This window comes from Eutrigla gurnardus (assembly GCF_963514095.1).
Source record: "Eutrigla gurnardus genome assembly, chromosome: 15".
Lineage (NCBI taxonomy): Eukaryota > Metazoa > Chordata > Actinopteri > Perciformes > Triglidae > Eutrigla > Eutrigla gurnardus.
In genome coordinates this window covers 4,267,712-4,530,117 of record NC_139938.1, presented here as the reverse complement: position 1 = coordinate 4,530,117, position 262,406 = coordinate 4,267,712, and the positions used below count along the sequence as shown (strand labels likewise).

The window sequence follows — 262,406 nt, the reverse complement described above, 5'->3', positions numbered from 1 at the left end:
ACTGTTGCATCTAGGTGGACGGGGACCTGCACTGTGCATGCTGGCACGATGGAACGGCTGTGACACTAAAAAGAATGGGAACATAAATAGTTTTATCAATTATACCTGACTTGCTGTGTGAGGGTCTATTGTTAGTAAGTGGAGGGCTTTTTCCACTAGATATGAAACATTATTTACCATTTACAGATCAATATGTACAATCATAATTTGACCCATTAATGCTGTCAAAAAAGCTGAGCAGAACTCAGAGGAGAGCTAAGAATATCTGCCCCACCTTAAAGGTCAGCCCATCTTAAGTGAGCTAGAGTTGTTGCTAACTTCGAAGCTAAACCCCTTCACTTTAATCCACAGGTGGCTAGCAAGACATGGGGACTTGGCTTGGGTCTGCCGGAGATGTAGCATTTATTCACTGAGAAATGAACTGCAGCAGGAGATGATGGATTTAACATCTTGGTGCAGGCGTCTTGTTAGCAATTCAACCACAGCACCCTGCACGCAAGGCGCTAATCTTGTCGATTGACAGTTAATTATCAGCTAGCGAGGGTCAGCTATCGTTCAGAAAAGAAATTTGCATCCCTGCAATGCATGCATACAAAGCTGCATTGTTGAAATAATGGCCAAACATCGTTTTTCTTATCTTAACTTACAGAGCTGAACTTTCTTGGAGGACTGTATACATGCATACAGTTTTGTTTGTGCTTCCAGAGGGAGCTGCAGACCACAAGTTTTTGTTGGGTGTGCAGTAGCAGTGAGACCAGTAGACCTCTCTCTGCTTGAGGCTACATTAGCCGCTAATGGACTGAGCTGTTGGGGGTCAAGTTGCATTGTGGCCGATTGTGGCTCCACATTTGGACGAGAAGAAGAATGTATTTAATTAAAAAAAAGATGAAATCTCTGCTTCTGTTGCATCACTTTGTATAGCTCTTCTTCTAACTGTCATAACACTGAGGAGTAATTTCCCAAAGAATTGCGCTCGCTGACAACACCATCATTTGCTGATCATTTATGATTCCTGCTATCTGCCCCGTCTCCATATCCAATTCACAAAAGATATTGCTGTAATGATACTAAAGCGCAAACACGGCCATAAAGTGAGCGCACTGTGCCCTTTTCTTGCAGCGGGAGAAGAAAGAAATAATTTGTTTATTTTATTTATTGCATCCTGTCACTTCATCCCATGATAAAAATGACTTTGAGCGGAGCAGACAAGGCCTTCGCCTGCCTACAATCCCTGCTGTGAAACCACGGGACAAAATGCACTTCAATAACCACCAACTCTCTGATGATAACATGACATAATAATTTCATTGTAAATGAGTGCAGCTATTAGGGCTAATGTTTATGAATTGGACCTATTTTGGCAATGAGGAGAATAGAATGTTAATCCAAATGCATGCATAGTATCTAATATAAATGTGCAAATAGCACAGGAGCACCCAGGGACTATTTCTTTGGCAGCAAAGTTAGGGGTGCTTTTCACCCTTCGCAGGTGCTTTGAGAATTTCCTTTTGTCTTGTTAGAGCCGGTTTAGCAAAAGCCACGCGATGCTTTGTGAATTCGCCCCTGACAGTTTTATAATACTCAATGCTAAATCGGTGCAGTACTCTCTTAACATTATGGGAGAATTTTTATTTTAAAAGTTGTTCAGAAGGGCCTCTTATGAGGTGTTAATACATGTTTTTCATGTGCTGTAACAAATCATCCCAAAGACGATGCTGTTTTTTAAAGGTTGTCTTTAATAATTGTGCATCAAACAATAAATAGCTAATGAGATAAAAATACACTTACTTATATGGATACTATTGTATTAGTTCAAAGGAACATTTTCATGAAGCCTCCCAACCTGAACAAAGACAGTCCAGAAAGGACACAGAGAACACAATATAGAAATCTACTAAATTGAATGAACAAGCCTCTGTGCTTAATAGCTCTGCTGAGATTCTGCAGTTCTCTGCCAACGGACTTGCCAATTTTGAAAAGTGGTACTTCTAAACAATATTGCAGCAACAGCACTGCACTGAGTCCTAGAGCCAAAGACAAATGGGTCTGTAAAAATAAAACAACAAACAGGCCAGAAAGCATACTGCACTTGTGTTCCATATGAGAGTATATCTTTCACAGTGACTGAAACTACGTGTCATCTATGTGAACTTTGTAGAGTTCAAATGTTAATGATTTGACAAGTAGTTCTATATAATATCATTTAAAACCCTGGCGTTCAAGTACCCGATATAATTCACACAGTGGCAGAGAAGGACAATTAAATGTGTGAGTTATGCAATCACAGCAACAATGTGATTGTAGGAGATGATTCAGTGCCAGTCAGGCATGAAACAGCTGGTGTACATATGAAACACTTTAAGTTGTGGCATTCTCCCTCTGCTCGAAGACTTTCTCCTTACCCGCACGTTTCTTTCAATTTAAACCTGCATTTGTCTGCATTTCTCCCAAAGTCTGCAGTGTAGCCTCTAGGGCTTCAAGTACAGTAGACTGAGTGTCACACCGCCATTCATGAGGGATTATATTTTGTCTGAGAGACTTCTTGTCTTGCAATTTTCATCTAATCTGTATTTCCATAAATACAAGAGGACAGTTAGCTCTTCAATCAGTAACAAAAGTAGCATTTCAGTATGTAAACTAACATGTGTGACCAGTATGCAACACACATCTACATAGTATGCATGCATGCATACTTAATGAATAAAATCATAAAGTGTTCTTATCTGATCAATCAAGCTGGTTGGCCCTTGGCGTCTGTTTTATGACTTCAGACATAAACCTTGCTCGTGATATTAAGTTTGAGTCAAATAATTCCCTGTAAGGTGGAAGGATTACTTGCCCTGCCAACACCGCTGAAAAGCAACACCCCAGTCTGCAGCTCTGCAGCCCTCAGCCCCTTTCAGCTCATTATTTTGGTTCACTGGTCCATCTGGTTGAGGTCCAACGGCTCTTACCAGCCCCTGCAAAGGAGCCATGGGCAGCTGCCAGCTCACACACTCAGACAAGCTGTACACTACCTGTGCATGGAAACACGCCGGAGACCACTGTTTTAATGTATTATTATGTAATTATAAGTTACTCTAAGTGGTCATTGGCTGATTTAAGTGAAATCATTAAATTCCTGAGGCACAGGCAGATACAAATCATAAAAAGCAGGTTATACGAGCAATAAGTGGTTATTGTTTGTTTTAAGTGAGGTGAAATATCACAATAATTGTAAAATGAATAAAATAAATTAAAACATTTTTCATAATATGCAAAGAATCACCACTCTTTGGGGATGTTGTATACATGCATGCATATGATTGACAGTGTCTACCAGGGAGCACTGAGATTTATTACAAATCTCAAAGCTCTTACTCACCAGACACAACCATATGCATATTCTCATATCTTGGACTGCTTCCTTCATACCGACCGACATCATGGGAGGCAGGATTTGGAAAGAAAGATTAGATCTGGAACACACGGATGTAGTGAGAGTTTTTTTTATAAAGTGCAGCATTTTGACACAAAGTACGTCTGCATTGTTGAGATGTTTCAGTCTGGACCAAAGTGGTAGACCGGCCGACACGTTGCCATCCTTAGAGCCACATTCAATTACTCTATGCAAACTGACAAACACACACACTATCCTGAAAAGGCCACTGGTGCATTTTTTAGCATTTCTACACCACAGTAAGCTGTATGTGGCACCGAGGGTTCATGCATGCTTTTAATCCAGTAAAACATATGCTAATCATTTGTCAACACAGCACAGCATGAAATGTTACATAAGGCAAGGTAAAGGCAGTGTCATTTTTACCAGAAAGCCTTTTTCTAAGAAGGGTCCCTTTCTTTTGAAATGTAGGAATAATATAGGTTTTATTATCTTTTAGATGTTTTATGTTGTGTCCACCCCATGAGAGAGCATTTTAGAGAGGACAAAACTCAATCCCACTGCAGTTCTTCTCCCAGGGAAGCCTGCTGTGCACTGACAGACGTTTCCAGGCTGAAGTTCTGTGCAAATTGCCCCATTGTTCTTCTTTTCAGCACATTGAAGTGAGAATAGCTACATTTACAGGATGCTAATGAATACATCTTTACAAATCTTTAGATATCGGTTAATAATTAGCATGAGAATGACTGCCAGGCTTTTCTTCTGTAAATGAAGTCTGACATGTCAACATTAAGATGCTTTCCATTGTGAAATCCACTCCTAACCTTGCTGTGACATCCAGAGAGCTAATTGGTAAATCCTGCTTCTCTCTGTGGAGGAACGAACCCTCGTGGATTTCACCAACAGAGCAGAGAGTTCTTATTATTTATTATATTTCATGCAAGCAGTTGTGTTTATCTCGCACTTGCTGAGACTGACCTTCAGAGGGGTAAAGAGTGGGATTCTTGCAAGCCAAATATTAATTCAGTTTTAATCTAACACGGAGGAACTGCTAGATATGCCAGTTTGACAACGTTGTCAGTATTTTCTCTGCGTTGGTTGTAATTAGCATGAAATTATCAAGGCTGCATTTGTCTCTCTTTAAAGATATAACAATCAGACAATTATCTTCGCTTCTGACTTCAGAGTTTTAGATACTGGTGTTTTATGTTTAAGCATTTCCTGTGTCAGAGAAGATGTTGAAACGTGTCGATCATTTTCAGTTTGTATTGCTTAATGTACATGCATGTATAAATACCACGATTCATATTGCTACAGATTTGGAATAATATTTGTTATCACACATGTCATATGACATATTGTAAATCAGTTGTTTAATGTGTCGCAGACCCTGTGCATGTTGGGTATTATACATGATGGTCTAGAGTGGATACAACAAACTCTGGTTCGGTCCACTCGGACAGGATGTAGAATTATTGGAATGGGTGTTAAAAAGCTTAAAATGTCTAAGAAACTGTTATTTTTCTGTAGTGCTTGACATGTAGATATAAACATTTATTTTAAGAGGATTTTACTTCAACTTAAGTATTACTAGTGCAGTGGCTCTGACTCACCCGGGGCTACTCACAGCCAGAATGTCTGAGTCCCCAGAAAATACACCAGGGGCAGACTGAACTGTATTATGATGTTTGGATATAAAAAAAATATTAAATAAACTCATTGTACCCTGAAATAACAAAAAGCCCTCAAAGCAAGAATATGCAGTTCAACTGTAAACTGCTTAGTGTGTACTTCAGAGGAAAACATTGTAGTTCTACATTTCTATGGTAACGTTGCAAATTCAGACTTTACTCACAAAATATTACATTTTTATGAATTATCATACATTAAGGGCCTTCTGTGCTTAGGCCCAGGTTAGGGTTATCGATGGGATCGTCATATAGTTCCTCATATCGGAACTGAAAGATCCAGAACAGATTTGAACTCTTCCAAAGTTAACCGTGGTGCTATATTACTTTTTATAAAAAAGATGCATAAAGGGAGACTTAAATTCAATCTAATGTCATAACTTGACAATCGGGGTCGACCATAGCCTGACCCTCAACCACTCAAATCTGTTTGCTTCATGAAGCAGGACATTACAAAAAGGAGCTAAATTATAAAAAGTGACAGAACAGATCTACGCTTCCATGCAGATGTGACTGGTTTCTACAGACACGGCATCTATGTGTGTACTGGGACGCTAATATGCATTTCAATGATATCATGAGACAGTAGTATGGCTGTCAAGTATCAAATTAGCCAGTTGTAGCCTTGTGACCTCCTTATATGTGAACAAAAAGCTCTGTGCCAAAAAAACTCAGCAGGCCCGGCTGTGCCAAGTTTCTGGTCCATTTTAAAACAGACGATTTCAGTTCCCATGTCAGCACTTTTGTTTGTTTGTATATCTGTTTTTATTTATATGCAACCTCCTTTTCTGCCATTACGTCCACGAAATATAAACACTACAGACCCGTTCCTCTATATGGAAACACTGCTCCCGGTTTGATTCGCAGACAGAACTAATGAGCCCGTTTGACGTGGAGACGCAGTGGCAGTCTTCCTTGGGGACAAAGACGGGTGGAAGAGGGCAGAGAAGGGCAGATTTGGGGTTTACTCGCACTCCTCCTCCCAGGGGTGAGTGTCCTCCAGAGAGGCTGAGCAGTAATCCACTGAGATGTCAGAGAGTGGCTTCCCCTGGGATGGAAATGTAATATGACAGAGCACAATGGGAGGGGAGGGAGAGAGCACTGGCTAAATGTCTTTACAACAGAGCAATTTTTCACTCCAGGTTAATAAGGATGAAGGCATGATTGAAATGGCTTTGCATTTCAGAGTTCTATAATCTGGAGATAACCTATCAGCATGTTGTCTATAATAAACAGATGATAAAAGTACATGAAGGCATGCCTTTATTTACACTTTGAAAAACACAAGCAAAGCAAAACACTGACTTTATAACGACTTCCCTTGTTGCCCCAAGGGGGCAACTCATCTAGCTGACAAGGATCAAGTCACACATTGACAGCACACACATACAAACACAGAGAATGCAAGGAATCGATTCAAAAGGACTCAGGAACTGTTTATTGTTTATATATCATTATGCAACAAGCAACGATAAGCAGTTGGAGCCCAAATAAAAACAAGCACACCCAAAGTGCATTTTCTAAAATTTGCATCAGTTGTTAAAGTAAACAGCAGCAACCAAACAATTCTCTTTGCAGATAATCACTTTTAAAACAACTGATTATGTTTGAGCACAGCAGGGCAGTTTCGACCATTTATTTTGTGTTGCTTGTTTGTTTAGGTCAGACTACGATCTACTGTATGTTCCCAGTCACACTCCATCGAATGCCCCACTTCCACCTCCCTTAGTCCTCAAAGATACGATGCATCATCTCAATGGAAACCAAGATAATGGGACATTTGAAAGAAGGCTGTAGACACTAGCTCTCATTTCAGGGTTCTTCTGTCATGAGTGTGGAGGTGATGAATTTCTCTCTTTGTCTGTTAATTTAAGCAACATCAAGCACTAAACACTGAGGCTTCTGAAGCCGAGGCTGCTGGGGATGTCATGAGGTTTTCAGATATATGCTTATGAATAAAAGTATTAGAAACATTTTAATTATGACCTTTAGATCACCAAAGTCCATGATCAAGGACTGGTGAGATGTGAAATGAGTGAAATTTCAGCAAAGTCATTAGAAATCATCCAGTGGATACCTTAAAAATCAGTGGTAAATGTTATAGCACTCCATTCAACAGTGAGATATTTTATCCAGGTTCAGTGTTTTGTATTTGCTTTAGAAGACGGCTGTGATGAAAGAAGAAAGCTCGGCTTTGGCAGCGCATCAACACAAAGCAGGTCAGACCAGCGGCCTTGAAACAGTGAGCAAAAGCTTGTTAGTGAGGAGCATCACTTCAGGCTCACTCACATCTTGTTAGCACACCAGTGTGAATGAAGGTGATTGACAGACGACACAGCTGGGAGGACGCTTTAATTCCTGTTATTGGTGGAGAAGAATCGTATTCAGAGGCCGGATGAATTCAGCGCAGCCTGAAGAGCACGTATGCACAGTGATCACCGGGACACGACATCCTCATAACTGCTTGGTCGTTTGATTATCTGTCAAATAAAAGCTGGTGTCCAAGGTGAGTTTATATTGCAGTACATTTACATATTGAATGCTAGAACACCAGCTCAGATCCTTTATTAAAGCATGTAGAACGGCCCATGTTACACTTCTATATATCACATTATTAATGCAACTGTCAGGACTTACTTGAGATCTGCACCAGTTGATAACCTTCTTATGTCCAGCAGGTGGAAGAAAAGAGTCTGTTTTCTTTTTTCCATAATATATATTATACTATATATATTAAAGTCACCCAAAATAACAAATGCAGCTTAAACTTTGTTACATTTAAAGTGCATGATTTATAATTGTAGAGCCTCTGAGGTTATTATGATGCAAGATCAAATTAAATATAAACACAGACCCCTATACACTGACCGCTAACTGCTACTTCTTTAATAATTAACATAAACCACTCTTTATTTGTTTTAAAAAACAACAGCCAAGTAATGCATTTTTAATTAGGATAATTCCTGATATGAGTGTTTATTAATTTATTATCTTTTAATTGGTTAAAACTTTATTTTATTATGAGGTTTTCTGTCTCTGCTGCAGGTCACGCAACTTAAAGAAACGTAAAGGGACAGTTCACCAGAAACTCAAAAATAATGTGTTTTTCTAGACAGGAGGTCTTCAACGTTTTTCAGGCCACCTCCTATCACATACCTTATAAAATTGTGTCTGTTATGAAACCAGGTCAATAATAATGTGTAGTGCAGCTTATAGTGCCATGTATAACAGGATTTTGTAACGATTAAACAATGCTAAGCCATTAACATAATAATTGTTGACAGGTTCATAAAGTTATTGAAAATATTTCAATTGGCATTTCTGCTTCACAACTTCACAACATAACATTTAACAAATAGGAATATTTATATTTGCTTATTATAGGTTGTATTCATGTTCATGTGTATTTTTGGATACGTTTCGGAGACCCTTTGCAGTTACTCTGCGGACCTCCTAGGGGTCCTGGACCCCCGGTTGAAGATCTCTGATCTAGACTGTTTAGGTGTGAGTGAGACATGATTGTAGACAATTCAATGGAACTATATGTAACTCGGCTTGTGGTGTCAAAGTGCCACAAGAAAACATTTGAAAAACTCAGCAATGTCTTTACATCTTGTCTTTAATGAAATTTAAGGTGAACTGTCCCTTTAAATAATTCAAGTTTCACTTTGACTCAGCCACAGAGAGAAGTTGTGTCGTACACATGAGATGATACAAACTGTGGTCCATTTTTCTTCCTTTGTTTTTAATGATTAAAATAACAATCTTGGCCGTGCTCCGGCTTTGCTTTCTGAGCGCTCATTTCTGGACCAGTGCATCCCAATGAGTTCGCTTATTACTTAACATTCTTAATACTTAATTTGGTCTTTACTTAAGGCATTTGTTTCTGTTACCTTCCTTGACCTGGTCAGTTTCATGAAGCGTAGCACGCTGCTATTTCTAGTTGAACAAACAGCCTCTGTGATTCTCAGGCCTTCTCCTCCTCCCTAGATATGTTAGTTTATGGCTCCCTCTTGGATTGGAGATATTAACATTCCCATCAACATCCACACTTATCTTCCTGTCCTTTTCTAATCTGTTTAACCCTTTTAAATAATGCACTTAAAGCAACAGTTAAAGGCTGTGTCTTTACTGAAATGAGGATGTAACTTGACATTAATGTGTGAGCCTCCTACGCGTGTGACTACAGTGACATACAGCTGGACGGCCCGGTGGGGAGAATGGCAAATTGGCAAATTTAATGGATATAAAAAGAACTCAAGAACTCATGAAAACTGTGATATTTTTAAATGTTTTATTCACTGATCTTGCAAGGTTATAGCTAACTCAATAATAGCTACAGGCGCTGAGATCAGCGACTTTAGCAAGTCATAATTCCAAAACACCTTAGCCATGACTCTACTGACAAAGCAAAATAAAGACATGAGGTGATTTGTTGTCCTAAAACTCCTTATTCCATAAATGCTGCTGAAATCTGTTGAGACACCGTTGTCTTGAACGGCTTAAACAGTGACCATGCTTCTGGGCAACCGATGAATGGATGCACTAGAGGGAGTCAAAGTGCATATGTGGGTCATATGTGGGTCTGTCAGCGCGTGTATGAGGATATAGACGGGGGAGGAGAGAGAGAGAGAGAGAGAGAGAGAGAGAGAGAGAGAGAAATTATTTTACACTGAAGCAGGATCAAGGAAGCAGAAGAGAGCATTCATTGAGAAGAAGGTTGGGATCACCGGACATTTAAGACAAAACATGTGAGGTGAGTCGACAGGATTTGAACAACTTGATTCCAAATATAATAAGTTCATGCAAGAAGTCATGTTTGGTGTTTGTGTTGAGCCTTGTCTATGTGTGTCCATGTATGAATTGTGTCGCTTGGTGATTCACTGATTCTTGTCCTCTGGTTACACATTCACATGGTGTGGCGAGCCCGTAGGTGGAGGTTTAGTCTCCATCAGGCAGCATATCACACAAGCCATAAGACAAAGGACATACGTTCTCAGGGTGAGCTGCGTGGATGTGAGTTAGCTTGTGGTTTCACTTGAATGGTTCTGCATTAGAGCCTTGTAGAAGAGGGAGAGTGTGAGGATTTAATGGTCAGTTTGCCACTTTAAACCAGTTTGATCCTGTATGTGGTATCAAGCAGGAAAGGTTTTATACATATATTGAAATATCAGTAGTGTAGTAGTGCAGTTCGAATTGGATTAAACTGTATATTGTGCATTACAAGTCAGATTTCTTTTTTACTACGGTTCTCCTTTTATCTGTATTTCAATTAGACTTAAACTGAGTCTCACTCTTGCTGACTTCTCACAGTAAAGACATGAGAGTTCGGCTCATTGATATGATTACTAGCAATCATGTGGGAGTTGTTCCAGTCCACTACAAAGCAATTCAGTTTGTGTCTGTGAAAAGATGTTACTGGTCTGCTAAATGGAAACAGCACATCCTGGATAACGGAACAAAAGTGTGGTGGTAATAAAAGTGCTCTGCTCTCAGTGGTTTTCACTTTTCACATGTTCATTGCTGATCTACATTGTTGGCCCACCTAGCGTCGTTCTGGGCCGGATGTTTTGCCGCCTTGTTATCTCACACTGTTGACTCATCTACCTCTCCAGCAAGACTTAAATTGTTCCATGCTGCAGGGGTTTTTATATTCCCTGACCTTTGTGTGCAGATATACCACTATTATATTAACAGCTGCCAAACAGAAACATGATATCATATATTAACTGATGAGACAAGTGATAAACAAGCATTGGGATTTGATCAATGCTAAAAGAGACACTATTAATATTTCCTTTCAAATTCTTCTCACATCATTTTTTTCCCTCTTAGACTGTCTGGGAACCAATCACATGAATTATGCAATGAATTGTAAAATGATCTCAGGTTCTCGTTATGGTGTTGTGTTTCACCGTTTGGCACATCAGCAACGAGGTGGAACTAAAAGTGGAGTCACGGCTTTTATTTGAGTTTCAAATCTTCTTCTTTATGACCAGCGAAGCCTTGTCCATGTAGCAGCCAATGAGAGCAGCAGGACGAGAGACCCAGCTCCATCTAAACTGCTGAACAAACAGTCACCATGGAAACAACAAGTGTTTATCCCTGAAGAGAATCTATTGAAAACATTCAAACCTTGGATTCTCACAACGGCCAGGAACACCTGAAACAATGGCTGCTTTAAATCACCTAAGAGACAAGCTATATGTACTGCACAGTGTACAGTGTACATTATTATACAATGAATAAGACTTTCTTTTTAGCATTGTAACCATATCACCATGTATTCTCTCTGGGAACATCAATTAAAAGTCACAGGAAGGTTTGCACTTGGTTCTGGCATTAATGCAGGATAAACAATGTTAGTATTACGGTGGTATGAAGAAAATGCAAAATCTCTATATTGTTAAACCTGTTAATCATTTTGCCTTTCCTCGATATATTATGATACATTGTATTTGTGCATTTCAAGGTGTAAGATATGAGGTTGGGAGATTGCTTCTCAATGCTCCGAATGTCATATATAGCTCCTTTAATGAGCACTGTGCTGTCCTGTCTTGTCTCTTAGTCTTTCTTGATATAGCATCTTTTCTGGAGAATATATATAAGATTATTTATTTAAGATTAATTTTGCAGCAACAGCACTTTTATTCAGTCCTGAGTAGCTTCTGCAGAGATTCATATCAGGCTGCAAACCAGATTCACCAACAAGGTAGGGGCGACCTGTATGTCACCTGAAAGGCAAACATCAGGTCAAGTGGAAGTGTCCCTTGGACCTAACCTTGGTAATATGCCATACAAGCCTATTTGACATGCACTGAATATTTAAAAATGTATAAATATAATCTATATTTTTGGTGGGGTTTTGTGTTTTTGAACTCTTAAAGGTGCAGTGTGTAGGATTTGGCAGCATCTGAGTGGCGAGGTTGCAGAACCACAGTGGCTGACATGAAAACATGTAAAAGCAAATGGGCCTATCCAGCCAGTGTTTGGTCTGTCCATGGGCTACTGTACAGTACTGAACTGTACTGAACAGGGCGGCCGGCTCCGTTTTGAGTGTAGATATAAAAGGCTCAGTCCAAGGTTATGAAAACACAGTGGTACTTATTTTCAGATTATTATCCACCAAAGAAAACATGCTGATTAGAAATAATGACATCATCATTTGAACACCTCCATAATTCCCCGCCACCCTAACTTAAACATCATAACTATTATATATATTATGTTGGGATAAGCCTGACTAGGGTACCAATCATTGTCATAAAACAAGAGATAAAGCGGTTGAAAGAAGCTGGTAATCCACACTCCTTATGTTTGTATTTGCTACAAATTTGAATGAATGAGCGAGCAGTTTGTTTTGCTTAACAGGCGTCATAAAGTCGGAGGTACTGATATGCTGATATGCTATTATCTGTGTAGACCTGTTATAGAATATTGCTTGTGTGTCACTGTGTTCTCAGAATCCTGTTTGGATAGAGTTGAGGTGTGGTGAATGCAGGATCTCAGGTCTGTATTTTATTCCCTTATCACAAACTTTATCAGGACTTCTTCACGTCACGTTTCACTCTTTCACTCTGTGATGGACACAACTTGAAATGCAGCAAAGTACAGCGATTTAGGATTTTAAAAAAACCATTTAAGTCAAAGTAAAATTACAGATTTTTAGACATACTCAAAAATAAAAACACAGGTTCGGGGTCAGCTGTGTATCAAACAGTAGCTGAATGCTTGTATGGATTTAACCGTGTGATGATTTGATTTTTTTAGGCATTTTAAAGTTTGAAGATGCCAGACTAAATAGTGGTGTGATGTGTGATATTTACTATAAAATACTATAACACCTGTAGATCACCCTTTTTAATGATCTAGCCTCTTAAAGTAAATACAGTCCCATGAGTCTCTCTGAGTCACCTGTAGTCATCAAACCTTAATTAGAGAATTTGAGAACTATCAGTCCACGCCATATCTCATCTATTTTTTATGGCGTACATCAGATGGCCTGACTGTAATAAGGAAGCTAACAAATTAAAAACAACCCTAGCAAACATGCAGAATGTATATAATAATAAAAGTATATTGTTTAAACTCTAGAAAACATTCAAAACACAGCATAACTGCACATATTAGGTCTATTAATGTATTAAAAATTCCAAAAAAGAGTGATGCCATGTAAAGCTATGCTGGTGCTGCTAGAATGAAACACACATAACTGGGTTGATATCATTAAATGAATATGATGATTGGCTGTTGATTAAAGTTGCCCTAACGAGGTACGACACCTGAAGAATGACACCAGTGATCCAGATTAATCACATTTACTCATGTTAATTTGATTTTCAGCTGTCCTTATAATACATCATTATAATAAATAAAAATAAATGATAGCTTTGCTCATGTCTTTATAATTCTAAAAGTGGCCTTTAAAGGTCTTAAAGTATATGTTAAGTTAAAAATGGATGGATACCCAGGAATCTTTCTTTTTTTAGACCGGAGAGCTTGGATGTGTTTACTTTACTTTTATGATGCTTTTAAGATCTTGTCTCTCTCTCTAGTATTTTCCTGTATCTGGGGGATAAATGTTTCTACAAATGCCTGTTGTCTTAACGTTTGTGTGCTGTGATGGTGTGGGTACACTGTTGTGTTGATGTGTGCTCAGGCCTCAGGTCAGCCTCAGCTGCAGATATCCTGTTTACAACACTCTTCTTCCATCCCGCGCTGAATCTGTCACAGCTGCATTGAGGATGTTTGATTGAATTAACTTGTGGGTTTATAGCAACTTTATTGAGTTTAGAACCGAATGAAAATGTGTACATAAAAGAGTGAAACGAGACGTGTGGTGTGCGATAGCTGAGCGATGGTGTTGTTTGCACTTTCTTATTGTATTTCCCAGCAATTTCAAAGCAAGTTTAATCCTGTTTTCATAGGACGGGATGGACAGTATACATTTCCCCTGTGTGTGTTTGGAGTGTAGTCAAATTCAGGATGGAGTTCCTGAGAGAGTAGGAGCGATGGTTAAGACTAAAGACACCACCTACAAGCAAACACTGTGGCAATTTATTTCTTTTTTTCTGCAATAAACAGAGATGCAGCCACCGAGGCAGAGACTGTAATCAGCTTAGACATGTGTAACAATTACCAACCAAGCACACTGTGCTAACATTTGTTAGCATGCATTTTGCCTTAAAAGCACAAAGCACATTTAGAGCAAGGAATTCATTTTAGAGTTATTATTATAATAATCAGCTGACATGTGACTTGATATCTTTTTAGCTGTTTCTATATATTTGACCATATATGCTAAAATATAAATTAATGAGACTATAATTTGCCCTATTGCTATACTGTATGCAGGATCAGGGTTTGAGACCTTGTAGAAACTCAATACTGAGAAATATATGATCTCAGGCCTCGTTCATGCTTTTACTAAAAGTCATTTGCTCAAAGAGCATTTTTGGTAATTTGACATTTAACAGGACGTTGCAATTAGGCCGCTTCTTTAAATGTCAGAAGGTCTGAAATGTTTTACTTTTAAATACACAACTTTTAGTAATAACTGTTGTTCTCGTTCTTCACCAGGGTCGTGTTCACAGAAGAGATGGCTGGGGAGTGTGTTACACTCGCTGATCTGCTTCTGAACAGGATTACCTTCATACAAAGCAGCATGTAAAGGATTGTCTGATGGAAAGTGAGCTGGCGGCGGATGAGCCTGTTCAAACATTTTCTCCTGAGATCAACAAGCCTGACCCCGAGCCCCAGGAGGAGGTCACCATGATCTCCACAGCTCTCCGCTGGCTGGTTCTGGTGTCGTTCATCGTGTTGACCATCGGTGGGAACGTGCTCGTGTGTTTGGCCGTGGGGCTCAGTCGGCGACTGTGGCGCATTGCTAACTGCTTTGTGGTGTCCCTGGCGGTGACAGATCTCCTGCTGGGCCTGCTGGTGCTGCCCTTGTCTGCCACGGTGGAGCTGCGCAGCGGAAACTGGCCCCTCGGAGGGGCTCTGTGTAACATCTACATCTCGCTGGATGTCATGCTGTGTACATCCTCCATCCTGACCCTGATGGCTATCAGCGTGGACCGATACCTGGCCATTTCAGCTCCCCTCAGCTACTCCCGGAGAGTTACCCGTCCCAGGGTGACACTGGCCATGATCGCCATCTGGGCCTTGTCACTCGCTGTGTCCTTCGTGCCCATCCACCTGGGCTTGAACACAGCGGACTACAGAGTGCAGCACTTGGACTGGGGCATGGAGGACGAGGACACGGAGGGACACTACTGCCAGTTTGAATGGAATAACAACTATGTTCTCATTTATACCTTCAGCTCATTTTACCTGCCTCTGCTGCTCATGTGTGGAATGTATCTTTGCATATTCAGAGTGGCACGAGAACAGGTCTGTCTGAGGCTACTACTGCATTTTAGGGGAAACCACAAATATTAAAATAGCATTCAGAGTCACGTTCCCCTGTCGCTGAATTAAATCCTTTCATCGTCAGATCAGTGAATGCACTCATCTTCTTTTCTGTCTTTTCAGGCGCGGCGTATTCGTGCTGCCACTCCGTCGTTTGCACGCACAGCATCGACTGCAGCCATAGCCAGGGAGCACAAAGCCACGGTGACCCTGGCAGCTGTGCTGGGGGCCTTTGTCATCTGTTGGTTCCCCTACTTCACCTTCTTCACCTGCATGGGCATCACGGAAAAGACAAACCCCCCTACTACACTGAACTCTGTGATCCTGTGGCTGGGCTATTTTAACTCAGCTCTCAACCCCATCCTGTATCCAGCCCTCAACAGGGATTTCCGTAGGGCCTACGGAGAGCTGCTTCGCTGCAGAGGCCCGTCTCGCAGAAAACTACAGCTCACTCGCGAGTCTGTGCACAAACGGTTGACCTTTACTGACGGACAAAGGGTTTCCCAACCGTCTGAGCAACTAGACGCGGTTAATAAAGAAGCGGAGGGGAAGAGCCTCACTCTGTATGAGAGGAATGGTATCCCTGATGAGCCAAGGTGAAATGCCAAGGATGTGTGGGGCCAAAACACAACATGACAAATGTACACAGCTTTCTTGTTAGTATACTGGATGCAAAAGTAATGCATGAAGCAAATACGATGTCCATATGCATACAATGGTGTATTTCAAAATAAAGCGCAGGCAGAAGCGGAGCTGACTGGAATGAATAGATGACTCAGTACGTTTCACAGCAAGCTGCACGGAGACACAGGTGGTTAAAAGTTTGCACATTGTTTGTTTTTTTGCCAATGAAAGTGAATAAGTGACCAGCAAGTTGATTTTATATGTTTGACATTTGTATGTTTGACTTGACCCAAGCAGAATGACCTAAATAACCTCCTGGAGGTTTCAGCAGATTAACTACAGCTGGACAAGACATCCATTTTTTAAGCGTGCATTAGTAAGGTGTAACCATGTGAATTATGACGAGGACCAGTTGCATTCATGAAGTCACACTGAAGCTGCAACAACAGGTGTGATTTATATTTGAACACTTCCACTGGACAGGCACTGCATCAGGCTGACTCTCATGCATAAACATAAACAGCTGAAATATCGTGACACTACAACCCACTGACATTTGTGTTCCGTGCTAAAAGATAAGAATGAGAAAAAAGGAGGAATAGAAATGACGTGAATGGAAAGGGCCTACTTGAGAAAGGAAAGCTCATTTTAAGATGAAAGATTGAAATGAAAGCAAACTTTGATTGATGTGATGCTGAACAATATGAAATGGGGTTCAATCCATTTTTAATATGAGTTGATTAACCAAATTAGTTTTCATTCAAAAGCATACTAGTAAACTTAATTGTTCTATGCATTGACCTTCTGAACCTGTGAAATATGAATCATCAGAAAATCAGTTAATATTGATGACACTTTCCCTCTTAAAACTCCACTTTTGTCTGCCAACGTATCGCAGGCAATGTGCTGCATAATGCATATTAGATTTGTTTCGGCTTTATGTGTTCCTCGTAACGATTGAAGAACAACATCAATTGCAATGTGCAGATGGAAATGGTTTTCAAGCACTGTCAGTAAAAAGACAAGTCAAGCTGAGCACAGTTCTAATTAAAGTTTAATGTGAGCCCTGCTGCCGTCGATGGTCGTTGAAGTGGGCTGATAGATGGAAGCAGGGAAAGGGAGTGAAATCCCTTTGGAGTGAATTGACGACAAGCCTCAACCTGGCAGAAGAAAGGATGCTGATGAGGAGGAGACGTTAGATCGCACATCACAAATATAAGGTCTGAAATTGGAAGTGATCAAGCCAGCAGCTGCGAAGTGAGACATGAAGTGGAAGTAATCATTAGGTCGAGTGCAAGAGGCGTATAGAAAAGTGAGAATGGAGGTGCAGGGCCATTCCCAGTGTTCCCCGTCAGGTTCGGTACATGTAGGTGAAAGGGTCAAACAGGACACTCTATGGCTTTCTTTACATGTATCTGACTTTGTGCCGACATGGAAAACTATCGTTTCAATAGAGTTTACTTTCATTGGCTTTGTCACAGTGACAACAAGACTCCCACCCAAGAAACAGCACATCATGTGACATGTTTGTTTTTTACATTTGTGTTTGTGTACAGATATAAAATGTTCATTACATATGCTGAAAAGGTTGGGCTGCCATGAAATGTCTATGGAAAGCTACAGCTGCTAGCGTGCGTCTATTTGACTCTAAATGGGACCATAACTTACTAAATGAACATTATGAGGTATTGAAGAAGACTTGACACTAGCAATTGAGATCATAAACCCATTTTTATAAAGTTTACTGAGATAATAAGAAGTGTGAGGGGTAGGGTCATTTCCTAATAGACTTCTATACAATCAACTTATTATTGCAGACAGAGGAGTCGCCCCCTGATGGCCAGTAGAAAAAAATGCAAAGAATAGAAAAGTTGGGGGTAGTTTAATCTTTGGCAGCGAATTGAGGCCAAAGAACAGCCGCGGCCAAACAGTACAATTTAGTCGAGTGACTGATGATTCAAAGAATTTCTTCCCGCCTGAAAGAAGTGAATTACCTATATCTGCTTTCATGACGAACAATGGTTGAATATATTTGCATTTTAGTCAAAAATAATGCATGAATTTAAAAAATACTGGCGAGCCTTGAATACACCTGTGATTGTTGATGAATAATGATCCATCCATCCATCCATTTTCTTCCGCTTATCCGGTACCGGGTCGCGGGGGCAGCTGCCTGAGCAGGGACGCCCAGACTTCCCTCTCCCCAGACACTTCCCCCAGCTCCTCCGGGAGGACCCCAAGGCGTTCCCAGGCCAGCCGGGTGACATAGTCACTCCAGCGTGTCCTGGGTCTTCCTCGGGGTCTCCTCCCGGTGGGGCATGCCTGGAACACCTCCCGAGGGAGGCGTCCAGGGGGCATCCGATGCAGATGCCCGAGCCACCTCAACTGGCTCCTCTCGATGTGGAGGAGCAGCGGCTCTACTCCGAGCTCCCCCCGTGTGACGGAGCTCCTCACCCTATCTCTAAGGGAGCGCCCCGCCACCCTGCGGAGGAAGCTCATTTCGGCCGCTTGTATCCGGGATCTTATTCTTTCGGTCATGACCCAAAGTTCATGACCATAGGTGAGGGTAGGAACGTAGATTGACCGGTAAACCGAGAGCTTCGCCTTTCGGCTTAGCTCTCTCTTTACCACGACGGACCGATACAGCGACCGCATTACTGCAGCCGCTGCACCGATCCGCCTGTCAATCTCGCGTTCCATCCTTCCCTCACTCGTGAACAAGACCCCAAGATACTTAAACTCTTCCACTTGAGGCAGGAACTCCCCCTAGAATAATGATCTATATTATATTATACATAATGTTCCTCTAAAAGAAAAACTGAATAAAATGATATTTCAAGATGTATTATTTGGTTGGCCCGAAAGATAATTTGTTAATCTGTGTCTTTAAACTCTGTATATGTATCTAACTACCTACTGCAAAATAAAAATGAACATTATAATGAATGCATATCATATATTTAACTATATAACCTGTACCATTAGTTCTGGTTTATAATGCATTCATAATGGAAAGTTCCAATCATGAATTTGAACCTCATCAGCCTGGTGTCGGTGCTTCTGTAAATGTTTGATGATGAATACAGGATGACAGTGAATCTGGACTGAATCCCAGGACTAGGGTGAGCAAAAAGAATCATGTAAAAAATGAAAGGATCCATCGCTGATTATCACCATCCCAACGTAGTCAGGCCACATGATAGAACTGTCTTTAAATATTGTTATACATAATGGGGGCAAAATCATTTTTAACAATGTTAGAAATGAGTTAAGAGGCTCACAGATTCACAGTGTTTCCGTGTGCGTCATCATGTCTTTTATGAAAACGTATCGCTGGCTCAGAAGTGTGCTAATCCAATATAGAGCTTGTCTAATGCCCTGTTGACCGCACACCTAATGTGGCCCGAGATGCTGAGTCTCTCATTTTCATTGCGGTTATCTCTGTTTACTCTTACGGTATCATTTCCTATGTTGCATCGCTATAGCAGAGATGAATAAAATCCCACCTGCTTTACAAAGAGCAGCACTTTTATCACACTGTCAATATTATTATTGTGTTGCTGTGCAAACAGCAATTTATTCACGTTAATGATGCACGTTAACGATTCAACCGGATACAGTATTTCAGAAAGAGTATAGTTGAATCCTGATTTCAGGATTGACCAATTAATTTAAGGTTATAGAGAAATATTTTTGACAGAATTTAAGATAAACTGCAGGGTTGAAACAAACAAGGAGAGGTCTATCACTGTAATTAATATGATAATGATATGAGACATTGCACCCCAGAAAGTAGAACCATCTTCTAAAGTGTCCAAATGTATATGATGTATGTCAATAAATAACCTATGGTAAAATCAGCCATGGTTCTTCTACTAAGCTTGTGTTTTATTTTGTTGATTCAAATTCAAAGCAGAAAACAGTTTTGTTTTGTAGTCCATTAAATGGGTGAACCTGACCCACATATTTTGGGGAATGCTGTATGCTGTGAGTGAATTGCTTGTCAGTTTGTATGGACACAAATTAAACAATACATGTAATTCACGTTTCATATGACGTGTAAAAACTATCCACATTAACTGTTGGTGCTGGATCTCAAAACAAATGCCAGTAGGATTCGTAGTTTGATTGCTGTATGAGCATAATTGGGTAGCGTTAGCATTTTGAACATTTTGGCTAAGCGGCTAACGTTAGCGGCTAAGCGGCTAACTTTAGTGGCTAACGTTAGCGGCTAACTTTAGCGGCTAACGTTAGCGGCTAACTTTAGTGGCTAACGAGCTCCGAGGTGTTGTTGTGTGACTTTCCATCCATGCTGAGCAACTATGGTTGTGTGTCCCACTTCATATAGGGTAAGTTAACATGTTGAACTGTTGTATTTCAGTATGTTGTGTCACGTAGTTAGTTTGTGATGGCTGCCGACTGGTCTGCTGTATTCCGTTATCACCAGAAGGTGGCAGCAGAGCCTCTATTGTAGGGTCCATATTTGTAAAATGAGGATATTTTTGTTGTAATGTACTGTTAGAACAATGGAAATGTAGTGGGATTATTATTGAATATTGCCAATATAAATAATGGCATTCATTGTTGGTAGCAACTTACTATTAAATAGCCTAGTTTTTATTATTCATATTTTTGTTAGCCTTTTGATATAAAAAGTGTACCACTACATGATCACAATGAAACAGTATTATGGGAATCCTGGTTCAAGTTGGAGCAAACTTTCCATTTATGCTAAGCAACTGTGTTTGTATTTGTGTGTCCCATTGTTACAGAAGAAACTAAATGCTCCATCCATTCATCCATTCCATCCAGTGTTTGGGAAAAATATAGAGAAGGTAAGACACACTGTTAATTAAATATATATTTTAACAAATGACCACAAACAGGCCAGTTTTAGCTGGTCCCTGCACGTCCCCAAGTGGGTTCATCTGGCTTTGGTGCAGCGATTTCATAGGGGCATTATTCATAGATTTGGTTGCATTCAAACTGATTCACACATTTGTCAGTGGATTTACATAAGTATGCTACTAAGCCTGTCAGGGTTTCCACACCTCCTGGGAAACCTTAAAAACACATTTTCCAGTTGTGGAAAAATATTTCAACATTGTCCTATTTTCCTTTAGCTGAGAATGAACTCCTAGTCTATATATCAGAGCTCTCCAAAAGCAATCTGCTGTCTGAAAGGGCTATGTGCAGGATCATATTAATGTTCAATGGTAGTTTATGGATGAGATCACTTGTAGGCTGGTATGGTCATGTTTATTATAATATTATTCTATGATCAATTTGTCATAATTACTAAGTAGATAAGAGATGTTTTCACAGATTAGTTATGGCCATAGCCTGCAAGTCTATTAAATCAGACTTCCACCGAGAGGAACATATTAGTGTATGGCACGATCCTGGTCTGTCACACCAGCTAGATCATCAAAGGTCCGGGAAAGAGCACTCTAGAAACGAGTGGGAACCCTTCAGTGTCTCCATGGGGCTGCATGCCAGTAATTGTTGTGTTTCCTCAACGTATGTCCACCAGATGGCAGAATAAACTAGTTTTGACTCACACCTGCGGAAACCATATGTGAACATCCATCTCCATGTGGTGTGTATGGTCCAAAGACAAAACATCTTGATGATGAAGTGTGCAGATAAGAGTTTACCACAGGGGGGAAGGAAACATTGTATTGAGTGATATTTCTGCAAGGTTCCTGAAAGACACGCTGACATCATAATGATTTGGCACAATGACAGCACTCCTGTCATTGTGGCAATGTGACCTTAAAGGGTGGTGCTGACAATTTCAGAGATCTATTTGATTCATTAGCAATGTGCCAAGTCATTTAACACAAAAAGCCCTCATAAATGTCACTGTCGGTGGTAGAAAAATGGCAAAAACTGAGTTTTCCCCCCTTTAATGTAATTTAGGTGGTGCATTTTGAAGGTGCCTCAGCACAAAGATCAAGCTGAGCAAGAAAGTGATGATAAAGAAAATAAGGTGATAACTTAATTATCTAAGGAAAGGTTAGTTCACTATTTAGGAATGTAATATGTGTTATGTTTTATCTATTTACTTGTTGTGATAGAAATGTGATGAGAGCGTTTAAATAATCTCATATATTATGCAACTGAGTAGGAGGCAGTGTGGGAGGTGAGGTGCGGAGCTAGAAAAAAAGACTGTTTTTTTGTTTGTTTTTCTCTCTCTCTCTGCAGTCAGTGGAGCCTGAATTGTGAGGTTGTAAATACTGCCACCGTATTTGATTGGAGTGCTGGCTGGTGTTTGTTAAGTCGCACATCCTAATTGTCCCCGGTGAACCTGAACAGGACAGCAGCTGCCCTGGATAATTAAACACATTTCTTCCACAGGCTGCGCTGAGAGTGAATTTGCGTGGAGGTTTGCCAATTGTTAAACTAAACACAAGTCAATGTAAGAACCGTTAAGTCCCATGTTTACTTTCAAGAGCTGCTACATTTTGGGACTTGTTTCTACTCCGCTGATTGCTTGCGTTTGTGCCCAAAAAGGCTGTAATGAATGATGTTTTACCTTCAACTCTGCGATATCGCAATGCGCTGTACGAGAAGAAATGGATCTTCTTTACATGGATTCTGCTTGGGCAGCACTTCTTTATTGTACTTGCATCAGTGCCAGCTGCTACAGGGGTGTGTCTTGCTGTGTAGTGGGAAGGCTGTGTCGAAGTGATTTATTTTCTTTACCTTTACAAAACTTCTTTTTATCCTAATTCACATGTGTTTGTTGTTAGTTTTCTTCATTCATACCAGTGATGCCCTGACTTTGTATTTAGTGCAATTAAAAGGCAATGTGGCAATCTGTTAAACATCCCCATTTTACTAGAATGCTAAATGAACATATTCAACATTGTAGATGACACCTGCTGAACACCAGCACATGTTAGCATGCTGAGGTTCAAGCATTTGGATCAAAGTACCGCGTTTAAGGTCGGCCTCATCGAGCCGCAAGCCTGGCAACTCAACATGTGCCTCTGCACAACACTTGCAACAACTTCATCCAACAGCAATCTTTTCCCAACATTAGAACCTATCACCTTTACTGAATATCACGGAAAGCCCCCGTGTCGCTGCCAGGACACGTTGGCTTGCTTACTGTATATGGTTTGTGTTTTTGTGTGTAGGTGTGAGTTCGTGCATGGGACTTGTAATCAAGCAGCTGTTGGCTTTGCCTCGTACCGCCAGTTAGCTCAGCTCCATGTCCTCCCACTCTTCTTGTCACTTCTCATCCTTCCATGTGCAGATGACTGCTAAACTCCCGTCTAGAGGACCACGAGCAGGTCTGTCTGAGCATGCTCAGTGCGGGCGGCTCGGGAGACTTGAAATCGGAGCGTAGGAGGCGATACAACGCTGTTGCATGGTTCAGTGGCAGCATGCACCCAGCAGCTGTTTTTACTGTCGGCACCGAGAAGCCAAATGGAAAATCTGAGGCTTCACCCACCATCATTATGCAAACGAATAAATGGACGTTCACTGGATGTGACTTGCAAAGCGAAGCACGTCAATATCATTAAACTATGTGGTTTATTTTCTTGATGAACTCATATAAACATCTTCTTTCATCTACTCAAGGAATTTGGCTTCACTATGGCAACAATATCTTCCCCAAACAAGTGCGGACGTCAAGTTTTTAGAGTTTATTTATTACTAACTCCATATCACCATGGACACTGGTATTTTTGGTGTAAATGAAAGTTTTTTTTTCATATTCTTCATCTTCCTTGAGTCTTTTCAGTGATGTTGATTACACATATTGTAACATGATCACTTCAAATGTTTTCAACGCTATGACAAAACGTAACATTCTTTTGTCTTGTGGGCGCCGACATGCTGTCACAATCAATCACTGTACGTCAGGGAACACTTTTAGAGAAGGTTTATCATGTTTGGCCCTTTTGCTTCGGTCAGTTTATTGCGATGTAAAGCGCTACATTAAAGGTTCTGGGTCTTGCTTGTGATCAGGGGCTAAATTACTTGAAAATGTGCAGTGCTGTAGAGAGAAAACCCCAGAAGTGATGTTGAAATTAGACCAGTTAATTGTGTGTGTGTGTGTGTGTGTGTGTGTGTGTGTGTGTGTGTGTGTGTGTGTGTGTGTGTGTGTGTGTGTGTGTGTGTGTGTGTGTGTGTGTGTGTGTGTGGTGTTTATGTGTGAGAAATGTACTGGAGTTGCAGTATACAGAAGTAAAGTACAAGTACCTCAAAGTTGTACTTAAGTACATTACACGAGTAAATGTACTTAGTTACCAAAAGTGGTGAATACTACAAAAAGTCTATGTTTTTAGGGTTGGCAGCAATATTCTGCACTACCTTCTTGTATTTCCCCTTCACAATAAAGCGTTATGTGAAGAAGTATGATAAAAAAAACAAGTCAATAGGTCGATGCTGTGAAAAACAACGTTTGAGAGTTTAAAAATCGAGCTGTAATTCCTGATGTCCTGCAGATACTTATCCGCTTTTTGACACTGGGGCAAGCTCTGTGCAGCTATTTTTACTCCACCACTCTGTGAGTAAAGTGCTCCTCTCCTGGGATCCAAACAGGATCGTGCTAACAACCACCTCAAGTCACGGAAGCTACTGTACGGTCTTCTTCATGCTGTTTAAAAAAAAAATATCCTACGTGTGACTTCAAGGATGAGGATACCGTATGACAGGGATCTCCTTAAATGCAATGGGTGACTGCGAGGAGATAAATAGAATCTGTAAGCATTAAATATAGACAAGAGCGAGGTGAGATGACGGGGAGAAAAATAGAAGGAAGCACTGCGTCATGCTCTCCTCAAGCATTCCCCCAGTTCAGTGGAGTGAGAAACAAAAAGCTTCACAAGCAAACTGCAGGCTTACATAACCCGCTTCAGAGTCATTCTGTGATAGACGAGACTGTTTATGGGCCATTGCTTGCATATAAGCCAGTTTGTGAGACCTTCTGCTTCTGTTCGAGCAATGATAGCCTCTCAGTTGTGGTGGGTGCCTGATCACCATAGTGACGGATGTGCTTTGGAATTACAGATGTACTTTCATGCCATAGCTGTGCTCATAGTAATGATGATGGTGATTAATGTTATTGCTGTAGGCTGCCATTCTTCTGGGATGACCTGTGTTACATGTATGTATTTTTAGGTATTTTATTTTTTCAAAAAAAGAGAATTGCATAAACGCATCCACACATGCAGTACACTTGATACATGAGGAAGTGAATGCATACTATAATCACAATCATTCTCTCATCCCAGACCCCAGAAACTATTTAGATTTATGTATATTATTATTGAAGTCCCCCCGCGACCCTGAATACAGTATAAGCGGTAGACAATGGATGGATTATTTTAAGTGAGTATTTCCATATGTTGACACAAGAAGAAGCTATAGCTCGGTAGCTTACCGTGATCTCAAACGTTTGTGCAGGGAAAGGTCCCTACTCATTTATGATATGATATAAAAAATACGTTTGCAAATTAAATATAATTTATATTTTAATATGGCAACTAGAGTTAGATAAAAAAAAATGTTAAAAGAAGTAAATAGAAGAGTTCTGGGTGCAGTTTTCTTCTCTTATGTGACTTTGAGGCTAAACCATCTTCCAGAAAGTAAAGTAAAGTCATTCATAAGGCATAATAATAATAATTTAATACACTGGATCACTCTCAACTGTAACCAGTTATGATATTACCTCTTCAAAATGTCATACACACGATTATAGTAACATGCGTGTTTGATGTGAAGCATTAGCTCCTCACTGAGCTCGACTAAATGTGTTTGCCACGGTGTTCTGGGCTCCGTGAACCTTAAATCCACCTTGTTTTCTACACTGGATCATGGATCATCCAACTGTATGGGCTCTAAGGAAGGAAGGGCATTAGCCAGACTGAGAGTGAGGAAGCACAAACGCAAGACAGGAGGAGGGAGCTTTGAGGAGGGAGGGCGGAGGTACAGTGGTGGCTGCCGGCGCTCTCTGCAGTACAGATCTGCTGAGAGCACCAAAGCAGAGCTCCTCCACAGACCACAGCCGCAGGGCTCTCGCTGCAGCTCAGAGGAAAACCTCACAGAGAAACACACTCTGCTGCCTCACAAGACCCCGGGACAGAGAGGAGGAGAAGAAGAGAGTGATCAGTCGAATACGGAGAGGAGGTGAGACGCACCGGAGCAAGAGCTCTGCTTTTCTTCTTTCTTTTTCTTGGAAGAACAGAACTTCCATGAGGGCACGCGGTTCTTCACGTTCTACTTTTGGAGTCCATTTAATAATTTATCTTCTGCCTCATTTTTGGTTTGTGGAACATAACATTGCTTTTTAAAAGTTTGACATACAGGTCTGGATTTTTCTATTTCCAATCAGCGTTTCTGCCCATTCGTCTCATTTGGCAAATCTAGTACTATTTCCATATCTGACTGTAAACTTCACCATGTGTGCATGTGTTTGGGTGTGCGAGCATCCCTTTCTGGTCTGACTGACCTGAATAATGAATAATGGTTGAGTTAACAGGTACTCAGGTGGAACTGTGTGGAGGAGAATATATGTTCTTTTATTTTAGTTACACTACAAATGTTTATATATTTCTAATTCATATATTTTTGCAGGTGAATTAATATTCATCTCAGTAATTACTTTGTTTTCTCCACAAGGATCCCCTTAAAGGACCTAAAGATGTCACATACCAGAGACTACTGAGGCGGACTCTTCTCCACGCTACAGCATCATCCCCTGAAAGGACATTGTGGAGACACTTGCCAGCTGAAAGCCTTTGTTGAGACATATTGGAGGAAACTGTCGTTCTCTGGTCAAGCCTCAGCCTCAACCTCAGGATGGCTGGCTGTACCAGCCGCTGCAGGCAGGGGGTGCTCAAACTAATCCAGTCCCTGCAGAGATTGGTCTCAGGAACCCTCACGAAAGGTACTGTGAGATTTTTATAGTAGAAGGTACTCTTTTATAGTAGACTCACTGTACATCTTTCACTTGAATACACATCTACACACTTCAAAGCTCATAGGTTGGTAGTGTTTTCATGATGTGTGTGTGTGTGTGTGTGTGTGTGTGTGTGTGTGTGTGTGTGTGTGTGTGTGTGTGTGTGTGTGTGTGTGTGTGTGTGTGTGTGTGTGAAGTGTTTTTGTGAACATTTTGTCACTGTGATAGCGTCAAAACCGTGCAAGATGCATTTGCACAACTTTACAGCTGTGTAGTTGAGATCAAGATGGGTGGGTGGGGTCTGAGTAAGGGTGCCTGAAGTAGGGGAGTAGGGACCCTCCAATTTTATCCCCCTGGCCCTATTTGTCATCACAGCAATCCTTTCTCATGTGTACCTGATTAGATACAATGTAGAGGGCTAGACACATACATGTGAGATTGTCCTGAACCCCAATAGATGGTGTGATCAAGTGGTGTTTTCATACAGTCATGTGTTAAATAAAAAAGTCAAAAGCCCTAGGTAACAGTACGGCTTCATGTGAAGGTGTTTCAAGTCCGTTCCATTAAGTTCTGTTTCATGCAGCGACAGCCGCCATGCGGTCAAGGTCAAGATTCAACTCCCACATCAGCCAAAGGGAAGTCTATTCATCAACAGGCGTGTGTTCTGTCACTGTGTCCTTGCTTTGCAAGTGTGCGCCTGTTAGTGTTTCAGCTCTTAACTGTCCTATTTGCAGCCCCGTCCCCACGTTCCCATTATTATGTATTTTGCTGGATTATCTTTACTTTTGTCACATCACAAATCAGGAGTTTTCTAAACACAAGGTTTATCCAGCCAGGAGACTGCCTTTGTGCAACAAGTACTTTGTTTTCATAAACATAAACATAACCAAGTTTTGTTCACTAATCCTAATGAAGAGGTTTTATAGTGTTTTTTTTAAATTATTATTGTTTATTACTTTTCTTTTTGTGAAATTTAAAACTGTTTCAAATGCAACAACCTGAGAAATGGCTCACAATTACACAATTCTTGTACACACTAAGGCCATAACCTGTGATGAGGTCATACCGTTGTTCATCTGAAGGGATCACAGGCCAATTAGACAGGAACCCTCTGGTGTTAGGTGACCATCAGTGTTCCCAAATGTGGGTCTATTAAAAGTGCCATTCTAAGTTGTCCTATTTCTTAATAATTTGTGTATGTTTTTATTTTGACAGATTCATTTCCACTTAAAATGTTAACAGTACACCACGATCACTGTAATCACTATAAAATGTGCAAACGAGCAGACTATATGAATAATTCACATTAGGTAGGGGGGTGGGGGTGAAGGATTTGCTGAGTTTGCCTACGGTGTACATTTTACTTGCAATGAATGAGGGCCCTTCCTGTATGATCTGAATGATGAGGTCATGTATGCGTCATCTGTGCACGCCCCTTAGGGCAACGGTTGCAATGCACCCTCAACCTCATGTTCATCATATGGCTCTCGTTCTCACCACGACCTCCATCATCATCTAGTTGAAAGTTACTTTTCACCTCAAAAGCAAAAACATGGAGAGTCACCAGAGGTGGGAAGTAACTTAAAGTACAAATACTTTGATGCTCTACATTTAAACTCTCACTGTGAGCCCTGAGAAATATTTAATTTGTTTCCCCCAGAACAAATGTACTCTCCCAATATGTGATATATATATTTGTTGTTTGTTTGGTTTTTTTTTACAGTTTTTTCTTCATTGTCAACAGCAGTGAGGTATTTGTAAGAACAACTTATTAACTGGTAGCTTCAGGCATTTTCTACTGTTTCTGTCATTTGGACATGCAGTTGACGGGATCAGCAGTATCACTGCTTCCCGTATAAAGTGGGAATCCATCCAGTTTGGATTTGACTCTGTTTTAGTGACCAAACCCTCACTGACTACACATACTTACCTTGGATGTGGTCGGCCAGTCCAATGGTCAAAGTGAACCTAACCTCTACACTAGTATAACTAGTCTTTTGATTGATTGATTGATTGATTGATTGATTTAACCTTTATTTAACCAGGTTTGTCCGGCTGAGATTAAAAACCTCTTTTCCAAGGGAGACCTGGCCAAAACAGGCAGCAGCAAATACACATCCAAACATACAAATGGAGACAAGTATGAAGATCGTTTAAAACACTAAGATTTACATTAAAAGATAGAAATAAAACTAACATGGAATACTGATTTTGCCTCCGTAATGCAAAAAGTGCCCCTTCAGTGAAACCTGCTGAGAGTGAAAGTAAACTGGTGGCTTTGTCAGCTTCTGTGCTATTCTAGAATTAACACAGCCTACTTGTGGCCGCATGGGTTGACAATCTAGGTCATGCATATCTGTAGAGTCTAAAAACTGAGCGACCGTGGAGTCTCCAGCCTTTTATATAACCCTGGAAGAAATTATAACAATTCTAAACCTATTTTTACAGCAATGGGCTAATCTTCAATTGCTTGGACTAATTACCAAAGTTAAGTAATAACTTGGGGAGAAAAGCTTGACGTTATTATTTCGCATTAACGGGTGGCTCTTTTGTTTTGTTTGTGGTATAAGAGCTTGAAAGCCACTGTCTCCTGCCAAAACACTATTAAATCCAGAGCACAATTTAATTAATCTCTGTGCACAAATGATTATATTGAGAGGAGAAATACTCATTTGATAGCATTGATTCAGGGTGTTTTTCCTCCACGAACCCTCCTGGGCTCCTGTCATTATAGATGCCACTTAACTTGCAGTTGATGAAATGGAGTGTGAATTCTCCTGAACACCCTGACGTTGTGCCTCTGTTCGCAGCTTCTCCTCAAATGATACTTAAAGCTAAGGTTGGTAATGGTAACATGTTGTGTTTGTTAATAAATCAGTTAATAAATCAAAAGCTTCGTCAAAAAGAAAGAAAAAAATAATTCACAATCTGTGACTCGTGGGACTTGAGACTCCACAGATACCTGTCTGCCGGTCTACCTGTCTCAGTGCACTCTGCCCCTGCACTCATTATGCATCACCAGAGTCTAACAAAGCTCTAACAATAGCCACATTCAATGTTAATGTTAATTGTGTTAATTTTGGGGGAGTGGCTTTGGAGGGAGGTCTGAAGGCACCACGGAAACAACAGCAGAAGTGCTGACACAGCTAAAAGTGTCTAGGGGGATCCAGAGGGTGGGTGCTACGCTTCCATGGCGACGCCATCTGAAGGGACGGCGTTCATCAGCTGTAACCGCCGATTTAGCGCAGTGTAGAGCAGCACCATATCTTTACATAGCTGGTTGTTTGTCGCTATATTAAAGTGTAAGTTTGGCGGAAATTGAAAATAAAGCTATTTTCTGAATGAAAATACATCAACTAAGCCGTGGAGGAAGTCATTTTCGGTCATCACGCAGTTCAGAGCTAGCACGGGTGGGAGCTAGAGTCCAACATCGCAAACAGTGGGTTAGCATGGGGCCAACAGCCACACGCTTTCAAAATCGCATTTTTAAACCACTAACATTGCTCAAAACAGCGCCAAACCTCGTCAGCAGCTTGCTCTGGGTGTCTACACATAAAACGAAGCACCAACAACTCAGTTCATGAACCCGAAGTTTATAACAGAAGACAGTTAAGAACACTCACCAATTCTACCCCTGCCAGCTCCTCGCGAAGGATAGTCCGTAAGTGTCGATTACCGAACGCAGCTCTCGTGTTCCCGTGTGAGATCTCGAGTGACATGTATGTGCTTCAGATAAGGCTGCTGTCTTGAACTGATTGGAAGTGTATACAAACTATCCCGACGTTTTTACCCACCGTTATTAACTTATATTTGGCCAAACTGCCACTAATTTAAAAGTATACTCGTTTTATTCTGGGCGAAATCTTCAGTTTCACTTTCACTTTTGCATTGCGTTCGGTAATCGACACTTACGGACTATCCTTCGCGAGGAGCTGGCAGGGGTAGAATTGGTGAGTGTTCTTAACTGTCTTCTGTTATAAACTTCGGGTTCGTGAACTGAGTTGTTGGTGCTTCGTTTTATGTGTAGACACCCAGAGCAAGCTGCTGACGAGGTTTGGCGCTGTTTTGAGCAATGTTAGTGGTTTAAAAATGCGATTTTGAAAGCGTGTGGCTGTTGGCCCCATGCTAACCCACTGTTTGCGATGTTGGACTCTAGCTCCCACCCGTGCTCTGAACTGCGTGATGAGCGAAAATTACTTCCTCCACGGCTTAGTTGATGTATTTTCATTCAGAAAATAACTTTATTTTCAATTTCCGCCAAACTTACACTTCAATGTTCAGAATATTAAATACAGCAAGTCCAACTGAAAACCTATTTACTAATGTTTGTTGAAAAAACACAAAAAAATCAACTTTATTCATGTTTTGATATCAAAGTCCAGTTTTTTATTCTTCCTGGAAAACGCATGTTTAAATACCAGTTTGCAAGGTGATGTGTTTGATTTGTAGCAGCAGGTTCAGGACTTGTTTGCATTCAGAGATTACCTTTAATCTGTCCAAAATAGATATTTTCAGTATATTCTACACGTGAAACCAGCCATGAAAACAATGCATAATCTTTGGGCGTGATATAATAAGACATATTCAAACAAGAGAATGGAAAGAGTTGATCTTTGATCTTTTTGATCGTTTATAGCACATGAGACAAAAGTATTTTGTTCACTGCAGTTGGAGTTTGTGTTCCAGATTGAAACCTTCCTCTTCACAGTTCACTCAGTGCATCTTCAGAGGAGCTGCATGCTATCGTATGCATGGGAGAAGGCGTAGAAATATGCACACATAAGCATGTTTAGCTTCACACGCGGAAGCATGTCAAGTAGACTGGCAAATGTAAATCTCCATCTCCGGCACGCACGTATCTCCAGTAGTTTGGTTTGTTAAGCACATTTGCCAGCGCCCACTTATACAGACAGTGACATGAACCATGAAACTGTGCCCGCTCACCTTTAAAATGTTCTACTTACAAATGCGGCACCATGTATATTCATTTTCAGACCTTTAAATATTGCATGCTACAGTGTCAGAGTTGGGGTTGGGTGGTGAGATGCCCTGGGCCCGAAGCTGAAGGACACTTATTCCTTGGTCCCAAGTGGCCAATGCATTTTATATATTATACTTCATACTCTTGTATCACATAATTCTGCTTTCAAGGATTGTTTTGTTATAATTTATAAGACCAAAATTTGAATTTTTATAGTTTTTTTTCTGTTTTGTTTTTTGTTTTACAGCTAAACAACAGTAGACAGTGTCCATGCAACACTTCCAGATGTGACTGATAATGTGTCTGGCTCTGACGTTCGCCAGAATAATTCATACTACAGTTCTTTCCTGGGTTGCCCCTTGATCCAGTGGAGGTGGTGGGAGAACGGAGAATGATGGCTAAGCATAATAAACACTGCTCCCAATAGATGAAACATACTAATAACCGACATATTATTATTACTTCTTCTTATTACTTCATGGCTTTAATATTACTTTAATAGAATAAGTAAAAAAAAACGACCTTGAAATTGTTATGCATGGCAACACCTGTGAGTTTAGTTTGTCATATGCACTGAGATAACAGTTTAGATCAAAATGATTAGTGATTATTTTGATGAGTTTACTGTAATATATACATTCCTGCCTTTACACCATTTTTGGTACAGACTCGGTTGCTTTTGGAAACAGCAGGAGTGTATTTAAAGACAGAAACCTTCTCATCCGGCCCCATGCTGCACCTGTCTCTCGCTATTACAAGTCACATGTGTCCTCTAAGTGCATAACCTTGCAGCAGGAGTCACGTCATCCCCACTGCAGAGACAGATTCACATCTACAGCCCGTGTTGTACTTCCACCAGCTCTTCAATGACCAAAACATAACGGCAGAATTACCCGGCATCACACTGTAATTCAACCTGTTTTCCCCAAAACTCTTTCATCTTCCTTCTCCTCTCGTTCCTCTTGCACTTTTGCTGTGGCTGTAAAATCAGCGGATTGGAGCTGACAGTGTCTGTCTCTGCTTTTAATTTTTTACATCACCTCACTACACACTTTTATGTAACCGTCTTCTCCTAGATTTATTTTTATCTTATGCCTGCTCTGTGTTTTTTATTCTCCACGTCTGTGTCTCATTGTTTTACTATTCCCATATTTATTTATAGAATCTCTTAATGGATGTATGGTGCAGTGAACAGTGTGATGATAATTGGGTGGATTAGAATTAGGATTAGAATAGAATCTGCATGCATGCTCATGTATTGTTGTTCATTTTAATATTATTTTGTTTTATTCAAGAGCAATGTGAGCTTGCATTGGTGACCGAAGCTGCTGATTGTAGCAGAAAATAGTGTACTCTGCTGCCACCTGTTGTTCAAAGAGTGACATGACAAAAAGGAGTGAACACAATGGCCCAATCCCAATGTCCCCCCCTAAAGCCTGTAAACCCTGAACCTTCAGGGACTTAACTGACGTCGCCGGGTAAATGGTTGAGTGTGAGAGGCTGTGAAGGCTTGAAATGGTCAATAGAAATGGGACAGCACTCGGCATGTCACTTTACTTTGATGATACAAAATATGCAATCTAAAAGTTTGGGTTTTTATTTCACGTTTTACAGCCTGATCTGAACATCTTCCTGGATCTTATCATCCCAGACCAGACGTACCTGTCAAATAATGTATTTACTTGTTTAAGTTAAAACGGCTTCAATAAGTTAAATTAAACATTACTGGTTAATGATTAAACCAGGTGTGTGTAGCCTATGTTAAACTCTGGTCTACGATTTGAAAGATTTGACAATTGAGCCAAAAATCATCCAATAGTAGCCATTAGGGGGGGGGGGGGGGAGCGATTGCCAAGCAGTTTGGGATCGGGGACGTACTGCAGTAGGGGTGAGAAATCCGACCGGCACCCGCTACATTTACACCTATAATGTTTCATCATTCGTGGCCTTATAAACAGAGATGGACCCCAATACTTCAGTTAGAGTACAAATACTACTGGTCAAAATTTACTCCGTTACAAGTAAAAGTAGCTCAGTCGACATGGTACTCGAGTAAGAGTAAAAAAGAAGAGACAAAAGAGCAGACCTGAAAGTAACGAGTACTTTTCAGCCTTTCTAGAAATTAACTTGAGTAAAAGTATTTGTCTTGGAAATGTATTCAAGAAAGAGTAAGTACCAAAGAAATCTAATACTCAAGTAAAGTACAAATCCTCTGGATATGTACTTAAGTACAGTACTTCAGTAAATTTACTCCGTTACTGTCCACCACTGCTAATAAACACTATTACTGCTTTCCACATGTTGTGGAAGTCCCGGACACACCGGGAAACTAAACGCCGTCCTGTCTGAGTTCAAAGCGGAGGGAATGTTCCCATTCATTGTCTGTAAGAAGCTGTGCATGCCGTCGCAGCGCGGCGAGTGTCGAGAGAGACGGCAAGCTCTCGATTATCTTTTAAACTGACCGTTGTCCATCTAAAATAAAGACAGATTCAGCAACTGCACAGCTTATTTCTCGCATAAAATGTTTTCAGAAACACATTATGGTGAACTATTTTCGTAAAATAAGAGGGAGGTGGGAGGCTGCGAGGGGAGAACGATACGAGCTCGGAGGAGCACAGAGGGGAGGGGTGTGTGTGTGGGGGGGGGCTTTTTTCAAACCTTTCAAATCATAGACCATAGGCAAAGTCGGCATCGATACTGACTTACACAAAGTGGGCATGAAGGGCTCGAAAAGTCCGTGAGCGAGCCCTCACAGACCTGACGATTGGACAGTGGGACAGCCCTCGGCACTAAATGGGAACACGCATCAAAGTCTGTGAGGGGGGACATTGGGATTGGGCCTGAGAGTTCTCTTCTGTAAAAACAAAAAAAAACAATCTCCTGAAGATTTACAAAGTTTTGACTGTCTGTTAAACAGCAACTGTACACTTAAGTGTGTTTTTTAGGCTGAACAAATAAATTATATGACTGTACTGGGATGAAAATCATCAATGCTCATACAAATACTACTATACTATAAAATCTAAATGTCATGGCTGAAAATGACCCAAAACGATTCATGCAAAGCAAATTTTGAGATGGAGTCGACAATTTGGGACTAATCCAGTACCCAGTGTGTAGCAACACAGCACAAGCCTTTCTGTGGAATCAGAATTTAGTTCTCAGTACCTTAGCTGAGTGAATCAGTGTTAATGACTGGTTATGGTGATAGTAAGCGGCTGGTTAACTTGCTGACTCCACCATGTTTTCATGCTAATGTTGGAACAGCAGGATCGGAGTGGGGACAAAGACCAGTTTAAGGAGACTATATGCAGATTTGGCAAGGCGGTGAGAGATGCTAAAATCTTGTATTCAATAGATTCTAACAGCAGATCTCGGAAAACGACCCAGCGTCTGTCTGACCAACTACAAACCCTTTGCCCTGAATGAGTTCTACGGTCTATTTGAAAGACAATACAGTCCTGACACCATCCCCCATACCCCCCATTGACCATCCCCAGATCACCATCCCCTCCCCCCCACCTCAGCAGGAGCCCAGGCATTTCCCCAAATGCCTACTTCTGAGACCCCCTCCCCCGCTCCGACACCTCTCTCCGTGAGACCCTCCACTTCATCCTCTGGCACCTGGACTCAGCAGGAACCAACGCCAGGATCCTGTTTGTGGATTGAGAAGCTGGGGAAGCACGTCTCTTACAGCTTGACCATCAGCACCGGTTCCCCTCAAGACTGCATACTTTCCCCACTTCTCTTCTCCCTGTAGACCAACAGCTGCACCTCCAGTCACCGTCAAGCTCCTGAAGTTTGCAGATGACACCACACTCATTGGGCAGATATGAGACAGCCTACAGGTGGGAGATTGTCCAACCTAGAGCTCAATTCTCTGAAGACAGTGGAAATGGTTGTGGACTTCAGGAGGAACGCAGCCCCACCCTCCCCCATCACCCTGTGTGACTCCCCAGTCGACACTCTGCCAGGGCCTCAAGTGGGAGCAGAACATCAGCTGCATCAGGCTCAGCAGAGGATGAACTTCCTGCGGCAGTTGAAGAAGTTCAACCTGCCAAAGGCAATGATGGTGCACTTCTACACCTCAATCATTGAGTCCATCCTCACCTCCTCTATCACCATCTGGTACGCTGCTGCTACTGTCAAAGACAAGAGCAGACTTCAGTGTATAATCTGCTGCCTCCAGGAAACTGAGGCGAGCAGGGAAGATCATGTCTCCCCCCCGGACATAAACTGTGTGACTCCCTTCCAGTAAGATGTTGAGGTCTGTCAAGACCAAAACCTCACGCCACAAGAACAGGTTCTTCCCATCTGCAACTTGCCTCATCAACAATGGCCCTGCACAAATATTTTGCACAACTCTCTTGCACATATTTTATAACAGTGTATATACGGCTTCATGTGTCTATATAGTGTCCTTTTTATTTTATGTTCTTGTCTGCAGTACTTTGTTTATTGTTTTACTCGTACTTGGCAATAAACTTCTTTCTGATTCTGATTGTGATCATCATTTGGTCTGATTAACTGAACATTCAAATCCCTCCCTCGTGCCATATCACTTTTTTTTTAACCAAGCTGTAGCTGTCGTATTTCTAAACGCTGCATTGAGGCATTTGTTATTCCAAAAGGTAAACAGAACCATCCAGACACATTAGCATCACGTCCTTCATCAAAAACATGAATGTCATCTCTGAAAGCACAACTATCTCTAACATGGTGTATACAGGTGAATGAGGAACGTTTAGGCGAAGGACAGAGAACCAGGTTTGAAACCATCTCATGCCAAAACGGAGATTGCAGAGATTGCCTCAAAGGTGTATTTTAAACAGAGCTTTCCCTTCCTCTCCTAATTTATTGAGCCTTGAAGAAGATCATTGATTTTTCATCACAAACATAGAACAGTTTCAGTAAGAGAAGAGGAAGTCTAACTGAGGACACAGTCAAGCATCTATTGATTGTTATGGATATCATGAATTGGCACAAAGTGAATAACACCTGATGAATCTTGATGAGACAGAGTATGTGTTGTAAAGTGCTCGTGCTCATTTGGTCTCGATCCTTATCTTCATTGATCTTTGACCTTTTCAACAGTGCTGTTAACACAGCTGTGACTGGAGAGGCCTGCTTGTGCCCTGAGCCAACTTGTACAGATCCCTCCAGGATAATGAGGAGATTATGAGGTCAGACTGCAGTGCAGCATCACTGTGCAGGATGATACAGTGCAGAAAGATAGTTCCAGATGGCCAACATCTGTCATGGGGATTACATCGGGTTACTTATAGTTTTCTGAATACTTAGTTCTCCATCTGCAAGTGTTTGTATGTGTGTGTTGGGTTGCCAGGGGGCGGATTTCTATTTGCAATGGCAGACGTGGAGGAGTGAGATTGTTTAAATATCTGGGATATGGCTTGTAATTTTATGCATCCTGGTCTCAGATGAACTATGCATTTTTTTTTTTCAGGAAGTAAAAGAAATTAATATTTGATAGAAAATGCAGAGAAACTACTGAATCAAATGCATTAGTGTCACGTGATCTGTAAAGGTGAAGAGGTAGCTTTTTATTTTAGTGTGACAGTGTTTGAATGGGGGAGAAAGGGCTGTAGGACACAGAATTATGCATGGCTTTATGTTTAATTAATGTGAAGTTCTTACCTCAGCTCCAAGTTGGTAATCACGGGGCTGCCCTCAGCAAACAGCACGTGCACGCATGCACACGTACACACACAAGCACGCATACAACTTTATTCCAATACCAACTTCCTGCATGCTTAGTCCTTTGCTAGTCAAACAGAATGGATAAACATTGCAGTGATGAAGCAATGCTTACACATGCCACTACGAGGGAATTAATATTACATTTAGGAAAGACTACAGAGTTTAGGCTCTTAAATGCATGATGTAATACGTTATAGATCGGTTTTATTGTGCCATTTAACGCCACCTTACTGCTTTCCCAATCTTTGCAGCTCTAATAAAGGAAGTGCAGCGAAACATCCAAGAAAGAAGGAAGCTCCTTTTTAAACAAAAGAGTTGTTCGCACACACACAAACACACCCAGACACACACAAGGAAAGAGTGATGCAGAGAGTATCTACATTTCTGGTCCACGGCCAGTGGAGGATTTAGAAAAACATTGACATTTTCTGTGCGTCACTCGGAGCCTTTCCCGTACATGGACCACACAAATACCAAGCGATTTTCCCTAATGGGCCTGTCTTTAAGTAATTGTGAGTTTTGATCTTCAGCTGAGTTCCGCTCAGTATCACTGCCCTTATATGTCAGATAACTGTCAAATCCTCCAGTCCCTCCTGTGTGAGACATTTTTTTTCTCATTACATGCTTTTCCCAAAGTGAATGACATTTTTTAAGTAGCAAAAGTACTTCGGGTATAACGTTAACTTCTGCTCCCAACAACCGGCTTGATTTCTAATGGTCAGGACACGTCGAGAAATAAACATCACTCTCTCTCAGTCCTTTCTCTCCCCTAATGCACACAGTCACATTTTCTTAAATTGAAGCCGCTCTATGAATATTAATTGACACCATTAAACACTTTAATGTTCTTTTTTTTTTGTACCGCTGAAAGAAAAAAAACTGTTGCCTTCCGCTTAGCAATAAGAGAGAGGGGTAAATGTCCAGCCATGAAACTGTTGTGAATTAACAGACACATGAGTGAGCAGCTCCCACATATCTACATGCTTATTATGATACAAGCCATGAGTCAGTGAGCAGAGCACTAATTCAATGTGTGTGTGTGTGTGTGTGTGTGTGTGTGTGTGTGTGTGTGTGTGTGTGTGTGTGTGTGTGTGTGTGTGGTGTGTGTGTGTGTGTGTGTGTGTGTGTGTGTGTGTGTGTGTGTGTGTGCGTGTGTGTGTGTGTGTGTGTATGTGTGTGTGTGTGCATGCATGTATATGTGTTCGGGAAATAAAGAGTTGCCTGTAAACAAGGATCTGCCACTTTGAAATGCACGTCCTCCACCTGCTACCATTCACTTGTCAGTAGAGTTATTACTGAATACTGCATCCGTTACCAACACTCCACAACTACTCGAGGGCACGAGGAGGCAGCGAGCTAGAAATAGTGGGAAAGGCTGACAGATGAGGAGAATCAGGCACAGAACGGAGGGAGTGGCGCAGGAAGGCAAGAGCAGCTTGTGTGTGCGCGTGTGTGCGTGTGTGTTTGGAGAGAACAAATCAGAAATCCAAGAGAACCAGCTCAAAGAAGAGGCTCGTCCCTCAGTAACAGATCTGAAGACAGGCAGAGGAATCAACAGGAGCAAATCCCCTTTAAGATTCAGAGCTGTGGAGGAAGATCAGAGCGGCAGGCTGAGAGAAATCGTGAAATAAACAGAGGACTATTACTCCCTGGGTTGTTTGACCAGGCTGGTTTCCACGGTGACAACATGGGTGCAGTGGTGGGCACTTTGACCATGCAAACCAAGCAGAGGAGACCATCCAGAGGTACGTCAACATTAGTCAGTAAAAGATGGAGCGAAGACAAAAAAAAAAAAAAAGCAACAGAAAGCCGAGGGAGCAGAGCGAAGTAACAGAAAGAAAGCATTGAAATCATTATTGGGAATTCAGAATCCATGATATTGTCTATGTGCTTCAGAGTAGCATAAACAATAACATGTACATGTTGTCTGTATTTTTGTGGAGTGGCTATTAATTATTGAAGAAGGAACTCAACAGCAAAACAATGGACCAGATGTTACTAACAGTACATGTAACCAAATGACATATACATGTAAAGTACATTAACAAAGAGCATTGTTGTTGTATTTTTAACATACAAGAATATGGAATTACAGAAAATAAGAATAGCTATTTTTAAAATGTATAGAAATATTCACTCAGGGAAGTAGCAGCAGAATTGTGAGGGAGCAAGCAATAAGAGGTGTGAGGCAGATTACAGTACGCCATAAGTATGCCCTTGGAAAATAATGAGAGAGCGACATCACTGCCACTGACTCTATGGCCATATGTGTGTTTTGTGTGGACAGCTATTGGATGTGAGCGAGTGAGAGAGAGAGGGGGGGGGGGGGATGGTTCAGGCGAGAGCATGTGAATTAACAGGCAGCTCACATATCATACCTCTCCCTGGCCTTATGCTTGAGATGCTCGTTGTCATGGAGACTGGGTTGTAGGGGCATAAGAGGAGAGTGTGAACGATACTCAGCCAGGGTGAATAAGGAATTTATAGCAGCGTCAAACGGAGATAAAATAGATGAACCAGCGAACAAAGCGATTCCTTTCTGACTGTAGACATATAGAGACAAAGGTGGTGCTCGGTGTTTGTTTTCACGCCGATGAGGTGGATTCATTCATTCTTGTTCTGATAAAAGCCGATGAACAAAAAGGGGGTATAGCACAGAGGTCATTCAGTTGTTATTTTTAGTTTCCATTAAAGTTTGTCTTACTTTGCCGACGGTGTGGAGGTATGTGCGATAAGACGAGACAAGATAAGACTTTATTGATCGCCAGGAAGGAAAATAAGTATCGCAGCATCACAAGAAACGGGGAGAGTGGGTCAAAGCAGTATACAAACAACAACAACAAAGTCTGAGTCAGAAAGCTAAGTATACAAAATGCAATATTGTAGACCACAGAGAAAATGAAGAAAAATGGTGGTAAATTCCAGTTTGTTGTTTGTAGCCATCAGTAGCCTACTATCTCGTCTATATCTCGCTAGCATGGGGGATAAACCCGTGGAGTGGGTTATCTAATCACAACACAAGCACAGACAAAAGCCGTAACTGAAGATTTGCAGCAACAGCTTCGGTAAAAGAAAGTAATTGCTGTCATTCTGATACAACCTAGATGTAAAAGAAGCTTTTTTAGCCAAGAATTAGATGTGATGCCTCCCTCATGTCTGCAGAATAAATATATCCAGATACCAGCTTGCATCAGTAGGCTATTAGCTTAGTTTAGCTCAAATAGCGAAAGCAAGAGGAAACAGCTAGCCTGGCTCTGTCCACAGACAAACTCAGCCTGGCAGCACGTTTGCAGCTCACTAATTAGAACTTTTTTATCTCCTTTTTGTGTTATTTGTACAAAAATTGAAGACAAAATGTGGCTTTACAGGGCTATGGATCTGACTGATTCTTGGCTGGGTGCAGTAGCTTCCTGGAATTATGTTGCAAATGGTGAGGTTGTAAGTCTGGAAGTTACTGGAATAATCGAACAAGACATACCCTGTTTTGTTACCTTAAAGGCGAGTCCACACCGGAAGAACTGCCCGACTCGCGTCGGTAAATGAAGTCGGGCTACTTAATATGGCCGACTCGAACAACGACATGGGCGGTTCACACCTACGGAATTACAGCCGACGCCATACGCTCCGTGCTTGCGCGAGATGTAATGTCTCCAAAACAACAGGCGGCGCTAATCTGTATTGTGGGCCAAAAAACACGAAAACCGGAAGTAGCCGGTCCTCTCTAGACCATAAACACAAAGCACGCTGTCCTCACCAGTCACTGTTGTCAGCAGAGTGAGGCTGTAGACTGTAGTTGTGATTACTCTCTGAACGGAAAAATGTAAAATGTAACCAGATTCCACTGTTTATCTGGTATGTTTACCATCGTCACTTCCGGGCTTCACTGATTCGCTAGTCAAGCTGCTAGCCTCCACCAATCAGAATGGTAAAAGAATGACCGACTCGAATGGCGGATTATACATTTGAATCGGCTGAACGCCAACATGGGCCGATTCGACCGACCACACCAAGTAGACTCATGTCACGGACGCCGACTCTCTCAAAGACGCCGATTTTCGGTCCGGTGTGGACTCGCCTTAAGACTGAGCCAGGCCTGATTCCTTTGTTCCAATCTTTATGCTAAGCTAACCATCAGCTGGCTGTAGCTTTATAGCTCCTAGGTCCCTCAGATGCTGTAATAAGGGTCTTCTCCATGTGCCCCACTCCAGACTGAAGCAGAAAGGTGACAAGGCCAAGTTTGCAGTAGCAGCTCCGCGCTGGAATCAACTGCCACCACACATACATGATGCCACCACACATACATGATGCCACCACACATGATGCCACCACACATACGTGATGCCACCACACATACGTGATGCCACCACACATACATGATGCCACCACACATACGTGATGCCACCACACATGATGCCACCACACATACATGATGCCACCACACATACGTGATGCCACCACACATACATGATGCCACCACACATGATACCACCACACATACATGATGCCACCACACATACGTGATGCCCCCTCTATTGCTGCCTTAATATCAAGGCCCAAAACCCATCTTTACACCCTGGCCTTTTCTCCTCTCTCTGCACATCTGTTTGTCCCTGCTGCATCTCAACTCTAGTGTGTGGATGTTTGTGTTTATGTGTCTCTTATTAATTTAACATCTTTATTTTTACTTTTAATTTTCACTTAATTCATGCATTATGTGGTCAGTGTGAACTGTTTATAAATGTGCTTTATAAATACATTTGACTTACTTACTTACTTATTTACCATACAGGTATGCAACTGATATTGACCCTCCTTTTTGTGTTATTTGTACAAAAATTGAAGACAAAATGTGGCTTTACAGGGCTATGGATCTGACTGATTCTTGGCTGGGTGCAGTAGCTTCCTGGAATTATGTTGCAAATGGTGAGGTTGTAAGTCTGGAAGTTACTGGAATAATTGAACAAGATACACCATGTTTTGTTACCTTAAGACTGAGCCAGGCCTGATTCCTTTGTTCCAATCTTTATGCTAAGCTAACCATCAGCTGGCTGTAGCTTTATAGCTCCTAGGTCCCTCAGATGCTTTAATAAGGGTCGTCTCCATGTGCCCCACTCCAGACTGAAGCAGAAAGGTGACAAGGCCAAGTTTGCAGTAGCAGCTCCGCGCTGGAATCAACTGCCACCACACATACGTGATGCCACCACACATACATGATGCCACCATACATGATGCCACCACACATGATGCCACCACACATGATGCCACCACACATACGTGATGCCACCACACATATGTGATGCCACCACACATGATGCCACCACACATACCTGATGCCACCACACATACATGATGCCCCCTCTATTGCTGCCTTAATATCAAGGCCCAAAACCCATCTTTACACCCTGGCCTTTTCTCCTCTCTCTGCACATCTGTTTGTCCCTGCTGCATCTCAACTCTAGTGTGTGGATGTTTGTGTTTATGTGTCTCTTATTGATTTAACATCTTTATTTTTACTTTTAATTTTCACTTAATTCATGCATTATGTGGTCAGTGTGAACTGTTTATAAATGTGCTTTATAAATACATTTGACTTACTTACTTATTTACCATAAAGGTATGCAACTGATATTGATCTAACTCTCATCAAGAAAGACAATAAGCTTCAAGGCCAGGTAACAAATGAACAAATACTTGGGTTGGGACATGTTTTCTGGTGAGATATTTTAGCTTTGTTAAAGGACCATACCAGTCTAATTCTGACCTCTCTCCATGAGCAGAGCTTCTCCCTGTCTTCTACACATCATGTGTGCATCAGTGTCTGCAGTGTTAACTTTATTAACAGGGCTCAGCCTACCTGTTTTAGGGTGTTTTCACATAAAGTCCTCTTTAAACGAACCAAACTTAGCCCCCTTAAAGTTGACCAAAAAGTGGACCAACGGAAAAGGGACTTTTTGTTCTTTTTGTTCACATTGTTGGTTAATTTGAAAAAGGACTTTAATTCTGGTACACCTCTGGTCCGATTGGGCCTCAGTCTTGTTCCTGTTCACACTTTACTTTATTAAAGTTAATTATTTCCCCTTCAATGATGTGATGTTTAGTGTCGCTTCCACACAGAAGAGAACTCAGAGCTTTTTCCTCATTTATTTTCTATAAAAAAATCTATTTTATATTCATGTGAAAACATCTCCTTCAAACAATATTAATTTTACAAGATTACATATGAACACATCATGAAAACGTTAAAAGAAATCTGTATCCCAAAGCTATGTAGGCCTGTTACTGAAGAAAGCCTGAACGCATGTTACTCAATGCGACCTCCGTGCACGTGGACTTCCACGTGTATTTGCTGTAATCTCCGGACGACTTCAAAGTGTATTTGCTGTAATCTCTGCACGACTTCAACGTGTATTTGCTGTAATCTCCGGACGAATTCAACGTGTATTTGCTGGTCACATTATGGATCGGCGACGAGAAAGAGTTAAAGCCGGCATTTCGTATTTTTCCTGAATGAATCGGTGGCTGATCTGTGTGTCCCGGTGTGACGGAAAGCCTAGAGGGCTAAAAGACGGTGACAAAGGGCGAAGCGAACCTGGAGCACGTGGTGTTAACAATGACCAAGTAAAACGGACCGCAACAGGACTTGAAGCGAACCGTACTCAGACCATCTCCCCGATCGGGTCTGAGAACGGTTCGCTTCAGAGGGGTCCGAGTTTTCTTGGAGTGTTGACATTAAGCGCAGAAGTGCTGAGGCATCGATCTGAGATCGTTTGTTGGGCTGAAACGGACGAAGTGTGAAAACATCCTTAACCGTTGTTCACTACCATTCATGATGAAACGGTTGTGTAAAACCTATGAGACTGCTAAGTCGATGGGTTTACATAACTCAACCATGTGAAAATCATTATTTATTTTTATCTAAATGTACTCTACTCTCGTGAATGACATTACAATTTGCGCATTGATATCAAATCATTTCTGCGTCCGAAGCTAAAAGCAAGTCCTGGGTGCACTTGTTTTTATTGTACAGCTGTAGCCCGGGTGGAGCTAGGTGGCAATATCCAGTTTAAGAGAGTTTGATTCCGGCGTACGCCGAGATAAATGACAAGCACACTCCTCACAGGAAACACGTGTTCCCTTTGCTGCACCCTATTGGCCAAAAGTTCTCTGGCTGGCTCTGATTGGCCTTTGTAACCCGGAAGAGGTGAGCCGAGCACGCTTCTATGAGATATAGCTCGCCTCGTTGTTGGCCATTCGACCTGCAGCCTCGCTCATCACCAGAAGGACTCCTGCTAGACTAGTCAGAGCTACACAATGTCGGACGAGGGAAAATTGTTCGTCGGAGGACTGAGCTTCGATACCAACGAAGACTCTCTGGCCGCGGCCTTCAGCAAATATGGAACCATCGAGAAGGTTGATGTGATCCGAGACAAAGAGACGGGCAGTTCTCGCGGGTTTGGCTTCGTGAAATTCGACAACGCAGACGATGCTAAGGATGCGCTCGATGGCATGAACGGCCAGCAGCTGGACGGGCGGTCTATCCGAGTGGATGAAGCCGGAAAAGGAGGCCGCTCCAGGGGAGGATTCGGCTCCGGTGGCGGTGGCGCGAGAGGACAACGAGGAGGATATGGCGGCGGCGGCCGTGGGCGAGGAGGCGGAGGATACGGAGACAGGAGCTACGGCGGCGGCGGCGGCTATGGCGGCGGCGGCCAGTACAGAAATGGCGGCGGCGGAGGCGGCGGCGGATACTCGAGCTACAGAGACAATGGAGGCCAGGGTGGCTACGGAAACCGCAGTTCCAACCGCGACGGCTACGACAGCTACGAGTAAACGGCTCCCTGATTGAAGATCATCACCTGGCTGGCTGTATTTCGAAGATGCGTTCCTCAAGAAAAAATGTCCACGTGTTATTGCTGACCTTAGTTTTGTAGTTCTGTTGTATTAGCTCAAGCATCTTTAAAAAAAAAAATTTAGCCATAAGTTTTGGTAATCCTTAACAAAAACATGTTACAAATTACAGTTCCAGACTCTTACCTTGCTTGATTGGGCATCTTTATTCCTCAAAAGGTCGTTTATTAACCAAAAGCATAGCGTTATCTGATTAGTCCGCGAGCCTCCATTAATGGCTCTCCACGTGGCCTACTACATGGTCGAGACTTTGTCCGGCACATTTCCTGTTTTTGATTCCTTTTTTTTTTATATTGAAATACCAACGGACTTTGTTTTTTCCCTTTTGCTCATTTTCCCTCTCGGTCTCTGTGGCTGGCCTACCGTTTGTCAGGTTTTAAACTGAGTGAGGAAATCCGAAATAGACTTTTGGGGGATTTTATGCTAAATTCCTTTTACTATTAATAACTTAGTCTAGCTGAGGCTCATGTGTGTTCAAACAATGGAATTCCTTTCAGACGGCTGAACTACACAACCGAAGTTGCAGGCCGTTGTTGAAGTTGTAAATCGTCTGTGCTCTGCTCAACATCTGCAAGCTGTAAAATGGACTAATCTTGTTCAAGTGATCGAAAAATGTAACTTTGGAACAGTTTTGTACTTTATGTTCTTTGTATTATCAACAATTTTGTTGTCTTTGTCAGTTTTGGCTTCATGGAGCCTATTAAACAGATTGTGGAAGGAAAAAAAATCTCTCTTGGTTTATGACGCAGTTTATTGTAGAGAATGATATCCTGGTCGGAACATGTCCGCTGTGTATGAATGAGGAAGACGTGCTGGGAGTGAAATCATTTATTTATGGCGCCACGGTTATTCACACAAAATGGCGGACGGACCGAAGAGTCGGTTCTTTGAACAGAGAACCCCACGAGTCGGTGGAAACGGGGGTCGGCGGCAAATTAGTCGGTTCTTTGTCACATGCAAAGTTTTCCCGCCGTCTGCCCCAGTAGCCGCTAATGCTAAACCTGCGCCATTACACGAGGCGGCTTGGCAGGAAGCTCCTCCTCTTGCTCTATGGTGTTCAACATGACCTCCTGGTCCACTAGCGCCTCTACTGGCTGAATATAACCACTGACTCCACAACTTCCCCCTTGCCGACTGAGTGCTGCAGGGACTCCGATCCCACCCGCCATTGAGGTTTTAATGCAGTGAATTAAGGGTGAAAATTACTTTTAATACAAAAGCCGACGTTATGTGTATAGCATTTTTAATAACGGGACGGGTACCAAAGGGACTTAAGTTGCTATGAAGGTAAGAATTGGTGAGCAGATAATGAGTAGGCAGTTTGAATGTTTATTTTAATGCAGTCACAACAAATCGAGCTGCATTAATATAACGCATTTAAAAACAGGAGGGACAAGCCAATAATACTTTTCATCACGCACTAACCTGTGACAAACATTTTCAGGTACATTCTGAAGCGTTTGAGTTTTTTTTACAAAATGTAAACAAACGTATGGTAGAGGTTTATATAAAAGCACACTGAATCCAACGTGTTGTATACAGATGAAGCTACACGTGTCTTAACAGAAATTGTCTGTGTGTAAACACTTGGCCTGAAGCAGCAGTCAGCATTTAGAGTATGGAAGAATGAACAGCATTACAGTCATGTATGTCTATAAAATCATAATTTGATACACGCCTATAATTATCTCCATCACGTCATCACGTAACACTTCCCTCCTGGTATGATGAGTGTTTGTGTGGAGCAGCTGTTGCACCATCTCGACTCCTGCCTTTCATACAAGCATCATTATAGCGTAGCTATATAACTAAATATATCTGATTATGTTGGTGGGATTGATATGATCAGCAGTTGCTATAACCCAAAGGCACAATCTCCTTTTCCCCATCATGCTTCTGAGATCAATTACTTTGTTTCCAGCCGCCCTGGTATTGTTTCCAGCTTGTGAGTCTTTCCTCCGAGCCCCAAACATATTGTTTGATCCTATTCTTACATGTGTTCTCTTTCTCTCACCTTCTTCTTTCACACCCTGCCAATACTTCCCCCTCTCTCTCTCTCTCTCTCTCTCTCTCTCTCTCTCTTTCTCTCTCTCTCTCTCTCTCTATTTTCCCATTACTCCATGTCTCCCCCTCCTCTAATCAACACCTCTGCCTGTTTCCATTTCTCACCCTCATTTCATTTCTTCTGTTTCTGATCACAATATCAAAATTAGTCTGAAAACTGAATGGAACACAAACAGGCTATTTCTGAAGTGGTAAACAGAATTCGGCAGGTGTCCACCCAATGCATTGTAATAGGGCTTGCTCTGTCTGGCCCCGTCAGCATGTACTGTCCATATCTCCTGGAGGTAAGCTTGAGAGAAAACAACACATAACCACATGCTGTTCAGCTGATGGGGACAATCTATGAAAAGTAGCAACAAATTTGTCTCAGAATATACTAAATTCACACTAAAATGCTTAAACAGGCTGGCGCAGTATCTCTCTGGGTTATTCTTCATTCTAATGCGTGTGGGAGATCTTTTTTAAACCCTATTTTGTTATTTCATATTATTTCTAAATGATCTAATAGGGAAACTGTTTGGTGTCTATAAACACGCTGATAAACCTTTTTGCATAGATTGAAACTGAAATCAAATAAACAGGATGCAAATGAAGATGATCCATATATTAAAGCAGAAGCAATTATTCTTGTTATAAACAAATGCAGCTAATTAGAGCTTTCAGCGCTTATCATCACATCACACACAGTTGAAGCCTCTGGGAATTGCTAAAAAAGCGGATGACTGACAGGATATTTGATATCAAATTCAAATTAAGATCGCCCCTGGCAGGCGATGAATGATACTAGATACAGTTTCAGTGCTGAGGATGAATCTTTGCCGGGTGGGTTGAAATTTATGAGTCATCGCCACCTATTATATTCATCTGAAACTCTTAAAGGCTGTCTGAGAGAATTGATGCAGCTTTTCTGTGGGCACATACGTGTGAACATACAGTGTATAATATGACTTGGTCTCCATGCAAGTAAAACGTATTGCTTATATCACAGGAACCAGCTGGGATATGAAAGTAGCTAAGTCACTGGGACCACCATGTGTAAATATGAATGCAATAAAGACTTCCGGAGAGACCTATGTGGCTGTTTAATCTGGTGTTTGCTCATGTTTGAGAACTCATTGGTGTGTGGATTGTCCACTGCTGGATGTCGGGGTGTTAGTATTGCCCCGTAGCTGGAGACAGTCGAAGTGACAAACAGCAGAGCTCATCGCGTCATTAACCGCCATCCATCTCCACGGCACCCGATCCTGAGCACCACGTTGCCATTAATACCATCCCTCAAGTCCTAAGGGGGATCTGTTTATCAAGTACATGCTGTTTTTCTCTCTTTTTACCCCTGTGTGAACCGCTTTCTGCCTTGCTTTTCCCGTGAGCACTCTATTCTGCCGGCCAATAGAAATTTTTAATATCTTTCTTGCCGACTTAACATTCTCAAGCTTTGCTGACTTGTCATTTTCCGGGTTTTCACATTTTCTATAGGATGGGTAGAGCATATGTTAAAGTCGTAGTCTTGATGTGATGTTGTGTAATACATATATTTCTCTCTCTCCATGTAGATAAACTAGATGATGAGCTGGAGATGACGACGGTGTGTCACAGGCCGGAGGGCCTTGACCAACTGGAAGCCCAAACTAACTTCACCAAACAGGAGCTGCAGATCCTCTATCGAGGATTCAAGAATGTAATAACACTATTCATTGTTAGATTTTGGTGCATTCTAGATACTTTGAACGCTTATTAATAACCGTGATTGTGTTTACCCGTAATGCTATAGCCATGCATTGCTAGGGAATCTATAATGCTAGCATGCTCGTGTTTAGCATGTATAGGCTAATGTTTACCAAGATAACCGTACTATGTGACTGTAAGTGTCAACAGAGTATGAAATGAAACTAATGTATTGGACTAATTAACCAATGATTGTTGATATATTTCAGTCTGAGCCATAAGCTAATGTTAGCATAGCAAGTTAAGCAGCAGTTTTACTTTCCTGAGAACTATTTATTTTCTGCTCAAGGTAAAAAAAAACAAACATGGTTAACTGTAGGCCTACAAATCAAAATCTCAGTTGTGTCAGTTGTATTATGAAACATGTTAGCATGCGAATCATGCTGGCTAACATGAAGGGGGTGGGGTCATCCCTATGTTCCCCGGGTCCTATGTTCCCCATTTCCCCCCAAAAAGGTCCTATGTTCCCCGGTCGCTATACATATATTTAGTTTAGTTTATTTAAACTGTCCAAACGTGACAAAAACAAAAGCCAATTTACAGCCTAATCCCTCCTTATCTAGGCCTATTTGGATATGCGGGTCAAAGGCCTTTTGTATGCCTACAAAGGCCTATTTGCCGTGGAATTCAGAACTGATGGTGGAAAAAATATTTTTTGAAAAAGGGTCCGATGTTTCCCGGTCACATACAAAGCAGGGAACATAGGACCCTTCATTCCTACAGATCTCATCCAGCAGACAGGATGCCATTGAGTAGGGTAGCTTCACCATGATGATCTTTTCTTTCCACAGGAATGCCCGAGTGGTGTTGTAAATGAGGAGACATTTAAGCACATTTATGCACAGTTCTTCCCTCATGGAGGTAAAGTTTGATGCTTTTGAATCTCTTTCATTGCTCTGTGAAGTCGTTTGAGGAGGTTTACACATTATTTATTTTTTGTGTCTATGTGTTGCAGATGCAAGTATGTATGCGCATTATCTTTTCAATGCATTTGACACCACAAACAATGGCTCCATTAAGTTTAAGGTCAGTCATCCTCTGTAATTGCTTTTTGTGTTATATATTAGTAATTCCTTGACTTCCATGTGCTACGTTGCTTTCGGTATCTAAGTTTGTACTTCTGTCCCGATGCTGTCAGGACTTTGTGGTGGGTTTGTCAATACTGCTGCGAGGAACGCTGAGGGAAAAGCTTGAGTGGACATTTCACCTCTATGACATCAACAGAGATGGCTACATAAACAGAGAGGTGCGACTGTGCCCTCACTGTGTATACTGTGTTTTTGTGTTTCATCTAAGATCTGCCTCTCCTCACAGTGTGAATCTCCTCTTTTCTCAGGAAATGACTGAGATTGTGAGGGCCATTTATGACATGATGGGCAAGTACACCTACCCTGCACTAAAGGGAGACGTTCCACAGCAGCACGTGGACGCCTTTTTCCAGGTTAGTCTCTGAAATATAAGATTAACATAGATGAGAGTCAACATCGAAAGGTGATTTTAAACCCAGTGTGTGTGCACAGCATGAGGGGAACACAAAGTGAGTCTTAATTTAAACTCTCAAATTAACATCTCTGGATTCATGGAGAAACTTTGCAAATACCGGTACGTATTCATAAGGCTTATTAAGTTTTATATCATTAACAATCCCAGTCAGGTCCATATTTCAGCCTTTTTTTTAAACTGTTATTCTCCATTTGGTGTTCTATAGTGTGAACTGTTTTCTACAGTCTCTGTGAGCTAAGTTTGTTGCAATATGAGCTCACAGTAAATACATTTCCACAAAATCATTATAAGATATTTGCTTTTGTTTGATACTGATTCCCATTATATCACGTAATTTCTACAGAAAATGGATAAAAACAAAGATGGGGTGGTGACTTTGGAGGAGTTCATAATAGCCTGCCAGGAGGTATGTATCGTCATCACTTGAGTTGCTTATTTATTTAATAATAGAATATATATATATATCACCGGCCACTTTATTAGGTACACCTGTCCAACTGCTCGTTAATGCAAATTTCTAATCAGCCAATCACATGGCAGCAACTCAATGCATTTAGGCATGTAGACCTGGTCAAGACGATCTGCTGCAGTTCAAACCGAGCATCAGAATGGGGAAGAAAGGTGATTTAAGTGTCTTTGAACGTGGCATGGTTGTTGGTGCCAGACGGGATGGTCTGAGTATTTCAGAAACTGCTGATCTACTGGGATTTTCCCACACAACCATCTCTAGGGTTTACAGAGAATGGTCCGAAAAAGAGAAAATATCCAGTGAGCGGCAGTTCTGTGGGCGCAAATGCCTTGTTGATGCCAGAGGTCAGAGGAGAATGGCTAGACTGGTTCGAGCTGATAGAAAGGCAACAGTAACTCAAATAACCACTTGTTACAACCGAGGTATGCAGATGAGCATCTCTGAACGCACAACACGTGGAACCTTGAGGCGGATGGGCTACAGCAGCAGAAGACCACACCGGGTGCCACTCCTGTCAGCTAAGAACAGGAAACTGAGGATACAATTCGCACAGGCTCACCAAAATTGGACAAGAGAAGATTGGAAAAAGGTTGCCTGGTCTGATGAGTCTCGATTTCTGCTGCGACATTCGGATGGTAGGGTCAGAATTTGGCGTCAACAACATGAAAGCATGGATCCATCCTGCCTTGTATCAACGGTTCAGGCTGGTGGTGGTGGTGTAATGGTGTAGGGATATTTTCTTGGCACAATTTGGGCCCATTAGTACCAATTGAGCATCGTGTCAATGCCACCTGAGTATTGTTGCTGACCATGTCCATCCCTTTATGACCACAGTGTACCCATCTTCTGATGGCTACTTCCAGCAGGATAACGCGCCATGTCATAAAGCGCCAATCATCTCAGACTGGTTTCTTGAACATGACAATGAGTTCCCTGTACTCAAATGGCCTCCACAGTCACCAGATCTCAATCCAATAGAGCACCTTTGGGATGTGGTGGAACGGGAGATTCGTATCATGGATGTGCAGCCGACAAATCTGCAGCAACTGCGTGATGTTATCATGTCAATATGGACCAAACTCTCTGAGGAATGTTTCCAGTACCTTGTTGAATCTATGCCACGAAGGATTAAGGCAGTTCTGAAGGCAAAAGGGGGTCCAACCCGGTACTAGCAGGTGTACCTAATAAAGTGGCCGGTGAGTGTAAATATGTATAGCAAGTCCTTCAGAGCTTTTGAAGGACTTGAAATGTATGTAAAAATAAATGTTATAACTGGAAGCTGTTGTCTTCATGCAGCCTATAGAGTACTATAGACTTCAGTACATTGCTGGTCAATTGCATCGTTCTGCCCTGCTAACTGCTTGATTTCTCTCCCTTCAGGATGAAACCATGATGAGTTCCATGCAGCTGTTTGAAAACGTGATGTAGGAGACAAAGACAGAAATGAGAGGGCTTGGTGTGAGTGCGTGTGTGTGGATGCATATGTGCAATACTCTCCTCCTCTTCCCACCTCATCCAGCTGTGGTCCGGAAACAGTCAGATTCCCCCACAATGACTTGAAAGAAGGGACTGGACTGGAATGCTTTGAGCCTTCCTGCAGAGTTCCCCCACACAATACAAAGTGACTGATGCAACAGGCTTGGACGTAAAGGACATCGCTCTCAGTCCTGTTTTGAAGATTGGCCTGTTAAAGATAAAGATGCTCCTATGTTGCAAGGCTGCTCACAACCAACAAAGAGCTATCGTTCAACCAGCAAAACTTTTGTTTTTGTTTTCACCAAAAGACTTTTTGCCAAAATATACTGTAATTGCACGTTTTTGCAAGAGGTTTCGATTTATCTCCAAAGGCCATAAGGATTTATATATTTATCTCATGCGTCACTGTTGCAGTGAGCCCTGTACTTTTGTGTCGACCTGGCTGTCGCTTGCCTGCTGAGTCTGTCTGAAGCGTGTTGTGTTAGGTGATCCGTCTAAAGCTTACAATCGAAAGTCAACAAATTTGGAAACGGTACATGTCATGGGTGTGATATGGTGCGTGAGTGTTCCCGTCTGTGTGTCTATGTTGGAACTTAGCTTTTAGTGAAAGAAAGAAGAAATCAAATCATTCTCTTATATTTACATCTGCTGCTTTGCTTCATGTGGTCAAATCGGTGTTGTCAGAAATATAAAAAGAAAAAAAAAAGGATTGCGAAAAATGTGCAGAAATTGTGGATTTCATTATGAGGTGCCCGCAAGACAAAGGTGAAATAAATCAGGAAGAGGCTTGTGATTATCAAATGAATATCTTTATTCCCACAGGTTATCAAGGTATAACTTTATAACAAAGATGATGGTAAAATTGTATGGAACATAGTGATCTCCCATTGTTATGTACTTGAAATTGTATACCTGCAAAAACAGTCAAATTCCTTGTACATCTAATCATCCTCGGCCAATAAACCTAATTCTGATTGCAGGGAAATACGACTGAATGTCAGCTTTGGAATGTGATATTTTGATGACACCGAGGACAGCTCCATCTGTATTAGTGAACATTTGGCACTGAATCCTCCATCCAAACCAAATCTGTGATGTCACACTGACAGGTTCAGGTACAAACAGAACAGGTAGAACTCTGCAGTTGCCTGCAGATGTTTTTCTGTGAGCCATAATATAAAACTCACAATGATATTCCAGTAGAAGTTCAAGTTCACTAAAAATATTAATCACTGTTCTTTTTGCTGTTACTGGAGAAGCTCTTTGCTGAATGTTACATCAGTGTGACATTACAGCCTCTCGTCCCCGCTATCTTGGTTTGGAACGGTTATTAAATATCACAAACAAAATTAATTCTAAGCCATAGGAATAAATATGTTAATTACGAAATTGAGTGGTGTTTTACTTCTGAGCGGCTCTTTCTTTCTGTGTGTGTGTGTGTGTGTGGTGCACTGGAAACTGTCAAACAAAGGCTCACAGCTGTGGTTGCCCACCTGAAGAGGTACACAAGTGAAATAGAAGCGAGGAGAATAAACAGGATGTTCTCCACCAAACCAACCAAAGTGACCTCCCAGTGACGATAAAATGCATGAGAACAGACCCACACAGGGCTGAGACTGATCAATACGGGAGAAGGAGGCAGCACATAACACCAGCTAAGAGTTGGAACTATCATGGAAGAACAAGCTCCTCCACGGTATGTACCATCAACAGAAAGAAGATGTGACTGGAGAAATCCTACCAGTGGCTAGAAAAGGCTGGTCTGAAGGACAGCACAGTGGCAGTATTCACAGCAGGAGGCCGGGGTCTACCACACCAGCCAGGACCCCAGGTTCAGACCGGGGTCTACCACACCAGCCAGGACCCCAGGTTCAGACCGGGGTCTACCACACCAGCCAGGACCCCAGGTGCAGGACTGCCTGCCTGCCTGCCTGCCTGCCTGCCTGCCTGCCTGTCTGTCTGTCTGTCTGTCTGTCTATCTATCTATCCATCTATCTATCTGCTCTACACGTTGTAGGACAGCTGGGGGCGCTGTTTCTTTTCTCCGTGTCTTGTCGGCTTTCTGCATGAAACGGAGAAGAAGACAGAAGGCGGAGAAAACACGTTAGTTAGTGGCGTGTGGGTTGCTAGCAGATAGTTTGCTAGTAGTGCGCGCTTGTTCTTCCACCGTACCAACCTTGTCAGCGGGTTAATCTCAGTCTTCTAAATGAACGGCATAGACGAGGAACCGATGGCGCCACAGACATTCCTCTACGGTAAGAGACAACTTCCGCATGTGATTTCAGGTGTTTAAACATGTCTGATCGCGGATGAGAGACACCTTAAAGCGTAGCTGTTTTTTGACCCGGTGTAATAAAAGGTGAAGTTTCTGTTGACGCTGGAACGTTTGAAGTGTAATTCATTGAGTTCATCAGCCTTTGTGAGCAGCGCGGCTTCACACCAGGCAACGCTACACGTGTTGGACCGTCAACATGGCGGCGCCCGTGTTTTGTGAACAGTGCTTCTATTTCGCCTTTTTTCTTTAGACATAACGTTGTTATTGCGTTACAGTTTCAATGACACGTCTTATTCGTTAACTGCACATTAAAAGCTACGTTTTGACATGTCCGTTTTAGCTCGAGTCGAAAAGCCATGGCAACGTGGTTTCAAACGCACGCGGGCCCTGCTAACTTCCTCCGCTGGACTGAGAAAGTAGATCCTCGTACCTGGTAATTGGGTCACATCTTTGTTTGACCCCACCACAGCAAATATTTCGAAATATTTTATCGAACGTTACACACGGTCGTTGTGGCCAAATTGGCGAATATTTCACCGCCATGATTGTTTCTCGTGGTGACGTGCTCCCCTCCGGCCCGTCACCCAGTGTGACCTTTCTTCATCCTGGGATGAAAATTATATTTAGACACTCAGGGTTGAGGTTTATAGTGCAGACTGGAACCAACGATGGGATAGTAACCTCTTGTGCTCCTGAATTCCACTCACATAAGTGTTAGTCCCAAATTTTCAGTTGAGTCAGACAAGCGGGAAATCGGTAAAATACTGTCTTCACTTGTATGTGACGAAATGATCTCAGTAATTAGTTAGTAGTATCATGACTTTGACAATTGTGTTGGAGACAGGAGATAAGAAATTGGTAAATTCGCCATTTTATGTTTAGACATGTACATTTAATTAAATGCTGTATTCTTTCTTTACAAGTAAAGTTAAAACACTCGTTCTTTATTCATTTCAACCACATAGTTTTCATAGAAAATTATTTTATAATTTTGTCTCCATTGAAATTATTCTCTGCTGAGGCCATGTGGAAATATTCACATCCGTGTCTGCGTGGCTCCCTCTAGTGTACATTTGAAATGTAGCACTTTGCACCCTGCAATGAGGTCACTTCCCAAATGTCTAACAGATTAATATATCAGCATTTATATGCTTGTCTGGTATATTATTATTATTAAATAATAATATCAATAACTATTATGAATATTTAATCTTCAACAGGGTGCGTGCTGGAAGCTGGAAAGGAGGTGACGTTCAATCCTGAGGACGATGAATTTGAGCATCAGCTGGATCTAAGGATGGTAAGCACCCTGAAATCTGATCAAAAGGCCATTATAACGCAAGTCATTTATTACAACTTGTCAGATTCTATTCAGGTTCTCTACTCACCACTGTAAGATGTTTTTCTTTAATAAAGTATTGAACAAAACAGTTTGTGTTGGCCAAAGAATTGCCCTATTTTGTATGGCATTTGTGCCTACTATGCACAGAAATTAAGTTGTTTGAATAAACCTAATTCCTTGAAGTTATGGAGGTTTAAAAAAAGGTACAGTGTCATGTGGCTGGCTAAATGAATAGCGTACTTTACAAGCAGCCTCTGAGAAATGGTTCTCTACAACATTTGGGGGGTGAGGTCCATTGCATCTGACTGTGGCACAATAATTGAAGATGAATCAAGCAAATGGACCTAATTGGTTGAACAAAATTGTAATTTGTAGTTTCAATGTAATGGAAGTGGCCTTTGTAATTGTTTTGGCTGAAATTAGCATCCTGTCTCATAAGGTACCACCTTCTTGCTGCTTCTTGCTTTGTGTTGAAGTTACACTCGCATTTTCTTTGACAAAATAATAGTTACTGTCTGCACAACATTAATTACATGCTTGAGCCTGAAACACAATTTGAATCTTAACTAAACGCGCCACAGTAGTTTTGGGGTACAAACATGCTTATTACTCATTCATAATAGACCATAACTAGACCTCCATATGATGTTTAGTTTATTTATTTCGAACATCTAAAATAAATTAAAAAAGAAAAGAAACGCATTATCAAAAATAAGACATTCACAAGTCACAGAAGTCATGATACACGCATTCTAATACTCAAATAATAATGCAGAAATTCAATTAAATAACAGGTCTAAAAAGGAGTAGGAAGAAGTGTAAAACTTAAAATGTAAATGGTGTCGAACAATGCTGAGTCAACTGTTTGCCCCCTCTAGGCCTGTGTGGACCCCGGCACAAAAGATGAACTTCACATGGTGGAGGTGGAAGGACAAGACACAGAGGGGCAGACGATCAAAGCAGCACTGGTCTCACTTAAGCCCTCTACCCTGCCAAGTGTAAGTCAACTTCTCATGCAGACATACCGAAGACTGTAAATACCAAGTGGACATCGTCACCATGACGTAACCCACTGGTCTGTGTACTGCCATCTTGAAGCAAAGAATGCAAGCTTAAAGCGATGGTTCGGAGTAAAATGCACCCTAGGTCATTTCCACCATGACATCCAGCCAAATACCCCCTCAGAAGCATTTTTACCGATGGTCAACACTGGTCAAGATAGGGCTATCAGCCGAATGACTTAGTACTGGCGCGATTGGTACATAGGGTCTGTACAGACATAGGGTCTGTGTACTACTGCAGAAGTTTGGTAACATTCCATGCATTATTAGTGGGGTAATTTACGAGATAATCGAGATGTACCGTTCACGCCAGTACTAAGCCATTCGGCTGATCGCCCTATCTTGACCAATGCTGACCATCGCTAAAAATGCATCTGATGGGGTATTTGGCTGGATGTCATGGTGGAAATGACCTCGGGTGCATTTTACTCCGAACCATCGCTTTAAGGCACTTCCCCGTTGACTTCACCTTTTTGGAACAGTCTGAAACTAGTCTTCTCACTGTGTTGAACGTTAATGTCCCTACAGCCGATTATAAATCTGTGTTGAGTAATGCTAATAACCAATGTCCTCTCACAAAAGGATTTAAATGATTTGTTGCAGGTGTGTCTCGGTGGTTTCGCAATCACACCACCAGCAGTTTTCCGTCTGAAGGCAGGTGCTGGTCCAATCCATATCAGTGGGCAACACCTCGTCAGTGAGTATTTGTCACAGATGTTTTAACTGGTCAGATTGTTCTGTGTTTATTTTTAGGGTGGTCTATTTTGGCGGTTCTGCATTAGTAACTATATTTTCAAAGTTGGAATAAGCACGGTTTTTTTTATAGCACACACATCCATTTGGTTTTCGTGGTAATGTTTGAACCCACTCTAACATTTCTTAATTCACCTTTCAGTGATGCAGGCTGATCAATCTTTTGATGAAGATGATGATGATGATGATGTAGAGGAGGAGGAAGAAGAAGAAGAGGAGGAGGACGTCAAAACGTCGAAGAAAAGACCTGCTTCATCTCCTGCCCTCAAGGCTCAGGTTTGTTTTCCATCCTTGAATTCAAATTTGTCAAAATTCAAATGAACACAACTCACTTTTTAACCTCCTTACAGAAAAAAATGAAAGTGGCCATGGAGGAGGACGATGACGATGAAGATGAAGATGATGACGAGTGAGTGTAAAGCTCCGCACTTGTTTACTGGCTAGTAGGGGTGTGACGATACACTCTGCTCACGAGACGAGACACGATATTGGGTTCACGAGAACGAGACGAGATTTTAAGAAAACTACAATGACAAAATATGTGACTGGACCAACAGACTTTAATTTAACAGAGTTGCACATGCATTTTGAAATATTTTATTATAACTCTTTACATGCATGATGTAAGCATGATCTTTTAATAAACTTCTTCTTTCACAAATCTAAACTGAAACTAAAATTTAAGTAAAGTAAAGTAAAAAAAATAAAAAATAAAATATTTTTCCCCAAGTGTAAATATGTGCAAAACCAAATCAAAGTTCTACTTTGTCAAAACAGAGTACAAATAGTGCAAACGGAGCCTGACCAAGTATGTCATTAACAACATGCTGCAACTACAGCATCTTCAGCAACTCCGAAATCGCAGCTGTCAAGTGTATCAATGCTTCGGGAGTTTTGTCTCATCTCTGGGCTGCTGATGCTGCTATGGCAGCTTACTACTCAAGGTAACGAGCCAGCATATCCAACGTGCCCGTCATTAACTTGTGTGATGGTAATTGTAGCCGTTTCCGCTTGGACATTTTCACCGCGGTAGCCGCTGAACTACGATGAAAAAAAGCAGTCAAGGTACGTGTCCACAGGGGCGATTTTAAACCCGTGTGACGCGCCGCTTCCCAGTAATGCACGCTTGGCAGGCTGCCACTAGAGGATGATTGACAGGCGCTCTCCTTTAAACAACACATTTTTACGAGCGTTTCCGAGGCGGCGAGTCGAGCCCGGCGCCGCTGATTAGCATAAAGTAGGTTCGACTTCAACTTTAGGCAAATGAGGAGCGGCCAACTCGCGCGCCGTCTCTCGACATTCGCCACGACGCTACCAGAATGCATTGCACAGCTTTTCACATAGACAATGAATGGGACGCGGGGAAACACCGCTGCCTGTGGACACGCACCTTCACACGTCTCACCCGCCCGAGTAAACGAGCGACGCGGGGAACACCGAAGCCAGCTTGGGTTGCAAGATTTATAGTGTGCGCAAAACAGATGTGCGACTTCAATCCCGCGTCGCACACGGCCACGTCCATATTACGTGCATTGTTGGTAACAATAAGCGATGCCGTGGTTGGGGTTTTTTAAGCTCCCAGTCAGTAACAGCTGTCTGTAAAACCTCAGCTATGTATAGCTCACAAATCTCGCGAGACGGATTTTTAGCGCGACGGGAAATATCGTCGACTTTAATCTCTTTTCTCTCTTTAATCGGTACGAGATCTCGTCACACCCCTACTGGCTAGTCGAATCTTTTCATATTGCACAGACTATAACTTAGCGAGACCCAAATGTTCAACCCTCAAATAAAACGTCCTCCTTTGGGATCAAACTAATGGAAATTTAATCAAACACGTATAAAATAATAACAGTTGACAATGTATGTAAAGAACATCTTTGCATGATGTGTGTGGGATTCTTTTTGCCTACTTTTAGGGAGGAGGATGAAGAGGATGATGAGGAGAGTGAAGATGAGTCACCTGTTAAGGCAAGCACCAGTTTCATACAGTTCTGACGGTTCCAGCTGAATGAACTTCCAGTCACCAACTGCTGCTTATTTGTTACAGGCCAAGGCAACACCATCCAAAAAACAAGCTCAGAATGGCAAGAGTCCTAAACCCAATACTCCGGGCAAAAAGCAGGTAAGTGTAGGTTTTCATAAACCCGACCCTCTTAGGAGTAGGATGTGGGCACTCCACTTCACCACAGGATGTAGTCTGTATCAAAAAGGTAAACATGTCTCTAATATCTTCATGTATTGTCCTTTTTATATAGGTAAAGAGCCCTAAAGCTAAGGGTGACAAGTCTCCTAAACCGCAAACACTTCCTGAGATTAAAGCCAAGATCATTGAGTCACTGAAGAAGGTTGGTATTGTCTGAGTGTTTTTTTTTATTTTTTATTAATTCAATTTGTTCTTTTATTACTGTCCTTTTGGTATTACCTGAATTGTAATTGTTTCCTTCTAACAGGGAGTAACATTACCTAAAGTCCAACCCAAGTTTGAGAACTTTGTGAAGAATGGTCATCATCTTTATGACCTCAAGGTACAGTGCACAATTAAAATATTCATATATGGAGTATTGAGAATGAAACTGTTCAATAGCTCGCAGTGGAGTGATGACCGGAATGAGCATCTTTCATACTAGAAGATGGAGGTCATATGGGCATGGTCATATTTGACCTTTTCTAATCCTACCACTATGGTTCTCCAAATACAATGTAATAGTAATTAAAACTGCGAGCAGTGATAACGGGCCCTCACATGGCACGTAACTCGGTTAGTGCTACGACCGCCTGACGTGTCGGACCGCCTGGCCTGGCCACCGCCACGGGGCGGGTCAGCCACGGCTGGCGCCTGTCGACCCCGGCCACCGCCACGGCGCAGTTCGTCCCCGGCCCCCGCCACGGCGTCGGTCGTCGCTTGCCTGAATCGTCCTGTCTCTCTCTCTCATCAAACGTGAGAAGTTTGAACCAGATCGGACGATGGACACTGAAGTTTAAAGTATTGTGGCGAAGCATGAAATTCGTCCATGTTCAGGGCGCCGTAATTGCGCTCCCGTAGGACTTTTGTAAGATATTTTCGACGATTTTTAATCATCGAGGCCTCTAGAACAGGCTGACAAAGTTTGGTAGGAATCGGATCAACGGTGTAGGAGGAGTTCGTTAAAATACAAACCTTTCAATTGAAAAATGGCTGATTTACTGTAGCGCCCCCGAGTGGTCAATTTTAATAAAACTTTCAGGAAATGTTCCAGGGAGTTATTTCAACATATCCTGCAAGTTTCATGACGATTGGGTTAAATATTGTGGAGTTATGTCTATTGATTTCTAGAGCCCGCCCCTCTGATGTTCATTGGCTAATAACTTCTGAACGCAGAGGTATTTTACAAAGCCCTTGCTATAGATTCATCAGCTCGGTCTAGTGATGACACTCAGCAATTTTGGTGAGAATATCAGAAAGTCTCACACGGGAAACCATTTGAAAAGTGCTCATTTGGTTTTGAATGTCCCTTTCTAATTAGACATTTTAAATGTCCGCCACATGCATGTTAACAGTTTTGTTTTGTTTTTTTCTTTAGGCTATTGCGGAGCTGTGGAAGTGGAGACAATCCTTAAAGGATGCTAAATAACAGTCTTGGTAGTTTTATTATCTCTTGTCGGTAATTCTAAGTGACGAGACGAGCGTGATGTGGATGGTGACGTTGCACCTTCCTGCATCACCCTCCCATCGGGGCAGAGAAATGAATTGGTCTGTTGAATAAGCCCTGGGAGAACCAGCTTACAAATTTGCATCTTTTGTAAATGTGTAAATGAAATTCTTGCTAGATTGTTGGCACCCGAGTTCAGAGGACATCTTCATGTGTTTTGTTTATAAATATATTCAGTAAAAGTTCATTTGGCATCACGCAGGAACAAAAAAAATTGCATCAGCACATTTCACTTAAAACATGCATACATACGACGTAACAACAAAGCATCTCCAGAAACTAACAGCCAATAAAACTTTAACTGTGGCCATGATGTCATCATCAGCATTTAAAGCAGACATTTTTGGGTAACATCACTGACGATATTGATTGTGATTAGGTAATCTAGATGAATTTTCTTTCTCCGATGTCCACCACGAACATAAAGTGCTTTATCTTTTAAATGTTTATGCTATTATGAGATTCCTACGGTCAAGATCCCATGACCACAAACTGTCCACCGAACATAATGCATACATGCAGTTTGTCATGTATACCGTCCGCTAGTAATCAACCATTTGGAAGCTGCCTTTACTGCATCAAAGGTCGAGATTGGTCCTTTTCGGTTCTTTGTGTTGCCATGACTCCTAGTAGGCCAAAGTATAGTTTCTCACTCGGTGACTGAATGCATGAAGGAATTGGGAAATTTGTTGTTTGAATCGAGTTGCTAACATGATTTTGCAGATGTTCTAACCTGTGCTCAAGTTTAACGAGACCCCAAGTGTCATGTGACCAGTTAAAGGTTGTTGAGGCACGAGGCCTTTTTAAGCAGATCATTCCCTGTTCTCAAACTAGTGAACACATTCGTATTATTTAAAACATGCTGTGAGATTGAATGAACTTTACAAAGATTTTTTAATGAAAAACTGTAAGTCTTGTTGAAGTTCTATTTCTCTATGAATTTTGCCTATTTTGAAGATAAATGCCATTCTTTGATTTAATTTTTATGTGCAACAATTACCTTGCAATTAAAATTTCAAGCACAGAATAGTCTTGTTTTGTGTTTTTCAGCATGGAGTCCAATATACTTGATTTTTGCATCAGTTTCCCAATCTTCTCTTAAATTACTTGACTGAGTTTTACTAAATACTTCGTTTTTTTTTTTTTTTTTTTTTTTTTTTTTCAGAAACGTTAAGTCAATGCTTTCAGGATGACGTAACTGTTAAGTGATATTGTATATAATTGCTGTTCTCCACTCAAGTCTAAGCTGCCGGTTCTGTCTGTTTACGGGGCTTTGGGAGCACCACAACACATGTGGAAGAAAGCCTTTAGAGATGTGCAGCAGCAATACTATGTGTTCATTGTCTAATGGAGTATTGATGATCCTTGGCCAATTTCTTTTGCCTGCAAATCTCATCTCTATCTGACCTTATTTCGTCATTCAGAGGTGAGAGCAGATGTTTATTTTCGGTCTTGTTTGTGAGCAGTTTTTTTTTTGTTACAGTCAAAGACAAATACTTAGACATTCTTAAATGAATCATAAATAATATACGGTCACTTTAAAGATTCACTTAAGACGGAATTACATTAACACTCCATTAACTTTCCATAAGTTCAAGTTTTTAGGAGATGAGGCACATTTTCCACTGCAGCCATTATCTGAGGTTTTAGGCATTGGATGTGTTTTATATATATATTTTTTTTATTGTCCTGTGAGAAACAAGTCTCTTGCCTAGCACTCCAATCATTGTAGAAGTAGTGTGAATGCATGTTTGTTTGTGGCATGACAGTTTTGAGTCAGGGGTTCGCAGACATAATGGGGACACTTGAGCCAATAAATTAGCACTTGCATAGAATAGTAGTGCATCATTTACTCTGCGGGCAATGGACAGTAATAATTAATAATAATTCAGTCTCTCAGTAGCACAAGGAAGTATGTTTATGCGATGGATTTACGTCTTCCCCCAAAGCATAATGGAGTTAAACAAACAGAGTTGTCCGTTGTGGTTGCATTATGAGTTTATAGGACAGAGGGAGGCTGGGGTCAGACGATTTGGATACTTAGGAGTAAAATCATTATCATTATTACTTTTTGGATCTGGCCTGAGCGGAGGAAAGAGTAATGATTAGAGAATGACAGGCAGAATGAGAACAGAGGGACAGGAGAACTGGAGCAAGACACTGCTGGGTATAATAAATCTCTAGAATCATAACTGGAAGACATACAGTATAATGACAAAGTGAGAGGAGGTGAGACACTTTGTGAGAAGACAGGCGGAATAAAGAGTTCAGGTGAAAACGTGGGTTTAAAACCATTTTAAATTAATTTAAAAAAACCTCTCAACAAGCATATATTATCAATACTTGTGTTGATACTTGGAAACAAATATCAAGTACTTTAATCAGCCACCCCGATACATAGCATCACTCATTGGTGCCGCCATATATATTGAGGGGGGGGGGCTTTGTAAAAAAAGTTGTTTGGACCACACACACACACACCTCCCATTAAAATATTAGTGCATGACGGGTCTAATTTGTCCAACGCTCTTTTCATTGCTTCATGATCAAATCCGTTCCACTATATCAGTAGGAGAATACCCACAGCAATAGAAATCCACTCCACACGTGTTTTTCTGGTTTCCTAGGCGTGCGCGCGCGCGCGCACACACACACACACACACACACACACACACACACACACACACACACCCACACACACACACACACACACAGACACACACCTGCAGCAGACACGAGCACCAAAGGAAGTTTGCTTCTTGCAGCTACTTGGAGATGGAGATGAGAAAGAAATGGGTGGATAATTTAAGTAACTGAAAAAAAGCCCAGATTAATATTTAGGCTATCATGAGTGTATGCCACTATGTGATATACACCGTGCAAAAGCTTGTTTTGATTCTGTAGTCAGTTGTATAACTATTATTGCAAAGGCATTATAAAAATGTCAGTATAATTATAGGCCTATTTAATTCTCATTTTCATGAACGAGACATTAGATACGTCTTCTGAAAACATGTTAGGATGCACCAGAATGTGGGAAGTTGCATCTACTTAATTCCAAAATGTTGTGGGGGAGGACCCCCAGACCTCCACCTAAACAGGACCCCCCACATATCAAAAGCTGCTGACGCCCATGGCGTCACTCAACTAAAAGCAGTTACCCATATACACCACAAGGTGGCAGTAGAGTCATGGTAATCTTCATTTTGTTAGCCATTATGAGGCCGTGTTCTCACAAACAAAGCAAGATGGCTTCCAGCCAGTTATGATTTCAGGTTCCTGCCTCGGGAGGAAAATATCTGCGCTGTTACGTTTCTCACCAACATTTCTAAATACCAATATACTACTACAGATGTCAGCTGTATCATGGATTGTCAACCGTTCAACACTCCTTCCATCAACAAAGCTCATGTAAACTTTATTGTACCATGTGTATATTAGTGCACTGAGCCTCTTTATTCATTTAATCATCTTACCTCCTTTTAAATGTAGTTATTTAAACCGTTTAAATTACATTCTTTAAGCGGCCTTTTCCCTTTGTGCATTTTTAAAGGTATTAATTTAGTCACTTCAACAGGCAACACACTAATGTTTACACTTTTATTTTATGTACAACACAAACTGCAAATCACAACTTAAAATGTTTAAAAAAAAACTGAATTGGATGAGCGCAGCAACAGCATTTGTGACTTAAAAAACAGGAGCAACAAGCCAAGCCCATTCACACAAACAGTAATTATTGCTAACTAGATATGTTCCATGCTGCATGCATGTCAGCGAAGAAATTGGCAAGTTTACTTAAAAGGAATCACTGTCATTTATATTAGTTACAATTTTACACCAGCACTTGATTACAACAAAGTAGGCTACAGTGGTTCTGAATTATTTTAGTTTTTGTATAAATAATGGACAGATTCATGGAAATAATGGTAGCAAATTGCTTCTCAGGTGCCAGATAATGAACTACTATGCATTCGGCCTACACAGTCACAAATGGTCTAAGAGTTGTACATTGCCACATCTGAGTCATATTCAGTGCATTCAAACCATTTTCCCCCACAAACTGTACATCGGAGCATGTGAAAAATATTTCTACATACAAAGTCATATAATGCAAGTGTTTCACCTTAGTGCTTTACAGGTATCAACCAAGTGGACACTAAACTACATAGTATACAAATCTCAGTAAGCACTAATTGTTTAATTGTTTAAGACAGGGCGAGGCCAATAAGCCCTTTAACAAGTTAACACCCATTATTTAAAACTTTAATGTATTTGTTAAAATATTACAGTAACATCACAGGTTAGGCCTGAAGAAACTAAAATATAAAAGTTAAAAAAACAAACAAAATAGACAGACAACAGGTACAGATCACCGTTTCAATGCTTTAAATTCTGAGTTGGACTAGCATGAATTTCAAAGTGTCCCTTTGGCATCCAACTGTTCAAACGTATTCCTTGCTGCTGGGGGGTCTGGAGATGGGATACTTGGGTGTAGATTTTTCTCTTGGGCAGGAAGCAGCCAGCATGCCGCCTCCCACTACAGCCAGGAACGCTCCAGCCCAGGCAATAAAGATGGCAGAACCAAACTCATACCTTCAGAAAGAAGTTACAATTAGTGAAAACGAACGGCAGCAGAGCGCCGGCTCAACAAACACGTTCATCAGCGCTGGAGGAGTGGCTGGACACATGCAAATGTCTGGATAGAGAAGGTGGCTTTGTGCTTCCAGAGCAGACAATAATAGTGCGTTAAGGCAAAGTTTTCAGCTTAAATTCTCATGTACTTACTTGGTATTGACGGGGGTGAAAGGGTTGTAGAAGGCTCGGATGATATCGTGAGCATACCAAGAGCAGGCAACGATGGAGCACAAAGCTGTGGGAGAGTTTACATTTAGGTCATTTAGCAGACGCTTTTGTCCAAAGCGACTTACAATAAGTAAAAAGTTTAGAAGAACATCACTTCAACTGTTCAGTCGAAAGGAAGAAAAATATATAAATAAAATGGTTTCTTACATCCAATCAGGATGATAATGCCGCCAGTCATGGCAATGCGGGATTTGCGTGTTTTGTCATCTCCTCCACAGTTGGTGCACTTCATTCCCATGCAGGCTACGCCCAAGCCAGCCACCGTTACGATAATACTCACGATCATGAGGGCACGGGTTGCCTGGAGGGCACCTGGGTAAGAGGACAGGAGAGGGTTAATCCATCAGTTATTCTGAAAGTATTGTGTGTTTATTAACCGTCGGTCACAGGGTCATGGGTGTGGTAACACTAGGGCTTTATTAGTGGAAAAAAAACAATTATATTTTAAATGTATTTCTACAGATTTGTAATGAAAAAAAAGTCTCAATTTAGTATCTTTTATACATTTTTAGGCCTCAGTTTAGAAAAAAAAACCCTAACCCAAAAAAAAGAAGCAGTGTAAACAAACACCATTCATGTACAACAGAGTGGCTTCTGTCTGCGTCTCACTGCCGCTCCCTACAACGAACCACAGAAACCGGCTCTAACCGGAAGCCCAAAGAAAATCGAGGGGGTGGGAGGCTGCATGAGTCTGTATGAGTCTGTATGCGTGCAAGTCAGAAACTGGTCTAGCCAGGTTTCAAGTTTCATTATAAAGGAAGACACTCCCAATTTCAGGTAGCCACAGCCTGCTCTTCAGCAGGTGGACACTTCATGGCTTCAACCTACCATCGGAAAAGAAACAGACCCTCTCCAGAATGTGAAGAATGCCCAGTGTGGCTTCAAACAAAGTAGTCACATTTATTCCCCAGTTTTGAGCATTTGAGCAGGTATTTCTGAATAATGAGCCATTATTTGTTCACGTGCTCCATATCTAACCACCACAGCTTTAATCACACAATGTCTGTTGAGCTTGGTTTGTGTCCTTGTTTGAAGAGGCGATAAGAGACATTGTGCTGCAGATAATTTATCAAATGTTTTGATAAGCCAAAGAGAAAAAAAAATAAAGCTAAAATTAAATAAACAAAAAAACATGCTGTTTAGAGTAAATCCGAATAAAATACAGATGTGAGAGCATTTGATGGAATATCTTGAGCAAAGATTAACACACAGAGGGACTGACTCAGAAAACTGGAACAGTCAGGCAGTTTATGCCCGAGGGCAAACTATAAAAAAAAAATCAGTCAAGTTTGAATCCTGTACAATGTTGAATCCAACCGTCGTCGTGCCACCACTGACCCAGTTAGCCACTGCTTTAAGATAACAGTGTCATAAAGACAATTACAGTACATGAACTTTAGTTTTAATAGTTTTAAGAAGGAAATGCAACAATTGTAAGTTCATTTAGCTTCCCATGATAGTTTTTTTTTTTTTTTGCTTATGGCCTACACGCTTACCAAGGAACAATAACTTCACTTTCATGCATGTCTCTGAAGCCATATGAGCCGTAACATATGCCAGGAACGGGCCTTTTGTGACTGCTTGACCTAATATCTATTAGGTCATTATGCTAAAAACATTTGGAAAAATTAAACTAAAATCTCCTCTAAATACAATTCTTTTTTTTACAGATTATATGAAAGAGTCAAACTTTTCAGGCCCAAAATGAATGGTTTTACGTTATTCGATGCCCAGTAGGCCAAAGACAAAGCAACTGTTTGTGGGGCTGGCATTCGGACATGTTGACTAAACAGTTTCTCATACAGGTGGTGTTTAACCTCTAACTATGCTGTGTAATGCAAGCCCCATGCAGAAGGCTTCTCCACACATGCAGGGGGTTGGGAGCAGCTGTACTGGACAATGGCTGCAGGACAATGATTGGCTAAAGCAAAAGTGCTGCATGTCCTATCAAGTGGAAAGAATGTAAGAATTAAAAAGATTATTGATTTTTTTTTATTAATTATATCCGACACTGTTCCATCAAGCTGCTATTGTACAGATGAGGCCTCGTGGTGTGGTTTAAAGAAACTGACTGCATTGTGAGTGAATAAAAGGGGGAGTTAATAAGTGACAAAACCGGTTAGCCCGAGCTAAGGGAGCCTGGTCACAGCCCAGTTGTAAAAGAGCTCAGAACTAGAAAATGGCCTACAGGGAAGAAAGCTCCTATAGGCTACTCAAACAGGTGCTTGTCAGGTCATCATTTCCTGTTACATGTTAACTAGGCCTACAGGTTTCAGGAAACGGTTAGTAAAATTAACTTCAAACACTCCCGTCGCCAAGATTGACTTTGGATGCTAAATTAGTACGCGGTTATACTTTTAGGCCGATACATGACTAATAATATGACTAAATAAATCTTAACTGTGACGCTTTGGACCAATAAGAAAAGGCCAACACGGGAAACCTTGATTTGACTCCACTAATTGGTGACTTACTGTTGAGCTGCAGGATCGAGTCGTACACTTTGCACTGGATCTGGCCGGTGCTCTGGAAGGCGCAGGACATCCACAGTCCTTCGTACATGGCTATGGCCGTGATGATGTTGTCCCCGACGTAGGCCGACATCTTCCACTGGGGCAAAATGGTGCCAATTATCAATCCAATTAGGCCGATAAGGGACAGGGCGAAGCCCAAAATCTGCAGACCCTTGTTGGCCATTTTCTAGTTCTTCTTCTTCTTCTTCGACCTGTCGGCGAATGAACACAGACGACGTCCACCTGCTGCGGAGGAAGAAACCCCTCACTCCTCACGACCTGACGCTGTTGAGCTTAAGTTTGCTGCGTTGCTCGCAAAGTTGGCTCCTCTGTCGTTATTGATTTACGAATTGCTTGACTTTCTTGAATTCAACTAACGAGACGACGGTGACTTCCCAATTTGTAGAGTCTCTCGGAGATTCTTCACGCACCTGTTGCTCCGCCGCACCTTGAATGGGGAGGAGATAGCGGGAGCGAGCTTTTTAGGCGGTTTCTGTTACAGGTGGGCGGGGACGCGCACGCAGTTTCGACCCATCAGGCGTAGCGGCAAACACCTGAAGAAGTTTCATGATGTCAGTGTTTCCTGAAACAGACCCCGACTGTGACACACACCATAGATCTAAAAAATACAGTTTTTATAAATATGTAAGACGCCTAGTTTACACGTTACTTTTATGATAAACCAGTGAATATTTTAATATTTGATATTACCTAAATAAAAGAGCCATATTTGTTATAATACTGTTAGTCTAACCACGGGAGTCTTGGTAAGCAGAAAACGCATTTTCGATACTATAATTTAATAATAATACATTTAAGCTTCATCATCCATTGGGATAATTACACATTCGTTATAATACGTAAGGACACATACAGTATATTGTAGGGAGATGAGTTTGATTCTCCACCCTCCTATAAAATGGAGAAGTTGAGGGCCTATCTACACTCTTGGTTATTTATTTTGTACGCATATATTTTCAACGTGTGAGGCACAAAGCTGAGCCACGCTTTTATTATATGTGCAAAGGCTAGCGACCTGTAGGCTCGACTATAAAGACTCCACAGCAGTGCCTAAATAAAAAGTGTTCAAAATGGGAAGTTGCATTAACGCAGGTGGAAGTTGAATGGAAAATGATGTTTTATTCAATCAAGAGACATGATTCAAATAATAAGAAAATATACTGTGTATCATGTAATCACATGCCCCAGCAAACTACCAGCAAACATGATTTTTATTACACGGATCAATTTAATTTTGTTGACTTTGTAACTTTTATATTGAATGTGTGCGTGTGTGTGTGTGTGTGTGTGTGTGCGTGTGTGTACGTGCAGCTATCATACAAGGGGCAGATTAAATGGTTCTTTATACACCGCTGTTACAGAAGCGTGTGTTTTTTCTGCCATAGGTCAGCAGAAATTAATTAGGAAGGAACATTTTGAAACAAAGAAAACCAACAAACAGCAGCAGCTACAGCTTGCAGGCCCTGAGGCGGTTTGTTAACAGTTATGAGTATATATTGTATATATAGTGTAGATTTTCAATGGAATTTGAAACTCGAGAGTATGAGTCAGGGCTTCCTGAGGATTAGCGGATCCCTGATACTTATTGACACAAGCGTAGGACTAAAGAATCTGTGATGAAACAATAAACAAACAAAAAATGACTGAGATAGACCAGAGTCTGTGATTGAGGCCCTTTCCAGCACATCTCACCAGTCAATCGAATGTGTTCGTAGGAACCAGCCCCCAATTGTGACTGTTTATTATCTGAAACTCTTACTTCCTCTTCACACACTCTTCTGAGCTGAGTAAAACATTGTATTGTCTCCTTACTAATGACTGACCACATGATTAGTGGCTCCACCACCACAACCATAGAATCCGTTAGTAAAGTCTGACACACGGGGTGGAGATCTGAGAGGCTGGGAGTTGTATTTTAGGATCACAGCGCCCCGGGGTGAATTGTTTTCAGATGACAGGCTGCTCTCACCACTTCACTGTGACGACACGAGAGGAAATCCCCATCTTTTAATGTTGCTTTTCAGCTGGAGATAAACACCATGTCAGGGTTGCTCTGTTTTTTGTTTGAACTTCTTTGTTGTATACATAAATGTGTGTAATGGGGACATGTTGTCAAACAGGTTTTACTGAGCACCAACAGATATTTATGCAGTTATTAGAAAACATGCCACCATAAATAATCTCCATGCGCTGCAGGAGCCTAACTGGCGTGTAAATATTGCATCATAACATAAAGATATAGTGATAGTGATGCTCTAAAACGATAGGCCTACTTACGCAACCATTGAGACTGCTCAGATTGATACCCACAGTCCCTCTCTGAGTCATCAGATACTGGATTTTAGACACAGTAGGACAGAAATATTTTTGTCACAGGGTGTGTCCACTCCGGGTCAGCCGTCTCGGTCCTCTTCAAAAATGTATTAACAATGCTCAAACCCTGGGTCAGTGACACAAATAACTGATTTTAATGGTTTTAATGATTTCTACCGCTAGACTAGATTTGTTCTGGGATTATACATTTCTGCAGGCAGTGAAATTTCATAAAATGATTCACTCTATTAAAATGTTTTCCCCTGAAAACGAATGAGATTAATGTTAATCTGACTGTTGATTGCAGTTATTACCGACCTGGAAATGTTTCCCCAAACTTCCTTGGATAATGTGACTCATCACTTTTCCCGCTCTGATCAGATGTTAGGATTCAACGTTGAGGTGTGTTGATGTGTGTTGAGGTGTGTTGAGGTGTGTTGATGTGTGTGCATAATGTGATTCTTGAGAGCAGGCTGTAGAACAAAAGGTTACATGAGGCAAATGAAACAAACCATAAATGTTGGCGACAGTACTGCCATCTTGTGGTTACTATGAATACAAGACAAACAAAGCCATAAACAGGCCTACTAACTCATGCAGTGTTTACTCATCCTGTACAAGCGGCAACCTTGTAAGAGGAAACTTTCAGGTAGATATCTGAAATAATCTATTTAACTCTGAATTACAAATGTTCAAATTTAACACCATTATACGTTTTTGTATTGTATTATAATAGTGTATATTTTATTCAATATATTTATTAGAAAAAAATGATAGCCTACATTTTCAACCGTTAAATTTAAAATAACAGATACTTAAAAGTATGTTAATACTTAAGTACGGAGCCTTATGTATAAACATAATGATCCTGATGAAAAAACAATGGAGGCTGTTCCTTAACTGAGTTTACTTTTCTCATTTCAAACCATTACAAGCTGTGTTTCACCAATGTTTATTCATTTGAAAATGTGATGAAATTGTGAATATTGTCAAAAGGACAAACCAATGCTTTTCTCTAACCAGTGCAGTGAAAACAGTTATGACCTGTTAAAATGAGTAAATGTAAACTATAAGCAATGGGACATAATCAGAAATGATTGGACAGTTAGAATAGTTTGAATGATATCTATATCTACTGTATGTATATGCATTTAAAGGTGTTTCTTGACTAGAATTATTTTATTTTAATATATAAAAACATTTTCGTGGCAACATTTGTTTGTCGTCTCTCTTAGCCTTCAAAATGTACGATGAAATCGCAAATAGCTTTTATTCATTATCTCAGTTGGCTTGAACTATAGCTAATATAACTATTATTTACAATCAGACATCTTTTTAATATTTGTTACCTTCAACTATGCACTTCTGGCGACTTATTAATAATTTACTGTTTGTTTTCCTTTCATTAGATGCGCTTCTATTGACCTTAATATCAATGGGTATTCAGTGCTCAGAGAAACATAATTGCACACACATAACACCTCCAAGGTTGTGATTTTCCCACGTCTGTTCAAATTTAGCATGTGGAGGTCTATAACGGAAACATGCGCTCGCTGAGGGTAATTGGCTCCTCCAGCTATCGTGAGAACTATATTTGGTTTAGTGCCTTAATCCTTATTTCCCGCATTAAGAAATATAATGCACCATTCAGTCTGAGCGCAGACTGCTCCTCTCTCCTGCTGGCTTTTACTGAGAATAAGCTTGTATAAATGCACCAGTCATGCTTCCACGAGATTTGAAATGTCCCAGTAAAGCACAAGGAGGATCAGTGGGCTGTCTGACCCCGACGGAGGTCACATCTCAGAGGGATAGTTGTTGAGAAATTCAGTGACAACCCAGAGCGCACAATAATCTGCCAGATCACATGCTGCTCAACTTCATCTTGTTCTAGAGTACGACTTGTAGCTTAATTATCCCAGTCTGTGGGACGTGAGCCATCATCCATTTACCACGGTTATCACTGAGAGATTGTAATGTCTAATTGACTGCTGGGTTGTGAACTAGAAGTAATTGGGGCTATTCATCCATCTGATGTGTTTCCATTAAATAATCTTGGTTCTTTGAAAAGACAGATTATTCTTCAGCAGATCAGAGAGATGTTAGTTTGTTAATCTCCGACTGGATAAACACTGTCTAAAGTCCGGGTGGATTTACATCAATGTTTTCATACCTCGTGCCCATTTGCCATATATGCTGCATAATTTACATAGTGGACATCATGCTGTATTGAAGAGAGATAAACTCATATTTATGATGTTAACTGATAATAATAAATACAATGAGTAGGGCTATTTTTCTCATAGACTTCCATGCAATCTGACCTTATTTTGCAGTAGTCGACCCTGATGGCCAGCAGAGAGAATGCAAGTTTAAGGCACTTCAATTTGGCTTCACTTTTCAGAGCCTGAGGTTGCTGCCTGATAGGGCCTGTATGCCCACAACCCCATGCTGTTACCCTCTCCGCCACTGGGGGGCACTGCCACACGTATGTTGTTATCTTGTAAATCACATTAATGTCAAACCCAAATTGGTGGTAAGAGGCCACATAATTGATAAAGTTTTTTTTTTTTTTAAGAAAGTAGCAATGGAAGAAGGGAACAGCACCAACAATAGAGTATTTCCGAGGAGGACGACGAAAGATGACGTTTTGGGTCCAACTGAACACGATTTTGGAGCTGCTACTAGCTTAATTTAGCTAGCCCTGCAAGTGACAGTCACACTAAAGGAGGAATCAACTGGCTGGCTTTACTTTAACGTACTCAGTGAATGAGTGGGTGGGATGTTCTACTACGTCGGATACTCTGGCCCAGAAGAACCTGGTTGAAGGTAGGACAGCTAACTGGATGCTAATGTTTACACACGGCTACGTTCATGAGCAACAGGTTGTGTGAGCCGATGCGTCACCATGTCACTGTTTACTACTGGGAGTGTGTAAACGTCACAGTGACAGTAACTGATGTTGGCTGATTTATGGTAGTTCTGCTAAATAGTTTTGTGACTGATTCATTCATGTGTGGATGGATATCCATATTTATATCATGTGATATTACTGTATGTGCATCTGGGACATTTGTGCTGTAGCTGTGGGTGTAATGTAAACATTCTCAGGTTAACATTGCACACAATAGTCACTAATTTTACAGCTGTTTAATTATGTTGTCATCACTGGTACATATTTAGTAGATTACAGACTACAATCTTTAGGAATTAGTTATTATGTAAGTGTCTCTCTTCCAGAGGACTAATTTTAGTTGATCATTTTTACTAAATGTGAATGAAGCAGTGAGTAACGGGCAAGTCAACCAGCGTAGTAATTTTGCTTTGGAGTGGTGACATTTAACTATGACATCATAAGTGACACAATCATTTGCTTCAGATCTCCAGTGATTGGATGTAACTGAGGCTACGATTCCATGAGATGGAGGGAGAAACGAGAGAATCGGGGCAGGTCAGATGTTTGTGATGTTATAGCGCATGTGGCGACTACAAAGAGAGCAGATTACCCAACAAAGAACAAATACAGCATTTTAAAGGGACTTTAAAATAAATTGGGGGGATGACATAACATGAAAAGGCACTGCAGTGCTTACAATCATACAAATATATGTTATTTTATTGAATAATATTCCAGAATAAGACATCTCCTTTCAATTCATGTAGGAGGTATTGTAGAAATGTACACAGGTCTGATGGCAAACATGGAGAGAGAGTGAATCGAGGGCTTGTGTCTGTAGATACTGAGAGGGAGTCATCCCCAATGAGCCAAAGAACAGTGACGTATGCATGCTTTGCAAAAGAAAATCTGTCTAGTCGAGACAATCTGCAGTTATTATTGCAGACCACTTATCATCTTTGTAGCCTGCAAATCCTGATTGTTAGCCTGTTGCCTTTTTTTCCTTCCTTGAGCGCAGGCTGATAGTTCTCATTGCATATTGCTGGTCTTCTTTGCCGTTTGGTGTTTCCCGAAGTGGTCAAAAAAGCTAGTACGTTCCTGCCGCTTGCTTGGCTCTTATTGTAAGGAGTCCAACATGTGTCTAAATCCCTGGTGACACTCTGGATTCAGGCCTTCTCTCTGTGGCTTTTATGGCTTTTTTTTAGTGTTCCTTTTCCTGTTTATTTTTCATTGTCAGTTTTTTTTTTGGAAGACAAGAACATTGGAGTTAAACCAAGAGTCCATAAGAGTAAGAGAAAGAGGTTTTGGGAACTTCCTGGAAGACTTGCATGACAGTAATTCTAAATCCACCAAAGCCAGTGCTGTGTATGATAGGACACATGTTTGCTTTAGGAGTTGTTATCCTGCTGTTTTCACTTGAATGCTTTGCATCTTTCACAAACACACAACTCAGTCGCATAGTGGGTTTCTGTTTGGGTTCAGTTCCCTCAGGGGGGACACATCAGTGCGGATTCAACAGTGCCGACCAAAGACAAAAACACACCAAATAGGGAGGAACACTTTGGAGAGCAACAACAGATCTTCCTCCTTCTGCAGGAATTCCCATCAGAAAGGAAACACAACAAGGTAGAAAAAAATAAAACACAATTGAAAACAAAATCACCAACACCGATTATTTAAGTACATTTCTGAAAAGAATAGACCTGACATAGTACATCAGATATATACTACTTGTATTATTGACATAACATACATGTAAACCGGCAGCATTCTATACATCTCTGGACAGCGTTTGTTGTCTGGAAGCATGCTGCTACGTTGTATGCGAACATCTTACAACCTTCACATTTTAAGCATTCCTCAAAGACACTATTTACTTAAACAGAATGAGCGTGATGCTGCAGCAGCATTAATACTCAAAAGTACCAAAATAAATGTATACTACGTTGTGCCCTTTTAATATGAATGCTTATTTAATTAGGGATATGCAAACAAAGTGTTGCAGCTAAGGCTCAACCTTGTTGAAGCACCACACTTTGGATATTTAATACTTTGGAACAGTGCGCGTGGCAAACAGGACTTTTTTTAAATTATTATTTTCAGTTGCCACAAACACTTCCGAAATTTTTTATCTGTAGTTGTTGATCCCACTGGGGTTTTTTTTTCAAGAAAAAAATATATTTGATATTGGTTAGTCCCCCCCCCCCCACCCCCCCAAAACAAAAATCTGATCTAAGTAAATATTGACTGGACATAGTAACTAGCAGTGACATTTAGTCCTAGTTTTAATAAATCAGGTGTAAAGAAGTGTTTGATTTGGAAGTGTGCACATAAAGCATAACAAGGCATCATAATCACATCATGAATCCATTTTGTGTGTGTTATCTGAACAGACAAATTGTAGGAAAAATGAACATAATATCTCAGCACAGGAGATAGCACAGCTTTGAGTGTGATGTTTAGGAATTATGCCTACAAACAGTGTTTCTTGTTGGCTCTCAACGGTTACATTTTAACAGCCAGCTGCTTCCATTAGAGGGAGCCAGTTATACACATATTTCCCTATAAATTGACAAATTGCATGGTAAACATTTCAGTGTGTATATTGGTTTGAACACATTGGCAGCAGTGTTTTGGACAATGCTCAGACACCGAATGCAAATAACTGCAATCATATAATATGAAAATATACCTTTGGCATGAACTGTAATTTTGGACAGTGTTGAGCTGTTTGATCACAAGGGTCTGTTTTTATTAATTCTGAGGATCTCTTGGAGTATTTCCCAAAAAGAACCTGAGCGTCATTTGAAATCTCTACATTTACATCTCGTCAGTTACATTTAAAAATGACAATAATACAATCCCCACACACAGACTTTTAAAAACTGTAATAAATTAAAAGATGCATAGCTTTGGATGGTATATGCTATATTTAACGTAAAATGGTATTGTTATCTGCAGTCATTGTGATTAGAATGCCTTGTTGGTTCGTTGTACTACACTTCAAATCAAATGCTGTCGAGGATGGTTCCAAAAAGTTTCCCTGGATGTTGGTAGCTGTTGTACAGTGCAATAAAAGCTGTAAATCTCTTCTGCACTGCTTAAATGTGGGTGATGACTCAGCTGCAGTTTAATATTCATTATTGCTTGTTATTCCCACTAACTATTTTTAAGTAGAGGGATTCCCTGTTGGTTTGTTATAATCTCTTAAGAACCTCCTAACTTCTAAATGCTTCAGGCAATGCCCAGTGCTTGTAAGGTGCAACGTTCCTCCAGTTCTCCAGTGACGTAGTCTTTTAGTAGGCCGTGTTTAGGGACGTGGTTTATGTTCTACTCCCATCCTACCTTTAGCAGATATGTGTCTCAAATGGAAGTACGCTGCTGATGCTCACACTGTTTCAAACAAGAGGAAACTGCTTGTCGTGGCCCAGTGTCGAGGCCCTGACCCCCCCCTGTTCTGTCGCCCAACTGGAATCTTTGCCGCGTTTACAGGTGGAAATCAAACAACAGCTCTCTGAGTTCATTATGAACAAATGGATTTTGCTGTCTCTGGCAGACCTTGGGGAAATTCTTTTGCACCCATCACAGAGTGGCTGTTCTCTCGCCTGAGTTTTATTGAGTCTATCGATCATTGTTTCAATCTCATGCCCTTTCTTTCTCTCCTTGCCTCTCTGTCTTGTCTTATCTTACTTTAATCATAGACACACACACACACATACACACAAACACACACACAGACGCTCAGACACATCTACTATACAAACACACGGTAAGTATACACCTACACAGACATCATAGTGTTGAAAAAGAAAGTTAATGAAGCTGTAGGCTGTGGTAAGAGAGAGGTGTGTATGAAAGGGATTACGAGTTTAAATCTCTCATGCGTGGGCACACAAACTATATCTGTATTTTTATTTTCTCTTCCCACCACCACTTTCTGTCCAGACTACAACAACAACAACGTATTCTCTTAATACCTCTGCTGCTCTATTGCCAGCTAGACCGTCAACCTCATGTGACCATTTTACATTCAAGAGCACCGCTGGCTTCGCTAACTTGCTTCATGGCCAACATCCTACTTTCCTTTGCCTTCATTGCACTTCCTCGTCTCCAAACCTCTCGACATCGTCCACTCCACGTTCATCGTTCCTGTATTACATTCCACTTTCTTCTCCACATTCGACGTCGGACTACTTAACATTCTCTGTTCCTGTCTGTCTACTTGCAGCATCGTCATCGCACAACTTACTGTGGTATTCTTCACTATTAAACTGGTGAGGACTGGTTTCTTTTTGTGAAAGAAGTCTATGGAGGAAGTGGCTCTCTCAGATGTTTAACATGATAAAGTGACATTGAAATCATGGTGAGGGTTAATTATATACGCTAACTTACTTTCTATCTGCTTTAATGCACTGTGTAGTAGAGCTGCAACAATTAGTCAATAGAGAATTAATCTGCCATATTTCAAGCACAAATTTACCCGACATTGCTGGTTGCGTCAGGAATGTAAAGATCTGATACTCTTTCTTTTTACATCATTGTAAACTGAATATCTGTGGGCTTTGGAAATGTAGGGCATCCGGGATTTGGGTGACATTCTTCACCATTTTCTGAGAGTTTATTGACAAAATGATTAATCAAGGAAGTGAACGGTAGATTAATTGATAACCAAGTAATATACGATAGAGCCCTGCTGTATAGAAAACATTGTATCTCATTTGTGGCATGGAAGATTCCCTTGCTGCCACTATGCTCAACTTTGAAATGTTAACCGACGTGAAGACGCTCCCTGATGGAATACGTTATATTCAAAACGGCAGGAGTTTACTACATGCGGTGCACGCACTTTGATTTGATGCAGTAGTTAGAACTGCACAGTTAGAAACCATTCTAATTCAAATTCACCAGGGAGAGGGAGCAATGGCGTGTCAAAAAATGGAGATTTGTAGGTCTACAATGCAAAATCTGCGACAAGGACGAAACATCCAAATTTGTACTGAATGATATCCCCCCCCTGGAAAAGCCCAGAAAATGAAAGACTTAATGAAAAAATGCAAAGCTCTCCAACTAATTTCCTCCATAGACCCCCTGTCATAAATAGCGCACAGTGCCTTACATGCCTCTTTGTCTTCTGTTAATTATCATATCCACATGCCGCATAACACCCTGCCAAGAATCTTGCTTACTTTACTGCAGAAATTCCTTATCAACATTCCTCAAGAATACACCTGCTAATCCTTCACCCTTTCCTCAATAACTGCCTCCATGCGCCGACCTCTTTACAATTCAACACACTATTTCAGACTTACTCTCACCCTAATGCAGCACATTCGTAAAGCCTCCGTTTCACATTCTGTACCCCCTCTTCACCATGTGACCATTAAAATTAGACACCATCCCATAGCTTTGAACCTCCCAAAGATTATCTGCGATTGTTTGCGAGCATATAATGAGCATTTTCTTTTTTTTACAGTCTTCTTCCACATCTCCCAGCATTGCTCTTTCTGACACAATGAGGGACTTACAGCTGTCTGTGTCGGTTGGTGATATCCATGCAAATTCATGTTTTGCTAAAAAAAAATAAAAAAATGTTCAACCCTCAGTGGGTTACAACCAGTATCCTGGCAGTTCCCATTTAGAAACCTCAACTTCTATCAGATCATTGCATATTTTCTAAAACCGATCTGATTGAGACACATTAAACATTTGCACCTAATAAAAATATTAAATGAATGAAGTCACCCATTTGGATTTGTTCCTCATGAGGTGTTGTATTTAAAATATATACATCTCTCTCAAGTCTGTGAAACAGGTACGCAAGTCGGATGTATCACCTTTTCGCAGACACAGACATCAAAGACGCAATGTCATACTGTCTGAAGGACATGCTAGAGGTTACCCACAGCACCTCTATCTCTATTCTCCACTGGCACTCCTTCACACACAGTGCATCCATACCGTGGAAGACATCCACACACACGGGGTTAAAACACAATCGCGCCGAGACATTCACTCAGACAACTACATTTTTGAGGGCGATTCTTCCAAGGTGATTTGATAAAGCTAGTGAGTGGATAAGCTGCCAGACATCCTCAGAATAACAAGTGCTCCAGCTCAGAGGCTGCTCTGGCTTTGATGTTCGCCTTCAAACCTGGCATTATGCTGACAGCAGATGCTGAGTGAAGAATGCACTACAGCTCCTTTTTTTCTCTCCAGGTGGCCGAGTTCAGATCTGCCGTGGATTTAAAACATGTCCCAGTTGTTAAATGGGTTCGGGAGATGATAAGTGGTCACCTGGTAGAGAAAGGGAGGCTGGAAAAGAGGGAGACGTATACTCTTTCACTCATCTCACGCACATTTTTTTTTTTTATCTTCTGGCTTGTTGATACAATATTGCTCAGGTGTACAAACTCTTGTAATGTATGTTCTATTTTATGGCTCATCTTCCCAGGAAGAATAATGGCTAATTTATTTGTTTTATGTGACACTTATGCAAGCAGTGCCTCTCTTGTGAGCGTCATAAATTTCTGATCGTTTTCTGAAAATTCTGAAAACCTTATCTTCGTCATTATCGTCACCTTGATGATAACCACCTTGCTATTGTTTTGATCGAAGGTTATGAACATTGTTATCATCTTGATCATCTTTTACAGACCGTGTTTAGGTGCCCGTGTCCGTTTCCATCTGGGCTTTCATGAATTCCAATTGATATCACAGGATAGGTTGAAATATTAAAAAAAAGAAAACCAAAGAAAAACTGAACATACAAAACATAAAAAAATAATTGCTATTAGTTTTAATATCATAAACACTTTAAATATACTGTTATTTCGTCCACTCACTTCCTCGCAGCCTGGTTTTGCTCAGCTGACCTGACCCGACCCAGGATCCCTGCAGATATCTTTCATCTCACTTTGAGCCTGGTTGACCTTGGTGATTAGCTTTAGCTGTACAGCAGATGGTGGCTGGAAAACTGGCTGAGCCACACTATCACCAACTTTAGGGCTAAAGAGGGCGCCCATGGGTGAGAATTATGGTGCAGAGTCAGCGCTCAAAATGCGCAAGTGGTGAATAAGTAAGACAGAGCAGACCGTTGGTAGGCGTGTGAGAAAAGATGAAATTGTCAGTAGGACAGAGAAGCTTGAGAATAATAGAGAAATGAAGGAGACTGCATAAGGAAGTCTTAAGGGGACAGAGAAAGAGACAAACAGTGGGAGGGGGAGGTGGGAGTAGTTCTGGCTCAGGCCCTGGGCTTTCTTTCTGTGGTGACGGGTGAGGGGGGACTCCTCTCGTAGGCCTTTTTGGCTGCTGATGACCTGCTGACCCTTTATCCCTCAGCATCTCCTAGTGCACTTCTGGAATATGGTGGCCAGTGAGGGCCATTCCCCCAGCCGCCCTCAGTGCATAATGGGCGACTGTATTCCCAGTGTTCCTGCTGCCCTTTGTCCCACCCTCAGTCTCCTGTGCTATGACGCATCGGCCTTGGGAGCTTCTTTCCGTCCATTCTTTAGCGACGGCGAATCGGATGTCTTCACTGTCTTCCGAGGAGGACTCACCGGTTCAGCGGCGAGCTCGTGTAGCGATGGCTCCTTATACATCGCAACTGTGAGACAAAGGTAGAAGCTGTTGGTTAATAATAAAGAAGGTGATTAAGAGCAAAGAAACGGGTTTGAGTTGTACTAAAGTGACACAAAGGAAACAAACCCTCTATAACTTTAGGCAGGAAGTGTGCAGCTCCTTTGGTCTTCTTTACCCGGTTGCCCTTCATGACCTGGCCGTCACGGTTGATACCGAGATACCAGGAGCGGCCAGACTGGGTCTGGCGGTAGAGCATGGAGGAGTATGTAACGTAGTAGTTCTCAAACACACTCTCCTTGAACTTACACTCTGGAGTGAAGTTCTCCTGAAATGTCAAGGGGGGAAAGGGAGATGTGCTTTCATATTAGCAAGTAAAGAAAGAGGGGAATATGTAAACAACATTTTATATTCTTTGAGTCTTAGAATATGAACATGTGAACGCACGTGTGAAATGCATTAATTAGGTGACCGTTTCCTGGGGGAAAGGATGGATGGAATTATATCTGGACTTGTGTTTCTTTGAAAGCATGAACATCCTGGTCCTTTGGGAACACCATGCAAGGATGCTTACCATACATGTAGAAATTGTACTAACATCTCTGCTAAACATAACACATTCCCACAGGGAGAGAGCAGAGAAGATGAAAAGCACTGAAACACTGACACCTACACCAATGCAATAACAAAGTCAATCTACGCACATACATTACATACTGCACATATAAATGAGTATTTCTGACGTCAACCTGCAGTGACTGCATCAGAGGCATTCCAAGTTCAGAAAACTAGACTACAACATAATGAACAAGATAATGGCTTCAGTCTTTGCAGCATTTGTAAGTTGGTGGCGGTGCTTATGTACAGAATCGTCCCCAAAAACAGTATTGGGAATCGGTGTTTCTTCAGCAGATGTCTGTGCATCAGGGCTTTTGGGGTGATATTGCTCTGTTTATATGTGAATATATTGAATACAGAATTCAGAGCATATCTATTGTCTCCACATGGTGACGAGTAGAGTTGTTCCGATACCAGCCTCCGATACTGCCAAAAATGCTGGCATCGGTATCGGCAAGTACTTGAGTCCAGGCACCGATCCGATACCACGTAATTGATTAGAAATAGGAATTTATTAACTGATTAGCCCCGTTAGCTTTGACATCTTCTTCTTCACTGCTTCACCACCAGCTATTCACATTCCACAAGTTGGAACCAGGACATTTTTGCCATTTTTGCTTAAAATGATTATTCAAATATCAAGGTTGTTGCCAATATTTCCCATAAAGTTAATCAATTAATCAATCAGTCGACTGCTTGTTTCAACACTAATTGAAAGACGTTATTTATTTACCATATTGGTGAAGCGCTGTGTCTTCATTAGAATGAAAACTGATAAAAAGGAGCACAAGCCAAAAAAATTGAGAACACATTAACTGGCAGTTTTTTCCAGGCTGGGTATGTAGAAATAATAGTAGGATTAATCGCCCTTGATTCCCAAAGAGACAACCATCCCTTTTGATCTAGGTGATGCTCATGTACTGTCAATTGTCCAAGAATGGCTAAATCTGAATAGACATTACAAAATCAAATTAGCAAAACTTGGATCCAATCCAGCCAGTCCTTTTTAAATGTTCCAGCAGCACTTCCCCTCCCTCTCTGTGCTTAACATCAGGACAACTGAACCCTGCATATTGTTGACTGGTGATATTAACCATTACCGACAGATATACATCTCTCTTAGTCTCCATCAGGGTCTCGACAGGGTCCTTCCCCTGTCAGTGAGCAAAGCCAATCTGCTGGATTGATTAAGTGAGAGCAGCAGGGCAGAAATGGCTGAGTGGAGAATTTCTCAGGCTCAGGATGATAGAAGAGGGCCAACGGATCACAACTTGGCATAGACGAGCTTTAACAAAGAGCCAAAAGTAGATTGAGAAAGTATAAGGGACCTCCAGTTTCACACTTATCACAGATCATCACCTTTCTCCTTCACACGGAGGCGTCATCCTTTAGCTGAGAAGGCAATTCAGGACTATGTGCCCTTTCTCTGTCCTCTCCTGCCCTGCTGCTCCACAACATTTTATGCCCATTTAACTACTGTCTCCCCCCCATAAAGCCCCTACCCTTAACTTAACAAACTCTCCCACTACCACCACCATCTCATCGCGGAGCTATTTTAAGAATCTCTGACAGGTTTGATATCTTCTGCTGTGCCTAACACAAAGAGGATGGGATCGATAGATGATCTGCTTCATTCATTATTAATCAGGCCAGAGAGCAAGAGGGGTGGGAAGTGCGGGAGACAGAAGGGGAAAGGTAGGAGAGACAGGAAAGAGAGCAGAAGATCGGAGAGGACAGAGGGGGTGCTGGGTAATAGAGGAGATTAAGAAGGGAGAAACTGCTTCTTTGCATCTCCCCCAGGACCAAAGCAAGAACGCTGGGCAGACAAGGGCGTTATTCGCCAGCACACCATGATGTGACACTCGTGTCCCTCTCAAAAGGGAACACATCACTCCAAGAAAATACCCTTCAGCTTAACCTCTGGAATGACACCAGCGATAACCCCTGTCCCAAGTCATTCTAGAACTACCTAAATTAAATTAACTTTAGATAGAGCCCATATCTTCTGTATTCGACTCAAGTGGTCTCCAGTGGTCTGGAGAAAATAAATTCGAGGCAGCTTTCAAGAAGACAAATGTCTTCAAATTTCCAAACAGGTCTTTAAAGTAATGTTTCCTGACAGCCAACCACAAGGGCCAATATGCCGGTCCCTAACGGATACAAATATGTTGCTGTAATTATTCTTATCTCTGAGGCTCACCTTGAGGTGACCTCAGCAGAACTACAGGGACCACCCAGGGTGTACTGACTGAAGATATCACTCAAACCACCACATTTACCTGTGCAGATGAATGATTGTTGAGGATGTGTTGAGGGCTGCACATTTTTAAGAGTGATGTGGGGGAATATTTCCATCTTAATGGTGGGGTGCTCGGAGTATAAATGAAATAAAAAAAACCTCTTTGTTCAACCGTGACTCATTGAGAGACCTGGAAAAGCTTTCCTTCCATGTGTCCCAAGCCAAAAATGAATTTAAATGAAAGCGGACGAGAACGGTAACATGTAGCATCCGTGCTGAGAATCCCCAAGATGGGTAGAACCTTTTTATGATGCAGAGCAGCGTCCCGACCCCCCCGCCCACACACACCACCCCCTCCCGCATCCCTTGTGTCTGATTACATCTATTCTACCTGCTTCAGGAAGCTTAACTCTCCATGCCACCATACACTGGGGTTGCACTCACCACCAAGTACGGACAGTGAAGTATTAATAATACACACACAGAGGGCAGAGGTACTTAAATCTAACTAAAGTCTTCCCCTGCATTTTTTAGGATATGAGAACAGGAATAAAATGTATGACCAAAAGGATGGTGAACCCATGAATAATATTGATTGGTATTCTCATTTCATCAGGCATGTACCACTGTAAAAAAAAAAACAGAACTATTGCCTCTGAAAATATAACAATGCTTCAAACTGGAATTCAAAACATGTTTTAGCATTTCTGACGTGCAGTCCCTTATTTAGACAGCAGAGGTCACAGTGTCATACAGGCTTCCTGCATCTATTGACTGTCCCATCAGCTCCCAGGGTAATCTATGGGAAACTGCGTAATCTGCCCAGCTGCAGTAATCCCACAGTTTTTTTCATAGTACTGCATTACTTCTGCAGCAGCCCACTCACATGACAACGTGAAATGGAGAGCACATTCACAACAATCCACCGTTACGTACACACGTGTGTGTGTGTAATCTGTGTGGGTGTGTGATTGTTGCAGAACACCATCAGCAGAGCATGTTGCTAATGTTGTTGTCACACCAGATGCACTACAACACGCTATGTTACGTAAGTCAATAGGGCACAGACGTGCTTATTAAGAGGACTTTACAGAGGATGAGACTGGCAGTTAATTCTGTCTAGCAAAACACAGGGACTCTGTGCATAATGTGCAGGGACTCATAGCTCTGCAGGGTTGACCGACAGCTGAAAGGCCCCTGTCAATATAATGCAGATAGAGGACTGGTGGCTGACTTCCCCTCTGTGAGAGGGAGCTGCTGCCTTTATCACCCCGCTTTTAATTTCTCTGGTGGTAGTTTGTGTAACAATATCATCACCACAGGTATTTCATTTCTTGGTAAATCACACGGACTAGATTGTAATATGTTGCAGAGGGAATATTTATTAGAAGCAGAGCACCGGTAGAAGGTAGGCCGCTATCACAAGCCAATCAGAAAGAATAGGTAATGCCTCGCCTAAGTGCTTGTAATTGGCTGCCCGGCGGAATGTATGTCCCTATCATTACGTGTCTGTACTTCATCTCTTTTCTCTTGCTCTGATCAATTATCCTCTCTGCTACTTTTTCTAATGTCCGCATTTTATCCTGTCCTGTGATAAAAGCGATGCTATCTCGCTGCTGGTGTTGTCCTGCATCTCAATGCACCCATGAAAAGAATCGAAAGGACATACGCCCGAGGTTTTCATCGATAGGTCTCATGCTCTTTCTCTTTCTTTCTTTCTTTCTTTCTTTCTTTCTTTCTTTCTTTCTTTCTTTCTTTCTCTCCTGTCTGCCTGTTTCTCTCTCTCTCTCTCTCACACACACACACACACACACACACAGGCCTATACGGATAGTATTAAATATCTCTTAAATGCATCAAAGAACTGTATGTAGTAGTAGTAGTAGAAGCCGATTAACAGTGCCGATATTGAGCATATTTATGGTTACCGTTGTAATTTTTAAGCCAATTTGCCAATAATGTAATTTGATTTTAAAATACCCTACTTTGGCTCTGATGCAGCTGCCGTGTCTACTCTCTGGTGTTAAGCAATGTCCCGCCCACAGCAGCGCTATCTGATTTGTTTCATAGTTCAAACTTCAGGGAACTATTATTATTTTATTTATTTGTTTATTCATTTGTTCAGCTTCATAATAATGCTTTTGATAGAAGCACTTTTTGTGTTAAGGTCACGTTGAAAGGTTCTGTGAATAAAACATGTGCTTTAAGGAATTTCAACAAATTGTTGTTAAGAGTTTGTGTTGTTCTAAATTTGGCCACCTTTTGACACTTTTTATTACTGCAGACAATTCGGTTTCAAATATCAGTTATCGAACTCTTAGATTAGTAATAATCGGTATCGGCCCTGAAAAAGCCATATCAGTTGACCTCTAGTATGAAGTGTGCGTTTGTGTGAACTCCCAGGTGAGAGCTGTGAGAAAAACATGGTGTCGGTCCAAAACGTCCTTCTCACAATTTGACTGCTGCTAAAACCTGCATTAAAACCATCCAATCTGTATTAGCCATGCCAGTCTTAGGTTGTAACTGTGATTTTTATTTCCATGTATTCTTGGTCGGGAATTCCCAATTAAGTTGCTTTGATCTTGATGCGACTCTGATTTGATATTCATACAGTATGTTAATTAAATATGCATCTGACTCGCTGAAATACCAGCTAGAGAGAAGACACAGTCCATGTGTGATTGTGGAGAAGTGAGACAGAGTTGGGGGTCTTCCCTCATTAACAATCCTGGACAACCAGCCAGCAGACACGTTTAAGTTTGCCCTGCATGCCAAGCTACTCACAGAATTAACAATTGTTAATGACACCTGATATGACCGGCTGCCGGCAACATTTATCATCTTAAACAGTGAAAGCGACGGAAAAACACGCTCAAAAAAGAGAAGCTACCGCTTGAATGTTTTGTGCCCTGTGCTAATGAGAAAGCGGGAGGAGAGATAAAACGATTCTTTAGCGTCTGAGTTCTGTGAATCTGTATATTTTTTCCAAACTCTCTGTCTGAGCTTGGGGTCACTCGCTTGTGCTCCCAAATAATTATTTACATCAAACACTCTAACTTTCACTTAGATATTCAGTGGGATGCTTGCACGGACTGTGTGTGAGCATCCCACTGTGGTAAAGGAGAGCAGCACTGCAACAATAGCCGGCTGAGGTAAAACAAAGCACAACACGGTAAAAGAGCATTGGAATTTGATCTGCTTTATTTTGGCCGACATTGATCCTTGGAATATGTGTTTAATTGTGTTTAGTTGATGTTATTACATTTGCCATGTACAAAAAAGATTAGTCTCACATAAGGAAAAGAGATGTATTGATGTAGCTAATTTGTATCTGCCATTCCTGTCATTTAAAATATGCACATATGAACACCTGCATGAAGGCACCAAATATTTACAATAACAAGCAAAGCCTATGTCTAAGTCTTGATTGGCACAAAAAGTGCTTCAGTGAGACAGCCTCCTTCAACAAAATCCTGTCTCTCTCTCTCTCTCTCTCTCTCTCTCTCTCTCTCTCTCTCTCTCTCTCTCTCTCTCTCTCTCTCTCTCTGTCTATGGTTTTCCAGAGCACATAGATGATAAAATGGGGCACGAATGAGCCATGCTCTATTTTTATATCAGGATCAGCCATTTCCTGTTGTCACCTACAGGTAGCGAGGCTGAGATGCATGTGGAAGACAAGACGGCAGTGGACTTTGTCCGCTTGTTATAGAGCCTGGCCTCTATGCACAGGGGCCATGAAAGAGTTTATATTATAAAACAAAACATAAAAACATAATTACCACCATTAAGCCAAATAAATGGCAGCATCTGCAAGAACAAGAGAAAAATGGCTGTGAGGAAGCGACTAGTCACTCTGTCAGTCACCTTGAGAGTGACAGTGATGAACTTATTCAACGTGAATGAAAACATTCCACGTCTGTGTCACGCACTCTCTTGGTATGCTTTTGAATGTAAAAGTAAATGTGAACATGCGGTTAGAGCACACAGATATGTATAAAGGGCCATATCGTGCCACCTGTAGACCCTCCTGCAGCAGTAAATCAGCACTTCAGGTACACTGTAGAGCCATAAAATCAAACATGCATGCATTATACAATAAACCAGCTGTTCTGTTACGTACTGCACTTACATACCTACATACCAACTCATACATGTAACGGTATGTGTGCGTTTAAGAGACAGCATTCTCTGAAAGAGGTGGGTTTGACGCTGCCGCTGTTGACTGATGCAGAGGAAATCCCTGCTTTATTCACAGAGGCAAGCCATCAAAGTCTAATCCACGCTAATCAGGGACCAACATACAAATCACCAGTAAAGAGAACCTATTTGAGTCTTTAAAATATGTTTCTGCTAAAAAAATGTTGCTCTCCATGAATTAAATTACAGATCTGATCCTGAATGCTAAAGCACTGTCCAAGGTGCTGATCAGACTGTACCGTCTAACTGTTTCTAGCGCTGCCCGTGGCACTGATTGGACGTCACACTGGGATTAGCACTGTCCACTGAGTGCACAGGTGTTCTCACCAGAATTACAGCCTGCTGCTTATTCCTAAAACTGACTGAAAAGCCATGCCTTCTGCTTAGAACGATGCCATCTCTTGGTTGTTGTAGATTTTGGTAAGTTTGCCAAATGCATAGAATGAAGCCCAACTGCCACTTGGACAGAATTGAAATGATTCTTGAGAAGTGCTTTGCTGCATTGACTAAATTAGACGAAACATGTTGTTACTACACTGTCATGGTGTTCATAGAGTTCTCTCTTTTCACCCTCTTGCTACAGATTCACACATTTCTGTTTCCTGGTTTACCTGGAACTGTTTCAATGTATGTTAATGCAATAAATAAATCAGACAGTTAGTCTGCAACTGATTGCATTTTTATATTTGTCTGCAATCTCAGACTCAATGACTCAGTGATTCAGAATCCCAAGCATTTCATGCATTAGTTGCATGACTGCAGGACTTTATCATTATGTCGTCATGGTTGCAAGTATTCAGTCTTAATTGACTTAAAAGTACCTTGCACATTGGTTACATTTGGAATAGTTATTAAAAGTGTGAGAGTGACACTGTTTGTCACGTTCTCACCTGCTATGGACCCCAAATCTGTCAATAGTTTGTGCACTCAAGAGACCGCAGATCCTCCAACAGTGTTTTATATCCACTCTCCCTATCTTTCCAAAACTAATTTGCATACTCATGCAAGTAGTCGAACAGGTTATCACCCTATCTTTCACTCCCCATCAGGTTTCCATCCAAATGTCTTGCAAATCATAACTGAAATTCAAGAAAAAATAATACAAACCAATGCTTGTTTCCATCCACATCAATTATGTGATTATTAGGAGATGGTTCAATTAAATAAGAAGTAAATGGCCCTTTATCTTCCAGTTAGAAACCCACCAATGCAGATATGTGGGCATAACACAATGACATAATTAAAAGAGTACCAGCAGAACCTCAAAGATTGAAAAACAATATAGACAACTTGATGGAAATATTTCTGATTGTTGCATGTATTAATGTGAGGAAGGTTACATCAGATGTGTGGAGCGATGAGGAGAATTTTAATCAGTCACTGTTTTTTTCTCCTCTTCTTCTTCTCTGCTTTTATCGATTCTCCAGCTTTTCCACTTCAGCCGAGCGTAAAAACTTAACTCCAATATTTCAATATTTTCTTTTCAGAATTTTCTCAGAGTTTCCACAAGTTTTCTTAAAGCGATGGTTCGGAGTGAAATGCAGGTAATTTCCACCATGACATCCAGCCAAATACCCCCTCAGAAGCATTTTTAGCGATGGTCAGCATTGGTCAAGATAGGGCGATCAGCCGAATGGCTTAGTACTAGCGCTATAGTACATAGTGTATATCTCGTAAATTACCCCACTAATAATGCATGGAATGTTACCAAACTTCTGCAGTAGTACACATAGGGTCTGTACTCACAAAACGAGGCATTTGAAAGTTTGTACGTACACCAGTATTTAAAAGAACACTTGCCTGATAGCTTCTATCCTCGGCTACTAACGCTAACTAACGCTACCACAGCGTAGACGCCACTTCCGTGTTTACCCAGCCGATGCCGTGGCACGAGTTTCACGCGAGAGTATGAAAAAGTTTCGCTGAATTTTTATAAATGCTTGTATTATCAGGTCTTGACCAATGCTGACCATCGCTAAAAATGCTTCTGAGGGGGTATTTGGCTGGATGTCATGGTGGAAACTACCTAGGGTGGATTTCACTCCGAACCATCACTTTAAAGAATTCAGGGTAACATGGGGTGAGTAATTTATATACAAATGTTTATATCGTGGGTGAAGTATTCCTTTAAGTTCACATCATCCATATCACCCTGGAATAATAATTAAACTGTAGCTATTAGACAGCTGAACCTCATAATCCAAAATGACAGTAGATGATGAAGCCCTAATTGGTATATCCCTATTGACTTTCATGTCGTTGATGTGGACAGGCAAGAGCTTCTCTCTTGTTCAGATATCGGGACCACATGAAGCTCGTATCCCTGTTTATATCCTGACCTGAACACTGACATCACAAGCCAAAACCAGAGCAATCATAATAAGCAACATATTTTTATAACATGGTGGTTGAGATATGAATCAATTTACACATGACTGATGTGTAAGGCATACTTACCGAGGTATAGAGGTATCCTTCACTATTCATGGCAAGGTATAATCCTGTCTTTGCCCCCTGTATGGCCACAATCCGCAGTCCCACCGGAATTAAGTTAAACTGTGCTGAAGTGGGGAATAAATCAGGAGAGATAGTCCACGACAAAGAGACAGAGGAAAAAACACAAAGTCAGAGAAGAAGCCCAGCTATTGTACAGCAACAAAGTCAGATTTTCTGTGTTCATTAGGCTGAATGGCTGCACCCTCACTGCTGCTGTTTATATTTTTCACATTTTTACCTTTTATGTTTATGCAAACACAACACTGCCTCTAAACCTGGATGATACTGGAGATGTTCTGCCACACCAAACAGAGCTCAGAGCAGAGGATAGATGGATAGAGTATCTTGTGGGTTAACCTACTCAACCTGTAACATTAAGAGTCAACCCATCAATCACTGATTTACGTTGTTGAATAATTTCAATTTTCAATTTAAAAAAATGTGCCGCATTCAAACTACAGTCTGAAAAAGGGCCCGTGTCTGAGGCAGGAAGGTCAAATCGGCAAATCCAAAGAAATGATAGTAGGAAGAGAACACCGCCAGTTTCTGAACTGAAAACCACAATTAGATTGCTAAAGGTCAGGATGAACATTCACATCGTCTCAGTGCTGGCAGTATGTCACTTGGAAGCATTTTAAACTCGGGTAGCAGGTTTCTGTGATTTATCAACTTCAAAGTTTCAGATCCAATCAGTGTCTGTGATTTGAAACCCAGTACAGATGGCTGGTGGTAACAGTACACATTGCCAAAGAAAATGACATAAGCTGACAAAAACCTAACTTTTGCTGTGTCGTACCTACTGCTGTTCTATTGTTGTTCTGCTGTGTGTAAAGTACAGCATCTTTGACAAAGGTGGAGGTTTGGCTCCCTATGAAGGTGAGCTGCTCCGCATTTGAGCTTTATGATGATGAAAAAACTGCAGGTGTTACATGCATTTAGTACAGTATGACTCCTACCAGTTCCTCTGTGAATAATTGACACACACACACACACACACACACACACACACACACACACACACACACACACACACACACTCACAAAATGCACTGCTTTCATCCCTCGTGCTGTCCATGGTGCCATCAGGCTGCATCTGCAGGTAGTATCCATGTTGGCTGTACAGCCGAGTAACGATGCCTTTCAGCTGTGGATCTGGAAGGAAGCGGAGGACAAGGACATTGCTTTAGACGGGTTCCACCGCCAGAGGTCGAGAGCAGAAATGACATTCACTGATTTACAGAACCTGGAAAAGGAGAGGGTTAGTCAAATATGCCAGAATTTGAAGACACCAACCACAGAGGAGTTTCATTTTGTCCAGAGTCTGAAATTAGAACATGGTAATGTGAATAAATCAAACTATTTTTCAAATTAAATTGGGTGGATTCATTTAAATTTTGTACAGACGTGCATGGTCTTCAGTGCATGCATCCTAATACATTTGGTGATCCACTTTCTTTTTGTCTATAATAAAGTCAAATTCTTTACATTACCATTGTCCTCAATTGTTATTTAGTATTCAGAAGCACATTTTAGCATGCTAACACACTAAGCTATCATGGTGGTAATATTAGACATTATACCAACATCAGCAGGTTAATATGTCATTATGAGCATGTTAGCATTCTGAAGCTGACAGTTTTATTGAGACAAAGACAAAGTATTGCATGAGAAAAGCTGTATGGAGATGGCAAACCTTCATCAACAAACCCTCCGTAATTGCGGGGGAAAAATGTATGCTCGCTTGAGGGTTTTTATTGCCCGTGGCAAGTTTTGCACTAAATGGGATAAAGAAATGCCTTTTGTCTAATGAGTTCTGACGTAGTAAACATTTAACTCTGTTAGATATTCCCATAATGTGTGAATGCTCGTCTTAGTCTCCAGACAGTATATTTAACATGTCCAGTACAAACTGACATGGAACAGTTCAAATTTCCCCAATTGTAACAAATTCCTGAAAACCTCTCCATTTTTTTTCTTGTAGATGTATTAGATGGCCAAGACAACACCTCTCATCATTACCAGTAGAGGAATACTTGTTCAACCTTTAAACACTTCAGAGAACTACAAAAGAAAATAATACAGCTATTTATGTTGTGTATCTCTCTAGAGGATAGATGCCATGTAAAATGATTCACTATTCAATAAATATAACTTGGGTGATTGGTGAAATACCTAATACTAATTTACTTAACTCTGGGAATGCAATAAAATGAATCTAAATTCTGTCGCATCTAGTAATTCCACTGGTGAATAAATGCATGTTTAACTTAGCGAAGGCATCAGTCCACCGACTTGCTACCAGTGGTATTTTTAGCGAGAGCTCGGGCCATCAGAGGATGAAGTCAAGTGAGAGAGTTAGTCTGTCTCCCGCTAAATAAAAGATATATAATCAAGGGGGCCGGGTGGTGGAGGAGAGGACGGAGGGTGAATAGAGAGATTGAATGTTTCATGAGCGGAGTCCCTGCAGCCTACTTTGCGTTCATTTAAGAAACAGACAGAGTCTTTGCAGCAGCTCTCAGACATCACTGGAGCTCCCCTCAATTACACGAAGCACTCTCTATGTTGAGGAAATCCAAGTTGTCTCCTGAGCACAGCACCGTGCTGCCTGGTCCAGGCTACCCCGACTGCCAGGATAACCCTATAGGTCCCCTGACTTAGAGGGAAGCTCGGCTGACCAGTCTCCTCTGATGCCGCTTTAATAATGTAGATGCAATGTGTCTGAAGGAGCAGTTCATAACGGAGCCCCTAGAGGACTGAAGGCCATCTGGGATCGCCCCCTCTGCTAAACCTCGCCCATGCCCTCACACACATTCCCCAGGGAGGGGCCTAGGGCACTGCACAATCTGCCTGTCTTCTTCCGACTGGGACAGGAAGCAAGAGAGTGGCAGAGGATTGTGGAGGAGATCTGTAGGACTACGTCCCAAAGGAAGTGTGCCAGGGTTGAGGCGTCAGTGAAGCTGTGACCTACTCCCATTGTTACATGCAAGCATCTGCAGCGCTCCGCGTCCTCTCTCTTTCAAAGCTGCTTGTCAAAACATTTCGGTATCTCCACTCCCGCACTTTCTTCTTCTTTAGTCCCCGTTTCTGTTTCATTGTCCTTTTGAGCTATGTGAGATTTCATCCCACCTAATAACATCATACATCATCCAATCAGAGCAGGAACGCCGTTCATTGCTTGTCCCCAGAGATGTAAAACAGAGAGATGAGAGAAGAGAGCAAGAAAGGGAGATGGGAGGATCAGGGCGGAGGGAAGTGTGCAGAGGGATGGCAGGGGAACAGAGTGAATGAGATGACACTGTCATCCCATTTAGAGTGACAGTATGTGCACGAGAGAAAAAAAAAAACAGTTTTAGGCACAACTTCAATAGACAGCTTGTGCAATATGGCTGCAATCAAAACTCCCATGCTCGGTGTCAGGGGCACTATAACTAATGTTTCACTTAGCAGAGCTGGCTCTAACTTCAACATCCTCATCCCAACGCACAATAAATTCTGATCCAGTGTAATGAAAGCTTCCGGCAAAACCTATAACAGCTGTGTTTTACTGCAGCTGCATTAGATATTCATAGATGATAAAACCCCTCTTGCTCTATTACCATATACAAATATTGCAACTTTGGACTATTGAGTCATATTTTTTTGAGACATATTCTTAAAGTGTTGTAGGAGTCAGTGTGCCCTCATTATATCATTGTGGTAATTTGGATATGAAGGAAAGTACACTCATATTTTTCTTATGAAACAAAATCATGAAGTTGCAGATGAAGACAGTGGGACCTGGTGCATGTCAATACATGGAAACAGATATTCTGTTTTTAGGGCTGTTATCCTTTGAAAATATTCTCTACTGATTCCTGCCTTGAATTTGATACTGACACCAAAGTGTGTGAATGAAAGCCTCTTTACTAGACCCACTATGTTTCTATAAATTATTACAGCTCATGTATCCTTATAACATTATATTATATCCACTGTGTATCTATTATTTAAACAACCTGTTGTGAATGACGAGATGTATTAGATCATTGCCAAACCAACATGTTGGCAACATCAAAGACTCGATTGACTCATTCTGCTGCAGTACCAACCCACCAAATTCTGTTCTAAAAAAAAAAAACCTTTACATTTTCTTGAAGTATTGATGAGTTGTTTTTCCAAATATTTATTATCAGTCCCTTTTTTGAAATCCACACAAAGCCCTCTTCACATCAGTATAATTAGATCCACTGCACAATTTAAAGGGATAGTTCAGAATTTTGGACGTAAGACCTATTTTCCAAGTGAGCCGTTGTGTTCGAGACGTCTGGAGACGTTTTCAAGAAATTTCATTCAGTTCTTCTAGTTGCCGAGTTCGCTTATGCTATAGCTAGCGCAAGTCAATGGTTCTTAGCTAGACAAGCATTAAAAACAGTCTTGCCCACTCCACAGTGCACCCGAGGCAAATCCATTAAAACACTAGACTGTCGATGTACATATGTGTGTTGATAGAATAATATTTGAAACAAAACTAACCTCGCATCGCATGAATCATCCATTTTTTGAGGAACTAGTTTCTCAGCAGCAGCGGAACATTACTTTGCTCCGTCGGACTCAAAACTCTAAGACGCGCCGCCCGAAATACTGCCCGTAAATAGGCAATCGAACCGGGCCAAACTGTCGGCACTTATACCCCCAAGGCTGTCTGAAAAGCCCTCGGAGCTCACTCAAACACCGGGCAGCCCACGGCCGCGCGAATCCACAATTACGCACCGCGAACCTGGTCCGTCCGGAGAACCGTAAACCCTCGGACGCGTTGCGGGGATTCCCTCCGGTAAATAGACACATGAACACCGCCGAATATTCGGCCTCGTGCTTTCAGAGCTGGGTGAAAAGCCCTTGGTCCTCACTCAAACACCGGGCAGCCCACGGCCACGCAAAGCCACAATTACGCACCGCTAACCCAGACCTCTGCTCCGTCCGTAGACCCGTAAACCCTCGGACGCGTTGCGGGGATTCCCTCCTGGCACTACCAGTCTCCGTTTGTTCGGTCCCGGTTCTCAGCTCCAGCGGGGGCTATCTCGGTCTCCACAGACGCTCGTTCACATTCTGCCCTTTGAGCATCCCTCTCGCGCAATTCTTCCTCTGTATATTCAGGCTCGTACAGGTACGGTTGGGTTTGGGTGGAAAAAAACTCCTCATCAGAGTCTTCAAAAGTTTCAGTATATTCTCCAAAAGTGTCCATTTCTGTGAGATTGAAGAAACTAGCATGGCAGGATACTCTGCGTCTGTAGCAATGACAGCAGGTAAACAAACTATTATGGAACCGATAACTTATAAGTGCTAGGTGATATCAGTCCGCCGCTGCCATAGCCTACTAGGAAGTATGACACGCTGCTGCTGCTGAGACATAAATCCTTAAAAATGCAAGGTTGGTTTTATTTCAAACATTCTATCAACACAGATATGTACATCGACAGGCTGCCGTTACAATGGATTTGCCTCGGGTGCACTGTGGAGTGGGCAAGACTGTTTTTAATGCCATGCTAGCTAAGAACCATTGACTTGCGCTAGCCATAGCATAAGCGAACTCGGCAACTAGAAGAACTGAATGAAATTTCTTGAAAACGTCTCCTTACGTCTCGAACACACCGGCTCACTTGGAAAATAGGTCTTATGTCCAAAATTCTGAACTATCCCTTTAAAAAGAAAATACATCACTTCCTAACTTTATGGAGAACAATGAGGGCAAAACAGTATCGCTGTTCTGTTTTGACCAAATATTCTCTTGTTTTGCTCGGCTAAAAAAAACAATCTGTCGGCACGCTACTGACATTATCTTCGCTTCGCTCATCTGTCCTCTGCTCTGCTGTGTGTGTGTGTGTTTGTGTGAGTGTGTGCAAGAATCTAAAGCCCTTATTTGGCTCTAATAGTCGAGTGTAGCAACAAGGCTTTCAACGACATGCAAACAAACAAACTGTGCATAATTATAACACTGACTTGACTAATGTCATCGAATAGCAGTGATGCACTACAGCCCCATGCATATTCTGCCAAGTGCTTCCCTCTCACTGTCCTGACAGCATCTGTATCTGCATAATGTGCACACACGCGCACACACACACACACACACACACCATTGTTCCGCCATTGTTATTAATGTTGAAGTACATTGCTGTTGATGAGGTGTCAAACTATTCAGCAGAATGATGCACAGTACCTCTGCCACATACCTGCTATGGCTACCGTGTGTGTGTGTGTGTGTGTGTGTGTGTGTGTGTGTGTGTGTGTGTGTGTGTGTGTGTGTGTGTGTGTGTGTGTGTGTGTGTGTGTGTGTGTGTGTGTGTAAATGTGTACTTTGGCGAGCTGTAGCAAACACCATATTAACATGCTTGCTTCATAACAAGGCGTGCATATTGGTAGGCATGGTAAATGTTGCTTATGTTACATTTGGTGCACTGCAGCAAATGCCGACACACCTTCACAAAAACTAAAAGAAAGCAAAGAAAGCTCCTGGCGTTTCCTATTGCACTCCATGGTTTATGTATATTGTAAAGTATAAGTATATATACAGATGGCAGAAATACACTCGTATGGATTGGGAAATGTAGCGTCACAGTGGGTGGTACGATCTCTGCATTTGCTTTTATGTCTTTACGAAGTTGATGGTTAGTTGCTGTGCACAGTGGAGGACACCAGGGCTCTATTTTTGTGAACCCAGTGGAGCGGCCACATCGCAGTCAAGCGCACCCTGTGCAAAATGTTTCTGTGAGTTAGTAATAATAATAATATGAATGTCAGCATTATGAACACAGCTTTGAAGTTTTGAAATATTCAGTACGGACCTATGAGCAATACAACAATATTTTGAATATGATAAACCAGCCTGTTATTTGATTTTTTAAATGCATCTTGATTTAACATATTTTCAAGTTATGTAATTTCACAGGCTTACCTTCTTTACCTTACCTTCACAGATATGCAGTGAAGACCCGTGTGAAAAAGATTAGTATCAATAATATATGCCGAGTGTGTTTTACACTTTCATGAACACATATTTGTCCAAAGGAAAAAAAATAATGTAATAACATACACATAAGCGACCCACTATCGGTGGTCCCTAGCAGTAGCTGCTCCCAGCAGCACATTCAGCACCTCGGAGAGTGCCGCTCACTACAAACATTCACAACGACTCCAGAGACAAAGTCAAATTTATACCATTAATATTGATCAGAAAATAGTGACCGCGTTTACTAGCAAAGCAGAAGATGTTCTGATGGCAAGCATGGTCAAACGCTGAGAAATTCCTTAAGTTTAGTCCCTAGTGTTAGTCCCAGCTTCAAAAACACTGGATCCTATAGACTTCCTAAAATGCAACTTTCAGTAGACATTCCCCGCCTCCTTAATGCGCACTTCATCAATTTGCGGTATCAAGTTGTTTTCAAACTTAAGAGAGCTCCTTCCCCAGCCACACACAACATTATACAAGTGTTTTCACAGGCTAAGTAGCTCCCCTTGTGAAAATAAACTCAAGTTCTTGTTTAAAATCACTAGAGTGCCCCTTTTAAACTTTAAAGACTGAGCACTACATGACTAGGCAAAGCCAACTTTCTCTCCCTTCATAAGCCTTGGAGAAGTACACTGACGGATAGTGACACACTGTGACAGCGGTCTACCTCTGGTTGGATTAGCGAAGCACACAGACTTGTTTACATGAGCAAAAAGCCTGCGTTTGTATCACGAGGATGCGTAGTGTGCATATGTAGTCTCTACTGCTCCACAGGGGTAAACAGAGAAGATGGTAACTCGGAAAGCTACTGACTTAAAGGTCATGTTTGGGGATTGGGTATCTTAGGGCATACTTGTAGTCAAACAGTAAGAGCATATTTTATGTGGCAGGGGGCCAAAAGCAGTCATTGTTATCATAACAAAAGATCATATCCCAAAGAAATCTAACGTTGAGGTACTTCTGTTTTCTGCTACATCCGACTTCTTGTCCACTACATTTCAACTATTTTACTATTAACTTACCACATTTATCTGACAGCTGTAGTTGGATAGATTTGTTAGATAAAAAAAAAAATTAGGCTTATCAAACCTCTTGTGGAAGATTAAACCAGTGTCTAGTTGGGGCTTCTTTTTAACTGTTTAAACAAAACAAAAAACATTCAAAAGGCTAATATTAATTCATGTTACAGAACTTTGTTTTGTCATCTTTCTTAACCAATTAATCATCCAACCACTGGAACGATTGGCTGCTAATCAATTCCGGCCGGTTTTCACCTGATCGACAATGCCGATTTTTATGTCATATTGACACACGTGTTTCGCCCTGAAAAACAAAAACTGCTTTCTTGAGCCATTGGAGACTGCTCACAATCATTAATTTCACCACATGGTATACGATATGGTGTGAGTCATTTATGGTGAGGTGCGTCTGTGTTCGGTATTAAAAGAACAGCAGGGGCTGCACATTGTGTTTCAGGGTGAACACGCCGACATCTGCCTTGCAGAAAATTCACTCGCTATGCCAGAAGCACAACCTGCAGCCTCGACTGTCCCGGGTGTTTCCCACAGAGAGGAGGTGTGCCGCTACATTCATCACTCCCGGGGACACGTGTGGGTTTGAGTGACAGAAAACATTCCCTGATCCAGGTCAGTGGAGTGTGGGTCAAAGAGAGCTCCCTGTCTGTTTATGTACATCAGCGCGCAGGTGTTGTCAGCGCACCCGGCAACACGTCGACTCATCACCAGGCCCGTTTCCAAGTGACCTCTCGGCACATGAGTGAAAATATGACATGCGGTCGACAAACGGAAAAGTGTGTTGGGAGAGAGCCTTCAGGGATGTGGCTTCAAAAGATCCTGTCCATACACCGTAAGTCAAATTTGACCCTTGCAGTGTTAAAAACGCTTGCATTACATTGTATTAAGGGCAGTGTGCAAAGGGTGACTCATGCTTTATACAGAAGTATGATTTCCCATTCGAATATCCTTTGGCTTTGATATGTGGGAGAGAATTTAAAACTTTCCAACATAATTGAATAGAAAGGAAGTACGTTTGGTAAAAAAGCAGGGGAGATTACAGCCGTAAGAGCATTTTGTTTATTAAATTGGGTTTTCTTCTAATCCCAGCAGAAACTGGTCAACAGAGGGACGCCCCGCATCAATTTACATTCAGCACTGATAATCATTTTGAGAATCACCTGGGGGAGCCTCGAGCCTGGTGTTACAGTACAACCATCCGCACAGCAATTATGTGTGTGTCTATATAAATGAGGTCAATGCACATAAGAACCCAAGGTAATCACTTCATGCATCACGGCCGCCATCAAGGACACTTAAACCCTCCGCAGCAATGTAATTGTTCTGGAAAAAACGAAGCAGTGGTTGAGGTTTATCGCTAATCAGCGTAGTGTATGGCTGGGTGTTGGTTATCATTGCACTAATGTATTTATCTGGCTTGATTTGACCTCAACGTGTCGCTTGCTGATCTCCCTCTCTAGCCGAGCTCCTCTTGATAAGGTTGGAGGTAATTACTTGGGGGGCTGCATGACTGAGCAGCCAAGGGCATTTCTTTTTCTGCTCTGACCGAAGCAAACAACAGGGGTTTTCCTCGGCTTGTATTTTCAGGACTCCCTTGCTCTCCCCTCCCTTCTCACGAAGCTCTTTTTCGCTTTCGGCAGCTCCCTCTCTCTCTCTACACTCTCACTCTTTGCGCATGCATACATCTGCATGTGTGCTACATATATGCAGTAGAGAGGGAGTCTGTCTCTTGTGCAGTGTTTGATTCTGCTTCCAATAAAAGGAGAACATGGTTCCTCCTTTTTTCTCTCTCCGTTTTCTAAACTGGGCCATGAGCTACAGTGCTGCTAGTACTGTAATTATCAACCTTGTGGGAAGATAGAGGGGGAGAGAAGAGAGAGAGAGAGGAGCAAGGGAGTAATGAAGTCGTGAAAGCTAGTTAACATGGAGGAATGCTCTACACAGAAATACAAGAGGGAAGGAGAGCAAGAGAAAAGGGCAGTGATGGATACAAAGATACAGAGTGCGACAAGCAGACGTGAGGAGGAGGGAGAGAAGATAGGGGAAGACAGCTAGAGGAAGGAGGAAGACGAGGGATGGGCGATTGAGGGCGAGGTTCAAGAAGGACTAGGAATGAATGAGGTGTATCACATCAACTGCAGCTCCAACAATGGCCTCTGAATTTAAAATGTAAGGCTCCATAAATCATTTCACGCAACAATGGCGGCAGTTCACATAAGTAAGGCAGAGTTATTGCTGCTTATTAATGGTGCTGACAAGAGCATGTCAAAAAACCAGCGGAGGCAAATAGGACTCGCCGCTTCCCTGACACATTCAATATTCACATATGGGCTTCATTTGCATGATGACAGGTACATATCAGTGACAGGTAACAACATGCTAAGCACAGGGCCATTCACTGTTCCGTGCCGCAGCTTCCTTCACACGATAACACCGCGTTTGATTTCTTCGGGTTAAGATCGTCCACTTACTCGCCTGCGCTTTCACAAGAGCAAGACCACTGAGCTGCCGAAAAACACCTCACCTGTCCTTTTCCCAGTGGACCCTCCAGCAAGGACACAAATAACACTTTAATATATGCAGAACAAACAAAACATTCCTCTGCTCTCCCACAGGGGTCCAGACCTCTGTCAGAACGCGTGATGATCACACGAGTAAACAAACCACTGAGCTAAACAGCGCAGTAAATGACAACAAAGGAGTCAGGATTTGAACTGGCATTGATTTGCTTGCTGGAACACTTTGATATAGTCGTTACACAGTACGCTTTTCCCACGCAGGGGGAGAAGAAAACCATGAGTAGAGATGCCGCAGAGCAGCTCCTCGTGTGAGGAGGGAATCCATTGAATTTCGGCAAAACACTTACTTAGTGAGATTAAGTTTAGCTGACACAGTTTGGATACTCGCACAAAGAAGCAGGCACATAAATAGTCTTGCAAATGAATGTACAGTACACATATGCAAACGTGCATGGCAGCGAGCGAAGTAGACGATCCATCAAACACAATGGGTTTACAGAAAGACACCATCCTCTGTTTATTCCTATGTAAATGCGTCAGTAATCTCACTTTTGACCGGGTGCAATGATGACATTGTGTGTCACAATTACCCAGGTAAAATTAATTCATGCATAACATTTGTTTGGCGCTATAAAAGAGTTATTCCAACATTATGGAATGTATCCACCAGTACTTGCTGTTTTCGGACTCAGGAGTGAATTGAGCAGCTGGATGTGTTTTCGATGCTGTGGGGTAGAGGGAGCGCAGGGCGGGGCATCGTTCGGGGCAGCCGAGGGACCGACCGGGCGCTGGAGAGTTGGTCAGCGCTGTGGAAGCTGGTCTCGTGCCAGTCTCGAGTACTCCCTTTGATCCATTCTGTCGACCTCTTACTGCGAGCGGAGCTCCGCTATTAATTTAACGATTCTGACCTCTAAAGGTCAGCCCAAGTAAATGTAAAAGAAAATCTATATGAGCTACACTTTATCATTGTTGTAAAACAACACAACTGATCTGCACTTGCCACACTCGGCTTCGGTGCATAAAGATGGCGTTTGTCCCTGTGTCGCCATAACGTTGTAGCTTTCATCACTGACAAATAAGACAGGACAAAAAGTAGAGCCATTCATGTGTGTCCTCCCCTCACATCCTCTCCTCCTGTCTTCTCATCATTACCTCTGTAGGTGTCATCCATCCTCGCTGTCTTCCTCTTGTTAGAGGTACATTCAATCCGTCCTTGTCAGCTTTAATCATAGCACACACAGATTGAATTTAGCAGGTGTGCGTGGGAGGTTAAGGTGGTATCTTCAGGATGACGGGAAACAAAAGTGTATTCTTATGCACATCCCTCGGCCTCCTCACTTTGAATAAGACTTGAGGCCATTGTCAACAGCCTCTCTACAGCTCAGTGTGTTTCAGAAGCCAACTCTAAACTCAAACTGCAATCATACTCACAAAAAGTCACTGATCCCTCTGATCCCTTCATTTCCACTGACTTTATTTGAGTGTCTACATGGTGTCTGCAACCAGAGACGTAAAATTAGATAAACCTTCAAAATCAAAAGAAATGCATGAATAAATCCCTTAATCTCTAATGGATTTTTCGTTTACTTTATATAGGACAAGCTAAAAGATTACTGCTCAAAAGTTTGTTGTCTCATTGTGGTTTAATCTGATGTGCAGATCTTGGAGAAAGTTCAAGGGATTAACCAGATCACCTACTTCTGTGCATGAACAGCTGCCTCCCCATCCCCGTCTTTTGACACAATTGGTACCGGATACTGTATTTAGGTTTCCCCCCTGATGAAACGAGGGTTATTCAAGGCTGAAAATCCCCAGACATTGGATGACCTCAACAGCAATCAACCACTAATCTTTTGTTTGTCTCGTCTAGATGCAGACAAACAGAACGCTGCAGTTCCTTGGAAATCTCTCAAAACTTGATTAGGTCTGGAAACCGTCCGGTGATGTCATGGCAGTTTGGTTGGTGGGTTTAGAACAAAGATGTGCCGGTAAACTGGTTTTACGTAAGACATACGGACATAACCTTCACAAACGTTAAGCCCCAAAAGACATCAGAACATGCATTAAACACAAATGAGTTCATATTCTCAGAGTAGCAGACAGTAGGCTGCATTGAAGTCATTTTTTGTTGACTTTCAAGCAATCAACCTTCTTTTGTTTATGGCTTGGTGTGTTTCATGTTGCAACATCTTAGCACTACTAGTGTATTTCATTAAGCTTTTAGGGGTATAATTGTGATAATTCCATGTTTGTATGAACATATGATGGTAGTACGCTCATTACTTAAGCCTTTCCAGTGAACGTATCCAAGTAGATAAACATATGTATTAGTGAATCAGTGACAACAGATTACATTTTATGGTTCTGTTTTGGCACGCATAGTATGTTTATTGTTAGAGAGATCATTCCCTTAATCAAATTGCTTTTGTTGCCTGAATTTGCTTTAAAATTCAACATTACATGATTTTTAAGTAAGAAACAATCAAAGTTAAAGTTTGGTAGTGTTTATAGTGTGTGTGTGGTTTTATTGGATTTTATGAAGGAGCTAATTGCTCATTATAAGAATCTGATTGCGTTAATATACATGGAGAAGTGTATTAATCCCAGTGGGAAGTTGTACCATTAAAGCAACTTAGCAAAAATCAACATGCTGCCTTAATGACAGCCTGATTCAAAGCTCATCTCTTCTCTTTGATCTCGGCTGCTGTCTCTCCCTACCTATCGTCCTGTATTTTTGATTACCTCTCTATCCGTGTCCACCCACCCCCACGTTTCTATAAATGTTTCTCTGACATCAGTAACATGTTTACTTTTCTCCTTAAACCTCTGTTTATCTCTGTAGACTCGCTCTCCATCTCTCTCTCTCTCTCTCTCTCTCTCTCTCTCTGACCCCTGTCACAGTCAGTAAAGTTCTGATGAGAAGCTACCTAACACTGCATTGTCTGATCAGGTGTTGTTGAGTAAGCGAGTTTGCTGCCCTGGTCTCTTGGGGTCAGCTTAATGCTATCCTCTGCTGGATCTCTCCTTGTAACCTGGTCTGCCGCTCGCCAGCCGGGGCCTACATTTGTGCTCCGACTGTGGACTGGCCCCTTGGATGCTTACTCCTACAACATACTACAGTGCCCCTCCATGCCAACCAGTCCACACAAAGCTGCAAGATGTCTAGGTCGGCACTATATTTGTTCTTTTCTAATGACTCAGCTGATAGTGTTGCTATTTTTAATTCATATTTGTATTTCTACGGTAATACCGTAAAGTCTACGAACATTTCCCTTCTACAAAAGTCTACGGATTCTACATATCATTTTAATTAAAGTTGCACCGACTGATCATCCGCCGGTCAAAGTTGATTACGATGCATTTAATCTCTACTCGATAAACTTGAAAAAATACATATTTAAAGGAGATGTTTTCACAGCAATGCAAATAAGATATTAGAAAGAGCGTTATGACCTGTTGAATTCAATAGCAATATATAATTCAAATTACTAATGCCCATTTTTTGTCAAAGCAAGTATTTTCTCACAAATATTTTTGAGTTTTGACAGATGTGAAATACATACAAATAGTTTGATATACCAAATGCAATTGAACATTACACACATCCATACGACTGCCCCCCCCCCCCCTAACTTGCTGGCTGAGATCAGAGGGTCAGCAACATAAAGGGGATTGCTGCATAAGTCTCTAGCTCTGCTGATGGTTCAGGAAGTATTTCAGGAAAGGTCGCCACACGTGTTGAAACTTTTTGTTGGAATCACTGACTGAGTAGCGGACCTTTTCGAGGCTAAGACAGGACATAATGTCCCTCAACCACTGAGTGTGGGTGGGTGGGCGGAGCAGCATCCACCCATCTTAGCAACAGTGCCCGTCTGGCCATAAGAGAGGCAAAGGCCAGCGTGCAACGTTTGACCGGAGTCTGGAGCGCATCTCTTGCCGGTAATACCAAAAAGGGCAACCAGGGTTAGGCATCAAAGCAAGTATTTGAATAAAAATACAATAGTTATTTAATAATATTATTTAATCATTTTATGCAAATAACCGTAGACACTATTTGACAACAACAAAGTAAAGAGGTAACATAAAGAACTTTTTAACAATCAATTATATTTCTAAGAAAGAAGATCGGCAGATATTGAAATCTGTAGATCAGACTGAAAATTCCATCGGCGTATCTCTAAATTAAAGGTCTGCTTATCATCCCCATGCATACAAACGTTTTCGCTAACATCATGTGCTCGTTTGATCTAACAGAGACAAAGGTACTAAAGGTGATGCACAGGAGCAAGCAGCTCGATACCCCTCCCCTTTTCAAGTCAGATTCCACCTTGAACAAACTAAGAGGGTGATTATTGATTAATCGCTGTACATTAATGAGGTGAATTGATCTGAAAAGAGGGCAGCAGTGCAGATTACTGATGGGGGGGGCTGGGTTTCATTGGTCAGGCTGGCCTTTGAAGGGGTTACTTGTATAGTAAGAGACAGTACAGGACAGACCGATAGAGGAAGAGGATGGTGAGATGAGGGAAGAGGCAGGTGGTTTGTCATCTCATCAGTTTGAGCTTTGTGTCAACCACATACAGTATATAAGCAGCAGGGTTTATGCCCTTCCCTATCATTTCACTAGCCCGTTGCTTTATGGCAGTAGTAAATATAGCTTATGTGTTCTGGTGTGATGCTAATATGACAGCTGAGAAAAACCTCCTTTAAAAAAAAAAAAAAAAAAAAAAGAATCTTGTGAGGGCTGTGCTGTGTGGAGAAAAATATTAGGGATGCAAAGATACCATTTAGTACAAGTACAGAACTTCCATTTGTGTACCAATTGTGTAACAATAACTTTAAAAACATTTTTTATCTTAGATTTTTTATCAATGTTCCTCACGTTCCACACTAACAAATGAATCTACGTGTTTCTGTTACTGATATTTTAACATTCAACTGTGATTTTCTGACACAAAAGAGCATAGTTTGCAATAGGGATTTTAATAATTACAGTTAACAAAAAAGCCAATCAAAACTCGCAGGTGCATTTTAAGGAGAATAGCGCTGGTCCACCTTAAAGGTCAGTCCACCTTAAGTGCATCCAAGCCGGAACAGCCAGCGCTGTTGCAAACTTTGGGGCCAGCCTCCTTCGTTTTAATCATCGGCTAGCTGGCAAGCAAGACACGCTTGTTTCTCCTCAGGGGTCTTGAGGAGTTGTAGCATTAATTCACACACAAATAAACTGTACCCACACTACACTGCTATGTTCACGGCTGTAGCGTTACTGCTAACTTCATTCTCCTCATCACACATGCCAACATTACGTGGGGGCTGCAGACGTTGGTGGAAACCCTGACAGAGTAGCTTATACCAGGCAGACACATCGCTGACAACCTTGCAGCTAAACTACTTAATATGGTGGAAACTTACTCCACCATCATGGCTGCTACCTCTCTGGGACAGTTGCCTATTTTACGCATGCACTGCAGCTGGTTATAAACGATGGATTTCTCTGTGCATCAGGTTATTATTGCAGCTGGGTGTGGCTGTTAGCATTCATCCACAGCATTCCTGCATGCAATGCCCAAATCCTGTCAGTTAACGGTTAATGATCGGTTAATGAGTCGGCTATCAGTCAGAAAAAAAATATCAAAAAAATTGGCATCCCTGGATTAGAGCCTTTTCATTTATGTCCACAGTCAGCTCCATTGCCACTACAACAGCAGACAAACATCTGGTATCGTTATGTAAACAACTTACAGCAAGGTTCATAAAACAGGGGATGTCCAGACTGCACAGAACAGATGCAAAACATTTTATTTCTGAGAAAAAAAGCTGTATTATTACATCAATATGTCACATTTCAAAGCCTTATTTTTTGACCTATTGACCTAGGTAGAGGACAGCATGAGAGTGAAAGAGGAACGACAGGCATCAAAGGGCCGCATGTCGGACTCGAACCTGAGTCCGCTACAATGAGGACTTAGTCTTCGTAAATGGGGCGCCAACTCCAAGTGAGCTATCCGGACAAGTGGTCAATTATACGTCTATTACCTAACAATACCACGAGATAAGCAAGACTCATTTCATCTCCAGACAAATTCCAGGTGAAACCTTCTACAGCTCGAACAATAAGAACTGTACAGTCTCTTATCTACAGTACGTGAGTCTTCCAAGTTTTTGAATGACAAATGTGAACATAGTGGCGCAGAATGAATGAAAGTCCTCATCAAACTCTGCTGCTCCTCATCCCCACCTTCAGTCTGCTTAGATGCAGTCTGGAGCTCATCGCTGATTGTTTTTCCCCAATCAGCAATGAAAGCATGTGGCCATGTTTGTTCAGCGACATTTCTGTCATATGCATAATTTAACATGAGCATACTACACTTACAAATTGGAACGCATGGAAAAAGCAAAACATTTCTCGGTCACCGATTAAATAATTCAGCAGTCTACAAATGAAGAAATCACACTTTTCTCTCTATTAATACTCATTTTAATGAATTAAATATTATTAATATGTGTATTATTGGATTCAATTATTAACATAGCAAGGCATTCTATCATTTATGAACAGTTATATATAACAATAACATAAAAACACACTGCACTGCAAGCACGATATCAAGCAGATTGTATATTTTAATTGGGCTAATTTGTGTTGTGGCACATTTTTTCTTTTTCATTGACAAGCGAGAAGTTGATGTTGACAACACATCACATAAAACTCCATTCAGAGCCTCAGCGTTGAAGTTGTGCTTTCAAAGAGAGAGAAGCTGACAGATTTACAGGAGTGGGTTAACTTTGAAAGGTTTACGTACATGAAATAGATTTTGACTTTACAGGATTTGACTTTTCCTTTAAAACGTTAAAGTTTGGGCCAGATCTAGAAGTAGCATGCATTTAATTCTATATGATATCCCATTTTCCAAATCGAAATCTCAATCGACCAATAGATTTTCCTCTTCCGATCACATTTTGGTTGTGGTTGTGTAAGTGTCGCACTTACTGGATGCTACCTGAAGTAAATTACAGGTGCCTAATACGAGATCTGGTGCAATTCGGAAGCAATTTGGCATTCAACGTGGTGACTTAGCCAGCGGCTCGTAGCAAACGCTGCTAACAGCGCTAACAGTACAACCTACAGCAAACATGCTGACAGAGCTAACAGTGTTTACTTGAAGTAGAATTGGAGGTTGTGTGCCACGCTTCAGCGACGGCAGTCCCGTCGAGACGGCAGTGTCCGTCGGGACGGCAGTGTCTCGCTGTAACCATGTCAACAACGCAAGGAGAAGCTCTTATAACAACACACACTGAGGGAGGGCGACTTCAATCTCCTCTCAGGTCGACATTACTCTACTATATCTTTACAACTAATAGTTGTTTGCTACCATATAAATGCAATAAATGTCAGTCTTTTTTTTAGTGATGATCTTTAAAACAACCAAGTTATCCTAAAAAAGATTATCATAAATCGTAAAGGATGAATTCATTAAAAAAAAAAATAATAATTTAATGTTTTAAATCAGGCTCTATTTTTCACTTGTCAACCTTAATAGCGTGAAGGTAGTGCTTTAGAGTGTTTTTATCGCGATCCTCAATAACATATATTGTTGTCCCATCCATAGGTGTGTGCATGTGAAACTTCCCCACTGCATTTGTTGTGCATGCTTGTATGCAATCATGTGTACATGGTCACTAGTTACTGAAATCTGTAAAGATGAATCTGCCTTGAATACCACAATCTCCAGATGTATGTAACACTCGATAATGATGGTTTTGAGCCAATTTCACAATGTATTGCAAGTCTCTGTATCATTATATATTTGGGAATGCAAAAGTGTTTGCAATTATTCAACAATTTGTTATATTTTTACTTTGCTGAGCTGAGTGCAGGAGGTACTATTGGTCAGTGTATGAAACAGAGGGGGTTGCCCTGGAAAATAACTGCTACTGTGAAAGTGGTTTTATGAGCTATGACAACAACAGATATTAAGTTAATAACTTCTTGCTGTGAATCGGTGGTAAACAGATCCCTTGTTCATAAAAACTAGCTGGAAGTTTCCTTTTTCTTAAATGAAATATATTTTGATAAAATGTTGATCTGCAGTTTCAAATGCACATGAGATGAAAGAGAACTGAATAATATGAAAAAGATCTTTTGTTTGGCAGAATAAACCAGAGGGATTCTTTTTAAAATGTACTCTTATATTGAGGTAAAATACATTACGTTTGAAAACATGACATTATAACAACTACATTAATTATTCAGATTTATGATGTAGATACATTTTGTGTTGGTTGATTAATTGTAAAAATGGAAAATCCCATTTGTTTCATGAAAACGTAAGCGTTCATTTTTAGCCAAATATGCAAAACATTTGTGCATGAAAAGAAACAAGCAGAGGAAGGCGATAGCAGTGACTCACCCGGTCTTTTCTCGTTTCGACCTTTTCGACCCCCGCATAGTCGTACTTTGGAGATCAGGACCAGGATCTGTTTCTGGCACAAGGACTTGTTGCTCTTCGGACAGGGCTTGCGCTTGTTGGCTACCGGTCGGTTGGCTGGGTCTTCCTTGACCGCCCGTTTCTGTCTAATGAGCGAGCTGGCGAGAGCTGCCATCTTCCCCCCCTCTCACCTTTGGGAGGGGGGTGTCTTCCTTCCCAGTGCCCCCTTTGCTGGTTTGGCTTCTGCTTTCCTCCAAAAACTAGAGTAGGACAGACGGTTTAGAGAAGCCCCCACAGGGGAGATCGGTGCGTCTAAGTGGGTTAACAGGGAAGAGTTTAGTTTGAGGGTTCCCTTGGAGAAGGATGAACTGGATGAGATGCAAGTTCACCTGCAGTCCAATGAAAAGCCTCCACTCTGACCAAAAATGTAAAAAATATGACACTAACAGACCACACACAAAAAAGTGCCACAGTCACATTTTCAGTAAAAAAAAAAATAACAAAGACAGACGTTACAATGATGACTTCTACCCCTCTTCCCCACTCATCTTGCACATTAAAATGCTCCTCAGTGGCCAAATATTGCAAATTGACTAACCTACTTTGCCTAGACAACACCAAAGAGACGGAGCTCAAAATATTTTACATATAAAAATACTTTTACTGAAGAAAAGTGAAATCATTCTGAATGCTAGGAAGCTCCTAAAAGCGCGAGAAAAACCAAACTGTTTGTCACCATTTGTGCAGTCCACGGAGGTCCAACTTTGCCTCCCATTTAAACGTGGCAGCGTGGAATAATGAGCTGAGAGTCCGAGTGATAATCCAGCCGACTTAAATCCAGAGGTAGAACAGCAGGCGGGACGTTGGCGGCGTTTGTAGGAATGAAGCCGGGAACAGAGCAGAGACATGAACACAGACAGACAGAGATTCCTCCTCTGCCTCCGATGGCACGCTCCTTTCCCACAGTTCTCACCGAACCCCCCCTCCCTCCCTCCCTCCCTCCTCCTCCTCATCCTCCTCCCCCTCCTCCTCCTCCTCCTCCTCCCATCCAAAGTCAGCGAGTGGTTGTGAGAGTATGTGTGCATGAATTCCAGCAGCCACCATCAGTAGAGGTGACATTCATGAGAGAGAGGGAGGGAGAGAGAGAGAGAGAGCAGAAAGGAGGGAGGGAGGTTGAGGCTGTGATGTGTAAGAATGAGCTTGACTGGGCGAGAGACGGGCAACAGCCACTTCACAAAATCACGGCTCGCAGAGGCTACAATTTGGTTATTTTTCCGCGATGAGGATAAAAACCCCAAAGACAACCCTCAATCATTTTGACTGCTCTTCTGAAACAGAGAGACAAGTGCCAGAGGGAGAGAGAGTGCTTAAGGTGCAGATTGTGACAGTTCTCTGTCTCCTCGAGAGGAACAGCATCACCATGTGTTACCTTCCTGTCACATGCAGCCACACATACACACACATACACAGCACATCAGCATATTTGGTAGTAGATTCTTCCCTGCTGTACGATTGTCTTGTCTCTCGTCAGTGTTCTTCTTCATCTTCCTCCCCGACACCCGCTCATGTAGCCGTAACCCCCACACCTCTGTCTCTAATGTGTTTTCCTTGAGCTCCACATGTGAAATGGAGGCAACATTAAATAAAGAAATAAAGTGACTTTGTTCCGTGAAACTGGCATTTAGTGTCTGACATATCTGACTTCTGGCTTACGCTAACCCTGACAGAAACATGAGCTTGGACAGATTGAGTTGGACAGCTAACCCGGACCAACACACATACAAACTCATATCAGCCTCGTTCTCCATCAGCCCCCCCTCCCCAACCTGCAAAATAACCACAAAAAAACGCTAAACACGCATATTTGTGCGGGTTGTGTTGACAGGTCCCTCGTTCTACTTGTATTAAGAGACAAATACAAGGGCTGACATCAGAGATCCCTCTCATAATTTAGGACACAAGAAACTTCCACAAGTATCAGTAGAGAGCACAAATCATGCTGACATACTTTTGCAGGAAATAGCGGGTTCTTGTAAATGACAATGCCCCGCAGTCAAGCGTTTTCTCATCCTGTCGAGTTGCAATAAAAACAGGCTTTATGCTCACTATTTTCACTCTGCAAAGCAACCAGATATAAGACAAACAGCATGTTTGGAGTAATGCAATACAATGCAAGTCTATTCCAACATTATCATAGATTTCTATAACATGAAATCATTGAGGGATGTTTTTGGCTGTATGTAATGAGTCTTATGGTCATTTATTTGGCAGCAGGAATTCACCTTCAAAGAACGAGAACACTGATAGATTAGTTCATAGATAAATCATGGCCATAATGTGAAAATCTCATTCACTGTAAAAAAAAAAAAAAAAAAAAAATCCAAAAAATATATAATATATATTTATATATATAGTCACTGCACACCATGAATCTGCAGTACAACTGAATATAAAAACATTATGAACCTCTCCAGTCTGGCCCCTTAGACTCAAACCTAATAAATCAACTTATTGGAGAGCTAATCAATCCAATTTTATTTGTCATGGCACCTCTTTTAAAAGCCGATTGCCAGGGAAACCAGCGGCTGAAGCAACTTGAAAACTCAAGGTCGTTTCAAATCGTTTCTAACAATGCCGAGCAAGGTCACTGTCTGTCAGGGCTTGATTGACAGGTGACAGCAGGCGTTTGTTCTCCTCGGAGGGACGAGGGCGCGGTGGTGGCGGCGGAGGAGGGGGGACCACACATGAGATAATGCAGTTTGTATTGACAAGGAAACAGAAACGATATTTTTCTCCTTTTCTAATGATTCCTTCCTGCCTGTATTCCACAACCATTCTTGGCCGTGCGTTGGCCGTCGTTCTCTGCTTTAAAAATCAATCACCTAATGGACATCACATTGCAAACATTGCCAAGCGTTTTTTTCTCGTTTTTCGCTTCTCCAGTCACAAGTACAAGCCAAGTTACACCAAAAGAAAGCTAAGTGGGGATCCCAGGACAGAGGATGGTCTCAAGGTTAACAAGTGTTTCCATCATTATCATGAAATTTCATGCCAAAATCTAAGTGGACTCATTAAGAGCAAAACCACTTTTCACGTCTTCCTAAGAGCTATCACCTGCATGAACACAACCCGACTAACAACTAAACAACCATTATGCCAGGACTCTATGTTACTGCCATTAGTTATTTCAAATTTATTACCATATAAATGTGAGTCCTTTGTCTTGCTCATATATCATTTGTAGTTTCTTGCATCTCATCTAATCACATTCAGGATTTACTGTGAGGGCTCCCTCAGCCTGGGGGTGGGAATCGGGCACCTCACGATTCGATTCGGTTACAATTCAGAGGCTAAACCAATTATCGATGCATGTCGATGCAACATTTTTTTTTTTTGTGCATGATTTAAAAAAAAAAAATCTGTTTGCTACTCAGTTTGCTAGTCACTTCCTACTTTTGTGATGATCAGCTGCTCTCAGTCAAACATAAGAATAAGACTTCTCTTAAAACAAAATCCTCCTGTTATGGGTAATAAGCAGCATATCCCAATGCTATGCTACTTCATGCCGCTTACATTTCAACACAAAAACTATGGCTTGGAATTCAGCTCTCAGTGAATCGGTAATGGAGGCGAACACAGGGCAACCCCCATGTGGTCTCCCATTGGATCGTATTTTACGTTTCAGAGACCCAACAAACTATGGGTAAAACCGTGGAACAAACAACAAGGTTGCTGCCGTATTCATGCCAAGACGACGTTATGTTCAGTGTTTCTAACAATGCCGAGCAAGGTCACTGTCTGTCAGGGCTTGATTGAGAGGTGACAGCAGGCGTTTGTTCTCCTCGGAGGGACGAGGGCGGCGGTGGTAGCAGCTAGGGTGCTAGCCTAGCTCTGAGCGAGAACGCCAAAACAATGAAAGGATTTCTCTTTCAGCTCTCTTATGTGCAACGCCACAGACTGTCCGGGCGCTGCATATCCGAGTTCCACCTTTTGCGTTCCGTAAACAATACGGAATATAAATAATCAATTTGTGAATCGATTCAGAATCGTCCACGTCCGCATCGCGATGCAGCTAAGAATCAATTTCCCCCCCCACCCCTACCTCAGCCCGACTGTCACTATTGAACCCTCTTTGCCAAAGTGGAGGAAAAACAGTCTGCATGAATAACATGAAAGTAAGAAAATTAAAAATAGCAAATAGGCATTTTGTCACGTGTCCATGTATGAATTGTCATCATCTGAATGCTGCACAAAGGGGGATTAAATGCAGATGTTCTGCTAAAAAAAAAAAATCCATGTAGCAATCCCTGCATGCATATAAATTCACATGGAAGCCGAGGGTATTAACCGTATATCCTCTTTGAAAGTGCTTTATGTTGAAATGCTTTTCCCCGTATAACGGCTTCCACATGTTGGTGTATTCTGTGTGTTACCTAACGAAGACTTCTGTGATCTTTACTCTACAGGATGAATACATACCATATGATAGAGTTTCTGTATTGTTGCTTGATGGATGTTGTGTTTCTCTATCCGTTCCAGTGGGGGAAAGAAACCAAGTACAGTTACTTAAGTACTGTACTTGGACAGTTCGGAGGTATTCTCAACTCGACATGAGTATTTACACTTGATGCTACCTCATACTTCACTACTATTACTAATCCACCAGTTTAGAAAGTTTCTAGTCGCCCCCTGCTGGCCAGCACTCCCTTATTGGCTTTACGTTTCAGACCCAGAGGGCGCCGCCTGACAGAAATCAATCATCAAAAAATAAAAAATACGGTAGTTTAAGTCCTATAAAGCAAATATCCTATAAAACGAATTGTAATTTTTTTTTACACTGTATTATAGTGTGGTTGCTGTCCTTTAATCCGGGTCCGGTGTAGTGTTTATATATAATGATATAATGTACGTATGCTGAATAACCTCAGTTCAGACATGCAGTCATGTTTACGCAAACACACAAAGCCAGAAAGAGTTAAGCACATGAAAACAATTGGCCTAGTTCTGTCTCTTCCTCCCTCCTCTCTTTATCACTGTCTCTCTCCTTCAGTCCCCTCTCAGCTCATCATGCTGTCCACAGATGACAGGAGGTATTCTTCGTTAATCCCCCTCTGTTATGCAGCCATGTGGAATCTGACTGGGGCCTGCTTCTTGCATACAGAAATCATATTTTCCCAGTGTCCATGACCCATGGGTGAGCTGCTCATTAACGCCGAGCAGCACATATCATTCTTTATTCAGCCCTGTTCAGATCCTTTTCTGGTAATTAGGTTTTAATCATGACAATTGCTTGGCAAGACAGATACAGATTTATTTTCTGTTTACAACTTTTCCTGATTTTGACTTGCCTTTGCTTTTTTCACCCTTTTTTGTTTTAACCACGAGGCATGTTGAGTGAGGTCAAATATGCCGACCTTTCTCAATAAAGGCAGTACTGAATATATTCACCATTGTTTTACGTGTTGTATTGCCAGACTGGGTTGCTGATGTGAATCAGAAATGGATATCTATCATTGTTTACAGTTTATGCATGATTGTTACAGCAGTCACTCCAGTCTTACATGCATTACAACCATTCGACCTTGAAATGACATCAAAGGTTTAACTTCCCTAAAAGTTATTCTGTGTCAGTAAACCGTAAGAATGAACAAACAGGAAGGTGAACTCAACCCTTCCACATTCTGTTTGCAAGCGGGGGCGCTAGCTTTTCTCATTGCCTTCATCTCCACTGTTGCCGGAGGTAAAATCTCAGCAGGTAAGTCTGCAGGATTAAACTTGCCTCTCTCAGAGTAAGTAAAGATTGCTTGATGAAAGCAGGTGTTGGAAGTCCTCTGTGTTGGTGCTGTTCAAAGCCCCACCTTCACTACAGCTGGTCCAACCACCAGCAGGCTAACCCCATTCACTCTCCCCTGTGTGATCCTCTTCACCACTGGCAGCTACTGCTGTGATGACTGATAGACCTGCTCATGTGGAGGAAGATGAGGGTTCTTTTAAATTTGTTTTTATTTGACCTGTGTCTTCACCAGCATCTCAAAGATCCCCACCTTTGCCTGCAAAAGCTCCTACTTTCACCTCTCTGTCTGGTGGGTCAATGATGATCCCAATTATTTATCACGATTATTCACTAATTTTAGAGACAAACTATTTTTATTGCACTTTCACTTAAGTGAACAGCATCGCTTTCATTTCCATGTGGTACATTCCTAATGTACACATCTTTGCATCGGAATAAGACTCCTTATTCACAGTGCATTTCCATGAAGTAAGGCTCGGCTCGGGCCAATATCTTTTATACTGATATGGGTAACTTCATATAACCACATGGTAAAGGCCATTTTTGTATGCTCCTGTGTGAATTAAATCATTTTATGAGTATTTTCTTATTTTATTAAGAACTTTTGTGCAAAATTTTGTGCAAATTGAATATAACAGTTTGGTTAGTGAAAGTGAAATTATAGAGAGAAAATAAAAAATGCAGGTCTAGCTGGGGCAGCAAATGTAAGATGAATCAAATTGAGCTGATAAATGCATTTTTACAGGACAGGAGGCCGATATTAAGCCCCATAAAAATGTATACATACACATCTTGGTCTGAATTAACTGCAAGTAAAGCCGACATCACTGCTTATTTTATCATTGGTTGTAATAACCATGGTTAGCTGTAGAGAGTATTTTTCTTACTGGTTTTAGACTTGCATTGTTTTCATTCGTGCACAGCTTCTCTGTAGATATTTATTTAACCCTTGTTAAATGTACATAAGTCCTACATAAGCAGCCATAAACAAACCACTGTGTTAATGCATTTCTATATATCATAATCTATTTAAGGTGAAGAAGGAAAAGAAAGGCATGACATTGTATCAGTTAATGACAATGGATAACCCTGAACTCCAAATATGACTGTAGTGGGGACGTGCATGTATGACTCTTCAGCTCTGGATGGCAGCCACAACATTCAGGTCGCCCCTAATGGCGGACTGTTAGTTTAGGAAGCCCTTGATTTGTTATGCAGCAGAATTTTCTATAAGCAGAATGCACATTTTCAATATTACACTCAATCATGTTCATTCAATATAGAGCCTTGAACTAACACTGGTCTGGTTGGAGTAATATGTTGCATTCTGTATTCTCTAAAACTGTCACTCAGTAGAAGTTGTCTCATTCAGGTTAATCGCTTTTCATAGCACTGTCCTATAAAAGAACTGATTGGGAACATCCAAATGTTTTCTGTTTTGTTTAAAGTCCCTGGCTGCATGTAGAAGAGTTCAGTGTGATTAATTCAAGCCAGGGATGATCTCTGCACGGACAAAGAGATTGAGGATTGACCAGCAATCTTCATCCCTCATGTCGTTGAAATGAATGAAAGCAGAGACAGGTCTATGTCAGATTAGGATGACCTTTCATTTCATGGATTAGGAAAGGAAATGAAATGTTTGGGTTTAAATATCGACTCCCGATTTATGAACTAATCCAGTTGGAACGGAATCTAATCATCACCTCCAAGACGCTTCTCTGTAAACACAAACAGTGCAGGAATGTGTTTACGTACGTGCGCTCGGTGTGCACAAATGTATGTTTATTCTGCAGGGTCTCTTATTATGATGTATTCATGCATACATGAAGAGGATCCACAGAGAATGAAAACTCAACAGGCATGCAGAAATAAGACTGGTTTTATGCCAGCGAAATGAGGTCACATAAGTGGGTTTTGAGATTGACTTTGTATTCGATATAAATATTGATTTTGTGCTTCTGGAGGTCCCTCATGTGTGTGAAGTGTCTTTTTGGCATTTCACTACTCGATGTGTGATGTGCACATTTAAGAAATAACTCATCCGGAATAACCAATTTACAAATGCATAATGTCTTGATGGTTTCAGAAATTAGATTTTTCTCATTTTACTGATGACAGCTTACCATGCTCAAATTAATGAAAATGTAAAAAAAAAAAAAAATGTATGCGTATGCTTCTGGTGGTTATTAACACACGGGTTGATATAACATTACCCCATTTCAGAGTTGAGAGGCTGATGCAGAAATGCAGCCTGGATGGTGGGGTATTGAAGTGGTGTGTGTCCTTGGGGTGATCAAATGGGAACCTCCCATCACAGATGTTCTGCTGAATTAGGATCATAACACCTTAGAAGGCTCACAACTAACTTCTGCCACTGAAACATCCCGCCTGCTCTCTACAATGAGCCCTTTCTGTGGATTTTTACTGTTCTTTTACAAATGTGTCTACCAATCTAGAGGTCAGGTCACTGAGTGGGGGCAGCTTAACTCCATTCAGACTCAGATCCTTTCAAATGTGGGGATAGACACCTCTAGTGCTTTGAACTCATTAGCCCAGCATTAGCAGTTTTTAAACAAAGACTTTTGTTTGTACATGACAAATCCATGAGGAGATGCTGTGGCGTAGTGAGTCAGTGAATCAGCAAGCAGGCGGACTGAGGAGCACAAACCAACAACAACTCCCACATCTAAGATAAGTCAGGAAAAGCCATTTAAAGGATGTTTTCTCTTCATGACTAAACACCTTGGACTATAAATAATATTAAACAAATATGAAATGAACAATTTTTTTTATAATGGTGCTTTTTTCACCCTGCTACCTGGTGGGTAATGCCATGCAAATGTGTACATTTGCATGGCATTACCCACCAGGTAGCAGGGTGAAAAAATGCAAATGTGTACAATCATGGTTTCCAGAGGATGAATGCTCTTTGGGCACCACCAGCAGGTTGACATGTTTGGCTTTTAGTGCAATATTTAAAAAAAGATTGGACACATTGCCATATTTGTGGTTTTAAGTGAAAGGTCTCAATAACTATTTGATAGGTTTCTGAGTTTGGTACAGACATCATGGTTTGTCAGATTAATTTGAATTCTCCAGAACTATGGCTTATGACAAAAAAACAAAAACGATGCACATTTGGCCTAACCTTTAGGTACTTAGAAATGTGATCATGCTAACATGCTAATTGGAATAACATGATGGCTACACTCCACCTTTCCATTAGTACATATTGCAGCTATAGATATAGATACACTACTTCATGATAACAAATTTGCATCATCACACTTTAGTCTGTGCTCTCTCGGTAGATCACTACTACTGTGCAGAGGATTGTGGGTCAGAACAGCCAGAAAAGCAGGCTGGCTTGCTTACTGCAAAATGTGACTGGATGCAGTAGGACATCCGGGTATTTGTGGCATTCTGCATTGGTATTGGGACATACTAAGGCTTTTTCTAGCATACTAAATAATACGGTAGTATTGGAGCGCACCTTCTACTTGTTCAACATCAGCACGGCTGTACCGAGGTACAGCCTCAGAGCCCAATGCGTGGAAGTAGAAGCTTAAGTCTGTGCTTTGCTACTTAACTACTTGAATTCATCAAGCCTTCTGTTGAGCCTTATCTGGTTTCTGAATGTTTCTTAGCCTTCTTTACGGAAGCGTAGGCACCAACATGACTCATGTAATGAAATGCCATGTGAAATATTTTAGCCAAAATAATGCCAGGAAAATAAATGCAACGGTGCTTTTGCAGATGAAGCATCTCTGTGAGATTTCTGTCACTTCAGTTTGGCTCCATTTTTATTATCTTCTGCAGCATTACCTTCCTTGTGGGTTTCTTTTTCCACCCTTGATCTCTGTGCAAGGTGCACAGCTCATCTCTGTCACTGATACTGCTGGCACGGCCTTCTGTTTATGGTCTATTTCCAGCTGTTTTTCTCATCTGTCACAAATATCAGGTGGTCACAGCAGCCATTGAACAAATCCAGCTAAAGCTTTCCATACTGGTGTAATTATTTCTAGTGCTGCTATTGATGTCCCGAGGGTTGAGTCAGGGGGAAGGTTAAAACTTTGCCCAGGGTAGTTTCACGCTTTTTCAGGATCACCCTGCTCACAGTCACACATTTAACACATTCAACAGGAAGCTGCTCAGTACAGTCCAATCTGCTGGCTAGTGAGCAGCCTATTGGAGTGCTTTGCTTAAGGGCACCTCAGTGGTTGTAATGCACGAGGGAAATCACTGTCCTATCATTTTCCCCATCCAGGGTCAGTAAGATTAATTAATTGACATTATTGGGCAAAATAAATTAGTAATATGTGTATTTCTTCATCGAGAGGGCTGTGTCGTTAAAGGCAGCACCAGTCAGTTTATTGATGGTCTTTTTCGGCAACACAATAACCACAGTCCCAAAATATGCTTTGATTATTTTCTTTTAATTAAATATATATTTAGCGCTTTATATAAAGGCATTAGTGGTTGTGAGGCTTAGTGGAATGGGCATCTTCAGTCAGATTACAGATGGAGACATAATTTGTTCAAAGTGAGACGACACGTGCATGATTATAGTACGGCAGGGGGCTGTTAAAAGTTTGAAATCGCCGGGAACTTCCGTGAAACTAGGATGGTATTTAGAGATCAGAGAGCAATAAGGGTGAGGCAATATAAGGAAGAGATAAAACTAAGAGGAAATGTGTATGATTGACCTTTAAAAGACAAGATAATCATCTGGAGGATGGATGGCAAGAGTTTATTAAACAGGTTTAATAGCACCCTTCTTCTCAGGTGTCTAAATGAACATATTTCATTATTTTAGTAGCTGTGTTTTTATGCGGGGTAATAATTTAAGCTGTTATAGACAACAGGAATGGAAATTGACTATATAGTGAAATAACTAAAGTCAACATTGACGTGGAAAGAGTTTCCAGTTGCAAAAAAATGCCCCCCAACATTAAAATAAATATTTAAGGACAATATAGAATGGGAAACTTTCCAACTTTATTTTTCATTATGTGGATATATGTAACTAAAACGTATGCACTTCAAATTCACAAATGAGCTTTCAGAAATCCCATTTTCCACTCATTTGTCTTGGTTGTGACTTAACCGTGCCAACCTTGTATTTAATGGCAAACTTGTTTTTCCTTTTAAAGGACTGGTGATTTCAACAGAGCGCTGGAGGCAGAAGCAGCTTACTATCAGTTTTGCTTGACTTTTAGCAAGTCGTCAATGCAGAGGTCATTCCAATCAAACCAGTCTTAATTGCATCTCTTGGTGAATCCCAAAGACTCCTCTGCAGCGTGGCAGATAGCTGAGCTGAGTTCCACATTTCACTGCTACCCTTCATAAGAGAGTGCTCTTTGATGTTGTAGAGCTCCGCTGCAAGACAGCCTTTGAACCAGTGGGAAACTGCAGTGGATTAATGGATATTGCAGTCAAGTCTCTTGCTGGGGGCTCGCTTGCTCTATTATGAGCAGACCATGCAGATCTTTGTTATTATCAAGCTACCACAAGTCATGCCCTGCATATGGCCCAGCGAGAGGCAAAGCCATGAGCTCTTCCGTTTGTTTTTCAGATGTAAAATGGGGGTTGTTATGACAAGGCCATGCTCAGGGGCAAGTGTAAAGAGGAAGACATTGTTATCCATGTTTCAGACTCCATGACAGTGTGTATTGCCAGAGTCCATGTGGGCACTGGAGTTGTAACGAGGGCTGCAGCAGCAGTCGTAAATTGTGAGTGAACAGCAGTTTGTTACTAGATAATGTCCTTCACGTGACAGGATCAGATCATAGCAATGGTACACAATCTATCTCCTCTTTATTGTCTTCCGGGATGGGTTCCAGTGATTGTGCTGTTGTGTTTAGGGAAATATAACGCTCACATTCCATAGAAAAACACACCGACACAAAAGATGCATGAATGTTCAAACACAATCGGCTGGCATATGATAATTAATTCCCTGCTGTGATATGAAGACGCGCACACGCACGCTGTCACACATGCACACAGATCCAGAAAGCGGGGAAACGAGTTCGCCTGCTTGCTCTGTCAGATCCACTGAACAAGCACCGTCCCACCTGTGAAGCCCAATTTAATGTCATGCACGACGAAACCTAATAATTGCCACCACAAATCAGCAAAGTAAATTTCCCCTGAAACATTAAGTGGCAAATTGCAGAGAGAACATTATATTCATGTTTGGTTGTGACTCTAAGGAGGGATTTTTTATGAGTCTCAAGCTAGCGTGGTTTGAGCTTAGTTAGAATACATTTTGATCATAAAATGAGTGCCAGTTTTTACTTAGTTTGAAATTTCTGTCAGTACTCCCCATCCGTGCGCCAGAGAATTACATTCCGTGGGAATCGTGTGGGATAAGTTTAATTCAGTGGTCAGAGCAGACTGTTTATCTCACGTGAGCCAACTTTAAATCCGGCTTTAGGTGCATTGAGGTACACGCCAGGGTACAAATTGAACTAGACTGCGTGTGTGTGTGTATTTGATAGAGGGCCTGTGCCAATTCCTGTCATGTAATTTAAGTTGCACTAAGGGAATCCATTATGCATGAATTAGTCCTGGGACTGCAGAGGAGCCAAGGTAAAGCCACCAGGCCACGGAAGAGAAGCTGCAATAAACAAGTCCTTCGTTATTGTTTTCAACTTTGTGCTGTTTTTCATCTAATGTAAGAAAATGAGCTTAAAGCGAGAGCGTGTCATGCTCTGCCTCACAGAGGACAAGAGCTTATCCCAGTATGCATTGGGCATGTTGGCAGCCCGTCACAAGGCTAACACAGATTAACACGGTCAAAGTCACATTCGCACCTCTGATGAAACAGGACCAACGTGCAGTGAGGCAGCAGGGAAAGTCACTCACCCACCACGATGTAGCAAATTATTAATAACGCAGCCTAATTAACACCTGTGCTGTGTAGCCTAACGGCATAGGCTATAGTAGGTTTTTGTGGCTACAACTGTACGTTTCATTCAAGATTTTTCCTCCAATCATCCTGATCAGATCACACATTATGTGCATATTTGTAACGCTGAAATGACATTGGATATTTGAGATCATGCAGTGAACTCGTGTATGGTGTGTAATACTTCTGCCCCCAGTAATCAGCCCTTGGATTTGCATCCATGCCGACACAGGCTAGGTGCCTTTCAGCCAAAACTGCAGTTTAATCTACCAACTCTGTCCTCTCAATTCCTGTGGAGGACAGCCAAATCCTTGTTTACCCCGAACCCTCATCTGTCACCACATATTAAGCCCGTCTCCCAGCAGAAGCCCCGGCACTGCCCGCAATTAAAATATTAATATGATACCTTTTACTCTCGCCATTAGATACACAGAAATATCCCCACAGATGCTTCTCCCTCACACTGACACAAGTGGATGTGTGGTGAGTGCATGGAGAGTGCAGGAGTGTTCTTGCACACACACACACACACACACACACACACACACACACACACACACACACACACACACAAACACACACACACACACACACACACATTCTTGTCTGTGTTGCATTGAAAGGACACCAGACAACAACGCTCAATCTGGGAATAACCCTTTTGAGAAGGTGTGAAAAATCAGGCAATGTCAATAAACAGAGATATCTCTTTAAATGACCGAGTCCAATGACCGGACTAGGAACAGCTTCCTGGGACTATTAACTTATTAGTGAGGTCAACACATTAACTAACTTAAAGAGAAGTCATGGGTGAAAAATGTCAGACAGATCGCTGGATACAAACCTGTTAATTACTGTTTACAATGGAAATACAAGGCAAAAGGTTCTTAAAAATGGCATGCCTCATAAAATATTAAAGTTAAAAAATGTTTATGCTTCTCAGTTTATCTACACACCTGGTTCTGTATTAGCAGTACAATCCCATTTCACCAAATAAAATATTTATACCATTTGATATGATTTGCCTTCAAAACTTTTTTTGGATGTTTGTTCAATTAAATCAACAAATTATTTTGATCATTTTTATATTATTTTTTGAATTATGAAACATGATTACATGAGTGAAATAAACCTGTTATGATAAGAGATAAAATGAGGTTAGATTATGTGACAGGAAATAAACGGTGAAATGACATGACAGAAGATAAAGAGAGGAGGAAAGAGAAGATTAAAGGGGAGATGAGGTGAGACAAAATGAGAAATGAGGCGATAAAATGCAAAGTGATATAAGATCAAATGAAGGATTATTACATAAAATGAGAACCAATCAAATAATAATAGAGATTATAAGAGAAGATAAGGTGAGGCTATATTAAATGAGGTGAAAGCAGATGCAATAAGGTAGACAAAGTTAACGGTATCTAAATCTCTCTTTTCCTTGAAAACCCTACAAAGGATGATTTTTAACATATTTACCATGATATTAAGATTTAAAGATGAAAATCTCTCTCTAGGTCCAGTGTTTGGTTTGTCCATTCTGGGCTACTGTAGAAATACTGTTATATGGCAGACCCTGTAAAGACAAGCCATTCCCTGTAGTTATCAAGGGCTGATTCTAAAAACAACTATTCTTTGCTTCAGGTGATTATACACACATGAAAACACAGTTATGAATAATATATTCCATTTCTGCCAATAGATCCTGTTAAAAGGCACTTATCACAGACACTTCCCCCCGAAAAACTCTCAAACGTTACCTCTTTCCCTTTTTGATGAATCGCAGTGGAAAAAGAAAAAAATCACATGTAAAAAATATGAAATATGAAGCATTAGTTATACCATAGAAATCCCTGAATACAGGATGAAGCGGTAGTTGATGGATAGTTATACGATAGAAAATTAGAGATGCCTCAAGCCTCTTTCTGAGGATTTGTATCAGGGCCAATCTGAGCATACATTAATGGATGGGCATCCACTTATATTAATCAGATCAAAATCTGATCCTTGCTAGTAAGGATCAGATTAACAGCCAAAGTAAGTAGAAATAAACTTTGCAGAGTAAGTAAGTGCTCTCCAAGAGACATCCCTACAGTAAATTGACATACTTGAATACTTGAGCATGGTCAAATTCAGGATCATATGAAAAATATTTATGTTGCGATGTCAATGCCATGACAGCTCTCTATTACTGAGGTTCAGAACCTGAGACAAGGTTCCTTTTGGTTTGCAGTTTTGTAGAGGTTAGACTTTCAGGACCTGTTGGCGTGTCAAAAGCATTCGGACCGACCGTAGCAGGTCAAACTCCACATTCCTGACGTTTGTTGATATGTTTTAGGGATGGGTAAAAATATCGATTCAGCAATGCATTGCGATTCATTTCCCCGCAATTCAATATCGATTCAGCAATCTTCTGAATCGATTCAAGCCCCTGGCCAGTGGGGGCGCTGTGACCGACACCCTCGTGTGATTCACGCTGTACGGACGGGGGCCGCACTAGACCAAACCATTACAATATGGCGACCGGAGTGAGTACAGCGTTCACACCGGCCGCGGAAGCGCCGCGAATAGGAGCGGAGCCCGCTTCCTTTCGGCGCCCTTGTTAAGCGATAGTGTAGTTCACACCAGACACGGAGCGCCGCGAATAGGCGCAGCCGTCCCGCACCGTGAAGCGATCGTTTCGGCATCTGCTCTATTTTTTGCGCGTGCCGCGAGCGAACGCGTCAATTCTGGCAGTAAATCACACAAAGAAACACGAGACAATCCGGTCAATTTTCAAAATAAAAGCAATTTTTTCAAAATAAAATACCGCGATTGACAAATGCGAACATAGTTGTGTAACTCAAATCGCACTGGGAAACAGGAAGAGAAAATACATTTAATAAATGTGAAGAGTAGATAAACAAATATGTGCATTTCAACGGTATATCTGCACTACTACTGTCTACTACCATAGCTTCCGCGGCCGGTGTGAACCCGTTACATGCACTGTAGTTCAGTGTTTAAGCAGTGTCCTGTTTTATCATGCTATGAGTTATACCACGGCTGTTCATAAGCCATGAAACTAAATAAATGATTTGAAAAAATGATCTGGTACTTTTACTTGTGTATTTCTACTTGATACTGAATCGATATCGAAGCATTTCAATCAATATCGAATCGAATCGATATTGAATCGAATCGTGACCCAACGAATCGAAATCGAATCGTGAGATTCTAAACAATACCCAGCCCTAATATGTTTGTTTCTTTGCTTGGGTCAAATGCAAATAAACCTTTCTTTGCCTTTACCCTTTACCTCATCTCTATTCCCCTGAAGTGTTGACAGTTTCTGAGAGGGCTACATTTAGGGATGGGTTGTTATGTAATTTTATCACTGATCATGATTATCTTTGATAACTGTGTCCAGTGTTGTTGCAGATCTAACTAAAATGGCAGGAAGTCTGGATATATTTTGTAAATGGAAGCATCAGAAGAACTTCCTGAAGAGTCCTCAGTGATACAGCTGATATGGGTTCATTCCATCTGGTCGGTTACAAGCAAATTTGCGGCACTGTAGTTGTTCTGTACCTTTGCATGGCTTTCAACAAGCAGTGAAATCTTTGTCAAGCTGTGTCCAAATATCAGAGCATGACTTTGTCGCTTGTATCTATTAGTTTCACTGTCAAAGCCCCCCACCTGTTCCACTGCTTGTACAACATGCATGGAATTTTGAAGGTGTGATGTGGTTTTAAATGGGAGGTTTTCATCGAGCAGATCGGAAGCCTTCTCAGCTCTTTCAATTTATGACGGCTGTATTCATGTTTGCCAACATCATATCCAAGCCAAGTTATAAAGATGCTCCATACTCCTCGATGCAGACATTGGATTTCACTGCAGATGAATAAACTTCATCAGCTACTAAAATTCTACTTTGGCACCATGTGGGGAGGTATAGCAAATTCACAGAGGACACAGATTTTGCCAGGTTTTTATGGAACATCTGCTTGAACGTTAAGATCATCATGTGCTTCCAAAAGGAGTTTCTGAGCAAAAAGCCTTGATGTTATACACAATGCAGGAAACTCTGTGCCTTAGAATCCTGATTTCCAAGAACCCTAATATGTCAACATTGTGCAAAGCAAAGTTACCACTATTTCTGAAATGTTCCAGATGCATTCTTCTGTGGAGCCTTCTAACACAGCAGGATTATATTGAAAAACAGACCTTTATTTCTGATCCACAGTGATTGCTAAGTATGTTTAGTCATATTTTGATATAAATAATACTTCCTGTGTCTGTATCGTGTCGTCTCAGTAGACAGAATACCTTAATACCTTAATTTCCTACGCCTTACTAGCTAGGCTAAGAGAAACTCTTAGCAGCTTCATTGTAGATACCATTGGCTAATGTTAGCATCTCTGTCTTACACAGAAAAACAGTAAGTTAGATCATGTATTACTGGTCACAATTCATAACTTCAGGGTCTTAAAAATAACTTTTTTTTTAATGTGTGAATACTAATGGATATTGTTACTGTATTTACAATAAACCTCTTCTAAGCACACCTAAGCACATACGGTTGTTAATGTTTCTTGTGGGGAAAACCCTTAACTCACAGGGCATTTATTTGACCTTCTTTTCACTGGAATTGATGTTAAATTTGTGCGGATCACCACCATATTGTGGGCCCCCATGATGTGATGAATACAACAATACACACAAACAAGCATGGCAACATTCTTAATGCAACATGCTGATGTTTAGCAGGTGTAGTGCTTATTACGTTAACAGTCTCTGCATTTTAGCATTGCTGACATTTGCTAGTTAACACTAAACACAAAATACACCTGGGTCTGATGGGAATGGCATTCCTCTTCAGATATCTTGTCACAAATCATCCAAATCAAAATTAAACAACAGGTTGTTTGTCCATGACGTCTAGAGATGCCTCTAAAGGCTTAAAAACAAAAAACAGGAAACGAACAATGGTCTCCCGTGTGTTCAGTGTTTTGTCGACCCAGCCATCATTCCTAATCTTGCTCTATAACAGTGTAATAACACTTGAACAGGTGTCATTTTAGGGCATGGGTTCAAACAACTGATGCTGCTGCATTGTTTTGGGGAGGGTAGACTCAGTTTGACCCTGCTATCTGTGGAAAACAAGCTTTTATTTGAAGTACAGCACACATTGGAGCGCTTGCTTTTAAAATTGAGCTCTAAAAATGTACACCCTGGTCATATGAGGGTTTAATAGCCCACTGAATCTGCCTCTAAAGTAGACCTCGTCAGCTTTTGGCAATAAGCAGCATAAAGTAAGATGAATCTCAAATTACAAATGGCTCTTGGAAAGCCATCAAATGCATTACGCTCAAGACTGCACAGTAGACATTATGTACCTCAGGACACAAGAGGAAAGTCCAGGCTCCACTCTTTGTGTCTTACAAATAAGAAGAAACATACAGTGCCATGAATTACTCTCAGATATGGCCTCAAGTTTTTTCTGTGTCAACTCCCACTGACTGTTTTCATCATTCCTATTTAATACTATGATGGTTTTATTGGATCATGTGAGACCTTTCTGGTCGGAGAGGGCTTCCTCGTATAATTACTGCCTTTGGTTTCGGACTGCAGCCCATCTTGTGCGTCACGGCTCAACAAATGATTTGTCACACCCCACTAGGAGTTTTCGTCTCCCCCAAGCTTTCTGTCCCTTTCAGTTTTCTCTCCGTCTACGTCATCCACTGTGACTGTGTGTCTCATTTGCTCCCCTCTATGTGATGACATTCACGTCCAAGATGCCACTAATTTAGAGCTAATGGACATTTCAAACTCATTGTTAATTTGATTAGAAACATTTGGCAGTGAAATGTATAAAACTATTAACTGGAGAAAATATCAGTACAATAAACCACAATTATTCTGCTATATTCTCCTCTATGGGACCGCTTGTGATCAGAAATTGCAGCAGTGCTCACAAAGGGCATCTAAATTTGTCTCTATCTGGTTATGCACTTTAGCACTCACAATGCAGTGGGGAGAAAATGTTGCTCCATAGACTGTGATAGTAGACTGCGTCTGCTAGGGCGGATCAAATGGAAAAAAAATACAGAAAGGGAAAGTTGGGAGGATTGGTGACGGAGCAGAGTGAGGGAGATGACGCAAGCAGAGAGTTGAGTGGAAGTCTGAGAAGAGCAGTGAAAGTTGATAGGGAATGGAAAACTGATTACTTATCACCCTCTTGACTCCTAATCCATTGGCCAAATCAACTTCTGAGCAAGAGATATTCTGGGCGGCGTATGACGTGTGATGTTGGCAAATGAACTCAAAACACTTCATGCTACAACTTTTTCGCTGCTCGATACAAAAGGGGGAACATTCACATTTTTTCATATCGCAAAATATCTTGCAGAAAACCAATTTACAGTCATTTTTTTTTCCAATATCGTGCAGCCCGGGCATCGTTTTCTGTTTGTCTTAATTGGAGCTACAGGGTGTAATTCCACACGTCTTGAATACGATTTTGCTTAATTTATCCATCTTTAACATTATTATATATATTATCAAACACACATACATACACACACACACATACACACACCACACACACACACACACACACACACACACACACACAACGTAAGAAGGAGACAAAATATAAATCTACTATAGACCACTGTAATCTGCCCCTCAGCAGCTCTCCCTTTTCATTTTCTCCACAGAAACTATTAAAGTTCTCAACGTGTTAATTGAGATTAATGCGTACGGGCAACAAACAGACGTGGTAGATCAGAAGAAAAACCATCATGAGTGATGGTGGAGGCGAGGTGCGGCAACCTGTGAACGGGTTGAAACAAGGATGCAGTGAAAGACGGATAGGTTTCATTAAGCGGGGAGAAGGAAAAACTAAGTTCTGAGGCTCTCCAAATCTCAGTATAGTCCAAGGTTGTCTTCTGACAACAAGTCAGCAGACACAATAACAACCAGAAAGCAAAAGGTAAAGGCACTTTTTTATTTTTATAGTGTCCTGTCCATAATGTTTTGCACTTGTAATAACAATTATAGCCTGTTGGTGACAAAAACATGCACATTAAGTGGATGTAAATTGACGGTAAGGAGCGATTACATTAAAACACTTTTAGCAGCTGCTGTCTGCAGAGGACTCCCTAAATACTTGACTAATTTAAAAATAATGTGTGTCTCCATTAGTCACTGAGACACAAAGACATGGTAAAATAGGGACCGGGTTGAAATGTGCCAAAATCACCCTTGAACAAAAGCTGGTTGTTCGAGGCTGTTGAAGCATCCAAGCCGGTGTCGAATGACTGAGATGCCATATGAGGCTAATTGACTGCAAACAGGCTCTCCTGCAGGCTGGGAAACGTCAGACCAGTGGAAGCAGCGTCTGAGTGATGTGGCCTGGGATGGCGTACTCAGTGGGCATCTTTGGGGACACGGGAGAGGACGGGGCTGTGCTTATATAACTTGAGCTGTGGAAGATCGGGGCATCCACACCACAGCCTGGGGAGGAGAGACAGACAGTGTTTTGTGAGGGTGGGGGATGGGTGGTGGTAGTTGAGGGGGTACAACAGAGAACATTCCAGGAAACTCAGAGGCATAATCTTCTTATCCGTGGCAGATTGGTTCAATGTGTGACATGCACGCGTGTGCATGTGCGTGCGTTTGTGGTTATATGTTTGTGCATGAGAGGTTTGTTTGTCCTCCATCACATCACCTCCTCCACGTCCTTCACTCGCCTTCCTTTTCCTCCGTGTGTTTGACCCTCACCTCCTCCGCCCTTCCCTCACCCATACACTCTCTCCACTTCATCCCACGCGCCTGATCATCTGCTTTTCGTCCTCATTAGTGCCTCTTTTCCTCTGTGTCGGTTTGTTCTTTCCCCCACGATCAGAAGATGAAAGTGACCCAGCGTGGAAGAGCGAACGATGGGGAGGATTCTCCCTGAGACTGGCGGTGTTCCTCTGCCCCCTGGCCACGGTGGGGATTCGTGTGAGAGGCGAGGGGGAGGAAGGGGTGGGGTGCTGTGGACCAGATTCTGCTGATTGTGGGAAATTATATCCTCTAATTTCACCTGCAACTCCAAGAGACAAAAGCCTCAGGGAGAGAATAGGATAAGGAAGTATTTCACAGAGTTCTAAGAAGAAAAGAGACAGAGGGGGGAAGGAGAGGGAGAGGATGCACACGGGGCATGAGAGGGGATGTAACACTAGAACAAGGTTTGGTCTGAAGCCAGTCAGGGAAGACAGAGAACAAGCATAGAGTGAAGAGAGGTAGCCACTGAGAAGAAATGTGGTTCTGCTAAAGCAAACCATGTCCTTAAGGATCACCTATCCAGCTTTAGCACGCACACACACACACCAACATCCATGCACATACACACAACACTTTTACCCACCTATACCCCCACTTTTCATCTTAACACCTTACTAAAGCATCATTTGCTGTGCCGGTCCCTGTGTATCCTCCCATCTTCCTTTTTGGATCCTGGTTTCCCTCTCCTCCCTGATAGTCTTACTCACAGACCGTGACTATCTCCCACTGACAGAGCCGCTACAGGATTAGAGAAGAAAGCGGAGCGCAGTCAGCCAGCACCTCCTGCTGTACACCAAACGCAACTGACTCGCACGTCTGCTGCATCCTTGAACAACACAGCAAGGGCATTCTCAAATGCAGCCTTGTTCTTTCATTCACAAATAAATACTGTAGTTCGGACTGCATTAATGAGGAAGATGATAGGAAAGGTATTCACTGTATTCCTACGTAGCCTCTGTATTATTATAAACCTCACAATATTATTCCGTATCAGGAATAGACCACATGTGACTGGTGAGTACCGATATATTATGTCTGAAGAAGGTAACGTCTCAAAGATTTGACAAATGAGATGTAGAGCTGAAAAGATTAGTCGATTAAACCATTTTTTTTTGCCCAAAAATTAATTAGTAACTGTTATCATATTTATCTTATAACTGCTGACACCAGCTTCTTAAATCTGAAGATTGGCTTCCTTTCTCTGTTCATTATTATTGTTAATTGAGTCATTTTAGTTTTGGGACTATTTGTCCGACACAAATGAGCAATTTGAATAATCATCTTAAGCTCCGTCAACTTGTGATGGGTTTTTATTTTACCAGTTTTTAATTTAATTTTTTGTTTTTAACATCCTCTTTGTTCTAAATGACAACCGGTGACCATGACATAGCACCTTTATTCCCTTCAATGTGGACACAGAATTAACTGAGGGATGGAAGGCAAAAATATTTAATTCAAATGTGGTCATCTACTTTACTAAATCAATGGTTGACCCACATGCCCTGTGTCCCATCTGTGTTACACTAATGCAGCTATTAAATATAACACATTGCTCTCCCCAGATCATCATATTGTAATGTAATTTTAGGATCCGTATTTAATCCATTCAGAATGGATTTGCACTGATTTAAAAGGTCTTTGGCAAATTTGGATACAATGACTAAAACTGGGACACGGTAGTACATGCAGTACCCTCTGTGTTTCACAGTTCTGATCCCAACAGCAGCCTGAAGTCGAGCGCCTCGAAACGAAACAAGACGTGTGTTTTTTCCATCTGAAGATTGAGACAGCAGAGTCTTATCTCCAATATTTAATGCTCTCTGAGAGCCTACAAACGATCCAGCCACCAGAGCTCTCCTCACTATTGAACTTTTCATGTGGCCTGTGCTGTAAATCAAGTATGAAAATGTACCGACACAAATGGTCAAACATTGATTATTGCACTATTATTTTTTGATGTTGTTGTTGGACCTCTGTTATTAGTGGGAAGTCTGTGGGAGTGAAGGATGTGAGCCAGTGCTAAGTCATTCAGACAGAGGAGAGAGTTGGAGGGGAGGCAGAGAATGAGAAGCTGAACGACAGAGAGTGAGCTTGGCAAAGCTACAGCGTTTTACTGCAGAGATTTTAAATCCTTTAACATGATTTCCCTCATCCTATTAAAGACACAGCTATGGATAGGGAGACTGTAAAGTGTTATGTACAGGAGGGAGGGGGACTGAGTGAGATGGAGAGAAAGGGAAGGCGATGAGGGAGAGAAATTAAATGGGTGTTAAATATAGGGAACAAATCATTCCAGTCCCATTTCTATTGGCAATCAGGCTTCTAAATGTCCTCTCTATCATCTCTTGTAGATTGGGATGGATGACCTTTAATTATTTGCTCTCCTCTGATGTCACTCCTTATTCTTCACATGGACATCTCCATTTGCTTAGGGTTTAGTCAAATTGGGTTTGTAGCATTTATTTAAAGGCACTAATGGTCGATTTCTTCACTGCAAACCACAAAAACAACAACAAGTAATGCGACCAAAATCCTCAATCGATTGAGGGCTGGATTCAAAATCACACCCAAAATCAGAGTAAAATATTTGAATCACGGGCTGATCCAACTCATAATGTGACTCAGTAGTAAAATGTAATAAAAATAAATGCCCAGAAACGGCTGCAGTGAATGACGGACACGAGAACCAACCGGCGCTAAATCAAAAGAAAGATGGAGACGGACAAGTCAGACCACAGTGGTGCAGACCCAGCTGAAGGCGAAACGTCGAATTCTGCTGAAGTCGAACTTGAAGGAAATGAAGTGAACCCCCTGGCTGTATTTAAGTGACCACTTTGGCACTACGGTTAGGGCACTTTAATTTGTAAAGATTTCTCTTTAATTAAAAACAACTAGTTTGAGATTTATATCCCCTTGTCCTTTTTGCAACACACAGGAAAGACTGCCCTCCCATTGTTAAAAAAGTAACTTTTACTTCAAGTGAATTTGAAACAAACTGCTTTTTACTTGAGTGTATTTTTAGACTGGACATTTTACTTGTGCTTCAGTAAAAGTTCATCAAAGTACTTTTAGAATATTTTAGTACTCTTTCCACCTCAGCCCTCTGGCCAGTCATTGTCCTGCACCAGGAGGAACCCAAGTCCCACTGTAGCAGGAGGAACCCAAGACCCACTGTACCAGAAGGAACCCAAGACCCACTGTACCAGGAGGAACCCAAGACCCACTGTAGCAGGAGGAACCCAACACCCACTGTACCAGAAGGAACCCAAGACCCACTGCACCAGGAGGAACCCAAGACCCACTGTAGCAGGAGGAACCCAACACCCACTGTACCAGAAGGAACCCAAGACCCACTGTACCAGGAGGAACCCAAGACCCACTGTAGCAGGAGGAACCCAAGACCCACTGCACCAGGAGGAACCCAAGACCCACTGCACCAGGAGGAACCCAAGACCCACTGCACCAGGAGGAACCCAAGACCCACTGTACCAGAAGGAACCCAAGACCCACTGTACCAGGAGGAACCCAAGACCCACTGTACCAGGAGGAACCCAAGACCCACTGCACCAGGAGGAACCCAAGACCCACTGTACCCAAGACCCACTGCACCAGGAGGAACCCAAGACCCACTGTAGCAGGAGGAACCCAAGACCCACTGTACCAGGAGGAACCCAAGACCCACTGCACCAGGAGGAACCCAAGACCCACTGTACCAGGAGGAACCCAAGACCCACTGTACCAGGAGGAACCCAAGACACACCGCACCAGGAGGAACACAAGACACACTGTAGCAGAAGGAATGCAGGGCCCACTGGTCTGTGGGACCCTCCAAAGGATTTGCCTCCCTAGACCATCACTGACCCACCACCAAACCGTTCATGTTGGATGTCGTCACAGGGAGCACGGCGTCTCCAGACTCTATGTGATCAATGTGAACCTTCTCTCATCTGTGAAGAGAACCGGGCACCAATGGCAGACCTGCCAATTCTGGTCCCTGGTGAATACCAATGGAGCTCCTCGGTGCTGGGCTGTGAGACCAGGTCCCACTAGAGGATGTCATGCCCTCATACCAACTCATGGAGTCTGTTTCTGACAATTTGGTCAGAAACATGCACACCCTTCTGGAGGTCATGTTGTAGGACTCTGGTAGTGCTCCTTGTGTTCCTCCTCCTGGTAAAGGCCGGCCTCCTGGTATCTCACCTTGAGGCTTGAGCAAGCCTTCTTGAGATTTGTGCTCCACTTAGTATCACAAGTCAAGGGGATAAAGTAGTGATAAACTGATAACAGTTAATCATCATAGAATCTAAATTTCTGTCAATTTCTCACAATTTCTAAGCATGATAGTGATGATATATAGTCCTAGACTTCCACGGAGAGGAACATATTAGTGTACGGTGAGATCCACGTTTGTCATACCAGCTCGATCATAACTGTCCTGGAAAAGACCTGGAAAATGATCTCTAGAAAAGAGTGGAAACCCTGTTGCTTAGAAAAGTTGTCATTCTTAAGAGCCTGGGGCCAATAATGTACAATTACAATTTACGAGGCTGACAGACTTGGCAAAGAAAAAAGTAGAAAAAACTGAGAAAAGAGGGAACCCTTCCAATGACAATATGTATTAAATTCATACTTAGGGCCTTGAAATTCTTCTTGAAAAAACAGTGAATGTCTGCTTTAATACAGAAACAAACCACATACAGTACAATATTCTGAAACAACGTCAGTGCTGCTTCGAGTGCTCAGAGATGCAATATTAACTGTAACCCAGCAGAGGGAGCTGTTCTCCAACAACTGAAGAGTGGAAATGCGTCATGAATGCATCTCTAAACTGGACCCTGTGGTTTCACTCGGTCTCTGATGTGTTGCCTTGAAGCACAGATTTGTTACCTTCAGTCACACCAGCAACCCTGTCTCTCGACTGTCTATAAATGTCTCTATATTCTGGTTTACAGACCGCAAACCTGATTTCTTTTCAGTGTAGTATATCAATATTTGTCAATATTCTGCCTTCAGCTCTGTACTTCCATTGTGTTTTATGCTGCAAGGATGACTAGAGTTGTCGGTTGAATTCAAGATATTATTAAATTGTACCATCTACTGCCTCTTATGGAGAGGTTAAGTCGAAACCACTTCCTCTGTTCCCCATAGGAACTCTTTTCGGACAAAATATGTGGAGCAGTCACCTCATCAAATAATTAAAAATATATATTTTACACGCCAAAAGAAGTTGCACTTTGTGGCAGGTTTGTCGTAGTATCATTTAGTTTTGCGTGAAACTGCTCAGTGAACTACATCTCAATGTATGTCACCAACACGTTAACATAGCTAGCTAGCGATGTAGCTTATCTATGTTCCATGCACAAAAGTACCTGATGTGTTTTTTAACTTTTTATCAGCCGGGAAGCAAAGGAATGAGCAAGACATGTTCTCGTGAGTACGTCCTGGTACGAAACACACAAGGATCGTAGCTTCAGAGAGAGAGACGTTACTGATGCAACGTGTGAGGTGTAGTCTTTCTAAGTATGTATTTTTACTCTTATAATTCAGCAGTTATACCACAAAATGCCACTTTATTGATGTGTAAAATTATCTTTTAAATTGACAAAGATAATATATATAATTAATGGCAGAAATTATACAGGATAAAAGAATGATTGGTCTCTTGCCAATGACTGCCGTACTTATGTTTTTTCCAAAATAATGTCCATTAGCCTCTCTAGTCTCCTGACAGTTTGTGGTGACATGTTATTAGAAACCAGGAAAAGATTAGCAGGCTTCTAATTGTCCTCTCTATCATCTGTTGTAGATCGGAGGGCTGGATGATGTTTCAGTATTATTCCTTATTCTTCACATGGATGTATATATTTTGTTGAGGGTTTAGTCAAAATGTATAGCTTTGATATTTACTTTTCTGGACAACGAGTGGAAAGGTCAGCGCACCGAAAGGCATTCAAACTGTCCCTCTGCGTCATCCATTCGTCCATTTCTAAACCTTTTGCGCCTGCATGCCAGCTCTTACTACCCAGGGCCACGGGAGCAGCGTGCACAACCTTGGTTTTGGCAACAATGAGCTTATATCAAACGCCCTGAATGCAAGCCAAACCAGCATACAATTTAATTCAACACTGGAAGGTTTCGCTACTCTCTCGTTTCGAGTCAGGTGATGATGAGAAGCTTGATCTTGTGATGCAATCCAGAAAATAATGAAAGTAAGAAACATTCACTCAGTTTGGGTCAGGAAAGGTCCAGGACCAGCAGCTTGGACAGATACTGCTTTGTTGTTGTTAATAATATTCAGTAAGCAGATGATACTCTTGCAGCTGTAAGCTCTTTAATCTCCTCCCTCACATATGATAAGTGGTCGAGCACCATGGACGGTGTCTCCCCTCTCGGTCCAACGTGATACCTGAGATTTGTCCTCTGCACAAGGACTATTGGGAACTGGTTTTCCTCCGTACTGACCCAGAGTGAGAAGTCGTGAGCCTTTTGGCTTCTGAGCGAGATTCTGCTCTTTTTTTTTGTGTCGCAAGAAGACATCTCATCATTTATATCATTACTGTCAGTTATTTATTGAAATCGGTGCATGTCGGACACATTGATGTCTTTCTTTTTTATTAGCCATCAATTTTCAAGCTTTATGAATCAAGTCAAAGAGATGACATGTTTGATTTGTAACTTTTCTTATGGGCGTAAAGAAAGTTCCTGACACACGATATCTGATCTCATAGTTAAATAAATAAATACATATTTGTTCCTTGTTCAACTATAAATATAGTTTTCAATGCATTTATTTTTTGTATTTTCTAACTCTGTGTCGAGCACCTGAAATTATTGCTTTTCTTTTAATGGCTTTCCCTATTATTATATTTGTATTCAATTTGAATGGGAGATAATTGTCTTCCTATTCTAATCCCCTTCAGTGATGATATGACATAATTGAAATAGATGTAGATGTTACAGGATTTGCTAACAAGGCTAATGAAATAGAAGCAATTAAAATAATGTACCTTTAAGTGGTGTAATTCTCATAATATGAAGATATGGAGACACGTTATTAAGGCTAAATAAGGGGAGAAAAATAAGTGTTTAAGAAATGCTTGGACGATTAAAACTAATCAACTGTAGAGACGGGGCAAAATAATAAATCTTTCTTAACATAGCTTGGAAAGCAAGGCAAACAATAAAATCTGATAAACCATTCCATCTATGGGCAGTTTCATGTTCTGTTACAGTGAATCGTACTCATGATGGTAATTTAAGGCTTCTGAAATTGGACAAATAGTTATGAGAAACAGAGGAAACGGCAGTCATACATCATTGAATGTGTTTGGAAGCTAAATCAGGGGGGTATATTCCTCATTTTGTTTTTACAGATAAATTGGTGCCTAACTACTTTTTCACAATTAAATACAAAACATGTTGTGCTCTATATTTTAATGGCCAATTCAGGTAAATATATTGCATTGGTTCATTCCACAACTGCTCAGTATTTATGCACACTTTACCATTAACACGTAGCACATAGAAAAGGACGTCTCTTTCTGTAATAAAATCATTGTGGCGTTAATTATTTGAGATTTTGTTTGTTGTTCCATTTAATACATTTGTTGTGAAATTCGACAAAAAAAATGAACGATTTGCACCGTGGATCTAATCAAACTATTAGCTATTATAATCAAAGTACTGGTATCCATTTTTCCATCCATCCGTCCATCTTCTGCTTTATATCGTGGCACAGAAATCTTCTTCCCCAGCTGCATCGTTTCCTTCCGGGGACATCCCGAGGCATTCCCAGGCCAAATGGGATATTTCATCCCTCTAGTGTGCTCTGGGTCTGCCCTGGATCACCTCCCAGTTGGACAGGCCCGGAGGACTCCCAGTCAGGGGTCCCCGGGGGCGACCTCATCAGATGGCTGAACCGCCTCCGCCGTCGCCGTGCGGCACAAAGTCACATTGGCTCTGAGCGCTTTACTTTGTTCCTGCAAGTCAGTCACCCCTGCTTGAGGAGCTACTTTCAACCACACGTATCCTCGATTTCATCATCTCACTCATGATGACCGTAGGTGAGAGTTGCAATGCGGGAGCGTGGATCGATGACTGGTAAATTGAGAGTGTCACCTTCAGACTCCGCTCCCCTGTCACCCGCATCACTGCAGACGTCACACCGATCTGCCTGTGGATCTCATGCTCCATGCTATCCCCCCTAGTGAACAAGACCCCAAGACTTATACTTTTAATCCAAAGGGGGCAATCCAACAGTTTAAAGCATGGTTACCATGGTCGCAGTGCAATGAAGCTATCAGAAACGCACAATCAACTGTGTTTAGTTTCAAACATAAAGTGCAGCAAATATGGAGTCATGCCTCTAGTAATTGGCAAATTTTCAAATTTTTCTGATCAGACCATCCATTGATTATCACAAAACTCTGTAGTTCCCTTCAGCTCTGCAGCGCATTTTAGCATCTTTCAGCTCATTGATTTGGTTTAATGGTCAGCGGCTTTACTGGTTCACTCACACTGCTCCATCGAACCCTACTGCATGCTATCCCCCCAGCATTGAATAGCAGACAGAGTTAGCCTTTAGCTGATGGACACGATGGAGCATCGAAATGCTAAAGAGCCAGATATTTCCCTCAGAACTTGGTGGAGAGCAAAAGCGAGTTCAAAACGGTGAATAATATTATGTTGTATGTTTACAGCTTGTTTTTGCTGCTCCCAAGTGGCCAAAGTGTAAATCTTCCTCCATAAACGTCACCTAGCCAATAGCAAATTCAAATGCAATAGCAGGGATTCAACCAGTAGAGGGCAGCTGCAAACACTAAATGTCGAATTCAAATGTGAAAAATGTGAAGATTTGAAAAAGGTGGTTTGGAGGTTTAGTTCTGTTTAAATATATACGACTTTGCAGGAAATGTTAAGGAACTATTAGATGTAAAATAACATGTTACCAATATAAATAGTCTAGGTATTTTTTATATGAACTGAAATGTAAAATCCTATCAATGATTCTAATATTTGAATGTTGTGAAATGCACAGTTGCCTGGCGCCAAAATGCAAAAAAAACTCTGACGTCAGCATGGTGCAGATCCTCATCTAAAAGAAACAATCAAAGCAAATCCCTGCGCCGTGTTGTAAATGCAGATGCTTTTTTTTATCCTCCACATGACGATGTCAGCGGAGCGGAGCGGCTGTTCATTGAATTATGCGTCGCGCCTCCTCGTCATGACAACCTTCAGTGAGATTGAAATATTGCAAGTGGTGTCCTATGAGCGAGAGAGGCGATGAGACCGCACTGAGAGAGAGAGAGAGAGAGAGAGAGAGAGAGAGCGCTGCAGCCGCGGGATCCTCTTCAGTGCAGGCATCGGGCTTAAAAAACCCCATCACCGCATCCAAATATTTAAAGCACTTCTGGTGCTCTTCTAACACCATGAAGGCTAAACGGAAGATCCCCGCGCTGTTTCTCAGCCTGAGCCTCAATTTGCCGTGAAGATGCCAAGTGAAACCAAGAGAGAGCACCACGCAAGCGCGCAAAGAAGAGATTGGACACCTGATTTTCTTTTTGCGATGTGTCTTTAGAGCTCTGTTTCACATTAGAAGTCAAACAGTCCGTGTGTGTGTTTTGATGATTTGAAAGGCCCGCTCCAGATAACGGTGGATTATTATCAGCATGGACAAATGGGGGGAAAGGTTGACTTTTGAGGCAACGCGCAGAGTCTTGACGCTATAGCGTTACGCATTTGTTTTACTGTGAGCGCTTCTTTTTTTTCTTCTTTTTTTTTCACCCCCCCTCTCGGTTTGAATCACACTCGCCGCTGCGTCTCTCAACATTTCTAAAAGTCAAATATCTGTGGATAAAGAACAGAGCGGGGTGTTGTCAGAGAGGGGATGCGAGGAGGAGGAGGGGGCAGTATGAGGTGTGCTTTTTTTGGAAAAGCCGGAGAAAGACGGACACCGAGAAGGTGTACTGATGTGCGAACGCCTGCGACGCGTTTCCCTCCTGAGAAATAATCGCGATCCGGGAAGAAATGGCCTAGTTAAAACACTCATCGACACACCGGCAGAGGACAGACGAGAAGAATCGTGTTTAGATGGACGGGCCATCACCATCGTCGTCATCGCAATCCCGGCGTTTGCATCGAGTCTTTGAGGTAAGCCGTATGTCCACCGCCACCTCCGAAAACGTGACTGGAGATTTTCCTGTCCATCATTGGTGGTTTTGTGTGTGTGTGCGCAATCTGTCCGCTTTGGTGACTTCGCACATTGCGCACGTTATCCATCTTGACGCACTGTCACAATTGGGGGGAATGAGATTTCAATGTAAAAAAAAAAAAATCATCCCCGTGCCACTTGTGTTGCTATAGCGCATATTTTCTTCCTTTTTTTTAGCGGGAGCCTTGGATTGGCCTTGCCTGTTGATGAGCTGTCACATCTTAGCGTGATACTTTGGTGCCTTCGGCGTCGGCATTCTGTCGTTTTAATTACGCCGCTAACGAGGTGATATTCATGTGATTTAATTGGAATCAGCTCATCATGTAGGCTGTCAGTCAGGCTGGCTGCTCTCCTCTATCGGGCTCCGATGGTGCCCCTCTTTCCCCTCGGTCTAGATCCTTCTCATGATGCTTGCACCGCGTTTATTGATGGCTGTATTACGGCTTAATTGGACAACACATGCCGCTGTGCTGCAATAGAACTAATCTCAACCGGAGTGTGTGACGGGCCTTGAACTCAGAAGATGTCCTCTCTCACATGAACAAATCCACAACACACACTCACGGACACACGAAGCCTGTGCCCTAGAAGATGCAGATAGATGGTGAATTAAATGCACACACACTGATGATCCAGGGAAAGGCTCCATTAATATTCAGCGGTGGTTGGGCAGTGCTCAGTTAATGGCAGACAACAGGACCTCTGTTCTGACAGGTCACGCATGAGAAATGGAATATTTTCATTTTTTAAGGGAAAGAATATGTTTTCCCCCGCTGAGTCGGTGCCTGTAGCTATGGACGGGTGACATTTAAAATCCATCTGAAAACTAATAGAGTGATTTTGTGGACTTTTGCAGAATTTGGCATCTGTCTTGTTCACGTACTGTCGGAAAAGCTGTGATTGCTTTCTGAAGCTGGCGTCATGTCAACCAGGTTGCTCTCATTTGGACACAACAGAACATACTTTTTTCATACGTGCCATACATTTGCATTGCACTTAAACAAATGTTGTCATTACAGAAACCCCAAATGGAAATGTCTCTTTAAAATCTATATTCTTATATTCTAAGATAATAACATGATTATCTATTTCTGAAATAGATCCATTTTGTGTGTAGTTCTTCACTGTGGGCTTGGGAGATTTGGCGGTAGATGATCCTTACTTGGATGTAGTGCAGTGACATCGGACATACTGTCAACCAATCAACAATTAATACACATATTTTAATTCTTAAACCGCCACCATTTTTCCCCGGGTACTGTATTCAACTATAACTACAGCAAAGGGCCAAGAAATGTAATAATGTCGTTAGCACAGTGTCGCTTGGTTTCCACACGGAAAATAGAAAAGATAAATGGAATTAAAGCTGCAAGCAGCGATGATCAGCGATGATCGGGGCCCTCGCACCTTTGTGTGTGGCAGGGACGCTGGCGGGACACTGTGGCTGAAGTGTAGGGGTCCGGGCAAACTGTCACGAATGAAATAGGATCCCTTTGCTGAGTGCAAGGATGCCTCCCACAAGTGTCTACAGCAGACAGTTTATGTGTTATGAAAGGGGGCGGAGCTAACCCACATCAATGAAACAGGAACTCCCTGCTGAATGCAACCATTCCTCCCAGGAAGGGGTGCAGGGGGCGGGGCTAACTTCCTCTAATGAAAAAGGTGATTGTGACAATATACACTGAATATAGAACGACTTCCTGATTTATTGTGAAAGGAGCACTTTCACCAGCACGCCACGGCCACAATGTATGAAAATGCACAAGTTTGAAGACAGATCAAATTTGAAATCAATCTGATTAAATCTATAGGACTTAAAGTATGGTGCATGTAAAATGTGAAAACATTCCTTAGAGTGCACATACAATTAAAAATGGCTGACATCCTGTTGGGTTTACGGCATAAAGGCTCCACCTTTAACATCTCCTTACCAAATTTTCTGAATGGAGGCTAAATTTGAGCATTTTTTAGGGGATGCTTTCGAGCCATTTTGCCACTCGAGCACTAAAATATCAAAGTTTTCATTACATGTGATGTAAAGGTGCGCAACATATTAAGCCCCTTTAAAAGGTACATAAATAATAATAATTCCTTGCATGTCAGCAGGGTCCTCTCAGGAGGTCGGTGCTCTGGCCCTAATAAAACAGAAAGAAATGCAGCTTAATGGATTGGATGACAAGGTGAAGTCGGGACTTACAATCCAGAACAAAGCTTGTTTAGTCTTAATGTTTAATGGAGGACACAGAGGTGACCAAGGTGAAGTGTCGGAAAGGTGATCCATGTGATTTTCTATCTTACATAAACAGGAATAAAACCGGAGCTTTCTTGAAGGAGGGCAGAGTTGATGTCAAGTTGTTTTGTAGTTGATATGCAGGAGCGATATAGCTGTGTTTGAGAGAGAGTGGCCTTGTGAAATAACAGCGCTTATTTCCATCACCAAGGTCTAGCATTTAAAGGGGACAGTCGGATCCCATTACCTTGGTTTAGCACTCTCGATTAGGGAATCATCATTCTAGGTTAATTTAATTTCAGTTAAAGCTTAAATTTGAATTCTATTACCTTATTATGGCAAGTAAAATAAAGGGAATGCTTGTATTCCGCTATCATAATCTTTGGATGCTAACTGATGGCTCAGTGCATGGTCGTGGATTTAAGTGAGATAGTATTCTTTAACACAGTATAGGTAATGGATGGAGTTGGAAGATGACGCTGTAGTCTGTTGTTTGATGCTGTGATGCCGTGTGGATGAATACATTTTTGTTTTATATTTTCTCAACATTTTCTGGCAGAATGAGCCGATGTATGGACTAACGGTATGTTTGCAGGCCGGCGGCGCTGTGTGTGCATGGGCCGCTTGCCCTTACCCACCACAGTCATACGATGGGCTTTATCCAATTTAGGTGGTAAGTGATTTTAAACTGAAGTGCCATTTGTTTCTTCATTTCACTATGGCCGTCAGGGTAGAAACAAAAATATGATTATAAGGTTGTTTTTTCCGCCGGGTTGAAGTGGGGGAATCTGTGCAGAAAAAATGCATGAAAAAAAAAACTGTGCTCTGATTTATCAAATGCGGCTACAATTTTATTTTATTAGGAACGTGCCTACTTGTTTTACTTCAGCTTGTTTACGTCTCCATTTCCTTTTAGCTTCCTAGTTTGTGGTGGGGTCGCTGCTTTGGCTCCGTCTATTTTAAATCAAATGTTTTTTTACTCTCCGTACTGTAGATATCAATGTCACAGTCCTTACAAATGATGCTGCTAACATAATTGCGGCTAATGCAGAAAAAAAGAAAAAGAAATAAAAGGGCCAAGTGTCCACGTACATGTCTTCATAAATTCCTCATACCAGAAGCGTCACAAGCTGTACAGTATCATTATGCTGCCATCATATCGAGAGGCCGCATTGAAAAAACTGTGAAGAAAACAAGCGATCTCCTAATTATGGAGCAATGATGCATTCACACTTTGAAAAGTGAAAAAAATACGATATATTCTCATATAATTAAATATTCAATAATACAGTTGCACTCTGTGTGTCTTTGCCATATACGTACTTTTAATGTAAAAACAGCTGATGCAGGCTGTGACGCAGAGAGGAGGTTGGAGATATTTTCTGTTCTTTGACCAAACGTCATATTTGCAGGTGTCGCTGGTAAAGTCTGGTATTAAACCAGCATTTGGTTTAATGATCCAATCACAGCATCCACTCTGTGACTGAAACATTGAACCATTGAAATGGAAATGTAAGGGATAAAGGATGGGCATCACAATGACAAGCGGTCAGGTGTTGTCCGTTAAAGTAATTCAATAATTAAAAATGATTCTACTGATTCTACAAATCGTAATACTGCTGTATCAAATTGTCACCGTGCCTCTATGTCTGCACCTTCCATGACACCATTGTTGTTGTTTTTTTTTTTCGTTTTTTGAGGCTTCTTCTGAGGTTCCCCAGTCGTGCCCGTGTTTCATGTCACAACTCTGATCTCACAACAACTGCGGGCCAGTCCCTTAACGAGAGTCTGCAGGATTTTGCACTTTAAAAAAGTGTGTTTCAAGTGCTCAAAAAGTCCACAGGAGAGCCCTTGTGTGCTGTGCTCTCCAGTTGTGTTAGTGGTGGACTACCCTGAGTCCTCGGTGATGTAGCTTCACAATCTGTCATGTCTGTTGGACTGCGATGTTGGACATTGGAATCGGACTTCACCTGTAGTCTCTGTGCTGCAGCGGCAGTACGTCCCATCCATTTGCTTTCCAGAATGCTGCACATTCATAGCACAAAACAGACTTTTGTGCATTGCCATGTTTGTAGGTGGTATTTTTTTTTTGGTTTTAGGCAAGAAAGCCAGACCCCAAACAGCATGAAAATCCAGCCCATATTGCCTGATGCTTGACCAGCTTGGAGGCGTGGCAGCTGTACTTTCCAAACATCCACTCACCGCGTGATCAGCTCGAGTGCCTCACCGCGCTACAGCATCTTTACATCAAACATTTCCTGTATTCTGGGTTAATGCTGTTGCTGCTATAATGGAGGCTCGGATATTTAAATGTACGTGTGAAGATGTCAAGTCAGAGAGAAGGAGAGGTTAAAATGACCCAGCTCTCAGTCACGTCACGACCGAGGAGGAGAAAAGCAGGAGAATAGCATGACCTGACCCATTATCCGTGAGTAAAGCGGGAGAAAACGCCTGTGCAAATGCCATGGTAACCATCTTGTGTAACCTCCTTTGAACAATATCACACAACAGTCATCCGTGAGATAAGCCAGGGTAAGTGCCGTCCCGTCCTGCAACGTCTGGGAAGAATATCACACCAAACCCCATTAAAATATCTGGTAATTTAATGTGCCTTTTATTGGCAGCGGAGACTCGAGCCCATTAAAACGGGACACGTGACCTTTCCTGAATCGCACAGTTCCTCCCTTCGATTCATCAGACATGATCCATTAAGCAGCTGTAACAGTTGGTTCTATGATATTTTTGGAACTGTGGGACACAAGCCCCAGCTGGTATTCAAATATGGCATGTACCCTAAAAAAAAGGCAGTACTTTTATCATTGAACTACACTGATCATACTTCAACTTGCTTATGACACAGCGCATGCATTAAACAGCTAGCGCTCTTTACAGAAGTGTGGGCAGTGCCGACATGGATTGGACTACACAGTTTGTAATGTAGCCTACATGATGTATAAGGGTGGAAGCCCATTTATTATTAATTCTATGTCATAGTTTCTACATTTTCAGGAGAGAGCATAATAGCCGGTTAATGTTGCAGTAATGAAGTTAGCTAATGCTAGTTTCATTGGCTTTGGATACAGTGAGGAACGTTAATGCTTAATGAGATATGGTGCTAGAGGAAATGTTAATAACCATGCCCCCACCTTCTCTCTACTCCTAGTGCAGAAATGAAGCATCGCCCAGTGGAGGGAAAAAAAACACACAGAATGTCTTGTGAATAACGATGCACTTAGTGCCGTGTGGAAATCCAGTGTCGCTACTATAAAATATAAAACTGTAGACCTAATTAGGGACGGAATATTAGAGAAGATTGATATACATTGACCAGATATTAAAAAAAAAAAAACCCTGATTTTCTGAATCATTACATGAACAGAAAGGCAACGCGGCTGAGAGTAAGATGTTAGACAATGTACAGCAGACATACAGTAGCTTTGATCTGAGGCAAACTCTGACAAGCACTGAAATTAATAAGACATCTGATATAATACTATTGGAAAAGGATTTTTCAAATTCTACGAACCGTGATCTGTGTCCTCTGGTCCCAGCAGGCATTGGGGAAGTGCAGGGTAGACCCTGGACAGGTCACCAGTCTATCACCAGGCGAACACATAGACGCGGACAACCATTCACGCTCACATTCACACCTACGGGACATTTAGGGTCATCACAGTCTCTGGACTGTGGGGGATCACGCTGACACGGAGAGAACATGCAAACTCCACACAGAAGGAACTCAAACCCAGAAAGGTGCAAAGACCAGCCACAGAGGAATATATATAAATATATATTCACAGTATATAATGACAGAATTACACCCTGTTCAAAGGCCAGAAATCCACCTCAGAACCACTCAGCTCTTGGTAGATGCCGTCAACATGGCAAGCTTTGACACGCAAGACCATACACTTTAATTAATTTTAAAAAGATAATTACTTCTGATTTCATTTAGTTGATTTTTTTATTTAATCAAGCTGTTTGCTGTTCCGAATAAATGTGTGTACTGAACTTGACCTTTAATTAACAAACGTCAAAGTAGCTGCTCTGTCGAAGCCCTGTGGAGAAAAAAAACAGGCATCCCACAAGGCTCTTCATTTAAATGGAAAGCTACAGACATTTTATAAATAGTGTGTATTGTTTGGGTGCCCTGTGTTGTGTAACATCAGCTGGTTTAATCTTGGGATTTCTGTTGAGCGATAGTTAACGTCCTACTGGGGATTGTTGAAGATCAGTGGTTCATATTTCACTTGCTCTTAGTATTTTGGAGACGTGAGAAGTTCTGTGAGTCCAAATCTCTGCGGTACATACGCCATTGTCCGCCCATATGTCTGTTCTGATCAAATAAACTCAGAAATACAAGGGTTACCGTGTCCTCAAAAGGCCAAGACCTCTAGTTTGAAGGCAGTAAACCTTAATGTTTATCAGCAGTGCAAAAGGTTGGTCTGGAAGTGGATGGGAAAAGTGGAGCTAAATAAAATCTTGGTCCAGCAGCGTCAACTCGGATTAAAACTGATTTACCTGGACAAGTCCCATATCATTTTAAAAATAAAGTTTCTCCTACACATTAAAATGGGCTAATTTACTGCATTTCCTTTGACCTATTTAAAGGAGTCATCACCTGGAAATCGCAATTTCTCTTGTTAAAACATGCATATCTGTGTTTGACCTCAGTTGAAACTTCTAAAGCACGAGATTTTGATTCTGCGCCTTCGGTGACGTCACCGTGGCGGCTACTTGCATAAGCCCACCCCTCTTTCACCACCCAACCCCGCCCCGTCCGCTACCTGAAATCGCCGAAGCGCCGCCATTATGTTTTGGAGTCTGCATGCAGGCAAGCCCCCCCGGCTCTGTCCTTCCTGCGGCGAATCAACGCGCGCCTCATTACATATTATACAATGCACATCCGGACCAGTCAAAACCTCGCGCGTAATCTCGCGTGATAAAATCGCGGTACGAAAAAGGGTCAGAACAAGCTCAATGTTTGATTCAATTTTTTTTTTTTTTTCTAATAAGTTTTACGAATTGATCCAAAGCGATCCAAGGGGGGCTGGATACGTATAAAACCAGGTGATGACTCCTTTAACAAACTCAATTTCCTTTTCCATAAGAAATTCTAATTTAACATATGTTTTTTTGGAAGAGAGAACATGACATTATGCTATATTAAAAAAAAAATGGGTGGTCTTGTGTTTCCTTCCTTGAAGCTCGGGTCCTCTACCAGAGGCCTGGGAGGGAACTTCAGTAGCTGTAGGACCGTCTTCTGGTCAGAGATCCATGATGTTCCCCCTCTTCCTCCCCCTCCTCCTCATCGGGATACTCAGTTGGGGCCATCTTCCTGATGTGTGTGTGTGTGTGTGTGTGTGTGTGTGTGTGTGTGTGTGTGTGTGTGTATATATATAAAGATTCATATAGTATATATCTAGATATATCATATATAGATTCAAATATATATGAATTATAGCATCGTGGACAGAATAGAAATAATCCTACAACAGATTTTTTTCAATTACACAAATCAAAATGAATTCTAGTAAATTCTAACTTCATTTGTCAAAGTGAAATGTTTTGTTGAATATCTCTCTGAGCTTTTTTTTTAATTTTCCCTGAGCGTTTGCTCATGAATAACCGTTGGTTGCTTGAGACAATGAAATGTTGATTGAATTTTTGTTGTGCCCTCTGTCTAAATGAACTGTCGTAGTGAATGACTGCTCAGTGTAAATATGTCTTCTCGGTGTCCCCCTGCTCTATCCCCCCATCGTATCCAACCCTCTGTCCTGGTGAACATCTAGATCGGTTGCAGTCAAGTCTAGTATGTAACCAAGGTGTTGCGATGTGAATGACTAAAACACTACTTTGCGCAGTGCTCTTGCGGAATGTCAGGCAGTTCAGTCAGACACTTACATCAAATGATTCAGAACCAATTATTTTTGCAAATAGATGTCTGGGTGCACTTGATGGGAAAATGCTCCACCGCGTTCACTCGCCGGATGAATCCGAGCAGCGTGGGAGAGAGTCCCATGCTGGGAGAGTCGGCGTGGAGGACGGCCTGTAACAGAATAATCACAGGAGCGAGAGTGTGAGCGCGTCGGATGATCAACACCACCTAATTACATTGTTTTAATCTGATAGGTGATTGTGATCGAGTCAGTTGATACCGATCAGCTGATGGCACCCGGGAGCCCGCGACTTACCTGAAGCAACATGGAGCTCAAAGCCAAAAAGATCAAATATTAGGCGAACACTGCATCGGAGAGAAATCACACAGATTTATCAGAATTCTGCAGGCTACACGGCCTCGTATGTGTTGGAGCGACTTGTCCGTTTTAAAAGTCACTCCTGCACCGAAGCCCAAATTACATCCACCATCTTTTATTCAGCTGACCTCAGAGCAGTACTTCTGGAGTACAGGAAACCTCTCGACACTTTTGGGCATACAAATCATTTCGGCAGAATACATCGCATCGCGGCGGGTCTTGCTGCTCTACTTGAGCTAACGCGTCACCGATGCCCATCTGTCGAGGTGCGCTTTCCACCGAAAACGTGACGGTCCTCTTAAGGCCATGTTTAAATTCCCTGGAATAGCATGGCAAAGTAAACTGTGGTGTATTTACTCAAATGAATGATGATGCAGAGTCAGAATCCCCCCAGTGTGAGAGCAGGCTCGTGTGTGTGTGTGTGTGTGTGTGTGTGTGTGTGTGTGTGTGTGTGTGTGTGTGTGTGTGTGTGTGTGTGTGTGTGTGTGTGTGTGTGTGTGTGTGTGTGTGTGTGTGTGTGTGTGTGTGTGTCCCCTCCCAGAGCAGATGAACAGTGAGTGCTGTAGGGCCAGCTGCGTGACACGTAGTTGATTGTGTTATCACCCATTATTATGATTGTCTGGTCCCACACTTACGCCATATGATTTCTTTAGGCTTCCGTTGGTGATTGATCCCCTATTTAAAAATCCCCCACGTTTCTTTTTTTTTTACCCCCGTGGTGTACATCTTGATTCCTAATTAACAGCAACAGCTCCTTCCTTATCCCGTCTGTGCAATGTCCCCACCTACATGGGTTAGGAGGATCTTTATTATGGCAAGAGCCAAGCTATTATGATTAGAATTGATTTGCCCTGTGTATTCATTGATTTATGCCACACTGTAATAACATGCGGTTTACAGTAGCATCTCAAATTATTCACTATTTCTCACTACTATACTCACTATTATTGAATATCCTGCCTTTGTTTGCCATCATTATTGCATATTTTCAGAAATTATAGATGTGTAGCAAATTGCATGGGAATGCATTCCGAAACATGTAAAGGAAAGTACTTTGCAAACAGGGACCTAGGTCAGGAATGTCACTGTTGGACGATTCTGCAAAACCCTTGGTTACAGTCGCCTTCAGGGACGTCGTTTTTTACTCCCAATGTCAGCAATAAAAATAATTCTACTATATCAGCAGCACATGGTAGCTACAGTAGGCTGTGGTTAATGATAGAATAAAAAGGCTGTGGTTAAGGCAAAAAAATCCACATTTAAAATACAGTTAGGTACCAAACAAACTTGAAGTTGTAATCCTGAAGTCGAGCTGAAATGAAAAAAGCCTTTGAACCCTTTTAGATCACATCCCCTGGCATATCGTACTTTTAACAATACATGCTGAAAAATGTACAAAACATCTATTTCTTCGTATGTTTATATCAAAAGTCCAATATTGTTTTTTTCTTTGTGGAAAACAAAATATGAGGCGTGCTGACATAAGTGAGAATCAACCAAATTTCAACCAATCATATCATGACATCCATCAATCAATCTGCAGCTTCGGCTCTGCACAGAGCTGGAGAAGGTCATGAGCTCATCTTTTCAGGGATCAAATCAAATTCCTCCCAATGTTTTTTGTCCTTCTACCCGTCCGGTTTCACAGTGCAGAAGTTTTTACCTGTACGGAAGAAATGTGCCTTTTTATTAACTCCAGATATCAGTAGGTCGATTTAAGCAACTCAAACTAGTAAGATAACCACAGGGAGGACTGTAGCTGCGATTAACAAAAAGGCAAATGTTATTTCTCAATTTTCCTGGGTTTTTGGAAAGTGGATCACATTTTCACACAAAGGCCACCTTTCCTCTTTTTCAAAACAAACAACATTAAGAAAAGAGAAAGCAACAAATTGTTTATCTTTATTCTTGGGCTCCGCTGTCTATATTGCAGGAGTAACTGCGTTTACACATATGGAGCTCCTCTGGTTTATTTTCAGAGAAAATGGTTATTGCCAAAGAGAGGAAACACTGACGGTTATCTCAGCCTTTCTGAAAACATTTTAATTATTAATTAGTTTGGATACTAAGAGCACATCTGGACCACGGTGCATTAACAGAGCAGTTTGGGAGCCGTGTCTTTATCAGCAGACACACACCAAAACCAACAAAAAGACATAAACTAAACAAACAAAAGGATGAAAACCGAATAATAACAATGAGAATTAAATCAGCGAATGGGAGATGTTAAAGGAGTCGTATCAAAAAATGAACTTTTCCACTTCCCCTCACAATTCCTTCAACTCAGTGGAGCTCAAGTCATCGTACCTTTTAGCTCTCTCATGCATGCTATCTTTTATATTGGACAATTAAACATTTAACTTAATAAAAATACAGCAGTCACACGGAGGGATTTCATAGTCTGATCTCTTTCTGTAAGAACAAACATCCCCATCTCTGACCCGATACATCAATAGTGTGATGATACGTGGGAGAAGTTATATAAGTTGTGCAGACCGGGAGATTGCTCTGCAAGGAAACGCAATGGAATTTTATTTTTTTGAACTTTTAATATTACTGAGCTCTGAAAAAATGTTGTCTGCCACAAAATCCCCCCAGATCTACAATGTTTTCAACCACAAAATGGATTTAATTATGTGATTGGGCTATTCCTATTTTATTCATCATTTTGTATTTCTTGTAATAACATTATATTTGGACAGAGGCTTATATAAACCAGGCCTTTATTCAATATTATACATTACACAATCTAAAATGAATGGCCTGCCTCAAGTTGTTCATCTGGACTTCTGTTCCACACAACATAACGGGAATCATCTCTGAGGTCATTTTTCAGTTTAGACTGACAAGCAAGTCCTTCGTAGCACGAACCCTCCTTGCTTTATGAAAGGCTTTGTTGATAATGGTTTGAATAGGGTAATGATTCTAGGAGCCAAGGTGATGGCTGCTATTAACGTGACTGTTTCCAAGGTGACGGTTCTCAAATGGCAAAAATGGTGTGTGTGTGTGTGTGTGTGTGTGTGTGTGGGATGATCGTCTGTAACGATTGTTTATGATTTATTTGAGAGAAAAAGTATTTTGAGTGAAATTGTTGTGTTAACTTACAAAATGAGTTGTGAAGTTTTTGTCAACGATGTAATGAATATGAGTTAAAGACAGTTAATTGCATTGACCACCAAACTGACACAAGATTGCCGATTGTAATAAACTATATCTAGATGAACATAATATTCATGCAGTTTCCTTCAGCGTTTATTGGACTCTAAGTGTAAGTGTTCGGAAACTTCTGGTGTTGTCCATTATCGCATCCACATGAATTAAGAAACAAATCAAACATACATAATCAATTTACAATAACAAAATAATGCCCTATGACATTGATTGTAATTTTCTCCCGAGTCCGTGTTTTCCATTTTGTCACCAGAAAATGGTGGATGGATAAAATGTCACCAACTACCAGGAATTCAACATTCAAAATGTTATGAATATCAATTAATTTGATTGCACTATTCATTTATTTTCTCAAAGAAGGTGATTCAGCATATAAAACAAAACATTCCTTCCTTTTGTAAAATAAAGTTTAAAAAAGTTCAAAATCCTAAATATTGTAAATAATGTAGCCAAATAGTGTAACCCATTTTCTTTTGTCAACGAAAAAGGCTGTGGCTTTATAATTTAATAATCCATAATGTTCACACCTTAGCTCCATGGTCTGGGTGAATCGAGTGCTATACTGGTGTAGCATCAGATCTTTCTCAACTCAAATGTTTGTTCCATTAGTTTTACTTTTACTCCAGCTGTCTCCACTTAAACCATGACTTACCCTCCATTCCCACATCTGTCATTGTCCATGATCCTTAACAGATAAATCCCAAGGTGCACCCAGTCTTTTTGTCTCATTACATCTACATATCACTCCGTGCCTCTAATATAACTCTATGTTCCCACCATTCTGTTCGTGCAAATCCTGCCATTTCATCTTAAATCTCCACCACTTCTCCAGCACAGCCCTTATCAGCCCACACTGGTGCAGCACCCAGGCTGCAGGAATATGCACACAATATGCACACAATCACATTTCAGGCCTCATTTTCAGAAGACAACTGGCTGGACTTGTTTTGGATCACATGACAGGAACAAGGCATGCTTGGAACTGTGACAACAGGGATTGCATTACTTAATGGTTCAATTAAGTGATCACGCATTTCAAATTAAAGTGAGTTCACCCAGCAGGGGTAAGTTTTGATTCACTCCAAAATGTTGGCTTTTGTTACCACTCACTTCATTGTCCCTGCAAACAAACGCGTGAAAAGGAAATAAAGATCTGAAATTATAGTATTTTAACCAGGTTATTCTTACAGCAGTCCTGTTGACATCGACAGACAAGTGTTAATACGACAGCTGCAACAACCAGATTAATGTCTTAATTAGTATACAGGGCTATTAGTGCAGACGTAAATGTACCCGCTATCATGTAGGGCTGTCATTGGCCCCTAAAATCAATGTTAATGATGAATTAGCTGAAAAGAGCCTCATTACGTAACACACAGCTGGCAGGAGATGTTTAATTGGCTTTTACACTTTGTGTACAAAATTGGTTATAGTTGTACTGTAGTTTATTAATTATATAACCTGCTAGTTTCTCTGCTCTGTGAAACTTATTTCATTGAATAAAGCCCTGCAGTCACTTAGAGGATATTACATGAGTTGTGAGTCGGGCTGTCGCGGTGAAAGAATGTCCTCTGCAGTGATATGCAGGTTTTTCTTTTTTGGAAATTACTTCATTTATCCTGACTTTAGATTCTAAGTGTCATTATTAGGTATATTGTTGCTTTTTAAAACAGTTTAAAAACTTCTTTTTTTTTTAAGCTGAAATGGTTTGGTTATGTGTGGTTGCTATGATACGCAATATCTGTTGTAAAAATGTTGACATGTAGGAGGACGATACGGCACTCTACGTGTATCCGTTTCTCCTCCATTGTTGACGCCTGCGGCTTACATGGAGGATGTGACCGTTGGTTTTTGTGGCATTTGTCCCGCCCCTCCTACATTGTGATTGGATCGCTGTAAAAACAAAGATATGGGACAACCTCAGTGTTTTACAGAACATTTTTCAACTCTTGAAAACCAGAAGAAAAAACACCAAACGGTTGGCTTTTCAATAGAGTAGTACTGCAATATTGCTAGTTGTGAGGGAAACTTGCTGTTTGAAGATACGTACAGTGAAATAAAAGGCATTGGGACAATGTTCTGATTTGAAAAATGCAGCGAGCCATTGATCCAAAACATAGACACAAGACAACAAAGGAGCTTTTGGGGGCCAAACATCGCTCAGGCTTCGACAGATTAAAGTCCCAGAAACACGATAGATGTCAAGGTATTAACGATAGATGTATTATTAACGTTACACTTTGCTTTCGCGTCATTGTTCCTGTGCTGTGAGATCGAGGCCTAAATATGATTTTAAAAATCTTTTTAATGGCATCCTGATTTAGAAGTCGCATTATGCTGAGTGTGTATCGTCTTCACAAACTATGAGTACGGTGGAGCTTTAAGAAAGGGGATTACAAGATGATGAGCTGCAACTTGACATTCAGCAAACCACTTAACCACGCATGTCACCCCTGCTGCCTGCGGCTGCCTCTGTTTTAGCCGTGACAGCTTCTCCCTGCGTCGCTCTTTGCTCGCTGCTGCTCCTCGCCTTTTTGATGCCGCCCTCTTCTCCGTCCTCGTTTCGACCTCTCACTCCTTTCATACACCCTCGCACAACCGTACGCGTTGTCCGCTTCTTCCTGAGATCACAAACCTCCTTTGCTTTGGCTACAAGTGGGCTTGAACTTACGACCACCAAAATTGCAATAAAGCAGGAGTTGCATTAGATATCTTGCAGCAACGGGCAGAAGTTGTTGAAATAAGCCTTAAATATACAGCAAAAAAATGTGAATGCATGATATAAAAATCCACTTCCTCTTTAAGAAAGCTTGGATCTGATTTGATGTTATCAATCCATACACACACACACACACACACACAATATGTTGAAGTAAAGTTGATGATAATGAAGTAAAGCTATAAAATACAGAACACAGAATGATTTATTACAGAACACCATCATCTATAATGAATTTGGCAGCTGTGGACTTGTTTGACGACAGTAAAGCATAATGTTATCTTAGGGCATCTAGTGGCAGATACTGTAAATTTCCTTCGCAGTCCTTTGCTCAACAGTGAGTTTGGCATATTCGTCTCCAGGCATTATTGTAATACTAGTGATTTATAAAGTGGCCTATCCCCTGGCTTTTATGCTGTTTTATTTTGCTAACTAACTACACGTGGAGCCGTTCTCCATACAAAGAGGGATTTGCTTGTCAGTCGGATGTGGCTTTCACAGCCGCTAGTGATTAGTCAGACTCGCACATTGCCAGCGAAATGTTCATAACACGTCCACATCAAGAACATGAGACACATGACAATGTATTACTGTGGAGCCTCTCAGACAAATGTGATTTTTGGAGATAAAAAACGCCGAGCAGGGTATCGTCACCCGAATGCACCAGTGTATCTCCTTGACACCAGAGGCGGGAGCATGATGTAAACTCGTGTGATGTTGTGAGGCTCTGGCTCGCTGTCATCACTTCTCAATGATCACGTTCAAAGTAGGCTAAAGCAGCGTCTGGCCCATGGCTACGTTCAGACTTCCTGTCAGCCCGGGATCCTCGGGCCCTGTTCACTCTTTCTCGGTCTCGAGCCGAGAATAAAGCTGATTGCAGTTTTGCTAGGGGGGGGAGCGTTGAACGTGCCTGCCTGAGGAACGCGAGCTAGTTAATTCAATGTTATCCAGTAAATCTCCTTTTAAATTCCCCCCTCTAGACATGCTTTTATGTATTGTCTTCATCTTTGCAACCACTCTGTTTCCTCTGATTTATTTCTTCCAGATTTGAAGAAAAGATGATCGCGAGCACCATTATTATTAGCTTTATTATTCTCATTTTTACATGTAACAGTAGGCCTGCGTCGGTGAGAGTGGGCATTCATGTCAACATGGCTGAGCTGCCTTCTCCATTTAACTTAGTGGGCCATTCTACTCTTAAATTAGCTTTGAGCTCGAGGCAAAGCAGCTGTCAGGCTGCTCCCTCAAACTGTATCGCCCACAGACACCTACACACGCTAACGCAGCTAGCATTTCACCTAGATCATCGCTAATTAGTGTGTCACCACATTGTGCACTCTACTTAAAGTATGACGCATTCGCTCCCCTCACGACTACCAAACACACTTAAGGAAGCAGATGAATAAAAAGAAACAGCCCCGCGAGGGTGGCCGTGATGGTTCATGTTGATTTTGAGGGTGTCTGGCCCCGCCGCTGTCAAGGTACCTTGCTTTGTGTGCTGGGAGGAGAGTCGTCAGATAAAGGCTTTTCCATCCATGTGATCTACAGGTGTTAAGTAGAGAGAACAGTGGTGACTAACAGCAACGTATGGATTTTCTGGTCCAGCAGTGACAGAGGGCCTTTTCTCTGACATCTCCTATCTGCTCCCACTCTGCTGCTTTATGATCCCCGCTGCTGCTGCTTTAATAACCCACACTGACGCCCCACTAAGGACCCTTTAATCGATGTGTACGTGATCCTTTGGGAACTTTATTTTTAATCCTAACTTGTGTTTTCATGTTGTTAATTATTGGGGTCAGCAGCGTAGTGAAAGCTATATAATGACATTCAATTTCTTTTGACCTGTGTTTTTTAAATTGAGCTCGTCGAGGCCTCCGCCGCTCAGGAGTCAGGGTCTGTCCAGCAGGCCTTCGTCCCTTTTGAATGAGATGCTTGCAGTCGTTCCTCGGGTTAATTGGAGTTATAATGAGTGTGAAGTGACGTTTCCTTGTGGATATTCCCGCATGTGGATATTCACACGGGCTGCAGTGTGATGAGGATGGGAAAGCAGTGGCAGATGGAGCGGCCATGTTATCTGATTGCGCTGCTCTGTGAGTCGTGAGGGCTTATGGTAAATAGAATAAATTGTGGGATGAAGCTCACGGCCCTCATCAGCACTAACAACACAGTGGTTCTCCGCAATTATGGGGTTGCCATCAAATTAACACTGTGACAAGAACGTACAACCTCAAAGCTTTATTTTCTCAGACAGATCCCTGATAACAATCTAAATCCCCCTGTTTAGCATTTATAAGCAATATACAAAGACTAAATAACTGGTTTATAACGCAAGTTAATAACACAATATAATGTAGAAACAGATATAAGTGTTTGTTAATGTATTTATGAAAAACTATAAATCCTTCTTCCCTTTATTAATGTTTGTGTACCATATAAATGCTAAAATAACCCCTGACATTAAAGCTTTGAGGAGAGGAATAAATTGGGAATATAGGGTATGTGTCTATGTATCACGCTCCAAGGATTGCATAACTAAAACAAATTTTGATGTATTACTAGTTGATATGATATTGATTTTTTTCTTATAGTGATCAATACAAAAATGTAGCTTGGAACGAATAATCTTTCAAATTGCTAGAAACATAGAATTCGTCCTAAGTGTAGCGCTGTAGCAAAGACCATGGGATCAGTAAAATTGAAGTGTTTTCCCCCTTGGCAACATGAAAGTGCAACCTCAGCATGATTGCCAAGTTGTCATTTGTCCTGAGGGCAAAGCAAACCTCATTTCCAAAATGGAAAGAGTTCATTCGTGAACATACAGTTATAACGCTCAGTTTATTTCATGGTGATCTGCTCATTCATTGTTGATGATGATGGGGACAATCAATATTGATTCCAGGTTTAGTGGAAATTTGGCTGTAAGGTTTTATTGAAGTGCTTATCAAATGGAAATGTTGGCCTGGTGGTAATGCAAGATGAAGGGTCAGGGGGTCATGAAGATCATTAGAAATTATCCTCTGGGGACACTGAATATAGATTTCAAATTTGATGGCTGTCTGGCAAGTACTTCCTGAAATATCTTGCTTTGGCACCAAAGCATGGCTGTGCGATATATTGAATTAATTAAAATGCCAGCGGTATTTACATTGTGCCCAAAAATGTGCATAACAGCTGGCTACCTTTAGTCACGACAGAGCTGTAAACTAAGACATGAAGAGGGCACTTAATTATGGGACAACGCTGACTCTTGTTGCATCAGTCGGCTGAAATGCGTTTCAGTTTTGACTTTTTTCAGTCTGTTCTGACCTGGCGGCTAGCTAACGTTAGCCGGCCAGCTGTCTGAAGATTCCAGTTTGATGTCTTGTAAGGGAACACGAGGAGCAGGAGCAGATGAGTCGCTGCGCATTCTGTTATATTTTTACTCATATCTGTGCTGAAACTGACTGATTATTAAAGTGGATGTCCGTGCTCTGTTGAGTTGAAGCATCTGGCACTGACAGTCTATAGTTATATTAGATCATTATTGAGTATGCATAACACTGACAGCCTTGCAGATGGTGCAGGTGTTATTCTTGCTCAACTGTCTTGCACATTAGGTCCTAAAATATATATATATATATATATATATATATATATATATATATATATATATATATATATATAATAATATTTAAATCATTGTTTTAGCATTTTGCAAGATTTGTATTAAAATCATGAATCACTCCTTAATTCTGTTTAGCCCAAAGAGTGTTTAATGCAATAAGGAACAAAAATACATATATGTTTCTGTGATAGGCACCTGTTTATCCTCCCAGCACCCCATCATGACTGGGTTCACCTAAAACTCTTAAACCCGCCTGTTTAATATGTTACAGACATTATTATCAGCTAGAAGAAGATGCATCTTAAATTATGCTGTTTTCTTTTTTTTACCTTCACAACTTGAAAGCATATACTACAAAAATAAATATGCATCTTCCCATAAGGTTCAACAGTGATCCTATTACAATAATCCTAAAATGGTTTAAAGCTCGATTGACATAAAGTCTGCCGAATCTCTGCCTATAGCTCTCTGCAGCCCTCCCCTTGTCCTCTGAGGCTTCAGTCTTCATTATGTAGCGTGTCACGTTGTCGAGAAAAAACACTTTGAATGTGTTCTGTAATTAAAAGTCACATTTGAAATCAGGTGGGCTGTTGGTGACATTGTTTTTATCAGATACATTTGTGTACATTTGTGGCCAAAAATTAACTTATGGCACAATTTTACAGTAACTAATGTATCCAATTCTGTAAGACAGCATCGTGGAGTTGTTACAGATTGCAAAGGTGAGGAACTGACTTTTCTAGTGGCTACCTCCCAAATTAATTCTGATATAATGCTGCACTCCAGGAGTGGCAGCCGTTTCTTCAATCATCTCCTCTTCCTGTTTCACCCAGTCCATCCTGGCGGTCTGTATACTTATTCATCTTTGCTCGTCCATGTACGATATAAGCGTTAAATGTCCATTCAAAGATTTAATGTTGAATGTCAAGATTTTAACATTACAATATCTGCAGTTAAGTCATAGCTAATCATTTTATACATGCCTACTTAATGCTAACCCCATGATAGCTGCGTTAATTATCAGCGCTATATTTATCACACGTGGTTTCAATCGCTCAGCAATAAAGCATATAAACGTAGTTTCCCCTAAATGTCAAACTTTTACTTTAAATAGGATGTTTAACATACCGTTGCCCTATACAGATGTCACCGCTTTCAATTGGCACAAATGCCATAGCGTTAAAGGTACCCCGCAGTAGCAGAAAGCTTTTTCCAGCACTAGCTGCAGTATGCTCCAACAGCCACCAGGTGGCGCATACAAGTGGTCCAGACTGCAACAACAGGGTGTAAGCCGAGCCCTGATTACTGCTATAGCTATTTCGGTGTATCAGAGCGGAATTTAAAGGAACATTGTGTAGCGCAGGGCTTTTCAACTATATTCTTTAGGGGGCCACATTTCCAGAAAGTTAAGGGCCTGAGGACGTTTTCCCTGACCCACTCGACCCCTTTCTGGCCTTATCAATCAACACCTTTTGTCTTTTCGCTAATTTGTGTTTATTGGGTACCATCTCTGAAATATAAACTCCAGATATTACACACATTTTCCTTCAAAACATGATAATAAAGTTCCCCTGGGCACTTGGTTATGTTTTTATAAGGGGAACCTAGTATTGATATTTAAAATTGCAATCTGCAACCACACTGCAAGATGCTGCCAAATCCTACACACCATACCTTTAAAGTGGAGACAACTCTGTCGCCATACATCAATTTAAATTAAAGGATTAATTTTTCTCTCATCTTCACACCGGATTAATATCACTATATAACATGAAAAGTTTATTATAGGATTGAGGGAACGGTGCACGGAGAACGGATAAATTGATATCATCTCTAGATGAGCCGCCCGCCGCCGAGTCGTGCTGCTCACGGTTGTAAAGTACTGGTCCAACAGCATCGACGCTGCGTGTTTTCAAACTCTTACTTCGTGTAGGTTAAGGTCTAAATGGTTATGTCAGCTTTCGCTTTCTTCACAGATGTACATTCTTTTAAGCGTAGCATTATTCCCAGTTTGGCTGAAGTGAAAAACGTAGTAGAATCATATTTTGAGTGGAGTATCCCTTTTAATTGTGATAATAAAAATGCTGTAATATAAATCTCACATTGCCCACCCCTAATGCATCTAACATTTTCTAACATTATCCAACATTAACCGTCACATGTTGGTCATACCAGGGAAGGCAGGATTTGCAAAGCCCCTGAGAGTATTGACTTGTGCAAACTTTTCATTAATAAGATGAAGAATCTGGTATTTCCTCTTTCAAAACATGCATAGACTTGTTTGAATAAAAATCATCTGACTTTGTTACTAAAGAAAGTACCGATAAACCTCAGAGCTTTACAACTCACTTTACCATCAGTAGCCAAGAAATCACTAGACAACAAGATTCTTTCAGCTTATGAAATGACAGAATCTTTCATACAGTGAAAGTCATTACATATAAGCTCTAAATGGCACGAGTGATTTATCTTACCATCAGATGTCGATGCAGAGAAACATAGTGTCTCAACATTGGCTGCAGGAGAATACACCATACGGCCACCAGAGCTTTGTTTTTTGTCTCGTTAATGGGCCCTTCTTCTGACCGCAGTGACCGTAGATAGCAGGCGAGCAAATCTGGTAAAAAAAACTCAGCACTCTGTTTCTGGCCTGCTGAGCTGCTTGTCAACCACAGATGTTGACTAGCGGAGGAGAGCAGCTTGACAGCTGAAGAAATGCGTGTAGTTTTAACACTCAAAGTGGAAACAAAGCAATTTAAAATCCCCGAGGCAAGCATTTCCCCCAACACCGCCGTTCTGCGAAAAGTTTTCCCAAACCACTCTGACCATTCCATTTTAAACATACCCATAAAAGTGTCCCACTGGCAGAGACATTACCTTCTCAAACTGCTTCAGCTGACAGGACTGCCTATTATATAACAGCAGCGTAAAACAGTCTGGTGATTTGTGTGTCAATTTATCCCATTTTATGCGTGAGGATGCACGCCCGATGCCATTTCAGCTCACGGATGGTTGACATGAACAGATGTTAGGGATGTTCGGGTGCTACCATTTGCGAGTCACATGTGAGAGGTTGAGAACAGACCAATTTATGCTCACCGTACAGTCTCACATGCAACATCTGATGCCTCATCGGATTTTACGCATGTGCGTGTACGTCGTACGTCATGCAGGGAGGCAGGCGAGCATCGCAGAGAACAATCTGATGGCTGCTTGACCCTCACCTGTGCTATCTCAGTGAGGACATACTTTCCGTCTGCAACACAGCAACTGCTGTGTATGCCGAAGGTGTTCTGACCTTGGGTTTGTGCTACATGTTCGGTCCCATTTCCCGACTGAATAGGAGCACAGATGGCTGGAACTACAGCAAATATGAGCAGTGAGCAATGACCGCACTGCTATTTGAAACAGGATTCATACAGTGTATACTGTATCGGTGTGTATGTTTAGTCTGTGCCTGCATTGGTTCCAGTATATTCATCATGATGAATGATCATGCCAACTTCCAATAAATACCTCTGACTTTCATGTGTAATTTGCTGCCTGTTAGCTTAGCTTAGCATAACGGCTGGAAATAAGGGATAACCTGCTAATCAGTACCTCCAAAGCTCTCTAATTAACATCCTATATCTTCTCAGAGGCCTTTTCTGGTTACCTGGCAACCCCATGGGGATGACAGGCCCGGCCAAGATCTCGTCCAGCAAACACACCCCCAACGTTTCATTGTAGATGTGCTGGTAGATTAACTTTGTTACCTTCGCAGAGAGCCAGATTAGCTTTTTTCCTACTCTTTCCACTTTGTTTTGCCAGGCTAAGCTAACCATCTCCTGAACATAGCTTCATATTCAACAGACGGAGAATGGTATCAGTCTTAATCATCTAACTCTCAGCGACAAAGCGATTAAGCTTTTTTCCCCAAAAATGTCAAACTTTAAACATACTTGGCTGAGTAGAAGAAGGTAAAGCAAAAAAATGAACACATCACCTTCAATTCTTTGCCTCTTGTTCCAAATAAGTCTAGTGGCTTCCATAAATCACGCAATCTTACCCTCTCACAATGAGTCTTTTACTACGACGCGGAGAGAGTCACGTACCGTGTATAATTCACATTAATGTTTTTCTAAGTTGGACTTTCAGCTTGACTTTGTACGCACACTAACTGAAAATGCCGGGTGTCCTTACACATCATACCGCCTCCCAAGGATGTACTGTAGAGTTGTCATGAGATGGAGCATCAGAAGGCTTTAATGAAGTGAATATTTTTTTCCAGACAACTGGTTCCTGTTTTGTCCTCATGAACCAGTACCCCTCACATCACTAACGTTGAACATCCTGTAATGTTGCACACCATCTTTCAGCTGTCGTGTCCGCCGGCCCGGCAGCCGAGTGTGGATATTGCGGAGTCGAGGGTCGGGGGGACGAGGTGGCATTCAACCGACGGTTAGCGCCACATAAAGCCTTTATCACACCTAAACGGCTCCGTCTCCCAAAGCCGGAGCGAGATAAGCGCTGGTAGTTCGTCTGTAATGATGTGGAAGCGGGAATCAGCTGAACTGAGTTGAGAGGGAAAGGCCACCTCTGACACGGTGGGGGGTGGGGGGGGGGGGGATGCAGGGGCCAATGGGGTTTGCCTCATTCCCTCCTCAAAATGATTATTTGTTTCGTCTTTTCTGTGGCTTCGAGATGATTACGAGATGAGCGTTGTATTACACTTCAAAAGTACTGTAATTATCTGCGAGATGAAATGTGAAGCGGGGGCCACATTACACCCTGGTCATTGAAAAGGTTTCCCTTTGGACTACAAATTAGGTTTTTTGCAACGAGACCAAACATTCTCAGACAATGCTCCAGTGAGACGGCGTATTTAAACAGAATATTTGAGCGATGTGCAGTTACACAGGGATTTAAATCAGCGCCACATACACCTCCCTCACCTGTTGTTGGAACGGGAGGACGACAAGGGAGACATGAACTGGAAACTTTTCACCTGGCTTAAAGTTACTGCAGTGTGGGCACTACATGGCTGACCAGCAGCCAGCCTTCCTCTGTGCCACCAGCGCCCAAGCTCCCCCGCTCCCCTGCCAGCCCGTCCGTTGTCTTGTGTCATCTGGCAGACTTTTGTCGTCCCTCCAATGGATTAAACGGCAACACATTGTTTTAATAATGATATCACTGATATCCAAACATCTCTTCCTGTCTGTCTCTACTATGGCTAACAACCAACGAAGCCTGGTCTTATATGACCGGTGTGGCTAACTCGCCCAAAGTCTCATTTGATTGGATGAGTTTTTCTAAACGCCCCTGAGTGCAGCATGAGTCATCAAACATTTTTCCAACCCTTTTACAGAAGAGGAAAGGCAGGGGCTTTGATGTAAAAAAAGAAATACTGTGATTTTTTTTTTAACTTATATTTGGCATACAATTAACAGGCAGACACAGGATTAAAGCTGGGTTAATGTATTTTTCATTTCACTGGGTCTTTAACCCTGCCTTCACATGCTCATTATAAGCTTCACTTCAAATTCCTCCTAGTTGGACACATTATGGAGTTCATGTTCAACTTTTGCAAACCTGTATATCAAATCTTTATCCAATATTTCTGATAGCATGGCAGATTAAAATGTAACAAATATATTATTTATAATATGTTGAATTTCCAAACCTACCAGATTACCTTTGGCCCTTTCCACAGTTTTCACCCCAGGGTGCCTGTTAGTTAACAGCTCTAAATAAGCTGTGTTAGCACCCTGCACTAGGGAGTCGTTTCTATATTCATATTCATTGATTCTTGTGTGAAATGTGACAAACGTTTGATTTTAGACATATGTCAGTCGTAAAATGCACTGAGACACAATCTGGATACACTATTCCTAGACAGGGCCTTTAAAAAATCAAGAGTCTAGCCGGCTGGCCCACAGCAAACTGCTTATCAGGGAAAGTGGTGATAAAATGCAGCATACAAATGCCACTAAAACTGTGTATCCAGCTCTATAATGCAGTCATGTGGCCTTGCAGCGTCAGAAAAGAAAAGATATATAAATATATAAGTGCACGTGACTCTTTATGATCGTTGTTGGTTAATGAGCTAGCTGGCTAAAAGGTGGAAAAACAGGAGCAACACAGTGGCTCAATTGAGGGATCTATAAAGACACCAATGAATGAAGAATGTGTTGTGGGACAACATAGTGGCGTATGTTCTGCTGCTTTCATATCTAATGAAGATGTATACCTCCTATTATAGACACAATCCCTTCTGCACTATACTATCTGCAGCAGTGATCGTTGCTGATTGCGTGCTTCATCTTAACTTTTGCTTTCTGTGCATGAAGTCTGCATAGTTGTCCTCTTTGTCGATGTGTCACCATTGTTCGGATAATTCCAACACGCTGTGTCACAGCGGAATTAAATTTAAGTCTAACAACTGTACTCTTAAGTGCTATAATTCTCACTGACATCATTATTATCTGTTCAAATCAATTATCTTAAATACCGCTAAATCACAAGACATTACAGACATATAACCCTCGGTGTCTGTTGTAGTAGACAAAATTGCAAACTATAGCCTCGGGGTAATATAAATGCACTACATCTGCACCCGTGTGTCATTATTCCTTCTTTTTTGAGCTAGCAGACACTTCATCTTCGGTAGAATCAGCTTACATATATTGTCCTCTTGTGCCTTTTAAAACACACTGACGGGGTTTAAAGAGCACACTTACTCACACGCTGACTCAAACCTGAAACCTGTCTGTGTCTTCCAGGTGTAATCTGCTTCCTGACTGCAGCTCTGGACCCATCAGGCGTTCCAAAGAGGGAGACGGATGAGACCACAGAGTCTACCTGAGAATGTCTACCTGTCCCTCCGCCTCGCCATGTCGCCCTAGGAAAACAGCTAGCCCGTCCCCTTCCACAAATCCTCTTTTTGCCTTTGTTATTTCCCATAACCCACTGAGTTTGTGACCCCCCCCTCCCTGTCTACACCCAGCTGAAGACCTAGTGATATGACTAAAAGAGCCTTTATTTTGGACATGTTGTTTTTTCCTCTCAATGCTGCCAGCCACCAAGGCTATGGTGGGAAGCGTCATTATACTACTCAGCAGGTTGCCAATCACTGTCTGCTGTGGCTCTTGGGACTAGTGCTACACCTCACCCTTTCCTCGTGCCAACGGGTCGACCTGAAACACCCCATAGTGTCCACTAGCTACGGAAAGATACGAGGCATCAGGAAGGAGCTCAACAATGAGATCTTGGGCCCTGTGGAACAGTACTTAGGTGTGCCGTATGCCACCGCGCCCATTGGCGAGCGCCGCTTCCAGCCTCCCGAAGCTCCGGGCTCCTGGCAAGAGATCCGCAATGCCACCCAATTTGCACCAGTGTGTCCCCAGAATGTCCACGGGGTTTTACCTGAGATCATGCTGCCAGTGTGGTTCACAGACAACCTGGACGCTGCGGCGACCTACGTCCAGAACCAGAGTGAGGACTGCCTTTACCTCAACATCTATGTGCCCACTGAAGATGGTGAGTGAGACTAAACTCTCATGCGAGATATAGGAAGAGATCAAGTTTCAGCGTATGAACAGCTTGTACTTTTTTTCATCATTTCAAATTTCAGATTTTTGTGATCAGTTACCCAGGATTATGTTGAGTGGAAGAAGAGCTCTAAGCGTCTCGCTCCAAGAGACACCCAGTATATTCCAAAATATATAACCAAATATATTCTCTGATAGTCTCCGGGTTTTGTGTTAATATCGGTTTCATTTAGTATTGGTTTCTCAATACTATTGGATTTTTTATACAATACAGTACGTTTTATAGACGTACATACTGCAGCATAGTCACTTATGCAAGATTTCTTGTGCTTGTACACTGTTAAGCAATAAGATACAATGTAGTTTTATTTCTCCTATTTAATTAATTTGAACGTTTTGTCAAATATTCAAAAGTCATACAGAACATGCTCAACTAACTAGCTGCTTTTTGTACCAATTAGCCACATAGCGACGTGCTACGTTTCAGCTTGAGTAACGCTAATGTGCTTAAACCATGCATGAATATTAGATTTTCATAATACTAATTGTGTTATCTTAGCCCACTAGCGCTGCAGAGTAAGTCGCATGCGTTTTGAGTGACTGAACAAAATGAAGTGCTGATGTGGTAAATCACAGGGTGACTCACTCGCACATTAACATTTTGTTACTTCAACCCGTATGAGGAACATCGCTCCAACCAGTTACACACAGACCCTGCATTGCGACATTTTTCAGAAAATTGTCACTGTTATTCAATTTAATAAAGTCAGGGTTTTCCAGAAAGCCCTATAGGAACTAGCTAGCATTAGCGATGCTAACATCATGTCTGTGTTCAGGATAGGAAAACTAATGCTGGTGTAGCAGCTCACTTTCAAGAGATTATAGCAAATATAATACACTGTCATTTTAATGTAGTAAGTGTTGTCTAGAAAGTAACAGTAACTAATGAGCATTGTCAATGCTAACATAAATTAGAGAGTATATGAATAAGCCACAGTTTACTTTTAATTGTGAACATGTAAGCTAGACAAACATGCATATCTTGGTGATTTCAGTTAGCCAAAGGGCTTACACTGACATACATAGCATTATTTTTGAATACTTGCTTAATACCATTTTGTTGGCACATGCCAGTATCATGGTTTGACTGGAATGAGGCTATTTACTTCGGATTTGTATTGCATGTCATGCTGTTGTAGCAGCTGGGTTGGGAGAAAAACAAACACAATGCATTGTCCAAGTCAACCTTGTTTAAGCCTCTTCATGGCCTATCTGGGTGTCTTGATCCAGTGGAGCCTCCAACAAAGCAGCAAAGCCGGTAAAAGAACACAGGATCAAAGGATAACTTTGGAGACAAAGCATACGTTTCTGATAATAGTAAGCAAGGATAATGAAATGTAAAAAACTCAATGTGAAATAGACTCACCTGAGATTTCCGTGAGAGCACACAAAAAAACACATATTTATGCATTACTGCTCCCCTATACGAGGTGAAGTCAAACTCCAGGATTAGTCTGAGTGGTGCACAGCGCTGTTGTATTTTAACACTAAAGCTGAAACCTTAACCTACTTAGCGAGATTGTGTTAGTGTTGCATAGTATTTATTTTGTCGATGAATGCTCTAAAGCCCAACAACAGGATGGAAACAGATTAATTGCTAGTGGAAAATATCAAGTATTACTACAGTATAATGTGAGACCAGAGCACCAGCGATGCTGTGTAGAAGAATATTTAAAAAGAGGATTGGAAAAAAAGATGTATTCGACTACTTTAACATAGGAAAGCGTACATTTATGGATAGAATAAGAGCTCTGCAGTTTACAGTGTGTATGCTGCACGCTACATATTTCACCGAGAGGCTGATGTAGAGTCTCCTGTGTGATTCCCAGGGGACAAGGTGTGCAAATGAGTGAGACTGATTTAACATGTAGCCCTGTCTGCTTGTCAGAATCTGTCACTTATTGTCAGGGGTCACTGCTTACACAAGGCTGATGCTGTCCCCAAGGATATGTTTTGCCCTGTGTGAGAGAGAAATAGAGACTGAAGGAGACTGAAGTGCCCCTGAAATCAAACGCACCACATTTTACACGTAACTGCTGTCACATTCACGCAAATAGTTTACATGCTGTTGGAGCTGTGATGTTGTCAGAAGTACCCCCTTTAAAGCAAAGCAATCCGGAGTCATTATTTATTAGGAGTTTAACTCAAAGCTCAGTTAGTCTGTGTAGCCGAGTGGTTACGGCGCATGTCATATAAACACAGACTGTATATGAGCGGGAGACAACGTCACCGTGATGTCACCTATTGGTTTGTTGACTGCCGTTTTGAAGCCTTGAGTTTGGCATTTTTTGATGTCGCCGTCTTGCTGACACAAGAGGGTGGAGCTAACTCCCAGACTGGACAGCCATTATAGCCTCACCCCAAAGCATACCCTGTTTTATTGTCTATTTGAGTCCAAAAAGGACCATCACGTTTACAACGTTCACTGAGGTAATAAATCAAGTGACTAGTAGGGTCATTTTATATATATATTTATATATACCACTGAACACTGTTCTCTGAGTTAGACAAAAGAAAATTCAGTTCTCCTGTCTTTCTGCATCTGTTCACCCCTCCTGATCTCTCCTCCCTGAAACCATCCTTGCCTCTTCTCTCTTCTCGCCCCTCTCCTCCATCTTTATGCAGATGGCGGTAGAAGGGGTCACTGTTCTGAATGCAAATGAGCTTCGTGCCCTTCCCCACCAGGCCACTATGAATCCTGCTTCTTCTTCCAAATAACTCCTTAGAATAATGTAAACAACACAAATGTTCTTGTAGATTGAGTTTTACACTCTCTGTGTATCTCCCTCCTGCTCCTTACCTCCATTTACAGTGTTCTACCGCAACTCTCCTGTGTAGCCGGGCTGCTAGGCAAGAGAACTGTCTCCCTGCATTCCTGTTTCAGCAGCTATGGGCCTCAGATCCTTCATTTTTATTGCCGCTAGAGCAGCCATTTACTGTGCTCTTTATTAAAAACCATATTTCAAGAGGCAGGACAGTGGAGGCAAGGATGGCGCTGGCTGCTGGGGGCACAGTGGAAGAGATGAAGAGCAGCGAGGATAGGACTGCATGTGCTGGAAGCTGCTGCCTGGATGCAGGGGGGTTGAACCGAAGCTGTGTCTGACACCTTGTCAAGCAGACAGGCCACCATAGACATGACATACTGCAGCTTCATCCCGTTTACCGCACTGAGGAAATGGAGAGGGACGGGAGACAGCTTGCGCTCTGGCCACTAGCTCACTGAACCGAACAGAAATGCTGTTGACTGAGAGATGGAGCTGCGTTAGGTCAAACAGTACTGGGACAACCCGAGCCAAATGCTCCCGCGTAGGCCAATGCATTTCTGTGACCAGTGGCCCATTACATCATGAGACAGTCAACCAACCGGCAGGCTCCTCTGCTGAGACGGAGGGGAGAGATGGTTTTGTGTTTCCCTTCGGCTACATCCTACTGTTTGTCTCGTCTCATCAATCGTAGTTTTTCTTCACAAGTCAGAAGTTTGTTGTCAGAAGTGAAGACCTCAATACTGCTATCAGTATCGAATCACCCAAATAAACATGATCTTGGCCACATAACAATGCTATCAATTGCTGTAGAGGTAGTAAGATACCCACAATATACTGACAACCAGTACTGAAAAGATGTATCCATTAGTCAGACATACCTGACATTCTGATAAATAATTCAAAGTTTCAGTCATTTTCAAGCTCAGATCTCAAATGTGAAGCTTTTCTGATTATCGTGGTTTCATATCACTATAAATTGAATACTTTTTTAATATGTTTTTTTTTTTTTTTTTTTTTTTTTAGCAATGCTCTCCATGGCTGTTGGGATTTCAATGCTTTGGTTTATAAGCATACCTGCAGAACTAATCAACCTCAGCTGTACTTTGTGTTTTGTGCTAATCAGCTGATGTCAGCATGCTATCATGCAAAACTAAGATTGGAGCAAAAACATGATACCTAGTGTTAGCATGCTCAAAGTCCACAGTTGACACCTTAATGCGACCCGCCTGATCGGATATTGATCGGATACATTTCATGCTCAAAGTAGTGGCTGTAAACGATGGATAAACACGTTTTATTTCCTATATATTCTTCAAAATAAAAGTCTACCTTTATGTTGTTCATCCCTGCAGAATTAGTAGACTTGCTTTGTTGAAGAATAACAAGCGGACGGAGCTCCGCTAATTCGAGGACAAACACATTTAATTCCCCATCAATTCTTCACAATTAACATCCTTAATTTGTTATTTAAAAGCTTTCATTTTGAAGCGGCAAAATCAGGAAATGTTGGATTTTCATCAGCAGTAACTTAAAAGGGGCTCAGACCGTGGGCCTCAGCTGGGCTCCAGACCCAGTTTTCCTCCCTTCTAAGCCATTGCCGTCTCTGGGGAGAGGATCTCCCGTGAGGGGGGAAGATGATGGAGACCTATTTTGATATGATGTCCAGATTGCACCCACAAGCCGCCCACACCTCACTTGGAACCTGAGCCAGGCCGCCTCGCCATGTGGTCTGGCTGATCGGATTCCAGTGAGAACGAGATCTGATCTCAGAGCATACAGACTTCACAGTTAATGTCTCCTGGCAGGATCTGGACTGTTGATCTGACAAAAAGAAGACTTCACCTTGCACTCCTGAACACTTGGGATGGGCAATGCTACTGTTTTATAAACAATTTCACAGATTTGTGTAGTTTTAAACTCTGGTGTAAGTGAGGTGCACTCGTGAGGTCTTAAGGTGAAGTCTGATGGTCAGTTCCCAAAATCGCTTGTCGGTTTGAGTGGTGCTTATTGTCACGTATAGGTTAGCTCTTTATTAGGCATTAGATAACGAGTGAAATCAGAGAAGTCTCCATTAAGCGGCTAGGTGTGGTTTTAGAGTGCTGCTAAATAGTGGGGAAGTGCTGACAAGACGGAGGACTTATATGCCTTTCTATCCATTACCGGTCCGTCTACCGGTCTGCTCTGTAGCCGAGGTCCGACTACTGTACCGTTCCCCTCCACGGCAGGAAGTGCTCTTCGGATCGGGCGCTTGTGTGGTGGTACTCGGAGGATGCAGCAAATCCATTCAGCATTGATCCCTTTTCCATTTAGACGGGAGATAAACATTTTATATCAGGAAACCATATTCATATAGAAGGATGGGTGAAAATGCAGCATTATACGGTGAAGTGCAGTGGCGCTGTCTGTGAATAGACGAGCGGCGTCCGTGGAAATGGTATACCGTCAACTCACTGTGAGGTGTCGAGCTGAATGGCAGAAACAGACATGTCAGCAGCACTCCGGCAGAGTGATAAACCCCTCGGCAACCCCAATGTAGAGTATTCTTTAATATGAGAGACTACGACGCCCCCCCGGTGGGGAATGTGCTGCTGGGTGGGTACGAGGAGGACAGCAACACATGATAAGGGCATTGTTAACATGCTTTGTGTAGCGTGTGGATGTTTAGTGAACGTGTGTGTGTGTGTGGGTGTTAATGGCTTTCTCCAAGACGTGCGTACGTAGACAGTGACTGAGGACGACTACTAATCGTAGCGGTAATTGTAGGCTGATGGAAGGTTCCACTGACAGAAAGCAAGAAAAAAAGCGAAACGAATGGGATCCTTATCAGTAAAGACTTACAGAGGGTGACGCATCAGGCCGCCGGTTGGTCACTGTGATAAATGCTTGTTGTTGGCTGCGCCCTATGGAGCATTTAACTGACGTTAGCATTAAAGCTTAATGTGGGACTCCTCTTTGACCTTGGTGAGGGGAGTCCTGTCACAAGCCTTTCGCAGGCGCTGTAAATATCGAAAACAGCTCCCTCTTTGCCAGTTCGGTCACATTTCAGGCTGTATGCCAGAATCTTCTCTGTGCACGACGTGCTCACGCGGTCACATGTATTCAAGATGCATGTCTCATGTGTGTGTGTGTGTGTGTGTGTCTCCAGTGTTACGTTTTGACAGCCGAGTCTCTCTAGATCCTGCAGGGACTTTTCACTGCAACACTGTCCTGAGCTGGAGCAGGTTACGGGCAATCTTGGCATTCCTTTGCCTTTTTTGACCGAAAGGAGTGATGGCTTGATTCCGCTCATTGATTTTTCTTTACAAAGCAGCAGTGTGTCAGGACTGATAGGGAGAAGGGTTGAGGAGAAGTGGTCTCTGGGGTCATTTCAAGGCAGTGCGTGACTGGATCCTAAGCAGTTAAAACAGATGGGTTTGGGGGTTATCTTTTGAGGAAACGGCGTGTAATGCTTGTAAACATTTTGTCTTCAGGTGCACGTAGCCACTGAAACGTAACAGAGCAGAACATCTCATCTTTGGCTGTGTTTCTATTTTAATCTTCTCTTGTTTTGTTTTTTTTATTCAGTTTTTCTGCAATTGCAAAATTTTTGAATTTTGTCTTTTGTCCCCCCCCACCCCCTCTTTTCTGAACCTTAGGTCCGCTCACAAAAAAACACGATGAGTCTACAATGAACAGACCAAGGGATGAAGGTATTTTAATTGCATGGTTGTTGTTTTTTTCCTCCTCGTGCTCCATTTTTCAAGCTCTGTGGGGAATGTTGTTTGTTTTTGTATTAATAATCACCTAAGACTCATCACTCTGTGTGCACATTGCATTGTCCATTGTTAACTGCGTTTATCAGCACACAAATCAGCCATCCCTTCTCACGTGTTTAGCTGAAATGCACGGAGAGCTACATATAGAGTAGCCCCCCCATCACAAATGCCACTTTCCGGGTGCCTGCATGGGGAGGTAATTTACTCTCCGTTCTCGGTTGCTATGTGGTTGATCAACCACATGCTGATGTTCTGACTATCCTGTGCGATGCATCACTGAAAATCAATACTCAGTCCTTTTTCACCACCGCTTTTATTCTCGTACTAAACTCCTTATGAAATGCTCTGCTGAATTATTGTCCTTCATAATATTATCGGGCTTTCTCCAGTTCTTCATTTTCAAAGAACGGAGACGAAAAAAAAAAAAAAAACGAACTGGAAGATTTCTGCGCTTGCTGTACATTTTCAAGTTCACTGCAGTCGAATGGAGACGCTCTCGCTACTGATGCTGCCAAAAATATATGCAGACGTTGTGTGCATCTGCTTCTGTACACGTGCCCAGACATACTGTATATTACATAGCATTTTGAGTGCATTACATTTCCATTTGTGCGTTGTGTGTCTACTCGAGCGTTGTACATGTGCAAATCTACGCCTGAGTGCATGTGCTCTAATTTGTGCCAATGTGTGTGGTGCCTTTTCTTTTTTTTCTTTTTTGTATTTTGGGCTCCGTGCTATTTGGGTATTGAATTCTCTCTCCCTTGCATCTCTAATTGCTATGGTTTAAAAAGAGACAGATGTAGCTAATCCAATTGTGTGGTTTCTTAACGGTGAAAACAGAAGGAAGGATTCATGCAGGATTGCCTCGGAGAGGAGCAGAATGATAGAATAGAGATGAAAGAAGAGGGAAAGCAGAGCAGTGCGAGAGCACAGGGGAGGGCAATGAGGGGGAGAGAAGGGGAAAATAGTCATAATGAAGACAAGTGCATGATGAAATGACATTTACAAAGCTTTGAAAGTGAGAGAGATGTAGAGAAATTGAGAGATTGAGAGGGTGGATGAGTAGGAGACCGGTCGAGCTTGACATTTATGTCGACACCTGATGGATCCTGACAGGATCACGAGGGCTCGGCTTGGACCGGATTCCTCACTTCTAATTGCGCAGGCATGGATTGGACACAGGATCCCAAACATTGTTGGGAAAATACTATTATTAGCCTCTTGTTTTGGACCGTTATTTGCGAGAGACTGCATTGCTCGGGCGTAGGGGTCGGACGCAACAAAGTAATCAAGTGCTGAGTCAGACTGAAACTTTAACGCCCAAATCGATTGGGATTTCCATAAGAGCATGAATGAGAGAGGACGAGAAAAATGGAAAAGCAAGACATTACATTGAGAATAGTAGTGTGTGTGGGGGGTTGGATATCGAGGAGGATCGTATCAGGTTAGGTGGAAGGCGAGTGAATAATGTGCCAGTGTTTTGGAGGCGGGCAGGAAAGACAGAGAGCTCCTTGTTGGCCATATAGGCCTTGGATTTGGGCTGAGTGAAACACTTTCACCCTGCGACCCTGCACCCCCAATCACCCCTCTTTTTGTGCTGAGCCTCCTCCATTCATTGTCCATGTCTCTCGCTTCAACACACATCCAACTCTGTTTCTATTTATTTTATTTTATATTCTATGTTGCACAAAAGTGATTATCTCATGCAAATGGTGTCATATCTTAAGTTTTTATTATCATAGCCTAGCCAGACGCCTCACCAAATGACCTTCAATGTGCACCATTTAAAAAATTATTATTATTACGCTTACCTGATGAAAGTCTAAAGCCCCTAAAATATTGTCAGAATAAAGTGCGTACAAGTAATGAAATATAGTCTGCAAGATGTCTTCTTTTACACCACTTGGACCTTTTTCTTTGTCACCTTTCATTAAGGCATTGTAGGTATGCATGAGCTTTTTATCTTTTATTCCAAAATGAACTGATTTTTTTTATTCCATTTTGGGGGGATTTTGGACTCACTCCAACCTCTATTGGGCTTAGCAAATATAGTTTTAGCTTTGGTGCTTCTGACTTATTAGGAAAACATCTTTGCACTCTCTTATTCATCCACAGTATGATAATACACGAAAGCTAAAAGTGAAACAAAAAGAGTCACAGTTGTCGTTAAATGCTAACATAATTAGTTGATCGATTGTGGTTAAAATTGCAAGCTTCTCGATTTTTACTGTCCACTACAGTAATAGATACCAATTTAACCTGAATAAAATGTGTTGAAAAACACTATAATTTTTCAACCTTATAGAAAAACGAATGAAAGATTTTTTTTGTTTGCTCAATGTGGAGCAGACGCTCGCTTGAAAAGGGGGCTCCCTATTAAAGGAACAATCCGTGATCCAAATATAAAGAAAAGAGAAGATACTCTCCTTTCAGTACTCAACTAAATTAGATTTTTATAGCACCAATGGTTCCTCACATGCAGAGAGAATGAACTACCAAATGTATTTGCAGGCCACTAAACACAAAACGACTAAGTCTAGCAGACGTCTGGAGCCCGCTCCTCATCTCTGCTCGAGGCGAGAGGCTACATTACATTCGCTCAACACACCTGAATCTCCAACCCAGCTGTTGGCCGTCAAGTTGCATTGTGGGTAATGTAGGCATCAGACAAGGAGGAAGAACTTGTGGAATTCAAAAAGAACCGGTGCAGTACTTTTGAAATAGTTTTTACATAAAATACGTTTACAACAGTAATCTGTGTCAAAGCGGCAGTCAAATAGTCATTTAAAGGTTAAACAAAATACCGATTGGGCCTTTTAAAATGGCTGCGACGTGTCATAGCCCGAGTTTGTTTTCTCTCAGGATTTAATTTATGGAATGAGTGTTACTGTGAGGCCTGGTGATATGTCACTCCTCCATACTGTCCTGGTAATGCCGGGATAATTGAACTTGTTTACACGTCCTCTGGGAAATCAGCCGAGCTGCAAAATACACCGGAGAAGAGCAGAAAAAGAGCAGCGCCACAGAGTGTACGACTGAAAATCTTTATTTTTAGCCAGTCTGTCTGTGTCATACGTTTGATCCATAAAAGATCTGTGTGTTTGTGAAGCCATATGTGCCATTTTTCCATGTTCACTTGTGTGTGTGTGTGTGTGTGTGTGTGTGCGCGTGTGCGACTGTGAGTGACGCACCCAAGTGCATGTGTAACCTGAGATTCAGGTGGTGATGCAGGCGGGTGTGCAAATACGTGAGTAGAATTTGTTACCACGGCAACAGGCATTCAGTGAGTCGGTGCAATGGAATGGCTGGTGCAGTTCTATTAGCAAGAAGCAGTTTCCATAGCGACTCAGCATCGCAGCTGCCTATGCAAGAGTGTGTGTGTGTGTGTGTGTGTGTCTCTGTATGAATCCTGTGTGAATTTGAGTGTTCATTAGCGTACCTCGCTATGTATGACTTGCTTTGTAACATTTCCAATTTTTTCATCCTTTCTATCGTGTTTTGTTTTTTTCTCGACGTGAACCTCCCATCCATGTTTCTACCCCCGTCAGTTCTCTCACACTGCCCTATTTTCATCTCCTTACTCCCCTTTATCTCTCTTTCTCTCCCGCTCTCTGCCTCTCTCTCTCTCTCTCTCTCTCTCTCTCTCTCTCTCGCCCTCTGCCTCTCTCTCTATCTCTCTCTCTCTCTCTCTCTCCCCCAACTCTGAGTGCTGAAGCTCATCAGGGTAAACAGATGCCGTGGCTGTTATTTATGTTTCCACTCGGTCTGCCTTTCATACAAATTATCCACAGGCCCTGCACAGTGCAGACGCTCAGCCTAACTGGACTGCACTGGCAGCTCTCTCAGCCTTATCGACACTCAGACCATACCACAGACACTGCAAGGGGGGTGGTGAGGGTGGGGGTGGGGTGGGGGGTGAACCATAGCAACACACTGATGGGCACAAAGACACCAATAACAGAGAGGGCATCAGAACTGGCTGCACCATTTGCTCCACACATGGAGGGGAATAAGAGTTTGGGAAGGTACCATCACGACACAGGACGGGGGGAAACAGACATCACAGAATGAAATATAGAGGATAAGCCCAGTGAGGCGGACATGAAATACTTGCCCCAACTTAAAGACAGTCCTCATATGTTTCATACTTCTTATCTTCATCTTCTGCTTTCAACTGAATCACCGGCTGCAGCAGGTTAGACGGAGCTGCATATGGATCTTTTTACTAGACGAGTGTTGCACACATCGAGAGCTGTCTTAAATTATAGCGAGTACACTACCTGTTGATTGTGGTTACTAAAAAAGGAACTCTTTAAAAGTGTCAGGGTGTGGTTTTTACCCAAGAATGAATGAAACGTGAACTTAACGAACACCATTGTTTGTCTGTGTGGTGCAGATATTCGGGATCGTCGTAAGAAGCCGGTGATGCTGTTCATCCACGGAGGCTCCTACATGGAGGGCTCAGGGAACATGTTTGACGGCAGCGTCCTTGCCGCCTATGGAAATGTCATCGTGGTCACCATGAACTATCGCCTCGGTGTGCTCGGTAAGTTTGGTGTCGGGCATGGACGCCTCTGATGTCAATGTGCACTTTGTTTGACATGTGTGATCTCACCTCGACCAATGCCTGTGTCCGAGAGCTGACGTCTATCAAAACATGGCGGCACGTATAAACTTGTTGCTGTTCGAAAAGTGATTTAAACAGTGCTGTAGACCATGTATGGGAAATAAATAGTGAGTATCTTCAAAGCAGATACAAATGAACTCAAAGGGATGACATTGCTTTCCCAGTGTTTAATGTGTTATGTTTTCTATCTGTTTCTATTTGTTTCTGATAGCATGTGAACGCCGTTCAACAAGAAAAACATTTTCACCCCCTTTCAAATGCTGATGATAAGATCAGAAATGTTTTACCCTTTCTTCTCTCCAGCATATGATGTTGTAATAACCCTAAACCCTAAAGGATTCCGATGAATGCTCTTTAATTCAGGAATGTGTTTTCCAAAGAAGCAATTAACAGCGAGTGTCGGCACACCCTTAGAAGTGCTGTGAGGCCATGTTGCTGAAGTAAATGTGGTGTATTTGCCTTTCTGTAAGTAATTCTATGTATGAAAAACACATAAATCAGAACAATAGGAATGTTTTAAAGCTGACAGTCTGCAATTTTCTGGTTGCTGCCCTTTGTGGTAGAAGTAAGTTTCAGAAAGTATAGGTTGATAGATTTAGGCACAAATTCAAACTCAAATCAAGCAGTGATGGTTCCTATAAGTTTCATGAATCTAAAAATGCCATCAAACTATGACCACTGACCTGTCAGTGTCCCTCAGTCTTACCCCCGACTTCCTACACCATTTCACCTTACACACCTGTTTGCTTTTGCTTTTATAAATGCCTTAATAATGATATTTAGATTGTAGATCTTTGACTTTGGGGCTACAACTCTGTCCTGCCCCTCTTCCCACGGGGCATCTAGATGCAACAGACATGGATGAAGACGATTGGCACAATCAGAGAGCAAAGAGAGAAATTTATCATTGCATTTGAAAATAGCTCCTTGGCAACCTGTCCCTCTACACACACACCTGACATTACACACTACCTGTGTGTGTGTGTGTGTGTGTGTGTGTGGTGGTGGTGGGGGGGGGGGGGGATTTGGAAACGAGTGCTTGTACAATAACAGTCTGTGTGAACAGCTACTTGATCTGGACACCGAGTGTTATTTCTGTGCAAAGGGATTTCATAATAAAGCACAAACAGGTGTGTTTACTGTGCTCACATACCGTGAAAATTACATTTCTTTTCAATTAGTTTATTGTTGTTTTAATATGCAGAAAAGCAGCCAGGATCTGACTCAGTGTACAGTATACTTCAGAGACCCCACCAACCACTTAGTGCCTTTGGTGTACATTGAAAACACAATTGAAATGTGTTTGTTGCTTTCAGTGTATTTTTGGATTAAGGGGTATTTTATTTGTCCATTCTCTTGGAGCTTTGCAGTGCTTGCATGGCCCATGACTGTGGGCTGTGTGTGTGTGTGTGTGTGTGTGTGTGTGTGTGTGTGTGTGTGTGTGTGTGTGTGTGTGTGTGTGTGTGTGTGCTGCTGGATATCAGTGGATTCAAGTATTTGCTTTCGCCGTCATTTTTTGGAGGTGTTTGCACACAGACTATCTGACGCTGGCATTGCGGTTGCCAGGTTGGGTAATCAGATATTGTTTATTGCATCACGCCTGTTTCAACATAACCGAATAATGATAAACAGAGGAATGGGAGTCGTTTAGGATGCCGTCCAAGAGCTGCAGCGAGTATGAACAGAGGGTAACATGATCCACAGCGTTATTGAGAGTGCCAATGGAGAGGGGGACAAGGACAAACTGGGAGTTAGTGAATTGAGGACCGGCAGCTTTATCCTGCTCGATTTCAGCTCGTTACGAGGATGTTTTTTTGTTTTGTTTTCCCACAGCAGCCAGACAAAATCGTGACCGTTAACACATTTGAAATCAGGTGTGCTGATTGTAGTGTTTAGATTACACTCCGATTGGAAACGCTCTTGGCGGGCGCCTTTGTTCCCTTCCTTTACAGACATCTCGATCTGCTTGATTTACATTGACATAATCGCTGTGAATCGTGTGGGATACGTTGAAGGTTCACGCTCTCACATTATGTAGAGCGTCTATTGCACCGAGCTTCTGCATAGGATCACCGAAACGCACAGGAAACACACAGAAATGTGGAGAGCAGCCCTGCTCAGTGATTATGAGGGATGACGCAGTGTCCTCGATTCCTTTAACATTGTTGAACATTTTTGTACGTGTCGAACGTGTGCTCTCTCTCTCTCTCTCTCTCTCTCTCTCTCTCTCTCTCTCTCTCTCTCTCTCTCGCTCTCTGATATGCTTTAAATGGGTTACTGTACTAAGACGATTATCCTAGTGTGTGTATGTGTTTGCATGTTTGCGTAGCATCATGCATGTTTGCCCATGTGCACACAAATATCTCCTTGTGCATGTGACTGTGTGTGTGTGTGTGTGTGTGTGTGTGTGTGTGTGTGTGTGTGTGTGTGTGTGTGTGTGTGTGTGTGTGTGTGTGTGTGCGCTTCTTGGTTCCGTGCCGTGCGTAAACCATATTTATGAATAATGCACCATCCGTGTGAATTTTTAATAGCGCTCCTCTCCGACACTGTGAATTTGAGTCAAAGTGAGAAACACAAGCGTGCCGTATTTTAATAGTTTTACGTTCTGATCTTTAGTATTATCCTGTACTTACACACTCAGGAGCTTACACATGCCAACCTCATTTCATACAATGCCTGCGCCTTTAAGAGAGTGATAGGGAGTCAGGAATGAGGGGAGAGGAGAGAGCAGGGAATAGAGACAGATGAGCGAGGGAGAATCATAGAGAGACAGTGAGGGAGAGGGAAACAGAAGGGAGGGAGATGGGAACGGTTCTAAAAATAAACCGTCAGAAATGCTTTTTTAAATCTGCAGTGATGCAAAGTATTTATTCAAATAAACGCTCCTGCAGTGTGACCACAGCACCCTTCCATATGCTTTAACGCCGCGTGCTTTCACTCCACCGGGACACATACACATGTACCCTTCCAGCAAATGCTATACTTTTTCTTATTAATTTATGAATCGCCCCGTCGTTGTGGAGTAAAATGGGAGAATGAGAGGAAAATGTCTGCTGCACACAGCCGAGTTCAGAGGTCCGGTGACAAGTCTAGATTCCAGATTGCTCCTCGGCTCACCTTCTCCCACCTTCCTCCTGCTCCGGGCCCAGAGAGCCTTCTGATTTGTGTTGCACAGCCATCTGTTCAGACTAATTAACTAATTAACTAATTAATGAACTCTGGGGAAAGGCCCAGCATCGTGGTCTCTGAGAGTGAGAACATTTTTCACCTCAGGAAGAGAGATGAAACGCTTCTTCTGGAAACGTTTCTCTGCACTTTCTAACCAATTTCAGCTTCTTACTTGCAAGTAAGAACAACCTATTTGGAAGTTAATACCACACTGCTAATAGCCTTGGCTTTTACACTGAGTAAAAGGAGTATTTTAGTTCAAAACAAACTAATTGTGCTGTCAATGTTCTGAAAATGAGTCCTATTTTGTCCGTGCTAACCCCCGAATAGATCAATACTGGTGGTCTATTTCATTTATGGCCTATTGATGAGATTCTTTGACCACTTGGTGAACTAAAACGTATATACGGAGGATGTGTGAGCAGCATCCAGCCGACACTGAGCAACATTGACATTCATTTTGATGAGCATTTATTCATGAGGCAACATTAGCATTCACAACAGTGGGCCTCTTTTAAGTTGTTACGGCTTGCTGTTAACAGGAAGTTGCTTATTTACACATCCAGCATACAAAGAGCAACATTAGAGTCATGTTTAGGGCCATCTCATAAATGTACGTTTTATAACGAATCCCTCGGTTTTGGTCTCCACCAACTCAAGTTAATATGTGGCTCTTTAGCGCAGTAAACGAGCACATAGAGCTGAGAGGAACTGCAGAGTTAGGGATCATTCTGGTGATAAATCTGGGATCCTCTTTCACGTTACACATTCATACCTTTCATCCACTATTGATAGAAATGTATTGATTAGAGCAGCTTTAAGGTGTATGCGACCAGTTGTTCCGCTTACATTGCTAAATAGTGTTCTTGAGTTTAAGTGACGTTAAGTCTCATTTGTCTGTGAATGTTTCCCCTCGATTCTAAATGCCTTTGCTCTTAACCTTACGAAATGTAACCAGAGTTAAAAATATCTGTATACTGATTTCTACTACTATCGCTACTAAGGATGTACCCAAATATGTTAGTCGGGTAAAACAGATTTCTTGTACCAGAAGTTGAAGGGTTGATATTTGGGGGAGCGCCTTGTTTGAAATGTCAGTCATGTTTCTTCAAATGAATTAAATCAGATTGTTAGATGGCCACTAGAGGAGGGAGAAATAATCGATTCTATGTTGCATCACGATGCTTCGTTGAAAGATTCTGCATCGATGCAGTAAAGTCTATCATGGATTATTGATTTTTTTATACATTTTTTAGGGGGCAAACTTCCCACATTTTGTATAAGTAACACACCAACTGTATCATACAAATAGGAATTGGTTTGAAAGATTTGAAGGAAAAATTCTCATTACATTTAAATCCATGCATTGAGAATCGTTTACTGATCTAATGCTGACCCTCTGAATTGCAATCGAATCGTGAGGAGACTGACGTTTCCCACCACGGAGTGCACATCGAACTTTGATTTAACAAACTAGTCGTTTCCTTTCCTACACGTTATTGGAAATTGATTGCGGTCTTCTGTAGTAGCTGACCGTTCCCAGCTGAATTTCTTTTAAACCGAGCAGCCTGCAGTTGTGTGTGTTAATTTCCTCCATTTAAAATAAACCCGGCTGAAACACTGACTTTATCTTCTATTTCAGTGAATATTCATCTGTTTAAGACACACACTCAAAAAAAACATTACCAATGAATATTAGTTTACATTTTTTTTATCTTTTTATGTTATTTTTCTGATTTAACTGGAAAATAAATCACACCCACGTAGGACTTTAATCTGAATACAGATACATAAACAGATCATTTTGTTGGTTAAACAGATGCAGATACACATTATTGTATCTCCTTATTTGATCTCTTTATTAAGATGCTTTATTTCTATAATATTATAATATAATAAAATGCAAAGAAAAATGTATGCCCTTTAGCTTGTTTAGTTTGTCCATCAAGTACAGATCAATCAACTTATCTAATCTTATATCCAAACATAAGCTGCTCATGTACCCTGTTTGTGACTCACTAGCAAACACAGTTTCATCTGTTACTTAATAAATGTCATTTATGTATATTTTATAAGCCCGTGCACATGAAAACATTTTTAGCACAGGTCAAATCAAGTCGAACACAAATCCTACTGAGCCCAGTGAGCCTTGAGTTCAACTCGTGTCGCCCGTTCAAAAACATCCCTCTAAATATGACAGAAACAGTATTTTTAGCCAGCTCAGATTTTGGCTGTCAATTAATTTGATCCCGCTGCCTTCTCACAACTCTGCCGTCCCTAAATACAAAAGAAGCACACCTCCCACTCCCTGCACAGATCCACAAGCGTCCCAACCGCTAGCTCCTCTTAAATCAATTCCATGTACATAAACTGCTACTATGTGCTTCGTACTTTGTCTGTCTGGTCCTTATTGCAGGTGTGATTGTGTCGAATGTGATCAGGGTGAATGTGATGGTAAAACTGTGCTTTGGAGGCTTCTGGTTAAAGCCGAGAACAGTTGCTTCCACGATATCGTTAACGTTGCGCACTGATGAATTATATGTATGTTGACTAAAACTGACACCAATCTGCTCCCCAGGCTGGCAGCCAGCTGCACAGCCGGACCAATCACATACAAGGAAAATAATGAATGCAGTGGTCATACTCTATGCTCGACATGTCACGCACACACAGTGTCAAACTCAAACGGTATGTAAAATATTATCAAACAAAGATTCTTCTTATCACTTCAGAATTTGAGAATCCTCATGTTTTATTGTTTTTTTTTTACTTAAAAGCCATTGTATTCCTGCTATTTATGCATTGTAATAAATGTACAATTACATAATCCTTTACAAGGGGTTACAGAACATGAACTGTCAAATGCACCCATGTAACAGCAAATATGATTAATGAGCATATATAAATAATTAAACCAGCTCTATGTCAGCATCATTACATTTGTGATTGAAAGTTCTGTCTGTAAACAACACTGTGTTTTTTAGACTTTAAACTCATTTATTTTGATCCGTGTTTAATTCTCACCGACTGATTTTCATTGAGACAAGTTGTTTTTCTGAAATGGAACTTTCTTTGAAAAGCTTTGAGATGTCTTTATGCGAGTGTGATGTTTGAAGCATTGCTTTTCAAAACGTGCATGACAGCCTGGTTTTACCGCACAGCTTGGTACCGTTTGAATGGACCTTTTGAGAAGAAAAATTGAGTGAGATAAGTAAGGTAATAAATACAATGACATTGGAAGCCTATGGGCGGTGTGGTGAAATGACATTAGTTCAGCAGGAGGAAGCCCAATTACAATATAATTTCACTTCTGGCTATACTTGACGTACAGAGTGATACCTTATTGAAATGGACCTGCCAGCAGGTCTGCAGATTGAGCTTCCAGTGCCAACGAGGAGATTTAACAGATCTGTGTGAAAATGTTGATAATCCAACGAGAATGTACAGAAGTAGCAGCAGGTCTTTGAATGGAAGAAGGGAAGTGATCATACAACACCAGGGGGTGCTAGCAACGCTTTAGTCGTCTCAGGCAAGACAGAAACATGTTTTCATTAAAAAGAAAAAAGAAAATCCCCTTGTTTGCAGCGGCAGATACACAAACTGATTTTTATTCAAATGACATGTTGTTCTCGGGAGGATGTGACATTTCACTGCACATTTTGTGACAATGCCCATTAGAGGATTTACTGCCTTGTAAATCAGGGCTCAGGTCAAATCAGGTCAGTGCTTTTATTGACACAAGAGCTTTTGAAAATCTTTCAAAATGTGATGTTAAGTTATCAGTACATGCTGCGTACGGAGCGGAGATATTCATCCACGGTTACATTCATACACAGTGGATAATCCCTGAGGTTGCAGCACAATACTGAATAATCAAATCCACTTTATTCCAATCATCAAAACAGATTCTTTAGTCTGCAGTGTGCAGGAGGCATTCACCATCTGCTAAGGTTTTTATTTGCTATTCTGTATTAGTGCCTCTGCTTTAGCTTGCTTCATGTTCATACTCGCATGTACAGAACATTGCTTTGTTTCCTCTCTTCACTCAGCTTTTCCGTGCGTATAAAAAAGACAATATATTCCCTCTGATTTTTTGACATCTCTAATCATCTTGGGTGAAAATATATAATATGCCCTTCAATATATTCCTTTCACCTCTCTCTCATTTAGGATCTGACAGTAGCTTTGGGCAATATTTGGTTTAATACCTGTCGGATTTCTTCTTTTTTTTTTTATATCCCTCCCTCGTCGCTCACCTTCCCTCTCCTCTTGTTCTCTTTTCACTTTTCACAGAAATGTGTTCAGTGACCCACTGCAGTCATTCTGAAAATGACTGCAGATGCATGTTGCCGTCTCACTAGTCAAACAGTCAGATGGACTGACCACACTCAGCTCTGGACTGTGGATTTGTCATCTGTGCAGACTTTTACAGAGACGGTCAACAACAGAGGATGTACTGAATACAGCTTTTCAATATAGCACACTTCTAAATATACTGCGTAAATAAAAATGATTTTACGTTACGCACCCTCCACCTCCCTTCTCTCTAAATAAATAAAAACAACCTTCTGATACATGTCTCTCTTACAGCTTCTTGTTGCAGATGCAATACAATGTCAATAAGGGATCATGGCTTTCACCATGACTCATCAGCGTACATTAGAGAAACACTGTGCGCTCTATACCGTTTCTTTTGCATTCAGTGGTAGCTTACATTATGCTTTCATGGTTTCAGAAGATACACCTTTTTGAAAGACTGTGACAGGAGAGAGGTATGAGTGGAAGCAGCAGGTATCAGACGGGGCTTGAGGCCTTTATGACGGACATCCGGCATGATACAATGTACTGTCAACATTTCTCTTTTAAATTTCCCTCCTTCGGTTGCTCACCACTCCTGTTTTCTTTCACCCATTTGTTTCCATGTCTCCAGCCCATCTTTACTTAGAGGTTGATGACTCTCCTCACAGTTCCTTGGCCGTTACCTAAAGCAAGTGTTGAATATGCATGAGTTCAGCCTCATAAACTGCTGCTCTCAGCGCTAAAGTCAGTAGGAAGCCCAGCTCAGCAGATGGAGGGGGAGGGGGGATCAGAAAGAAAACTTACTGCAAGAGAAAGAGAAGAAGAGGGAACTTGTGTGACTTATCTTCAATGGAGGAGGGTAAACCAAAGTTCCTCTCTTCATGTTGCCCTTGCAAAGAGAGCGACAGGCGGTGCTAACTCAAGCTAGCATGCCAGTTCATTCACTCAGCTGTGTGTGTGTGTGTGTGTGTGTGTGTGTGTGTGTGTGTGTGTGTGTGTGTGTGTGTGTGTGTGTGTGTGTGTGTGTGTGTGTGTGTGTGTGTGTGTGTGTGTGTGTGTGTGTGTGTGTGTGTGTGTGTGTGTGTCTTTGTTTGGTGCTCTTGTGTGCATGCATGCAGCTGTTTGTGTACTTGACTATGGAAGTGCCTGAATGCGTGTGTGCGCAAGTGCTTGTGCGAGCGTCTGTCCATATCTTTTTGCCTAAAGCTCTCTGGACAGTTGCCAGGCAACTGTGGCAGGGCCGCTCAGCACTTGGCTGGGCATCCACAGAGCAGACACTTCCACATGCCTATGGTTTTGATAAGTGGCACAGGTCAGCGCTGATACGTTGCCAGGTCAGAGTCACATCAGGCTAAGAGCCAGTCAATTGTCAGGATGATCTAAGGATAATACAATTACACATAGCACACTTACCATAACTATATCTCTATTTGGTCATCCTATAGCTGTCCTATAAACTGTGGTTTCTCATGATCATGATCTCATTATCATTAGGTAAGAAGAAAGATCATGTAAAATAATATAAGCAGACATAGTCGCCCTTAAGCCTCTATGTTTTTGCATTATAACATCTGGGGACCAAGATGAAAAGATGTTGTAACGACACATCCAGACAAAGGCCCAGGCGCATGAACATTGTGATCTACTTGAGATTGAATCATTGCTGTTCATGCAAACATTCTCATGCATAGTATCCCTGTAAAGGTCAGGTAAATGCCGTCCATACTGTCGGATGCAGTAGCAAAGCACAAAGCAATAATGTTACTTGCACACCCCCTACCACCCCCCACCCTCTTTTTCTGGCCAGTTATTTTTAGCAGCCAACAAGTAACTTTTTTTTCCTCCGTGTGTTTTGCATGTTATATTCTTTGTAACATTATATGTATATATCTGTATTTATATAAAAAAACTGTTGACCAGGGATGAACCTATCAAAAATAATCTTAAAGAAGCAATGATTATAATATAAGTGGTGATGATGATGATGATGATGATGATGATGATGGTGTCCACCCCTCCGGCTCCCCCTAACAGAAAACACTGTAAGCTCTGCCAGTTCGTTCACCGTAGTTTGTACCGTGTGCCCGGTTAGTGCCGTTAGCTACGAGCTGCAGGCGGCGCCATGTTGAGAGCCATTGAGAGGCAATGGAAATGCTAACAACCTCGTATGATGCACCTTTAATGAGACACCAAGTACCAGACATATGAGCAACCACTACATATCTTCTTTTTTTACTGGCTCATATTAAATATTATTGTCCAAATGTGAACCACAGCAAATAACAAATAGGACATCATGTGGATGAGCTGTAGTCTGAATCACAATGAATCCAGGTGAACCAGGACACTCCAGGTTTAAAGTGTTGTTAGCAGTAGCACAAGTGCAGTGAAGAGTGTGGAGTGAGACATGTGTGTGTCACGCTTTCAATTTGGCAGGTTTTCATCACCATCATCATCACTGCTGCTACCATCATCCTCATCATCATCATCATCATCATCATCATCACCACTTATATTATAATCAGCCACAATAAAACTTAATTTGCTGCTCGACACACTTGTGCTGACGGTCCTCTTTTACCATCTGTCTCTGTGTGCTCCTTCTACTGTACTCCAACCGCCCTTTAATACGGACTGTTTACTTCTGCCACTTGTGTCCTTGTTCAGTTCCCACACGAGGGAAGCTGGATTCGAATCACTCAAGAGCAAAACAACAACCACAACGTGGGCTTATTCCATGAAGAGACACGTTTGTGAGGAGAGCCTGACCATGACGGCAGGACCTTGTGTTGACTTGATTGTACTGCACATGTCCCTGCAAACATTGATTATTCAACCAATATGCTCACCGAGGTGACATATAGCACGGTGGCACTGATGTTCCAGGTTTTGAATTACTATTCAAACTACACCACACGCAGGCTGTCTCTCTCTATGAAGCAGCTAAATGCTAAACAAATCAGTGAATGCATGAGATTGCCATTTGAACGCCATTCAAATCCATTAGGGCAGTGGCGGACTCTGCCACTGACAATACACAGACTGCTATGTAGAGAAATAACTAATGAGTGTAAACACATTTAATGGCTATAGCAGAAGAAATAGTACCGGGAATCGGGTTCGATATGATGAAAGTCTTAAGGATTGAAACTTTAAAAGGTTTATAATATGTTAGTGTTGTGTTCACAGCTTGTTTCTTCTGCCAAATAACTAGTGATTGCAAGTTTACGTCAGGAAATACAGAAGTTGTGGTATTGGTTGTAGCTGCTGCTGGGAAATTCTGCACAAAAATAACAGGAACAACTAAGCAGCAATGTTATGAAAACTAAGATGCGTGGGCCAGGTGAATGCAGATGTTTTTTTCTTCTTTCTCATCACCTCCACCCCGACAGCCACTAATCTAAGGAATATGCAGATTACTGAAAACACTCGAGATGTTTTCTTGGTATTGAAATCATCCAAACCATCAAACCATCTCACAGCTGCTGCTGCCTGAAACACGTCAGACATTCAGAAAAACAACACATTGTGTGTGTGTGTGTGTGTGTGTGTGTGTGTGTGTGTGTGTGTGTGTGTGTGTGTGTGTGTGTGTGTGTGTGTGTGTGTGTGTGTGTGTGTGTGTGTGTGTGTGTCACATTTGTTCAGTTTATTTGATCTTGTAGTGGGTGTGAACCTACTGTGTAAATGTCCTGGAAGTAGGTGAAACATGCCTTCTGTCGCTCTCCTCCTCTCTCTGCTGACAAGTTCTCTTAACTGTGTTGTATTTGCAGCGTGGGTATGAAAAAAATGATTAATTTGGCAAGTTTTGCGTGTGAAATCTCCTCAGACTTGGAATTTGGGTTTAGAGGCTGAGAAGTTCCTGACAATGACAGGATGCCATCTTCTGTTTAAGTGGGATATTTTCTATTTAAAATGCAATAAAAGCACAGGATTATGTTAGCCAGCGTTGCTGAGTTTCTGCCCTGCTCCTCTGCCTGCACATAATCAGTATTTTCTTTCTCTTCTCCCTCTCTGTTTGTTCTCATTTACCCTGCAGGGTTTCTGAGCACAGGGGACCCGTCTGCTAAGGGGAACTATGGCTTGTTGGACCAGATCCAGGCCCTGCGCTGGCTCAATGAAAACATCGGCCACTTTGGAGGAGACCCAGAGAGAATCACCATCTTTGGCTCGGGAGCCGGTGCCGCTTGTGTGAACCTTCTCATCCTCTCCCACCACTCCGAGGGTACGCTTCTTTCGACGTCGTCGTCACATTAGTAGTCACATATCCTGCTCAAAGGGGATTAAGATTTTCGGGAAGTATATATTCAATAGAAACACAAAAACCGCAAAGATTGAGAAAGAAAGAAAGAAATACATGATTGTCACTCTAGACAGTGCTAGAGTTGAAAGATGGATGAAAACAGTAGGTTATTTGCCATAAAACCATTACTCACTTTGGAACACAAGCCCTGTAATAATCCAAAAATAACGTCATTCCACGAGGGACTAAGATCACTGAACTGCACTGACAAAATTGTCCTTCTCTAATAAAATGAATCCTGTCGGGACAGTGTATATATACAGTATATTACTGACCTTGATATATTTAGACTTCCAATAAAGAACATCATTACCGCATATATACTGTAAATATACTGTATATACGGAGGGATGGATGGATGGATAGATGTATAGTATTGTTTACACAGCACCCCCACCCCATGGTTCCTGGTTATAAAAAGGTAAAAAAGAAAATCAGCTGTTTTATGTCATGTTGCCGTGCAGATTTGCAGATGAATATTTATTAATACTGAAACTTTACAACGAATAGAACGTATTCGAGTTGGTTGAATTCATTTCATTCATTTTGTCAGATATTCAACGACAAAAACACCCAGCACGCACTGATTGTATTTTTCATTTACGTCTATTAGTGCTTTGCAGTCTTCACTGTCTTTGCTGGCCACCAACGGGGTTTTGTCTCTGCAGCATTTCCACGTCTTTCACTGCAGATGAGCATCCCGTGTTTGGGCAGCTGGCTTGCAGTCGTTGGTGGATAGGGAGATGTATGGCCTAAGTAGTCATTTTAACCATACAGTGTGATTCTTTTTAACAGTCTTTATTTATGACCGCTGTGCATTTAGTAAGCTTGAGTTCTGGGAAACAAATTGCATTAAAACCAGCAACTGTGAGGAGCCTTTACAAGCTGCATTATAACTGCATATTTAACAGGGTTTTAATGCAGTGGCTTAGATGGTTATTCCCCGTTTTTATACGTTTGAATGCATCATATTAATGTACGTATCCTTGTCATTTTATGTGATGAATATTATTGAAAATTATAGTAAAAAAATATACAAGCAACTCTCGCACCCATGGCCCATCCTCAAGGCACCTCCTCTGGAACCACTGCAGTATTCTTCACCAGTATTCTGGACTTTACTTCCTTTTGTTTGTTTTCGAATGGCAGCTCTCGAAAATACCCACCAGATGTTTGATCACTAATCCTCCGATGAGTCAAACTCAGAAGGTGAATGGCACTTTACCAAGAATTCAGATTATGTGATGACTTAACTATTAACCTTAAAAACTATATTTTTAGATATCTCTTTTTGTCAGAAATCATTCAGGAGGACATGGAAAAGCATTTTCAATAATTGGGTAGTATCAGCCAAGGTGTTTGATGTTGTCAAGCAGCCAGCTAATGTGAATGTTAAGACTGGTGTTTAAACTGTGGGTGTTGGTGGATGGTTACTTCAGACATATCATGTGTTATTTCATTTGCCTTTGTAGTACTCGGGTAGGTTTGATTCTTTTTTTTATTTTTGGTTTATGTTGGATTATTTTGGCCAAAATTGTGGTGTTTTTGTGTCATGTAGAAAATCAAAGATTGAATATCCACATCAATGTTATGCGAATTGTTGCAAAAATCCTCTTCTACTCCATTTTGAAGTCTGTAACGCCACAAAGTGCGGAAAAAGTTGGTGGGTGAAGCGTTTTTTAAAGGTGCTGTGTGTGTGCAGAGGAGGGATGAGATGAGGGGTTGAGCTGGAGCTGAGAGGCTTCTTAATTGATTTCACAGGGAGAGGAGCGGGGGTGGGGCACATCCAGAATATGGGGGGGCTTAATTATTAATGACAGAATCTGCAGATAAAACAGAGGGACAGCAAGCCACTTTACATAACAGTGCAGCGGTGCAACAGTGCGAGCACTTTTCTTTCTCTTTCCGCCTCTCGTTAGCGCTTTATCCAACGCAGCCATCAAGCCCACTGCTGGGAGAGTCGCCACCATCTTTCTTGCTGCTGCCTCTTGTGTATGTAATGCGAGTGCATCATTTTCCAACCCTAATATTCATAAAGATTCTCTCCGGCAGCAAAAATATCTACTTCATCTTGCATCCTATGTTGGAGGAGGATTGCTCCTCCTCCAACATATGCATTATTGAGAGCGCTACACACTGGAAGGCCTTGAAAGCCCCATCAGTTGCAAGCAAAAGTGTGTCAGGGAGGGAAAACGGTGCAGAGCGGGGAGAGAATAAGTGATTATTGCTATATCTGCTGTATGTGGTCCCGCTGTGCACAGGCCTGTTCCAGAGGGCCATCGCTCAGAGTGGCTCCGCCATCTCCAGCTGGGCAGTCAACTACCGGCCGATGATGTACACCAAGATCCTGGCCAAGAAGGTCGGCTGCACTCTGGGGGACATGGCTGAGTTGGTGGACTGCCTGCGGAGGAAGAGTTTCCGTGAGCTAGTGGACCAAGACATCCAGCCTGCACGCTACCACATCGCCTTCGGGCCTGTGGTGGACGGGGACGTGGTCCCCGATGACCCCGAGATCCTGATGCAGCAGGTCAGTGCTGACGTCGTCGTCCACCATTGTTTTCTCTCGATCATGTCCTTGCGTTTCCGCTGCATCCCGTGCTGTCATGTCATGCTGTGTGTGTTTGGTCGTGACACCAGGGCGAATTCCTGAACTATGACATACTGCTGGGCGTCAACCAGGGAGAGGGCCTGAAGTTTGTGGATGACAGCGAAGGAGAAGATGGGATATCAGCAACCTCATTTGACTACACCATCTCCAACTTTGTGGATAATCTGTACGGATACCCTGACGGTGAGGAAAGAGACTGAAGAGAACGTTGATGATAAAATGTATAACGCAGAAAAGCTTTGATCAACTATTAAGTTTGCATTTGAATCACAGTTATAATATTATGCAAAAATAAATGGAAGCCAGTGAGTAAAGAAACACGGCGGTAGAGTTGACTCATCTTTCAGCAACAGCACCTGTATTCACAGTGCGTTGTGTTTGTGATACCACCTGTACGATGGCCCCGGTCTGACTTAATTGTACAGGAAGTCGAGTGAAATGTGATTATGAAATGTGATTATTCTTTCAAGGCAAAGACATCCTGAGGGAAACCATAAAGTTCATGTACACGGACTGGGCTGACAGGGACAACAGTGACATGCGGAGGAAGACCCTCCTGGCTCTGTTCACGGACCACCAGTGGGTGGCCCCGGCTGTCGCCACTGCCAAGCTGCACGCTGAGTTCCAGTCGCCCGTCTACTTCTATACCTTCCACCACCACTGTCAGACCGAGGCCCGGCCAGACTGGGCGGACGCAGCTCACGGCGATGAGATCCCCTATGTGTTTGGGATTCCCATGGTGGGAGCCACCGATCTGTTTCCCTGTAACTTCTCCAAAAACGATGTAATGCTCAGCGCTGTAGTCATGACCTACTGGACCAACTTTGCCAAGACAGGGTTAGTATGATGTCAAATTCTATAATTCCTTTGGGATATTTAATGCAGTTAATTGATCATAAATACCAGGTAATACACAGCGTCTAATACAGTGGTGATTTCACTTTTGGAAGTAACCTATTAGTGAAATCCCAATTTAGCTCAACTGTGTTAGTCTGCTAAAGGTGAATATAGAATTAGTGTTGTCTTTTATTTGGAGATATTTTATTAGATGAGAGAATCTTTTGAACATTTTGTGGGACTGAACATCTGGGTTGCGACTGTGATGCATCCCCGAGCTCTTTCCGAGGCAGGTAACACTCAAATTATTTTGATCTGCTATCTCTGTCCTGCAGGGATCCTAACCTACCAGTTCCTCAGGACACCACGTTCATCCACACCAAGCCCAACCGCTTTGAAGAGGTCATCTGGACCAAGTTCAGCTCCAAAGACAAGCAGTACTTGCACATCGGCCTGAAGCCTCGTGTGAGAGACAACTACCGGGCCAACAAAGTGGCCTTCTGGTTGGAGCTGGTGCCGCATCTTCACAGCCTCCACAAGGAAATCATCAGCTCCATCACAACTCGACTGCCGCCCGGAGGCCCCAACCGCTGGAAGGGCCCTCACAACCCTGGCGCCCGCTCCACGCGGCACCCTGTGATCTCCACCTATCCACCCGATCCCGAGCCCGACGGTTCGGAGAGGCCCCGCTTTTCTCCCTTCCCCGACGAGACGCGGGACTACTCCACCGAGCTGAGCGTGACGGTGGCCGTGGGCGCCTCGCTTCTTTTCCTCAACGTGCTGGCCTTCGCCGCGCTCTACTACAAACGGGATAAGCGCCACGAACTCATGCAGAGGCGCCACCGCCGGCTGTCCCCGCAACGCGTCACGACCATGGGCATGGGCATGGGCGTCGGCATGGGAGTGGTCGGGGCCCCACCGCACAACGACCTGGCGCTGAGTCAGGAGGAGGAGCTCATGTCGCTGCAGATGAAGCAGCAGCGGGTGGAGCTGGAGCACGGCACACCCCTCCCTTCCCGCGGCATCCTCGGCGACCTGGAACCACTGCGACCTCCCGTGTGCCCACCCGACTACACGCTGGCCCTGCGGCGGGCGCCGGAGGACGTGCCACTGATGACAGCCAACACCATCACCATGATCCCCAGCACCATCAGCAGCATGCAGCCCCTCCACCCCTTCAACACCTACCCCCCTGTCCCGGCCCCCTCCACCACACCCGTCCCCAGCCACAGCAACAATGCCCTGCCACACCAACACTCCACCACCCGTGTATAGGACCAGGCACAACCTCTGCAAGCCCAGAGATGCACCACACAAACTGCTCCAGACAAACGCCACTCTCACCGCCCTCGATTCTTCTTTACTATATCTTTGTCTTTTCTCATTAAGCCCTCGAATAAAGCTGCAGTTTGTAAGATTTTAAGCAGTGAAATACCTCTAAAATGTAATCATAAATCACAGGGGAGTTGATTAAAAACGCTCCTTTGCCAAAAGACTGTCATCGTAGGTACACGCCGCTTTGCCCCCCGTCGAAGCTCTTTCAATATCCCGTGCTTTAGGTGAGCCACCGAACGCAGCTCCAAGCCTGTAGCGCTCTCTCAAAGAGGCACCGAACTCATGGCGATCCGTCCGACATCTCACGTGTAGCTCGGTTGTTTTTTGCGCATGTGTTGTTGTGTCAGTGTAAGACTATGTTTGACATAGAATACATATATTCACTTTCATTCATTTAGTGAAAAGATAATACAGTAGCGAGCAGCTTCGAACGAGGCGCCAGATGCCCCGACAAGCTGTCTGTCATAAAGCGGTGATTTCTTGAAACTTACAAATTGCAGCTTTAAAAGCCCAATCTGGAAGTGGAATTTGGCACCCCGTGTTGAACACTATGTCCCAACAGCTGTCTCTGTGTTCTGATTTCTTTGGGAGACTTTAGTTAAGTGTGAAATGTATTGACATGGAAGAACAAGGATGAGCCATTTGACATTTACGCATCGAGTATTTCATCAATTTTCAAACTTTATTTCTGCTGTTTACAAATCGATGTACCTGTTTTTCGGTTACGATGCGACCTAAATGCAATCATGGAGAGAGAAAAAAAATCTGTATACCCATTTATGCTGCTTTTGAAACATTTCCAGATTGGGGCTTTAACTGTTGGGCGGTAAACAGGAAATAACTGAACCATACTCGGTCTGTGGGATGCAACCTGGAATCCAGGCTGCCCATTAGAACTCGCTGCATCTCCGCCACACAGGCTCTAATCATGCCCATTACTTTATTTGTTTCTCACTCATTACCTCCCTGTCTGCATCCGCATCTCAGCCCATTTAACCGCTTCGCTCCTTTCGCTGCCTCACTACTTTTTTCTCTCTCTCTGCATCTGCCCTTGTAGCTCTTTTTATTAAACACAATCCATGTCCATCTCCACTTCTCTCTCTCTCTCTCTCTCTCTCTCTCTCTCTCTCGTCTTTCTCGCAATCACTTCTAGACTCTTCTTTTCCTTTTGGAGTCTTTTATACAAAAACACAAATGTAAATGATGTATTATTAATAAATTGTAAGGATATGAATGAACAAAAAAAAGATATTCTGATATCTCGTTTTTACCAGCATTCTTGGTGCCAAGTACTGTGATAAAGTTCCTCTCTCGCTGGCGTCCAGTGGACCGCCTGGAGAGGTCCATCCTGACTGTATCTTACAAAAGGAATTACCATCATAAAAAGTGCCAACCCCTTCATCTTTCTTTTTGATCCACACTTCTTCTTCTTTTTTTTTTTTTAATTACACTCAATGTTGCACTGTGGCTGGTCTCTTCTTGGGAAATCAGATTCAATATATCCTCATTTTAACAAAAAATAAGAAGTTTTATTAACTACTTGTCTGGGATATTTGCATGATGTAATATATATATATATATATATATATATATATATATATATATATATATAAAGAGTGTGGACAAAGACGTTTGTTTGCCATTTTGATGATTTGCCTTGTTCTTCATTGATTTTTTTTTATTTTATTTTGAATATCATTTCTATTTTAATATCAGCTGCACTTTGTGGTACTTCGGAAAGGTATGAAAGTATAAAGAGATGATTATTGTGTAAAACTATGATTATAACAAAGAGAGTAAATATTTCCTCTTTATTTTTTTCATTTCCTAACACTGAGGCTGTGCCGCAAATCTACCAGAGAGACTGATGAAAGCCTTTTCCTTTCCTTCCTCCTTTGCTCTGTTTCTCTTTATCTTTTGCAACTGTCAAGTTTGCAGTCACTGTCTCTCGATCTCACCTGAAGATAGCACTTTTTTTTAAATTCCGGAGAAAAAAAAACAAAAACAGAATCAACTACTTTACATGAATAGTCTGAATAAGGTCTTTGCCTGTGACTGGCATTGACCACATGCTTCAAGGACTGCCTGACAGTTATCTTTTCGTCTGCTCTTTTGTTGTTTCACGATTCTCCCTCCTGCACGGCGGGAGAAAGGAGAACATATTTATGACGGTCAAAGGGTGAGAAAGCCTTGTACGCGCGTTTCACATCTTTCGCACAACTGAACACAAGAGACGGGTCGCACTTTGGACACACAAAAAAAAAACACAAACCCAGTGACATTAGGACAACACTGGACGAACGGCGGCAGTGATTCAGCGCTCAAATAGCTCGTCAGCTACAGTGTGATCTGTCGATGCACGGAGGATGCATTTTTAAAAAAGAAAAAAAATCACAAATCTTTAACGACAGACATTACTCATACACCATGTAACACAAAAGCAAGGTGGAGCGGGATCCGTTTCCCGCCTCCCTTGTTGTGTTCCTGTCTGCTGAGGATAAACAACACTCTGGAGCCAGACTGCCATCCCTCACGCTGGACTGGAGCGAGCTGCGAGGACAAAAGAACAAAAAAAAAAAAAACCCAACACGTGAAACAAACTGTACATTTTTTTAAGTGTAAGGAAACAAACTGGAATTTGTAAATATTATGTTTGTCGTTTGGTTTGAGTGATTGGCCGGATCTTTTCTTTGTGACAACAGGTGCAAGTTTCGGTGACTTACATGATTTTAGCACTCATGCGTATGTTTTTTTGATTCTTCTTTTATTTCAATAGGTTACGGGCACACAAATACATCTGTTAACACATGTGAATAATTTTCACACACACACACAAATCACAGCATGGTTGAGGTCAACGTAAACTTGACAAAGGAATGCTTACGGCTCCAGTTAGCCTTGATATTGTGGTGATAAAAATGTTCTTGCTGCATATATGCTGTCTGAAGCATAATGTACACACCTGGCCCTACCGTGCCAGTCATGAAGGCAGCTTTTTGAGTGAAATGAGTCATTTCATTGGTTACAAAGCCAAAGAACAGCTGCAGAGAACAGATGAAGGAAGGTGAAACGGGAATGATGCGAGAAATGAGGCAGAAACAAAGAACGAGATCGAGCGGATGTTTCAAATGTGCTCTAAACAGACCACAAATCAAGAGTTTTTACTTGTGATACTGTTGGATTTAATTGCTAGTGTCTCACATTGTCTCGGGCATTGTCGTACAGCGTGACCTCTAACTGGGAGGTCACCAGATCCTTTGTACCCTCTTGCTCTTCTTTCAGACTCTAATCATGGTGGTTGTTTTGCAGTTTTATCTGTACGTTCTGTTTAAGGGATTATTGACCCGCTGATGTGAGTTCGAGTTGCCCATGCTTCACAAAACAGCATTACAAAGACAGTTGTTCTTTTTTGTTGTTGTTTGTTTTTCAAAACAAGCGTTTGGACAGCCAACAGATAATGGAAGCACACTCACCGAGTTTACATGTTTACACTACAGTTTTAACGTTGGCTTATGGTAAGGAGAAAAAAAATACCGCAAAGCATTACAAGGATCCAAATAACTTCTTCTTACAACATTTCTGGCTGGAATGGTAAAGTGAAGGCTTGCACCTGTTTGTCTGTTTCATTTAGTCTGATTCAGTAACCTGCTTGAAGCTCAAGATACTGTGAGAGAGCATTATGACCAGAAGGAGTTGAGAGAATTAAAGTTAATATTTCTATTTCAAATAGAGGCTATTACACACTGTATGTTGTGTATCTGAACTGGAAAACATTAAAAGACATTCTTAAACAAATGCTTTGCTATCATTTGTGTCCCACTGTCAGAGAATGCAATATTAGAATTGTAATACATTTCATAGCCACGTGGGGGCAGAAGAAACCCACTTACAGGTAGTTGCACACAATCTGGAGCACTTTTTTTTGTTGTCGCTTCAAGCTAATGCGTTAGCTTGTTTATTTATGCAACCAGGAGGAATTAATAACTTTACAGATGAAAACGTTTCTTCTGGTTTGGTCACCAACCTCTGAGGAAAATACCTCAGCGTTTAGCTATGCCACGTGACTCATTTCTCCAGCTAGCTTGCTGCTAGCTTGTAATTGCTATTTGGTAGCTTACAGTCAAAAATGGAGCTAGCTCTGTGATTGGTCGGTTGGGTCTGTCACTATGAGAGACCCCTCTCACATCCACCATTTTACTCACTGATGATATTTTAAATATTGACTAATGAAGATTGAAATAAGTGGTATTTTTTGTTAGTCCTCCCAATGCTCCTCAGTTTGATTCCATGTTCTAAACTCTGACTTTCATTCCATGAGGTCTTAAAGGAAGCCAGAGGATTTGAATTACACGGCCTAAAATAACAGCACCAGTTTTATGAAGGGAACCGTCCTCTAATCTGTGTTTACTCAGCTGCTGTACACAATTAATCACCATTATGGCAAATATACTGGAGCAGACTGACCGGTGCTGCTGGATGGAGCATTTGTGCTAATGCACCGCTTTCCATTCATTCAACTGAATTGTTTCTTCTTCTTTTTTTGGCCGGAGATACATTCACTTCTGTGTTATCACCCTCAAATAAACACTTTTACCTCTTTTTACCTCTCCAAGGTCACAGTTTCCACTCTAATAAATTGATCTGCTTTTCCCCCCGATTACATCTGGCATTATGAATATCACAGGAAGACTACAGATAATTTCATTGGTAAACCAGTAAGGCTAGATGGTTACAATTAGCAAACCCTGCCTGCAGCTGTGGTGCAAGCAGTTTCTTTTGGGGTTAATGTACACAGTTTCCTTCTAGAGAGAGAGAGAACAGCCCAATCTGACCTCGCAAAAGTTTACAATGCATCCATTTAAAAAAAAAAAGGTTTTCATATCCAGAATATTACGTCCTTACTTTTGGTTTAGAATATATGCCTCGAAATATTGCTGCAATAAGAAGCAAGTTATTAGACCCTGCATTTTCTAATAACGTATATGGTTGATGTGCACTGTATTAATCAAAATGATATTCTACTTTCTTTCATTCTACTTTCAGCAGATTCATCATAAATAGATTGCACAGCTGTTTAGATGACTGATGTTAAGGGTAATGTCCAATAACATGCAGATAATATGTTGGTTCTGCTCTGAGCACTGATCACAGGAGATACATTGGTTTTGCCACTAGATGGCGCTGTGTAACTATCATGTGCAGAGAAAGCTTGCTGCACCAGAACCTTCCTGCTTCCAACCCAAAATGAACCATGAAAACAAACTTCAAAACAGGTTTTAGGACGATGGCTGAGGATTCTCTAACAGCTCGGAACGTAGAACAAAAAACACGTTCGTAATTATCAATCGTGTTCATGATAATGATTTCCAAAGAGGTGAAGTTGTATTTTTTTTATTGGATGATAAACATTAGGATAGTGACTTTGTAAGGGTCCTCAAATGCTCCTAAACTCTGTTATTCAACCGTATATTGTGTTATTATATTTAACAGACTTGTATGATATGTAGATTAACTAAATGACTAAAAACACTTAAACCCATCAGATAAGTGATACAACTCCATGTTTCACAACCGAACATTCAAACTCACATCGACATGAGTAATGGTGAAAAGAAGCTATTCCTAAACTTAGCCCTGATATTAAGTCAATGATAAATAACAACCACAACACAGAGCAGTATGTTTTATTAAATGAGTGTATTTTGTTTTGTATTAGGCTACAATTCCTCTCCCAACGCTACATTTTGTGTCGTGTTTTATTTTATTTTAAGAAGGAGAAATGATGAACGATAGAAATCATAGAAAAAGTACACAATTAGTTTCAACCCCAACCCCGCGCAAAAAAATGTAATTAACATTCCAGTGAATTATACCTATTTGTCTTCTTCTTCAACACTCTGGACACCATGACAGCTGACCACACACTCAGATGGTGTGTTGGAGGTACAGCGGCAGCGGGGAGGGAGACGCGCAGCTGTCATAGAACATCTGCAGGTCCTGGGTCGCGTCCAAGCTATTTCTCAGGGTCGCCTCGAGCGTCTCGACCTTCATCTCGCGCACGCTGTTGCCCTCCTTGGCGTTTTTGGCCATGGCGCCGTGGGAGGGGAAGAGGTCGCGCACGTGGTACGGCGCGTTGCGGTCGTAGTCGGTGCAGCAGTAGGCGGACCACACGTCCTCCGGGATGGCCACGCGGTCCTGCTTGTCTCGGCGGATCATGTTGCCCCTGGTGGTGACCCCGGTCACGATGTAGGCCGTGCCGCGGCAGAAGTTGTTGAGGCGGATCCGGATGCGCTCCTCGTACTCGCGCCAGGGCCCGATGTTGAACTCGCGCACCTGCGGCACCACGTTGGTCAGGCTGTAGGTCGCGGCGCGGTCGTGCGGGGAGGACTGGTGCTGGTCCGGGTTCAGGTGACCCCTCTCGTACAGAACCACGTCAGAGTAGTCTTCCAGGACGGCCTGGCTTTGCTCAAACTTCCTGTGCGTGTAGCCGGTGGGGAATGGCTGCATGTTGCCGTTCCCATTCAGATCTGCCAGCTGGGGAGACACAGAACACATGAGACCCAGACAAGGAACCAGTTTTTCACATGCTGGGAAGTAATATGAAACTGTTCTATACAGCAGAGGAGTAGCTAAAACAATAAAAACCCTTTTTATGAATTAAGAATTTGGCATTTTTGCAAAGCATCACTCAAGGCCAAGCGTCTGACCTGTGGCTCATACATCCAGGGGTAGTCCGCACGTATGTCCCCCTCTGTTTTCTTGAAGGTGTAAGCTGAGTAAACTGGAATCCGCTTTTGCGGGTCGTACAGGGTCACGTAGCGAGGCTTGTCTGCGTAATGCTGGCAGATCCTCTTCAGTTCTGGGTCCCCGAACCCTCGGGGCGGCGTCCCCATGTAGAGGGAGTCCTTGCATCTCTCTACGTGATTAAAATCCAGAACAACCGTCGTCGACACCAGAGGCAAGAGAAAGGCCAGCAACGGGCCACAAGCTGTCAACGTGCTCATGTTGAAAGACGTCTCCTCGTCTTCTGGAAAGCACTGAGAGAAAATGCTGCCAGTTATGATTATGGCAAATCAGATATGCAAAGCAAGTGGAGCCAGTGGGGCCAAGAGACTCATCAGACACGTGGGCGTGGATGTGCAGGTCAATGCTATCAATGCAATGGTAAAATGCAAAACTGTCTAATCGGTGTCGGTGGTGAACAAACGGCCCAGTGAACATGTGTTACTATGCCTCAGCGTGGGTGGTGAGATAAGGCGGCAAGCTCAAATTGTAAAATACTGACCGTTACTAAATTGACATCATGCTGTATTGAAGCAGACTTGAAACTAGAGACCATAAACAAATGTTACAGAGATAATAAATCAAGTGAGATCTAGGGTCATTTTCTCATTGACTTCTATGCCATCCGACTTCTTTTTGCAGCCAGAGGAGTCGCCTCCTGATGGCCAGTAGAGAGAATGCAAGTTTAAGGAGGTTGCCGTCTGGGGAGAAGTAATAATGAAAATGAATCCACATACCAAGAACACCCTAGAGCATATGAAAACAGTTAAAATAGTTCTCAGCTAAACATCACAACAATATGCACTTTAATACAATCAATGATATTAAATAACATCCCGTTTGAAATATGTTTAATTGAACACATTTGGAAGTTGACCAATTTGTCTCATAAAAAAGAAAGTGTTGGAAACCACTGATGTAAATGTGTGAACTGTAAGGGAAATAAAAAGTGCTGCATATCAATGGCTGGAGTGTCTGGTGCTGTAGCTCCTCTTCACAAGCCGGCCTCATGCAAATGGCAAGTGTTTGTCAGATTAGCTGGAGCAACAATCCCTCACTGCCCTAATAAGTCAATTTGAGTGACTGAGTGTGGTTATTCATCGAGGGACCGGCTTGCCTCTCTGATCTAATCCTGAGTTATGACAATCATAACTCATGTAGCCGAGGCTGATGATGCAGTTATGCGAACAGACATTTTTCAGCTGTCAGCATTTTTACCAATTAAAATTATAAATTCAGACCAAGTGCCGACCCCGCTCGGCTGCCCTCTGTCGCTTCATCTTCAGCAGAGGAGGGAGAGCGTCTCACCGCGGTTGGCCTTAATGTTATATGGCCTCTTTAGGAGAAAATGTAATTATGGTTAGGGCAGCATATCAGGGTTTTTTTTTTTTTCAATATGTGACAAAAATCATCATCTCTCTGTTTAATTGTTTGTTTCTTGAGGTGGATTATTAAAGATGTCAAGTAAGTCTCATATAAAAAATACTCAATTCTTCTGTGCCTCTCAGGCAGTCCTGGAAATATGCTCAGGAAGAATTGAATGAAATGAAATGTCAGTTAAAATGCCACAATAAGCCCATTGTGACGAGTATGGATGTGTCAGGCTGTTAAGATTTGAAAGACAAATTCAAGTATATAGTAGTAGTTTTAATATTGGTTCATTCTGGTTCTGGAAATCAGTTTGTAGTCCTTTTAAAAAAAAACACACAATAAAGGCTTTCTGACCATTTAAACAGAACGACAACTTAATGTGTGTTCTTTTGAAGGTTTGTATCTGTGTTATTGTCCTGTTGCCGCTCAACAACATTTGAATGCTCCTGGCAGCTCAGGTGTGCCATCGTGCAATGAGATATATTAGCCACTTGGAGGCAGTGTAGGCTAGTTTGTTGTCTGCTCCCAGTCTGCTCCATGATGATCACTTTATAAAAACTTTGATGAAATTCCAGCTGCGTTTGTAAGACTGAAAAGTGTAACAAACAGCACCATTGCCATTTCTCATTTTTACTCCACTGACTGGCAGTTATTAAGCTGTGCAGTATTGTGTTGTGACATTTTTTCTTAAATGTACATTTCAGTATTTTAGTTTTGAATTAATGAATTTTTAATGATTTATGTTTCTGGGTCTCTGAATCTTATCTTTCGGTTCTGGTCTGCCCCCCTCCCCATTTAACTTGTTTTACTTTTCTCTTCCTTCCTTCAGTTTACCATCGGTTTAAGTCAGAGCTGTATTTTGTCAGAATATGTATTTGTTCTTCAATTTTTGTGACATTATATATTTGTTTTTAAATAATGTAACTTCCTTTTAAATCCACATTAGCATGATATTTATAATTATTTATGAAGTGCATGGGTGACATTGTAAAACATTTTCTGCATCAGTAGATACTGTAGAGACATCTTTTTTTATTTATTTTTTGTTAGAAACTACTGAGCCAGACCAGGCAGAGCCACACTGAGCCACCAGAAGCAGCTATTCGGCCTGTGAAGCTGTCCCCTCTCAGTTCTGCACCAAAGCCTTCTGATTGGTCCAAATCCCCACATGGGCTTACGCGTTGACCAATAGAGTTTCGACTGATCGGAGGCTGTTGCTAAGGCACTTGAGGTAGAAAAGCTGTCAGCGGGCAGCCTCCACCATTTCACTCCCATACTCCGGCTCCTCTCAGCGAGGAGGCAGACAGCTCTGCCTGCTTGTTACCGGCGACAGAAGCAGATGCAGCGAGTGGTGGGTTGTTGGGTTTTTTTTGCATCGAGAGCTCCGAGTCCTCCCTCATGAACCAGGAGCCGTAGCCCCACCTCCCTCCCCCCGGTTTTTTCCCTGCCACTTGACATTTGAGCTCAGCCCGACGACTCGCAGCCCGTCTGTCACCATTTCACTCCGCTTCACCTCCCACGTCACCCACAAACACCCGCTTACAAGCTCCATGGAAAGGAGAGACATGGCAGCAGTCTTAACGGCGTGTCTTTCCTCAATTAAGCTATTATTATATCGCATATCATATTTTGAGGAGTTGATGAACATGGGTGTCAACCACTTGCTCCAGAAGATTCTTGTACATCTGGAGAAATGTAAAACAGGCTCCCTCCTCTACTGGAGCCTACTGGCCAGCTTCCAACTCACACACAGAAAGAGAAATAAAGAGCCCTTCCATGCCCGTCTACTGTTCCTCCTCCTTCTCCTCCTTCTCCTCCTCCTCGTCCAGCGAGCCGCAAACCGTGATAGATAAGGGATTCTCGCCCTCTGATTGGCTCGCGGTGTGTGATTGGCAGCGTGTCGTCCCGCCCCCTCGTCGGCGCCCGTGCACGGAGCGGTGTGCCCGGGGAGACCGAGCACCAGAGAGTGGATTGGAAACAGGAAGAGGAGGAGAGGAGAGGGGGAAGAAAGAAGAAAGAGGAGTGGATCGGGTGAGACAAGGTGGCGAGGAGTGAAAGGGAGGAAAAGGGGAGCGGAGGGGCGTGTGGACCGAAGAGGACGAAGACGACAAAACAACAACAAAAAAGGTAAAAGGAGGGACAACAGAGGAGCAGCTTCATGTGCTGTTTGCTCGTGGCTGAGTGTAAATAACGCGGCTCCACCGCGTCCTCCATCCAGCAGCGTGCGTGTGTGTGTTCAACTGTGTGTCATTGTTCTGAACGATCCGTCTCGGCAGAACATACTGCAGTGTGTGTGTGTGTGTGTGTGTACGTGTGTCTGCAGACTGTGCTGCACATTCATGCATGAAGTTCACGCGCACACAATCACGCGCGCACACACACCGTGCAAACGTGCAGACAGTGCAAGAGCAGGAATGTGAAATGAGAACTGTAGTGAAGGGGGGGAACTGTTGCGGTCAATGTGTTGTGGTTCCATTTGTGCTCTGTGGCATGTTTAACTGTTGAATGTGTGTGTGTGTGTGTGTGTGTGTGTGTGTGTGTGTGTGTGTGTGTGTGTGTGTGTGTGTGTGTGTGTGTGTGTGTGTGAGGGAGGCGTGCACGAGTAAGAAGCTACCAAGTGTGATGATTGATCTTGGTTTACAGTCATGTCTAAACTGTACTTGGCTCCAGTGAAAGTTCAGCTCAGTCTGTTAAACACATCTCACACAGAAAGCTTTGGGCTCTGTTGTGTTTTTCATTCACTCGCTTACTATCTTCTTTTTTTTTTTTTCAAGTGTTTGAAATAGAATGAATAAAGGTGTCGGGTTTACCTAACCTAACTTGCACCTAATGTATGCTTTCAGTTGATACGATTGCCGGCTTGTAACCACCTGGTTGTACAATTGTAGGTTACACACACAGGCCAGCTGTGTGATGTGCGCGTACACACACACACACACACACACACACACACAAACAGCATGCACACACGTGCATCCAGTGCCCTCTTCGAACCTGTTAACCTGCCTTTGTTCGCAAAAAAAGAAGCTGTACATTTTGCATTGTTTGCAAAAGACACCCCCCTTTCGTGTTCTTGACCTTGCCTTGGTACATTCCAGAGCCCCTCAGAGGGCTGTGCTTTATGGAGCATACACCGGGAGAAGCTGCTATTATAGAGAGGGAGAAGGGGATAGAGCTGAGGGAAGCGGGGCTGCAGGGATGTTATTTTTAGAAATGTGATTGATATTCGGCTCATACTGTACGCTCGGTCTCTGAGCTTGTGACGCTATTTCAGGCCTGAATCCGGTAAAACCACACACGTGCGTGCGTTTAGGGGAGGGTTGTCTATCCGTCTGCAGGTTGTCACCTCTCGCCTCCATCTGTGCTCTCCTTGTCTCGGCTCCCTGTGTTAGCTAGCCTAGGAGCCACCAGAGACAGGCCTGGTCTGCTGCAGCCCATCCTTCCTTTTATGGTATAGGATCATCATCATCCTTACTATTACACACACACACACACACACACACACACAGCCTCAGCAAGAGATGCACATCTGCAGTGCTTTACTGCAGATAGCAAGCATCTCTAGATAGTGTGAGCTCTGCAGGAATGTGACAGACGGTTGGTTTGTTCAAATGAGGACCCAAATTGGAGTGCATTTGCTGAACTGTAGCAGTTCTTCACTAAACAATGAGTATCTGATTTATTCAGCTGATGGAGCGACTATATAATGGTTGCACACATTGAGACGGAGAGGGAAAAAAAGAGGAATGTGGAAGTATACTCTAAATCCTATGGACTCTCTCCATTTCTCTCTCTCTCTCTCTCTCAAAATCACACACACTCAAACACTCCCCCCTTGCTTGAGGCCTTGCTCCCAGCTCTGGACTAAATGATATCATCGGTTGCCAGGGATACAAGGACACAGCGTGCAGAGAAAAGGGAGGGTGAGGCATAGGCAGAGCCGTACACACAGCCTGGAAGAGAAAGGACGAGGCAGGGATATTGGGTATCAGGGAAGAAAAGGAACCTTGTTGAAGCAGGTAGTGAATATATCAGTGCAGGGCCATGAAGAGGAAAGAAGGGAGCACAGACAAACTGTCAGAGGTTGCTGGACCATCCTTCCTCTCCCTTCTTTCTTACATCTCATTTTCATCCTCTTCCTTTGTCTAGAGGGGGTCAGGTCTTTGCAACAGTGTGAATGTGTGTGAACGCATGTGTTGTAGACTAAGAGAGAACGGTAGCGATGGAGGCGAGATACTGCCCTCGATTTGAGACAATAAAACCTTCCTGTCTTATACATCTGTGCACCTCCTGACTATGGTATTTCCCCATTCCCTCTACTATATGTGTGTCTGTGTGTGTCTGCCAGCTAGCGGAGGATGAGCATGTCTATTTAAAGTGGTCTGTGACTGCACAGTTCTGCTGTCGTGCTATTCCTGACTGACAACGTCGTAGGATTTGGACCAGAGTGTGTCTCCCCCTTTTCTCTCAGTGCTCATTGCGAGGTAAGACTTGTTACAGGATCACACATGCACACACACTATTAGGTAAAAAAATACATTAGGTAGACAGCCGAGTGTGGGTGTCAGCAGTGGCATGAGAGGATGCATGGTTATCTGTGGTAACAGGGAGATGACCAGGGTTTCCTTGGTGACGAGAGGGAGATTGGAAGCAGACTGAGGTGTGCAGACAGCAGGTTTAACCTACCAGGTCTAACACTGTAAACATGCCAACATTTCAAAAGTATCATTTGTGCACAAATATTTCAATGTGCAAGTCAGGAAAATAATTGCAACATTGGGATATTTAACACCACACTCTTATACTGCACTGTTGCTTTGCAGTGGGTTTACCCAACAGCAACTTAACCCCTTTGTGCTTATGACATCATTTAGCCTTCCAGCTGAATTCCAGATGTCTTGAATTAACCCTGCACAGATGGGTTTAATATTGGCAGCACAGAGCCGTTGTTGTGTAGAGTCGAATTTAAGCGGACGCTGAATGACGGCTCCCCCCAACAACACTGTACCAAGAGTGCAACAGGGAGGATGTTGTTTCTGACGTCTGTGTTGCTCAACAAACCACCAGCGGCATGTCAAGGGTTAAAAGCTCAGTAGGGCACCTTTTCTCGTCAAAGAAACAGGATGATTGTAAAAATGTAACGCTGGTAAGTCGTCGACGTGAATGAAGAACACGGCGGCCGCGATGTGACATTAACATAAGTTGCCATTGATGAAGATTATTAAGAATATTTCAGCATTAACAAAGAATTGCAGAAGCTCAGAAAGCTGGTCTCTAAACGAAAAGCAGATTTGGTGGAACAGGAGGTGATGTGAGGATTAGAGTGGATATAACCAGACATGTTGTCTATTGAACAGCTTTATATAGCAAATTACTTCACACAGTGCATAGGATGAAAGCACCCACCCACTGTAACATTGCATGCACATAAAGGCTTTTTGTGTCCTCTTTCTACTCTAAAAATAAATCCAAATGCAGTTGACTCTGAAAAAAGCCTAAAGCCACGATGGCAAGAGCCGTCTGGCTTCAGTTGCTCTAGCAACTGGTAGGAAATGGACTCTTGGAGAGGTGGCTCACTTAGCTCATTCAGCGCTCACAGAACGGTTGTTCCACATTCTGCACCAGTCTCACCACAAGCAAACCTGTATGGAACGAACTTGTAAAGTGTACCACAAGGGAAGTGGTTGAATATTACGCGGCAGGTTCGTCATAGTATTTATAAATAGCTGCTGGGAATGAATGCATATGGAGGTGCAACTTGGTCAGCTCATTTCAACACAATATAGGCTCTTGAGTGCTTAAGTACTGACTCTATTCAATAATTCTATTTTGATCAAAGGGAAAAGTTGAACAATAATAAATAAAAATATGCAGAATGGGTAGGAGGTAAAGGATTGGAGATTGTGATCAAAGAATCAGGGAACAACTTGAAAAATACTACAGCAGCCCGACCTGTTCTATCTGCTTGTCTTTGTGCTTAAAGCAAAGGTTGCCGTGGCCCTTCCTCTTCCTGCCATGTTCTTTTTTTCTATCGCTGGATGGCCCCTGGCTGATGTGGCTGCTGGGTAACTGATTGGAGAGAGACTGAATGCACAATGCAGCTCTGGCTGACTGATGATGTGACTGGTCGACAGATACAGTGTAGCAGAAAATACAGCATGAGGAAATACAAAGTACTAGACATCCACAAAATGCCGGTCTGGTCTCGATGTAAATCACAGATAAACCGGAACAAAAAGCAACGATTGTGTCGACATTCACGTCTCTCCCTCTCTCTCTGCTCTCAGGTGTGAAGTGGAGGGCCTCCCAAACACAGACCAAGACTGGTAACATCTGTTTCTGTCTCTCTCTGTGTGTGTGTGTGTGTGTGTGTGTGTGTGTGTGTGTGTGTGTGTGTGTGTGTGTGTGTGTGTGTGTGTGTGTGTGTGTGTGTGTGTGTGTGTGTGTGTGTGTGTGTGTGTGTGTGTGTGTGTCCCCTGTGTTGTTAGTGCAGCAGCCGTCGTGGAAAGTAGAATGATGCACGGCAAAACAATGTCATGAAACCCTAATATATCCACGTGTGAGTCGTTTGGTGTTTTTTTGTTCGTGTCCACCTGCTGCTGTAATTGGATTTGACTTGATTACGCGGCCCTTCCTGTAGGCGTTGTTCAAACAATGAATCAGTGAGTGGAGCGGTCTTCTGAAAACGCATCAAGGAGCTAAAGCTTCAGTGCAAAGTGGTGGGCATTAACCATTGCATCTTAGATCTGATTGGTTCAAATTGGCAGCGCTTCCATACTGTCAGACGTTCTTTAAAGGAGATATATTTATCCATTTATGTATTCAAAACCGTAACATGTACGCATTATATGTCATCTGTGTTTCAGGCTGCATGTATCACCCCGCAGAGCTGTACTCTGGCCGTAACACATGGGACTCCTATGCAGCTGGGGGACCTAACAGAGGACAATGGGCTCCTGCAAACAGTCGTGCCTGGAGCCACACAGAAAGGTCAGCAGCACCATCACAACACCCGCACTTAGTGTTTCTACCCTTTAATCCTAAATGGACAGAAGACCAATTGCCGATGCACAAATATAATTTCACAGTGGATATGCTTTTAATGTTTTCAATGCATTCATCGTGCATTATGATCTTCAGTGAGCTTCACAGGAGTCACGGCTGACAATGTTGGCTGTAACAGTTAAGAAAGCAGACACAATATAAATATAAACACCTCCAGAGTCTTGCTGAAAATAATTTGAACTCAGTTTGAGTTGATAGCGGCACACCTTGAGGCTTGAACCTTCCCAACGAGGGTCATCCAGCAGGCCGGACTCCAGCTTTTGTTGTCTGGGTTGATTTGAAGATGAGCACCGCTTTAAGGGGCTGACTGATTAAGTGAAGCTGTGATGAGCATATTTATGAAAAAGTCTCACTTCAGCTGCAGCTGTGAGCAGAAGCCCATCTGTACTTAAGCATGGACTGAAATGAATGAATGAAACCATAACTTCCTCAGCTGCAGCTGGGAGGAGCCTTCGCTGAGGACGGCTCTGATGAATATGACTGTGTGTAGCCGACAGGTTGTGGATTTGGCAACAGGAACAGTTGTGCCGCTGATAAAGAGATGCACCATGAACAATAAACTCGAAACAATACATTATATTTGAAATAAAAAATCTCAGACAGGTCTTACACTGCATGACATATTAACAGTATGTAGATTAAATTGTATCAATATGTAATTTCAGTCCAGCTGAGAAATAGCACCACAATTCTCCATTCAAGGTCAAATTACTTTAAAATGCTTGTTTTTAAAGAACAAATATCAGTTACTGTGTTATCCAGTTGTCTTTTTAAAAGGTCGATATGTCCACAAATCTAAATCTTAGATAAACACGACCCTTCAACCAGAGGCGCTTTATTAACAAGCTATACAAGTGAAAATATGAAGTGAGTCTATTTTTTCTTAATAGTGCAAAAAGTTGCCAAAAAGAAATTATCCTGAAGCAACATTCATGGAGAACAACTTGATTAAGACTTTTCAAAGAAAGAGAAGGAATACAAAACAAAGAAGAGAACCTGACGGCTGGTTCAACCTGACTTGTTGCCGCGAGCAACAAGGTTCAGACCCACTACTAATAGGTCTGTTATGTTCTGTTGAGGATTTTCAACTCTGCATTATCCTTATTGACACTGTTGATTCTCTGTTTGTTGTTTTTGTGTCACTACAGATGCCAAGGAGGGCGCAACCAATCACATCATCCATCATCCAATCGTCTTTATAATAGGTGAATAAAACGTCATTCAGCCGCTACATTTTCTAGAAAGCACTTATTTGACCTTGCTACTTGAGCATCAACACCTGATCTGCATCACGACGCTCGTCGCTTAGTTTGGTGGTTTTTCTTTTGCTCAGGGGGGAGAGAACGGTCAGCCATGTCCAGGACAAGGGCGTCTCTAAGGGGCACAGGCAGCCTCTCCGTCTGTGGGATGGCAAAGAGCAGCCGTTTGAGGCCCAGAACTGGCATCACAACTCCACACGCTCATTTCACAACAGAGCTGGCACCAACAACGGTTATCTAACAGGAGCAGGAGATCGCTACGCAAACTGGGACAACAATGCCAGCAACTCTGTGGTGAGACCTGCAGATCTGGACTATCACAGGTGTTCATATTGTTATTAGACGTGTTAACATCCTTTCATGATATCCTTTTGTTTGTCTTTGGGGCTTTTAGCATGGGGGTCCTCGCCTGCATCGCAACAACAGAGAGCTCCAGTCCCCGCCAGAGAGATGGGCCGCCTCAGACTGCCACAGGAGCTTCCCCGGCAGAATGATGAACAACAGACCAGGACCCTGGAAACGGCCAGCCCTCCACCAGCGGCGAGACCAACTGCACCAGCACAGTCCACCTCCACAGCACCCGTTATCCCCGAGGGAAGAGTGTCCGGCCAAGAGGAGAAGAGACTCCGGCCCTGAACAGGTGAAGTTTGTTTGTTTAGCTTTTAAATATCCTATAGGGTTTAATTTCTGTGCAACAGCACCACCCGTTGGTAGAATCCCATAGTGAGACCGGACTTTTATTCTTCTCTGTTTAGTCCTCTCATCCTGGATCAAGACATTTACCTTTACTTGCCCACGCCCCGTCACCACCTCGCCACCACCGCTTCAACCAAGATGACTGGAAGCCTCTTAATGACAGGACGGGTCATTGCCACCACTCTGACCACAGGACCTCAACAACAAAGCAACAGGTAAGCTTCCATCGTCCGAAAAGCATCAACATCAAACATCAGTTGTTGATTTCCGTTATTTCTCCTGCAGGAAACCTCTAAACTGCGAGCTGGGGGACACGGCTTCAGTAACAGTCACCTAGCCGCTCTCCACCAGAGCTTTGGCAGCAGACCGACACATCATGGAAGCCGGGGGAAGGTCCAACGGAAAGTCTCGTCATCGCCAGCAGACCATACTCGTGTGCCTTACAGCCACCAAAACCATCATTACCACTATGAACGGCACACAGGCCACCCCAGAGCCGCACAGCACAACCCGTCGATTCACCCCTTTGAGGAGAAGGACTCAAGGAGCCATCACCACAAACAAAGCACAGTGAGTTTAAATGGCATGAACACACAAACTTCTGCATGAATAAGTAGGCACAGTGTGTTTTCTTCTGTATCCAAAGAATAATAAATAATTCAGGGCTAATCATGAAAGCACATACTTTTAAGCAAATACATTTCCAAAAGCTACGTTTGTGCCATTTCAACAAAAAAGTTGTTCCACCCCACCGTAGACTCATTATTGTTTAGGGGAGACATGGGTCCTTTAGGGGGGATGGAAGGTCACATATGCAACTTTGAAGTGTACATCATCTGAAAGTGGGAACTTGAAGTTTAATTTGAGACACACTCAGCACTCTGTCTACACAACATAGTGTTTTGGTTTAGTAGTTGAGAGTGTGTTAAGGACCTACAACGTTATGATGGAATTATATGATCGCCATTACTCAATTATCTCTCATAAGTTCTTAAAGCAATTTTTGGGTCGATGCCATTTGTTGCAAACTATTTTTGACCACTCCAGAATGAACAAAAATGGTCCAAAATAACACATTAAGACACCAAAAACGTGGGAATCATCAGAGAAAAACCCATGCTGTAATTTCATATCAAAAACTGACATTTGGTGATTTCTGCAAGAATTGCATTTTTTCTGGAAATTGCTCAGAAACCCTGTTATTGGTTACTGTAGATTATGATAGTGTTGTATTGTTGTATGACAGTTTCATGAGCCTGTGATTATTATTATTATTAGAGGTCACAGCAGGTCATTTTATACAATGAGGTCAAGTTTAAACATGGACTCACTATTTGAAATGGCAACTATGGGGAACAACATCATCACACATGGATACAGTTGAACTCTTTGAATCCAACAAGCTCAAGCTCAGCTTTCTGGTGCGATTCCAAGACCGTTTAGGAACCCCAGGATGCAGGAATAATAAACAATACACCATTTAGAATCGGCCACAATTACATAATTTAAATTTTTTAACCAAAACTGCATGGGATGATCTTAAAGTGGGCACGTCTGTGAAGGGAGACCTGTGGGCATCCATAGAACCCATTTTCATTTAGCTATCTTGAGGTGAGAGGTCAAAGGATCCTTGGGAAATGACCTCTGATTGGTTCTAATGGATGCCTTGGTTTATCTACTTTATATAATACCAGTATCTTCACTCCAGCTTTTAAAGGAGCTCCGGTCTCTGAAAGTAAGTAACAGTAATGTCATCATGCCAAGGGAGTGTAGGAGGTTAATGTCAGTATAACAGTATTAAATATATATATATATATATATATATATATATATATACTGTATATATATAATGATTCTATGTAAGTGTCATATCACTGAACAGAAATGTAATCCTCTGCAGGAAACTCAGCGCACTCATCAAAGGGGCAATTCAAGGGATCCAGCCTTCTTCAAGTCTTGTGGTGCAGACTCTCCTCCCTATTCATCCCTCCTCTGCGGCTCTAAAGATGGAGGTTCGGCTGCCAGCAGTCCACGTGCTCCTTCCAGTCCCTCTTCATACACATTGGCAAGTGGAAGAAAAGATCCATCCATCATTCACCAGTGCATCCCTGGCCTCAGTGGACCACAGAAACTCCAGGGAAGCCCTAATCACACCCTGAGGCCCAGCCTGACATCTGCAACGTCTCTCCTAGCTCACGCTGGTCCAAAGTCCAGGTTTTCTGATGTAAAATATAGAAAAGTCTCGCAGCCCCTCTGCTCACATCAGTCCCCCCACAGCAGATCACGAGCAACCAAGCCTGGCAAAGATTTGGAAGAACACAAGAAAACGGAGAGGCTGATTAAAAAGGAGAGAAAGGGTGAAGTTCAAAAGACAAACAGAAAGGGCGAAGAGAGGAGGAGGCGTAAGAAAAAAGAGGAAAAAAGGTTGGCCGAGAGAAAACGGAAGAGGGACAAAGCAGCAAGGAGGGAAAGAAAGTTAGGCTTGAAAACTAAGACACAAACGGAAATGTTTACTTCCATCTCGACTTCAGGGGAGGCCGAAATAAGTCAAATGGAGGTGACAACTCTGTCCCCAGAGAATGAAGGCCAGTTACCACCCAAACACAAGCACAGGGAGAGGAGAGAGCGAGCAGAGAGGACACGCAGGTCATCCACAAACACACCTCGTCCCAGCTGCACTTCACCACATCCATCCTCAAAGTGTGAAAATCACAAAACGCCCAAGAAGAACAGAAGTCCCCGGAAACCCGTCAGGGAACAGCTAGCACAGTCTCCTCCCAGGAACACCCGCCCCAACCCGACCAGCAAGAGGCCGACCGTCCTCCCATCCAGATCGGGAGACCGTCCAAAAGTGAAGCCCGATGACACGCTCCCCTCCCTTTTATTCAAAGCCTTAGCACCTCTCAGTACAGCATGTTCTGTTAGCTCAGAGCAGCCCGTCCACGGCAGAGACGGCGGGCAGGGAGGCGTCCTCAGCGCTCCAGACCTCCAGCCCGTGGGAAATGTGAGGGAAATGGGAGACAACCTCGCGAATACTCCTCCCGTTCTCAGCTGGCAGGGCTCTCCGGTGTCGACGCTGGGAGAAGATGAAGACGAGCTAGAAAAGGGGGTGATGAGTAGACCTGTCCTCCAGCAAAGCCCCACCCAGTGCTTCTCTCCTCCTCCCGTCGACAGCGAGAGCATTGATGACATGAATAAGGAGCCTTGTGAAGGTCCGCCGGCCGATTATTCCCACGTTGGCGCGTCTGAACTCGGTGACCTACCTCGTGCCACGGAACAAGCTGCTGAGGAAGAAAAGGAAGAAGAGGTGGACAGCAGCGGGGAAGCTTCTGGCTCTCTTCTCCGCGAGCTTCGCCACCATAAAACGGGTTTGGACGATGTCTTTAAGAGCCTGGCCAACTTTCTCGGAGGCCAGAGGGTCACATGTCGTGGCGGTCCGTTCGGGGGGCCCCCTGCTGGCAGCGCCAGAGGAGTGAAGTACTCCTCTTCTCTTGAATTAGCGCCAGAGATTCATGAGAATCCGGATTTCTCCCCCAAATCAGACATCACAGCACGCTCCGACTCGGGTAATCAGTCCCCGACTGACTCTGCCTCAGAGACATTTTTGAAATCACACAGTTTGACACATCTGAGGGAGCCGGTCGCAGACGCCCTGGTGCAGGAGGAGCAGGAGGAAATCCAGAACGACGTAAAAGAGAACCAAGAGGGCGAGGATATGGAGCTCCTCGCTGAGAGAACGGAGACATCTCTTCTGGACGGGTCACTGAGTGCAAAGCTGAGTCTGACCACAACACATACAGCCTCCTTCACCAGCCGCATCACCGTCTCCACCAGCAACGAGGCGGGTACAGACAGGAAGAGGAAACAGAAGGCCGACGACGGCGTGCGAGAAGGAGAGATCAAGATTAAGATAAAGACGGAAGAAAGCAGCGTCCTCTGTTCTAAAAATAAAGCAAATGAAATGAGTGATTTGGAAGACAGGGATTCCTCCTCGGTGCGCGTCATCTCCAGAAAGTCACCAAAACCTCTCAAAGATGGTACGAAGGGCCAGTTTCTTCAGGATAACCAAACCCCACACGGCAAACACATCCATACAGAGAAGGTGGACACGGGGAAGGCCGAGGTGAAGATAAAAGCGGAGAAGAAGGAAGATAACAAGATATCCTCAGTGGCCGGAAACGCAAATGCCAAGACCTCAAGCTCAGCGTCAATTGTAACAATCAATCCGTCCAAATTATGTGTGACCACACCAGCACGTAAACCCCCCCACTCAGCAGCCCCAGTTGACCCGCTGAAGCTGAAAGCATTGTCCATGGGTTTGTGTAAGGAGCTCAGGATCCTCTTGATTAAAGTGGAAAGTGCTGGAAGACAAACATTCAACATATCTGAGCTGGAGGCGCAAAGAATCCCACTTTCCAAGATCAGCATTGAAAACACCGGCGCTGAAGTGATCAGAGCCTGCAAGTGAGTACTGATCTGGGTGTTTTACATCCAAGTTGTTCCTTCTCCATGACTTTGTGTCTTTGGTTTGCAGGGGGACGAGGGTGAAGGGGAAGTTCAAGGAGTCCTTCCTGCTGCCCGCCTTCTCTGTTAAACCTAAAATTGGCACAGAGACCCTGATTCCTCGAGAAAAGCTTAACCCTCCTACACCGAGCATCTATGTGAGTCCACGCAGATTAACAGATTAGACATTTTTCATTTGCTTTCAAAACAAATAATATTCATCAATATTCCGCATTTCCTCTGCAGTTGGAGAGCAAGAGGGACGCCTTCTCTCCAGTTCTGCTTCAGTTCTGCACTGATCCCAAAAATGCGGTGACTGTCATCAGAGGCCTTGCTGGCTCCCTCCGCCTTAGTAAGTTTATACACCACGCTCATCTCCATTCTTGTTGATTAGTAGCACATATTAAGGGCCTTTTGTTCATTGCTTTATAAAAATGGTCACGCAAGGAGCAGGGAAAGGGAAATATGTACGTAGCATATCATAAAACTATGCGGTTTGTTTTAGATGGAGTGGATCTTTTGCACATTTTACACTTTTAGACATCATCGTTTCCATAATAGGCTCTCTGAGCGAGCCCTTTCTTTATCGTGTATGGATGCTGCGTGTTTTACAAACGTCGTAAAACACTTTCTCAGAGACAGAATTGTGTCTTTATTATCCATATTTGAATGCAGACCATGTAACATGAACCATGATGTGTTTGCTGAGCCACTGGCAGGCTGTATCGTGATCGAAGAATGTTACTTTGAATGTGTTTGCATATTTGAGTGTGTGTGTGTGTGTGTGTGTTGTACTGTGTGTGTGTGTGTGTTGTACTGTGTGTGTGTGTGTTGTACTGTGTGTGTGTGTGTGTGTGTGTGTGTGTGTGTGTGTGTGTGTGTGTGTGTGTGTGTGTGTGTGTGTGTGTGTGTGTGTGTGTGGTACTATCATCCAGTGTAGATAAACTACTCTCATTTCTGTTTCTACTTCCCTTTTCTCTGTCATACTTGTTTTAAATACTTTAAGCTTAGAGTTAGAAATAAACCAACTAATGCAACATAAGTGGGATAGCAAACATGTTTAGCATGTAATAGTCCCAATGCCTTGAGAATTCATAAATGATAAATAATACAACAATTAAAAAAATACATATTTCGGTAATTCATGTTTCGGTGATAATGATCTCTTGTTCTCGGCTTTCCTTTTCTCTATGTAAGACCTCGGTCTGTTCTCCACCAAGTCCTTGGTGGAGGCCAATGCGGAACATGCGGTGGAAGTGAGGACTCAGGTTCAGCAGCCTGCCGATGAGAACTGGGATCCTAGTGGTTCTGCACAAACATGGCCCTGCGAAAGCAGCCGCTCACACACGACCATTGCCAAATATGCTCAGTACCAGGCCTCCAGCTTCCAGGAGAGCCTGCAGGTAGACATCTCCCCTCATGGCAAACACGTGCACACAGATGGTTTGATATTTATATGGATATCAAAATAAAGGCATCATTTATTGACTTAAACAAGCCTGTATCTCTGTTTCGCAACTCTCATCCAAATGGAAACAAACTAGAAATACTTGCTTTTCTGCCATTGGGCCTCATTCAAGAACCCCATGTTGACACAGATTAGTGGGTATGAGCGAGTTGCAAGAAAATTGGTGGCATTCACCAATGGCACACAATGACCTCCATTATTAAAGCTTAAAATACTGTATACTATAAGTGCCATAACACATTCATAGTATAGTATGCCATAGAAAAAGTCCAATGTGAAACAAGGTTAGAGTGTGTTGAGTCTGTTCTGTTGTTACTATGGAGAAACGCAGTACAGCTCAGTATAGTTAATGCATACAGTTTATTAAACATTCCACCTATAAGCAGTATGTATAGAAAAACGAAGTAAACACACTCCGTTACATGACACATGAATGAAAGTTAACTCACCTATTTAGCTGTTGGTCAAGCTGTCAGCTAAGCTCATGTAGATGTGCTATAGGAGGAGAAGGAGAGCGAGAATGAAGAGGACGGAGAGCCGACCGAGGCTTCAGAGACAACAGCTGCCACGAAAGCTGCTCTGACGTTGGACAACATGAAAGGCGCTCCTGCCTCCTCCGTCTTCAGCAAAGCCATCAGCACGCCCAGGTTAGCACCAAACTGTGAAAAAGAATTCACCGTTTCACTGCGTTGACAATACACGACTCAGACTTTGCTCTTTTCCCGCAGCTCAGAGCAGAAAACAGGCGGAAAGATCATTAAATTTGGGACCAACATTGATCTCTCTGACCCTAAAAGGTGAGATGATGTTATTAAACTGCTCACTAGAACTGAGCTCCCTTGTCATTTTCTCATTGGCCATCATATGTTTGTATAAGGTGGAAGCCCCAGCTGCAGGAGCTGTTGAAGCTGCCAGCTTTCATGCGCGTGGAATCCAGCAACAACATGCTCAGTCACGTCGGCCACACCATCCTGGGCATGAACACCGTCCAGCTCTACATGAAGGTGCCAGGCAGCCGCACGCCAGGTCAGAGTCTGTCTGGCAACGCCATCAAGGCACTATTGAACCTCTGATGGATGTTTTTGATTTGGATAAACTGACAGTCTGCTCTTCACATCAGGTCATCAAGAGAACAACAATTTCTGCTCCGTCAACATCAACATCGGGCCCGGTGACTGTGAGTGGTTCGCCGTTCACGAGCACTACTGGGACGCCATCAACAAATTCTGTGAGAAGTGAGTGACGGGCCGTTTGACAAGTCTTAGCAACTAGAAAGGTTCAGTGCATATCTCCACCGGGTGCGTCTGCAACGACCACTTCTGTAATGGGAGTCACCAATCAATCCATGGCAATATCAAACAGGCAATAAAAGATGCTCTGAGAAAGCACGAGTTACTGCAATCATGAGAGGTTCTCGAGCATACAGCTGTACATGAGCACCCAAAATATCATGCAGTCTGGTGGTATGGAAAATTACATCTTTCAAGTACAAAGTGACAATCATTCCAATGTGATTGCGCTGAAGATTTCCTCACAAATGAGTAATTCACCCTTCACAACAGCAGGTGGCACAATTGTCCCGAAAGTCATGTGATATTATATATTTTGTATTTGTAGGACATAATTATGTACGTTTACTTGTAAGACATATTTGTTTCTGAAGCATTTGAAATATGCCGTGCATTCGTTTGAAAGGTATGTTTTGTATTTGTAAAATAAATGCATAAAAAATGCATTGGCTTCTTAATGGGATTTTGTATTTGCAAAGCAGACTGTGTTTGTTATTGATTCGTAGGACATTTGTAAAACATATTTGATTCCTTGGCAGGAAATCAGCTCCATATTGGTGCAGTGGCGTGCTAGATAAGTCGCGGACAGACACGGAGACGCACACACTCACGCACACCCATGACCGCTCTTAAGATCTCCCGGCAGACATAATAAGCTACAGTATCGGACTATTCTAAATTGCATTGTTGCTATTTTTCCCTCAGACATGGCGTAGACTACCTGACAGGGTCCTGGTGGCCGGTCCTGGAAGACCTCTACAGCTCCAACATTCCTGTGTACCGCTTCATCCAGAGGCCTGGAGACCTGGTGTGGATTAATGCAGGGACTGTGCACTGGGTCCAGGCGGTGGGCTGGTGCAACAACATCGCCTGGAATGTGGGACCACTAAACTGTAAGTTCCAGCGAGCACCAGAAAATAGGGAAAAACAGCCGTTTAAAGCTCGACAGTCAGGGGTTTGTGTCAAATTCCAGCTTAAATATGCTGTTTAACATTCTCCCTGCTTTGCGGGCTCACCACTGGCTGTGCTTGTCTTTCACTCCCAGCGTACCAATATCAACTCGCCCTGGAGCGCTATGAGTGGAACGAGCTCAAGAAGGTCAAGTCGATCGTTCCAATGATCCACGTCTCCTGGAACGTGGCTCGCACCATCAAGATCACCGACCAGGACACCTACAAGATGATCAAGTAAGATGTCTCTTTTCCTGTATCGGCGGGTGTGTGCTGCTTTACGTCATTCACGATGCGCTCCACTCTCCCCCTCAGACACTGCCTGCTGCAGTCCATCAAGCACATCCAGATCCTGAGAGAGCAGCTGCTGGCTGCAGGGAAGAAGATCTGCTACCAGAGTCGCATGAAGGACGAGCCGGCCTACTACTGCAACGACTGTGACGTGAGTCCCGCTGTCTGTCCACGCAGCCATGTTGCACTCGTGTACGCGGTGATGGCATTAGAAACACGGTGTGTCTGCGCAGGTGGAGGTGTACGACCTGCTGCTTGTGACCAGTGAGAACAGCAGTAAGAAGAGCTACGTGGTGCACTGTGAGGACTGTGCCCGAGCCAAGAGCCCCTCGCTGGCTGGAGTCGTGGTGCTGGAGCAGTATCGGATGGAGGACCTGATGAGATGCTACGACACCTTCACGCTGGTCGGTTGCACTTTCTTTTTTTTTATCACCATCAGTAATGCCAGAGTACTTTTGAGAATGTTTCTGAGGCTAGACCAACTTTCCACATTCAAAGTGTTTATTTTATGCACAGTAGGATGAAATTCTTCATTTGCTGTCCACAGAATGCCAACCAATGTAAAATCTAAGTATAAAATAGATAAATAATACAAAACAAAGCAATTTTAAAAGGCAGCATGTGACAAATAAATATAACAACAATAAAAACAGTCCTAATGTAAATGTAAACAGTGCAATTATGCATGTGCAACCTGTGCAGTTGTATGATGTAGTCCATGATTCGACTCCTATCGGCTGATTAAAAAGAGAAAGAAAGAAAGAGTTCTTACTTATCGCTTCATCCATTTCTCAAGTAACGCATATCAAATATGCCAAAAACTCAGATGAGATAATAAACAAAGAAATGATGCATGTTTTAGTCCATTATCTAGAGATTATGTTTACTTTACAATACTCTAGACCCAGTTCAAAAGTAAACCATTGGATTTTAATTTGATCGCCTTTTATTCTAGACACTCAATTCTGCTTGCAGTTGGTGATCCACTGCAGTCAATACAGTAAATATATTGTCCCAGTATGCATTATTATTGCTGGGGATTATTGTTTTTGGTTGGCGTTATCATTCCTTGTGTCCCTGCTGGTCAAGAAGAGATCCCTCCTTCATGCAGTTCTAGTGGGGTGTAATGTCCACAGTCCTCCTGCTATGCAAACAGGAATTATTTCTAGCGTGCAATTGGTTCTTTGTGTTTCACTAGGTAGTGTTTGTGTTTGTGTTTGTGCAGATATGTGGTGGAGGGATAATAACCCAAAAAGGAGAACATTTTGTATTAAGAGGAATATTTACCACAAACGTTTTCTGATTTACAGCCAAATTAAATAAATACAAACAAACGGTCAGAAATTATCTCACAAAAAAATCAATAAATATGATACTCAAATGTTATGGTATTTAATTTGTGCATGTTAGATATTTATAGATTAATTATTTGCATTATTTTGTAGTTCATAATTCGTTTTTAATTGTCTCAAAATCTCTCTCACACACACACACACACACACACACACACACACACACACACACACACACACACACACACACACACACACACACACACACACACACAGCGTGTTCAGGTGGCCGGCTGAGCTCTGCCTCTGTTCCTCTTTCTCTCCCCTTCAGGCTCCATCACCCTTTTCAAAGTGACGACTCCTCCCTGGTGTCTTTCAGCCATAACCAAAACTCTGATGGCAGCACAAACGTTGTCTTCAAGGCAATCTATTCCTGCAAACACTCTTTGAATCAGCCAATCGACGTTTACTCAGTTTTGTTTACATCACACAATAAGGTATGGATACTCAGCCAATCCAACTATCGCTCACTGTCTTCCCCATACCAGCTGCCGATTGGACGTGTGTTTTGAAATAGAATGACTAGACTGGTACTGGTACTCATGACTAAGCATTTCAGATATGTAAGAAAAAGAAAATGTGAGCACTGCTAGCACTGAAAATCAGGTTATATGTTCAACGGACACAGCTGTGATACAAAAGCGTCAAGTAGCCGGTTCTGTGTACAAATTCAGGTACTTTTATGCAAATTCCGTCGAACTTTTTTACACCAATCTAGTTATTCTATATGTCCATGAATTTGCTGTGATTCTGTTGTACCAGCAGGGGAATCGCTTCACAGGAGAAGTAGCTGATTGTCACACTTGGCATTGTATTGGTTCCTCTTGGGTTTTCTTTGGTATTCAGGTAAACTCTGACATGTGTAATTCCTGTCTGTATACTCTGAGGTGCTATTCCAATCGAATTTATTCCCGTTAGATACTTAAAAAAGTTTTACCAGCCTATAAGTACACCACATTGGCCTTGCAAACTGTATTTAGAGGAGAGGTAATTAGAGGATTAAACACAAAAATAAGGATTTATGTACAAATTTTAAAAAAGAAAGAAAAAAACAAAAACTTTTATCAGTTTCTCTAAAATACGGGTTTACTAGAGGACTAATATGGTTTCATTCTTAGTTGGAAATCAAGTTTGTAGATGGAAAATTAGATTTCTTTGCTTTTTTTCCAGCTAAATAGTTGTCGTGTGGTTTCTATGATCAAGAGGGAAAACAGACAGATAGTGTTGTTTTTTACTTTTGGAAAGGGAAAACAATCCCAGTTTTATACCTCTTTTGTTCACTATGTATTTGTTTCTAAATGACAGAGAACATAAGTAATTGTAAATTGTGAATGAATTTTATGAGATACACAGTGGTGTGCATAGATGGGGTACAGAGTGGGAGTCCACCTTGATGTTGGTGTCAAAGAGGTGTCCGTTGCAGTCTGAATAAAAGTAATATGTCCAAAGAGACACACAATCATAATCTTATCATGCAAAAGTCGATGAGGCCAAATAGATGAGCAGACTAAGCGGCACCTCAGTGTTTTCATTCTCCCCCAAACATCCGTCCTGATGAGGCTCCATGCACTGCCGGGGGGGTTTAATATACTGTATTTTCAGTTTCACATGTTGAACAAGCACATGGATCGAGACATCGCATGAAAGGCCCCGCCGTTTTTATTTCCCTCCATTCAGACAGTCCTTCAAAATAAATGCTTTCATATTGTTGAGACTTCATAGTCTTCGGTTTTAGAGTGAAGTACAACTAAACTTGGCTTAGATCACTCACTGCACCGCACTGTATTCACATGCAATGATTTTGGTCGCCTTGTTTTCTATCATTTGAATGCAAGTTCAGCATTCTGATGAAATCCCCACATTTGGGAACTATTTTTTAGCCCTGCCCTCATTCGTCTGTGCACACCATTTACTGTACATACTGTAACTGTTTTCAGGTTCACTAGAAGACTTATGTAGTTTTGTTCTCAATCAAGAATCTAATTTGTACATGGTCAAATTGGTCCACCTCAGTCTTTTGTTAATGTTGTTGCTGTATTATAATACACCCTAAAAAATATCCTGTTACACTCTAGTTTAAATTACTGCAAAGGGAGTTTCTTCCCACTTTTATACCTCTTTTTTGTTGTTAGTTTATTTTTTAATTACAGAGCAAATGGAGAATTGTAAATTGTGACATTATTTATACTGTACATTGTGGTTTTCTTACATATTTATTGCATATCAAAGGTTACTTCACTTGATAAGGGGCTACAAGGTATTTTAAAGATGTAGTATGGTCATAATGTGCGGATAGGGGAAGTGCAATCAGGGGGGCGGTTTAATTTTCATGGTGCTAGACCCCTCCTTGCCTCAATGCCCCCCCATTAAACAGCATACATAAGTCAGTGATACAACTCAAACCACCCATTGGTGCTCAATACCATTTCAACAGTTGGGCGGTTACAGAAATGGAATGATGTCTTTGTACTGTATCGAACACAAGATCTATTAAAACGTTTTTTTCCATTGTATGAAATTCATAATCTTGTGAGGCATTAGTGGTTTTATGATGGAGCATTAGCAGTAGCTGTAATTCTTGACACTTTTGCTGAGACTTTTAGGGATGTGACTTTTAATGACGTCGAGGTTTAGTTTTTTTTGTGTGTCTTGTCCTCATTTTTAGTATCATTTGAAGGATGTAATAATGCTCTTTTTTCCTCTTAACTCGTTTGATTTATGCTGCACTTATTGTTTAAAAAAAGAACTCACATAGAAGAAAACCTGAGCCAGACCTGTCTTAAATCCCTCTGTGATTTTCCTGTGACATATTGTATTGTTGTTAAAAAAATTAAAATGTTTTGATAAATTATTCAACAAGTTTTTGGCTTTGATTTCCTCTCACCAGTGTAGAAAGTTTAAATCTGCAGGTGTTCCTGCATCTTCTCCCTGTAGCTGTAAAAGTATGTGCTTGATGAGAAATTAATCTGTGATCAGCTTTTGGGAGTAGAAAAGATGCAAAGATGGAATGTGAGCGACATTTTTCTTTGAAGAAACTTGGATCCATACAATACATTGTACATTGTATAACTTTTTTAGACATACTATAGTATGATATTTTTTTTTTACTTTTTTTCAACATACTACTCTATGACTTTTTTCAACATACTATACTATTACTTTTTTGACAAGCTATAGCCTACTTGACTTTTTTATACTTTTTTAGTCATATTATAATATGACTTTTTTTTAGACATACTACAGTAATACTTTTATTTTTTTGCAACATATTATACTTTGACTATTTTTCAACATTTTTTGACTTTTCAACATACTATACTATGACTTTTTTAGACATACCATAGTGTGACTTTTTTTCCAACATGCTATACTATGACCTTTTTTTGTCGTACTATACTACTTTTTTAAACCTTTTTTAGTCATATTATAGTATGACTTTTTTAGACATACTATAGTAGGGCATATAACTTTTATTTATTTATTTATTTTACTTTTTTGACTATTTTTCAACATTTTTTTGACTTTTCAACTTACTATACTATGACTTTTTTTCAACATACCATACAATGACTTTTTTTTAGACATTTTCAGTCATACTATACTATGACTTACCATAGTGTGACTTTTTTCAACATACTATACTATGACCTTTTTTCAACATACTATACTATGACCTTTTTCCAACATACTATACTAGGACCTTTTTTTCGTTGTACTATACTATGACTTTTTTAAAACCTTTTTAGTCATATTATAGTATGACTTTTTTAGACATACTATAGTATGACCATTTTTAGACATACTATAGTAGGGCCTATAACTTTTATTTATTTACTTTTTTGACCATTTTTCAAAAAAGATTTTACTTTTTCAACATATTTATATGATGACTTTTATCAACAGTAAAGTATGACTTGACTTTTCTACCGACATACTATACTATGACATTTTTTTTTTACTTTTTTGGACATACTATACTATTGACTTTTTTTTCAACATACTATGACTTTTTCCAACATACTATACTATGACCTTTTTTCAGACTTTCTTAGTCATACCATAGTAGGACTTTTTTTAGACTTTTTTAGTCATACTATAGTATGACTTTTTTTTCGATATACTATAGTACTTTTACTTTTTATATTTTTGCAACATATCATACTTTGACCATTTTTAGACATATCTTTTTTAACTTTTCCAACATATTTATACTATGACTTTTTTAAAGACTTTTTTCAAAGTCTTCTGTGTGGAATTTGCATGTTCTCCCCGTGTTAGCGTGAGTTCTCTCCGGGATCTCCGGCTTCCTCCCACAGTCATGCAGGATTGGGATAGGTTAATTGGTGACTCTAAATTGCCCATAGGTGTGAATGTGAGCGTGAATGGTTGTTTGTCTCTACATGTCGGCCCTGTGATGGACTGGCGACCTGTCCAGGGTGAACCCTACCTTCGCCCAATGACAGCTGGAATCGGCTCCTCCAGCCCCCCCGCCACCCTGAATACAGGATAAGCGGTAGACAATGGATGGATGGATTTTTTTGCAACATATTATACCTTGACTATTTTTTGACATATCTTTTTTAACTTTTCCAACATATTTAAACTATGACTTTTTAAAGAGTTTTTTCAACAGTAAAGTATGACTTTTTATCGACATACTATACTATGACTTTTTTCAGACTGTTTTCGACATACTATAGTATAACTTTTTTTAGTCATACTATAGATTTACTATGTTTTTTTATTACATGTGTTATTTTTTTTTTTACATTTTTGCAACAAATACTTTGACTTTTTTTCGACATATCTTTTTTTAACTTTTTCAACATACTATTCAATTAACTTGTTTTAAACTTTTTTAGTCATACTATAGTATGATTTTTTTTAGACATACTATTACTTTTATTTTTTTCCTTTCTTGCAAAATATTATACTTTGACTATTTTCCGACATATTTTTTTTTTACTTTTTCAACATATTCATATTGTCATTTTTTTAAACATACTGTATGTGGCATTTTTCAACATACTATGTTATGACTTTTCTCACCATTTAAGTACTAATACATCCTCATGTCACATTGACTAATAAGGAAAGTCTCTTACACGTACTGTGTATCACTTTGTATAACTGTATATTATTATGGCATATGGCAGAGTGCGACATTGCTCACATAGGACATAAAAGAGCCAACATCACCCTCTGGTGGCTACAGACGAAAGTTGCAGGTTTTGTATAAATATAACATACAGTATTTATGTTATAGTATGTTTTTTTTTCAGTAGTCTGTTAATACGATACTCTGTTATGGGCTAGGTTCTGGTTAACATATTCAAACATCCGTAGTTGTCTGAATGATGAAGATAAGCTTAATGGAGCTGAATTAATTATTAAGTTAAAATGTTTTTGTAATTTACAAGATACATTTTGGTGTAATGCAATTTGTTTTGCAGTGATACATAAACTGTATCCCCTTCAACAAATACACAAATCTCCCTATCCTCAGTAAATTATGTCTTTGTTATCAAACCAGACCTTTCCTATGTACATTTTTACATGAGCCTTGATGTTGGGAAACGGTTTAACAGTTCATTATCAAAGATCTCTAAAATCCTTACTACTATCTAGAAAAGGACCCATTTATTTTTCACACAGACTCAAAGTGCTGATGTATGCAGCCTTGCTCCTCCTACTGTATACAGCTACATTTTAAATGAAATATTTATGTGACAGCTTCATTTGACAGTAAGATTTAGTTTTAAAATTAGACTAGCTTTCTAGAGATGGTCCCAGTCTACAGCATTACGCATAAACACACACACATAATGGTAATGTATAAAACACACACACACACACACACACACACACACACACACACACACACACACACACACACACACACACACACACACACACACAGTGTGAGGTACACAGCCAATCATCAAAGACGGTTTCAGACCCAAAGTGAAAGATACTTCATTGCTAATTATTTGAATGTCATCACATTCTCATCCTTTGTTTAAGATCCTGCTACATTTGCAGGGGAAATGCAAGTCTTCTTATTACATAGAGGCTAAAATGTACAGATCAGGTCATAAATAAGAGATACATACAATTTTATTTAGTATTTCAAATTAAAGCATTTTTAAGATTTTAAACTAACCAACAAATAATTTCAGGGATACATTTGTTTCCAAAGAAGAAGAAAAAAAATACAACAAGATTTATTCTCAGTGTGTAACATAGCTGGGCTTTGTTAAACATCAATACAACACCCACTGTTCTCATGCACCCTTATGAATCTCTAGCCAGTGTTCAGTTATGAATCTGAAGACTGAGATGGTTGAAATAAAATACTATTATACTATATTCACTACATTTGGCTTTGTGTGTCAATGCATCCTTCACTTCCTTAGGCATTAAATATGACATTTAATTGGAATTATTTGAGTTTAAGTATTAAAATAGTTATGTCATTCAAAAGTGTAATTCTGGCTTGTAGTGATATATACTTTGTATGAAACCTGAGGTTCTGGACCCTGTTGCCATGGCACCAGTAAAATTACTATAAAAATGTAGGCCTGGTAAAAATCTACTACAGTGAAGCTACAGTAACTACACATACATGTTCCCCCAAAGAAGTGTGGGTTGATATACTTTAGATGTGGACTGATGTAATGGAGTTGTGATGTATAAAGCATCGGTGCTGAGGAAAAAGTGCATTTCTTTGGAAGTATTAAAAATTAAACAAAACTGATGGACTCTTCCATGTCATGGTTGTCCCAATGGCACTGGACATGCAGTCACAACGCATCTTGCACGGCGCAGCTGAGGCCACTCAGCCTGTAAATGTTTCAATGGAGAGAGCAGAATTTAAAGGTATCCAGTGTCTTTACAGTCCTCGGTCGTCACAGTGCGGCCGAAAGGTCCTCATGTCGTAGAACTTTGTAGGTGAGCCAGTAGAGGACATTAAACATGAGGAAACTCATCGGGAAAACAGCGCGTGCGATCGTATCAATCCGTTTTGCCCGATCGACAAAGCGCCTGCGGATGTCGTAGAAGCCTAAACCAGGTGGTAAATCTGCAAATATCGGTGTTGCGTCCATTTCCGGTGCACTTCCTGTCGACAGTGCAAGTCCAAAACTCTGCAAGAGCAAACCCTGCTGGGCCAGCTCGTCCTCCTGGGGGGGAAACAGCACAGAATAACCATCTGCTCTCAGTGAGCATCACAATCGGCTGGTGTTGAAGTGAACTGGACGAGGGTACTTACCCGGGCGCAGGCGGTGCACTGCTGGGCCACGTTCAAATGAGGAGCACTGTTGCCTGACGTGTTTTTTCCTTTCACCTTGCTGTCGCCGCTTCCCTGCTGATGGAGGGGAAACACAGCACATAAATAAATGCCATTGATGCAATAATGCATGCATGTTTCAATCTTCATCAACAAGCAGTCATCCTCTGTTTGCCACAAAGGTGCATTAAAGGTGGTGTAGGTGATTTTATTCAGAAACACTTTCTGCTATATTACTTGAAATCCTCGTAACATAGCGATAGCAATGAATAAATGAAATGCTCTGACACAAAAACATTTAAAAAATTTCATCTGTGGCCGTGGCAGGACTGTAAAAACCTCGTCCAATCAGGCCGGAGAAAATATTTGCACAGCCTGCCTGTCTGTCAATGTTTATTTCCTGATTGCCTCACTTTTTCGGTTCAGTGATGCGTTCAAAGTCAATGTCTCTGTGGTTTTTCCAAATGACCTACTCTGCCTTAAATGTGGAATGAGATCACATTTCTGTGTATAGTCGAAAGGATTGGAGCAGATGTTTTTTTTTGTATTGTGTTATAAATATTACAAGGTATTAATGAGTCCTGCAGCTGCTGTCAAACTGCTTAATTTAAGAAATATTTTTAATTTAAAAGGTGGTCTACTTTCTTCCCTTTTTTTTTGTCTCCACATGTGAGGCAGTCGGATGCTGAGAACAGTGACATGAGGTGAGGGCGCATTTATCACAGGTCATCGCCGTCTGGAGCGTATAACACACAGCTGAGTGGTGCGGCTCGTGCGTGGCTGAGCGCAGAGAATAGCAGGTGACAGCCGCCCGAGGGTGCTGCGTGGGTGGGATGCACTCACAGCTCTCTGCCGCTGCTGCTGCTCTCGGAGCTTCCTCCTCAGCCTGAAGAACTCTTTGTGCTGCCGTGAAACGAAATTAACGGCCGCGTACTCCAGCAGCGCAGCAAACACGAAGAGGAGACACACCGCCATCCAGATGTCTATAGCTTTCACGTAGGACACCTGTGACACCGCAACAATCAAATTAGTGAAATACAGTAAACATGGCCGTGATGGGCAGTGAGATGACAGGCATGGAATCACAAACTATGTATTACTTTAGTAAACAATTAAATGGGTCCCAATTTTACTATATGGGTCCTAGTTTTACTATATTGTTCCCAGTTTTACTATATGTTTCTGAGTTTCCTATGTGGGTCCCAGTTTTACTATATGGTTCCCAGTTTTACTATATGGGTCCCAGTTTTACTATATGGGTCCTAGTTTTACTATATGGTTCCCAGTTTCACTATATGGGTCCCAATTTTACTATATGGGTCCTAGTTTTACTATATGGTTCCCAGTTTTACTATATGTTTCCGAGTTTCCTATGTGAGTCCCAGTTTTACTATATGGTTCCCAGTTTTACTATATGGGTCCCAGTTTTACTATATGGGTCCTAGTTTTACTATATGGTTCCCAGTTTCACTATATGGGTCCCAATTTTACTATATGGGTCCTAGTTTTACTATATGGTTCCCAGTTTTACTATATGTTTCCGAGTTTCCTATGTGGGTCCCAGTTTTACTATATGGTTCCCAGTTTTACTATATGGGTCCCAGTTTTACTATATTGTTCCCAGTTTGCTATATGGGTCCCAGTTTTACTAAATGGGTCCCAATTTTACTATATGGGTCCTAGTTTTACTATATTGTTCCCAGTTTTACTATATGTTTCTGAGTTTCCTATGTGGGTCCCAGTTTTACTATATGGTTCCCAGTTTTACTATATGGGTCCCAGTTTTACTATATGGGTCCTAGTTTTACTATATGGGTCCCAGTTTTACTATATGGGTCCCAGTTTTACTATATGTTTCCGAGTTTCCTATGTGGGTCCCAGTTTTACTATATGGTTCCCAGTTTTACTATATGGGTCCCAGTTTTACTATATGTTTCCGAGTTTCCTATGTGGGTCCCAGTTTGCTATATGGGTCCCAGTTTTACTAAATGGGTCCCAGTTTTGCTATATGGTTCCCAGTTTTACTAAATGGGTCCCAATTTTGCTCTATGGTTCCCAGTTTTGCTATATGGGTGTGAGACATGGAAAATGAACAAGAGAGAAAATAAAGTAGTTGATACATTCCATAACAAGTATCAAAGTACAAAGAATACTGCAAGACCACGTCAGCACTGAAGAGTTACTGGAAAGAGCCTAAATAAAGTCAGTGAGGGAGGAACTGAAGATTGAAGATGATTGGACACGGATTAAGCCAGGAACAAACCAACAACTGCAACATAACTATGACCTGGACGCCAGAAGAAAAAGAAGAGCAAAGACTACCTGACGGTGCACAGTTGGAGAAAAGAAAAAGAGAAGACACTGACAGGAAATCATAAAACGAGGTGCAGACAATAGCAGCTGAGCGGGAAAGGTGGAACCATGGCAGGATGAAGATAGGCAACAGGTAGCTCAATAAGTCATTAAAAACAGGCATGCAATAAAATGACATAATAAAGTATGCCATTAAAAGGAACAGTAGTTTTTCAGTGATGAAAACTGAAGCATATGTAAAAAAGCAAAAAAAAAAGCAATAGTGGGTCAAAAAAAATTCTTATAAAATAAACTAGAAACGTTTGTCATCCAAAAAGTCGTACTATCGTATTTCATAATTTAAAAAAAAGGCATAGTATATATTAGCCAATGTCATGAAATGAAAAAAATAAAAAAAGGCATAGTATATATTAGCCCATGTCATAAAATGTACAAAAACAAAAAAGGCATGTTAGAGTAAGCCATAAAAAGTTATAGTATATAGTATGTCATAAAATGTCATAGTATCACAAAGCCTAAGGTGTATTCTCTACTGTAAAGTGTCACAAGCCAAACTTCCCCACCTTTGGAAGTGAGGCCCTGGAGCCGGAGCTCTGCGTCGTCATGGTGAGCACCGTGGTGATCCCCAGCCCGACTCTGGCCGGGGCCGCGTCCATGTTGATCCAGAACGACACCCAGGACAGGATGACGGTGAGCAGGCTCGGTATGTACATCTGGATCAGGTAGTAGCCCATTTGACGCTCCAGGTAGAATTTGACCTCAATGCAGGTGAATTTACCTAACCACAGGAGGAGATACGGGTGCAAACTGACAGTCTTATTAGAAGTTTATTGACGGTGTCTGTCGAGGAAGTTGCTTGGCAGATCGTCATGTGTCATGTACCTGTGTTGTAGTGCTTGGTGCAATAGCCGAGGCCTTTCTCCTCTTTCAGCACGAACTGGGGGAGCGTCAGATCATCGATCACCTGCACCGCCCCCACATCCAGCCATTCAAAAATAAGATCATTCATGGTGTAGCCGACTGGAAGAAAGGCAGAGAGAAGGTATACGGCATGCAATGATAACAGAATATGCATGTGGGGCTTTTCCAGCTGGCCTTGAAAGATCAACTCACAGCTTTCGAGCTGCATCGTACACTTCTGGCTGTCCATGGGGAAGTTTTTCAGATCCATGGGACAGGAAAGGGTAAGTGTCAGCCTGGAAAACATAAAATACATCAGTACACCCATACAACTGTACATTTTGATGCTTTTACGTGTCCTAAAAGGAACAGTGTAGCAATTACCACCCGGGATCCTTTCCAGCAGTGCATGGCTCCTATATGCTTAGGTTGGTAGTATTTTTCTTTTGTGTATAATCACTTGAAAATAAGAATCGTCGTGCTTTTGTTACCATAGAAGAAGCTTTGTATATACAAAGGGACCCATACCCATTAGCTTTTTGTTGAGAGAACCACTAAGTAATTTCCAGGTTGACCTTCAAAACTACGTCATCCCAACACTTTCCGTTGCTGACATTTCTTTTTTTGTTGATGAATGACATCTTTAGCTGTTCATTTTAAAGGACCCCTCTTCTGATTATTCCAGAAAGGACACAGTGAAGATTCTCACACAAATAGGAAGTATTGCAGAGGGAGATGATCCTGATTCAGTGTTGCAGTAGATACAGTGGCTGCTCATACGTGAATGATGGCATAAATAGTAAGACTTACAAAAATAGTCTTACTACTTTATGATCCTGTTATTTTGCGAAAAACAAATAGTCACTTGCTAAGTAGTAATTGGTAACGTCAGTTTGATCCTCTACGTTTAGTGGTTACTTCTAAGGGTTAGTAACCAGAGAAGCAGCTGATGATTTAGTTCACATTTGAAGAGCTTCATCTTTCTTCTATTCTAATGAAAACCATTACGCTACGATTCACCGCTGCTTCACTGCCGCATTACTGACATGATTCTGCTTTAGCCTGCAGTTATTATTCACAGTGTGTGCTGGACGATACAACTGACAACTGAGCTGAACTGGAGTGAAACAAACATGTTGTTGGACCATATAGAGGTTTAGCCCACAACTCATAGAGCTGGAAGTTCATACTCAGTTGGCGACTTAACAAACCATGGAAGTGGGTTTGTAATGTCCTGATAGAGGAGCGTCCTGGTGCACTACTCAGCCAGATTAGCAATTAAAAAAAAAAACAGATCACCTGATGCTGTAGAGGACATTTCCATTCTGGAATATCCGAAGCAGTTTGTTATCAGTCGTAACCTCGTGAAAGTTTGCTCCCTTTTCATTCGCAAAGAACAAGTCAGGTTTCCAGATGGAGTCCAACATTGAAGGGTCCAGGTCCAGAGAGTCGTCTGGATATTCCTTATATGCCAGTCGGGGGTCGTTCCACTGCTGTCGCAGAAATACATTGAGGCGGTAGTCCTAAAGTTTGATCAGAAGTAGAATAGTCATAAATGACAAACAAAATGCAGAGCCACAAGTGGTAACTGTGCCATAGTAGAGATGTATGGTGGCCCTGAGAGCTCAACCAACAGCAAATAAACAAACTAATAAAATAGACAAAAAAACATGATGTTTTGTAGTTGCATCTATGTGTTATAGTGTAGATGGCTTCTTAACTCACTTTGTGTTTTGTCAATTTGCATGTCTATGCATCTCAGTACGGTGTCATTTTAATAAACGCTGTGAAGATCAAGTGAACAGGAATAAATCAAATGCAAGAAATAAATGAACCTGCAGCGTCTCTCAGCAGGCGAAGAGAACTGTGCACGCAAACTCAGTGTGAGCAGAAATAAATAAATACTAACAAACAAGCTTCAGTGCGACAGGAAACTCCACTTAAAATTTCACCATTTAAAATTTGATGGCTCTCCCTCGAGGTATTTTAGAAAGAGCACGAGTCTTTCTGAAGAACAAGCCCATCCCTAAACACTCTGCATGGGTGGCATAAATAAAGGATTTCCCTTTGTTGACAGGGACGGAGAGATGAGAAAATCATAGCTGGCATTATGTGATGAACTTACAAGATGGTGTTTACTGTCTTCAATTAGTCATAATCAAATGACAGCATAGGCATCATGAAACGTGCTCTAATTGGAGAGAAGAGCCAGAAATGCTTCAGATGAATAAACATTAAAGTCTGACTCATCTGATAAATGAGCTTACGTTTACTCCATTACATTCATTTGACATCTTTAGTTCCTTTTTATATTTGCATTGATTGTATTATTAGAAAATGTAATTAATTATGATATTATTATACATTATGCTCCCCAACCAGCAGTATATAAGGTAGTTGAAATTGGCCCCATCTTTACCAGCTGCAAATTTAAAGTGGTGTTTACACGTGACTGCATCAATAATTAAAATCTAATAATATAGAATATTATTCTGAAAGGGCCATTCATGCATAAGGACTACTTTGACTTTTGGTACTGTAAGTATATATTTGATGCCACTACTAGTTACTGGAGTTAGTTTTGAATGCAGGACTTTTAATTTGTAACAGCTTTTCTACAATGAAGAAATGCTATTTCTTACTATGTCCTAACAGGCGGTATTGCTACTTTTCATTATATGATGCAATTGTCACAAGAATCACACACTATAAAAAAACGTGCAACTCAGAGACAAGGATATGAAACAGATACAGTCTTTTTTCTGTATTTAGACAGTCAAAGTTTGTAAAACCAACAATCAGATGATAAAAGCAGATCAGAAAAGTCTCACCATAGTGGTTTCAGTGATGGATCCGAAGCTGTTGATGAAGATGTTACAGGTGACATTGACAGGAGGACCTGACGGGAGCAGATTGTCATCACACATTATAGTCACACTGATATTGTATTAGTATTAGCTTAATATCGGCTTGCTCTCTTCGTAGTGCGCCATGCTGTGTCCACGTATCCAAGGTAACCAGCATGAAATCGTGTTGTCATTTCCAGTACGCTCCCATTAGTGTGGTCCATCTGTCGACCACCGAAACTTTAAATATTTCAGCGACTTATTTCCTTAGAGGCAATCATTTATTGATTCTCTTTTAGTAACATTAGTGTATTTATAGATAATCAGCCGGGAATTACACAGCTTGCACTGACATGGATGTGGAGCAAGTATGAAATATATATGTGATGCGACCCCAGAGACCGAGGGGGAAGGATGTCAGAGAGAGTCGGCTGCCTTCACTCACAACAACAGATCAAGGAGGAGCTGAAATGGGCCCGTGGGGTAAGTGAACATTTCTGACAAATCTCAAAGAGAAGACTGTGTAACAACATCAGAACCTGCGGCTGTGGGTCAGCATGAAAACAGTGACAACACATGACAAAAAAACAAAAAACAAAGCAAGCCTCCTGTGTGAAGACATCATAGCCTGCAGGACCTTTTACTTCTCACCCATCTGTGAAGGATTTGTGCTACTTCACTGCCCAGATTGGTATGCAAACCGCACTCCCCCACACCTGTCACCGGCCACAGAGGCCCCGCCCACTGCACGCCCCCTCACCTTTGAAGTTTGGTCTGATGCGAGCGTCGTAGCCAGATGTGCGTCCCATCAGTTTGTCCAGGAAGTCAGATGGCGAGGGGGCCTTGGCGGCCCTGCTGGGCAGCTTCATCTCCTTACAGAGCACCGACCTGCCAGGTGACGGGACACTCAACTCTGGATGTGCTGATATTTACTCTATGTAATATTCAGTACTTCTTTCAGGGAAAGGCGTTATCTAATTTGTATAAAGATGTAGAACTTTATACTAGGATCAGAGCTTAAGGAGTGCTGAGAACCCAATGATCCCCGAAAAATGTTCCCTTTAAAAAAAACTACATTTTAACATGAGAGGGGCAAGTAGGAGAGAAAAGTGGATCATACCATACCATGATGGGGTCGGGGGGAGGAGGTCTGTTGTTAAAATATCAAGTTGAAAGTAAACCATATACTGTCTGTTTTGTTTTTACCATGTTATTATTATTTTTTTTTAAGTTTTTGTATTGCATTTATCTATGCAATATTTACATAGATACTGGGACTGGGACTCAACTTAAAGCACCCCTAAAAATGGGTTAGACACGCCTATTATGACTGGTTGGCACACATGCATCTTGTAAATTAAAGGTGTCATATTCTGTATACTAAACAATATTCAGTTTAAAACAATTTATTATATAATTATTTAACTTATTCATACAAAGATAAGTTCAAATCTATTATCTATGAAATTCTACAAGCTTCTTTCCCCCGTTCAGTCCCTCCAGCATCTTACATAAATTAACAGTTCCACTCAATTCTTAATTGTCTCTTAATTAAAGATCAGAAATATTTAATGCATCTCATTTTAAGAGCACAGTAATGTTGCCGTGCTTCTTGGTGAAAGAAGCACAGAGATCTAATGTCTTATAAGCAATAGTAATAGTCAGTGTCAATAATTCCACTATAAAATATGCATTTAAAATACATTACAATGGCTGACAGCAAATAACAAATGTCACCGATACATTTGTTAAGGAAGTTTCATTTATTACAACAAAAGATGATCTCTTACCTGCCTTGCAGAAAAATGACAGATGACGTCCACAACATACACAAGATGTGCGATAGCATCCTTAGATAGTAGAAACAACAGATGACAACCCAACAGATGAAAAACAGAAAAAGAAAAAAAAGGAGAGATGCAGGAAACTTGTTGTTGCTCTTCCAGCCAGGCTCTGTCTTCTGGACTCAACTGAGCCTCCCTCCCTCTCTGCAGGTGTCAAATACAGGAAGCTGCTGCTCTATAATTCAAAATGCCTGTGTTTGTCTGGATGACTTCAAGCTTTATCTCTTTTTTCATAGCCATATGCATGTTCAAGGAATTACTGCAAGAATATTTAAAGAGACAGGACCAGCTCTGAAGCACCGTGGCAACGCTGCTCTTCATCACGGCATCAGATTAGCAGAAATGTATATCTTGCTGAAAATAAAACTATTAAGAAGAAAAGATTAGTTATTGAAAGATAAAGTTTTTAATTAAGGTGTCATGTTTTTCCACTGATTAAACTTTGCTGAGTAGTCACACAGATGCTGCAAATCCAAGAGTTTCAACCACTCTCTTCCACTGCCATAAATAAAATGATTGTCCTTAAAATGAGAAGATTTACACGTTCTTCATTATGGTGGTAAATTTGGCAAAAAAGCCACGATCAGTATAGAAATGTTTGAAAGCATAAATGTGATGAAAGATCATTTAAATACAGAATCTTCTTATCAAATACTCTTAATTTACTTAAATGACAATATTAGATGAAATCACAGAATCCTACCTCAAGGTTGAAGAGGAAGGGCAGAAGCAGACCAGTGTAAAACAAGATTGTTTTTGCATTCAAAAAATGAGGAAGGACGACAGCACGAAGTATCAATTAACTCAAGTGTAACACATTTCTGGAAGTGTCAGTACACATCCAGATATCTTTAGCATATCGGTAGCAAAGCTTTCCAACATTTCTGGTCTAATTATTTCATCTTCAAAAATCGCAGGGCAAATTCAAATATACATGTGGAAGCTCATGTTTATTCCTCCATACAGAGGGTAGGAGCAGTTCAGCCATTTACTCATGTAAAATTTATGTCAAAGAAAGCGACGGGACGTTATGGCTGCACGTGTTCTGCCTCACACTTGAAAGGCCATTCCACACTTGGAGCCCACGGTGTCAGATAGGATAAGAAATGTGTGAGAATACAGAACATGAATGCAATCCTAATAAGAAGAAGCCCACAGCTGAAAGAAAAAAAAACCCATTGCTTCTGCATGCTTGAACATTTTTACCTCCGGACAGGAAAAGTAGGCCAAGCTTCATTTTAATGTTGTTCTTGTTGGAGCGCACATTGACTCTGCTTAATTAGATCGTGCTTCTCCACACTGTAAGATGTACTTGTCAGATGCTCTTTATACACGCCCGCCTGTAGCCACTGCTTTTAGCTGAGGTTAGACCTTTGACATCACCTCACTCAATGTAAAAAAGGTCCAATCACTATACAGTATGAGCGTAAAGTAAATTTGCAGAGCGGCGCACGCTGATTAAAATGCTTCCGGACAGATGAGCTCAACCACACAGACTTTAACAACCATCACAGCTCAGAATGCAGGTCAACTTATAAGTCATCGTCAGTGAGAATATCTGGGAGCGAAAGGAAAATAATGGGATCGCTCCGATTTAAAAATAGCCTTTATTGCAGCTTCTCTGGCGACAAGCTGCTCTGATCACACAGAGGAAAACATTAATCCATGCTGAGCATTTTCAGTCTGGTGGGGAAGAAGCAGAAGGACATCTTGACCATCATTTTCAAAAACATGAGAAAAAAAAAAGTTTGGTGGAAAATGAGACTGTGACAAAATAAAACAAACGGGCGCTGCAGATACAAATTCTAAACATGAAAAATACTTCAGACATCATTAACATGAATCCCCCCGTTTTATGTGTATGATCAGTTATGTCTTAAAGAGTGTGGCAACGGCAGCCAAAGTTCAGTTCACTTGAAGCGTGACCTCCCTCCCGGGAAGTGTCGGCCTGATCTTAATCGTCATGGATGTTGAACAGTTTGGCCACTTCATTCAGATCTGCGTGTTCCTCTCCATCCTTGATGATCTACAAATAATGGACAAAAAAATGACAATAACATCAGATTGAAATATAGAAATGACATAATATTGTGTTACAATAACTCCTTGCTTTGACACATTTTTCATACAGTGACGTACCTTCCTTGCGATGGGCATCCTGTTGAACACGTTCCACAGGATGATGCCCACCACCACTTTGTCTCTCAGGTAGAAGATGACTCCTTTCCCGTACTCGTCTTTATGTTGCTGCACAGGGGGAGCAGGCGCCGAGGAAGCCACTGGACTAGTAGCTGTGTCCTCCGTTTCACTTTCTGAGCGGATACCGGTCCCTGCAATACATTGAACGGTTAAGACCAAATCTGGTCCAAATTCTTGGTCCTCAAATTCTGCGATTATTTTTGTGGTTAACGGGATTTAGTTTTCATAATTACCCGACTGCTCTGTAGCAGCTTTAGGTGTATCCTTGGCGGTGGCTTTGGCAAACACTCCTACTGTTGGTAGGCTGCTGTCAACAATCCCGATCGCCTCGTATCCCACATCGGGACCCAGGTCACTCCTGTGAGAAACCATGTGAGATACGAGAACACGTTGAGGGAACAATGTGATTTAAAGCTCTCAGAGAAAGAAGCATTTTCTCCCCATCAAGACAGGATGTTTTAGTGCTGCATGGAATTGAATAAAAACTTGAAAACCATACTTTATTTTACACAAGCTTTTTCCCCTGCATCCATAAGCTGATATTGATTCGGAAATGGCCAGTAGTATTGACCAATCATGTTTGAGCATGCTTTGATTGGACGCAGGTGAACAGTCCATGAGGGGGGCAAAAGAGGCAGAATGGGAGTGCAAGCTAATCTATCGGACTGTAAATAATGAGCGCCGCACATAGGAGGACGTTTTGTCCCGGACATCAGTTATCAGATATCTTCCTGCGACACCAGAACACCTGAAATCTTAGCAGTGGCTCCCAGAAGCTAAATCCTTGTCAGACCGATAATTGATGGGTTCAGAGATTGAGACACTGCAGCTAGACATACTGCCACTTTGTGCAAAGTAGTGCATCAACAATGTTTTCTATGCAAAACTTCAACAAATGTCTGTTGAAACTAGTTTTGCTGAAGTTTATCCTGCCATGTGAAGTGCAGCAACTTCCAGAACTTTACTGTCAAAACCTGTGTTTGTGTTCCTCACACAGCTCCTGTTCTAGACACAAATACACAGAACAAACAGGGCACTGGTTAGTTGTGAACGTCGGTGACAACCCCCCACTAACACCTGATGAGTTTCAAGCTGGCTGACCACCTGAAGGAATGTCAAAGCCAGATGACCTTAACAAATTGCATGCTGTGCATTCTGCCCAGAGAACCTGTGCTCCATGTGGCATCACTTAAGACTTTTAACCTGTTGGCACTTTTTCCTGTAAAAAGCTTTTATGTCAAGTCAACTGCAGCTGTAAGAAGCACTTGACTTGACTTATACTCTGTGTTTGAAATAGTGAGTTTTATCATTAAATGTTTTTGAAATATGTTTGACGTATGATTTATATGCGGTATTTGGAAATAAAGGCATTCGCTTTTAAACTGAATGTTTTCAATGAAGAGTGAAAATGGAATATGGAACCAGGAGCACCGTATGCTTAGAACAAATTAAAGGGTAACTTTGGTATTTCTCAACCTGCTTGAAGTGACTAATGGGGAAAACTATTTGAAATTGGTCCAGTATTGAGAGACATGTCAAACAAGAGACATACTATAAAAGGTGCTTTGAGAAAGTGTGAGTCATCAGTCGTCGTCAGACTTAATAATAATAGTACAGATTTGAGCCTGCAAGTGTCAAAAACATGCACTTTTAGTGGATTTAAATTGCCCGATATGATTATATAGCAGCCTGTGATCGGCAAATTGTTGTCCACATTAGTCATTTGGACAAAAAAAAAAATATGGGAAAATAGGGTCCAGGATGAAATGCACCATTATGAAAAATAATTGGATTTGATGACCTTAAAATAAATGTACTGTCCAGTGCTGCTGAATTATGATGAGGTTTTGTGTAACACCGGGGACGAATCAGCACGTTTCTGCACTCAAATTAACTGGCCTTCATTATATATCAACATATCATCTGATGAAAACTGCTGGTGCATAAGTCACGATAGTTTGACTAACGTCCATGTGTTTTTTTAGGCTTTTTTTTTTTTTTTTTTTGCAACTCCAGAATTCGCTGGAATGATGTTTTTAAAAGAGTTAGTACATTTATGATGGGATTTAAAAATATCTGACTGAGTAATGCAGCCTTCTGCTGGAAACTCCTAATGTCCTCTAAAGACAGTTTAAATATTTTAGAACTTAATGGTATTCAAGGTTTCAAAGCAATCATGCATGTAAATCTGACTTCTAAAAGGATTAACTCTGAGTCATTTGTGGAATTGTACATGCTGCCCCAGTGCCCACTTATTTAAATGTATTCAGTGGATGTGGACGTGTGCATTCACCAATTCAGACTGGCTCACACCAATATTCTCCTTCATTTCCAGCCCGAGCTGGTTTCATGGCTTGCAGCTACAGCTCTCGTTTGCTAAACGGCTTGAATATGTGACCCATGAGAACCCCGAGCTAGCACCAGGAGCAGGAAGTACGAAGCAGCCCTAATACCCACCAGAACATAGACTGGTGCCAGTAGGGTTTGTTGGCTCCCGTCATGTTCTCTCCAGCTAGTCTTCCGCTCACGACGGCGTGATCGTGGTGCTCCACTCGTCTGCGGCCCAGTCTGATGTCATAGAAACACGCAGCATCTCCTGCCTGAATCCAGACAGAAGGGATTGAGGATATGTGGCATGGATTAGAATTCACAACTATATTACAAATGCAATATATGTCAACAGAGGTGCATTTTTTCTGGACCATAACCCAAGTTTTCCTGAAGGGGGCACTGTAGTAAAAGAAAAGACTGAAAGGCAAACATTTAGGAAACCTTGTGGCTCACGCTGACCTACTGAGTAAACCATATTAAACCTCTAAAGCCCAGCACAGTAAATTCCTGCTTTCAATTTATTTAAGTTCAGTCAATATTTTAGTACTTTTTATCAACTCATTAAAAAGGGGGCGATTAAAAAAAGAGTTGCCTTACAAGTTTCGTACAAGGAGTATCACTAAAGGGAACTTTAATTCCCAAAGCCAGTGACTGTTTTAGCAAGTCACGATCACGATCCTGATGACTGTTATTGGAACGTTTAAACAACCTTATGAACATCAACTTACCACCCAAATATTGGATCTAGCTTGCAGCTCCGCATTGACCCGAAAACCACCAAAGTCAGAGTCCACCTCCAGACCTGCTGACTTAGCAAGGTCAACATTGGGCTCCAGCCCAACAGCTGCAACAATGTGGTCGGTTTTCACCTACGAGGTGAAGCACAAGATAATCAGTAACTTATGAGTAATTTGCTGAATTACACCGGACAAAAAACTTGGACCTACCAATCGCCCGTCCTTGAGTTGGATTTCTAACCTATCGTCTTTGCTGACCACAGATTTCACCAAAGCTTCTGAGATGACTTTGACACCCTCTAGAAAACAAAAAGGAAGAATATTTAATAAACAAAGAAATGAGAAGAATAGAAAAGACAAAAAACTGAGTGTGACATTCTAGAGCACAATATGGACATTAACCTCTCTTGACTTTTTCTGTCGTCCAGTTGCTCAGATACTCAGGCAACACTTTCCCCATGTTTCCCTTCTCAGGGAACATCTGTATCACCTCCAAGTCACACTCAGTAGCTGGGGGGGGGGGAAAGGAGAGAGAGGATGAGCAATCCAACAACATAACAACAAATTCATTGTGTTAAACCTCAGGTTATCGTTTTTCATCTTGTACAGTAATCTTACATCTCCTGCCCAGGGCACAGGCCAGCTCACTGCCCAAGAAGCCTCCTCCAATGATTGTGATGGAATTTATGTTTCTGGAGACCTTATCCAATGATTTGAAATCCTCAATCTGTGAAGAAGTAAAACAATAATATGAAATTGGTAGAGCTATATGACACATACAATTGGCTTATGCGAGTGTGGTGACTTGTCTGCACCCAGACTTCATACCATTGGAGTAACTGAGTAAGTATCTGCACTTCCTTCTGTTTTAATGATTTTAGTTATACTTTGTATTACTTTCTATATTGCTAACCTATTTGAAAGTGGGGGAATCAACATTCAGAGTATGTCTTGTTGTTGAACACTTCCAAACAAATTATTCAGAGTCAAACATATTGCCATCTAGATATTTCCATCATGTTATGACTTTACTTTTTTGCTTTTATACTATCAGCCAGCAATTCCAAAACTGAGAAGAAAAAGCCAACGTCTCATTGTGGACAAACACTAACCTTGCGGAACAATGTTGTCTTCTTCATCACCTCCTCTCCTGCTCTTTCAATGACCTGTAGATTTCTAGGCGCGCCACCTGAAAGCGAACAGCTCAAATCAGCTTCCACCGACTTTAAACCCCACATGGTCATACACACATTTGAAAGGCGTTTACCTGTGGCGATCAAACACTTGTCGTATGAAATCTCAGTATCGTCGTCCAGTTTTATTTTGTTTCCTCTCACATCCATGTGAACAACCTAAAGTGGATCAAATCATGTGTTTGTTGTCAAAAATCTCAATACAATCAATATGTACATTTACATCTGCCAAGGAAACTTCTGACTTCTGGTATATGAATACTATTAATACAACTTTCATGATATCAGCAGGCTGTAGTGCCTGATTTTTAAAGGAAATCAAATAGACCAACCTTTTTGCCAGATAGAACTGCTACTCCACCATTTTCTGCACCATCCAGTTCTTCCGCATTAATGTAAAATGATGGTGGCTGGAAGTAGATACTGGCAAAAAAAAAAAAAAACACACAAAAAGGCATTAAAATCTTTGAAACATTTTTTCTTTATAAAAAAAAACAATAATGAGGCAGAACCTAGCCAAACGTAGAATCATTAGCTACACTAAGAATTTGGCACGTTTGTTTGACATCAGCAGTGGTTGTGTGTGAGTTAACAAGAACAGTGATGTCCACCTGAATAGAAAAAGTACCACCAATGGAAACTCTAATTTTGTAATGAAAGCAAAGGGACAGGACCATCTTTTAACTGACTGCATATAAACCAGTTATCCCAGCAGAGAGACAGGTGTTAAGACAGACAGAAAGAGTCAGAGTGAGACAGAGAGAATTCAAGTTGAAGAAACCAAAAGCACAATACGGGAAACTGAAACACACCTCCTTTCTTTTCCATTCCACTGTTTGAAACGCAGCGTTTCCGTTACACTGGGGTCATCAGAAAACCACAGTTCCTTAGACAGAGGTGGTCTCATGTATGGAGGGTCTGACTCATCGGTCACAATCAATACCTGGTAGCAACAATTCATAAAAGGCAGATACAGCACATGAGGATAACACACAAATGCAACTGAGAAAACTTGGGTACAACAAGGTGAATGATGAACTGAATGCTGACCTTGGCACCGGGGTCTCTGGCTCGAATGGACCGGGCAGCAGCGAACGAGGCGGTGCCTCCACCGATAAGGAGGTAGGGGGTGTGTGAGGGGACCTTGAGAGAGGCAGCTGCAGAGTCTCCTGGAGTTTGCACGAGAGCAACAGCAAGCCAGAGAGACACCAAGGCAAAAAGCAAAAGCAGGAGAGAGAGAGAGACGGTCAGTGCATGATCTTGGATGCTCATCAGTACCCATGAATTATACTAACACACCTGAAGGGAATAAATGGAAAAAGAAATGACATTTTTTCATGTAGTGAGATTAACCTTTATCATTACAAGAACACAAATAACGTGAAATGGACATAAAAAGCAGGGAGAAAAGCTGCAATGAGAAATACAAAGGTAAAAAAATATATAAATAGAAGATGAAATTAACGTTAAGAAAATGGGAGAAAGCATCAGTGTCGGCCCACTTCCCCTCTCCAACTGAGGCTGGACTATGGTCTTACCACTCTCTGCCACAACTTCCGGCTGAGGCTCAGTTGGCTCTGCTGTGGGGCTTTCTGCTGCTGCTGCAGCTTCTGTTAGTGTAACCGGAGCGGTAACCAGTTAAGACAAAATAAACCCTCACATGTGGGAAATGCACATCACTGGTTCCATGCACAGGTCTGACTGAGCGCTTACCACTCTCCACAACGGGTGCAGGGGGCGGCTCTGTAAGCTCAGCGGGGGACGGCTCAGAGGGGGGGGATGGTTCTGGTCATAAAGCGGCAAAGTTATGTAATTCACTCTGATGAACACTAAAGGTAATATGTGAAACGTCTTAAACTGAGCTGTATCTACTAGAAACAGACTCAGGAGAAGTGGAGATGTAAATAGCTCCTGCTTATATTTCCAATAGTATGAATACATTAATGAGGTCAGAGTATCCTTTCCTTTCTTACCCTCCTCAACTACAGGTGCAGCAGCTGGTTCTGCTGCCTCTTCTGGGGATGCTTCTACCACTGGCTCTTCTGCTGTTGAGGGTTAAGATTTGATTCTTTACAAGAGTATATTAGGGGAGGACCATCAGGACCCATGCACTACCCCATTTTACCCTGAGAACGTTCTGCAGAGCAGGTACATATAACACAATTCAAAGTGGAAGCTGCCCGATCTGAAGTTACCTTCTACAGAGACGTCCGTACTTCATACCATCCAGGAGCTGAGTATGGAGTTTGTATGAGTCACTGATCATTTTAACTCAACCATGTGTTATCACAATGATGCTCACAGGTAGAAGACACCTTTCTTTTTGAAGACTTCCTGTTTAAAAAACTGTTGTAAAGACTTGTTGCATCTTAGATACAGTAAAAAAAAATGAAGGTAGGAAATTAAATTAACTTAAAATGGCAGCTTCCAGTTATGAACAATAATATCACATGAACAGTGGGGAAAAAAAACACATTTTGGAGTAAAATGACAGGACGGAGGCTGACATATTCACAGAAAATGCCAGACAGGTTTGGGTCCATTATATATCACAAATATAACAACGCACAATAGGAGTCAAGATATCCAGTGAAAAGACTGAAAACCTCAACTGTGTCTCTAAATAACAGAAATATTTACAGTTCAGAATGGAGGTCAGTATGCGAGTGTGCAAAGTTGCACAGAAACAAAAATATTGATTTTTTTTCATTTGCGTGAGATTGACCTTTATCATTACAAGAACCCAACCGATGTGAGAAGACATGAACAGGCAGGGAGAAAGCAGTTACTAAAGAAAAAAAACTATAATTAGGAGAAAAAGTGTTTGAATTTAACGTTAAGAAAATGGGAGAAAGCATCAGTGTCGGCCCACTTCCCCTCTCCAACTGAGGCTGGACTATGGTCTTACCACTCTCTGCCACAACTTCCGGCTGAGGCTCAGTTGGCTCTGCTGTGGGGCTTTCTGCTGCTGCTGCAGCTTCTGTTAGTGTAACCGGAGCGGTAACCAGTTAAGACAAAATAAACCCTCACATGTGGGAAATGCACATCACTGGTTCCATGCACAGGTCTGACTGAGCGCTTACCACTCTCCACAACGGGTGCAGGGGGCAGCTCTGTAAGCTCAGCGGGGGACGGCTCAGAGGGGGGGGATGGTTCTGGTCGTAAAGCGGCAAAGTTATGTAATTCACTCTGATGAACACTAAAGGTAATATGTGAAACGTCTTAAACTGAGCTGTATCTACTAGAAACAGACTCGGGAGAAGTGGAGATGTAAATAGCTCCTGCTTATATTTCCAATAGTATGAATACATTAATGAGGTCAGAGTATCCTTTCCTTTCTTACCCTCCTCAACTACTCCCGAGTCTGTATCTACTAGAAACAGACTCGGGAGAAGTGGAGATGTAAATAGCTCCTGCTTATATTTCCAATAGTATGAATACATTAATGAGGTCAGAGTATCCTTTCCTTTCTTACCCTCCTCAACTACAGGTACAGCAGCGGGTTCTGCTGCCTCTTCTGGGGATGCTTCTACCACTGGCTCTTCTGCTGTTGAGGGTTAAGATTTGATTCTTTACAAGAGTATATTAGGGGAGGACCATCAGGACCCATGCACTACCCCATTTTACCCTGAGAACGTTCTGCAGAGCAGGTACATATAACACAATTCAAAGTGGAAGCTGCCCGATCTGAAGTTACCTTCTACAGAGACGTCCGTACTTCATACCATCCAGGAGCTGAGTATGGAGTTTGTATGAGTCACTGATCATTTTAACTCAACCATGTGTTATCACAATGATGCTCACAGGTAGAAGACACCTTGCATGAAAAGTTTGGAGGTAGGAAATAAAATTGACTTTAAAGGGCAGCTTCCAGTTATGAACAATCATATCACATTATCAGTGAGGAAAAAATGTTGAGTACTATGACTGGACAAAGTTTGACACATTCACATGAAATCACAAATATAACAAAGCACACCAGGAGCCAAGATATTTGTGCATAACACTGACAACACCAACAACTGTGCCCCTCAAAAACACAAATATTTACAGTGCAGAATGGAGGCGAGTATGTGAATATCCAAAGTTATTACTGACACTTTAGGTTAGTGTAGAAGGTTAGAGGATTGATATACAAGGTTAGACCATTCAAAGAAAACAAATCCCAACAGAACAAACTGAGCATGACGCGTGCATCACTAAACACAAGGTGAATGAAAAAGCAACACATGCAAGAAGAGGACAAAGTCAAGAGAATCATTCATAAATTCAAAATATATCTAGTACTCCGATAGGGCTACATTCTTGAGTGAGTGCTCTGATTAAAATTCAGGCCTATTCGCTTTACTGGGAAACTGCCCCGGGTTAGACCCAGAAAATGCTGGAGGGATTATATAGCCTATCTCGCCTGGGAACGCCTCGGGTTCCCCAGGAGCTGGAAAGCGTTGCTGGAGAACGTCTGGAATTCCTTCCTAAGCCTGCTCACTGGCCCAGAAAAAGCAATGCATGGGATATTCGTTTATTTTTAAATAGCCATTCTGTATTTATGAATGAATCGTCGTATAGCTCACTATTCGGGGTCACCCCTACAGACGAGACAAATTTAGAATATCTAAAAGTGCCTCATATATAAAAATATGTCATCACATAAAAGTGTATCATTAACATATTTCTAATGTGGGAGAATTGTGAGCAGAGTATAAAGAATGCATTCTGAGAAAAGGCAGAATCATAGAATCATCAGAATCATCAATACACCAGGGGTCTCCAACCTGAGGGCTACCTGAAGTTTGGGAAATTATAGAGAAGGCTACTTATTCTAAACTACTTTTTTTTAAATATATGTCTCGATTTACCATCTAGTAGGCTTTGAAGTTTTTCTCCCATTACTTCTTGGTTCAAACACACTGTTTATACAGGGGGCACATGTTATGCATGCATGTAGAGGTGTAGAAAACACTAGGACAACCTGGGGGCGGTTCAGTTGTTTCAACGGGGGCTGCAATTTCAGCATCGGGGGCTGGAGGGCTCGACTCATCTGGTGAAGGTGCTGCTTGGGGTTCTGGCTCTGGGACGGCTGAGAAAGAAAAAGAGTTATCAAACATTGTACTGAATTTATTAACTCAGACATATTAACTCTAATTAATTTGTGCTATGTGACATTCAGATTTGTATTTACCAGACTGGAAACAGGATTTAAACCAACTTATTTAAACCATATGATAATGATTGAATAAGTTCTCACTTTGGCTTCATCACCGATTCAGAAATAGAGACAAAAAATGTTGCAGCGGTCTATTGTCACCCAGAGCTGTACGACAGAACCTCACATTAGTACAGAGACCGAACAAAACTATGTATATAAACCAGAGACTGTCTATGGTACCAACATCAAGGTCACTGCCGTATTTATGCCTAGATGATGTTATTTTATTATTATTTTAACAAATTGTTGTCATTATGTAGTTATTTCAACACCCTTTTTATCCATTTAGTGCAATTAAACAATTTTGTTGTGACAAAATAGTTTATATTGGGTTCATACCGCTATAGTATACCAGTCAATGTGTGTTCAATTTAATTCACCAAGCACCTGTGATGTTATGAACTCAGAAAGCACGTGTCTGATTACCCGATGTATCTGAGACTACAACCACAACAAGAACAAAGCAGCAATTATGATTATTTCAGTCCTGATTGATGGAACATCGTCAGTGTCTTGCACGAGTGATGCGAATATACACAAATTATCCTCCCATCAAACTTGTATGAATAATGAGACGAAAATTTGCTTTGCATTTAGTGTGAACACAGCTTTACACTAAATAACCTATGATTTAAAAAAAAAAACCTGTTAGTCAGAAGAGTGACACAATAAATACAATACAGTACTCTCTTAAGCCACTTTAGAATGAATCTCTGGGAACGTGTGGGTCTTGCATGAGGCCAAAGGTTGTAGTTTATGCACAAGCTCATTGTTCATTGCAGTGAATATATGACAGTTAAGTGTTACTAACTATAAACTTATTAACAGAGCTGGAATTTGATCTATAAATGTAATGTAATAAATATCAACTCAAACGAGTAGGAAATCACTCACCTTCTGTCTCAGTGGCTTCCTCGGCTGAAACTGAGAAAAAATACTAATCAAAACAGTGACATCCTTAATTGATCATAACTAAAAGCCTATTACAGAGGAATGCTGCAGCTCCAACAGGAACATGTTTCGAATTGTTTGTGGAATTTAGTAAACAGTCGTATTATCACTACAATCATCAATCTAACAGCTGCTCACCAGGCGGCTCTGACTCGATGGGTGTGACTGGTTCTTCTTTGGCTGTTTTATGTGGTCTGGATGAAATTTCATCAATACGGTCCTGATATCGTTTATTGTCCCCCTTGATAGTTTGGTAAGCCTGTGAAAACAGAACATTTGTGAATATACAATAATAATAATATACAAGTACTGAATGTTATGACACACTACACATACTCACATATACACCTCCACCAACGCAGGTTGCTCCAACCAGAAGGACATACAACTGGTTCTCCCTACCGCCCCCTGCAGGCCCGGTGGACATGTGAGCCGCAGGTACGCATCCTGGTATTCTGCCGTTGTTTAACCCTGAGAAACAATTGGACAAGCAACACAAAAAATGTTGATTGGTCAAATCTGCATCAATGTCAGTCAAGCAACTTTGACAGTGCTCACAAAAGTAATCTAAACAGAGGTCAGTCGTAGTGGCAGTACATCTCCAAGCCGTGTCTCATAATATAAACACATGAGTAACACACTGACTGAATGATGAAAAGTGTCATGTTTTTGATTATATCTTTTCCCTGTATGGTGGAGGATGATGGAGTATATTAAAATACTAAACCTTGTGTATTTAATATGGCTGGAGAATGCTCTCCAATATTTGTTTTTGTTTATGTTGATCAGGCTTAGTTGCAGCTATAGGACTGACAACGCCACCTAATCGAGTGATATATTCATTGTTCAGTCAACAACATATGACTTTGTAACAGACACAAACAACAACAAGGTGAGATGTAATATGCATTATCTTCTATGGTTCATATAGCATATGAAAACAACACGGCCATGACCAAGTGTGAAATGTGAAATATGCACATAAGTGGTTGTTGAAGAAGAATGCACGATTACAACTTCTGAAAAGTTTGCTTTACTTGTGATTCCTCATTATAATCAATCATCCCTCGTTACTGCTTCGCTCTCATAACTCCCCAGTGGTTCCTCTCTTCACTCTTGCACCTTCAACCAACCCAAAGGTCACTGTGCAGGAGGGCTATGTTGTACATGCTCACTGTCCGGGTCACAGGAGACTGGAAATATCCAAACCGGCCTCTGAAAGCGTGCTCAGTAGGCGTACCACCTGTTCATGAGCACACTGAAAACCACCACTGTATCATAAACATGTGACACGAGTTTGTTATTCATGAGCGTTGCTTTCTGGCGAGAGCTGCAACCAAACGTTAACGTAACCTTAACGCCAGCCAACGCAGCAGTGACGTATGTTTGTTGCCATTTGCTAGTTTATTCAGTTGACGGTTAGCCGCGTTAACAGCCTCGCGAAGGTCAACACACCTGACCAGCTACCCTGTAACACCCCGCCTGGTTTACCAAACTAACACCACGCTACGAGCGCCGTGTATTTGGACTGACGCTATCTGGGAGACACAGACTTAACGTTACTGCAACTAGCATTAGTAACTTAACTTACCCGCTCGTCTCGCATTTTGCCGGCACACGGTTGAAGTGGTTCTAGCTAGTGGTGCAAGCTTTCTCCACACAGTTTTACATTTCAGCATCGTGGCTCCGCTGTAACGGTTCCCGGTCCAGAAGCCGACGTGTCGGACGCCAACGCGCTAGCAAGTTACCGTTAAATAAGTCCTGCTATCCAGCAGCCAGAAAAGACACACACACACACACACACACTGACAACTAGCAGCCCCGCTACAAGCCAAGGCCAGACACAGGAGACAGACAGGTCACACGTTTCTGGGGAGTCATGGGTAATTGTAAAGACTCTTTGAGCACGGAGAGGGAACGCCACTGGAAAACTCAGTAGGATAACAACGGTGAAAGAAAGATGGCGTCGCCGGTGAAATCAGTGACGGTGTTCAATAGGAGTTCCGCTAGCGACGCATTATTGTTTTTTTTGTGATATGACGGATCAAAGCATTTACTAATCAAACAGTCAACAGCTTCATAGTAAACGTTTATGTTATTTAAATTGTATTAAATGTTGTCACGCCATGTCTCCGCTGTTTCCGGCTCTTTCCTTCAAGACTCTTTGTCAACTTCCGTTATCCCGTTCTTCTTCGTGACATTTCTACAGAGTAGATGCAGTCACAATAGTCTACTGCTGCCCATTATGTAATTTAGATATTTCTTACAGTCTTTAAATATAGCCTACTGTAAGCTTACAAAAAAATCTGGAAGGGTGGCAGACATCTCGGGCCAGGTCAAGTACGTTTTGTCGGGATTTTTGCTTCTAATAAATCGGGATGACCCTGGGGACAACGAAAATGGGGTCAAAAATGACCGGATTTCTCCTTTAATACAATGCCCAGTAATGTTTTGTGAATGCAGGCTAATGTGTAGGTGTAATCTGAGTTATGTTTACAAACCTTTATTTGTTTGTTTTTTCTGAGTCATGATTAATGACATGAAATGTGTTAGTTATTACATCAATAAATAGACAAATATCTCGAACTCTGGGGTTTTAAAGTGCACCTCGTCTTCTGCAATTCTCTCAAGTTGTCTGTTTATAATTATGGAAGTTATTAATATTAAGGCAGCTGATAAATAATGTTAGGAAATGATATTAATTTTTACAATAACTATTTATGTATTCCTAATTCTGAAATGGTGAAGAGAGATGTCCGTGGTTGACTTGTCAACATTTTATTGTTGCTGTTGCACCGTGAAAACTACGGAAAAGAAATAGGCCTAGGCCTACAGAAAGAAAAAAGAAAGAGATTAAACAAAACACAAACATTTCGCTGACAACTTCCACCCACTTTCAATAGAAAAATAAAAGATACATTCATTGAAAAACATTTATTTCAAACTCGGGAATAAAATGAAAGCCCAAATACGAGTTACATAGGGCCTACCTCGTTCCACTAAACCAAGGGAGCTAATAGTATTCTGTGTTGAAGGTGCCTTCTGGAGAACCATGTTTCCCCTAATGACAATAAAACAAACTTAGAACAGATCGCAGGGCAAGTTTACTTCGGGATCAAAGGAACACCTCGGCAGCACAGACGCCCAGCGGGAACAAAGGAGATTGTGATGGGGACGCGCACAGGTGAGTTTACAGAGCTCAGTCTCCTCCCTTTGATAACCTGCCACCCTCGCCAAGACTGGCCACTAGATGACAGTACAAAGCCATCCACTGGCTCAAACAGACAGCACACATAAAAGAGGACGAGGTGACAGCCCAAAACAATCTATTGTTCTTGACACACCCTGTCTGTGAGATCACGATTCTAGTTGCGCGTGTGCTCAGTGTGGTACATGATCAATGTCGTTCTGAGACAGGCACAGTCGTGGACCTGCTTTTTTCCCACATTCTCCAAAACAAAGACGTTGAGATTATTATTAAAACTAAACAAAGCATGTGAAGCCACTCTTGGATTTATACAAAACACATTGAAACAATGCTGTTTTTCTGAAGCTCATGAAAAGTTGCATGTGATGTTGTAAAAAAAGTTGCATTGCTGTAGAGTAAAGTGCCCTATTTTGTCAATATTTTTATGAATGTAACTGAGGGGAAAATAATTAGTGGTCTATTAGTGACTGATGTAAGTGATCATTTGCCTGTTTTTGCAGTATTAGAAGTGAACAACAAGTTAAAATAAAATAAGAACAAACAGTCAGACTAATAATATGGTAAGAATAAAATCACCAGAGGCAATTATGCCCCTTAAGGCAGAACTTATGAATCATGATTGACCGGTCGAGGCCATTACGCTTACTGGAGCTGGTTTGCAAAGTTACAGGGAGCAAGACTTGGGATCGGGAATCATTTGCTTTTGTCTGGCCCTCCGATTTGACCAATCATGCTGTTGACTGAGGTTAGGACCTCCTACCTCATTAACATATGGACACAGAAATACATAAATAAATAAATGTAGGTGAACAGAAATGTAGAAATAAATATAAAGCATTTATTTATTTATTTATTTTGTTATTCATTCTTTTATTTATTTATTTATACATTTATTTATGCATTTATTTATTTATATTTTCATTTCAGCATTTATTTATTTATTCCTGTATTTATTTATACATTTATTTATTCATTTCAGCATTTATTTATTTATTCCTGTATTTATTTATACATTTATTCATTTATTCATGCATTTATTTATTCATTCATTTATTTCAGCATTTATTTATTCAATTATTTATTTATTTATTTATACTTAAGTCATGTTTAGTCCTCCATACTCCTGGGCGGTGTTCACTGTGAGCATAATACCTCATAACGAATTAGAAACTCAGTGCATGTTCATAATAGAATATTTATGGAGCTGTTCTTTAATTTCAGCGTCTTTGCTATACGCTATTTGATTGATTAAATGGTTTCCATATGTGTCTTTGCAGGCAGTCATATGCAGCAGGACCTATGGACCTTCGAGCTCATGGTAACTAAAGCTTCTAGTGACAGTACACTACACCACCGCGCGGTGGCCGAGTGGTTAGAGCAGGTGCTTAAAGAATAGGTGCGCAATGCCCATGCGCAGGAGACTCTGGCCCGGTCTCTTCACCGGTTCGAATCCAGCTCGGATCAGACTACGGCGCAATGACGCAGCAATGCAGATTCCGTCATTGTAGGAAGGAATATTTTCCAGACGAGTGTCCCCGATGCAGCCTTTCTCGTCTTGGCTGCTCGCTTTAGTCCACTAAGTCATTTTGCTTCGTATTAGTGGCATTTTGGAGTGGGGATGAAACCCTCCAACGTGTGAGGGGCTCAGCAGCCTCTCAGGAAGGAAATTAAACAAAAGAGAGCATTAGTAGGTGAGTAGTGGTTTACCAGAGGTAGGCCTATGTGCTACAGGCAAACAATCTTGTTGGCCGTCAAAGTTAGCTTCGAAATTATTATTAACAAGCTATTACTTTTGGAGAATACAAATGAACGCAGGCAAGTTACAAGCTTTTAAGTTTCAAGCGCAAACTCACATAAAAACATCACCATTCCACATTTCAAAGTAATTCACAGTCACCTCCTATGAAGAACCAAATTGAAGGAGTTCTAACAATGAGCACAATCTTCAGTGGGCAAATCATTTACATTAAGAGCATTTTCAAATCATAAGAAATGTTGTAAACACTGGTGTGTTGTAGTTGATTTCATATCCAGTAGATGGCAGTGAAGCAGGATGCTAAGCTACTGAAGACAATCGTAGAAGAAGAAGAGGCTGATCCAAAATAATCACAGCATCTGCAGCCGTAGAAGAACGTATTCTCCTAGCTTTAGCGGACATTTCTCCGATGCCAGGCTAGCGTCGTGCGGGTGTCGGAAGAAAAGCTTATGCAGCGAAAGCGAGGGAAGGTCGCACTAAACGATTCCTGACACAGACCGACCCCGCTGTCGACAACATGGAGAAACAGTTGCATTTAAACCTGCTACCCTCCAGACCCCCTATGGCAGGTGGTTTCCAGTCTGGCTCCAAAATGAAAATGGGGTGAGTTAGCTAGCGTCTGATTTAGCGTGCTGTCTAACGTTACTTTTTATAGCTTCCACCATCCCACCGATGCTCTCTGCGTCTCCGCAGTTTGTTCAAAGGCCTGCTGAAGCCAACGCGTTAGCTAGCGGGAGTTAAGCTAGCTGTTGCTGCCACGGATGTCAGAGTTTTAGCACGTAGCTTTGGAATGCAACCTAAGCATTATAACAATAATTATGTATTTTAGGTTAAACTATTTGATCCGTTATGTTAACCGACATGAGCTTAGATATGTCAGGAGCATTCATTACACGAAAAGCAGTATCTGGAGATATTAATGTAAATTTAAGGGAGAGTGGTCTCCAAAGAGACAGGTCTAATGTTTGCGTCCTGTTTGGTGATGGTCAGGGTTCACCCTGGACTCGCCAGTCTATCACAGGGCTGACATGTAGAGACAGACAGGTAACCAGTCTATCACAGGGCTGACATGTATCGACAGTCAGGTAACCAGTCTATCACAGGGCTGACATGTAGAGACAGACAGGTAACCAGTCTATCACAGGGCTGACATGTAGAGACAGACAGGTAACCAGTCTATCACAGGGCTGACATGTAGAGACAGACAGGTAACCAGTCTATCACAGGGCTGACATGTAGAGGCAGACAGGTAACCAGTCTATCACAGGGCTGACATGTAGAGACAGACAGGTAACTAGTCTATCACAGGGCTGACATGTGGAGACAGACAGGTAACCAGTCTATCACAGGGCTGACATGTAGAGACAGACAGGTAACCAGTCTATCACAGGGCTGACATGTATAGACAGACAGGTAACCAGTCTATCAAAGGGCTGACATGTAGAGACAGACAGGTAACTAGTCTATCACAGGGCTGACATGTGGAGACAGACAGGTAACCAGTCTATCACAGGGCTGACATGTAGAGACAGACAGGTAACCAGTCTATCACAGGGCTGACATGTATAGACAGACAGGTAACCAGTCTATCACAGGGCTGACATGTGGAGACAGACAGGTAACCAGTCTATCACAGGGCCGACATGTAGAGACAGACAGGTAACTAGTCTATCACAGGGCTGACATGTGGAGACAGACAGGTAACCAGTCTATCACAGGGCTGACATGTAGAGACAGACAGGTAACCAGTCTATCACAGGGCTGACATGTATAGACAGACAGGTAACCAGTCTATCACAGGGCTGACATGTGGAGACAGACAGGTAACCAGTCTATCACAGGGCCGACATGTAGAGACAGACAGGTAACCAGTCTATAATAATAGATATATAATAATAATATATTACTGAATTTCACAATTTATTGTTTGCATTACTTGTGTCCCATCATCAATCTTTAATCTGTATCTTCTTTAATCTATTTGGGACTCAATGTAGTAGCATTTGACCGTTTTAATTATCCTGTTGCAATATGAGATTGGTTTACACTTTTGCTCTTTTTTTCTATACAGACCTGGACGGAAGAGAGATTTCTCACCCCTGCCCTGGAGTCACTACTTTGAAACCATGGAAGATGTTGAGGTGGAAAATGAAAATGGCAAAGATATATCCTTCTTGTGTTTGTCAGAAAATATTTATATCATATTTGACACTTTTGGTGTGGAAATCACCCAGAGCATTCAAAGCCAACTAGGTCATTTCAGATTTAGCCTTTTCTTGAGACCAGTGTGCTGTCTAACTTCAGCTTAGTATAGAAAATTAGCACTTTATGCAATTCATGTGTATTGTATTTTGAGCAGCTAATTCTTGCACGGCTATGTTCTGAATTTCCTTGACTACCTTGAACATTTTCAGAATTTTCTGCAGTGGAGCCAATGGTCCTGTGCTGCTTCTGCTTCATGGAGGAGGACACTCTGCACTCTCCTGGGCGGTGTTCACTGTGAGCATAATACCTCATAACGAATTAGAAACTCAGTGCATGTTCATAATAGAATATTTATGGAGCTGTTCTTTAATTTCAGCGTCTTTGCTATACGCTATTTGATTGATTAAATGGTTTCCGTATGTGTCTTTGCAGGCAGTCATATGCAGCAGGATCAACTGCAGGGTGGTGGCTATGGACCTTCGAGCTCATGGTAAATAAAGGTTGTCACGGGAGACAACATGTAACTAGACATATTTTATTTATAGTTTAGGAAATTGAGATTGTGATGGAGATGTATTAGTTTGCTTAGTTATAATGGGAAATAGTCTACTTAATGAATTAAAAAAATAAAATGTTGATCACTGCATCCTCACGATTTTAGCTCACCATTTGCATTCTGTAATAACGTAATATGCCCTTAACATTGATCTATTTCTAGAACATATTGTAGTTTTGCGTTTATTTCACAGACACTGTTCTGTGCACAATCTCAGAACTGATTGGCTAGCTAGCTAGATTAACCTGCAGATATCCAGAGTCAAGACTTCCCTTTCTGTGTGTTGCTCATTGTTTACAGTCCGATTAGCAACTTGAGATGCGAGACTGGAGTTGGAGTTGAGAGATGACGTTTTCAACTGGGTTGTTTCACAAGTAGCAAGTTAACAAGCTAATTTTAAACCAATAAAAAGTTAAAGCCTTGATTGCACTTCGGCCAGTGTGTTCCCCTTTTTGCTCTTCCCATGGATTGTTTACCTGCAATCATCCAAAGCCTGCCAATGTGATTAGTCACTGACTACAAACGGGAACCAGAACATTTCCTGTACCAAAAGGTTCTGCATATGAATGCAGGCACTTTTTTTTTTATAGAGATTATACATTGCATCTTCATTTCTTTGGTGGAACAAGTTGTAAAATGTGCTTCTCTCATTACCTATAGGTGACACAAAAGTGAAAAATCCTGATGATCTCTCTGCGGACACGATGGCCAAGTAAGTTGCTTTGTGTGCAGTTGATATAACATACGCACTCACTCTCAACAGCTTGGCCTTGAATCACAGAAAAATATGGGAAGCCTGAGGGGACAGTAATGATCCTGCAGGACAGCCGACAGAATCGAGTCACACACACAGTCAGCTTACGTCCGTGCAGCTTCCCACCTAAAGGCAGGGTATGTTTGGTGCATCCTTGTATGGTCTTGCTTTCACGGCTCAGTCCAGAAGGAAGAAAGTAATTTGAGAGTTGTATGGATTCTTGTGATGGTGTGCATTTAGATGAATGAGTTGATAAATATGCTTTTAAAATGAAAATGAAATGATTAGTCGTTATACACTCTGTCTGGAGGTCTCTGACTGTACACACAGAAACACTGACACATGACAGGAATGTAAAACGGTTATTCTTGCCTTTTCTTTCAAAAGGGACATTGGCAAAGTGGTGGAGGTGCTCTATGGGGAGAGCCCACCTCCCATCATGATTATTGGACACAGCATGGGTGGGGCCATTGCAGTTCACACTGCCGCTGCCAACCATATACCATCCCTGCTTGGCCTCTGTGTCATTGACGTTGTAGAAGGTAACTAACTGGAGACAGATATTTTTCTATTTATGACGCTTAATTTACATGATAAATGTTCGTAATTAAATCAAATGATCTCCGTATTAATCGGTGTATTCATGTCAAGTGATTGTTGTTTATTGCATTCAGGCACAGCGATGGATGCTTTGAACAGTATGCAGAATTTCCTCAGAAGTCGGCCAAAGACATTTAAATCTCTGGAGAATGCCATTGAGTGGAGGTAAACCTGCTTCGATGTATGATTGGACTAAAATATACTACTCTGCAATTTGGTTAATGGTAGCATATAGTGTCATACACATTATTTACTAAAACCGAAAAGAACCTCGCTGAAAGCATTTCCCCTGTGTTGCTTCTCCTTTGCCGTCAGTGTGAAGAGTGGCCAGATTCGAAACATGGAGTCAGCACGAGTGTCAATGGGAGGCCAGGTGAAAAAGTATGTCTTCTCTGCTTCTCATCTGTACGTTAAAGGAGAAATCCGGTAATTTTGACCCCATTTCCGTTGTCCCCAGGGTCATCCCGACTTATTAGAAGCAAAAAACCAGACAAAAATTGACGTTGCCTAGTACCTGCCTGGCAGCCTTCCAGACTCGCTCCAATGCTAACCCATTGGGGCAACTTTTATCTGCTTTCCTGGGCCTCAGAAACCAATTCCAAGACCTATGCAACACAGGTTGGGTCCATACGAGACACCACGGCGCTCGTTTAGCTCAAATAGTGTGGCAAAACGACATAAATATGTGTGTTTTTGCATATTTATGACTGCACAGCTCGGTCGTTTCTTTATGGATACAAAATCAAAACTACGAGGAAAACGTTTTCGTTTCTGCGGTGACTGGGAGGGACGACAGGTGCTCGGCTATCTACTGCTAATGTCTACGGAGTGATTTGAGGTGAGTAACTCCATGCTAAAACACACATTTATGTCGTTTTGCCACACTATTTGAGCTAAACCAGCGCCGTGGTGTCTCGTACGGACCCAACCTGTGTTGCATAGGTCTTGGAATTGGTTTCTGAGGCCGAGGAAAGCAGATAAAAGTTGCCCCAATGGGTTAGCATTGGAGCGAGTCTGGAAGGCTGCCAGGCAGGTACTAGGCAACGTCAATTTTTGTCTGGTTTTTTGCTTCTAATAAGTCGGGATGACCCTGGGGACAACGGAAATGGGGTCAAAAATGACCGGATTTCTCCTTTAAGTCCTGCATGGTTTTGTAAATTGTATGCACATTATGTTCATTTGGCCTGTTCTGACAATCACAGATGTGAGGAATCCACCTGCAGTCCAGGTGTGTCTAATAGCATTGATGGTATAATGGAAGAGGAAGAGGAGGAAGTAGCTGAGGAAGAATCCAATAAGAAAAGGATGAAGGAGGACGACCAAGAGGTTCCGTCTCTGTTGCTATTTGCCTTCCTTTTGTAACATGGATGTGTTTGTGAGAGGTTGGAACAAACCTAAAGTTATTGATTTCTTCCATTTAGATCAAAAAGGAAAGCATCTTCACCTGGCGAGTGGAGCTGTCAAAGACAGAAAAGTACTGGGAGGGCTGGTTCCGAGGCCTGTCTGCCCTATTTCTCACCTGTCCTGTGCCAAAACTGCTTCTGCTCGCAGGTCAGATCTCTCACAGTATCTCACTACATTATTATTTGGGCCTCTGAATACAAAAAAAGTGTCTGCGTAGGCAGTTTGGATGAACACAATTGATTTTATTCCAAGTTATTTTTCCATTGAGTGCACAATTTCACCCCTGACTTAATCCATTGTACAGGAGTGGACAGGCTTGACAAAGACCTTACTATTGGACAGATGCAAGGTAAGAATCAGTTTTCGTTTTCTGACGTTTGATTGTTGTCGGAGAGTATACGGTAGAAAACACCACACATCCACAATCTCGCTGTCTGTCCACAGGGAAGTTTCAGATGCAGGTTCTCCCCCAGTGTGGTCATGCTGTCCATGAGGACGCACCTGAAAAAGTAAGGGGTGTCCTGGGACGCTGTCTGCATTACTGGATGATGCTTGTTTATACGAGAAACCTGATGCACCCTTGGAGAGATTGTTGTTTGTCGTGTCACTTCTTGATTCAGTTTACACTTATTGTTTTATGTATTTATTTATCCAGCTGTCTCTGTTTGATCCCAATTCTGTTTTTAACATAGTTCTCTGTCATCTGTTGCTAGGTAGCAGATGCTCTAGCAACATTTATGGTACGGCACAAATTCACTGAGTTTAAGGAGGGATATCTGTGGTGAGTGAAATACTACTAAATTGTGTACACTATATTGATTGTATGTAGCATAATCATTTTAGTTTTTCTATACAATTCTAATATATTATAAGACTGAAATGTTCGAACAAAAGAAGTGATTACATCAATGGTTGAACAGTCAAAGTTCCACAGGATTTTACAGAAAGTTATTAAATTACTATAATATTTATACATTTCAAACAAACATTTAAAAAAATCTACATTGTCTGATTTTTTTTGTAATAATTGTATAATAATCTCTCCACAGCTAATTTCCAGTTTTCAGTCTATATATAGCCAGCAGCCATAGAAGAAATGTTTGAAGATTCATCCACATCCTCGTACAATTTAACTGCAAATTAAGGAAAAAATTACTATTATTATTATTATTATTATTATTATGTTGCTTTTGTTATGTAGATACTTTGCCTTTCAGCTTTGCCTTATTTTTTATTTTAAAACACTGGGATTTGATTTTTTTTCCTTTTACAAAATATATTTTTAAAGTAATTATCTCCTTTTTTTTAATGTTTTCTTTTGACTCATTGCATCATTATTATGTGTTTGTAATGTCAAACAATGATTTAGGAATGGATGCAGCAAAAATCTCACCAATGCTTGTATATTTGTTATGTGTATTAAAAGGACTATGTGATCATTTTAAATGTGGCAGTTTATTTGACGTATCGCAAGATGAAAGTAATTGTTGTTTAGAATGAGTGACGGATGTGATTGATGGATGGTGAAATAAAATGAGTATTTATTCAAATTGTCTACAACCTCCTTAGACTCTCACTTATTCTGCCATTCCCAAATATAACACACATACCTCCCACATTAGTCATGTAAATGTGATGAGATAGCTTTTGTTTCCGAGGCAAAAGATGAGGCACAGTTTCCTCCAATTCTATTTGTCACTTCAAATAGTGTCCATAGCTGACACCTTAAGTCTTTTTTCTCTGTTATGTAGGTTGTATGTTTGTTTGACACAAAATCAGCTATGAAATTCTGATGCCAAGCCCACGTTTGGAGTCCTCTTTGTTGAACAGTTCACACATGACTAGACTGACTGCTGTTTGTTCTGCACCAGTAACTCCTGCCTGGTGGTCCAAAACAATCTGCCACATTCAGGAAAAGCTCTCACGCTGGTTTCAACATAACTGATGTATGAATGTAAGCTTTTCTTACTAAAAACATAATGTTAGTGTTACAGGTGAAGATTAAAATTGTATAGAAAATGTTGCCTTTCTAATAAAAATAAAAGATAATTCTGCAAAACCTCACAAGGTGGTCAAACTGGTGAAGTCAGTTTCTTTTATGATAATTCTACATAAAGTGAAGCAATGTTAAAGACACTTATATTTTCCACAACTTTGCAACATTAGTAACATGCAGTCATATAAACGTTTCTTTCTTCAAAGCATCTTAAAAAACAAAAGTTAGACCTGTTCTATAATACAACAAACAAGGTTAACTTTGTCATGAAGATGACATGTTTTTCTTCATTGTGCCTGATTCACTCAAGGGAACGGAAAGCAGGTTTTAATTGTCCCTCCATGGACCAACACACTGAGAAATATATTGCAATTATGTGCTGTGTAAATATTTAAATTATTAATGCTCTTTTATGACTGTC

The 262,406-nt window shown here is 41.7% G+C and overlaps 12 protein-coding genes across 23 annotated transcripts; 7 read left to right on the top strand and 5 right to left on the bottom strand.

The window, feature by feature from the left end:
• The first annotated feature begins 12,544 nt into the window (after nucleotides 1-12,544).
• On the top strand, nucleotides 12,545-17,370 carry hrh2b (histamine receptor H2b). The gene is made up of 3 exons (XM_084028905.1): nucleotides 12,545-12,576; nucleotides 14,647-15,459; nucleotides 15,601-17,370. The coding sequence occupies exons 2-3, from the start codon at nucleotides 14,749-14,751 to the stop codon at nucleotides 16,075-16,077; spliced, it is 1,188 nt and encodes a 395-aa protein (XP_083885031.1). The 5' UTR covers nucleotides 12,545-12,576; nucleotides 14,647-14,748; the 3' UTR covers nucleotides 16,078-17,370.
• Nucleotides 17,371-26,104: 8,734 nt separating this feature from the next.
• On the top strand, nucleotides 26,105-54,233 carry kcnip1b (Kv channel interacting protein 1 b). 2 transcript variants are annotated; one of them, XM_084028792.1, is made up of 9 exons: nucleotides 26,105-26,247; nucleotides 26,740-27,007; nucleotides 49,241-49,365; nucleotides 50,204-50,273; nucleotides 50,368-50,438; nucleotides 50,551-50,658; nucleotides 50,749-50,853; nucleotides 51,259-51,321; nucleotides 52,765-54,233. In XM_084028792.1, exons 2-9 carry the CDS (start codon nucleotides 26,920-26,922, stop codon nucleotides 52,810-52,812), a joined length of 678 nt encoding a protein of 225 aa, XP_083884918.1. In that variant the 5' UTR covers nucleotides 26,105-26,247; nucleotides 26,740-26,919; the 3' UTR covers nucleotides 52,813-54,233. The 2 variants fall into 2 exon arrangements, with proteins under 2 accessions (XP_083884918.1, XP_083884919.1); XM_084028793.1 differs by lacking the exons at nucleotides 26,105-26,247; nucleotides 26,740-27,007 and adding an exon at nucleotides 39,181-39,463.
• LOC311025710 (cold-inducible RNA-binding protein B-like) lies at nucleotides 44,958-46,350 on the top strand. Its single transcript, XM_084028794.1, has one exon. It carries the CDS (start codon nucleotides 45,030-45,032, stop codon nucleotides 45,543-45,545), a length of 516 nt encoding a protein of 171 aa, XP_083884920.1. The 5' UTR covers nucleotides 44,958-45,029; the 3' UTR covers nucleotides 45,546-46,350.
• A 714-nt stretch (nucleotides 54,234-54,947) lies between the features above and the next one.
• Nucleotides 54,948-63,010, top strand: npm1a (nucleophosmin 1a). 2 transcript variants are annotated; one of them, XM_084028913.1, is made up of 11 exons: nucleotides 54,948-55,115; nucleotides 56,356-56,435; nucleotides 57,356-57,475; nucleotides 58,142-58,235; nucleotides 58,434-58,567; nucleotides 58,642-58,700; nucleotides 60,211-60,262; nucleotides 60,342-60,416; nucleotides 60,550-60,639; nucleotides 60,745-60,819; nucleotides 61,855-63,010. In XM_084028913.1, exons 1-11 carry the CDS (start codon nucleotides 55,067-55,069, stop codon nucleotides 61,903-61,905), a joined length of 879 nt encoding a protein of 292 aa, XP_083885039.1. In that variant the 5' UTR covers nucleotides 54,948-55,066; the 3' UTR covers nucleotides 61,906-63,010. The 2 variants fall into 2 exon arrangements, with proteins under 2 accessions (XP_083885039.1, XP_083885040.1); XM_084028914.1 differs by having other exon boundaries at nucleotides 58,642-58,701; nucleotides 60,215-60,262.
• Nucleotides 63,011-65,569: 2,559 nt separating this feature from the next.
• On the bottom strand, nucleotides 65,570-69,813 carry LOC311026089 (claudin-7-B-like). Its single transcript, XM_084029419.1, has 4 exons — nucleotides 69,324-69,813; nucleotides 66,997-67,161; nucleotides 66,772-66,856; nucleotides 65,570-66,579 (listed from the first exon to the last, which is right to left on the bottom strand). The coding sequence occupies exons 1-4, from the start codon at nucleotides 69,544-69,546 to the stop codon at nucleotides 66,429-66,431; spliced, it is 624 nt and encodes a 207-aa protein (XP_083885545.1). The 5' UTR covers nucleotides 69,547-69,813; the 3' UTR covers nucleotides 65,570-66,428.
• An 11,518-nt stretch (nucleotides 69,814-81,331) lies between these two features.
• fgf11b (fibroblast growth factor 11b) lies at nucleotides 81,332-111,638 on the bottom strand. The gene is made up of 5 exons (XM_084028687.1): nucleotides 110,664-111,638; nucleotides 92,756-92,866; nucleotides 91,676-91,779; nucleotides 82,294-82,492; nucleotides 81,332-82,192 (listed from the first exon to the last, which is right to left on the bottom strand). The coding sequence occupies exons 1-5, from the start codon at nucleotides 110,854-110,856 to the stop codon at nucleotides 82,056-82,058; spliced, it is 744 nt and encodes a 247-aa protein (XP_083884813.1). The 5' UTR covers nucleotides 110,857-111,638; the 3' UTR covers nucleotides 81,332-82,055.
• A 29,339-nt stretch (nucleotides 111,639-140,977) lies between these two features.
• nlgn2b (neuroligin 2b) lies at nucleotides 140,978-196,204 on the top strand. The gene is made up of 9 exons (XM_084028869.1): nucleotides 140,978-141,346; nucleotides 166,150-166,906; nucleotides 173,378-173,431; nucleotides 177,894-178,043; nucleotides 189,628-189,813; nucleotides 192,153-192,418; nucleotides 192,529-192,682; nucleotides 192,970-193,336; nucleotides 193,672-196,204. The coding sequence occupies exons 2-9, from the start codon at nucleotides 166,390-166,392 to the stop codon at nucleotides 194,609-194,611; spliced, it is 2,634 nt and encodes an 877-aa protein (XP_083884995.1). The 5' UTR covers nucleotides 140,978-141,346; nucleotides 166,150-166,389; the 3' UTR covers nucleotides 194,612-196,204.
• Nucleotides 196,205-200,046: 3,842 nt separating this feature from the next.
• LOC311025795 (endonuclease domain-containing 1 protein) lies at nucleotides 200,047-201,693 on the bottom strand. The gene is made up of 2 exons (XM_084028912.1): nucleotides 201,379-201,693; nucleotides 200,047-201,205 (listed from the first exon to the last, which is right to left on the bottom strand). Exons 1-2 carry the CDS (start codon nucleotides 201,673-201,675, stop codon nucleotides 200,597-200,599), a joined length of 906 nt encoding a protein of 301 aa, XP_083885038.1. The 5' UTR covers nucleotides 201,676-201,693; the 3' UTR covers nucleotides 200,047-200,596.
• Nucleotides 201,694-204,758: 3,065 nt separating this feature from the next.
• LOC311025768 (uncharacterized protein) lies at nucleotides 204,759-224,549 on the top strand. Of its 2 annotated transcripts, XM_084028855.1 has the most exons (22): nucleotides 204,764-204,952; nucleotides 207,174-207,309; nucleotides 209,113-209,151; nucleotides 209,692-209,815; nucleotides 211,039-211,095; nucleotides 211,224-211,443; nucleotides 211,544-211,789; nucleotides 211,905-212,060; nucleotides 212,131-212,415; nucleotides 213,746-216,309; nucleotides 216,380-216,506; nucleotides 216,595-216,700; nucleotides 217,546-217,751; nucleotides 218,318-218,463; nucleotides 218,545-218,613; nucleotides 218,694-218,842; nucleotides 218,937-219,051; nucleotides 219,811-219,998; nucleotides 220,151-220,292; nucleotides 220,371-220,497; nucleotides 220,580-220,750; nucleotides 221,970-224,549. In XM_084028855.1, the coding sequence occupies exons 4-22, from the start codon at nucleotides 209,697-209,699 to the stop codon at nucleotides 221,991-221,993; spliced, it is 5,217 nt and encodes a 1,738-aa protein (XP_083884981.1). In that variant the 5' UTR covers nucleotides 204,764-204,952; nucleotides 207,174-207,309; nucleotides 209,113-209,151; nucleotides 209,692-209,696; the 3' UTR covers nucleotides 221,994-224,549. The 2 variants fall into 2 exon arrangements, 1 of the variants encoding a protein (XP_083884981.1); XR_014598421.1 differs by lacking the exons at nucleotides 218,694-218,842; nucleotides 218,937-219,051; nucleotides 219,811-219,998; ... (2 more) ...; nucleotides 220,580-220,750; nucleotides 221,970-224,549 and having other exon boundaries at nucleotides 204,759-204,952; nucleotides 218,307-218,463; nucleotides 218,545-218,616.
• Nucleotides 224,550-228,150: 3,601 nt separating this feature from the next.
• On the bottom strand, nucleotides 228,151-237,082 carry glra4b (glycine receptor, alpha 4b). Of its 2 annotated transcripts, XM_084028903.1 has the most exons (10): nucleotides 236,836-237,082; nucleotides 235,806-235,933; nucleotides 235,031-235,098; nucleotides 233,499-233,722; nucleotides 232,413-232,495; nucleotides 232,182-232,319; nucleotides 231,863-232,077; nucleotides 229,830-229,991; nucleotides 228,969-229,064; nucleotides 228,151-228,879 (listed from the first exon to the last, which is right to left on the bottom strand). In XM_084028903.1, exons 1-10 carry the CDS (start codon nucleotides 236,892-236,894, stop codon nucleotides 228,607-228,609), a joined length of 1,446 nt encoding a protein of 481 aa, XP_083885029.1. In that variant the 5' UTR covers nucleotides 236,895-237,082; the 3' UTR covers nucleotides 228,151-228,606. The 2 variants fall into 2 exon arrangements, with proteins under 2 accessions (XP_083885029.1, XP_083885028.1); XM_084028902.1 differs by having other exon boundaries at nucleotides 232,182-232,495.
• Nucleotides 237,083-238,477: 1,395 nt separating this feature from the next.
• Nucleotides 238,478-251,367, bottom strand: aifm1 (apoptosis inducing factor mitochondrion associated 1). 8 transcript variants are annotated; one of them, XM_084028877.1, is made up of 24 exons: nucleotides 251,098-251,367; nucleotides 249,847-249,977; nucleotides 249,645-249,765; nucleotides 249,450-249,479; nucleotides 248,319-248,426; nucleotides 246,825-246,896; nucleotides 246,433-246,504; nucleotides 246,258-246,329; nucleotides 245,323-245,394; nucleotides 245,063-245,134; nucleotides 244,888-244,959; nucleotides 244,400-244,518; nucleotides 244,162-244,292; nucleotides 243,682-243,772; nucleotides 243,424-243,508; nucleotides 243,269-243,345; nucleotides 242,775-242,883; nucleotides 242,559-242,666; nucleotides 242,367-242,455; nucleotides 242,148-242,288; nucleotides 241,546-241,688; nucleotides 239,322-239,446; nucleotides 239,029-239,219; nucleotides 238,478-238,915 (listed from the first exon to the last, which is right to left on the bottom strand). In XM_084028877.1, the coding sequence occupies exons 1-24, from the start codon at nucleotides 251,183-251,185 to the stop codon at nucleotides 238,844-238,846; spliced, it is 2,391 nt and encodes a 796-aa protein (XP_083885003.1). In that variant the 5' UTR covers nucleotides 251,186-251,367; the 3' UTR covers nucleotides 238,478-238,843. The 8 variants fall into 8 exon arrangements, with proteins under 8 accessions (XP_083885003.1, XP_083885004.1, XP_083885006.1 ...); XM_084028878.1 differs by lacking the exon at nucleotides 246,258-246,329; XM_084028880.1 differs by lacking the exons at nucleotides 244,888-244,959; nucleotides 245,063-245,134.
• Nucleotides 251,368-254,810: 3,443 nt separating this feature from the next.
• Nucleotides 254,811-261,435, top strand: ppme1 (protein phosphatase methylesterase 1). Its single transcript, XM_084028906.1, has 14 exons — nucleotides 254,811-255,073; nucleotides 256,542-256,637; nucleotides 256,879-256,969; nucleotides 257,108-257,165; nucleotides 257,892-257,943; nucleotides 258,373-258,527; nucleotides 258,660-258,750; nucleotides 258,901-258,966; nucleotides 259,788-259,911; nucleotides 260,007-260,136; nucleotides 260,294-260,338; nucleotides 260,434-260,498; nucleotides 260,703-260,770; nucleotides 261,039-261,435. The coding sequence occupies exons 1-14, from the start codon at nucleotides 254,988-254,990 to the stop codon at nucleotides 261,040-261,042; spliced, it is 1,131 nt and encodes a 376-aa protein (XP_083885032.1). The 5' UTR covers nucleotides 254,811-254,987; the 3' UTR covers nucleotides 261,043-261,435.
• The last annotated feature ends 971 nt before the right edge of the window (nucleotides 261,436-262,406 follow it).

Excerpts from the sequence above, each read along its gene's own strand:
- npm1a (XM_084028913.1), top strand. The coding sequence starts at position 55,067 with ATGAACGGCATAGACGAGGAACCGATGGCGCCACAGACATTCCTCTAC. Across the intron at positions 55,116-56,355 it reads GCCACAGACATTCCTCTACG|GGTGCGTGCTGGAAGCTGGA; the intron begins GTAAGAGACAAC and ends AATCTTCAACAG. Across the intron at positions 56,436-57,355 it reads ATCAGCTGGATCTAAGGATG|GCCTGTGTGGACCCCGGCAC; the intron begins GTAAGCACCCTG and ends TGCCCCCTCTAG.
- kcnip1b (XM_084028792.1), top strand. The coding sequence starts at position 26,920 with ATGGCTGGCTGTACCAGCCGCTGCAGGCAGGGGGTGCTCAAACTAATC. Across the intron at positions 49,366-50,203 it reads TCTATCGAGGATTCAAGAAT|GAATGCCCGAGTGGTGTTGT; the intron begins GTAATAACACTA and ends TTCTTTCCACAG. Across the intron at positions 50,659-50,748 it reads ATGGCTACATAAACAGAGAG|GAAATGACTGAGATTGTGAG; the intron begins GTGCGACTGTGC and ends CTCTTTTCTCAG.
- ppme1 (XM_084028906.1), top strand. The coding sequence starts at position 254,988 with ATGGAGAAACAGTTGCATTTAAACCTGCTACCCTCCAGACCCCCTATG. Across the intron at positions 256,638-256,878 it reads AATGAAAATGGCAAAGATAT|TTTCAGAATTTTCTGCAGTG; the intron begins ATCCTTCTTGTG and ends TACCTTGAACAT. Across the intron at positions 256,970-257,107 it reads TCTCCTGGGCGGTGTTCACT|GCAGTCATATGCAGCAGGAT; the intron begins GTGAGCATAATA and ends GTGTCTTTGCAG.
- hrh2b (XM_084028905.1), top strand. The coding sequence starts at position 14,749 with ATGGAAAGTGAGCTGGCGGCGGATGAGCCTGTTCAAACATTTTCTCCT. Across the intron at positions 15,460-15,600 it reads TCAGAGTGGCACGAGAACAG|GCGCGGCGTATTCGTGCTGC; the intron begins GTCTGTCTGAGG and ends CTGTCTTTTCAG.
- fgf11b (XM_084028687.1), bottom strand. The coding sequence starts at position 110,856 with ATGGCAGCTCTCGCCAGCTCGCTCATTAGACAGAAACGGGCGGTCAAG. Across the intron at positions 92,867-110,663 it reads TCGAAACGAGAAAAGACCGG|ATCCACAGCTGAAAGGCATC; the intron begins GTGAGTCACTGC and ends GCTTCCTTCCAG. Across the intron at positions 82,493-91,675 it reads AAGGATACCTCTATACCTCG|GAGAACTTCACTCCAGAGTG; the intron begins GTAAGTATGCCT and ends TTGACATTTCAG.
- LOC311025795 (XM_084028912.1), bottom strand. The coding sequence starts at position 201,675 with ATGAGCACGTTGACAGCTTGTGGCCCGTTGCTGGCCTTTCTCTTGCCT. Across the intron at positions 201,206-201,378 it reads CCTGGATGTATGAGCCACAG|CTGGCAGATCTGAATGGGAA; the intron begins GTCAGACGCTTG and ends GTGTCTCCCCAG.
- glra4b (XM_084028902.1), bottom strand. The coding sequence starts at position 236,894 with ATGCTATCGCACATCTTGTGTATGTTGTGGACGTCATCTGTCATTTTT. Across the intron at positions 233,723-235,030 it reads CCATCACTGAAACCACTATG|GACTACCGCCTCAATGTATT; the intron begins GTGAGACTTTTC and ends ATCAAACTTTAG. Across the intron at positions 232,078-232,181 it reads CACCAAGCACTACAACACAG|GTAAATTCACCTGCATTGAG; the intron begins GTACATGACACA and ends TCCTGTGGTTAG.
- nlgn2b (XM_084028869.1), top strand. The coding sequence starts at position 166,390 with ATGACTAAAAGAGCCTTTATTTTGGACATGTTGTTTTTTCCTCTCAAT. Across the intron at positions 192,419-192,528 it reads CCGAGATCCTGATGCAGCAG|GGCGAATTCCTGAACTATGA; the intron begins GTCAGTGCTGAC and ends TCGTGACACCAG. Across the intron at positions 193,337-193,671 it reads ACCAACTTTGCCAAGACAGG|GGATCCTAACCTACCAGTTC; the intron begins GTTAGTATGATG and ends TCTGTCCTGCAG.
- LOC311025710 (XM_084028794.1), top strand. The coding sequence starts at position 45,030 with ATGTCGGACGAGGGAAAATTGTTCGTCGGAGGACTGAGCTTCGATACC.
- LOC311026089 (XM_084029419.1), bottom strand. The coding sequence starts at position 69,546 with ATGGCCAACAAGGGTCTGCAGATTTTGGGCTTCGCCCTGTCCCTTATC. Across the intron at positions 66,857-66,996 it reads CATTATCATCCTGATTGGAT|CTTTGTGCTCCATCGTTGCC; the intron begins GTAAGAAACCAT and ends ACTCTCCCACAG. Across the intron at positions 66,580-66,771 it reads TTCACCCCCGTCAATACCAA|GTATGAGTTTGGTTCTGCCA; the intron begins GTAAGTACATGA and ends TTCTTTCTGAAG.
- LOC311025768 (XM_084028855.1), top strand. The coding sequence starts at position 209,697 with ATGTATCACCCCGCAGAGCTGTACTCTGGCCGTAACACATGGGACTCC. Across the intron at positions 209,816-211,038 it reads GCCTGGAGCCACACAGAAAG|ATGCCAAGGAGGGCGCAACC; the intron begins GTCAGCAGCACC and ends GTGTCACTACAG. Across the intron at positions 212,061-212,130 it reads CCTCAACAACAAAGCAACAG|GAAACCTCTAAACTGCGAGC; the intron begins GTAAGCTTCCAT and ends TTTCTCCTGCAG.
- aifm1 (XM_084028877.1), bottom strand. The coding sequence starts at position 251,185 with ATGCTGAAATGTAAAACTGTGTGGAGAAAGCTTGCACCACTAGCTAGA. Across the intron at positions 249,978-251,097 it reads GCAAAATGCGAGACGAGCGG|GGTTAAACAACGGCAGAATA; the intron begins GTAAGTTAAGTT and ends ATTGTTTCTCAG. Across the intron at positions 246,505-246,824 it reads TGTACCTGTAGTTGAGGAGG|AACCATCCCCCCCCTCTGAG; the intron begins GTAAGAAAGGAA and ends CTTTACGACCAG.